The 288,358-nt window shown below is 36.6% G+C and overlaps 1 protein-coding gene and 3 long non-coding RNA genes across 13 annotated transcripts; 1 reads left to right on the top strand and 3 right to left on the bottom strand.

The window, feature by feature from the left end:
• Window positions 1-61,511: 61,511 nt before the first annotated feature.
• On the bottom strand, window positions 61,512-65,677 carry LOC126830092 (uncharacterized). The gene is made up of 3 exons (XR_007683708.2): window positions 64,658-65,677; window positions 64,097-64,339; window positions 61,512-63,354 (listed from the first exon to the last, which is right to left on the bottom strand). It is a non-coding gene; the product is annotated as an uncharacterized LOC126830092 (long non-coding RNA).
• A 6,553-nt stretch (window positions 65,678-72,230) lies between these two features.
• On the bottom strand, window positions 72,231-285,953 carry LOC126811172 (uncharacterized). 10 transcript variants are annotated; one of them, XM_056098846.1, is made up of 16 exons: window positions 263,009-263,363; window positions 262,604-262,648; window positions 262,065-262,160; window positions 257,420-257,519; window positions 244,292-244,347; window positions 225,284-225,372; window positions 198,203-198,407; window positions 188,106-188,209; window positions 162,064-162,559; window positions 127,707-127,853; window positions 126,093-126,255; window positions 92,937-93,070; window positions 92,579-92,643; window positions 76,903-77,073; window positions 76,551-76,606; window positions 72,231-76,161 (listed from the first exon to the last, which is right to left on the bottom strand). In XM_056098846.1, exons 4-16 carry the CDS (start codon window positions 257,499-257,501, stop codon window positions 76,043-76,045), a joined length of 1,887 nt encoding a protein of 628 aa, XP_055954821.1. In that variant the 5' UTR covers window positions 257,502-257,519; window positions 262,065-262,160; window positions 262,604-262,648; window positions 263,009-263,363; the 3' UTR covers window positions 72,231-76,042. The 10 variants fall into 10 exon arrangements, 9 of the variants coding, with proteins under 9 accessions (XP_055954821.1, XP_050392668.1, XP_055954823.1 ...); XM_050536711.2 differs by lacking the exons at window positions 262,065-262,160; window positions 262,604-262,648; window positions 263,009-263,363 and adding an exon at window positions 285,791-285,952; XM_056098848.1 differs by lacking the exons at window positions 262,065-262,160; window positions 262,604-262,648; window positions 263,009-263,363 and adding an exon at window positions 281,993-282,286.
• On the bottom strand, window positions 205,633-206,483 carry LOC130010791 (uncharacterized). The gene is made up of 3 exons (XR_008786069.1): window positions 206,435-206,483; window positions 206,136-206,186; window positions 205,633-205,903 (listed from the first exon to the last, which is right to left on the bottom strand). It is a non-coding gene; the product is annotated as an uncharacterized LOC130010791 (long non-coding RNA).
• Window positions 257,894-261,387, top strand: LOC126811305 (uncharacterized). The gene is made up of 3 exons (XR_007675543.2): window positions 257,894-258,450; window positions 260,268-260,465; window positions 260,743-261,387. It is a non-coding gene; the product is annotated as an uncharacterized LOC126811305 (long non-coding RNA).
• Window positions 285,954-288,358: the final 2,405 nt, after the last annotated feature.

Below are 288,358 nucleotides of genomic sequence, written 5' to 3'. Positions count from 1 at the left end.
TTGCGAACCATTTGTGTCAATTTCTAGGTCTCAAATATTAGCGATTTAGCTCCTTTAAAATCAATATAAGGTCTTGAATAAATAATTTAATAGCGTTCAAGGAATTATAAGTTAAACCGTTAAGCCACGCCACGTTAGAAGAAAATGGTTTGCTAACGTTTACAGGCTGACCATGCTTAGGAAATAACGTTCTATCAGATGGTTCGACGTTTTTGGAACAACTAATCTGAATGCTGCAAAAGTAAACGTCACTAGAACGATATTAATTACTGTTTAGTAACGTCTCACAGTCTCAACGATGCAACTTCTAATAAAACGCGTTTGAAACATTAATCTAAACTTTAAATGCAAATGGGGGGGGGGGTGTATTTTTATTTGTTTAGTTAAACGATTTTAGATTAGGAAAACGGAACGTTTTAAAAGCTAAGATCCAATATAATTATTATAATTCGGAAATAATTCGGGATTATAAGTTAAATCTTATTTACATTAGAAGAAACTAGTTTACTAACGCTTACAGACTGTCCGAACAGACTTAGGAAATAAGGACTATCGATGGTTCCTTTGACGTTCTTGGCATAACTAATCTGAACATTTCTAATGTAAACGTTCATAGAACAAGTTGAATTATTGTAAAATAACGCCCCTCAGTATCACCGATGTAACGCGAAATAAAACGAGTCTGAAACATAAATTTAATGTTTCAATGGAACGTTTGTCAATGAAACATTACAAAAACATCTAAATTACAGTAGAAAGATGTAAAATGAAAATACAACGTTTTACGAACTTTATTGGAGATTATTTTTGTTCTTTTAATTTAAAATGGTTTGCTAACGTTTACAGGCTGACCATGCTTAGGAAATAACGTTCTATCAGATGGTTCGACGTTTTTGGAACAACTAATCTGAATGTTGCAAAAGTAAACGTCACTAGAACGATATTAATTACTGTTTAGTAACGTCTCACAGTCTCAACGATGCAACTTCTAATAAAACGCGTTTGAAACATTAATCTAAAATTTAAATGCAAATGGGGGGGGGGGGGTATTTTTATTTGTTTAGTTAAACAATTTGAGATTAGGAAAACGGAACGTTTTAAAAACTAAGATCCAATATAATTATTATAATTCGGAAATAATTCGGGATTACAAGTTAAATCTTATTTACATTAGAAGAAACTAGTTTACTAACGTTTACAGACTGTCCGAACAGACTTAGGAAATAAGGACGTACCGATGGTTCCTTTGACGTTCTTGGCATAACTAATCTGAACATTTCTAATGTAAACGTTCATAGAACAAGTTGAATTATTGTAAAATAACGCCCCTCAGTATCACCGATGTAACGCCAAATAAAACGAGCCTGAAACATAAATTTAATGTTTCAATGGAACGTTTGTCAATGAAACATTACAAAAACATCTAAATTACAGTAGAAAGATGTAAAATGAAAATACAACGTTTTACGAACTTTATTGGAGATTATTTTTGTTCTTTTAATTTAAACATTTTGAAAACTCGAATCCAATACATTAAATATAACTTTACAAACAAATATATTAATAACGTTCAAAGAATCATAAGTTAAAACGCTACACAAGTTAGAAAAACATACATTAGTTTACTGACGTTAACAGGTTGTTTGACCAGTCTTGTGAAATAACCTTGACTCAGATGGTTCATTTGATTTCTAAAGTAAACGTCAATAGAACGATACTAATTAATGTTTAGTAACGTCTCAGATTATAAACGATGTGACGGCAACCCCCCCCCCCCAAAAAAAAAAACGGGATTCGAACATTAATCTAATGTTTTAATACAAGGTCTGTCAATGAACATTCAAAAACATCCGAAATAGCTTCAGGTCATTGGTAAATTATAGAAAACGATATGTATAGCTTGGAAATATAACGTTTTTACGAACTTTATTAAGGGGTTATTGTTTTCGTTTAATTTCAACGTTTTTCGATTAGGAAACAGAACGTTTTAAAAAACAAAATCCAATATAACCAATAGTACGTTACAAAAAAATATATTAATAAAGTTCAAACAATCATAAGTTAAAACGCTACAAAAGTTACGTTAGAATAACGTGGTTTACTGACGTTTTACAGGTTGTTTGATCAGGATTGGCAAATAACGTTGAATCAGGTGGTTCAGTTGACGTTCTTGGAACAACTAATAATATTTTACTAACCTTCAAAGAATCATAAGTTAAAACGCTACAATAGTTACGTTAGAAGAACATAATTTACTTACGTTCACAGGTTGTCTGGCCAGGCTTGGGAAATAACGTTGATTCGGGTGATTCAGTTGACTTTCTTAGAACAACTAATCTGAACGTTTCTAAAGTAACGTCACTAGAATGATATTAAATAACGTTTAGTAACGTTTCACAGTATCAACGAATATAACGTCATAAAACACGGGGTTGAAACATTAATCTAATGTTTTAATGCAACGTTTGCTAATGATGTAAGATGTAAAGATATGTAAAATAGAAATACAACGTATTACGAACTTTATTGGAAGGGTTTAATTTTCGTTTAATTTTAACGTTTTTAGATTAGGAAAACATAACGTTTTAAAAACTGAAATCAATATAACGTCACAAACAAATATATTACTAACGTTCAAAGAATGATAAGTTAAAACACTACAATAGTTACGTTAGAAGAACATAATTTATTGACGTTTACAGGTTGTCTGGCCAGGCTTGGGAAATAACGTTGATTCAGGTGGTTCAGTCGACGTTCTTGGAACAACTAATCTGAACGTTTAAGTAAACGTTACTAGAACAATATTATTTAATGTTTAGTTACGTTTCACACTATGAACTATATAACGTCATAAAAAACGGGGTTGAAACATTAATCTAATGGTTTGATGGAACGTTTGCTAATGATGTAAGATGTAAAGAATATGTAAAATAGAAATACAACGTTTTACGAACTTTATTGGAAGGGTTTTTTTGTCGTTTAATTTTAACGTTTTTAGATTAGGAAAACAGAACGTTTTAAAAACTGAAATCAATATAACGTCACAAACAAATATATTACTAACGTTCAAAGAATCATAAGTTAAAACGCTACAATAGTTACGTTAGAAGAACATAAATTATTGACGTTTACAAGTTGTCTGACCAGGCTTGATAAATAACTTTGAATCAGGTGGTTCAGTTGACGTTTTTGGAACAACTAATCTGAACGTTTCTAAAGTAAACGTCAGTAGAACGATATTAACTAATGTTTAGTAACGTCTCACAGTATCAGCGATATAACGTCACAAAAAACGGAGTTGAAACAATCTAATGTTTTAATGCAATGTTTGCTGTTGAAACATTATAAAAACATTCAAAATAACGTTCGGGCATTGTTGAATGAAAGTAAAATTAAAACGTCAAAAGATAACATTCTGGCGATGTTTCTGGAACGTTTATAAAAAGTACAGTCTATCTCTGAACCCTTTTCGAACGTTTGGAGAACGTGCTTAAACAAACATTCTGAACGCAACCATATTAGAACCAATTACGAATGTTATCAAAACGTTTTGTGTTTGCTGGGATTCAAGAGTTAACATACTCTGTATATAATATACTGTTTTCTGAATATGCCTTGAGGGTAGCCACAACACGACAATTTTTGTTTTGTATTTTTCCCATCTTGTTCATGATGTAAATGTAATTTTTAAGATTTCTGATGACATTTATATTTATTGTTTCAATAGATTCTAATAAACCCTTTTCAGTTAATATGAAAGCTTTGATATCTGTTATGCAGATCTAGTTAAGCAAACATATGTATTACATATGAAACCTTATTGTTTCTGTTAAGATTATTATTTTTTTTTTGTATTTTCTACAAATCGTACTTCTCAGAATCTAACCATAGGATCTTTCTGAAACTTTGACGTACCCCCCCCCACCCCACCCCCCCCCCCAATAAAAAAATGGGGTGCGAACGTGGATTGAATATATTTTCAAAACGTTTTATGATTCCGAAATCACCGAACGAAGAAATTGACCTACATAGCTATAACTCTGTGGCTATCAGACCTATTTTACTAATTCTTTTTTCTTTGAGTACCATGGAAAAAATCAATTTCATCTGCGATTTCAGATTTTCGAAAATTCGTCGCTGTGATTTCGAACCGGAAGTTCACACCAACTTGTCAACTTCTTTAATAGTTGCACGATTTTTATGAAATTTAGTATGGAAGTAGAACTTACTGATGCGACTTGAAAAATGCCATTAGAAATTTTCTAAATTATCTCCCCTTGATGAAATTAAGGATCAAAGTTTTCAAAAAAAATCGACGAAATATAGGTCAGGTTGCCTTGATTTACAGACAAGGGAATTATATTTTCCGAATCCCTGAAGGAAAGCCCATAAAATGTAGGAATTAGAATTTTGATTTCTGGCAAATGATGGACGCCATTTTGAATTGAAAATGAAAAATAATTAAAAACCCACATTAATGGGCTTGAAAACATACAAAATTGGTCGTGGCTTAAAAAATCTGTCTCCTATTACGGAAATTTATACATTTCAGGATAGCCTGGCTCAGCTCATGGTCAATGTTTGGTATTTGAATATTTCAAAATTTCGCCTTTGATGTTTTTTGTGCCGACAAAGATGTGTAAGAGTGAAAAATTCCCATTAACGGCTTGAAAATAACCAAAATCAACCGCCGTTTCGTGAATTCGTCTCCTATTTCCCGAAATTAATACATTTCTGGTTAGCCTCCTTCCAAGAATGGATGGTGGCTTTGGAATCGGTATATTTTCAAAACGTTTTACGAATCCGAAATCACCGAAATTTACTGATGAAAAAATTGACCCACATAGCTGTAACTTTGTGATCTATTTTTCTAATTCTTTTTTGTTTGAGTACCTTAAAACATTTACTTTAAATCTTCTATTTCCGATTTTCGAAATTCTAATATTAAGTCATTGACATCTCGTTCCGGAAGTAAAACGAACATGACAACTTCTTGAATATTAGTACGATTTTCATGAATTTAGGAATGTAAGTAGATCTATTTGATCCAACTTCATCGATGTCATTAGAAATTGTCTAATTTATCTCCCCTTGGAGAAAAGAGGGATCAAATTTGTTCAAAAAATCGATAAAATATAGGTCAGATTGCCTTGATTTTTTTTCTGTACTAGCTAAGACATTACTGATGCGTACACAAAATATGGAGTCTTTCGATCGAACCGGAAGTGCCACCATCTTGAAATGTGAAAAATCACTAAGGCTTTTTCGATATTTTAATTACAGACTTCACTGAGGAGTCACGGCCGTTTTATCCTTGTTCAATTCTTGTTGGAGCTTAGCGATCTAAAATGTAAAATTTAGAAAGATATCCACGTTACAAAGCCATTACCTTTAATTACATCGATGTTTCACCTTTTAACCAAATCAAAACTGTGGCTTGGTCATTTTAGATTAAATCTCGAAACTGTCGTAATCTGACGGATAAAATTAACTTCTCTAAAATAAAACCTATGCAATATGTTTTATGTTACATTTAATCAGTTCGTGACAATTCATTTCGGTTTCATGTTTGCGCAATATTGTCCGTAGCGTAGTTTTCATTTCGTTCGATATGGTCAGATAGCTTTATTCTAAATCTTTGAAGCTTGATATATGCAAATATACGTTTTATGTTTGCATATAAAGAACACGCTGGTTGTGCCTTTCGGTTACAAAACCACTGGACAACTTTGGGGTACGTAGCTTAACTCACGGGTTAGAATAGCTGAAAAACGCATTTGCGGCGGTTAAATTTTCAAAACATTTTCCGGGAAGGCGCGGCCCCCCAAACCCTCGACGATTTATTAGTTGTTTGGGATCAGGTCAGCCACCTAAGGTAGGCTATATTGGACCACATTGAAGTTCCTGTATCAAAGGCTGGAATAGCAGGAAAACGCATTGCGGCAGTTAAATTTTCAAAATTTTATACCGACATTCCCGACTCCGTATACTGTAAGCGATTGATGATTTGTTTGGAATTCGAGTCAGCCATCTGGATTAGGCTATAGTAGACCACTTTGAAGTTGCTGTATTCATGGGCTGAAATAGCGGGAAACGGTAAGCTGAGCTCCTCCTCACTCGCAGAAGACCGCCGCCGTCTGAAATTTGTTCGGGCAATTTGGGTTCTGCCCCCCTAACTGTTATCGAGTCCGTACGTCTATGCTTGTGCCACTAACGAGACGCAAAAACAAAGGGGTCACACAATTTCGACTTAATCCCAACTGATTATTCCTTAAATCAACACCGACTTGTTTAGTAGTTATTTTAATAATTAATTTGCATGGGATATGAAGTTCAGATTTATGTTTAACCTGTTTGTTGACAAGGCCCTTTTGTTGATTGTCTATAATCATAGACAGGAACTTACCACATTGTTCTTGTTGAAATCTGTAACAACAACCATCACATTACACACAAAATACTGACATGGGAACGCCCGTCTTTGGACTACTCCCGGGCATAAAATGATATAAATGGTTCGACCGCATTTACCAACACCTAAAGTTGAAATAAGCTGCAAGAGACACCATCCAGAAGGCACAAAGTGGGCACTGGATGACATTCTGTAATACGTTGAATAAAAACACGCAAACGGGTGTCGTCTGGAAAAAGCTGAACGCCATGAACGGGAACCGCAGATCATTCAACATAACAAACCTTGAAGATGGAGATCAGTACGTTACCAACGGCAAGAAAAAGGCAGATCTACTTGCAAACACTTTCGCTGACGCAAGCAGAGAAGAAAACCAATCACCAGAGTTTCTGAAGAGGAAAGAAATCTTTTACTCGCAGCCCCCTTCATTAGTAATTGAATCTAATGAAGAGGCTGACCCAAGCAACCTACCCTTCTCTGAGGAAGAGTTAAATAAGGCTCTTTCCCTCAAGAAGGATAGTGCGGCTGGTGAGGACAAAGTAAAGTACTCAGTGCTCAAACATCTGCCTAGAAACGCCAAAACGACACTACTAAACTTCTTCAAAACATCCTGGCTGTCAGGAGAGGTACTTAAAGAATGGCGGAAAGCAAACGTCATCCCTCTACTGAAACTGGGGAAAGAGAGGACAAAGGCAGGGTCCTATCGACCAGTAAGCTTGACATCCACATTATGCAAAACCTTGGAGACAGATCTATCTGGAGAGTAATCGACTGATCGACGAAAATCAAAGTGGGTTCAGGAAAGGACGATCAACAATGAACCACTTGGTGAGACTACAGCAAGTTATGTCGCAGGCACTCCTCTAGGGGTGCCTGTTATGTGCCGTGTTCGTAGATCTGACCAAGGCTTTCGATTTGGTTTGGTTAGACGGGCTGCTCTTTAAGTTGGGACGTATCGGTATAACGGGCATAATGTTTCGGTGGATCAAAAGCTTTCTGAGCGATAGAAGGATACAGGTGAATGTTGGCAGATTCCTGAGTACCGAGCAAACATTAGAAAATGGCACGCCTCAGGGGTCGGTCATCAGTCCTGCCCTCTTCAATATCATGATCAATGACATACAGATCTGACTTAGCTAATTTTGCTTATGACAGTACCATATGGAGGAAAGGGCGGAGTTTTTGTGAACTGCAAAAGAACATGCAAAAGGCCTTAAACAAATTCATGACATGGGCAAACGACTGGGGATTTAAAGTCCCAGAGAAGAAAACGGTCGGTATGCTCGTGAGCAGGGATAGTGGGATAAGCAGAATGTCTCTGTGTGTGAAACAATCAAGGAACTGCGACTGGGGGAGCTCGTGATAAATGAACACGACCCCCCAGCCAGGGGCGTAAATGTGTGTGTGTGGGGGGGGGGGGGGGTACCCCCCAGGAAAAACAAATAGTCGGTCGCAAAATCAGTGCAGTCAGTCGCAAAATAAGAGCAGTCGGTATCAAAATAAGTGCTCACTGCACACGTCACGCTACTCACGCAAAACTTTAGTATAAAATAACCTTGTCAACTTATCATGTTTGAAAAAATGACGGGTTTCACTCTTATTCTGTTGTGAGTATGTAGGTCTAAGAACAAAATTTCCCCCAGGGAGAAAAATAGTCGGTCTCAAAATAAGAGCTGTCACTGCAGTCTGTCTCAAAATTATGCATCGCCGTCTTAATGAATTAATGAGGTAAATAAATAATGCCAGAAAAAATCCAAATACTAATCGGTCGGAAAATCAGTGCAGTCGGTATCAAAATAAGTGCTCACTGCACACGTCACTCTACTCACTCAAAACTTTAGTATAAAATAACCTTGTCAACTTATCATGCTTGAAAAAAATGTTTTTCACCCCATGGCAAAAAAATAGTCGGTCTCAAAAAAAAGTGCTCACCGCAGTCGGTCTCAGACTAAATGAATTAATGGGGTGTTTTCTGACCCTCAGAATTCTGCAACATCTTTCCCCAAAGTCCAGGGCACTTCAGAGACCAAGTAAGCGCCCCATTGAGGTAAAGTGCCCTCAGGCCCAGTCCTCAAAAATTGAAAGCTCAATTCCATTATTCCATTATGCCATCATTCTTCAACTCCTTCTCTGTCTTATACTATCTCACCACTATCATATTCACAGTTGCAGTGAATCGCCCAGTTAGTAGTACCACTAGTGAGTGAGTCGTGGGTCAAAAGACTGTAGAATTGTTAGTTCTACTCTCACAAAACAGGCGACATTGACAGATAGGCCTCAAGATTCTGTCTCATTTCTTATCTTCTCGTTAACGAGAATTTGGATCCATTTGCCATGACATTGACTAAAATTGTCAGGCCCAGTCCCAAAAATTAAAAGCTCGGTTACACATCTGAAATTTTTTCGCGCCTGCGGCACTCGATTCCATTATTACATGATTCTTCCACTCCTCTGTTGTCTTATACTGTCTCAGCACTATCGTATTCACGGTTATACTGAACTGCCTAGTTATGTTAGTAGTACCACTGGCACTGGTGTGTGGGTCGTGGGCGTAGGACTATACAAAAGTTCTGTCAACTCTTGCAAAACAGGCGGAATTGACAGGGGCCGATCTCGAGATTTTGTCTAATTGACTCACATTTCTTGTCCCCTCGTCCACAAGAATTTCTCCCAGCAATGACCTCAAATGCCAAGATATTGACTCAATTTTTCAAAATTTTCTCAGGTTGCTCAGTGTTAAAGGCACAATCATATATGACATAAACTTTATGTCAACTTAAATAAAACTGCTTTCCAGCGAGACAAAGATCGGCAAACAACTATATAATTATACAATACCATCTATGTTCTACCGGGACGCTTAATGTTATATAGCCAGTATTTTGTTGACATTCCTTGTGGGGTGGAATTGTGGCTGGGGTGGCGCCCTAAATTGGACCCCCACCCCTATCTAGATCCGCTACTGCACATGGCCTCTACAAAACTCGCACCTGTGGTGCTCGGCTCCTGACTGCGTCACTCGTACTAGGGGTATGGGCATCAGTCGGTCGCATTTTGGCTAAACACCCCCCCCCCAACAAAATCGTTATGTACGCCCCTGCCCCCAGCAATCGCCCCTTGGACGCTCCCTATAACGCCGGTCAATCTAGATCCACTACAGAAAACCGACAAGAAAAACCCCATTGCTGCACGTGCTTTCTCTCTAGAACACCTGGAAGACAACTGGCCGTCTGATGACTGGGACCATATGTACACGGATGGCTCACGCAACCCTGAAAGGGGCACAAGCTCGTTTGGAATATATCTGCCAAACGGGGAACAGGGAATAAGCAGGAAACTGCCCAATAATTATTCGGTGTACACTGCAGAGCTTGTGGCCATTCGTGACGCTATATCATGGATCTCCCATCAAAAGACTAGTAAGTTCGTCATTCCAAGCGACTCTCTGAGCAGTCTGATTTCAATCCAAAATGACAACTCGGACTCAAGACCAGAAGTCATTTTGGAAATCAGGCAGCTGTACCCATAGGCGTACGGGGAAATTTTTGACTGGGGGGGGGGGGAGGTGGTGGTTGGTGCCCCAAAAATGTAGTTACATTCTTAGTATGTTACATAATAATAATCTCTTTTGCGATGAATAAGTTCTTAATTTCTAAATCATCAATAAAAGAGAACTAAATTTTATTTACTTGTAATATACACAACTAAAAACAGTTGTTTATGTAACTGTAACTCGTGGCTTACTGTACTCCAAACAATAGAGGGTACGAGTCTTAAGATTTCTATTTAATTGCCTAACTATAGACAATCTGAATTTAAATTCGCTGTTAAATTGGACACATTCAAGAACACAATATTTTTATATACAACTTTTACAAAGTATAATTGTGTGCCCAAATTTTCCCAGCATTTGGTGCCCAAAATGCCCCCTCCCCCAGCTCGTACGCCTATGGCTGTACCAGAGGGTCCTAGAGAAGGGAAGCAAATTAGAGCTCGTGTGGATTCCATCACAAGTCAACATTTGAGGAAACGAGGAGGCAGATCGCCTCGCCAACGAAGGTATCAAGGACACAGCACCACTCCGCGCCATAGACTACAGCACCACGGAAATCTACAGTATGGTTAAAAGACAGGTCAATTCATTCTGGGAATTAAAACTCGTTGAACTTGAAACATACAGATTCCGACTGGATGACAAAATCTACACGAAGACAGCGATCAATCACCCTAGAAGAGATATATGCAGACTTATATCGAAACTAAGGGTGAAAGAGCGGCTGCGAGACTACAAACACCAAGTCATCGTCTGTGAGTGCGGAGAAGAATGTACCACCAACCATGTCCCGATAGACTGCGAGGTATACAAGGAGGAGAGAAGGGAACTAGTGAGAATGATGGAGACTAACAACATACCTTTCAACACTAAGAACTTACTCTTCCCGAGACCAGATCTGAAACTGCAAATCTTCGAACAAATCCACGCCCTAATGGACACAGTTGGACTAAGTAGAATAGTGAAGTAAGAGGGGGCCAAGGTTTGACGGGATCGGCATCTAAACACTAAACTACATAGGGGATTTATACAAAACTGGCAGAATAGTGGAGTAAGGGAGAGTCACGATCAGGCGGACTCGGCATCTAAACACTATTCCGGCAAAAAATAGACATCAAACCTACAGAGTGGGATAGGGGAGTAAGGGGAGGTCACGATAAGACGGACCTGGCACCGAAACACAAATTCCACAAAGATAACATCTACCAAACTAGCAGGATAATGGAGTAAGGGGAGTTACGGTCAGACGGACTCGAGACCTAAACACTATTCCGCAAAAGAAACAGATACCAAACCCATAGAGTGGGATTGTGGAGTAAGGTAAGGGGAGGTCACGATAAGACGGCCTTGGCACCTAAACACTAATCCCACAACGAAGACATCTACCAATCCAGAAGCAGAAGAAAACATCTACCAAACGATATGTTTTTTACTAAATAAAGGGAAGAATTTCGCACAAAACCCAATCCATGGCCTAAGTCCGAAAATGGAAAGATTTCAAAATCATATTCTAAAAACAGGAAGCAGCTTCAGCTCTCCTATTTCTTGTCTGCGATATCACTTATGTGGAAGCAGACGTTAAACACCAGGATACTACTACTACTTACCAACACCTCACTTGCAATTATTTCTATTATCATTGTGAATCGTTGTCTTTAATATCTTTAGCAATACTCATGGCTACTCCTAGAAACATTAAATACTCAAGTAGGGTCTTTTGGCGTGTGCAGGCGAGATTGTGAAAAGACTAAAAGTATCTTGTGCGATTGTTGTGGTGTATGGTTCCATTGTGATTGTGAAACATTGAGTTCAGTGAATTGGAGTTTAACTTTTTCGACAACATTCCTATTCGATCCCTTCAGCTGCTTGTCCTGTCATTTTGATGGAATATCAAGTGATACATACATGTATATTGTTATTCATCTGGCATGAAGAGATTGTCTAAGGTAAGTCATGTTACCAATGTTGTTGTTCTTGGTGTTTAACGTGCGCTTCTATCGAAGGTGATATTGCAGACAAATTGTCTTATTTTCATTTTAACCATCACTGACAAGGGGAAACCACGCCGGAAAATCTGGATGAACTTTCTCGGTCAATGCAGGGATCGAACACCCGTCACCTCCAGCCTAGGGGCACAAAGCAGCGAGGCTTCTTAAATTCAACTAAATTGTTATTTTGTGTTTCCACAGTCAACATTTTTGGAGTTAGTGGCCTGTGGAGAGATCAAAATAGTTATTCGTTATATTATAATGTATTATACATTTAAAATAAATTAGTTTTGTGGGAGGAATCGGGGATTTTCGAAGTGAATTCCGGTGATTAGTCTACCCGCTGCTGAGTAGGAGATTTTATTTATCACCCAATCCCTTCTTACATGCACAAATAAATACATATAATTCTTTGCTATGTGAATTCCGGTGATTGTAAATGAATTCCGGTGATTAATCTACCCGCATCGTGTCCATGTTAGGCGCAATCTTCACTCCTCGTGCAGATTGCAATCTGCTGGCGCGCGCTGATTACCCCACGATGTTTTAGAGATATTGTAGTGAAATGAAATGAAATGAAATGGGGTTTAACCATGGAGGTGTATATATTGACTAGAGTGTATGGTGGTCACGTGATCCGCGTGCCGACTATGGAGGTCGGCAGCCATTTTACAACCGGGAAGATTTAGCCTACGTTGGCATATATCAACATGCCGGAGAGTTGTTGTTGTTTTGGTTAATTCAATGTCAGACGAAAAGGGAGTGGATTATCATTTCATAAGATATATTATAAGTGAAATAGTGATCTAATAGATATAGTATAATCATGATAATTGTGTAAAATAATTTAATAAACACGGCGAGAAGACGTCGAACACTGGAAGTTTGAGGCCGGAAACCGGGCGGGTCTATATTATTAGTACTGATACTTTTATTATGTAATAATTACAAGGTCCGTGCGTTTAGCGAAATTCCAAATTAATGTATATTTAATTATTATGGAAATTGCGCATATTATATATATACACACATTTTGCATTGTACGAAAAATATCGCGGGGAGTAAGTCTACTTATTGGAATGGAGTGTTTAGTCACAGACATGCACTCACTGGCCAGTAGTTGCTTTACTATCGGTTAGTTTTACTCCCTCGGATTTTATTAATTAGGCCGCCATTCATTGTGTACACAGATGTACAGAATAAAGTGAAAGTTTCTTGCAATATTTATGTTTCTTTTTTTTCTTCTTCTGAAAATCCGCTTAAAACCCCCGAACTAGTTAAAAAAAAAATGGTTAATAATAATAAGTAATCATGATAACTTCATTCCCAGTCAAATTTTGAAAAAAAAAATAGGCCTGATGATAACGATATATTTTTTTTAATCGCTGCTACTACGAAAATGTTATTAAGCATTATTAGGTTAGTCTTATTTTTTTGTAAAATGTAATATACCGCCGTATTTTTCAACAAAGAAAAATCAGACACCAGATCATGGAAATTGAAAATCATATAGGCCTACTAAGGCCTTGCTAGGCGTGTTTATATTTTCCTTTTTTTAAAAAAAATATTTCCAATCGGCATCAGATATTATTCTACTGGTAAATGATAGAAGTCATAGATTATTTTTAAAATCGATTTTATTTCTTTACATGATATAGATAGTTTATTTATCTGTCAATCAAGCAGTCCTTTCATTTCAAATCGTCCAACTGAACAAATTATTTAGATCTATCCAAAATAAAGTTTTATGTGAACTACCGAGGAGCAATGTTCAAAATTATGCTGAAGACTTTATAGATCTGGACATTCACTGTGCTCAATTAATAAAATAAACATGATTTCGTCAGTTCTGCATTACAATTTACACCATGGATGGTGACCATGCCACGGTATTCATCATGATGCTGATTATGATAAGAGTTATTCTTAATAATAAAGCCCCCAAAATATGTCAGTTGACCAAAACGATTTTGTTTTTAGGACAGTAAGGTAAAACCTTTCAATCATCATTTTTTTGGTTGATAATTGTTGAATTAGAACTGCTTTTTTAATGGGCTTGTCCGCCCTCCGTCAGTCTATTTCCCTTTGTTTACATAGCGTTCATCCGGGCACTTCCGTGAATTTTTCCCGGTTGAAACATGGCGGCCAGTCTCCAGTGACGGCCCACGGCGTTAACGTTACGTCAATGGGGATCACGTGACCACAATACACTCTAGTCAATATGTATACCTCTATGGGTTTAACGTCCAACTGTTTTGCTCCGAACTGGGCTAATGAAGACGGGCATGCGCCTTACAGTGTGCTATGAGGGAAATTTTGCCCGGACAGCGGCACTACGGCCTACTCTTATATCGAATTCTAACTGTCAAGGGATCTTTTACGTGCACGCCAATGTGTACACGGGACCTCGGTTTTTCGTCTCATCCGAATGACTATACAGCTGTCCTTGTCAGGCCCTCCGTCCTGCATCACTGACAAGGGGGAACCACGCCGGAAAATCTGGATAAACTTTCTCGGCCAATGCAGGGATCGAACACCCGACCTCCAGGCTAGCGAGCCAGTGTCTTACCCACTTAACCACCGTGACCCCCGATATTGTAGTGTGTCAGACGCAACTATATATTATATTATATATGACCTGCCTCCTATGGTCTTTGTAGTGAAATAATTTTCAAAATCACTGCATAATTAGCGTGTGTGCTTAGAAAATAAGATTTTTAATTCTAGTCAGCAGTATCTCATAATCGGTGTTGACCACGTGACTGAATGTCAAAATATTAGCTGTAGTTACATGTATAGTTTGACCGATCCTAGTTACTTTAGTAACGAAGTCTTAGTGACCCCCAGTGCTCTCTCTTCATATAGGGGTCTCTAGACAGATCGCAGCTGTCAATCAAAATAATAAATCAACCAATCAGATCTATATGGCCTGACGTAAATAAAGGTATCGCAGAGTAAAAATACACAGAGTGGCCACAGAGTAAAAATACACAGAGTGGCGACTCGCATTACGGCCAATAGAAACACTGCGACGCGCAATGCATCTAGGGAATTGTCTGTAATAAACACACACTGACAGTTCGCTCAATGAACTAAATCTTTAATTTCGTAGTTTTATAGTATTTTCGGTAACAAAACTACTGAGAATTATCACATACAATCATAATATGTTAGTTGTGTGTGTGTTTCGGGAATTTATAAAACATGATTCATATTTTTAAAACATGCATAAAGCGTGGTACGGCCCGGAATGAAAGAAGTGAGACTGAGACGGTTTACGAATTGGTCTATTTAAGGCCGTAAATTATTGTCGATTTTTAAGAGGTTTTATTAACTTTGAAACTATTAAACCAAATACTTGTTTATATTCCTAGATTTGAAATGTAATTTCCATACACCTTAAAATGGGCCATTTGAAAATGTCAAAATGCCACGCCTTTTTTTGGATAAGGCCTATTTTACTCAACATGATTTATTTTTTCTCCTAAAGAAAAATTCCTTTGTCTTCTAGAGATTATTACTGTGTGCTTCTCTTATTTATGTTATGTTAATAAAGTAAGCTTTCATTAAAATATAAAATAATAATTTAAGAATAATAAAATTGAATTTCAAATAGGCATATAACGTTTTCCAATAAACAGATTTGAGCCGTTGGTTGTTTTCCAAGATAAAATACCTTTGGCTCCAACGTTGACTCAACGTGTGCTTTTATGATTTTTGTTCTATTAATTAATGTAGGCTTACATTTTTTCAAAAATAAAATAATTAAAGATATTAAAATTCTTTTTAAATAGGCCTATAACATTTTTCAATAAACATTATTACTTTGATTGGTTTCTCTTTTTACAAACAAGTATAAACCAAAAACAACTTGAGAATGAATATTTTGCCTATTGCTCTGGTCATGTAATGTTTTGACGGCCTTTATAGGCCCCCTAATGAAATTGTCCATTTTACACTTCTGCACAAGAATATATTAAATTATTATAAATCTGAAGTTTGCTCTAGATATCCATGCCATTATGTCTGATCTGTGTTCAGAGTTACTTTTATTTTTGTGATTTATTTTGTCAACTGATTATTTAGAAATAGAAAATTTAATTTATACTGTGTACTATTATGGAATTGTCTGCCATACAATCTGAAGTTAACCATACAGCATACTGATATTATATAAATAATCACAGAGTAAATTAAAATTATTTTGAGTTACTGAATGGTTTAAAATTAGTGATAGTGCTTCAGTAAATATTTTATTGATCGGATTAAGGCCTACCAGTAAAAGGGGAAATGTGATTTTGAATAGGATAACAGTATAAGGCTTACTGTTTTATTAAAAGCTTATTGTAACTGAAAATTGAGCAAAATAATATTTTTGTTTTGAAATTTGGAAAGGTATATAAATATAACATACTATAAACTTAACACTTAAATTGTTTACAAGTAATTGTAGGCCTATATAGAATCACATTTTGCGATACACAATCTTAGAAAAAAATTAGGCTTGTCCATTATCCTTTTGCCAGAATACAACGGATTCTTCAGAAAATATAGTTAGCTCCCTCGCACATGATTCTATGACAACATATGAATCTAAATTTATTTTATTCGGTAGACTGTAGGCCTATTATTGTGTTTGTAGATTTTATTTGTTTTTACAAAAAATATAGAATGTAAAAAGAACATTTGTGCAACTACAGACATTAATAGCACATTGATTTGATTTGATTTAAGTTAGAGCGCGAGATCATATTATTAATTATCATAAGTCAGGTAAAGACGTATAGATCTCCTTCTTCTAGGCCTACAGTACTCAGTACTCTACATTGGAATATATCATAATATGCAATATAATGCCAATTAAGCCTAACCAATCAAATATGAAAACATCTTTCACCAAATATGTACTCTTACAAAATAAATTTGTTGATATGTATTGCTGTTCTTATAATCTATTAGATCTATGTTATTATGGCTCAGTATTTATTATATATTTATAGCACTAGGCCTAGCACTCGACGATGACTCGTATCGACATCGTACGTAGCAGACGACTAGGCTAGGCGAAAGACCGAAGGAATTTATCGTTCAAGTTCGTTGCAACAACTTCTGTGGGAGATTTTAATTTTTTAAATTACACGTCTCTTTGTACTAATTTAAAAAAAAAGATCTCCACACATTCAGCATGTGCCAGTATTTAATAATTATTTTTTAAAAATGGAATTCTTTTTAACCTAATCACCTAAAAAATAAACATTACACGCGTAGGAATACGCACTATGATCAATGCCGAGTGCCATTTTGGCCAATCAAAATAAAGAAAACTTCTATCCCCGATCCTTCAATCATGGCGTACATAGTCAACAAGGACACATTTTTCTGGCATTCTGACCAGAAAAATGAAGTGCCTTATTCATCAGAATGCAACACAGCCCTGCAAGTTACTGGTTTTTAACGGCAACACCTGGAGGCATTGTGTGGAATATTCAAAACAGTGGCAGACTTTGGATGGAGAAGAAAAAAACATTGCAATCACGTATCGAGATGTGTTCGAATCGAAGGAATGTTTGTATGTTATTATTAGTTATTTTATTATTATTATTATTTTCTTAGTCTTAGTATTTAAATTTTTTCTAGGCTGTGAGTGTTCACGTTGGTTGTTGTTAAGAAATATATAAAGTACTTGTTCACAATACATGGTATCACGCAAACCAGTGGTGGGCAAACTTTCAAGTTTTAAAACAAAACTGAAGTCTAAACTGGTGAAGGGCAAAACATTTTATGAAACATAACTAACAAATTACATTAGTCATTAATTACTATGTCAAGGGTTATGAAATATCATTTTCAATAAAGTAATATTAGAAATATAGAGTACAGCACATAATATTTAAAATTACATTCTTATTAGAATCATTTTAGTCAGGTTCCATGGAACTTTGTCAAATTTATATTCAATTCCGTCGGTGATTGGTCTAAAACAAAACCTGCCGTCTTGTGGGAGCATAGTTTGGAATAGCCTTTACAGAAAAATTAAAGGCAATTAGTCTAAGCCGTAAAAAGATCTGCAAAGATTATTGATCCTACAGGCGGAAATGCTATTTAAATAAGCAATTTTAGATTTTGATTTCATTTAGAGATTGCATTGCTCCAAAAAAATTCACACATGTGACATACAATTATGTTTTTTCTATCATATTTCCTATTTTCTTTAGGAACAAAGGAAGAAGCTTCAAAGGTGAACCAAAAAGATGTTCCTGTAAAGTTGCTGCTCTTTCCTGTACAGATCTACCCAGTTAACATTCATGGTTAGATTTACGTAAAGTTTACGTCATTATGGTTAGATTTTGGTTAGCGTCCAATAATGGTAAAATTCTTTGGTTAAATTTACGTTACTTTTACGTCATAATGGTTATGGTTACTTTTACTTCAAAAAATGACGTAAATGTAACGTAAACTTTATGACGGATTACTAACCAATTTTTTTCCCTTTGAATACTTCTTGATTAAATAACATTACAAGTGTGTGCACATTCTAACAATTGATATATAGTCGGAATTCAGACATAATAATTATATATGTATTATTGGTTATAATTCTAACGTTAATCTAACGTAAATTTTACATCAGGTTTCTAACCGTTAGTTTATGGTTAGTTTTCTGACGTAAATCTAACGTTAGTTTTCTGACGTAAATCTAACGTTAGTTTTCTGACGTAAATCTAACGTTAGTTTTCTGACGTAAATCTAACGTTAGTTTTCTAACGTTAATATAATGTTAGTTTTCTAACGTTAATGTAATGTTAGTTTTATGTCATAATTTTAACCGTTAATTTAACGTTAGTTTTCTAACGTAAATCTAATGTTAATTTTATAACATAAATCTAACTTTAGTTTTCTAACATAAATCTAACGTTAGTTTTCTAACATAAACCTGATATTAGTTGTAAAACGTAAAACAAATGTCAGTTTAATGTCATGATACTAACAATTAAGGGCCTGACAAGACAGCTGTCTAGTCATTAAAATGGGTAACACCCTGGCTCGCTAGCCTGGAGGTCGGGTGTTCGATCCCTACATTGGCCGAGAAAGTTCATCCAGATTTCCGGCGTGGTTTCCCCTTGTCAGTGATGCAGGACGGAGAGCCTGACAAGGACAGCTGTCTAGTTGTTCAGATGGGATAAAAAAAAACGAGGTCCTGTGTACACATTGGCATGCATGTAAAAGATCCCTTGACAGTTGGAATTCGATATAAGAGTAGGCCGTAGTGCCACTGTCGGGGCAAAATTTCCCTCATAACACACTGTATGGTGTATGGCCATCTTCATTAGCCCAGTTCGGAGCAGAACAGTTGGACGTTAAACCCCATTTCATTTCATTACATTTTGTATCCATTTCTAAGTGCCCAAGAATAGAGATCTAGCTCCTTTAATAGTTGCGGTCTGTAGGTGACACACAAAGAGAAAACGAATGAATGAATGATCTACTCTCATTTCAAATTCCAAATGTCAAGGGTTCTTTTACGTGCACACCCACGTGATGGACTAGACACTGTTTTTTTGAGGTCCTCTGTCCTACACCACTACTAACAAAGGGAACTTTCTCGACCAACATGGGGATCACGTTGGCTAAGTGGGTAAGACGCTGACTCGCTAGCCTGGAGGTCGGGTGTTCGATCCCTGCATTGGCTGAGAAAGTTCATCCAGATTTTTCTGCGTGTTTTCCCCTTGTCAGTGATACAGGACGGAGGGCCTGACAAGAACAGCTGTCTAGTCAGGGATGAAAAACTGAGGTCACGTGTACACACAGGAGTGCACATGAAAGATCCCTTGGTAGTTGGAACTTGATATAAGAGTAGGCCATAGCGCCGCTGCCTGGGCAAAATTTCCTTCATAGCATACTGTATGGCGTATGCTCGTCTTCATTAGCTCAGTTTAGGAGCAGAACAGTAGGACGTTAAACCCGATTTCATTTCATTTTTCTCGACCAACACGGAAATTGAACCCCTCATTTGCTAGCCAGTGTGTTACTAATTACTAGAGAGAGAGAGAGAGAGAGAAATGGGGTTTAACGTCTACTCGACACAAACTAGGTCATTTCGGGACTAACATATGGTTTAATTTTTATTTACATAATTCGCTTGCGCGTAGGGGTCTTTAGCAGTGGGAGAAAACCGGAGGTTGGACAGGCGACCCTACTCCTTGTCACGTACAACCGGGGATTCGAAACCACGCCAGTCAACTCAATGACAGACTTTATGATACATCGCCCGCACGCTAACCATTCAGCCATCCAACCCCCCGTTACTAATTACTAAGTTTGTGAAATGTAGGTTTTTCCTCATGTAGGTTTGTCCTGATGAAATCGGTTTATTGTCCTACTGTTCTGCTCCGACTGGGCTAATGAAGACAGGTACATACCATACAATGTGCTATGAGGGAAATTTTGCCTACTAATATCGAATCCAACTGCCAAGGGATCTTTTCGTGCAAGCCAATGTATACATGGTACCTCGGTTTTTTGTCCCATCTGAGTGACTAGACTACTGTCCTTGTTCCTGCACCTCTGACAAGGGGAAACCATGTCGGAAAATCCTGATGAACTTTCTCCACCAATGCAGGGATCGAACACGTGCCCTCCGGATTACCGAGCCAGCATCTTACGCACTTAGCCACCATGGCTTTATCAAAATTAGTAATGAAGATGTGCTATGACAGAAATTTTGCCTGGACAGCAGCATTACCGCACTTACTAATGAAGAAGTGCTAGGAAAGACATTTTGCCTGGAGAGCAGCATTTCCGCATATAGTCATTACCAATAGTTCTAAGTGCACGCCAACCTGTAAAACAGGTCTTTACACACTTTTCCATCATTACCAATTACTAGTCTGCGGGTTCACTAGTCTGTGGGTGCACTAATCCGTGCATTCACTAGTCCACTAGTCTGACTCTATAAAATACTATAAATATGAGTATTAAAGACACCCAGTAGATATGGTGACTGATATCACCCTTCGTAAGGCGATAACCCAACATCACGGCATTTTAACCCGAAATCACAACATTTTAACCATTATAGCATATGCCCTTCTTCATTAGCCCACTTGGAACAAAATAGTAGGATGTTCAAACCCCATTTAAAATTCATTTTTATACTTTTCTGAACCAATCGGACTATTGAAGATAGTCATACGCAATGCAGAGTGCTATGACGGAAATTTTCTATGGACTGTGGCAGGGCGGAGGATCTGGCAAGGGATAAGGTATAGTTGTTCGGGTCATACGAAAAATCAAGTCCTCGTGTACATATTGGCATGCACGTAAAAGACACTCCGACAGTTGTAGTTCAATATCAGAGTAGGCCATAGTGCCGCTATCCGTGCAAAGTTTCCGTCATAGTACACTGTATATAGTGTATGCCTGTCTTCATTAGCTCACTCAGAGCAAAACAGTAGGATGTTTAATCTCATTTAATTTTATTTAATTTTCCTACTTTTCTGCATCAATGGGACTATAAAAGATAGGCTGGCAAGCGGACGAGTGCACCCATTGACTATTGAGCATCATTTACTTGAAAACGTTGAGAGAACCCTCAACGAAATGTCGCTTTAATTAAAATAGTAATTGTGTTTTTTGTTGTATCATCGAGTCAAGTGAACGTTAAACCCCACTTCTCTCTCTCTCAATTTTGATACCCAAAAATTTGACAAAACAAATAATGATTGATTGTCGGAAACTGTTTCATAAAGCAAAGTTGTTCTCTACTAAAAGGTTATCACTGTCCAAATGTTCGGAGTAGTCCACACCTAGGCCGACTATGCATGAAGTGTTTTTATAATTAAATTTATTAAATATAGTACCTTGCATCAGTAAATATAAAATTAATGATCCTTTCACCAGTAAATATAAAATTCATAGGCCGACAATGCATTGTGTTTTTATAATTAAAGTTATTAAATGTAGTACCTTGCACCAGTAAATATAAACTTAATGATCCTTGGACCAGTAAATATAATATTCATGATCATTATTTATATAAGGCCTTCATCAACCTTGCACCAGTAAATATAAAATTAATGATCCTTGCACCAGTAAATATAAAATTCATGATCATTATTTATATAAGGCCTTAATGTATGTTTGTACAAGTGTACATTCTTGGAATTGTATTACCATTAACAATATGGAGATCAATTATAATAACCTTTGGCCTTGTTCATGAATCCTTAAATTTTTGAAAATTTATATATACAAACAAATAATATGAATAGATTCATTATCAGAAATATTACAGGCCTTTCAAACGAACAGTCGCCATTTTTCGACCTACATACATGTAGATGTACAAATATATTTTTATCGTCTCGGGCAAGGTCAAGGTCACGATCTGTTCACGGTTGATGATTGTGTTTAAATCGGTTTATATCATATTATTTATATTCACATTACAATATTTTTTTATAGGTTACGGTTATTGTTGTTATTTATCAAAATTGCTTCAATTATTTATTAAATATTTTTTGTTTGTTCGTTTGACCGGAACGTACGGAATTCTGGGATTTAAAATGGCGGCATAGGTTATTATTTTTCCCAAAGAAGAAATGATGCCGTGATTTAAAGTTAAATAAAGCTATTCCACACATACACACACGATTTTGGATTCAGCAAAGTAAAGTTGAAGGTAAGTGCACTTTTTATGCGAACTTCCGTTGACAGTATACCGATAGATCTAATGTTGATAAAAAAATAATCTGGCCGTGGAAAAAGTTTGCACGCAACTTTGTATATCAGACAGTCAGTATTTGTTTTTAACACGATGCAGTTACATTGTCCGTAAACCATACTATTCATAAACAAAATCAACATTGCTTTAAGTTATCGAAAGTAATACTGGTTCCAAAATTGTTTTTAAAAAATCTGGATCCAAAAATTATCAAACACATAACGAATTTATTAATGATGTAGACTGTTAAAATTCAGGCTGTGCTAATTATAATATAAGTACATGTAGTATTTTCTAAACATTTTTATGGGTGTTTCAGGTTGGGTTTTTTTGTTGTTATTGTACTGATATTTTTGCAAATTTAATAATGCATAATGCAAGAGCTAAATCTATATATTGTACGTAGGTTAAATAGGTATTTCTTGAGACTGTAAATGTTAAATTTTTTTATAAGACATTTTAATGTATTAACTTGCTAAGTCTATAATGCCATCGGGTGCTCGAGATGTTCACAGATTCAAACACTGGCGGTTAATGTTAATGATTTAATTTAATTGAAACATGGATAATCAAGACTTTAAGCTTATATACATAGGCCTATTTATATGATATAACATTAAATAACAAGTTTGCCCGTACATACTTGTACATAAAGGTTTCAGTCCTACTCCCCTGCTTATTTTTTCTTGTGGTGGCCAAGAAAGTTCATCAGGATTTTCTGGCATGGTTCCTCTTTTAACTGGTGCAAGACAGAGGGGCTGGTAAGGGCTAATGTACAGTTGTTCGGATAGGACAAAAAACCAAGCTCTTTTGTACACACGGTCCAGTCAAAATTTTCATCATAGCACACTTTCAAGCATTTGTCCAACTTCTTTAGCCCAGTTTGAGCAGCACAGTATGATGTTGAACCCCATTTCATTACAGATCCACAGTAGGTTGGCTGTCAGCCCAGTTGGAGCTGAACAGTAGGCCGTTTAACCCAATATCGTTTTTTTGGGGAGTGTAAAGTTGCTTTTTATTTATTTTATTTTTTTTTACAGATCCTACATGTATATTTGAGCACCCGTGGTGGCCGTAATGACAAAGAAGTTCTAAAAAGATTTATATGGGCTTTATAATGGAAGTTAGACAACACTACTACTTGCCAAACACTACTACTTGTCACATAATGTAATGATATAAATATATATGTATCTATGGTAGCACAAATATCATCAGAATGTAGGCCAAAGCTTTACAAGCATTGTAGGCCTAAAATACTTTCTGTCTGAACTTTTGACAGTCAATTCTTTGATGACTAGTTAGTTTAGAGCAGATATCCTGTCACAGTATTATATAACAGCTCTTTGGCTTAAAATTTAAACTGAGTTGTATCAGTGAGTTGAAAATCATCTGTGTTCCTGTTATTGCTCCCTGCTGCAGCCAGTAAATAATAACCTTTTGCGTTCCTTACAAATCTTCCAATTTTTACTGATAGATCAACCATAGCAAAGATCTCTATTAAGATTATATTTGTAATGTGTGTAACAAATTCTATGACATAGGTATAATATTGGTGTAGTTAAGTATATACCATATTTATGCACACATTTCAATATTGGCATATTATTAGTCTCTATCATCTAGAAAAAAATATTCTATATTCTACGAATATTAGTGTGGTTGCGTTGTCAACATTTGAGAATAATCGGTCATAGGCTAGATTATCCGGTCTTTTACATTATCATAAACAAAGTCTAAGGGAGGTAACTAGTCCTAAAACAAGATGTTGACGCCCATGAAATTTATATAAGAATGCCATTTCCGAAAATCCATTTGATTGCATTGTCAGTTCAATATCCAACACTCTTAATTTTTTTTATTGTAAAATTTCTCTCTTCATGGGCCATATCTATGTTGGGTTTTTTTATTGAATCCTAATTCGTCATCACTATTCATGTTTGTTTATAAATGCAAGTGTTATTGACAACTGTCCCAGACCCTCATTATTTATATGGCCCAACTTTTCTTCGGGGTACACCGGCACGGTATTAGACTAGGATAAACATTAGTCTTATATACCGCCTCTACTTAATTATGGATGTAGGTCGGAAAATTGTAAAATTTGGCAATTTGACTTATACTCAACATCGACTTATGCTATAACTGTTTCAAATGACAAGTGCTAAATGAAGTATTTATGTGGTCTTTGGTGAAAGAAATGAAATGAAATGAAATGGGGTTTAACGTCCTACTGTTCTGCTCCTAACCTGGGCTAATGAAGACGAGCATATGCCATACAGTGTGCTGTGAGGGAAATTTTGCCTGGGCAGCGGGGCTACGGCCTACTCTTATATCGAATTCCAACTGCCAGGGGATCTTTTACGTGCACGCCAATGTCTACACGGGACCCCGTTTTTTTGTCCCATAACGACTAGACAGCTGTCCTTGTCAGTCCCTCCGTCCTGCATCACTGACAAGGGAAACCACGCCGGAAAATCAGGATGAACTTTCTCGGCCAATACAGGGATCAAACACCCGATCTTCAGGCTAGCGAGCCAGCGTCTTACCCACTTAGCCACTTGATCCCCCCCCTTTGGTGAAAGAGAGAGAGAGAGAAATGGGGTTTACTGTCCACTGGACACAAACTAGGTCATTTCGGGACTAACATGGTTTAATTTTTTATTTACATAATTCGCTTGCGCGTAGGGGTCTTTAGCAGGGGGAGGAAACCGGACGACCCGGAGAAAACCCACGAGGTTGGACAGGCGACCCTACTCCTTGCCACGTACAACCGGGGATTCGAAACCACGCCAGTCGACTCAATGACAGACTTTATGATACAGCGCGCGCACGCTAACCATTCAGCCATCCACCCCACCCCCCTTTGGTAAAAGAAAACAGAACTGTGGCTAGTGAAATGAAAGTTTAACGTCCTACTGTTTTTCTCTTAACTGGGCTAATGAAGATGGGCATACGCCATACAGTGTGCTATGTGGGAAATTTTGCCCGGACAGTGGCACTACGGCCTTCTCTTATATCGAATTCTAACTTCAAGGGCTCTTGTACGTGCACGCCAATGTGTACATGGGACCTCATTTTTTTGTCCCATTTTAATGACTAGATAGCTGTCTTGTCTAGCCCTCTGTCCTGCATCACTGACAAGGGAGAACCACGCCGGAAAATCTGGAGTAACTTTCTCGGCCAATGCAGGGATCGAACACCCGACCTCCAGACTAGATAGCCAGTGTCTTACCGACTTAACCAACGTGATCCCCGTTGTGGCTACAATTCCTGGATTTGAAGGTCAGGTATGATATGAAACGAATATTTTGAACCGGTTCACCAATGCAACCAATCTGTGACGGGTTAACTGATAGAGGGTTACATCCTTGATATAAATATACTTGTCGCAGGTTTTAAAAATAGAAAGATATATATAAAGGTAGCTACATGTACATAGGCCAAGGGGGGATCATGTGGCTAAAAGGGTAAGACGCTGACTCGCTAGCCTTGAGGTCGGGTGTTCGATCCCTGCATTGGCCGAAAAAGTTCATCCTGATTTTCCGGTGTGGTTTCTCATTGTCAGTGATGCAGGACGGAGGGCCTGACGAGGACAGCTGTCTAGTCGTTTGGATGGGACAAAAAAAACAAGGTCCAGTGTACACATTGGCATGCACATAAAAGATCCCCTGGCGTAGGCCATAGCGCTGCTGCCCGGGCAAAATTTCCCTCATAGCACACTGTATGGCGTAACCTTTTGCGTCTCTTCAAAATATTTCAAATCTTTTGTCATGGATCAACCATTGCAAATATCCGTGTTACAATTATATTTGAAATGTGTTAAACCAATTCTGCAACACATGTAATATTGGTGTAGTATATATCTTTGTTTATACACCCACATATCAATTTTGGCCCTGTTTGTCCGTACACTGGGTGTGAAATGTGAATCATTCCGATTGTGAGAGGACAAGCATTATCAATATACAGCTTTTCAGGACTTTGCCTTCCTTGGTTAATTCTCCTTTTTTCAAATGCAATAGATGCTGTGTTTATTCTTAATTGATCTTTTTCAAATTTGTGTTACACACTGGAATCATGAGAGGACGAAACCTATCAATATTCAGTATTCCACAACATTCCATTCCAGTGTCGGCCGAGAAAGTTCTTCGTGATTTCCAGACTTGGTTTCCTCCCCTTGTCAGAGGTGCAGGACAGAGGGCCTGACAAGGAGGGACAGCTGTCTAGTCGTTTGGATGGTACGAATGACCGAGGTCCTGTGCACACATTGGTTCGCACGTGAAAGATCCCTTGGCAGTTTGAATTCGATATAAGAGTAGGCTTTAGCGCCGCTGTCTGGAAAAAATTCCATAATAGGACACTGTATAGCATATTTCCATGTCATTAGCCCTGTCGGAATAGGACATTAAACCCCATTTCATTTCACTCATTTCAAAGTTAACTCCTATTCCATCAATACCTTGAGCAAATAGGATAGAGGCTATAGGTTTTGGCCCAATTTGGTCAATATCCCAGTTTTTTCTTTCTTATATGCATATCAACACTTTCATAGCGCTAATGTAGACCTTTTTCTTGAACATTTTCCCTTGTCAGTGATGCCGGACAGAGGAATTGACATGGATGGCTGACTAGTCATACGGAAGGGACAAAAAAAACCCAAGGTACAGTGTAAACTCAAGTGTGTGTGTGTGAAAGATCCCTTGGCAGTTGGAATTTTATATAAGAGTACGCCATAGCTCTGCACACTGTGTGGCATATGCCCGTCTTCATTTCTCAAACAGCTGTGGATAAAAACTGTTAATATTTAAATGTGTATTTTGTATTTTATAACATTATATTTTTGTCTTTTAAATAAAGTATATGTATACATACTTGTAGTATATTTTGTCATATAATTCTGCTAGATTTTTAACTTTTCTGTGCAATACATTTAGAATTCTGACTGGTTATGGGTAGATAGAGAGCAATGGGGTAAAACATCCAATAGACATAAACTGTCCTTTGGGACTAAGTGATTCAATTCAAGTTGAATAATTCATCCGCACCAGGAATCTTTAGTAGTAGGAGGACCCAGAGAAAACCCATGTTCAAGTTGGGTGTGGAAAGAAACCACTTGACTCAATGATAGACCTTATGATCTAAAGCGCACACGTTGGACCACTCAACTTTTAGCCTCACCCACGGGTCAGGAAAATTTGATTATTGGTTGAATGTACTTCCCATTTACTGCGGCAAATAATGAATAATTTTGAAGGTTTTAATGCTCATCAAAATTTGACATTAGAATTGCATCCGTAAATGATGTTAATTTAATGTTAGATTTACGTTATAATGGTCGGTTAGATATCCATCCTTCGCTCATCCTTTTAACGACAATTTAACGTCAGGAAATGACGTTAATCTAGCGTAAAGTTTACGTCATTTTTATGTTATATTTACATCATTTTCTGACGTAAATCTAACGTAAAGTTTACGTCATTTTCTGACGTAAATCTAACGAAAATGACGTAAACTTTACGCAAATTTTACATTAGATTTACGTCAGAAAATGACGTAAAGTTTACGTTAGATTTACGTCAGAAAATGACGTAAATATAACGTAAAAATGACGTAAAGTTTACGTTAGATTAACGTCATTTCCTGACGTAAAATTATCGTTAAAAAGATGAGCAAAATGATGGTAAACTGACTGACCATTTTTACGTAAATGTAACGTAAAATTAACATCATATTGTTATGTGGGTATGTGGATGTAAAGACTGTCAAAATTCCACACCTATACTCACAGAGATGGCTATGGATGATAATGATGATCTGATGATCATGATGATGAAGAAGAATGTTGAATGTAAAAACTATATATTTTTACACCTTTAACCTGGCATTACTAAAATTAAAGCAATATATGGGAGCATGGATTTTATCCTCAGTTGAATGCTACATTCTCACAAAGTTTATAACTCTTACATCAGGGTTTTTTTTTGTGTCTGTCCCTTATGATCGGCTGATATTTTGAAAATCAAGTTATTCCATCGGATTATAATTTTGTTTTATCTTATAGTAAAACTAATGTTTTATATCTGTATCATAAGTCGAGTTTAAATTTTTAACAGTTTTACAATTCAAGTAATCTTTGTTAATATTGAACTCGCTATAACATATATTAACCATAACAAATTCATTATGCATATTTTGTACACTTTAGTCCATGAATGATTTAGTATAATTATAAAATCAAAATCAACATGTTTTATTAAATTTTAAAATAACTTTGTATATATGTTTTTACATACCTATTGTATGCTGATTCAAGCCTATAAATTCATATCTTATCAACAGAGCTTGTACATACTGTTTTTTTCCATATTCATTTTCATTAAAATCATTACTTTTGTCAATTAAAGTCATTACAGTAATATTTAAAGGAGTTAAATCGCTAACACTTGAGACCTAGAAATTGACAAAAGTGGGTCGCAACGCATATAATACTGTAGTATGAATGTATATAAATTGATTTACATTCAATGGTTTCCGTTTTTACTCCAATTTCAAATCATCTATGTTCGGCGAAATAAGCCAGCAGTCTCAAGCGAGTGCAAATTTCTAGCGTCTGGATATTCCAGTCTATATACGCCGTTTGATTTGGTGCAATGTGTCTAGCTTCGTCCCTCGAGTCTCTTGATACAACTGGGGCTGAAGCGCATTATGGTACACGATTCGTGTACAAATGGTAAAATGTTTATTTTGTCTTAAATATTGGATATCAAAAGCCCATCTTTTTCCGGTAAGATCACAACATGAATGTTGATTTAATTTGACAAATAAATCGTGTTTTCAATGTTGAAGATTTTGGATGATATTGAGTTAGAGACTTAGCTACTTTAATGTTTATATTTTGAACTACATGTATTAAAAATCTTAACTATTTCTTTATATATCAGACATGTGCAGCATACATATTTATTTTAGTCTATTATGGTACATTTTTTCTCAGTTGTTTGATGTTAATTATCAATGAATTAGTGTATGTGTAGTGTGTACATGTGTGTGTGAGTGTATGTAATATATACTATTCAAAAAAAGTAGGGGATATTTGATTTTCGGGGCATAATACTAAAATATGCAAATGGCTACGAAAAAAGTCACTATAGAACCTAACAGAAGAAACATTTCCAGTTACATGTGACGCCCAAACGCACCAATAGCTACCGCATGGAATGCAGGTGATGCTTGGGATCATCATGGGGGTCCAACCCAAGATTTGCACGACTCTGACTTTGAATGTTACAGTCATTGTGGCATTGAATTCCAGGGTGGAAACATCAGTTTAATTGTTTTAGTGACCAGAAAACAAATTTTGATATGCGTCGGCTTACCCAAAATGAAAGGTTACGTGTCCTTGGCATGCTACAGATCGGCACAACACAGGCGGTTGTGGCGCGGACGATGAATGTTTCTCAGTCTGTCATAAGCAGGCTATGGTCCAGATACCGTGATACACAATCTGTACAGGACAGACCACGCTCAGGTCGACCAAGGGCGACAACTCAAGCCCAGGATCGATTTATCCGTACCTTGGCCTTGAGAAATCGTGTCATCACAGCAAATCAGATCAGCGCTCGTCTTCAAACAGACACTGGTGTGAGAGTGAGTGGCCAGACGATTCGGAATCGACTGCATAGGGGTCACCTTCGCGCCCGACGTCCTCGCGTGATCCCTTGTTTGAGAGATCATCACATTCAGGCAAGACGTCGTTGGTGTAGGGATCGTCAACACTGGGATAATCGACGCTGGAGCAATGTGATGTTTTCAGATGAGTCAAGGTTCACTGTTGATTTTTTGGACAGACGTAGGAGGGTGTGGCGTCGTCGAAACGAGCGCTTCCAAGACGTTAACGTCATCAGACATGATCGATTTGGGGGTGGTTCTGTTATGGTGTGGGGAGGCATCACTGTTGCTGGAAGAACGGCTTTACATGTTGTTGCAGGGCGTGTTACAGGCCAGTACTACCGGGACAACATCTTGACAGTCCATGTTGTGCCGTTCGCACGACGTCATGGCCGCCGTTTCATCTTCCAGGATGACAATGCAAGATGTCACAGGGCCAGGATCGTTACAGGTTACCTCCAACAACAGAACATCACCACATTACCTTGGCCAGCACTGAGTCCCGACCTCTCCCCCATCGAGCATGTCTGGGACATGCTTGGACAGAGGTTACGTCAACGTCAACAACGTCCTGCCAATGTCCAAGAACTTGCTGCTGCGTTGCAACAGGAATGGGACAATCTGGACCAAAATGACCTTAGACGTCTCATTAGGAGTATGCCACGTCGGATCAATGCTTGTTTGGCAAACAGAGGAGGATTTACCCGTTACTGACTTGGTTGTGATGCTGTGGTAACTTTGCTGTTTGACCCCGGGTATCATTTTACCTTTATAATGGTCAGTCTGTGCCTTACTTAGTCTAACGATCATTTGGAATAAATCGATGAATGTGAACTTCATTTCATTTTGTCATTTGTTTCTTCGTCAGTTTCATTAGGTGACTTTAATAACACTTAAAAATCAAATATCCCCTACTTTTTTTGAATAGTATATATAATATGTGTATATTTATGTATTTGATTTATTATTGTAATTTCATTATGTTTTGATTGTAATATTTATATCTGTAATTTTTTTTTTTTTTTTTTTTGGAGAGTGGGTTTGCCTGCTATATAATCCAATTATCTTTAATAAATAATGTTAAAAAAAATAATTTATTTTTAAAACTCCAATAGACCACTCCTATGAGCAAGACCAAGTAGTCTATATATATTTTTTAAAATAGGGGAATGGACAAACAAGGGACATTTTAGCCAGTTGTTAGAACACAACCTGTATTATACCTATGCGTTAATTTCAAAAAGTCATAATTTAGCAAACACAAATAACTGTCCACAAAACACCAGTTAATTGTTATTACATTGTCAAACCTTATTAGGGGTGCTTTTGTGGGTATATTGATATTAAAAGGTATTTCCAACCTTATATGGAGGGTGGGGGATTGCTGGGCCTTGCCTTTGATTTATGCATAGTTATATTATATGGATGCTACAGTGTCGACTTTATTAGAGATGAGGAAGGGTGGGCTTAGGGGATCTATTCTAACCAGTTAATATTAGGGTGAACTCGACAATGCTACGTATGCATGTCTACACACGCAAAGACTACAGTAGGAAATGAAATGAAATGAAATGGGGTTTAACGTCCTACTGTTCTGCTCCTAACCTGGGCTAATGAAGACGGGCATACGCCATACAGTGTGCTATGAGGGAAATTTTTCCCGGGCAGCGGCACTATCGCCTACTCATATCGAATTCCAACTGCCAAGGGATCTTTTACGTGCATTCCAATGTATACACGGGACCTCGGTTTTTCGTCTCATCCGAAGGACTAGATAGCTGTCCTTGTCAGGCCCTCCGTCCTGCATCACTGACAAGGGGGAACCACGCCGGAAAATCTGGATGAACTTTCTCGGCCAATGCAGGGATCGAACACCCGACCTCCAGACTAGCGAGCCAGCGCCTTACCCACTTGGCTGGCCTTACCCACTTAGCCACGTGGTCCCCTACAGTAGGAAGAGAGCCTCTAATAAAATATAGCTTCACACACCTTGATTGATTTTGATATTTGGCAATTATCTATATTTATATTCGATTATATATAGGCCTATATCATTGTTATCAAACAACATTTCCAACCCTTCTCAAATTATCTTAATACTCGGAGCTGTGGTGGGACGTTAAACACGATGCATGCAAAAATTAATTCCACAGTGTCGTGTAGGCCTACTTTCTTAAGAATAATAAATTGATTCATCACATTTACACAGGCTACAAACAGCTTAAAATTTGTTGAGAGGGGACAAGCCCGTCAGGTATTACCGACAGCGTCTTCACAGTAAAGCTTGTCTGGCATCGGGGAAAACTGTCCGTCTGATGGGGTGGAGGGTCCGAAAACATGGCACATGTGACATAATCGCCAAGTGGTAAGCAGCTGTCAGTTGGACACTCTACCCAATGAGTCATCGCTGACCTAAATCTTTCACGTTTATGCACTTATTACATTTTAGCCGACACCGGTAAATACCAGTATTAATAGCGCGCACTTTCTTTTCATTAGAAATATGATTTACAACGAGTTTGGCTAAAAAAAATCGACCTAATTATATTATAGCAAAACAACGACATTGATCTATTAAATTCTCCTTAAGGTCACGTGTATTTACTGTTATTCGCTATTTACTAGATTTTCATTGGCTGAAAGCTCGCCGTCTCACTACTTTTATTATTGCGAGGACAAAAAATGCTGTCGTTTAGATTTTATGTTTAAAACGTTTCTGGCACATAAATTGGAGTGTGGCAGTTTTGTTTACAATACATTAGGGTTATTTCTCGAGAAATAAATATTAAAACTTTCCACAGCGGTGAGTTGCAACGACTTTTGAAAACTAAGCTAGTTAGACTTTCCCAGTCCTCCGCCTAGACGCGACGTAGACTGAGCTCTTTTTCTTCAGGAATGCTGAATTTTTTAAATCCCCCAATAGTCCCTAAAATTAAAACACCCGGCATAGGACCTACTCTGGGTACCATATCCACGGATGTTTACATTTCTCTGTTCAACTGCGAAACGTCTTCTTTAGCCGCCATGTTTAGTGACATTACAAACCCCAAGATGCAGTGCGCGACCTACTTTTTATGCAAATGAAGAAGTCGCCACTCCACAGAGTAAAAATACACAGAGTGGCGACTTCTTCATTTGCATAAAAAGTAGGTCGCGCACAAATGAGCTAAATAACAGAGAAGATGCTTCACATTCTTGGCTGTATAACATTTTCTGTGTTGCCAGACAAATTGGCACAGGCATCTTGAACCAAGTTTCAAGAAGAATGATGTGAGAACATTTTCCATCATATTTATATAATCTAACCAAGTAGTAGACGAGACAGAGACCTTCCTGATCTAGTAAAAAGATAAAATAGCCTAGATTCGTAACTTGGTAATCTTAGCTTTTCTTTTACCTTAGGTTCACAAAGTATGTCATGTAGACCTCTCGGCGGAAACTGCTTTATAACTCTTTCTCAAAGGTAATTGGCTGATTGGGACCAGATTTGTGGCTGATTGGGACCAGATTCTTGGCTGGCTGGGACCAGATTCTTGGCTGATTGGGACCACGACAAGGCTCATTCGGACCATTACTTAAATGACGCGAGTATATAAAATATGTTTGCATATTTTTGATAATAAGACAACTATGACAATAAATAGTGTAATTAGTCACAAATAATAGTGTAATTAGTGAATGACGGCTTCAATACAAATGAGCTAAATCACAGATAAGATGCTTCACATTCTTAGCTGTATTACATTTTCTGTGTTGCCAACCTCCACACACATCACAATCAATGGCAAGGAGGTTCTTGTATACTCTCTTCTTACAAAACAGACAAATTGGCACAGGCATCTTGAACCAAGTTTCAAGAAGAATGATGTGAGCACATTTTCCATCATATTTATATAATCTAACCAAGTAGTAGCCGAGACAGAGACCTTCCTGATCTAGACAAGTGTTGAATGCAATGCACTAAATTGGTTGACAAATGTGTAAAATTTACCAACCAACTTAACAAATATAAGCCTTTAAGCAATAAAACACACATAAATGAAATTGGCACATATTTAATTCTCAATTATCCCCCTTTCCCTACAATGCAAAATGTTCATATAATAATAAGTCCCTGAATTAAGGACAACATTGTATATATAATATAAAGTAAATGTTCATATAATAAGTCCCAAACCCAAATTGGTGGTGAGTTAGATGGTTTAACCGGGTAAGGGTTGACTAAAAAGAGAAAGGGCCGCAAGGCGTTTAGGTGTATCATTGTCAATGTATCTTAAATAACAGTCACTGGACCAATAGCCTAGCAATTGAATTTGAGTCGGAGAGAGTCCAGCAGTAGAAGCCCAAGTGGCGGCACCCCGACGAAAAGAGTTACCCCCATAAGCTGCTGGTTTTAAACCCAGAACAGTTAAGATCCGATAAAAAAAAACCCTTAGGAATTTCGAGTACGATAAAGGTGACTCATCAGATAAACAAAAGAGAGCTTGGGTAAGGGGTAGGGGGTGAGACAAAATGCGAGAGAGGGCAGCATGGGGGCATAATGTATGGCCAGGTAAGCGTGGTAAAATAACAGTAATAGGAGCAGCGCGGAACTGCAAAGTCTTCATAATTTGTAAACTAAGTACAACATGGTCAGATTGCAAAACAACATCCTTCCTTTTAAGAAAGGTAGAATCGCTTCGCAATAAAAAGTTATTTGGACGTAAAAAACCATAGAACCCAACAAGGCAAGCTGCCCAGAAAACCTTGTGATCATGTACCTGAAAATTGAGTACAGCCTGAATGCGTAATAAAAGTTCTGGCGTGACAGGAGTCTTGCAGTTCTGACTGGTGCCTAGTTCCCGTTTAACACCCACTAATAAATGTTTAATACTCCAAGAGTGGGCAATAGGATCAGGCAAATTATTTTGCTTATGAAGCACAGATATAATGTTCAAATATGACTTGATTGAGCTGTAGGTAAAGTGTTTGCAATCAACCAAGAATGCAATATAAAGTTCAATGTAGCCGTCAGCAAGTGGGACCGGTGTTATATTAATGCGAGCACAAAAGTCCATAAACGTCTTCAAATGAGTGTTGTAAGTGCCCAGGGTGGACTTAGCCCACCCCTGTTCTTGAAGACGAGTAACTGTAGTCTGAAGCCGGAGACGTAGATGGCTGGCCTCATCTGGAAATATAAAAGTTCAATGACATGTGGGTTAACAATTCAGCGGTGTAAAATCCAAATAACTGATAATTTGACAGACGGTCATATAGCCGATACAACTGACCAGGTTGATGGAGACGTGATGCTGCATCTGCAATGTCATTGGTTATACCTGGAAAATGTTTGCATCGTATATCAAAGTTATAGAACGCTGAAAGCCAGAACAGGGCACGCAAGTACGTCATTAGCACAGGGTTTTTTGACGAGCCCTTATTGATCACACATTTGGTTGTAATATTATCCGTTGACACAATAACTGTTTTATTGGACCACACTGAACCCCAACGAAAGGCCGATACGATAACTGACAAGCATTCTTTTATATTAATATGTTCTGAATATACACTAGGCATGTCGATGAGCCAGTTAGTATAAAAATAATCCCCATTGTAATAACCAGCACCTCCTTGATTAGATGCATCAGTTTGTACACTCACAATTGGGTTGAAGTTTAAAAAATGCACAGTGCCATTAAAAACAGCTAGGAAAGATATCCACCATGTCAAATCCAAAAAGAATGTTTTAGACAGCACAATTTTTGAATTCCTATTGGTCACAGGTTGAATCAAGTCTATGATGCGGCGTAAAAAAGTTCTCCCCCCTTTAATTAATTGACAAGCCCAATTGAGCTTTCCGCATAATGATTGCAACTGTTTTACACTAGCACGCTTTGTGGCGAAATGTGAGCAGGGTATCATAAAAATCAGCTTGTTTAGCCTCTGGCATCGACAGAGTAAGTAACCTAGTATTTATAATTATTCCCAAGAACGTCAAGCACTGGGACGGACCCTTGACTTTCGGCCAACTAATGTTAAAACCTAACTTGCGTAGTGTATGAATAAGGAGGAGTAAGCCATGATTGCAGTTAAACAAGCAGTCAGCAATAATAAGAAAATCGTCTAGATAGGCAATACAGAGTACATTATACTTTTGTCGCATAATTTCACACACAGATGAGCTAAGAGTTTGAAAAATCTTAGGACTCCTTGCATGTCCAAAAGGCAATTTTTTGTCGAACAGATATGTTGGTGTAGAGTTTCCTGTAAAACCAGTGAGTGGGTAGTCTGATGGGTGGCAGTTGACTGCCCTGTAGGCACTTTTAAGGTCTACTTTAGCAAGGAATGAATTGGGTTGAATGAGTTTAAGAGCGTGTCTCATGTCCATATAAGCACAACTTGTATCTGATGTGTATGAGTTTAAAGAAGACCCATCAGGCTTACTAGCATCATGTATTATACGAATTCCACCACCAGATTTAGGAATAGCTCCTTATGAGCTAACTATTGTGGGCCTGTCGGTGCTGACACAGTAATTTCCATTTTCTATTTCCAATAAAATTTGTTTTTCCACTTCACCATGGAACTGATGAGCTGAAGAATAATTTTCACGATGAACCTGTAAAAATGGTCCACTGGATGTCGTTAGTTTGAAACCATTAGCAAGAATAAAGTCTCTATCTTTAAAATTAGTCGGTAATAAGCGACTCCAAGCCTCTAAACTCATACAATTAAATGTAGGAGACGTTGTTTCAACTTGATTTTTTAAGCCTGGAGCGAACTGGAGTTTTTTGTTAGGCATGGGGTTCCACTCCCTCTACCATGCCCAGTTGCTGCAGGATGGGGAGAGAGAGAGAGAGAAATGGGGTTTAACGTCCACTCGACACAAACTAGGTCATAGTTATTGTTATTGGTGCCGGTGCTAGACTCACGTAAGGCTCTGATAGTAGGGTTGTCCCTTTTTGGAATTAGTTGAAAGTCGCGTAAATCCTGTCTGTGTGTTCCCCATTCAAAATTCTGCTCCGATTGTTGCTCTCGATATTCACGATCATACAGGAGAACAGAATACCAAATATATTTGGAGGCAAGTCGAAATATGTCTGCAGTATAATTCATATAGCCTGTAATATCACGCAGTTGGTCAGTTTTTTGTAGTTGTAAACATATTCGGGTATTGGCATAACCCCACTCCTCCATCGTGACACGATCCAATGTCTTCTTTTTCCCGACACGAAATTCGACCTCCACACCAAAGGAATACGTGTCATATTGAGGAACGGGTTCAGGCCAAATAAAGTTCAGGATGCTCAAGGCCTTGTTGGCAGAACTTTTGACATTTGGGGAATCATCAAATAAATTAGCTATAAGGCCGGGAGGCAATTTAACGTGTTGACTGTGCTCACCTACTACGGAACAGGAACTATTCCAATTCGGTACGGTGACCTTGACTGATGGGCTGTCTTCGTGCGGGATGTCTTGAGCTGGGTGCGTTCTATCAACGCTATCAATAGGCCTTGTTGTCGTTGTAGCTGCATTCAACTCTTGACAAAGTAACTCCTTCTCCGCCTCTATTTCCTTTTCTATCTTCTTCTTTTCGCGCAAGTTACGCACTCTTTGTAATTCGTCTCGTAAGGTTTGCAGCTCATGTTCGTCCACAGTGACTTCATTCGCCGGTTCTACTTCTTGGTTATGATTATTAACCTGCGACAGTTGTAATGGCAATGGCGTCGACTGACCGTCGTCTTTGCATTTACTTGTAATTGTATGTTGTTCATCGGGTTCTCCGCTTTCTTCGTCACAACTGTCTTGTAAAGATCTCAATGCTTCTTCCATGCGATTACCAGCATTGGTTCGGCGAATTCTTGTTTGTGTATTTTTCTGCACAGCACCGTACCGTCATGAAGAAAATGCAAAAGCCGCGTTAGAATAGGCGGACAGTGACTGAAGCAACCAGGACTGAAAAGCGCGCGAACAAGAAAACTGATAACGAGGCTATGCAAATTAGCAGTTCAAACAGCAGGTCAAGTTTAACTAAAATAATATTTACAAGTAAATATATCCTTTTCTTAGTAATATACACATTAAACAAAGTTTGTTTGTTTGTTAGTTGTATTTTACGTCCGCTTCCACCGAGGTGATATCGCAGACAACTAAACAAAGTTCGCTCGTTTCTGGAGTTTTACGTCCACTTCCACCTAAGGTGATATCGTAGACAACTAAACAAAGTTAATTAAATCACACTTTATAGTATAAAACAAAGTTAATTAAATCACACTTTATAGTATAAAACTCCGGTAGCAATATACAAGACCCTAATCACACCATTTATTGTTAATTATTGACAAGCCTAGTAATCCAATAAACAATCAGATCCAATCACACAAATTCCCTGTTGTGGCTGTCAGTTAATATCCAAACACTTAATTTATTCCTTTTAATGTATGCAGATGATAAGGTCATATTTTCGGAAACGGTTGACGGCCTTCAAAACCTTTTAAATTCTCAATACAATTTACTCAGACATGGAATATGATCGTTAACACTGATAAGACCAAAATTATGATTTTTAGAAATGGGGGAAAGATTAAAACCACTGAGTCCTGGACCTTTAATAATGTTCATGTCGACATTGTAGATAATTTTAACTACCTCGGGCTATTATTAAATTTCAATGGTAAATTCAGCTCCACACAACGAAATTAGCAGACCAGGGTAGAATAGCTTTATTTTCAGTCCAAAAAGTTTGTAACGATAATTATTTCAATATTTTAACCAAACTTTTTGTATTTGATACATACATAGGTAATATTTAATACTACGGTTCAGAGAATTGGGGTTTTCACAAAGCTGGGGAGGTCGAAAAAATTCATACTAATTATCTTAAAAGAATTTTGTGGACACGTAATTCTACGAATACCTGTATGTTATATTTCGAACTGGGCAGGTACCCATTAGAAATTACTCGTAAAATTAAAATATTTATATATTGGATCCGTTTATGTAATACAGAAAACAATTTACTTCGCCAGTGTTTTAAGGATATGATTATAAATGACGACCCGTGGGTAATAAATGTTAAAAATGAATTATTTAAATTAGGGCTTGGTTATATGTGGGAAAAATCATTTCATAAGATTTGTAAATCCGATATTTTCATCATTAAAGGGAGACTACTCGACATATTTAGACAAGAGTGCTACGGGCAAATAAGACAATCATCTAAGGGAGTTATATATAAACAAATCATTGATACATTTCCCCTGCAATATTACCTAACAAAACAAATAAATATTAAATATCGTAAAGAAATAACTAAAATAAGATTATCAAGCCATAATCTCAATATCGAAAAGGGAAGATATAATAAAATTAAAAGATGCGTTAGAATTTGCACAAACTGCAATTTAGATGATATTGAAGATGAATATCATTTTATCTTAATCTGCCCATTATATACGGATCTTAGGATTAAATATTTAAAAAAATACTTTTATACCAACCCCAGTATCTATAAGGTAATCCAACTATTAAATACTGATAAAACTAATGAATTAATTAATCTAGGGAAATTTCTATACTTGGCAAACAAACAACGCGAATAGAAAAACGTCTGCTCTCCTGTATTTCTAATTATATATTTAAATATCTAACCCTGTTTGATATGTGTTGTATATATGTGTTTGATATTGTTTTTGTACATATTGTATTTATTTATTTGTTGGTACTGTATGTTATACCTGATGAGTCTTTGACTTAAAGGAATAAAGAACTTGAACTTGAAGATCTGAGGAATTTTCATGTAGTAATATATACTATTCAAAAAAAGTAGGGGATATTTGATTTTGGGGGCATAATACTAAAATATGCAAATGGCTACGAAAAAAGTCACTATAGAATCTAACAGAAGAAACATTTCCAGTTACATGTGACGCCCAAACGCACCAATAGCTACCGCATGGAATGCAGGTGATGCTTGGGATCATCATGGGGGTCCAACCCAAGATTTGCACGACTCTGACTTTGAATGTTACAGTCATTGTGGCATTGAATTCCAGGGTGGAAACATCAGTTTAATTGTTTTAGTGACCAGAAAACAAATTTTGATATGCGTCGGCTTACCCAAAATGAAAGGTTACGTGCCCTTGGCATGCTACAGATCGGCACAACACAGGCGGTTGTGGCGCGGACGATGAATGTTTCTCAGTCTGTCATAAGCAGGCTATGGTCCAGATACCGTGATACACAATCTGTACAGGACAGACCACGCTCAGGTCGACCAAGGGCGACAACTCAAGCCCAGGATCGATTTATCCGTACCTTAGCCTTGAGAAATCGTGTCATTACAGCAAATCAGATCAGCGCTCGTCTTCAAACAGACACTGGTGTGAGAGTGAGTGGCCAGACGATTCGGAATCGACTGCATAGGGGTCACCTTCGCGCCCGACGTCCTCGCGTGATCCCTTGTTTGAGAGATCATCACATTCAGGCAAGACGTCGTTGGTGTAGGGATCGTCAACACTGGGATAATCGACGCTGGAGCAATGTGATGTTTTCAGATGAGTCAAGGTTCACTGTTGATTTTTTGGACAGACGTAGGAGGGTGTGGCGTCGTCGAAACGAGCGCTTCCAAGACGTTAACGTCATCAGACATGATCGATTTGGGGGTGGTTCTGTTATGGTGTGGGGAAGCATCACTGTTGCTGGAAGAACGGCTTTACATGTTGTTGCAGGGCGTGTTACAGGCCAGCACTACCGGGACAACATCTTGGCAGTCCATGTTGTGCCGTTGGCACGACGTCATGGCCCCCGTTTCATCTTCCAGGATGACAACGCAAGATGTCACAGGGCCAGGATCGTTACAGGTTACCTCCAACAACAGAACATCAAAACATTACCTTGGCCAGCACTGAGTCCCGACCTCTCCCCCATCGAGCATGTCTGGGACATGCTTGGACAGAGGTTACGTCAACGTCAACAACGTCCTGCCAATGTCCAAGAACTTGCTGCTGCGTTGCAACAGGAATGGGACAATCTGGACCAAAATGACCTTAGGCGTCTCATTAGGAGTATGCCACGTCGGATCAATGCTTGTTTGGCAAACAGAGGAGGATTTACCCGTTACTGACTTGGTTGTGATGCTGTGGTAACTTTGCTGTTTGACCCCGGGTATCATTTTACCCTTATAATGGTCAGTCTGTGCCTTACTTAGTCTAACGATCATTTGGAATAAATCGATGAATGTGAACTTCATTTCATTTTGTCATTTGTTTCTTCGTCAGTTTCATTAGGTGACTTTAATAACACTTAAAAATCAAATATCCCCTACTTTTTTTGAATAGTATAGTACACTTTTCTAGATATCACCTACCTGTTTAATTGTGTTAAAACTGAGTCTATAAATCTATTATGTTTTTTTCTGTACAAGGTAGGATAAACATTTTGACTGCTTTTATATACATCATATTTGAAATAACTGATTACCGTTGCTACTGTATTGCTGGTATTAGTTGTATGGTTTAAACATTATTTCTATAACATAATTACACACAATATATGTATAATGGATTCGGATTTCCGTTATGCTACTGTATTGCTAGTATTAGTTTTCAAATTTGTAATGGATTCCGAAACAAGCTATGAAGTTTATAAAATAAAATAAAAATGGTCTGTTTAAATTGCATAAAACGTATAATAATTTACATAAGATTAATGAGATAATCTCTGTTAATATAGTAACTGTGACATAAAAAAAATGGAATATAAACATAAATAACGTAGGCTTAGATAAAAGCACATAATTATAGTCACGCTATAGCCTAGATAAGACTCCTTTAAACTTAATTCAATATCAAAACCTCAGTTTCTAGTATTTTTTATCGTGTGGTCCGAATCAGCCTAGTGGTGGTCCCAATCAGTCTGGAATGTGGTCCCAATCAGCCATAGTGCAATGTTTTTTTAGGCTTCACTACTGTCCGATCAGCATGAGCTTGGCAATGTTCCGCCATGAAAGTTTCTTCCGCCATTTTAAGCAGCAAAATGTTGAATAACATGTGGGTATGAGTAGACTAATAGAACCAGACTTAATTTCTCCTATTCGGTACACTTGTCTAAATCTCGAATATCTAGACGCAATTTAGTTTTATTTACAAATAACATTTTACTTTTATTTAAATCGGCTTCGGTTTAAAAATTGGCAAAAAAAACCCAAAAAACTCTTCCCGATACCAGATCTGAAACTGCAAATCTTCGAAAAAATCCACGCCCTCATGGACACAGTTGGACTAAGTAGAATAGTGAAGTAAGAGGGGGCCACGGTTAGACGGGCTCGGCATCTAAACACTAAACTACATAGGGGATTTATACCAAACTGGCAGGATAGTGGAGTAAGGGAGAGTCACGATCAGACGGACTCGGCATCTAAACACTATTCCGGCAAAAAATAGACATCAAACCTATAGAGTGGGATAGGGGAGTAAGGGGAGGTCACGATAATACGGGCCTGGCACCTAAACACAAATCCCACAAAGATGACATCTACCAAACTAGCATCTAAACACTATTCCGGCAAAAAATAGACATCAAACCTACAGAGTGGGATAGGGGAGTAAGGGGAGGTCACGATAATACGGGCCTGGCACCTAAACACAAATCCCACAAAGATGACATCTACCAAACTAGCAGGATAGTGGAGTAAGGGGAGTTACGGGCAGACGGACTCGGGACCTAAACACTATTCCGCAAAAGAAACAGATACCAAACCCATATAGTGGGATTGTGGAGTAAGGGGGTCACGATAAGACGGGCCTGGCACCTAAACACTAATCCCACAACGAAGACATGTACCAATCCAGAAGCAGAAAAAAACATCTACCAAACGATATGTTTTTTACTAAATAAAGGGAAAAACTTCCCACAAAACCCAATCCATGGCCTAAGGCCGAAAATGGAAAGATTGCAAAATCATATCCTAAAAACAGGAAGTAGCTTCGGCTGTCCTATTTCTTGTCTGCGATATCACTTATATGGAAGCAGACGTTAAACACCAGGATACTACTACTACTACTAAATTTTCATTATCATTTGGTTGAAAACGTCGAGAGAACCCTCAACGAAACGTCGCTTTAAATAAAATAGTAATTGTATTCCATATTATGTTTATTGTATTACGTATGTCAATTGCTAAATGCCGCTCAAAGAAGATATTCGTCATCATTATGGAGATGAGGCAGCAAAATCAGTGAATTTAATTGGTAAATTAGAAGGTAAATATATCAAAGCAAGTAACAATCTGACATTTCTGTAACGGTGTTCTGATAAGAACATCACACCGAAAGGCTTAACCCTTAAGTCACCGGTTAACTCTGAGAAGATACTACAGACAGCTAGTCAATGTCTCTTAAGAGAACGTATCCAACATTATAGAAACAATAAAAATCGAATAAATATAAGATGTGAACAGAGCTGTGAAACCCTGAAAGAACTTCTCTCAAAGGAACACTACCAGTCTATTCGGTCAAAACAACAACAATCTAACCTTACTCTAAACAAGTAAAACAACAACAATCTAACCTTACTCTAAACAAGTAAAACAACAATATCAAAGCTAAACAGAAGAAAAAGTTTGACTATCTGAACACCAATCGACCAAAACAAATCAATAAGCCAACCAAACACCAACAAGACCAATATCTCACCAAAACAGTCATAAACTTTAAAAGTAGCCGAGAACTCACGGATGACCAAATAACACTTAAATTCATCCCAACGAAACTAAAAATCAACAGTGACCAATACATTACCAATATAGATTGTGGATTACGATAACTAGCTCCCGGTGGTAAAGTGGATTACTTACGTCATCAAATAGCAAGCATCATCTCAAGGCCTACAACCAAATTTGATAACCTAACCAAAAATGAAAGAGAAGCTTTACATCAACTGAAAAATGACCAAGGGGTCATGTTAGTGCCAGCTGATAAAGGCACAGCCACCGTAATCATGGATAAGCGTGAATACCACGAAACTGTGACACAACTACTTGATGATACCACTACGTACAAGAAGCTGAGGAAAGATCCAACTGCAATTTACAAAACTAAACTCACAAACCAACTAAAATCACTCTTCGATAAGAATCACTTAACTGACAAGCTTTTCCATCACTAAAAGCAACCCACCCAACAGCACCGTACGCCAGAGCTACTATCAAAATTCATAAAAACCCAATTAAAGCTAGACTATTGATTTGTTCGCGAGATTCTGTATTTTATAATACAGCACAGTTTCTCTCCAAACTACTCCCACCTTTAGGGAAGTCAGCAGCCTCATTCATCAAAGACTCCGCCGAATTTTGTCAGGAACTATGTCGCCAAGACAATGCAGAAGTAATGGTATCGTACGATGTTAAAGACTTGTTCACTTAATATTCCCCATGAACTATTACTAACATACCCGTTCATAATCACTGTGTCAGGCCAACTTAGACTTGCCTTAAAAAGTAGGTCTGAGATGGATCTGGCGCTGGCTCAGAACGTACTTCTCGGTATGACCGTGACGGTGTCCGAACCGATCACCTTGTCTATTGATAAGGTGGTTGTTCATGGGATACCGGCCGATTATACCGGTGAGGAAATTCTGGAAGATCTTAAAGAGGGGGGGGGGGGACCAAGCTACCGAGGTATATCGGTTTAATGTGGCCCAGGGGAAGGATCAGGGAAGCGTCGCCCTATCCTTCAAGAAAGGTACCACACCTGAGGCCCTTAAAATCTTGTACCTCAACCGCCGTACCCACCCCTATGTTCAGAGGGTGGGGCAGTGCGCCAACTGCCAGAAACTAGGACATACGGTAAAGTACTGTAAGGGAAAAACCGTATGCGCCAATTCGGAGGAGAACACGCGGTGGCTGAGTGTAGGGTGGGTAGCAAAATTAACTGCTCAAACTGCATGGGCAGCCACGCAACCAACTCTCCGCAATGCCCAAGAATACAAGCGACCAAAGCAGCGCTACGTCTGCAAAGCAAAGATAAACTTACCTTTAGGGAGGCAACCCAGCAAGTAAAGAACAAGGAGAGAGAAGCAAAAGTAGTCAGAGAACCGGTGGTGGAAACAAAACAAGCCCCAGCACCGACTCTCTCGACGTCTTAGGGGAAAGACAAGAAGAAGAAAGAGAAGAAAACATCTGCCAAACCTGTAGAGGTCAAACAGAAGACAAATCCATCCAAGAAGAAAGAAGAGGAACCGAAAACGAAGATTCATGAAGAACACTTCATTCCTAAATTTAAAACGGAAAGTGGCTTCATGAACTTCATGATCGAGTTCCTCAGGATGGCCGTGTCCAATGAGGACCAAACTACCAAGATGGCAAGCCTACTCGGCAAAATAAGGACACACATGGTCAACGCCGATGTCCTGTGTGTCATGATTAATTCAATGAACACGGTAAAAAAAAGATCAAGAGAAGAAGACGACGACGAAGAAACCACAAAAGGCGACCAAACGGCAAACCTCGCACTCCGTAGAAGGATATCTCATGTTCGTCACTACAACACTGGCGATATGCCCAGTTGCTTGCCGATTTTAACACCAAAGACGAACACTAATGAGGTACCTCCTATGGAATGTGAAACGCCAATTGACCAATAAATAGACAAGACAGAGAGGCATCCACCCGGACAGTCATCATGGCGGGCCAGGTAAAAGTTCTACAACTAAACGTTAATGGACTGGCTCCCAGATGTGCTGAGCTGAGAAAATACATCACCCACAACCCCAAAGATGTAATATGCCTCCAAGAAACCAAGCTACTACCAACCAAGAACGACATCTACTTGCCCGGATACACTTGTCAGAGAAGGGACAGACCGGGCAGCACGACACGTGGCGGCGGTCTTGCCATCTACGTCAGTGATAACTTAAATTATATTTCTGTTTCGCCTGACGCAGAGTACCCTCTAAAAGCAATGGGCATAGCCATCACATTGAGCAATAATACAAAATTGACAATAGTGAATGTACCCCCAGATGTCACGAGAAAACCAGTTGGCTTCCAGTCACTTCTCGACCAGCTTCCTCAGGGCGAATTTGTGTTTTGCGGGGATTTCAACACAAAACACGTCCTGTGCCTATGCTCAATAATAGAAGAGAACGACCTATGCGTACTGAACGACGAGAGCCCAACTTTTGTTGGAGGAAATGTCCCACCTTCACACCTGGATCTCACGCTCTGTACGCTTGGTATGGCAAACCGCTGCGACTGGCAAGTACACGAAGATGAAACACTTGGCAGCGACCATCTACTGATAGAACTCTGCATCCAATGTGAAACAACCAGGGAAGTCTATAACGGAAACCCAATCGGAAAATAAGAGGCTGATTGGACTAACTTCTGTGTAGGCTGCCTTGGGTGGAAAGAAGACATCATCGATGCCAACATCGACGTGTACGCAGCCAACATCACGAGTGCTATTATAGGTGCCGCAGACGACTCCATTCCCAAGACTTCTGGCGGGCAATCAAGGATTAGAAAACCTTGGTGGTCACCAGAATGTCAGAAGGCGGTTAACGAAAGAAAGACGGCACTACGCCTACGGAATGGCCACTACAATGAAGTCAATCACCAAAACTACCTGAAGTTGAAATACGCCGCAAGAGACACCATCCGGAAGGCACAAAGCGGACACTGGATGACATTCTGTAATGCGTTGAACCAAAACACACATAAGGTGCCGTCTGGAAGAAGCTAGACGCCATGAACGGGAAGCGCAGATCATTCAACATACCAAACCTAAAGAATGGAGATGAGTTCGTTACCAACGGCAATGAAAAGGCAGATCTACTTGCAAAAACTTTCGCTGACGCAAGCAGGGACGAAAACCAATCACCAGAGCTCCTGAAGAGAAAGGAAATATTTTACTCACAGTACCCTTCATTAGAAATTGAACCTAATGAAGGGGCTAAACCAATCAATCTACCCTTCTCTGAGGAGGAGTTAAATAAGGCTCTTTCCCTCAAGAAGGATAGTGCGGCTGGTGAGGACAAAGTAAAGTACTCGATGCTCAAACATCTGCCTAGAAATGCCAAAAGGATACTACTAAACTTCTTCAACACATCCTGGCTGACAGGAGAGGTACCTAAAGAATGGCGGAAAGCCAAAGTCATCCCTCTTCCAAAACCAGGTAAAGAGAGAACAAAGGCAGGGTCCTATCGACCAGTAAGTTTGACATCCACACTGTGCAAAACCTTGGAAACAACGGTTAACATACGACTACAGTTCTATCTGGAGAGCAACCGACTGATCGACGAAAATCAAAGCGGGTCCAGGAAAGGGCGTTCAACAACGTACCACTTGGTGAGACTACAGCAAGTCATGTCGCGGGCACTCCTCTCTGGGAACCTGTTATGTGTCGTGTTCGTAGATTTAACTAAGGCTTTCGATTTAGTCTGGCTAGACGGGCTGCTCTTTAAGTTAGGACGTATTGGTATAACGGGCATAATGTTTCGGTGTATCAAAAGCTTTCTGAGCAATAGTAGGATACAGGTGAATGTTGGCAGATTCCTGAGTGCCGTGCAAACATTAGAAAATGGCACGCCTCAGGGGTCGGTTATCAGTCCCACTTTCTTCAATATCATGATTAACGACATACAGAAATCTTCCTACCTCGACGCCAAAACTGAGTTAGCTAAATTTGCTGATGACAGTTCCATATGGAGGAAAGGGAGGAACTTCTGTGAAATGAAATGAAATGGAGTTTAACGTCCTACTGTTCTGCTCCTAACCTGGGCTAATGAAGGCGGGCATGAGCCATACAGTGTGTTATGAGGGAAATTTTGCCCGGACAGCGGCACTACGGCCTACTCTTATATCGAATTCCAACTGCCAAGGGATCTTTTACGTGCACGCCAATGTGTACACGGGACCTCGGTTTTTCGTCCCATCCGAACGACTAGACAGCTTTCCTTGTCAGCCCCTCCGTCCTGCATCACTGACAAGGGAGAACCACGCCGGAAAATCTGGATGAACTTTCTCGGCCAATGCAGGGATCGTACACACGACCTCCAGGCTAGCGAGCTAGCGTCTTACCCACTTAGCCACGTGATCCCCGAACTTCTGTGAACAACAAAAGAACATGCAGAAGGCCTTAGACAAATTCATGGCATGGGCAAACGATTGGGGATTCAAAGTCTCGGAGAAGAAAACAGTCGGCATGCTTGTAAGCAGGGATAGAGGGATAAGCAGAATGACTCTGTGTATGAACGGGAAAACCATCGAGTATAAAGACCAAACCAAGTTCTTTGGCGTAATCTTTGACCGAAGGCTGACCTGGAAACCGCACATCGACGAGAGTGTAGATAGATGCACCAAAATCCTAAACTTAATGAGGAAAATAATGGGCAGCACTTGGAGGGCCAACAGAGTCACGCTAATGACGGTGTATCGTGCACTAATAAGATCTGTATTAGACTACGGCTCTCTGGCCTTCATGAACTGCGCGCCATTACTCTTAAGGAAGCTTGACACCATCCAATACATCCTCGGTTACCCAGTGTATTCATTCCGTTCTACTCCACTATACCCTGGGTTAATCCATAGGGTGTCCACGATTTCAAATTATCTGCCCTGGCCTAGAATGTAGCTACAGTCTACGAACCAATCAGAAAACAGTTTACAAACCAATCGCACAATCATCAAGGGCGGATAACTTGAAAACGTGTCTCCCCCATAGATTAACCCAGGGTATAGTGGAGTAGAACGGAATGAATACACTGGGTAACCGAGGATGCAACCAATACAAAGCTCTGTGTATTGCGACTGGCGTAGGGCAAGGGACTGGGAGAGAGGCACTACTGCAGGAAGTCGGGGAGTTGCCCCTATCCCTAAGAAGAAAAGAACTAGCGACAAGGTACTGGGCTAAGATCTCGCAACTGGGCGAAAGATCCCCAACCTTTGTCAGTCTACAAAATACAAGATATGTGAGAGGTCCTAGAAAGAAAAGCTTCGGCAAGGGTATCCGGGAAACAATCAAGGATATGCGACTGGGGGAGCTCGTGATAAACGAACACGACCCCCAGCGATCGCCCCTTGGACGCTCCCTATACCGCCGGTTAATCTAGATCTACTACAGAAAACCGACAAGAAAAACAACCCCACTGCTGCACGTGCTTTCTCTCTAGAACACCTGGAAGACAACTGGCAGTCTGATGACCATGGGACCATGTGTACACGGATGGCTCACGAAATCCTGAAAGGGGCACCAGCTCGTTTGGAATATACCTGCCAAACGGGGAACAGGGAATAAGCAGGAAACTGCCCAATAACTGTTCGGTGTACACTGCAGAGCTTGTGGCCATTCTTGACGCTATATCATGGATTTCCCATCAAAAGACTAGTAAGTTCGTCATTCCAAGCGACTCTCTGAGCATGAGCAGTCTGATTTCAATCCAAAATGACAACTCGGACTCAAGGCCAGAAGTCATTTTGGAAATCAAGCAGCTGTACCAGAGGGTTTTAGAGAAGGGAAGCAAAGTAGAACTCGTGTGGATTACATCACATGTCAACATTAGAGGAAACGAGGGGGCAGATAGACTCGCCAATGAAGGTCTCAAGGACACAGCACCACTCCGCACCATGGACTACAGCACCACGGAAATCTACAGTATGGTCAAAAGACAGGTCAATTCAATCTGGGAATTAAATCTCGTTGAACTTGACACATACAGATTCCGGCTGAATGACAAGATCTATACAAAGACAACACTCAATCACCCTAGAAGAGATATTTGTAGACTTATATCAAAGCTAAAGGTGAAAGACCGGCTGCGAGACTACAAACACCAAGTCATCATCTGTGAGTGCGGAGAAGAATGTTCCACCAACCATGTCCTGGTAGACTGCGAGGTATACGAGGAGGAGAGAAGGGAACTAGTGAGAACAATGGAGACCAACAACATACCATTCAACACTAAGAACCTACTCTTCCCGAGACCAGATCTGAAACTGCAAATCTTCGAACAGATCCACGCCCTAATGGACTCAGTTGGACTAAGTAGAATAGTGAAGTAAGAGGTGGTCACGGTTAGACGGACCCGGCATCTAAACACTAAACTACATAGGGGATTTATACCAAACTGGCAGGATAGTGGAGTAAGGGGGAGTCACGATCAGACGGACTCGGCATCTAAACACTATTCCACCAAAAACAGACACCAAACCTATAGAGTGGGATAGGGGAGTAAGGGGAGGTCACGATAATACGGGCCTGGCACCTAAACACAAACCCCACAAAGATGACATCTACCAAACTAGCAGAATAGTGGAGTAAGGGGGAACTCGGCACCTAAACACTATTCCGCAAATAAAACTGATACCAAACCCAGAGAGTGGGATAGTAGAGTAAGGGGAGGCCACGATAAGACGGGCCTGGCACCTAAACACTAACCCCAAACCATGACATCTACCAATCCAGAAGCAGACGAGATCATCTACCAAACGATATGTTTTATATTAAATAAAGGGAAGAACTTCCCACTAAACCAAATCCATGGCCTAAGGCCAAATGGAAAGATTGCAAAATCATATTCTAAAAAACAAGAATCAGATTCGGCTCTCCTATGTCTTGTCTGCGATATCACTTATGTGGAAGCAGACGTTAAACACCAAGAACTAACTAACTATTTTCATTATCATTTGTTTGAAAACGTTGAGAGAACCCTCAACGAAACGTCGCTTTAAATAAAATAGTAATTGTGTTTCATATTATGTTTTTTGTATTACGTATGTCAATTGCTAAATGCCGCTCAAAGAAGAATAGTAGTAAAGTTGATGAAACAAGATTGTTTCATTTTGTAATTGATGTACATTGTGTATAGTTATTATTTCCATAAAGTTTTGTTTTGCTTATATTTCATTTAAACTGAAGTTATGACATTGCGTAATATATATTTAAATCCTAACAGTGACGATGCGAGAAGTGCATTTTTCGGAAGACGTTATATTTCTAACGGCTAAAACCAACCCTTATGTACTCAGATTTTAGATTAGATTAAGACAACGGGATAGAAATACCATCGCAAGATACGCCCCCCCTCCCCCCGCGCCTAAATGGATTCAGTCGGATTAAAAACTGACCCATCAATTTGGTTCACTGCAAATAAAGATGGCGACTGCCTTGTAGGGTGCCGCATAGATTGGTGGAATTAAACCGTTATTGGGTTGGTTTCGTATTTTAAATAGATTAAACTCCACAACATTATAATTTGCAGAAGATTCATCTAATGCGAGAAACACACTCGGTCTGCTATTGATATAAACAATCATAATATTCTTCTTTTTAATAAATAAGCAGAATGCTTTGATTTTCAATGGATTGAATCTGGGTTGAAGGGTCGCATAAGTTCTCCATTATCTCCAATACTTAGTAAAGAATCTGATATAGCTTCATAATAACACGGCATTTTAATACATCAATCATTCATTTCATTTTATTAGACATGAAATGTGTTATATGTATTGGATCTCTTCATTAATCTCTACAATTGTTTCCACATTCGGCCATTTGTTTTATCAATATGGCCGCGCATATATCTGCATAATATCTAGAGCTGGACGATATTGGTAAAATCAAATATCGCGATATTTCCCCAAAAAACGACGATATATCACTATATCGCATTATTTTAGTTTTATTATAAAAAGCTAACGATATATCGCGATACATCACAATATCCCGATATTTTAGTTTTATTATAAAAGATGTGATTATATAAGTGTTAAAAACAGGTCATTCCCTCCCCCATCTCCCCTTAGGCTATGCAAATGAGGAGGGGGGTGGGGGAGATGTCCTAGAACCGTGTTAGAGTATAGTTTCCTATGGTATTCTCTGGCATATTAGTCCTATTCTGTGTAGGTTTGTAAAATTGTATATTAGAAAAAGCAAATATGGTGGGAGGGGTGGGGGGTGCATTGTGTTGATTGAGATTAAACCTTTAGCCTTTGAGCATCAATTTTACTTTACTCTAACACCCTTTCAATTTAATATTAAAAATTCAATAAGACAAAGTCACTTATCTTTCATGTAAAAATGTATATTCATTAAATATATCTTTATAAATTAAAAACAAAACTATCACAAAAACTGTACCACATCTTTGGTATAAATATTAGTTAAGAAGTACCAAGGTTGATAGTATATTTAAAGACAACAATTTTGGATACCTTTCATTTAGTAGTTAAAGCTGAATTTAACTCCAAACATTTTCAATAAATAAAAACTTATAAAACATAAACTGGTTTACCGTGTGAAATATATAACAGACAAGTGGAAACCTTCATGTACTTCTCAATTAAATGAATAATTTTACAAACTGAAAACATTAATTATAAATGAATACAATTTTACAAACTTAAAACATTAATTTTAAATGAAATAATCATATATTTATAAAACCTTTACTGGGTCACAAGAATATCATATCAAAACAAAAATATAATTAACTTAAAAGTTGTTGACTAGTAATAGATGACACTTGACAAGGGTCATTTTTTAACGTTTTAAAGTTGCAAATTTCTTGCCAAAAAGACAAGTTGGTTTACTTTGTCTGGATTTAAACAAGTTCTCGTACAAACAATGTTCCCACTAGTGCTAAACAAGCGCTCGGAAGGGCGCCTGGTAGCAGGTATGCAAAGATATTTTTTCGCAAGGCGAGACATTTTAGGAAATTGTAAATAATTTTGTTTCCACCATTCTAATGGATTAGACTCATAGCCAGCTTTTGGTAAAGCTAAATAGCGATTTAACTCGTTTGATATAAGTTCTGACTCTGTGAGTAGAATATCATTGTTTAAACTGTCATCGTGTCTTTTAAATAATGTACCGAGGCACATTTTCTTAGAGGGAGGTAATTCACTTGAAGAAGTGTCACATACATCCAGTTCAATATCAGAGTCGGTATTATCAATTTATTCTCTGCTTATTTTAATTTGAGTAGATTCGTCTTCCGCAGAAGACAAAAACTTATTTTTGAACCGGGGATCCAAAAAAGAAGCTATGTTCAATAAATACCTGGTAGTCGATTTTTCATCTGAATACTTGTCGTTAAGATAATTTAATATCTTGGATTTTATTTCAATTGTTAAAGCCACATCATCTGGCTTAGGCGCCAAAATATCATCATTTAATAACTGTAGTACAGGCATCACCATTGATATGTTTACATGATTTTCCCCACTCAGGGCATCCGTGAAATATATGATTGGTTCCACAGCTTTATTTACCGCTTCAAGGACATCCAAATCCTGCCATGAAGGGTGTAGGCTACCGCTCTTTCTGTCTGATAAAAGGACCTGTTTTATTGCATTTTCTTGTTCAAGGAATCGTTTAATCATTTTTTGTGTTGAACCCCATCTAGTGTCGCAGGATGTTATAAGGGAATGCGTAAGAAGGTCTAAATCTGTTTGCACTTTTTTCAGTTGATGTTTTTTCTTCCAACTGTAGGAAAAGGCACTAATAACAGGCTTACAAACTTTTATGGCCCTGTCCACCCTGTCATCTTTTAAGCCACAATTGACGGCTAAATGAAGCCTGTGTCCGAAACATTGTAAGCGATTCCAGTCGTTCAGTTCACAGGCCTTCACAATATTTGAACCATCGTCTGTAGTCAAACAAATTTGCATATATTCGTCCAGTTCCCAGGAGTCTAGCGTATCTTTCAGACCAAGAGCAATATTTTCTCCTGTATGGTCGACGGGGAAAAAAAATAGTTTGGAGATGTCGGGTAATTGAATTCCAGTCTTGGTCAATATAGTGAATCGTATAGCTCATGTAGGGTTCCATTACCTTACTTGACCATAGATCAGTTGTCCCTGCATAAAAACTTGCCATTGAAACTTCTTCTAATATTTGGTCATGCACTGTCTGATAAAGTTTAGGAATGGCACTTAAAAAATACTTTCTTCCTGGCAGATTATATCGACTGTCAAAAGCTTTTACAATTCTATCAAAGCCTTCTTTTTCTACAGTGTAGAAAGGAAGCATATCTTTGGCTAAAAATTGAGTGACAGCATTCGTTAGAGTAACCCATCTTTTTGACGATTTTTCATAGCTCATACTGTTTAGTATGGTACTTTGGTGGGTTGACTGATTGCTAACAGTATCTGATGCATTTTGCTGTTTTGATGTAGAGAGAGAGAGAAATGGGGTTTAACGTCCACTCGACACAAACTAGGTCATTTCGGGACTAATATATGGTTTAATTTTATTTCAATAATTCGCTTGCGCATAGGGAGTTTTAGCAGTGGGAGGAAACCGGAGGACCCGGGGAAAACCCACGAGGTTGGACAGGCGACACTACTCCTTGCCACGTACAACCGGGGATTCGAAACCACGTCAGTTGACTCAATGACAGGCCTTATGATACAGCACGCACGTGCTAACCATTCGGTCATCCACCCAACCCCACCCCCCATGTTTTGATGTAGAAGGAATGCCTTGCCCTTGGTTATGTAGGTGTCTTTCGTTGGTTTTAATTCTCTCTTGAAGATCGGCATATTCAATTGGGTGATGTATTTTTAAATGGGTAATTGGCTGATTGGGACCTGGCTGATTGGGACCAGCTTCTTGGCTGACTGGGACCAGATTTATGGCTGATTGGGACCACGACAAGGCTCATTCGGACCATTACTTAAATGACGCGAGTATTTTAAATATGTTTGCATATTTTTGATAATAAGACAACTATGACAATAAATAGTGTAATTAGTCACAAATAATAGTGTAATTAGTGTAATTACAAATGAGCTAAATCACAGAGAAGATGCTTCACATTCTTGGCTGTATTACATTTTATGTGTTGCCAACCTCCACACACATCCCAATCAATGGCAATGTGGTTCTTGTATACTCTCTTCTTACAAAACAGACAAAAGAGAGAGAGAGAGAGAGAGAGAGAGAGAGAGAGAGAGAAAATAGGTTTAACGTCCACTCGACACAAACTAGGTCATTTCGGGACTAACATATGGTCCAACTTTATTTCCATAATTCGCTTGCGCGTAGGGGTCTTTAGCAGTGGGAGGACCCGGAGAAAACCCACGAAGTTGGACAGGCGACCGTACGTGCTAACCACTAAGCCATCCAACCCCCCCCCCCCCCAAAAAAAAAAACCAGACAAAATAGCACAGGCACCTTGAACCAAGTTTCAAGAAGAATGATGTGAGCACATTTTCCATCATATTTATATAATCTAACCAAGTAGTAGCCGAGACAGAGAACTCCCTGATCTAGACAAGTGTTGAATGCAATGCACTAAATTGGTTGACAAATGTGTAAAATTTTCGTAGTTATATACACATTAAACAAAGTTTGTTTGTTAGTTAGTTGTTAATTATTGACAAGCCTAGTAATCCAATGCTACATAGGGGATTTATACCAAACTGGCAGGATAGTGGAGTAAGGGGGAGTCACGATCAGACGGACTCGGCATCTAAATACTATCCCACCAAAAACAGACACCAAACCTACAGAGTGGGATAGTGGAGTAAGGGGGGGGGGGGGTCACGATAAGACGGGCCTGGCACCTAAACACAAACCGCACAAAGATGACATCTACCAAACTAGCAGGATAGTGGAGTAAGGGGGAGTTACGGTCAGACGAACTCGGCACCTAAACACTATTCCGCAAATAAAACTGATACCAAACCCAGAGAGTGGGATAGTGGAGTAAGGGGAGGCCACGATAAGACGGGCCTGGCACCTAAACACTAACCCCAAACGATGACATCTACCAATCCAGAAGCAGACGAGATCATCTACCAAACAATATGTTTTATACTAAATAAAGGGAAGAGCTTCCCACTAAACCAAATCCATGGCCTAAGGCCAAATTGAAAGATTGCAAAATCATATTCTAAAAAAACAAGAATCAGCTTCGGCTCTATGTCTTGTCTGCGATATCACTTATGTGGAAGCAGACGTTAAACACCAAGAACTAACTAACTAACTAGTAATCCAATAAACAATCAGATCCAATCACACAAATTCCCTGTTGTGGCTGTCAGTAAGATCTGAGGAATTTTCATGTAGTAATATAGTACACTTTTCTAGATATCACCTACCTGTTTAATTGTGTTAAAACTGAGTCTATAAATCTATTATGTTTTTTTCTGTACAAGGTAGGATAAACATTTTGACTGCTTTTATATACATCATATTTGAAAAAACTGATAACCGTTGCTAATGTATTGCTGGTATTAGTTTTCAAATTTGTATGGTTTGAACATTATTTCTATAACATAATTACACACAATATATGTATAATGGATTCTGATTTCCGTTATGCTACTGTATTGCTAGTATTAGTTTTCAAATTTGTATGACTTATTGGCCCATATTTTCGAACAGTGTCTAAAATAATCTGTAATTAGGTCTAATCAGTAACTACCCACATAACAATATGATGTTAATTTTACGTTACATTTACGTAAAAATGGTCAGTCAGTTTACCATCATTTTGCTCATCTTTTTAACGATAATTTTACGTCAGGAAATGACGTTAATCTAACGTAAACTTTACGTCATTTTTACGTTATATTTACGTCATTTTCTGACGTAAATCTAACGTAAACTTTACGTCATTTTCTGACGTAAATCTAACGTAAAATTTGCGTAAAGTTTACGTCATTTTCGTTAGATTTACGTCAGAAAATGACGTAAACTTTGCGTTAGATTTACGTCAGAAAATGATGTAAATATAACATAAAAATGACGTAAACTTTACGCTAGATTAACGTCATTTCCTGACGTTAAATTGTCGTTAAAAGGATGAGCAAAATGATGGATATCTAACCGATCATTATACCGTAAATCTAACATTAAATTAACATCATTTACGGATGCAATTCTAAAGTCAAATTTTGATGAGCATTAAAACCTTCAAAATTATTCATTATTTGCGGCAGTAAATGGGAAGTACATTCAACCAATAATCAAATTTTCCTGACCCGTGGGTGAGGCTAAAAGTTGAGTGGTCCAACGTGTGCGCTTTAGATCATAAGGTCTGTCATTGAGTCAAGTGGTTTGTTTCCACACCCAACTTGAACATGGGTTTTCTCTGGGTCCTCCTACTACTAAAGATTTCTGGTGCGGATGAATTATTCAACTTGAATTGAATCACTTAGTCCCAAAGGACAGTTTATGTCTATTGGATGTTTTACCCCATTGCTCTCTATCTACCCATAACCAGTCAGAATTCTAAATGTATTGCACAGAAAAGTTAAAAATCTAGCAGAATTATATGACAAAATATACTACAAGTATGTATACATATACTTTATTTAAAAGACAAAAATATAATGTTATAAAATACAAAATACACATTTAAATATTAACAGTTTTTATCCACAGCTGTTTGAGAAATGAAGACGGGCATATGCCACACAGTGTGCAGAGCTATGGCGTACTCTTATATAAAATTCCAACTGCCAAGGGATCTTTCACACACACACACACTTGAGTTTACACTGTACCTTGGTTTTTTTGTCCCTTCCGTATGACTAGTCAGCCATCCATGTCAGGTCCTCTGTCCGGCATCACTGACACGGGAAAATGTTCAAGAAAAAGGTCTACATTAGCGCTATGAAAGTGTTGATATGCATATAAGAAAGAAAAAACTGGGATATTGACCAAATTGGGCCAAAACCTATAGCCTCTATCTTATTTGCTCAAGGTATTGATGGAATAGAAGTTAACTTTGGAATGAGTGAAATGAAATGGGTTTAATGTCCTATTCCGACAGGGCTAATGACATGGAAATATGCTATACAGTGTCCTATTATGGAATTTTATCCAGACAGCGGCGCTAAAGCCTACTCTTATATCGAATTCAAACTGCCAAGGGATCTTTCACGTGCACACCAATGTGTGCACAGGACCTCGATCATTCGTACCATCCAAACGACTAGACTAGGGAGAATTAACCAAGGAAAGCAAAGTCCTGAAAAGCTGTATATTGATAATGCTTGTCCTCTCACAATCGGAATGATTCACATTTCACACCCAGTGTACGGACAAACAGGGCCAAAATTGATATGTGGGTGTATAAACAAAGATATATACTACACCAATATTACATGTGTTGCAGAATTGGTTTAACACATTTCAAATATAATTGTAACATGGATATTTGCAATGGTTGATCCATGACAAAAGATTTGAAATATTTTGAAGAGACGCAAAAGGTTACGCCATACAGTGTGCTATGAGATAATTTTGCCCGGGCAGCAGCGCTATGGCCTACTCTTGTATCGAATTCCAACTGCCAGGGGATCTTTTATGTGCACGCCAATGTGTACACTGGACCTTGTTTTTTTTTTTGTCCCATCCAAACGACTAGACAGCTGTCTTCGTCAGGCCCTCCGTCCTGCATCACTGACAATGGGAAACCACACCGGAAAATCAGGATGAACTTTCTCGGCCAATGCAGGGATCGAACACCCGACCTCAAGGCTAGCGAGTCAGCGTCTTACCCACTTAGCCACATGATCCCCCCTTGGCCTCTGTACATGTAGAGATGAATTTTGAGCTACCTTTATATATATATTTCTATTTTTAAAACCCGCGACAAGTATATTTATATCAAGGATGTAACCCTCTATCAGTTAACCCGTCACGGATTGGTTGCATTGGTGAACCGGTTCAAAATATTCGTTTCATATCATACCTGACCTTCAAATCCAGGAATTGTAGCCACAACGGGGATCACGTTGGTTGAGTCGGTAAGACACTGGCTATCTAGTCTGGAGGTCGGGTGTTCGATCCCTGCATTGGCCGAGAAAGTTACTCCAGATTTTCGGGCGTGGTTCTCCCTTGTCAGTGATGCAGGACAGAGGGCTAGACAAGACAGCTGTCTAGTCATTAAAATGGGACAAAAAAATGAGGTCCCATGTACACATTGGCGTGCACGTACAAGAGCCCTTGAAGTTAGAATTCGATATAAGAGAAGGCCGTAGTGCCACTGTCCGGGCAAAATTTCCCACATAGCACACTGTATGGCGTATGCCCATCTTCATTAGCCCAGTTCAGAGCAAAACAGTAGGACGTTAAACTTTCATTTCACTAGCCACAGCTCTGTTTTCTTTCAACAAAGGGGGGGGGGGGGGTGGATGGCTGAATGGTTAGCGTGCGCGCGCTGTATCATAAAGTCTGTCATTGAGTCGAATGGCGTGGTTTCGAAACCCCGGTTGTACGTGGCAAGGAGTAGGGTCGCCTGTCCAACCTCGTGGGTTTTCTCCGGGTCCTTCGGTTTCCTCCCACTGCTAAAGACCCCTACGCGCAAGCGAATTATGTAAATAAAAAATTAAACCATATGTTAGTCCCGAAATGACCTAGTTTGTGTCGAGTGGACGGTAAACCCCATTTCTCTCTCTCTTTCTTTCACCAAAGGGGGGGATCAAGTGGCTAAGTGGGTAAGACGCTGGCTCGCTAGCCTGGAGATCGGGTGTTCGATCCCTGTATTGGCCGAGAAAGTTCATCCTGATTTTCCGGCGTGGTTTCCCTTGTCAGTGATGCAGGACGGAGGAACTGACAGACGGACAGCTGTCTAGTCGTTATGGGACGAAAAACCGAGGTCCCGTGTAGACATTGGCATGCACGTAAAAGATCCCTTGGCAGTTGGAATTCGATATAAGAGTAGGCCGTAGCCCCGCTGCCCAGGCAAAATTTCCCTCATAGTACACTGTATGGCATATGCTCGTCTTCATTAGCCCAGATTTAGATAAAGAGCTGACCATTCTTGCTATGATTGTTCAAAAATAAATAATATACATGTAAAATGAAAATTTCATTCAAATTACTTCATTCTGAGCCAAGTTATCACAGTTTCTAGTTTCGACATGATGTGTGCATTGTGGTAATGAGGGCACAGGTATATTCGAGACTTGGCCTCACTTTCCCATTTTTTAATTAAATTTTTAAATTGCAGGCCAGTTAAAATCTTGAGTATCCAATGCCTTCATATTGCATACTTTTACACATTTTGTCAGGCAGTTTCATTTTGATTTTCCCTTAATTCGAATTCAACCTTGATTATGCGATTTTTCGAACAATCAGGAGCCATAATCGAGGAAGTTACGTTCGGATATGCGCGATTATGAAAAGGAACCAAGATCTTAGTGTGTAATGGTTATATATTCCCATTGTTTTTTTTTTATAAATCGAATAAAAATTGTGACCTCTACAGGGACCACAAGCTAAAAACGGATGGACGTCTGGACGGACAGGGGCTACGACAATATACGTCCACATGAAAATGTGGGCGTATAAAAATTGTGACCTCTATAGGGACCACAAGCTAAAAACGGATGGACGTCCAGACGGACAAGGGCTACGACAATATACGTCCACATGAAAATGTGGGCGTATAAAAATTGTGACCTCTATAGGGTCCACAAGCTAAAAACTTGATTTTTCGTACAATCAGGGACCATAATCCAAGAAGTTACGGTCAGATACATGCCAATATCGAAAGCAACCAAGATCTTTTGGAGATAAACCTATATTTCAAGTTTCGTCAAAATCGGATAAGAATTGTGACCTGTAGAGTGTCCACAAACAATTGTGTACAGACATCCGGACGGACCGGGGCTACCACAATATACGTCCACATGAAAATGTGGGCATATAAAAATTTTGACCTCTATAGGGTCCACAAGCTAAAAACATGACTTTCAGTACAATCAGGGGCCATAATCCATGAAGTTACGGTCCCACAAACAATTGTGGACGGACCGATGGACGTTCGGACGGACAGGGGCTACAAAAATATACGTCTACATGAAAATGTTAGCGTATAAAAAACTGTCACCTTCACAATCACAAACTAATTTGGACAAACAAACAGTCAGGGCAACGATATAATACCCCAGTATTGAAATAAGGTATATACTAAATTACACCAATATTACATGTGTGATAGAATTTGTTAAACACATTACAAATATAATTTTAACACAGATTTTTGCTATTATTGATCTATCACAAAAATTTGAAGAATTTGTAAGGGTTTAAAAAGTTTCCCCGTATACTATGGCGGTATATTAGATTCAAAATTCTAACATGCTATCGTCTAATTTCTTACTTCTACTCTTGTAATTTCTAACTTCCATTCATGTAATTTCTAAATTAAGATAATGTATAATTCAACTTCTTTTTTTGTTCAGTGTAAATTTTAATTGTTTCATCTTATTTCTATTATTAAGGCGAAAAATGTCTAGTCACTTTACATGTTAAGCATGAATGGTAAACAAATTTAGAATTTTGATTTCTACCTAGCAACCATCATTATGACGTCGTTTGGTGTCGCCACCGTTCGCTCAATTTGGCGATTGAGCACCTGATCGGGACCATTCTGTTGATACAAATGACTCGCTCTTAGTCCAGTTGAATGGTTTGGTGGAGTGCTAAAATTGAAAACAACTTCGAGAGAGAGAGCGAGAGAGAGAGAGTCTGATGGGGTTAAACGTCCACTCAACACAAACTACATGTAGGTTCGGTATTAACATGGTTCAATTTTATTTCAATAATTCGCTTGCGCGTAGGGGTGTTTAGCAATGGGAGGAAACCGGAGGACCCGGAGAAAACCCACTAGGTTGGAAAGGCGACCCTATTCCTTGTCACGTACAACCTGGGAATCGAAACCACACCAGTTGACTCAATGACATACCTTATGGTACAGCGCGCACGTGCTAACCTTTCGGCCGTCCAACCCCACAAACAACATTGAACGTGATATCTATGTATGGTTTGCAAATACGATTTCAAATACGGTCGGTAAGACGCTGGCTCACTAGCCTAGCGGTAGGGTGTTCGATCCCTGCATTGGTCAAGAAAGTTCATCCAGATTTTCCGGCATGGTTCCTCCTTGTCAGTGATGCAGGATGGAGGGCCTAACAAGTACAGCTGTCTAATCGTTCCGTAGTGCCGCTGTCCGGGCAAAGTTTCCTTCGTAGCACACTGTATGGCGTATTAGCCAAGTTCGGAGTAGAATAGTAGGATGTTAAACCCCATTATATTTCATTTTCTATTTCAAATACAAGCTAAACAGCATTTGTTCATTTTTTTTAAGACAAGTTGAGCCAATTAATATTTATATACTGTTGGTCTACATTAACACAGGGTACAATTTTATAGATAACTCTTACTGAGTTTAATATAAAGCAACGTTTCGACGAGGACACTCTCGTCTTTATCAAGAATGTGTCGTTTATATCAACACAATGGTCCCGACCAGGTGCGCAATCACCAAAAATGAGCACGCAGTGGCGACACCAAATGACTTCATAATGATGGTTGCTAGGCAGAAGTGTAAAAATTAAGAAGACGTTTTTCGTCTAAATAATAGAAATAAGATGGAATAGAATTAAAATTTACACTGAACAAATAAAGAAGTTGGATTATACATTGTCTTAATTTAACAAAATACATGAATAGAAGTTAGAAATTACATGAATAGAAGTTAAAAAAATACATGAACAGAAGTTAGAAGTTAGACGAAAGCTCGTTAGAATTTTGAATCTAATATACTGGCTGCAGTAGATTTTCAACTCACTGATACAACTCAGTTCAAGCCAAAGAGCGGTTATATGATACTGTGACACAGTGACAGGATATCTGCTTGAGGCAAACTATTCATAAACAATTGACTCTTACAAGATCAGACGGAAAATATTTTAAGCCTACTGCTTGTAAAGTAAAGCTTTGGCCTACATTCTGGTGAATTTTGTGCTACCATAGATACATATATGAGTTCGGTACATAATTAAAAAGTCTTTATTTCTTTGCCATCTGGGTGGTTTCATAGACGAGTGTTATTGAGGAATGTTATTGAGTTCAGTCGCTTGGTTTCAATCCCAAGTCGGTATGTGACAAATAGTTGTGTATGATAAGTAGTAATGTCATCTAGCTTCCATATACAAAGCCCTTATCAGCCTTTTTATAACTTCCTCGACATGACTGCCATGAATGGTGCTCAAATATAGGGTCTGTAAAAAAAAAAACAAAAAAAAATTCAATTAAAGCAACTTTTATACTCCAAAATCAAAATGAAATTAGGTTTAAATTATCATTCAATGTGTACAAAATACCTTGGTTTTTTGTCCCATTCGAAAGACTGTACATTGGCCCCAGCCTGCAGAGACTGGCGTTGGCCCTCTCCAGACTCTCTGTCGTGCGCTCAAAAGTCAACTTTAGTTATGCACAGCAGGTAGATTTTTGATGAAAAGCAATAGCAGCCGGGGTCCAAGGGGGAGACGTCAAGTTTGGAATTACGTTCTGGTTGATTACAGTGTTACAGAAGAATTTGCTATATTTCTGCTATTTAGAATCAGAGAAGATTGAGATTAAAGTGTTGCCAATGCTATGAAAGTAAAAATGTCATGTGCCAAAGCCTGCAGCGTTGAGTAGTGAGGACATATTTTTTTTTAGTCCAAAAGGTCTAAGTAATTATTAATTAAGTAAAAATGAAAATGTGTACAGTAATAACCTGATAGTAATTTTTTTTTTTTCACAAAAGCAAACTGTTTCGTAACCTGGCGTCTTACAGAAGTAAGAATTACGGTGAAAAATTAGAAAAATAAGGACAGAAATAATTTTACATCTGTGTGAATAGTATTTATTAGTATTTTTACTACTATTACATTGTATTGTAAGTTCTTTTCATATCGCTGAATTTGTAGTCTCAGTATACGTGTATATCAGCAGTCGGGGATATAAGAAAAAACTTACTTTCAAATAAAACCTCTCAATTTAACTGGTATAATCTATCTTTCTCTGTTTGTGTAATCCAAGTAGCTGTATATTGAACATTTCTCATGCACTCCACGAATAAATTCCAAAACGCCCGCCATCTTTAAAATAACCTTCCCAGAATACCTCGCTTCCGGGTTCAGAGTTGTAAAAAAGTACGTACAAATATAGAAGAATCAAAATGATTTTAATAATGATAGTTTAATCAATGTGGACAATATACTGAAAAAGACAACAAACATAGACCACCTAACATTGAAATCAGTTAATAGAAATTACATTTAATAATCTATCGATGTAGTTATTCATTTGTATTGACTGTAATTTATCTTGACCTTGACCCAAAATGGCGGCATATATCATATACGTAGATAACGGAGTCTATGCGACTATCAACTGTAGGCCTACGCACTTCAATATTTTATATATAGTCTATAACTACGTAATATTTTAGGCTTATGAATAGTAAAATTGAAGAAATTATTATATGATTCAGAGGCCTTTTTTTAAGCATGCACATGATATAATATACATACGTACAGCTTTATTCGGATCACGACGGATGCAGTACTGCACTGGCAGTTGCCCAACTCGTATATTTGGTTGATGTTTTTTTAAATAGATCGACTAGAGCCATTTTATTCAGTTGTATCAAATTAAATAATCCCGATTTTTAAAATAATATTTCCATTGCGAATATAGGTATCTACTTTTAAGATGTCGGAATTTTTTTTATATTTATTTTCCCAGTCTTATATTTATCTAGGTCAAACTACAACATATTTATTCGACCGTTGGACAACTTTCAAACGTGTGATAGAATCTACTATAAGGACTAAATTAAATATATTTTTTGTGGTAACAGAGCTTAGACACATAACAAATTGTACACACATGCAATAAAATAATATCTAAATTTCTACAAATTTTGACCGAATTTAAATTGGTTTGAAAGGCCACTAACTTGTCTGAGTTGGGGTATTAAGATAATTTATATTTACTTATTGTGCAAAAGTTAGTCAATTTAATAAATTCAATTACCACCCATGCAGTTAAACGCTGCCCCAAAATTAACATTCAGGCTGTAAAGGTGTTTTGGGCAATGAAATAAAAAAAAGTATTGTAATATTTTGGAGCAGATTTTATTTTGTTTAACTTCTAATTGGTTAATTCTTGTATGCATGGAAAACAGGCCACATGAAGCCAAGTCTAGAAAATATGCCAGAGTGTCCTAAATCTAATTAGCCATCAAATTTCCAAACATTCAACCAAAATGAGACGGAGGAGTCCACTAGGCCTACTATATTATTATTATGGTTCAATTATAGCACTTCATTACACATGAGTATTTCTAAGCGCATTCACAAAAACACCCATTTCAACACCATTTTTGGGGGGTTGGATGGCCGAATGGTGACGACCTGTCATTTAGTCAACTGGCGTGGTTTCGAATCCCCGGTTATACGTGACAAGGAGTAGGGTCGCCTGTCCAACCTCATGGGTTTTCTCCGGGTCCTCCCACTGCCAAAGACCCCTACGCGCAAGCAAATTATTGAAATAAAATTAAACTATATGTTAGTCCCGAATGACCTAGTTTGTGTCAAGTGGAGGTTAAACCCCATTTCTCTCTCTCTCTCTGTCTCTCTCTCTCTTGTTAAACCCCATTTCTCTCTCTCTCTCTCAACACCATTTTTGAAATAATTTTTTTTTAAGTTTTGGATGGAAGAGGACTCACAAAGAGTTTTTGGAAGACAATTTCACCTTTTAGCTGCTCTGACAGAGAAAGAATATTGACAAGCATATTCAATATGTTTCTTTTCTTACGATGGTTTAACAAAATAAAATTTACAGTTCGCACTACTTTCGAGTAGTTGTTGTAGTCACAGAGACTCGAATAGTAAGGAGAATGTGTTTGTGAACTGCACAGGTTTTTTTGTGGAATTATATTTATGACCCCTTTGCCACAGTGGCTAAGTGAATAAGACACTGGCTGGCTTGCTTGGAGGTCACAGGTTCGCTCACAGTGTTGCCTGAGAAAGCTCATCAGAATTTTCCGACGTGGTTTCCGCTTGTCAGTGGTGCAGGACGGAGGGCTTGACAAGGACAGCTGTCTAGTCGTTTGGATGGGACGAAAAACTGAGGTCTTATGTACACATTGGCATGTACATAAAAGATCCCCTGGCAGTTGGAATTCAATATAAGAGTAGGCCTGAGCACTGCTGTCCAAACAAAACTCCCTTGTAGCACACTGGCGCGAGGTTGGATGGCCAAATGGTTAGCGTGTGCGCGTTGTATCATAAGGTATGATTGAGTCAACTGGCGTGGTTTCGATTTCCTGGTTGTACATGACAAGGAGTAAGGTCGCCTGTCAAACTTCATGGGTTTCTCTGGGTCCTCCAGTTTCCTCCCACTGCTAAAGACCCCTACGGGCACGCGAATTATTGAAATAAAATTAAACTATATATGTTAGTCCAGAAATGACCTAGTTTGTGTCGAGTTGATGATAAATGCCATTTCATTCTCTCTGAGGTCCCATGTACACATTGGCATGCACTTAAAGATCCCCTTGCAGTTGGAATTCAATATAAGAGTAGGCCTTAGCACTCCTGTCCAGACAAAACTCCCTGGTAACGCACTGGCGGAGGGTCGGATGGACAAATGGTTAGGCGGTGGACACACTAGCCGAATGATTCGGTGTCCACTGTCATTCGGCCGAATAATTCGCCCGAATCAATTATATTCGCCTGGTGTGTTCGCTTCGCCGAAGCAAACGGCCGAATATAGAATTCATTAGCCAATCACCACTCATATCGAGAAGTCACATGATAGATTAAAGACACAGACGCCGCCATGTTTAATCATGTGACGTGAAAGGTGATGCAACCGACAGGTTGAATCGGGCGAAGCATTCAGCTAGTGTGTCCACCCATTCAGCCGAACGATTCGGCTAGTGTGTCCATCGATTTAGCGCATGCGTGTTGTATCATAAGGTATGTCATTGAGTCAACTGGCATGGGTTCCATTCCCGGGTTGAATATGACAAGGAGTAGGGACGTCTGTCCAACCCCGTGGATTTTCTCTGGGTGCTCCGGTTTCCTCCCACTGCTAAAGACCCCTACGGTTAGTCCTGAAATAACCTAGTTTGTGTCGAGTGAATGTTAAACCCCATTTCATTCTCACTCTCCCTTTGGATGGTGCCACACTTTTTCATGTATTATCATTATTTGTTTTCCCTCTCAGGTTTGATTTCGATTGCAAAACCACATAAAAAAGGCTATTAATTGGACTACTTTCAAGTTGCTGTCGTCACAGACTCAAATAGTAAGGAGAATGTGTTTGTGAACTGCAAATTTTTTTTTTGTGGCACTACATTTATGACCCCGGAGCCACTGACTGGCTAGTGTTCATCAGGATTTTCCGATGTGGTTTCTGCTTGGCAGTGTTGCAGGACAGAGGGCCTGACAAGGACAGCTGTCTAGTCGTTCGGATGGGACGAAAATCTGAGGTCCCATGTACACAAAATGAAATGAAATGGGGTTTAACATCCTACTGTTCTGCTCCTAATCCGGGCTAATGAAGATGGGCCTACACCATACAGTGTGCTATGAGGGAAATTTTGCCCGGGCAGCGGCACAACAGAATACTCTTATATCGAATTCCAACTACCAAGGGATCGTTTACGTGCACTCCAATGTGTACAATATCAAGTTACTGTAGTCACAGACAGGAATAATAAGGAGAATGTGTTTGTGCACTGCACAGGTTTCTAGTCTTTCGGATGGGACGAAAAACTGAGGTCCCATGTACACATCGGCATGCATGTTAAAGATCCCCTGACAGTTGGAACTCAATATATGAGTAGGCCTTAGCACAGCTGTCCGGATAAAACTCCCTTGTAGCACACTGGCGTGGTTGAATGGCTAATGGTTAACTTTCAAGTTAACACACTGGCTAACTAACGAGGGGTCCGATCCTGGTATAGAATTTTCCCCTTGTTTGTAATGTAGGACAGTGTCTAGTCCTTCAAATAGGACAAAAAATCAAGATCTTGTGCTCATGTTGCATGTGCATGTAAACGAAACCTTGACAGCTGGAATTCGAAATGAGAGTAGGTCATTCATTCATTCCTTTTTCTCTTTATGTGTCGCTTACAGGCTGAAATTCTTAAAGGAGTTAAAAGGTTCGATCCCTGCATTGGCCGAGAAAGTGATGCGTGACGTAGGGCCTGATAAGGACACCTGTCTAGTTGTTCGGATCCGATGAAAAACTGAGGTCCTGTTGACACATTAGTGTGCACGTAAAAGATCCCTTGACAGTTGGAATTCGATATAAGAGTAGGTCGTAGTGCCGCTGTACGGGCAAAATGTCCCTCATAGGACACTGTATGGCACATGCCCGTCTTCATTAGCCCAGTTCGGAGCAGAACAGTAGGACGTTAAACCCCATTTCATTTCTATTGTTGGGCACCTGGAAATGGACAAAAATGGGTAGCAAGGCATATAATAATATAACATGAATGTATATAAACTGAATAAAGTTCAGTCTTATCTGGTTTTACTGTATATTTTAATCAATTATGTTCGACAAAATATGCAAAAAGCCCAAATTGAATGACAGTCTTTGGCGTCTGCTTATTCTAGTCCACACCAGTATTCTCCTGTGGGATATGGTTAGCCTTCTTCATCGAGTCGCTTCATTACAAATGGTGCTCATGTTTTTAAACTGACATTTGTTTACGTAAGAAAACTAAGGATAAAAAATGACAGTAATTTAATTGTTAGTATCATGAAATTAAACTGACATTTGTTTTACTTTATACAACTAATATCAGGTTTATGTTAGAAAACTAACATTAGATTTATGTTATAAAATTAACGTTAGATTTACGTTAGAAAACTAACGTTAGATTTACGTTAGAAAACTAACGTTAAATTAACGGTTAAAATTATGACATAAAAGTAACGTTATATTAACGTTAGAAAACTAACGTTATATTAACGTTAGAAAACTAACGTTAGATTTACGTCAGAAAACTAACCATAAACTAACGGTTAGAAACCTGATGTAAAATTTACGTTAGAATAACGTTAGAATTATAACCAATAATACATATATAATTATTATGTCTGAATTCCAACTATTTATCAATTGTTAGAATGTGCACACACTTGTAATTTTATTTAATCAAGAAGTATTTAAAGCGAAAAAAATTGGTTAGTAATCCGTCATAAAGTTTACGTTACATTTACGTCATTTTCTGACGTAAAAGTAACCATAACCATTATGACGTAAAAGTAACGTAAATTTAACCAAAGAATTTTACCATTATTGGACGCTAACCAAAATCTAACCATAATGACGTAAACTTTACGTAAATCTAACCATCAATGTTAACTGGGTAGCTAGTTAGAGATTAGCGTTAACTAAGTTTGGTATTCTCAAAATTCAGATTAGCTAATCTTTGACTATAATTTTTTGTAATCAATGATTAAAATTCATGTTTAAACTTTGATTATAATTAAAAATTTAATCAATGATTAAATATAATCAGTGATTGAAAAGTATGTTAGGCGCAATCTTCACCCCTCGCGCAGATTGCACTCCGCGCGCGCAGATTGCAATCTGCGCTTATCTAGCTGGCGCGCAGATTGCCAACTTTGCGCTGATTACCCCACGATGTTTTTAGAGATATTGTACGTAGTGTGTCAGACGCAACTATATATTCTATTATATATGACCTGCCTCCTGTGGTCTTTGTAGTGAAATAATTTTCAAAATCACTGCATAATTATCGTGTGTGCTTAGAAAATAAGATTTTTAATTCTAATCAGCAGTATCTCATAATCGGTGCTGACCACGTGACTGAATGTCAAAAATATTTGCTGTAGTGTCATAGGCGTAGAATTCAGGGGGACATAACAGAAAATTGCCCGAAATCAATACCGTTTTTTCGGGCATACATATCATAAGAGAGCTTCGGGCATATTTTCGGGCATGCAGTGGACAAGAAAAAGACGAGAAAATACTTTTCGGGCAGTGTGGATCTCATAGAAATAAGTTAGTTATATTTTTTCTCTAAACGTTAATAGAAAAAAAAAAGGTCGAATTTTTCATTGCCACGTTAGCCTAAATATATGTCACTTCCGGTACCAATGAAACCATTAAACAGGTTTCCACATAAGCATTGCACACATCAAATAAAATGGAAGCCGAATCAACCAAATCCAGAAATATCAATTCATTTTATACATTTGTTACATGTAAGTGTACAGTACTTCCGGTGATAATGAAAATGTTCAATTAGTTTTATGAAATCATAAATGGCATAAGGCATCACATGGTGAAAATTTTATGTAAATCAAATAATAATTGCCACTTTTATAGACCAAAAACCTTGAAAGTGACTTGTAGCTATTTCTCTGCATCCGTACAAGTTAGAAACCATTTTCTGCTATCTTTATGATCGTATGGGTTCAATCTATTTGTTGATTGGAATCAAATATCATAATTTTAAAAACATTACAAATCAGACTCATTTGAATAAAATATCTGTTTTGAAAGCTAAAAATACAGTTTTTGCCAAAATGATGTTACTTCCGGTGATAATGAAAATCTTAAATTACTTGTATGAAATCGTAAATGGCATTAGGTATCACACAGTGAAAATTTAATGAAAATCGAATAATAATTGACACTTTCATGGACCAAAAACCTTGAAAAGTGACCTGTTGAAAATCGCCTATTTCTTCGCAACTGAACAAGGTAAAAATCATTTTATGATATCTATATGATCCTATGGGTTCATTCTATTAGTTGATTTGAATCAAATATCAAAATTTTAAACAAATAACAAACACGACTCATTTGAATCAATTATATGTTTCGAAGGCTTTAAATACAGTTTTTGCCCAAATTACGTCATTTCCGGTGATATTGAAAATGTTAAATTAGTCTGACCTAGTTAAAATTGACATTACGAATCCAATGGTGTAACTTTTATGATAATCCAATAATAATTGACTCTTTTACAGGCAAACTAGCGTAAATAGTGACTCATGCAAAATTGCCCATCTCTCGGCAACTGCTCATATTACAAACTAATTTTCACATACATTCTCTTTGTATGGATTATTGCTACAAGTTTATGAAAGTTGCGAAGAAATATTTTAATAATGAAAAGCCTGAATGGGTTGTAAATAGCTCATTTTTTCACCTTTTTTTACCTTTAAATTGAAATGACCCGAAAACGAAATCGAAATTAAAAAAAATGAGTCCGATGTTTTCTGCGCCTTTACAGGGCACACCCTCTTTCAGTTATACCAAATTTGAGAAAAATAATATTTGTTTTCAAAAAGTTGTACCGAACTCTCAAAATTGTAGTTTTTGTTACATTTATGTCACTTCTGTTGCCGAAAGGCAACTTTACCGGTAACAAAAAAAATGACATTTTGGACCACGGAGCATATGATCTTTGTTTTACAAATCGAGCAATAAATAATTAATCCAGGACTGAAAAACTGAATTAGCCAATGGCGGCATTTTTGGTCAAATCAGATGACTCTTTAAACCTGGGCAAAATACCACATAAAAATATTCATAAATAAAAAAGTTTTTTGTAAAAATTTAAATTTTCAAAATTTGGCGCCTAATATTTCCAAAGATTCGTCGAAAATCAAAAATCTAAACTACCGTAGCTATGTGCCCTGTCTCAGACTATGTCTAAATGTATCCAATGTTAAAATCCGACGATTATTGTTAATATTACTGCAATATTTCAAAAAACGACAACTTTGGCGTTTCGGACATTTCGCACAGTCGTAGAACGTTCGAAATAGCTTTAATCTCTAAGTCACACCCACTTTCCCAGTAAAACTGAAGACATCGAATTGATCCGACAAGTAGTTTCTGAGATATGCTCAAGTGGAAAAAAAAAAAAAAAAATAATAAGAATAATCTTAAGAAAAACAATCGTGTTTCACACAAGCTACGCAGTGTGAAACCCTAAAAAATATAAAACGCCCTGATCCCTTATCATTTTTGTTAAAATGATTGTCTTAAATTAGAACTTGAATAGGTTTTTTTGTGTGGTCTTACCATATATATAAGAAAAATAAACAATTCAAACTTTTTATATCTTAGTATAGGCCAACATAGTGGGTTATATACTAAGCAGCAAAAGAAACGCCAGGTTGGTATGTTACTCTGAATAGACGCATTGCATAAAACTTGCCAAATGTTTTTATTGTATATTTGTGACCACATCTCCAACTTTACCTGAGCAATAAGGCTCTTTCCGAAACACAGAATTGAACCCAGGAAATGTTCTCAAAAACGCAACCTGACTTCTGAGATGTTAATGTGTTCTCAATGATTTTCATGTAACTCATTCTGCACGTGCTGTTCACTGGGTCCAGCCCTATACCTGGTTGAATCATTCACACTACAACGGCAGCAGCATGTCACAACTCACACAGCTCAGAGGAACCATGCGCTTGGAAACCTCGAAGCTGGCCACACTCCCAAAGCCGTTGCCAATCACTTCCAGGTCAATGTTCGGACCATCTACAGGCTTCAGCAACGCTTTTGGGCCACCAACACCACGGATGATCTCCCCTGAACTGGTAGACCAAGGGTTATCACAGGCATCTGAGACAGCACGTCCGACAGTGGGAACATGCGGAAGACCCATCAGTACGCTGACGTCTCACCAGAGGGAACATCCATTGCCGTAGACCTTACCGTGGACCGATTCTCACCATCGACGTGATTGTCTACAGTTTGCCAAACAACACCAGAACTGGCAACGCAGGCAGTATTGGGTATCAACTGCAGATGGCAGGACCAGAATATGGCTTCGAAGTGGCCAGCATTATTCTGACCAATTTGTCATGGAACGATATTCATGGGGAGGTCCAAGCATAATGGTTTGGGGTGGAATCGGCCTGAACCAGAGAGTGGGTCCTGTGGTGTTCCAAAATCTTGGTCCAGAGAGAGGGGGCGACATCACAGCAGTGCGCTACATCGATCAAGATCTCAGACTCCACGTCATACCACATTTAGCACGTCATCGAAACACAGCCGATGGATTGCGCCAGGCTTTTCGGAGAGTGTGGTTCCAGGTGCCAATGGCGTTCATCAATCGTCTGGTCCACTCCATGTACAATTGCTGCGCTGCTGTTATTGATACTCGCGCTGGACACACCAGATACTGATGTATAGACTGTACAGACTCTAAACCTCGTAATGTCTTGGAATTGTGATGAATTAATCACTAATGTGTCAACATACTGTTCACAAAAAATTGTTTTGATCCATTTAGTAAGTCGTTTTCTAGAATGATTTGATTTTAAAGTGCCTCTCTAATTTTAAAATCATACTGACATGTTTTTTTGCTGTTTAGTATATATATATATAACCAGCAGTTGCCATGCAAGATACGCCCACATTTTGCAAGAGGTGGACAGAAAAGAAAAAAAAATGTGATTTTTTCATACAATCAGATATTACACATAATTAACCAGTAAGTTATGGTCCGATATGCGCTAATATTGAAAGGAACTGAGATCTTTGGGATATAAACATATATTTCATCAAAATCGGACAAAAAAATGTGACCTCTAGTGGGTCCACAACCTTTGTATTATATTTTACACTGTTTGCGTACATGGAGCAGCCATTTTGTCGGCAGTTTTGTTTCGATACGATTTTCCCGAAATTTCAACTCAACCTTCATTATGGTGTAATGGTGATATATTTAAATGGTTTTTAAATCAGATAAAAATTGTGATTATTTGCACAATTGGGGGCCATAATCCAGAGACTTGTAGTCTGATATGCGCTAATATTGTAAGGAAACAAGATCTTTGAGATATAAACATATTTTTAAGTTTCATCAAAATCGGATAAAAATTGTCCACAACCTTTGTATTACATACTTTTACACTATTTGTGTTCAAGGAGCGGCCATTTTGTTGGGCAGGTTAAAACACATATACTGAGCGCCATGGAAAACGCATCACTTTTTTTTCCCAAATATTTTATTACTAGGTGGTTTTGTATGTATAATATTATGCAATACTATGAACTATTGTTTCACACAATGCTCCCAAACGCAAAAAATATCGGCCCGTGTGCTAAAAAAAAATAGCACGAGATGCACATGAAAAACCCAATATTCACGTGCAGCATTGTGTGTGAGCCCTTTAAAAGCATGTTTTCAACTTAATGTGCAGTACATGAACTGTGAAACGTCAATCTGTCGTAATTTGTTGTTGGACGTGTGAAGGAATCGAGCTAGAGATGCCGAGACTTACTGAAAATCAACGGAATGAAGCCATGGGAATGTCCAGGGCTGGCATGTCTACACATGCTATTGCCAGACACTTCAATTGTCATCAGTCCACTATTGTAAGGTTGGTGGAACATGTTTGAGTTACTGGATCAACACATGATCGTCAACGACCTGGTCCACAACGTGTTACAACCCAGACTCAAGACCGCTACATCCGGGTCACTCATCTGCGTGACAGATTCCGCCCAGCGACTCGAACAGGTGCAGCAGTCGTCGGAAGACAAGGACCAGTAAGTGCCAACACTGTAAGACGTCGTCGAAGAGAAGTAGGACTCGGTGCACGACGACCTTATGTTGGAGCTATCCTCAGGGATCATCACCGTCAGTGGCGTTTGATATGTACGGTGAAAATTATAAAAATCAAATTATATTAAAATTGACTTGGGTGAAAATTATAAAAATCAAATTATATTAAAATTGACTTGGGTGAAAATTATAAAAATCAAATTATATTAAAATTGACTTGGGTGAAAATTATAAAAAAACAAATTATATTAAAATTGACTTGGGTGGAAATTAAAATTGACTTGGGTGAAAATTATAAAAAAACAAATTATATTAAAATTGACTTGGTTGAAAATTATGAAAAACAAATTATATTAAAATTGACTTGGGTGAAAATTACAAAAAAACAAATTATATTAAAATTGACTTGGGTAAAAATTAAAAAGAACAAATTATATCATATTTCATGTCCCTTATCAGCCACCGTAGATATGGACTCAAGGACACCAGACATGGAGAAGAGTAGACTGGCAAAGTGTGCTCTTCAGTGATGAGAGTCACTTTCATCTTTTATCACGCTGATGACCGTCAACGTGTGTGGAGACGTCTTGGGGAACGTCTTGCAGACTGCTGCGTCTTCGAAACGAATCGATGGGGTGGGGGAAGTGTAATGGTGTGGGGAGGCTTCACATTTCATCACCGGACCGCCCTACACATTTGCAGGGGTCGCGTTAATGCTGTAGCCTACCGTGATGATGGCCCGTGGAGGACACACGTGCAAATGACATCTGTGTCGTACTTTTGGTTTTGACCCCTCTGACTTTGTACCCTTGATTACAGATTAAAAATCCATAAGTGTACAAATGTGTTGTTATTGATGTGTTCCCATTTGAATATTGTTCACAATAAGAAGTAAAATAAATAAGATATGTTTACAGGATCATTTTGTTATACGAAAAACTAAGTGATGCGTTTTGCGTTTTCCATGGCGCTCAGTATATTTTAAGTTTCATCAAAATTGAATCAATATTGTGACCTCTAGAGGGTCCACAACCTTGATATTAGATACTTTAATACTATTTGCGTACAGGGAGTGGCCATTTTGTCCGGCAGTTATTAGAGCCATAAAGTGAGTAGTAATTATCGGAAATTGTTGAAAATCAATAGGCTTCTTCGTCTCATGACCGTTAACACTGTGTATAAATTTAAAGTCAACTGGATATTAACTTCAGTCTCTAGAGCATCCACAAGCAATTGTGGACGCTGGACCATGGATGGACGGCATATACGACCACATTTCAATGTCAGCTTATAAAAACACAAATTACACACAATATTATAAAGACGTGTTATCTAATGACAGAAACTGGAGTATTTTGTGATTGTCTTGTAGAATGATATCTAGAAGCACCAGATGATAATGTCAGTTCATATGGATCTAAATCTGTATAAACTCTTTTTCTCTCATCTATAAGTATAAAGATACAGAGATATTACACATAATTAATATAACATTTGTTGAAACCCCAAGGTAATTAAGATTCATTCTTTCATTCAAAAGGGTTTACACAACAAAAACCGCCTTAACTTCACTCGCAACATATTTACAAAGACTACAACCTGTTAGAAATGCCTTAATCATTTTAAAACTAGGTTATTGCAATTTATTTTTTTAAGTATGGTAAATTACTAGCCAAATCCATAAACATTCTTCAAAAAATACAAAGTAATGCAGCTTATATCGTTTCCAAAATCCACAGCAGAGAATATTTTTTTTAGACTGGTGTTCAGTTAGATCTGAAGAAAGTACATCTCTTACAGAAATAGGCAAAATGAACTAGCTAGATAATATATTACCTGTTTTTTGTTCTGAATGTGCGCTTGTGGCTAAATCTTTCCATCCTGTCCAATAGCTGTAATATGATACAAATGAGTTATTACAGAAATACAAGCCAACAAAAAGGCTGTCAGTTTTTTTTATTACAAACATGCTTGGAGAAAATTCAAATTTAGATCAGAGTTTTGAAAAATTATAGGAGAGAAAATGAATATGCCTGGATCTCCAAAATTAAGGTTGCTCATTTAAACAAATTTTTAGTCAATTCAGGAAACACCAACTGGTTTCTTTATTTTCTTTCCATTTTATATAACTGTCAAGTTTTATTTTTGTCATGTAATGGAAATCACAAGCAATTATTATTCAACTTACTCCTCAAAATTAAGACTAGTTGTCCAATCAAGAAGTTCATCCACTTCCCATTCTTCTAGAGCTTCTGGACCAATATTATCTATAGTAGCTACCATACCACCTGCTGCACCCTCTATTAGTTTAACAGTTTCTATATCATGTGATCTAGCCTTTAACATACCTTCTTTATACCTAGACACAAAATTAATTTGATTATTTTCCAAATATTAAAGAATACACCCACACAGCAACTTTGTCTCAAATGCAGCTTATCTAAAAGGAAAACTTGGATGTTGAGCAAATTTAATAAAGATGTAGGATCTTTGAAGAAATCTAATCTCTAAGGTTCATCCTCTTACGACTCCATTGCTTCCAACCAAATTTGAAAAAAAATCTGCCGAAACTAGCCTTTGTCGCATTCACAAGGTTCTTGGCAAAGGGGGGATAACTCAGAACGAAAGGATGCAGATTATGAATATTGATAGGGATTGATGACCCCCTATGCTTCAAGCCAAATATGAAAACGGAAAGTCACAGATTGCTTAATATCCATATGGTTCATCCTTTCATGAACCGAAGGCTTCCCATGAAATGTGAAAGAAATTTGTTAAAGATAGGTTGCCAGGCAACGAAACATACGCCCACATCAGCTAAATCGTCCGGGCAGTCAACATGAGTTGTCGCATATTTTTACTTTTTTCGGTAATGAAAATTTATAATACACTAAAATAATTAAGTAATTATCAGAAAATCATTAGAATTTGTTTGGTTTTTATAAAGTTCTGCCCCATGCTAACGTTTAGTATACGATACATTTAATATCATGGATTTAGCTGTTCAATCTATCAAAATTCATTGAAAATCAATATACCTGTTCGTCTAAAGACCTTAAACTCTGTAGATCAATTTGAAGTCAATCAGATGATAGTTAGCCTCCAGAGCATCACAAGATTTTTCAAAGTGATCAAGGGCCATAACTTTGGCAGTAATTATCGGAAATCGTTGAAAATCAATAGGATTCTTCGTCTCATGACCTGAAACACTCTGTCAATCAGATATTATCTTTAGCCTCTAGAGCGTCCATAAGATATTTTGAAGTGATCAAGGGCCATAGTCTGGCATTAATTATAGGAAATCGCTGAAAATCAATAGGATTCTTCGTCTCATGACCTTAAACACTGTGTATCAATTTGAAGTCAATCAGATATTAACTTTAGCCTCTAGAGCGTCCACAATTGCTTGTGGACGTTGGACGGACGGAGGCGACGACAAAATACGACCACATTTCAATGTGGGCGTATAAAAACAACAGCCTCTATCTTGTTCACAATATTTTTGGAAAAGGGGGATAACTATAATGCAAAGACTGAATGCTGAAAATCAATAAGGTTCATCCTCTTATTACCTCAATGCTTCCTATTAAATTTGAAGAACATCTATTAAAAAACATAGCCTCTAGCGTGTTCACAAGCCTTTCAGCAAAGGGGGATACTCCGGATTGGAAAGTCGTGGAAAGCTAGAAATCGAAAGGGTTTGCCCTCTCATGACCACATTTCTTGCAATCAAATTTGAAAAAAAAAATGTAGCCGATTTACAGATATAATGAATTTTCGACTTTTTTCAAAGATTGTGGCCCTTTTGGACCATTTATACTATATTGAGGCTTTTAAATTTGGATTCATACCATAGACCACCGTTAGGACTCTAAGTAACAGAATTTAAGAAAGGAAATAAAAGCGTCTGAATAGGCTCCAAAAAGGAAAATAATAGATTTTCAGCGTTTCATTATATATTGCCTAACCCGCGAATTTTACCATTTAGATGTCACAAGATCGTCCATGTTCTAACAATCCAATGACACTTTAGTTGTTTTGATTCGGTGGAATCTGGCGTAGTAATCACTTTTTCCGCAAGATCGCCATTTTTTTACTTTTTATGTTTTTTTTCTCAAAATATTGGAAATTTTTCCGACTACTTCCGGTTTTTGGATCATTGTCAGGATAGCTTTAACAAGTTGTTTGGTTACCTTACCTTCTGTACAAGAAGTTTCAGAATAATCCATTCAGCTGTTTTCCAAAGTAAGAAAATTAGAAGAACATTTTCAGTAATCTAAGGATTTTTCAACTTTTTTCCAAGATTGAGGCTCTTTTTGGACAACTTATGTTATTTCAATGCTTTTATTTTTGGACTCATAGTAAAAAAAAGTTTAAGAAGAAACGTAGTTGTTGTGTTTGAGAAAAAGGCCTCTCAAAATGCTCCAAAACGGAAAATACTAGATTTTCGGCATACCATAATTTATTTTCTAGCCATCTAAATCGTATCATTCAGATGTCATATGATAGTCCATTAATGGGGCTGTCCAGCGACACTTTAGTTCTTTTGGTCCGCTAAGATCTGATGGAGAAATCAAGTTTTTCACAAGAGCGCTATTTTTTTTTTAACCTTTTTCTTCATTTTTTGAATATGTCCGGTATGGAGATTATTGTCGGGATAGTTTTAATAACCAATTTGGGCAATTAGATAGCGACAGGGCTTAATTTATTTTCTAGTCATCTAAATCGTATCATTCAGATGTCATATGATAGTCCATTAATGGGGCTATCCAGCGACACTTTAGTTCCTTTGGTCCGCTAAGATCTGATGGAGAAATCAAGTTTTTCGCAAGAGCGCTATTTTTTTTTAACCTTTTTCTTCATTTTTTGAATACGTCCGGTATGGAGATTATTGTCGGGATAGTTTTAATAATCAATTTGGGCAATTAGATACGACAGGGCTTAATTTATTTTCTAACCATCTAAATCGTATCATTCAGATGTCATATGATAGTCCATTAATGGGGCTATCCAGCGACACTTTAGTTCCTTTGGTCCGCTAAGATCTGACGGAGAAATCAAGTTTTTAGCAAGAGCGCTATTTTTTTTTTAACCTTTTTCTTCATTTTTTGAATACGTCCGGTATGGAGATTATTGTCGGGATAGTTTTAATAACCAATTTGGGCAATTAGATAGCGACAGGGCTCTGTAATGATATATTACATTGTCTGATCAGATAAAATGGCCCTGAGAAATCCTATGTTCAAAAGTGCCAAAAATTCAAAAATGTCAAAATATCGAAAATTAAATTTCAATAAAGAAATAATAGAGCATTTTCTAAAATTTGACGATTTTTTAACTTTTTTCGATTTTCAGTCCGTTATTTTACCTATTCCAGACACTTCAAAGTCTTATTGGATGGATTCATGCACACGACTACCGGGGGACTCTCGATAGAGAAAGTAAAAAAAAAATTTGTAGATTAAGTTTTTGAGATAAAGGCGTCCAAAAACGCTTAAAATCAGAAAATACTTGATTTTCAGCTTGTCATATTTTGCTGCTTGGTTATAGTATCCGTATAAATTGGGCACCATACGACAGTCCATTCCTCGGGCCACTCAACGAAAGCTTAATTCGTCGGAGAAATCAAGTTTTTTCCCAACACACCCATTTTTTGCGTTTGTTTCGCGACTACTTCCGATTTCCGGATCGTTGTTGAAATTGCTTTACCAACCGGTCTGACTATATAGCTTTATGTTCCAGTAGTTTCAGAAACATCAATTGAAGCTTTCAAAAAAATATAAGGGTTATAAAATGGACAGAAAATTCGAAAAAAATCGAAAAATAAAAGGCGATAAATCTGAATGAAAATTATATTATTGGAATCGGATAGACTTCAGGTATCCAAAAATGTAGGTCAAATTTGAAATTTTTGCAGAATAACAAAAACTGTCTAGTAAACAACGTATTTTCAAAATTCGAACGACAAAAGCCATAGATTAATGTTCGAAATTGAAAAATGTGAGATAGCCATTATCTCGGAAAAGATTCGGGGTTTCCGAAAATGTCATTTGTTTGAAAATAGGTAAAGAATTGATGAAACTACGGCCGATTTTCGATTTCGGAAAAAAGTACAAAATTCGGTTACTTCCGGTATACGCAGAAGTTTCAAAATTGTTTTATCAAGTAGCCACATGGTTTCCCAATAGAAAATTTGGTTCCAGACCGATATCTGTTTTCGATCATGGAGAAATAGGCTCCCGTGGAAAAAAAAAATAATAACTAGACCTGCAAGCAGCACTGAACCGGCTTTCAGGAATCAGACAGGAAGTGTGTCATACAATAGCCCATTTATCGAGCTACCAAACGATACTTTAGATGTTTTGAGCCGGTCACACCCGACGATGAAATCCCAATTGTTGCAAGAGCACCGATATTTTTACTGTCTTTTTTTTTTTAATTATCGAATATTTTTTTTACTACTTCCTGTTTACGGATCATTATCGGGATAGATTTAACAAGTGGTATGGGAACTTAACTTCATGTACCAGAAGTTTCAGAAAGATCCATTGGACAGTTTTACCTCCCTTATACCATTAGAAGCAGATTTACAGATATAACGATTTTTCGACTTTTTTCAAAGATTGTGGCCCTTTTAGACTATTTATACTATATTGAGGCTTTTAAATTTGGATTCATACCATAGACCACCGTTAGGACTCTAAGTAACTGAATTTAAAAAAGGAAATAAGAGAAGTTTTCGAAGTAAAAGCGTCTGAATAGGCTTCAAAAAGGAAAATAATAGATTTTCAACGTTCCATTATATATTGCCTTACCCGCGAATTTTACCATTTAGATGTCACAAGATCGTCCATTGTTCGAACAATCCAATGACACTTTAGTTGTTTTGATTCGGTGAAATCTGGCGTAGTAATCACTTTTTTCGCAAAATCTCCATTTTTTTAATTTTTACGGGTTTTTTTCTCAAAATATCCGAAATTTTTTCGACTACTTCCGTTTTTTTGATCATTGTCGGGATAGCTTTAACAAGTTGTTTGGTTACCTTATCTTCTGTACAAGAAGTTTCAGAATAATCCATTCAGCTGTTTTCCAAAGAAAGAAAATTAGAAGATCATTTTCAGTAATTTAAGGATTTTTCAACTTTTTTTTACCAAGATTGAGGTTCTTTTTGGACCTCTTATATTATTTCAATGCTTTTATTTTTGGAGTCACGCCATAGTTCACCGATAGGACTCTGAGTAAAAAATGATTAAGAAAATAATTAGTTTTCCTTTTCGAGAAAATGCCGTCTCAAAATGCTCCAAAACGGAAAACACTAGATTTTTGGTGTACCATTATTTATTTTCTAGCCATCTAAATCGTATCATTCAGATGTCATATGATAGTCCATTAATGGGGCTATCCAGCGATACTTTAGTTCTTTTGATCCGCTAACATCTGATGGAGAAATCAAGTTTTTCGCAAGAGCGCTATTTTTTTAAATCTTTTTCTTCATTTTTTTAATTCTTCCGGTATGGAGATTATTGTCGGGATAGTTTTAATAACCGGATTGGCTTATCAAAAAGCCACAGGGCTATGTAATGAAATATTACATTGTCTGATCAGATAAAATGCCCCTGGGAAATCCTATGTTCAAAAGTGTCAAAAATATCAAAATGTCAAAAATTAAATTTCAATAACTCAATACATATTATACATGGTTATAATCGTAATTAGGACAGCTGTCTGAATGTATAACTTTTTTTTAAAAATCTGTTAAAATAAAGAAATAATAGAGCATTTTCTAAAATTTGACGATTTTTTTAACTTTTTTCGATTTTCAGTCCGTTATTTTACCTATACCAGACACTTCAAAGTCTTATTGGGTGGATTCATGCACACGACTACCGGGGGACTCTCGATAGGGAAAATTTAAGAAAAATCCTTGGAGTAGTTTTCGAGATATAGGCGTCCAAAAACGCCCCAAATCAGAAAATACTTGATTTTCAGCATGTCATATTTTGCTGCCCTCTCATAGGATTCGCGTTTTTCCCAAAAGCACCCATTTTTTGCGTTTTCTTCAAAATATCAGACAATTTTTCGACCACTTCTGGTTTAAGGATCCTTGTTGAAATAGCTTTATCAGTTGGACTTGGACTATAACTTCATGTTCCAGAAGTTTCAGAAACGTCGATTCGGCCATAAAAGGAAACTCGGGCTCACAAAATGGGCAGAAAATTTGAAAAAAATCGAAAAATAAAGGGTGATAACTCTGAATGAAAGTTATATTTCTGGAATCAGATTGCCTTCAAGTACCCAAAAATGTAGGTCAAATTTGAAAATTTTGAAAAATAACAAAAATTGTCTCTGAAACAACATTTTTCATTTTTCGAACGATAGAAGTCAGCGACGAAGTTTCGAAATTTTTAACTGCTATCGTCCGAGAAAAGACTCAGGGTTTCTGAAAATGTCATTTGTATGAAAATAGGTACAAAATTGACGAAGCTACGGCCGTTTTTTAATTTTTATGCACCACATGAAATTCGGCCACTTCCGGTCTGCGCAGAAGTTTCAAAAATACTTTATCAAGTAGCCACCACATAATAATAATAATAATTTTAGTAAAAACAATAGTCTTTCAGACAAAAGTCTGAAAGCCTAATAATAAATTTGAAAAGAATCCATCAAAAACTGTAGCCTCTATCGCGTTCACAAGCCCTTTATTGACACACCGACGGACAGGGTGACAACATAATACACCCACATATAAAAACAAGATGGGAAATATATTGTCTGAGTTTAATGTTGTTTTTGAAATTGAAACTAACATGTAGTATAAATTCCATTGGAGTATGGAAGCCACGGTGGTTCTAATAAAGATGTATGCCATCAATTAAATTGGGATGATAAAATTATGAAGATTAGTCATATTTTAAACATGTGGCTTAAACATAAGATTACAATACATGGCAAAATTGTTGTCATACAGTCTCTACTGTTATCTAGACTTTGGTACACTGCAAGTGTCGTTATCCCTATCCCTAACAAAGCACGTGCTAGCCTATATCTGGAACAATAAGCCACCTCAAATACAATACTACTCGATAATCAGTAGCCGATTAGTAGGCGGTTTAGGCCTTCACAATATAGCTATGAAATCAGATGCTTTTTGTATCAAATGGTTAATAAAATACTTTGATTCTTTACATAACGCCATTTGGAATGATACAATGACATATTTTCTAAGGAAATATTCAATCTAGGTTTAAGTCACAATCTTTTAAAAATACATTATGATTATATATTTTAAAAGATTTACCCGTTTTCTATAGAACATTAATGTTAGCTTGGAATAAAATCAATGCCAATTCTATACCGAATCCTTGTAATATTTCTGATGTTTCATGCCAGCCTTTATTCTATAATCCATTAATAATTAATAATGGTAAGAAATTGCATTTTGATATTTTTAAATTGTCTAATATATGTAAAATATAATGATATATTATGTGAAACCTATTATTGATATTATACACTCATATTATATCATTATCTATACCACAGGACTGGGTAGACATTATTAATAATGAATGTTATACTGGAAAGAACCCAGAGTATATATTCAGTACTAAGGGACAAGTTGTACTACCCAAACAACTCACAACAAAATTCTGTTATAACTTACTGTTAGATAATTATTTTATACATTCTATGAAAATCTTAATTTTAATGTCCACTGGAAAAGTGTCCGGAAAAATGTCTTTCTGTGTTTTGAAGAACCTAAAATGGTCGAATTGGATTATAACATAGCCCACAATATAGTATGGACAATATCCAAATTACATAGTAATTTGTGTCCTGTATGTAAGGATAAGACTGAAGATTTAAAGCATTTATTTATTGAATGGTTAGATCTGCATTATTTTAAGTCAAGAATTAAAGAATTTATTAATCATTTATTACCATATAAGTTATGTGATCCTGATTTCTATCTATAAACGTAGAATGAGGTCCGTAGATAATAATGTAGAGGTTAATATTGTTAAACTATTCAAGAGTGTATTTAAACATACTTTAAATATAGTATGTAAATATTGCGATAACAATCGGATGAATATTATTCAAAATTTCATTTCACAATCTCTATGTAGGCCTATATTCTATGAACTGGACGGCACAAACTGTTGATTTGTAAATGTATATACAAACTGTTATCTACTAAATGATCGTATGCATGAGTAATAATGCATATTAGAACGATAGGTTGCCAGGCAACAAAACATACGTCCACAGCAGCTAAATCGTCCGAGCGGTCGACAAAGGTTGTCGCATATTTATTCCTTTGTAGGTAATTGGGGGCCTTTCCAAGCCAGTTCCATATTGTGAAAGATTGGTTGCCAGGCAATGAATCATACGCCCACAGCAGCTAAATCGTCCAAGCGGTCGACAAGGGTTGTCGCAAATTTATTCTTTTGTAGATAACTGAGGGCATTTACTTACAAGACAATTTCATACAGTTCAGATTATAATTTTTGTCGTTTGAGGGTTCACAAGGTTCTACAAACTGAAACAAGGGTCTCAACTCTGGAAGTAATCTACAGAAATTGTTGAAATTTGACAGGCTTTTTCGTTTTACTAATTTAAATAATGCATATAAATTTCATACAGATCAGATGATCACTTTTGTCATTCAAATGTTCACAAGGTTCACAATCGCCATAACTCTAAACATTATTGATGGAAATTGCTGAAATTCAACAGACCTCTGTTTCACAAATTTAAATGATGAACATAAATTTCATACATATCGGATGATAATTATCATCAATCGAGCATTAACAAAGTTGAACAAAGTGAAACAAAGGCCATAACTCTAGAAGTAATTAGTGTAAAGTGAAACGAGCCATAATTCGTTGGAGCGTTCACAAGAAATTGCGGGCGACGGACGAACAGAAAGACAGATGGACGGACAGACAGGGGCGACGGCAATATACATCCACATTTCCATGTGGGCGTATAAAAAGGAGTTACTCAGAAATAGATATTATGCATAATACTTTTCGGAACACTTAATTAGGCCAGACCAATTTATTTTCTTGTTTTACGGATTTTTTCTGGAAAAATCTGTAAAGGCAGGAGGGAAAAAAAAAAAAAAAAAAAAAGACCAAAATTGTGTAAAGGGCAGGGGGAAAAAAAAAAAAATACCCCCAGAAGTTTTTGAGCTAAAATGGAGTGAAAATTCAAGTTTTATGGAATAACGGTATTATTTGTCACTTTATATTTATCATAATAACTATTAGAGTTTGGGGTTCACTGAATTTTTTGGTGATGATGGAAAAATCCAAAATGGCGGAAATTTAAAATGGCGGCTATATTACTTTAAATTTATAGGCATTGCAATATCTTCACTATTTCTCACTTTGCATGCATCATATTGAGCTATATGAGGGTGTACAGGGTTGCTGAGTCAATTAATAAAATTAAAATTAATATGAAAAAAATTCAAAGGGCGGGAATTCAAAATGGCGTCTATATTACTTAAAATTTGGTTGTACTGCAATACATTTACTATTTCTCACTTTATATTCACCCTCACTGCACATACTTGGCACATGCCCGTCTCTAATTAGCTTTACGGTGCATAAAAATGGGACATTAAACTACATTTCATTTCATTTTCCTGCATAAAACCAAAACAACCTTTAAGTGAACACATTTAATAAAATAAAAGTTGAAACAGCTATTTTACAGTGTTAAAGTCTAGTGACATCTGTTTTGGGGCTCCTACTTAATGTCTTTCCCTTTCACCATGGCTTCCTTGCCATCATCTTACATTTTTCTTAGTCTTTTTACATTTCTTTTCCCTCTCACTATGGCTTCCTTGCCATCATCTTTACATTTCACACATATCGGTCGAACAACACTGTATTGCGCTTGCAAGCTTTGAATGTTTTGATCTGCAGCAAAATCTGAAGACTTAGCTACTCCACAATGAAAACAAACTGCAGGTAATGATACAGTGCTCTTTGAATAGTAAGTTGTTTCCATCGTGGAGCAACATCTCAATCCTTCTCGGACTATTATAGAACTATTATATTTGCTGGAATGTGGGAAGAGTGGGGAACCACATGTAAAAGAATTAAGTTCTTTGAGACGATCAACAGCTTGTTTCTCTATATATGTTAGTTTAGTTTCAGAGTACACACACCGTGGTTTCCCACATTCGACACATAACACCGCATCTCTTACTTTAGTAGCATTGAGAATTTTTCTATTCTTTTTGTCAATTTCCTTATTTTGGGAAGACAGCATTAGCGAGGGCCTTGCCAAATCATTTGTTGCTTGTCCATAAACAGTTTCGAATGATTCATATTTATTGTTGGATGCTACCACAGGATCTGGAACGAAGGATAGGGTATCAAACACTTCATCAGGAAGTCTTGGTGGGTTAAAGAGACAGTAAGCACAGTTTTCTATCAGAGCATTCGCACATTTTTTAATTTGAAATGTGTAATTACGTAAACGACAGTGCTTCTTCATGAAATCTTGAAGTGTTGCTGATTTTTCTAGATCAGGTTTTGTTAGTTTGTTTTCAATCAGATTTTGGTCTATCAGATCCTTCACAATCTTAAAAAAGTCATCAATTGATTCTTGATTTGCAGATGGACTAATAACTATTGGTTCCCCTTTTAACTTCAAATGACCAAATCTCTCCTGCAACAATTCTATAACAGGTGCTACTGATTGGATGAGACCCTCTTTAAACGCAGGGTATCGTCTTGCTGTGTCTCTGGCTGCTTTTAGACTATTTATACCCCTCATCTTCATTTCTAGATTGTCTGTCATATGTTCTCGAGAAAGACTCACATTTTGCAAAGCAAGATTAAGATTAGAATTAACTCGTTCCGCTAAATTGGCCCAACTACCCATAGGTGCAGTGCGAGCAGTTATAAGAAAATCTAAATCTAACCACATGAACATGCAGATGGCTGCTATTTGAACCGAACCAAATGTTGTCCGATGATCTGGGCCACCGTCTGTATACATGATCAAAATTGGGTGTTCAGCGTTTACTTGGGTATCATCCTGGCTATAATGTGTTCTTAATATATTGGTTGTTTCACAACCATGGCGGATGGCATTTGACGGACTGAAAACCTTATCTTTAACCGTCACAAAAGCTATTCCGTTGAAGAAGGAACTAGATGCAGCCTCAGGGATATCACATTTGAAAGTAACTGAGGGGATAGCACCACAAACATTGTAGTCATGGTCAAGAGCACTTATCGAAGGGCCTGATTTCGGAGCCAGAGAACGATTATGAGGTCTTACTCCTGTTGAAACTGGTAATCCTGGTTCTCCAATTGGCACAATAGCCTTGTCATCCATCCACAAGAAATCTGTAAATTCTCTATATTTTACCGCAAAGGCTTTGATGTACTGTAGTTGTACTGCTACATAGTGACTATCCTCATGCTGACCTCGTATTTGTCTGGATTGAATAGTAAACTTAACTTCAAACCTTGCCGTATATCGCAGTGCTGTTATTGTGTTTGGGTTAGTTGGCCAGAATTGTAATCTCACCCATTCGTTTGATGGGATCGGAGTGTTTTCGGGCAACCGCTTTTTTATAATTGACACAAGGTCTTCAATAGATATTGCGTATGGTAAGTACATATGTTGACCATGACGTCTCTCATGTACAGCTAGATTTATTTCATTGAAATAATTGTCAAGTTCGGTCCAAAATATATCAAACTTTGAATTTCGAGCATTGCCGTTCATCTTTCTTAAATCCCATGTGAGTTCAGGATCCTGGAGGGAGATAACTTCTTCCACACGTTTATCAATAACCTCCTGGTCTTCGGTTTCTGCAGACGAGCAGTCGTTAGTTAGAAATCGATACAAATTTCTGAGGACTGCTTTGGGTGAATTTGTAGCTTGTACATATTTGTTGAGGAACTGTTGCCTGATGTATCGTGTGGAAAATGTAGGTATATATTCACTTATTTGCTGTACAGTTTTAACTGTTTTATCATCTGATCTTTCATCTTCGGGTGGAAGCTTCCAAATGAAATTAATATTTCCCAAGTAATTACCATGAAAATATGTGTAATGGGCGACAGGATACGGAAGTTGCATATGTTCTAACCATGAACGCCTGTCAAATCGCTCTTCTGGTAAGAATTCAACCAAATCAAGGAATTCGTAAGGTTCTTTCACAGACAAGGTTGCATCTAATGCCATGTAATCAGCTCTAATTGGACCTGTGAGTTTTTGGATTGGGGTTAATGAAAAATTGATGTTTGGATTCCTCAGTGGTTCCATGGAAGCATTGCGCGCTTGTGATCGAATGTTTTGTTGACATAAAAAGTCAGCATACTTCTTCAATATGTTAATCAAGCCTTCCACAGCATTGAATAATTTAGTAAACTTCATGGTCCATGGAATCATTAAAAAATCTGACATTTCATCTATCAATGACCTAAGCTTACTCTCTTGCATCTGAAATTATAAAATAGAAGAGGTTATCAAAGGAACAAATGAAAATCAAATTCCGTAACAAAATGAATCCCGTTTTATTCCCTGAACACTTAATTTCTCAACAAACTCTCAGATTATCATCTTACAGTTACACTCCAATATAAAAAATCTTGTCAAACATTTGATGATGCCACTCTACAACTTGGTGTCAATTTGCCATCTCTAAAGGAGAGTCCACATAGCTAATATTCTTTTGGCAAGCTTTGTTGATATAATTGAATTGTTGACCACAACTCCTGCAGAGTGAATAAATTCTATACTATAACTCCCCTACTAAAAATCAAATGTCTATTACATAAAGGTTGTGTTTCATTGCTAGTTATTGTTTTGTGGCGGGTGCTGTGCACAGGGCAGGGTACGCTTACCCCTCCGGAACACCTGATACCACTTTTCATGCCATATGAAAAGTCCACATAACTAGTTTTGTTTATTGTATGTATGTCTATGTCTTTTACTGTTTTTAACAGTTTGCTTTGTTTGGATATTTTAATTCTAGCCTTGTTCTAGAAAACAAAATCTACCTGGGGAGGTCCTTTGTGACAGGCCTTGTTGTCATAATATCCAGAAAATTTTTGGAATATATCTGGAATTTGTAATCCACGATCTTTAAACTTATGATGCTGTGAAGTAATATACCATAATGTATTGTGGAGTGTGCTGACAAATTGCTTCCCAAGACTATTAACATTATGGGCTGTGAATCCAACATTCATTTCTTTCAACAAACTAAGAATGTCATTAAACATCCTATGGTCTTTTCTAAGATTGTTATAATTTTTTGAGGGGGGTAAACAATCATACTTTATGTTACTGGACATCATTTCATCAAAAGCATTTTTTCCCTGCTTATCGTTGTCACCACTTGAAGGAGTTGAGTTTGATTTTGAACCACTGACTTTCACTTTGCAAACAAGAAAGACTGTTACAAACATCAGATTAAAATCTACGATGACATGGAGGGGTGTTGATGCGTCTACGATGTTACCATTTGTCGTAACGTCTGAACTGGAAGCGGAATCAAAGGCCATAATTTTTTCGATGCGCAGTCCATCATCATCTACAATGCTGGGCGTGGAAGAAGTAGGAAGTAGGCCCACTCTCTCAATTGCTAAATTAGCCAGTTCACCCACTGTTCGATCGAGGCTTATTCTTATCAGGCACTTGAAAGATTCCAAAGCTCTTACCACTTTCACGCTAAAATAGCGTGAATCCATTGTGGGGCTTGAAAGGCGAAATCAAATGTCACCAACAACACGCCTAGATTAGTCGTATTGAACCATCATGGCGAATTTATTGGCCAAAGAGGAAGTGAAAACATATTTCATTGGCTGGTTATAAGTAGGATTAATAAAAGAATGCACACGATTGGCTAGGTGAAAACTGGACCGGTATTCTACGGAAAGAACCGAATGGTCACGGGATGTCACCAAATACATTAGTAGAGTAGACGTAGCGTTTGGACGAGCGAGGCTGGCATTGTCAAGGTTTATGGAGGCAGCGTTTATGTGAATACTTTCGTTCGAGATTTGGGTCGTCGATATTATTCTGCTAAGGGGTCCCGCTAATGGGCGAATCAGGAGCAGAAATCGCTATAACACGGTTCATGTCGCTATACGGACCGACATGATCATGATGTCGCATCTGAAAATCGGGATTTCGGTCGGTATTTTATTTAACATAAACTCAACTTACGTGTTTTGACAATATTATGTAAGCTCACATGTCCAACACTGATTAATTATCTGACCAATAAAATTAGCACCCTTCTATGACGATCACAGAATAATTAACACCAATAAAATAAATAACGGCTCACCATCCTCACGTTCGTAAAACATACGACGCAACTTTCATTTTTTTTTATAAGCTACCACGTATTTCATTGGCTAACTGATATAGCTAATCCAATCATTGACTTCGTTACATTATCACATGTGTTAATTATACATGTTCGGGGCCATGACTTCTCATCAAGTGAGCCGGTGTTCTCAAGTCTTGGCCCGGAAACATGAATAATTATTACCTGACATCGGCTTGTCGGGTAATAAGCAAACGGATTCAATAAATAATATATTTTCGGCAAGAATCTTGAAGTGGCGGTAAATTCCCGAATGTCGCCCAAATCCGAATTTTTTGCAACATGATGTCGCTACTACAAGCTAGCTGCTATTCCTATTGACAATATTGCGTGCACTACCATTTTCATTACTTTTACTGTTACTAAATTTCGTCAGTTTTAGAAGTCCAGAAGACGATTTTTTTTTTTAATCGGGGATTGAAGGTTGATTTTTTTTTTCATCGGACACAATTATGTTTTTTTTTTTTGGGCGGGTTCTAGAAATTCAGGTCGGCGGATCCGTAAAACAAGAGAATAAATTGGTCTGGCCTTAACTCAAAACTTTTAAGCCTTTCACAGCAGGTTTTCTCCAAACCCTCATAGTCAATTAGCTTTTTATTACTTTCCTTCTGGAGGTAATGCACTTATATACTTTGAGTTTGAATTTGAAATACATTGAAATGGTACCTTTATTTTTAACACCTTCTTTTAATCTTTAAATGTTTAAAAATAATGTACACAAACGAAAATAGTGCTTTTAATTTACCTTATTTATTGTACCATTCACGGCCTGCAAAATGTTGATAATTGTAGTGTATTATATTTCCCGAATAAACATTTTACAAGATAAAAAAAGAAAAAAAAAAAGAAGCTGGCTCGCTAGTCTGGAAGTCGCGTGTTTGATCCCTGAATTGGACGAGTAGTTCATCAGGATTTTCCGAAGTGGTTTCCTCTTTTCAGTGGTGCAGGATGGAGGGCCTTATCAGAACAGCTGTTTAGTCTTTTGGATGGGACGAAAAACCAAGGGCCCGTGTATACATTGGCATGCACGTAAAAGATCCCAGGGCAGTTGGAATTTGATATAAGAGTAGGCCACAGTGCTGCTGCCCGGGCAAAATTTCCCTTATAACACACTGTATGGCGTATATGCCCTTCTTCATTAGCCCAGTCAGAGCAGAACAGTAAGACATTAAACCCCATTTCATTTCCATTGGAGTATAATCCTGTTGTCTCCATAAGCTTTTGCCTCGTAACCACTAGAATCTGATGTAGAAACAGGTGCAGTGCATGCTGAAACACTAGATACCATTCTCACCTCTCAGTACCCTGTGCTGTATTTATAATTTTATTTGTTCAATGTTTTGTATAGCAATTTAGGTTACATTGTCTACCAGAACACAAATTTCTGTAAGCTTTTACGATCTTAGTATAAAGAAGCCATTTACTTCCTATTTCTGTCTCTCTCTTGACTCCAAGTACAAAGAATAATGAAAGATATAATTACATTTTTTTCATCCAATCTATTTTTTTCTTTTTTCTTCTTTTTTCAACATCTTGTTTACGGTGAAGCTTTAAATAAAGAAACAACATTAAATCAAAAGTTTAGGAGAGATCAATTATTTTAGTTTAATACATATATATGCAGAAATTGTATAGTTGTCATCACACCTGTTTGTCCATAAGTTTTCATGATTTCTAAACCCCAATTATCCCTACTTGGCATTACAATTTTGTGCATGTTCTCGATTCTTGTATTATTCATATCAATCAAAAGTTACTATTGTTCATAAAGATTTCAGACCCTAGAAAATTATTTTAGAATGTCACAGCAACAACATTTCTAGTACAAAAAACTTCTATGCCTTGTCATGATGGAATTCATATTTCTTCTTGGAGCTTTCCCATGTTACAGGGTCAGACATAATGTGATGAATCAGACGGTCAGACACCAAACGCCAGCCATTATTTTCAACTCGTTGGTACCAACCACTTTTATCTGAAAATATCAAAACAGGATTACTTCAGATCATAAAATATTAATTGGCTGATATTTATAAATTATAAGTAAAGGCCTACATACACAGATTATTTGTAAGCAATGACATAATGGTTGGTGTTTGCCAAAATATGGCCTCCTCAATAGTTTCTCCTCAATGTTTCATATTTTTTTATATTTGTAATATCAAACTGGCCCATATTCAATCACCGACAAGCCATAAAGGTTTACAAAATTTATTGCCAAATACCAAATTTAATATTACAGCAAATGGGGGATAACTCTGGATTGAAAGTTGCAGAATGCTGAATATCAATTGGAGTAGTCCTCATTACCATAATGCTTCACACCAAATTTGAAAAGAATCCGTTAAAAACTGTAGCCTCTATCGCATTCACAAGGTTTTCAGTAAAGGGGGGGGGGGGAATAACTCTGGAATGGAAAGTTGTGGAATGCTGAATATCAACAGGGTTCATCCTCTCATGACCCCAATACTTCCCACAACCTTGATATACCAGATGTTTACACTATTGCCGTGGGGTGGGGGGCATTCTGTCTGGCAGTTTTCGTCCGATTTTCACTAAATTCGAACTCAACCATCATTAGGGTGTAACGGTGATATATTCAAACAGTTTTTTAAATTGGATAAAAATAATTACCTCTTAGAGGGATAAATACAATTGTTTAAACCTACATTATGCAAGAGCTAAACCTGATTATTGCCAAGTCTTTATTTAGGCTTCAGATGTCATAGAAATTATAAATTAGATCGTTATTTACACAAAATCAACTCTGTAGACCCACGGATGGCTTGGATTCGGCTTGGATTTAAACATGATTTCATTGATTGATTAAATCTTTAAATGGCGTCGTAATTTTAGATCAAGGATAAATGGTAGAGTGTACACTACGAAGCGAGGCCTCATGTCAGTCAATTTGATTGAAAGTTTGATATAAATGAAATGAAATGAAATGGGGTTTAATGTCCTACTGTTCTGCTCCTAACCTGGGCTAATGAAGACGGGCATACGCCATACAGTGTGCTATGAGGGAAATTTTGCCCGGGCAGCGGCACTATCGCCTACTCTTATATCGAATTCCAACTGCCAAGGGATCTTTTACGTGCATTCCAATGTATACACAGGACCTCGGTTTTTCGTCTCATCCGAAGGACTAGACAGCTGTCCTTGTCAGGCCCTCCGTCCTGCATCACTGACAAGGGGGAACCACGCCGGAAAATATGGATGAACTTTTTCGGCCAATGCAGGGATGGAACACCCGACCTCCAGGCTAGCGAGCCAGCGCCTTACCCACTTAGCCACGTGGTCCCCAAGTTTGATATATACGGCCTTGATATTATGTTTAGTTGTGGTTAAAATGAGAGTTTGGATGTCGGTATTATACGCTCTTTTGTCATTTGCGTTTCCATCAATTATGGAAATTGATAAACATTGCAGCTAACATCACCCCAGTTGAATTGCACCCCATTGGATCACTGTTTCCTATTTGAAATTTGTCTGCTTCGGGAGTCACGTAGGCCTACCGGTTACAGTACAAGAGTACACACAGGCTAACAAGAAGTCGGCTATAATTATGCCTCATTGATTTGGTCCATTCCTTTCAAACTTTCGCTTCTTATCTATATATTAAAAGTCTTATTTTTAATTTGTAGTAAAAAAAAATGTGATACAAATTGAATTGCAACCCCGTCTCAAACCGAATAAGCTAACGGTACCACAGCCATTAAAAACATTACTTGATAATCGAAATTATTTAGGTGGAGTTAATGCCTGTCAATCAAACGATCGGCCATTCTCGGAGAAGGTGAAGAGAGAGTTGACTCCTATCTCTAGTCAAAAATTACAATGGTGATAACTTTGTTCAGAATAAAGTTATTTTCAATATATTCTTCTTTCATCATCTATTTTCGAACTGTTATAGCAAGAATGACCAACTCTCTATTAAAATCTCCCATAATGTATCTTTAATTACATCAAAGCCAAAGTGCACGAAAGTGAACGTAAGCATTTTTTTGCCAATGAAATTGACATTTCTATAGTGACTCATATTTTGCTGGTACAATTACGGTACTGAAAATAATAATAGACCTATTGTACATGCAAAACCTTATTTTAATTCACATGTTAAAAGAACATGCATACAGCTGTACAGCGGATTCTTTGATGATTACCCAATCAACAACCTTTATCTCCTGAACACTAAGCTGCTAATTAATTGATGAGATTAACTGAAGTTAATCTGGTTTAATCTCACTGTGCCACCTAAACAAGGGATTATAGACTGTATCCTTATTATTAGTACTGTTCACCTAGTTAAGATTTAATTATTATATAAGGATAGTTGTCACCCCGAAAAGATTACTTTTAGTTGTTGAAGCTAGAGGTCATAAAGTTTAAGCTCGTGCATATTGTGATTTTTCTCTGAATACTTGGATTTACCGTTGTGTTTTATTCTTACTTGTTTGGATTATCACTGTGTTTTTGGATATAGCAAGGATATACCGGCTCACCGGTGGGAATTATTACTGCTCTGGTAATTATACCTATTTGTGGACCGAGATATTGTTTTATATTTTAAACTTTTGAACGGAAATCGACTTGGCGTGGGTTTGGCAGCCATCTTGAATTTTTACAAATCAGGTACAGATTTTGATCGGATTCAGTCGTTTCTTGTCTGAATCAGGGTTGCTCATTATCTGGAAAACATTGTAATTCACTAAGGCTATCCCCCCAATCTATTTCAAGCGAGTGGGTACTCATATTTTTATATTTTATATATTTTTGTGCGGAAGTCGACTTGGCGTGGGTTTGGCAGCCATCTTGAATCTTTGCAAATTGAATACAGATTTAGACCGAACTTAGCCGTATCCGACTGAGTTAGTGATCCTCTTTATCTGAAAAACTTTGCATTTCACTGAGGATATCCCCCAATCGACTTCAAGCGAGTGGGTACTTGTTTTTTTCCTTTTTTTTTTTCTTTTTTTTTCGATAATAAAAATAAATCTTCTATTCTCTTGTTTTGTTTTTCTCTCCCCCTAGCACAGCCCATTACTTTCTCGCCAACCTTTAAATTTAGGGAACACGTTAGTGACAGAGAAGTTCATCCCTTCTCGTTCTCAGACAGGATTTTGGACGAGAGTTTACGGGGATCCTCCTATATTCTATAGCGCAGATAACAAGGTTCCCAACTCTCGCCTGACCTCTGTGCCTGACCTGTCGCTGACCTGTCCAATCGCGACGGTTGGCCCTCTTACTCGAAATTAAACTAGGTCACCATGGACGCGACGGCCATCTTGGACACCCTTCAACCCGACTGATCTGTACGGTTGAAAACCACCCCTGGAACACTGCGACTTGAGAGCCGCTTTAGTAGAATAATTAGAACTAGGATCCTCATATAATCCCTATTTAAGATATAAATTACGGTTCGCGGGGAATTGTGTGTTTGTAGGACTCCCCTAGATTTCCTAGCGAGGGTCACGTGACTACTTTATCACATTAACCCGGCTCGCCGATTTATCTCCTTTCTCTGTAGGTGCTGTCTCATAGGTCAGCGCTGAGTATAGTAACCCAACACCTTGATTTACGCTTGATCGCTGAAGGTGCTCTCTCATAGGTCCGCGCCGAGTCTAGCATCTCACCCACTTACAAAGCCCGCACAAATCTTGTCTTAATTGTACTTAGTGCTCTCTCTGAGGTCCGTGGCACACCTCTTGACTCCTGCCTATTCTTATTTTTATTATTTTTTGTGAACGATATCCGGCAGCTATGTCGAACACTAGCACCGGCATGGACAGGATAGAGGTCCTTGAAGGTGGGGTCCCCCCACCAGTCTCGTCTCTTAAGCGCTCCTTTTTGGACGTCTTAAAAAGCATGGCACTCCTGGCTGCTTTTCGCCATAGGAACGTACCCGCTCCTTATCAACACCCGTTGATAGTTAAGCCCTTGGACGGGTCAACCTTCTTGGGCAAGAAGGCCACTGTCCTCGGGAAGGAGATCAGAGACATGTGGAAGGTGACCTGCCTCCCCACGATCACGATTCCGAAAACCGGAGAGCTAAGCTTGGCTTTCCGGGATGAAGTGGATCTGGAACGGGCGTGAGAGTGTCCATTACCACACCACGCTCTCTCAGCTCTGAGAAATGCATGGTCCATGGTATACCGATGGAATACTCTGGCAAAGAAATCCTCGATGACTTGAGACTTCGTGGATATGAGGTTGAAGGGACCCATAGGTTCCGGGTCAAAGAGGGTTGCCAACACAGTACGGTTGTCCTGACCTTCCCAAATGGCAAAACGCCAGAGTCGATCAACATTGTCTACATGCGTGGACACACCCACCCGTATGTCCCAAAAATTTGACAGTGTAAAAACTGTCAGAAACTAGGACATACGGAGAAGTTCTGCTCTTCTAAAGTCGCTTGTGGTCACTACGGGAAGGACCACAAAAGTTCCGTGTGCCCAGGATGCCAGGGTGAGCACGTGGCAAATTAAAGAGACTGCCCAAAAATCGTCCTGGCGAGCCGGGCGTTAAAGGTAAAAGCTAAAGAGGGGATCGGCTACCGGGAAGCGGAGGTAAAGGTGAAAGGTCAGATCGACCTAGAGACGAAGAAGGCGGTTAAGCCAAAAAAGCCACGTCGGCATAGGAAGAAGAGAGGGCAGACCCCTGCCCCAAAAACGGCTCCGCCGTCGGGATTAGCAGCCCCAGCTCCTACCCTGACCACCCGGTCAGAGCAGGAAAAGACAATGACACCTCCAGTACCTGCCCTGAAAACAGGACAGGTCCCACTGGCTCCACCGGTAACCGCTAAAATTCCAAAAACTGTGGGAGGATTTGTTCCCCAGTTTAGAAACGAAAAAAGGCTTTGTAATGTTCTGCACGGAACTGGTGTTGGCCGCGAAAGGCATCACCGATCAAGGCGAACTAGTTGCTGCCATATCCAAAACCATGACAAAATACGTCCAGAACTTAACCGGTGGTCCGAAAGAGTCCATGAGTAGGCAAACCCCACTCAAGCGTAAAAAGACATCTGAGGATGAGGGCGACTCTGATTCAGCCAAATCCCCAGAATTCAGCACACCCAGAAAGGCACAACGACGCCAGAGTCGGAGTACGAACGATGTGGAGCGATCGGAACTGGCCAGAGCGCGGTTCCAAATGACGGTGACGTCATCCCCGAAGGAGGTCCTCCCATCAGACAACCTCAACATGTTGAGACCAGTGTCAATATACTGGGTGAGGACTGCTAATTTAGACTGGAGTCACCAAGTGTATCTCTCCGGTTCTTAAATGGAGGGTAAACTAACAGTACTTCAACTTAACCTAAATGGCATTCGGGCCAGGGCGACCGAACTAATCACCATCTTAGCAAAGGGTCCTATGACATCTTGTGTTTACAAGAAACAAAAACAGGTCCGAATAACGGCGACGTTAAACTTCCTGGGTACACGTGTCTAAGGTCAGATCGACCTGGTGTCTCAAAAGGCGGAGAAGGTGGTCTAGCTATGTACATTAGAGTAGGCGTGGCTCACGAGGAGCTACCGCTCAATGTGACAGAGTTGGAAGGACAGGGCGCAGTAATCCATATGGCGGACGGCTCTAGATTAGCTGTGGCAAACATCTACTCACCCCCACAAAGGGTAGTAGATAACGGATTTCAGAACCTGTACGATCAAATCAAATACAATCGTATTTTGATTTGCGGGGATATCAATGCACACCACGCTCTGTGGGGCTCATCGAAAACGGATCGTAGAGGCAGTGTTCTGCAAAGCATTATCGAGGACAATGGACTCTGCACCTTGAATGACGGCAGCTCAACCTACTTTAGGCCGGACTGCAACCCAACTCATCTAGACTTAATGTTGGCATCCCCACTTACGTCTGAATTTAGCAACAGGAAAAAAGAGTTTGATACGCAAAAAGAAAAGTTTAAGCCGAAAGGCGGCGAACTTGTGAGATGCTCAGATCTGAACGCCCCTTTTTCCCTGAGAGAATACGAGAAAGCACAAAGACAGTGCCTTGGGGCCGGACGGGGTCAAGTACTGTATGCAAAAAAATCTGCCAGAAAATGCTTCGAAAGTCGTCCTTGACCTCTTTAACCTCTCTTGGCGGAAAAGTGAGATACCCTGTCTGTGGCGTACGGCTACGGTGGTTGCAATCCCTAAAATGGGAAAAAACCCAAATGAAACAGAGTCTTGTCGCCGATAAGCCTCACCTCTACGCTTTGCAAAACTCTTGAAAACCTGGTGAACGTTAGGTTAACATACTAGCTAGAGAGTAACCAGCTGCTAGACAAGAACCAGAGCGGTTTCCGCCGAGGCCGCTCGACATACGATCACATTGCCAGACTTCAGCATGTCATGGTGACAGCCACGAGAGGCGGATCCTACCTCTGTGTCATCTTTGTTGATCTGTCAAAAGCCTTCGATCTTGTCTGGACAGAAGGACTGTTACACAAACTGTCCTTGGTGGGCGTGCATGGCAACATGTACAACTGGATCAAGAGTTTAGTCTCAGACAGACAAATCAGGGTTACAATCGGCAAATACCTCAGTAAAGAGACCGGACTGGATAATGGAACTCCCCAGGGTTCCGTTATAAGCCCAACTTTGTTCAATATTATGGTGAACGACATCAAAGAATATCTCGGAAAAGATATTTCGCTTGCTACGTTCGCAGACGATAGCACCCTATGGACAAAGGGTAGTCTATATTCGCAGGTTCAGAAACGTATGCAAGGAGCCTTGGACGGGTTCACCTCTTGGGCAAATGATTGGGGATTCCAGATCTCGTCACCCAAAACTGTAGGTATGCTAGTATACAGGGACCCTGAGGTTTCCCGGATGTCCCTGCAGTTCCTTGGTGTTATCTTTGATAGGAAAGTGACATGGAGACCGCATATCAAATATGTAGTAACACATACTCAGCGCATCCTGAACCTTATGAGGAAGATAAAAGGACATGAATGGGGAGCGAGCCGAGTTGCAAATGCAGGACCCGTTACACTAAACAAGTTGGACACCATACAATACAAAGCCATTTGTATTGCCACAGGCTGTGGCCTAGGTGCCAAGCGTGAGTCGTTACTACAGGACGTTGGCGAACTCCCTCTGTCACTTCGAAGGAAGAAACTGACCTTGGGGCATTGGGCGAAACTAAGCCGATTGGGTGAAAGGTGTCCAGCCTTTAACGAAATCTCAAGGTTCAAAAGAGTCGGGGACACCACCAAGAAGTCATATGGCCATGCAGTCGGCGAAATGGTTAGAGGCTACGGTCTCGATAAGCTCACCATTAATGGTATAGATGATACGATTAGGGCCCCCTGGACGCTCCCAGTATGCCCGGTAGATACCACCCTCGTCCAGAGGGTAGACAAAGGGAATAACCCACTGGCGGCCAAGCATCTCTCCTTAGCTCATATCAAGGATAATTGGTCAAAATGGACTCAAATATACACAGACGGATAGCACAACCCCGAGAACGGTACAACGGGCTTCAGGATTTATATCCCGGGGGAAGAGTTACAGGTAGCAAATAGACTGCCAAACATGTGCTCTGTGTACACATCGGAAATGTATGCGATCAAAGAAGCGGTAGTGTGGATATCCAGCCAAAGAAATTCAAAATATGTTGTCCTCAGCGACTAGCTAAGTAGTCTGGAATCCATAAGAAATCAGAGATCGGACGCCCGTCCCGTCGCACATTTACCTTAAGGGGAACGAAGAGGCAGACAGGCTTGCCCTAAAGGGGTCACAATTGGAGGAACCTAGTGTCGTGCTCCCTTATAGCATGAACGAATTTAAAAGCATGGTCGAGTTACGCGTCAGCAAACTTATCAGTAAATCATCCCAGCAGAAAAATCTGCCGGTTAATAAAGCTGAAGGTGAAAGAAACACTCAGATATCACACATTTAAGCCTATAAGGTGCAGTTGTGGCTCGGACGTGTCTCTTACTCATATTCTAGTAGACTGTGTTCACCTCACAGCCGAAAGGAAACCAGTGTTCCGAACTTACTATTTCCAAAAGTAAGTAAACACAAAATCTATGAGTTAATCTACGAATTCGTGTATGAGATCGGTATCCTAGATATGATGATGTGACCCCGCAGGGACGAAAAGAATGTTCTACTCTGTGACGATTTGGGGGCCCACCCCAACCCCAACGGAAGGGATTCATAAGTGATCATCCCGAGGGCTACTGCTAGTCGGACGTCCCAACGCGAAGGGACGTTGGGTACCCTGTGGAGGGCCGTTTTCTTTTTCTGTTTCGATTCAGAAACATCGCTGCATCCCTGAACCTAGGTCGGACAATCCTACCGACCCAAAAGGTCAGAGCATCTATGCACCCTATATCTAGGTCGGACAGGTAGCGGGCCCAAGGGCCCGACTGACCATCAGACCAACCTACTTACCCAAAAAAAGATCGTAGCATTAATGGCCAAGTGGGCCAGACTGCGCCCGCTCGCCATCCCGCCTTTGCTACCCCAAAACTTTCTCCTCTCCTTTCGATGAGATTTTTAACTTGGGCATTCCCTGCTAATACACTATGTCTCAAATAAAACTGGATCAAGCCTAATCCCTACGGTTTCCTCCAGCAAGTAGGCATCGATATTTCCGCGCACATGCGCACGGCGTGCGCAGGCACATTTGCTTTAAAACAAATTTTTGCAGGCACATTTTTAAAGATGTAGCCACGCCCGGCACTTTTTTCTGCCGCCCAGCACATGGAAAAAATCGAAGAAAGCTGCCCAGTCGTATTTAAACCCCTTCGTCCTTCTCTGTACACAAACTCGGCGCTCGAAATTTACCACGGCAATTAAACGGCAAAGCCATGGTAAAAGCCGACGTACGCAAACCATGTCTGTCACGGCATAATTTCTTTTTGTGTGCCGTAGTAGACCCTATCATCCCAAATTAGTTTAAAGAAAGATGTATTGGTATTTTGTTTATTTATACTTAGAAGATGTGTAGGCCTAGGTCTATTCATTTTACAATTATTCTACGGTCTTTATATTTGTTTATTTGCCGTAAATAGGTCACCCAGACCAATTTATGGCACTCCAATGTTAAAGGTTTGAATGTCGTAATTGTCCAACACGTGTCTGCTAATTTTCACGATATTTCTTATTTTATTTCTTACCTGTGTTGACCGTGGATTTGCTTCGGCCGGAGAGTAGGACTAGGAGGACGATGAGAGCTTTCTCAGTTTCTGCCTGACCTGATTCTCATTCCACCGTAATAATAATAATATTTGTGAGACACGTACAACAACTTTACAAACAAGTCAAATAATACAACGTGTTTTAATTATCAATATCTACCTGTTGTCATAATTCGTTGTACTCAAATAAAACACAAACACTGTTTTAAGAATCGTTTTAATTTTTAATCTCAAAGTAATAAAGTAATATTTGAAAAACAAAACCCAACAAAACAACAAATACCGAAAGGTTCTTAACTTATCTATCCAGAGAAACAGAGTGGGGCGGGACAATTTTATGCTCCGTCGGGTGGTGTCAAAAAGTTTTTAGATCCCTGTATCATTGATGAAAATTAAGTGAATTTGGTAAAATTTGAATATATAAATGGAAATTTGATTTGCACTGAACCAAATACAAAAGGCAGCAGATGCTCTGACAATACACCAAGAAGGGTTTAATTTTCATAAAAGACCACGCCCCCCCTTTTTAACTTAACAAAATTATTATGTAACATTATTATATAGAAGGGCTATGTGGAATCACTTCAACACAGATGGTTCACGGACAACTAATCATGTTGAGGGATGGCACAGTAAAATGAAGAAGACCGAACAAGCCATCCAAATATATTTAATTTTATTAACATTGTGTCGAAAGAGCAGACTTTTATTGAAAATGTTTATCTTGTAAGTTTACCCTTTTTAACTTAACAAATAATTATGTAACATTATTATATGGAAGGGCTATGTGGAATCACTTCAACACAGAAGGTTCACGGATAACTAATCATGTTGAGGGATGGCACAGTAAAATGAAGAAGACCGGAACAAGCCACCCAAATATATTTAAATTTATTAACATTGTGTCGAAAGAGCAGACTTTTACTGAAAATGTTTATCTGGTAAGTTTACTCTTTTTAACTTAACAAAATAATTATGTAACATTATTATATGGAAGAGCTATGTGGAATCACTTCAACACAAAGGTTCACGGACAACTAATCACGTTGAGGGATGGCACAGTAAAATGGAGAAGACCGGAACAAGCCACCCAAATATATTTAAATTTATTAACATTGTGTCGAAAGAGCAGACTTTTACTGAAAATACAATAGTTCAATTGGATTACGGGGGGCGATTGCCCCCTAAAAGGCGAAAATATATAAGAGTAGAACTAGAATCTATTAATGATCTAAAAATCAAACTGTTAATATACTGACGCCATATCAAATTTAGTAGGGTTATGATTTATGTTTGATACATTTATTTGTTGTTACTTTTATGTCATTTATTGGAATAAAGTTGTTAATTTGTTTAAACCTAGTAGTTTAAAAAAGCGGACTATACTTGTATTCGATAATCCCCTTGCTTGATTAATCCCCCCATGAGAACAATAGCAGGTGGTACAGTGAGACGTCCATGTTAATCTCACCAAGTTATAAAATTATACAAGACATATACTACTAATGAATAGATTGTTTTTCAGTATAACACTATCGTGTAAATATGCCACATTCGTTGTGGATGTTTCGTTACGAAAAAAGTGCATTTACTACGATTTTCGTCTTCAGCTCCCTTCAAATCCTAAATAAAAAAATATTAAACGACAAAATATCAAATAAATGGCGGAAGTTGTCAGATCAAATTTTTACTACGATTTTTGTCTTCAGCACCCCTGAAAACCCATGGAAAGATATATTTAATGACAAAACAGCAAATAAATGGCCTGGTTGCTATGGGATTTTGTTTTGGAACATACCAAATTTTTGACTTGCTTTTTCTTAAAACTTACTTAAATTGTGAGTTGGGTAGCTTCAAATGGACACAGCTCGGTCAATTTTTGCCCCGTTCAAACAAACTATACATGAAATTGAAGGTAATGAGTTGGATAATGTGAAAATAACAATAACTTAATTTTCAAAATTTCCTTATTGCGAACATAAATACTTAATATCAGGTGTATTGATGTATTTTTTTTCTTTAAATAATAACTATACATGAAATTGAAGGTAATGAGTTGGATTATGTGAAAATAACAATAACTCAATTTTCAAAATTTCCTTATTGCGAACTTAAATACTTAATATCAGGTGTATTGATGTATTTTTTTTCTTTAAATAAATTACAAATATTTTAATGAGTTACATCATTTAAGACAGATATTTTCCCCATCATTTTTTATCAAGATTTTAGAATACTTTGAAATAACGTTTGTTTTTGTCTAATTATAATGGTTAATGTGTCTTCTTTAAAACAGACTTAATGATAGGTTGCCAGGCAACGAAACATACGCCCACAGCAGCTAAATCGCCCGGGCAGTCAACATGAGTTGTCGCATAATTTTACTTTTGTTGGTAATGAAACATTTATAATACACTAAAATCTGATTAAGAGTAACAACTCATTAAGTAATTATCAAAATATCATTAGAATTTGTATGGCCCATGCTAACGTTTAGTATACAACATTTAATACCATGGATTTAGCTGTTCAAGTTACCAACAGATTTTTTTTTCTGGTAAGTCAAATAAATTTTAAAGTGTTTCTAATGATAGTAAGTAGTAAGAAGCCTTTAATTTCATAAAATTGTAAAGTCACGTGGATCACGTGACTTTTGAGCATATAAAGATGAAAAACCTGAAAAACACGTGCAAACACAAACTTGTGAGGTCAATCGCTGCAAGTTTGCTTAAACTGAACACGCACACGTAACTGGAAAAACAAATTAAAATTGTTATTTTCATCTTTGTTAGAAAATGCTGCGCCTTTCAAATGTAGAACGTCTACGTGCTATAGGTAGGCTCTATGCTGGTCAGTCTGTGGTCACTGTTGCAAGAGCTTTTAATTGTTCACGCCAGACAATAATTAATATTAGAATGAGAGTGCTTCAAACTGGAACTATTGCCGACCGCCCAAGGGCGGGAGCGCCACGTGTGACGTCACTCCAGGAAGATCAAACAATACGATTACGTCATCTTAGAAACAGATTTGTCACTGCAACCTCCACAAGTAGAGAGATGTTTGGTGGAAGGGTAACTGCACAAACTGTTCGAAATCGCTTGCAGGCTGCTGGTCTTCGAGCTCGGAGACCCTATAATGGACCAAAATTGACACATCTTCATCGCCGTAATCGACTTGTGTGGGCCACAAGACACATAAGATTTACTCAAAGACAGTGGAATTCGGTTGTCTTTAGTGACGAATCTCGATTCACTTTGAGATTTGCCGATGGCAGGGCCCGAGTGTACCGCAGACGAGGTGAACATTACACTCAAGTATGCGTCAGAAAAGTTGACCGATTTGGTGGCGGCGTCAAGGTTTGGGGTTCTTTTTGTGCACATGGACGTTCTCCTCTTCTTGTTGTCCAAGGGAACTTAAATGCTGTCCAGTACAGATTTTGCAACCTGCAAATTTTGCTCGACCCCATACAGCAATTGCTACCCAGAATTTTTTAAGAAATGCCGGTGTCCAAGTCCTGGATTGGCCGTCGCTTAGCCCCGACCTTAATCCTATTGAACACATCTGGGACAAACTGGGTCGACGTGTTCGTCAGCAAGTGAATCCACCACTGACGTTGCAGGACCTTCAACATGCTCTTGCTGAGCAGTGGCGACGTCTTCCTCAGGTAGTGTTTACTAATGTTCTGAGATCCATGAGAAGACGTTGTGTGGCAGTACGAGACGCTAGAGGAGGCCACAACCGTTACTAAACACTTTATTCCGATTGTTCTACAAGTCTGTGAATTTCATTTTGGGGGGTACTGTGACATCACGAACGTTATCAATGTCAAGGACTTTCGGCGAGACGTAGTCTTGCTTTCTGTTGATGCCAAGGTCGTCTGTGCACAACATAACACTAAAATAGTTGCCTTAAACCAAATATTAAAAATCTAGTCCCAAAAATCCCGAGTGTCAAGTTTTTAATTTGGCTGAGTATACTTGTTCGTCTCAAGACTTTAAACTCTGTGTATCAATATAAAGTCAATTGAAATGATAATATATAGGCGTAAACACCGTGTATAAATATAAAATGATTCAGATGATAACTATGGTCTCTAAAGCATCCACAAGATTTTCAAAGTGATCAAGGGCCATAACTAAATGTGTGAAAAATTTCTTGCCATATAAATCTATACAAATTTAAGGTGCAATGTGAATGCAACTATGGTATATTATCTTAGAAAAATTTTCAAGGACACAAAAAAGTTTAGCTTCAAACAGTTTGAACTATAAGTATACATGTAAGGAAAGATCAGCATAGTAATGTATTTATATTTTGTGTGTCTCTATTATATTGCAAATGTAAATACATATATAAGCATTCAAATCCACAACTACAGTAGAAATTATACGAGCAGCCACTCCCATTCAGCGACATCTCCTTGTAAGCGGTCACGATAAATTCTCCCCCGTAGAAATTCTATTGCTTCATCTCTTTAATCAACGGACACTCCTCTAACACGGCCAGCGGTCACTATTTTATTAATAAATTTAGCAAAATAGCGCTTATTCAACGGCCATTGTTGAATGATACCATCTTGTCGTACTTCGTAGCACCTCTGCTAATGTCGTGATTAATAGTTAATTATCTACTCCCCCACCGATCAGGTAAAACAAACTGTTAAAATAACAATAAACCCGGGATTACATGTTAATTAATCTTTTGTTTTATTAAATGACAAACCCTGATTATTGTTTTCACATATGTATTGAAACATTACTAGATACTGATTGAATAAACTAATACTAGTACCGTCAAAGCCGAGTTTTGTCGTGATCATTTAGTATCTAATTTCCATTGCCACTTTGAAGCTTAACGGAAGTTTTAGCGCCTCTTATATTACTTACAGAGTTACACCCCCTGAAAATCGGTGACAAATTCAGCGATGTTTTTTAGACATGTAGTTATTGATAAAATAAAATTAATTCATGGATTTTCTTCACAAAAATGTATAAATAATATTGAATACATCACAGTGGTTGACAGTAGGTGGAAAAGGTGATTTTGAGATTATGATTATACATTTGATTTTATTAGTTTTTCAAGTAGATCTCATCATTCTTCTCCCAAAACTTTTTACAGATTCAAAATCGGATGAATTTTTTTTTTTTTTTATGGAGGCTCAAAGTTGCAATTTTTGACTTTTCGCGGAAGAAAGGTTTTTCAACGCCTTGAAAAAGTCATTTTTTGTGTTTTTTGCAATGTCATATTTCATTTCATAGCAAACCTATCAAAAATGTAGATGTAAATTCATGAAATACAACTTTAAGGCTAATTATGTTCTGATTTTCACATTTTTGTAACAATTACTCTGATTTCCCAAGCAACTCCAAAATACCTAGGTTTTCTCGAAAATTCTATTTTGTCAAAGTGATTTTGGTCAATTTTTTCATCAAAAATTGTCTTGTCCATGTTATATCTGAAATATTGAACCTGTTTGTTATGCATTTTAAAATCAGTAGCTATGAAGTAAAATTAATAGGAAAAAAAAGAGAAAAAATATTCATATGCCTTCTCTCACATGCAGGATATATGTTCATTTTTGAACAATTTTCCGCAGGAGGAAATTGCCTATTTTTGGGGCGTTTTTTGGACATTAATAAAATAAGAAGGAATGGAGATACATAAGTGAAATTATGTGAACATGTCAAAAAGTTTGTGAATTTTTAAAATTACATACTGCAAATCTGCCATATATTATCAATTTTGGTTGTCATAGCAACCAAAATGGAAAAAAATGCAATTTTCGACCATTTTCAACGCTATATACCATAACCCAAAAAGTGATCTCCACATTTTAAAGTAAGCAATTTAAAATATTTGAAACCCATGCGATATCAAATTATATGGATTGTGTAAGTTTGAGAAAAATATGAAGGAGTTTGAGTTGTTACCATAGCAACCACAGTTATTTTTTTTCCAAAAAGCATTATTTTCCAATATTTATGACATCAATATTGATAATTGTATTTGTGATAGAATACATAACTCTTATTTATTAAAAGATATTTTAATACTGGATAACATATTTACAGGTACATAACAACATCATTTGGTTGGGTAAAGTTACGTCTAGCTATAGCTGCTTCCCCTCGGCCTCACAGGACCCCTCTGCCCGGTGTCGAGGGCAGACCCTCTGCCGAGGTCCGGGAGACCTCTCAGCCTCTACGGGTCTCTCTTGTCCCTTTGCCTGCTTGTAAACTAGGCTTTTTATATCGGTTAAGGCACGCCATAGTTAATACCATTAGTAATCAGGACAATGAAAAGTAATTATTAAGATTCACACATCTTACCTCAAGACAAAAGGTGTCAATACGTGTTAAGCCTGAATCTTATATCATATAGACACTCCAAGTATACATGTTTGTACAACCCATTAATTCTTACATAATACTATTTCAACAACCTACACCTGATATATAGATTAAATCTTACAATTAATCTGTCACTTAATATATGTCTAAAATTGAGTTACAAATAAAATATGAATTAAGAATACAATATTGAAATTTAGATCCCAAATGATATTGTATTACATTCCTCCCTTAACCACAATTTTAAAATAGTGGAATATATAAAATAATATATGAAAGCGATTTTAAAACAAAAAAAATAAAAGCATAATACAATAACTGAAACATCCAAAAGCAGATGGAAATATGGTAAAAAAATGTTCATTAGTCCACGGAGTAATGCCGGGGTAAATATGGCGTCGTGGCGGACATATTTCATAAAAGTTATACACAAGAAGTAACACAACATCGAAACTAAAAAATTCATAAATGTATAAGAGTCACTGGTCACAGTAAGTGTAAGTCCTAGATCAATATATTTTATGAACAAGCCAACAGTGAGGCTGATGTCCCCCGCCGAAATAGGAAAATAATTAGAGGACACATATAAATTTATCACAAATTATCTTTTACAAAGTATTGAACAATCAAACAGTATATCTTTACTTATAGTCTAAGCATACAATGTTTTTGATGGAATAATTATAGCATATTAAGGGGAAAACATGCTCTATGCCTACAGATCTAGAGTTTGGTTGTATCAACGGGTCTATTTTCCATCTTGCTGCAAGTTGTGCAAAGTTCACTGTTTTCTTTCTGTCATTAAATGTCAATTCATTATTGCATACTACATATTTAATTAATTTATAATAGTTTCTTTTTCAATTTGTTTTTTCCATTTATTTGTTTATTTACCTTGCCTATATTCATTGTATTGGATTGTATTGGAATTGCTCAATTGATGCTTTTATCAATACCTGGTTATAATATTATGACATGTAATGTGGCAAGTTGAGTCGGGACATGTAGGCTATAATGTAACCTAAATGTATACATAAGTGGATTTCGAGGTATTCATGTAATGAAACTATAAACCAAGTTTGATCACTCTCACTTAATTAGAACTAAAGTTATCGTGTCCCAAAGCATCAACCAATCAAATGACTTATGTCGGCTTAGCCTGCGCAGAAAAGGTTCATCTTCGAACTCCATCTAGGCATTGACCTAATAAAGGCCTACACCAAGTTTGAACCTTCTACCTCAATTGGGAGGAGAGCTATTGTGTCCCAAAAAGTGTGACGGACAGACAGACAAACAGACAGACGGACGAACCCATTTTAATAGTCCCCTGCTTTCTTCGAAAGGCGGGGGACAATAAGCATACACACCAATTTTGAACATTTTAACTCAATTCGAAGGAGTGTGACGGACAGACAGACAAACAGACGACGGACGAACCCATTTTAATAGTCCCCTGCTTTCTTCGAAAGGCGGGGGACAATAAGCATACACACCAATTTTGAACATTTTAACTCAATTCGAAGGAGAGTTATTGTGTTCCAAAGTCTCAGCAAATCAAATTGCTTATCGCTCTGCTTAATCTGAGCAGAAAATGCTCATTATCGATCTTAGTCAAGGTATTACTGTAATGAAACTATACACCAAGTTTCATCACTCTCACTTAATTAGAACTAAAGTTATAGTGTCCCAAAGCATCAACCAATCAAATTGTTTATCTACTTAATTAGAACTAAAGTTATAGTGTCCCAAAGCATCAACCAATCAAATTGTTTATCTCTGCTTACCCTAAGCGGAACGGACAGACAAACAGACAGACGGACGAACCCATTTTAATAGTTCCCTGCTTTCTTCGAAAGGCGGGGGACAATAAGCATGAACATTTACTCAATTCGAAGATCAACCAATCAAATTGTTTATCTCTGCTTACCATAAGCGGAACGGACAGACAGACAAACAGACAGACGGACGGACCCATTTTAATAGTTCCCTGCTTTCTTCGAAAGGCGGGGGACAATCAAAGTAGGAGAGTTATTGTTTTCCAAAGTCTCGACCAATCAAATTGCGTATCGCTCTGCTTACCCTGAGCAGAAAATGCTCATTATCAAACTTAGTCAAGGTATTACTGTAATGAAACTATACACCTAGTTTCATCAATCTCACTTAATTAGAACTAAAGTTATCGTGTCCCAAAGCATCAACCAATCAAATTGCTTATCTCTGCTTACCCTAAGCGGAAAATGCTCATCTTCGAACTCCATCAAGGCATTGACCTAATCAACACATACACCAAGTTTGAACATTCTAGCTCAATTAGGAAGAGAGTTATCGTGCCCCAAAGTATCAACCAATCAAATTGCTTATCTCTGCTTACCCTAAGCGGAAAATGCTCATCTTCGAACTCCATCAAGGCATTGACCTAATAAACACATACACCAAGTTTGAACATTCTAGCTCAATTAAAAGTTATCGTGTCCCAAAGCATCAACCAATCAAATTGCTTATCTCTGCTTACCCTAAGCGGAAAATGCTCATCTTCGAACTCCATCAAGGCATTGACCTAATCAACACATACACCAAGTTTGAACATTCTAGCCCAATTAGGAAGAGAGTTATCGTGTCCCAAAGCATCAACCAATCAAATTGCTTATCTCTGCTTACCCTAAGCGGAAAATGCTCATCTTCGAACTCCATCAAGGCATTGACCTAATAAACACATACACCAAGTTTGAACATTCTAGCTCAATTAGGAAGAGAGTTATTGTGTCCCAAAAAGTGTGACGGACAGACAGACGGACAGACAGACAGACGGACGAACCCATTTTAATAGTCCCCTGCTTTCTTCGAAAGGCGGGGGACAATAAAGGCACATCTACGTGGGAACACAGTACGCGGAAAAATCGTCACACAAATGAATGTCATATAAATGATAAATGAAATACACGAACATAATCACATTCACACGCGATCCAAATTAGGGAATACACCATTTAAACATATATTTTCTACCATGTATGCACCTATTCTCCTTTATGTCAGCATAATTATATTTTCCACCATGTATGCATCACCATGGATGCATATTCTTCTGTCGGCATAATTATATTTTCCACCATGTATGCATATATTCTTCATCATGTCAGCATATATTTCGTATGCTCTGCTTTGTCGAGGTATGGAGAATGGATAATTTCTCCATTCTCAAGCTCACTGCGGCTTGTGGCTTTTAGCCGTCACCATCTTCTTCAACACTCTATACTTGGTATCGTCACCTTCTTTGTTTATTTATTGGCCGCTATTATTCTTGTCGGTTAGTCTTTTTCCTTTCCATACCGCCTAGCCAACGGTGCTTAATGACATGTCGTGTCATGAGAAATATTTTAACTGCCATGCGTGCCCAAGTTTTATCATCTGCTTATTATATCATGGAGTGAACTCAATTAACTTTTAATCAAATTAGTAAGTGGAACAGACTATTTTAAAATATTTACATTAGAATTGACATAAACCAAATTGAAAGTAAAAGGTCATATTTCTTTACCGCAGGCTAAATTATAATAATTGATCTGAACGCATTTCATTAATCTTAAATAAGATATTTTGGAAATAACCTATCAAAATTAACAGTGGTTTTATCTCTATAATTCTTAAACAAAAACACAAAACAACACATCACATTCGCTCTTAATTCCGAGCAAGACCCGCCTGGGGTGAAACCAATTCCGCCGTATAGGAATTTCACATAAAAACTCTCCCGTAACATCTCGGGCTTCCCAATCGCATATTATTGGGGTTAACACAAATAAAATTTCTCTCTGACGTAACATATCGTGACATCCCGTAAATCCCGGGGTTAAACCAATCCCACCTTATAGGAATTGCACATAAAACTTTTCCCGTAACATATCGGGCATTATTGGGGTTAACACAATTAAAATCTCTCCCGTAAAACCCGGGGCAAAATATATATATAGACAAAACAACAAAAAAAAATATTAGAGATAAAACCGTTTATCCCGTGTGAATATTAATGAGTTATATCTCTCAATTAGGATACTCATAACTCGATTCCAGTTAATTAAACAATCATATAAAACATTTCACTTCGAATTATAGGCATTTAATAGTTACTACTAATTTTAAGCCAAAATATGTGTTCAAAACAATTATAATTTACATATTATTTAAAAAAAATCAACATAACTCATTGTAAAACAAAATAGATGTTTGATTTAGTAATTTTCATACAAATAGTTGAGTACTGTTCCACTATACTAGCAATATATTTAATTTTTGAATAAGATACAACAGATGAAAGGTCATTTCTTAATACTAGAAAATGGTTGAGCTAATTGAGTTACTACATAATGTTTAAGCGTTGAAGACAAACCGCTTATTTCGCCAGTTAAATTATTAAACACAACACTAATCATTACCCGTGGCCAAAATTTGGATCAGAAAAAAGACTTACCTCTTATTACAATTCTTTTATCTTCTAGTGGTTAGGACTTCGAAAACGTTGGTCTGGTCTACGGCGCCACTTAAGAGTATGTGATACAACCACAGGTTCAGGAATCATACAATATCATTTGGGATCTAAATTTCAATATTGTATTCTTAATTCATATTTTATTTGTAACTCAATTTTAGACATATATTAAGTGACAGATTAATTGTAAGATTTAATCTATATATCAGGTGTAGGTTGTTGAAATAGTATTATGTAAGATTTAATGGATTGTACAAACATGTATACTCGGAGTGTCTATATGATATAAGAATACAATATTGAAATTTAGATCCCAAATGATATTGTATTACATATTATCTTAAAATCAGAAGCTATCAGGCAAGATTTTAAAAAATAAATAAAATCAAAATATTTTTATGTCTTCTCTCAACAGCAGGAAAGGGGTTCACTTTTGAAAAACATTCCTCAGTAGCAAATTGCCCATTTTGACCGTTATTACGACATAAATAAAATATGAAGGAATTGAGATATTGAAGTGAAATTTTGTTTACAAGTAAATGTGTTTGTGAATTTTTTAAAATCACATGTCTTTACTCTTGTATATTACTTAATATTTGGATGTTTTAGTACCGGTAACCAAAACGAAAAACAAACCAACAAAAATGTAATGTTTATACCATTTTCAATGGTGTTTACCATACTGAATTGCAAATGATCCCCACATTTTAAGTATGATACCAGTGACCAGTAAGCATTTTAGCATATACCTATAACACATGTAATATAAAATATTATGAATTGTGTAATTTTAGGGAAATATTAAGGACTTTGGGTGGTTGCCATAGCAACTACATAATTTAAAAAATAACATAACAGAATCTGAGCCATTTTTTAAATTATTCTTAGCTAGCGTTAATTCCTTTGTTGTTCCAGCTTTATTTGGGTATAATTCCCTTTTAAGTGGATAGAAATCGTATATATAGTTAAGTTGTCGTCCCTCACAGCTGCGGAATGTAGGCCTAATCGTAATGGCTCTCCGAGACCCGTGTTGATTACTTTATATTTTCTGGTTTCAATTCAATTCGTGTGCAGAGTAAATGCTTTAAAATAAGCATGAATAATTCACTGAAAAGCGAATTTTTTATTCCAGAACATTAAAATACTCGTCAATGCTACAGAATATTTCAATTGTTGTTGACAAACATTTGGTGTTAAATGAAAAGACGTGTTGTGTTGTAGCTGGCAGAAAATTTCCATTCAGTGTTGAAGCGCAGGAATATGAGTCACGTGATGTCAACACAGTCGCCCTTGCAAAAGGCGTGAAAATAAATGGAATTATCTATTTTTGGGCAAGTCCTTTATTCATATAACATAACGCTTACTTCATAAATGAACATTCAGTTACATTTCGACGTAATTTACGGAGAATATGGGTCTTGGGAACTTGAAATACAGTTTTTCTTCGCCGTGTCTTATGACGCCATAACACGAAACACTGCGAGGTTTATTCGTTCACAAAATGTCACGTTGCATACCATTTTCAAGTGCTCGGCGGCGGCACTTAAAGGGGAAGACCAACGATTTTCAATAAGGTTTCCATAAATAATAAATATATATTTAGAAATAATCCCTCCTATAACATATGCAAAAAATAATTTGCAAGCGAGAAATTAATTTTTATTAATACCGGAAGTGACGTAGTTGGTTCGACACGCTCACTGGTCACTATAGTAAACATACAAGTTTGGAGCAAGTTTAGCGCTGTATTTTGTGATTGTTTCGCCGTTTGGCAGAAAATCTGATGAAAGGTAATCTTTATTAGGATATTAAGAACAAGAACTTACGGTGTTTTGAAGGTATAATATACAACGCGTTTGTGTAAATTAAGTTTCTAAACTGGACACTGTGACACAATTTAAGCCACATGGCTAATTGTTTACATCACGTGATAGCTGGCATGTGACAGATATTAACCGAACACAAATTGGCGACCTATTCGGCTAGCGAACCATTCGGAACGGCAATAAAACGAACTTTCGATCGGTCGGTTATGGAATCTTGACAAATTGCCTCATAAAAAGTGAGCGTGAATTGTTTTTTCAACTTACAAAAAATACATGGTATTTTGAAATGCCAACATTCCATAACCAACCGATCGAAAGGTCGTTCAATTATCTTTCTAATGGTATCAAAATGAAAAAAATATATTAATAATAAGAACTGCCACCGAGCACTTGAAGTGGGGTACCCCTGTTTCAAAATGTGACAAAAAAATTTACCGTAACGTCAAAACACGCAAAATTGACGTTTTTCAACTTACGTTTATGAAATTAATAAGAAGAATAAGTATACTATTCAAAAAAAGTAGGGGATATTTGATTTTTAAGTGTTATTAAAGTCACCTAATGAAACTGACGAAGAAACAAATGACAAAATGAAATGAAGTTCACATTCATCGATTTATTCCAAATGATCGTTAGACTAAGTAAGGCACAGACTGACCATTATAAAGGTAAAATGATACCCGGGGTCAAACAGCAAAGTTACCACAGCATCACAACCAAGTCAGTAACGGGTAAATCCTCCTCTGTTTGCCAAACAAGCATTGATCCGACGTGGCATACTCCTAATGAGACGTCTAAGGTCATTTTGGTCCAGATTGTCCCATTCCTGTTGCAACGCAGCAGCAAGTTCTTGGACATTGGCAGGACGTTGTTGACGTTGACGTAACCTCTGTCCAAGCATGTCCCAGACATGCTCGATGGGGGAGAGGTCGGGACTCAGTGCTGGCCAAGGTAATGTGGTGATGTTCTGTTGTTGGAGGTAACCTGTAACGATCCTGGCCCTGTGACATCTTGCATTGTCATCCTGGAAGATGAAACGGCGGCCATGACGTCGTGCGAACGGCACAACATGGACTGTCAAGATGTTGTCCCGGTAGTACTGGCCTGTAACACGCCCTGCAACAACATGTAAAGTCGTTCTTCCAGCAACAGTGATGCCTCCCCACACCATAACAGAACCACCCCCAAATCAATCATGACTCTCACACCAGTGTCTGTTTGAAGACGAGCGCTGATCTGATTTGCTGTGATGACACGATTTCTCAAGGCCAAGGTACGGATAAATCGATCCTGGGCTTGAGTTGTCGCCCTTGGTCGACCTGAGCGTGGTCTGTCCTGTACAGATTGTGTATCACGGTATCTGGACCATAGCCTGCTTATGACAGACTGAGAAACATTCATCGTCCGCGCCACAACCGCCTGTGTTGTGCCGATCTGTAGCATGCCAAGGGCACGTAACCTTTCATTTTGGGTAAGCCGACGCATATCAAAATTTGTTTTCTGGTCACTGAAACAATTAAACTGATGTTTCCACCCTGGAATTCAATGCCACAATGACTGTAACATTCAAAGTCAGAGTCGTGCAAATCTTGGGTTGGACCCCCATGATGATCCCAAGCATCACCTGCATTCCATGCGGTAGCTATTGGTGCGTTTGGGCGTCACATGTAACTGGAAATGTTTCTTCTGTTAGGTTCTATAGTGACTTTTTTCGTAGTCATTTGCATATTTTAGTATTATGCCCCCAAAATCAAATATCCCCTACTTTTTTTGAATAGTATATATAAAAATTATATCAAACAAAAGAATAAGATATCGGCATTCAAAATCTGTTATAAATATTAAAAAAGATTAAATAGCGACTGTGTGACGTTTAGTTTAAAAAGGGTTACAAATCAGGAAAAAACAACTTTCTTCCAACGCGAGCAATGGGAGTTGTGACACCTATTGACAGTAGTATCAATGTTGGTACAAAATGACACATTTACAGAAGATATATCAGAGATTTATGTCAAATAATTTTCGTCCCAAGCAAGTTTCAGCGACAACCAAATTTACCGATGCAAGTATTGATGTTTTCTCCCAATGCATCCAAGCATAAAATTTACTTATGTCAGCACTAACAAACACTCAGATTTTATTGAGAGGTCAATCCTGTTAAGCGGCCAGTCATGAAAATTCCTTTGAGTGGCTGCTTAATACAGATTCTACTGTATTCATATTTCAAATTTTTTATTTCCATTAAAAAACAAAATGAGTTATTTCGTTCCAATTTGCAGACCAACAAATGTTCTTGGTAGTCTACGAGAATGGCAATCCGAACGTAGTCTTGATATCTAATTCACTTCTTGATATCTAATTCACTTTTTTTTTAAAAATCAACTTCTTTTCAAACATCAGTTTGTTTGTAGCTTCCATATTTACAAAGAAACCTGAAATGTAGAACATTGAATTGAAATAAAATTATGACCAGGTAGTATTTAACACAGCCATTCACCCAATGAGATAATCCATCTACAGTAGAATCTGTATGAGCAGCCACTCCTATTCAACGACATCTCCTTTTAAGCGGTCACGATAAATTCCCCCCGTAAAAATTCTGTTGTTTCATCTCTTTATTCAACGGTCACTCCTCTAACGCGGCCAGCAGTCACTATTTTACTAATAATTTCAACAAAACATGGCCCATTCAACGGCCATTGTTGAATGATACCATCTTGTCGTTCTTTGTAACACCCCCGCTAATCCCATGAGTAGTACTAGTTAATTAACTGGACCCCCACTGATCAGGTAAAAAGAAATGTAAAAATAACAATCAACCCGGGATTATCTATTAATTGATCTTTTGTTTTATTAAACGACTAACCTGATCACTGTTTTCACGCGTAACGACACATTATTTGATACTGATTGAATAAAATAAAAACTACCGAGTTTTATCACGATCATCTAGTATCTCTTTTCCTTTGCCACTTTATTGTTAAACAGACGTTTTAGCACCTCCTATAATATTACATACAGAGTTACATCCCCTGTAAATAGGTGATAAAATAGGCGATGTTTTTTGGTTCATGTGCTTTTTTGATAAAATAAAATTAATTCATCGATTTTCTTCACAAAAATGGATAAATATTATCGAATGCATCACAATGGTAGACAGTAGTATTGAAGGTTGGTACAAAATGACAAGTTTACAGAAGTTATATCCGAGATTTGAGTAAAGAATTTTCGTTCGGCGCAAGATTCAGCGACGGGTCAAATTTTACCGCTTCCAATGCATCCAAGCGTAATATTTATGTCAGCACAAAAAGCACCGAGATTTTATTAAGAGGCCACTCCCATTAAGCGGTCAGTTGTGAAAATTCCCTTGGGTGGCTGCTTAATGCAGATTCTACTGTATAAACATTACATAACGCTAGGGACTGGGTATCGTCCAGATTTTACAAAAAAAGAAAAGAAACTACGCTTATCATCTAGAATTTAATACACATATCCAGCGAATAGATTGGCTTCAAGAATGTGTTAAATGCCGTCAAGATTCATCCAGCGGCTGCCAGGCAGGATACGCCCACATTTTCGAGAGATGGATAGGGAACAAGCTAAAAAGAAATTGATTTTTCCTACAATCAAGGGCCATAATTTAGGAAATTACAATTCGATATGCGCAAATATCGAAAGGAACCGAGATGTTTGGGTTATAAACTTACATTTCAAGTTTCAACAAAATCGGATAAAAATTGTGACCTCTATAGGATCCACAACCTTGATATACCATATTTTTAAGCTATTTGAGAACAATGGGCGGCCATTTTGTCAGTCAGTTTTGGTCCGATTTTCACGAAATTCGAAATCAGCCATCCTTAGGGTGTAACAGTGATATACTAAAACATTTTTTTAAATCGGATAAAAATTATAACCTCTATAGGGTCCACATCGGATAAAAATTATAACCTCTATAGGGTCCACATCGGATAAAAATTATGACCTCTATAAGGGTCCACAAGCTAAAAATGCGATTTTTCGTACAATCAGGGACCATAATTCAGGAAGTTACATTCCGAAATGCGCGAATATCGAAAGGAATCGAGATCTTTGGGTTACAAACTTACATTTCAAGTTTCATCAAAATAGGATTAAAATTGTGACCTCTATAGGGTCCAAAACCTTTATATACCATATTTTTACTCTATTTAAGAACGAAGGGCGGCCATTTTGTCTGTCAGTTTTGGGCCGAGTTTCACGAAATTCGAACTCAGCCGTCCTTAGAGTGTAACGGTGATATAATAATATGTATTTTTAAATCAGATAAAAATTATGACCTCTATAGGATCCAAAAGCTAAAAACACGATTTTTCGTACAATCAGTGGCCATAATTCAGGAAGTTACGGGTCGATAAGTGCGAAAATCGAAAGGAAGCACGATCTTTGGGTTATAAACTTAAAAGTTTTAACAAAATTGGATAAAAATTGTGACCTATAGGGTCCACAACCTTGATATGCCATATTTTTACGCTATTTGAGAACGAAGGGCGGCCATTTTGTCTGTCAGTTTTGTGCCGAGTTTCACGAAATTCGAACTCAGCCGTCCTTAGGGTGTAACGGTGATATAATAATACGTATTTTTAAATCGGATAAAAATTATGACCTCCATAAGGGTCCACATCGGATAAAAATTATGACCTCTATAAGGGTCCACAAGCTAAAAACACGATTTTTCGTACAATCAGGGACCATAATTCAGGAAGTTAAATTCCAAAATGCGCGAATATCGAAAGGAACCGAGATCTTTGGGTTATAAACTTACATTTCAAGTTTCATCAAAATAGGATTAAAATTGTGACCTCTATAGGGTCCACAACCTTGATATACCATATTTTTACTCTATTTGAGAACGAAGGGCGGCCATTTTGTCTGTCAGTTTTGGGCCGAGTTTCACGAAATTCAAACTCAGCCGTCCTTAGAGTGTAACGGTGATATAATAATACGTATTTATAAATCGGATAAAAATAATGACATCTATAAGGTCCACAAGCTAAAAACGTAATTCAGGAAGTTACGGTCCGATATGCGCAAATATTGAAAGGAACCGAGATCTTTGGGTTATAAACTTACATTTCAAGTTTCAACAAAATCAGATAAAAATTGTGACCTCTACAGTGTTCACAAGCTAAAAGCGTGATTTTTGTACAATCAGGGGCCATAATCCATGAAGTTACAGTACGATACATGCCGATATCGAAAGGAACCGAGATCTTAGGGTGATAAACCTATATTTCAAGTTTCATTGAAATTGTATAAAAATTGTGACCTGTAGACTGTTCACTAACTATTGTGGACGTGGACGTCCGGACTGACAGGGGCGACATCAATATACGTCCACATGAAAATGTGGGCGTATAAAAACCACCCAGTTTGTGCTATCGTGTAGATTAAGAAACACCATTTACTTTTGACAACGATCGCCTGCTTTACGACCGTCCAGTTTCTCGGGATATTTTTTAGAAATGAACACTAACATTTAGATTTGAAAGGGGTTTAGTTTTTAGACAAGGCCTTTATTTTCCCGGACATTGTCAAGAAATGAACAGAGTGTTTAATTACTTAAGGCGTTTAGATTTTACGTCAAATTACCACTTTAGTGAGAGCCATCTAGTAACTTACGGGTGGGTAGTAATGCAATGCCGTTTACTTTCCATGTCTTGTAATTTGTTTGCCCAGTTTAATCTAGAAAACTTAAGGCATTTGTTTTTGTGTGATATATTTAATTTCTGTCACCCAATTTTAGAAACTATGTTCAGATTTAGAATCTGAGTATAGTGTCTAAAATTCTCGAATGAATTGCATATTTGTTGAATATCGTCCATTCTTCGGTATTGCCGACGTCCGTTGGGAAAAGTCGATTTACAATGAATTGACATTTTTCCCGGCGTAGATAAAACTAAATTTTTTTGTATTTAGTTACAATCTTGTTATCTATATCTTGTTTTCTGGGATATTTACCTGCTTCCGCAATTAATAACAACAAGAGAAAAATCGAAATTGCCTGTACATTCCCTTGTTTTTATTCATTCTATACTTAATAAAAACATGGTAATGCACTGAATTTTTCTCAGGTTCTCTTATCTAGTGACAGTCAATATTTTTTTTTTTTTTCCCCCAATTGTCAGATATATGCCAGTCAAGTCGTCTACACGAAAAATCTGGTTAAGTCATTCACTCTGATTTGGTTGACTCGTCCACACGACTTAGTTTAATTTCGGGATGTAGAATAAGTCGTCCACACGACATTGTGTAATGTTAGGGACGCAGAAATATTCATATTCAGATTAATATGAGTGTTTGATATAAGTATAATTTTCTTTACGCCCAGTGGCAGACTCGCCAATCTACAGCGGTCACATTTATAAATAACAAACAACAAAATTAATCACTTTATTCAATAACAGTTTCATTAATAAATAACGTCACTACACAGCCACTAAACGACTCACCTCAATAGCCCCGGTACACTTTTCTTCCCCAGTTCATATAATTCCCATTTTATAAATATTTTATCATGAATAGTGTCCAACGTCTTCCTTTGCATACGCTTTAGATTATTTTCCGAACACGCCAATTCTCGGCACCAATTTCACTAAAATTACATCGCCTACAATCGAGCGATCCTCAATGCAAAACTTTCAACTTGTAATATAGTCCCTTTCCTGCAGGTTTGTTACACTATAACAGAATTGCCCTGTGATATAACAGATCAAAGAATAAAACTGCACGTAGTCACTTTTTCGACACATGTTATCTTCAGTTGTTCAGACTACCTGGCATCTCAAATAACCCAACGTTAAAAGAAAGCATGCAGTGTCCGCCTTACAACAGGTTCCATTCATTTATGATTTATTTTATAATTTATTACACGGAAATAAAATCAACGATTAGTTTTAAAATTAATTATGGTGCCGAAATAATATCAATCCAATTGTATTTTGGCGAATGATTAAGCTGTCAATAATATGAATTGTAAAATATCTTTTATTTATCCATCTAATAATTTATATTCAGATTTCATATCAAGTCAATTAAATGTTGTCTAAACATTAAAATCATAACGCCAATTAACAAACAATATGAGTATACTTTATTACAAAAATCGGTGAGGTATTCTAAAAATCTAAAATCATAACGGCAATCAAATAACAATACGAATATACTTCACTACAAAAACATGTGTCTGGATTAGGGGATTAATTAAACAATAGGTAGCGCCCATTCAAAGAATCTTACGACAGACATTAATGACTGTTGTATATTCCATGCGATGGTGGTGTATTTACACGTCTGTGAGCGATATGGTTTCAGACGGAACCGAGACAGGTGGCTAGAATTTGTGATATAAGCAGGCGGTCATTCAAAGAATATAATATAAATTGTAATGACGAGCATTTATGACTGTATATTCCAAGTGACGGCATAGGCTATGGTTTCAGATGGAACAGAGACAGCTAGGACGTGGCTGGATTTTGTCATTTATAAAACAATAGCAGTAGGTCATTCAAAGAATATAAACTGATATCGCCGATTAAATTTTGAACTTTTGTGTATGTTTTTATATTTTGTGTTTGTAAACAATACGCGGATTAGGTTTTAGACTTGAATATGTGGTATCCCGAATGTTAGTGTGTAAACTGATAAGTGTTTTGTGTGCAATATGTGTATATAGTTTGTAGAAGAACTTTTCATGTATTTGGATATTAAATATTATAATGACCCTGCTTGTTTTGCTTTTGTTTTTTGATTAGAAATACTCGATTTTATTTTGACAAGACTAATTATAAGAGAGAGAGAGAAATGGGGTTTAACGTCCACTCGACACAAACTAGGTCATTTCGGGACTAACATATGGTTTAATTTTATTTCAATAATTTGCTTGCGCATAGGGGTCTTTAGCAGTGGGAGGAAACCGGAGGACCCGGAGAAAACCCACGAGGTTGGACAGGCGCCCCTACTCCTTGTCACGTACAACCAGGGATTCGAAACCACGTCAGTCGACTCAATGACAGACTTTATGATACAGCGCGTGCACGCTAACCATTCAGCCATCCAACCCCCCACTAATTATAAACTAGATACGATTTGTGGTCCTTGCCCATTTCAATGGGGGGAAACTGTACCTACAATAGTTAACAATTCCCCTCCCTTCGGTATTTCTTCAACATTCCCAAGGGGTGGAGATACAAAAATAAATGTTGGCGAAAATAGTCCCCCAAAGACGCCTAGATAAATGCGAAAATCACGTTTCATTTGTGGCCGAAACGAAAACTGCACACATTAATTTGTAAATTCACAAATACATTTGTTATTAATTGTGGAAGCGAATAAATAACCCAGAAAGCAAGATTATAAGTAACAAGATATACGTCCATTGTTTTGTTAATTTCTAATAAATAAAATGTTGGTTTTATCTACACCGGGAAAATTGTCAATTCAGTGTAAATCGACTTTTCCCAACGGTCGTCGACAATACCGAAGAATGGACGATATTCAACAAATATGCAATTCATACGAGAATTTTAGACACTATACTCAGATTCTAAATCTGAACATAGTTTCTAAAATTGAGAGATAGAAATTAAATATTTCACACAAAAACAAACGCCTTAAGTTTTCTAGATTACACTGGGCAAACTAATTACAAAACATGAAAGTAAACGGCATTGCATTACTACTCACCCGTAAGTTACTAGACGGCTCTCGGTAAAGTTGTAATTTGGCGTAAAATCTAAACGCCTTAAGTAATTAAACACTCTGTTCATTTCTTGACAACGTCCGGGAAAATAAAGGCCTTGTCTAAAAACTAAACCCCTTTCAAATCTAAATGGTAGTGTTCATTTCTAAAAAATATTCCATGAAACTGGACGGTCGTAAAGCAGACGATCGATGTCAAAAGTAAACGGTGTTTCTTAATCTACAAGGTAGCACAAACTGGCCAGTTTTTGGTGAATCTTGCCGGCATTTAACACATTCTTGACGCCAATCTATTAGCTGGATACGTAGTAGGCCTATATTATTTTACTTTACAAACTTGCACAAACTGCAGAGAGTTATTTTGCTTGCTTATCCTGATCTTTTTTTGAGAGGGAGCTGATCATTTTTTTTAGAAATAGGCCTAGTATTATTTAAACTTTACAAAACTTCACAAAATGCAGTGAGATAACCTGCCTACAAATTGTGACTTTTTTTTACAATAAGATATAGCCCTATACTATGACATATGAATGAGGCCCAGTATTATTTTGTTTTTACAGATCTTTGGAAAATGCTGTGAGATCGGTCTGTAAATGTATCCGAAAAACAAAACCATAAAATGTAAAAAGGTACTAAATTATACTGAACAATATAATTTATAGTAAAATTAAATATAAATTTGTCCATATTCTTTATATTAATTATTACTGAGTGTTTGACAAATTACCTACTTCTCGAGGCACAACACCTTCCATGTATGCTACGGGCTATGTCCATTTTTTGCCCATTCTCTCTGTGCTAAAAAACATGAATATTTCCCCACCATCATATTAAATTATAATCCACCAATCTGTTGAAATAAAACACATGGTAAACTTGTTGAAAAACTCAAGGGAGATCATGATACGTGAGCGTACGTAGTCAAGTTTAATTTTTAGTTTGTTTTTTTTTTTGGGGGGGGGGGGGGTATCTTAAAACACCAGTAGGCCTACTAGGCCTATAGCATATTTTCCAAGTTGGCATAACCGGTACTTAGGATTATAACCTATGGGAATAATTCTTTAACTTTATATAACCATCAAGACATCAAAATTTAAATTTCACGAAGCACATAAATGTGCAGGCGGAGGGATAATCTACTTGTCGCAAAAGGCTAAAACTGTGAAACCAAGGCTTGGGCTCCCATTTCAAGATTAATATGAAATATTTTATTAAGATATATGTTTAAATAATTGATTTACATACCTTGATAAACAAATTAAAATATCTGTTATTTTTCTTTTGTAAAATGGAAGTAATTGGTGCCGCGAACGCTTCATTGATTCACACTCGATGTCTTGCAGAGCATCATATTTTCCGCCATTGTTCGGTGCTTGTCACCGGAAGTAGATTACCAAAGAAATCGTCGTGAGACTAAGTGGCCCTATGCTATGATTTTGATTATCATGCAATTGGCTTATTCCCTCTTCCAATCAAAAGTTTTATCGGGTGGACTGTTGTATGTTAATGGCTGTCTGCATATACACAGAAATGGTATTCTCAAAAATCACATTAAGAGACCCAAACTCTCAAACAGTGTGTGAATAAGGATTTAAATGAAAACTTGTATTTAGGTTGCCGTGCGCTTGGCTATTTAGATACCGGAGAGCGGTAAGTCTCGTATTACCGGTACGTTTAAATAGCAACAAGCAAGGCAACCGAAATAAATATTTTATTTCTGTTGCCATGCACGTGGCTAATTAGATGTACCGCGTGTCAAGCAAAATAATGATTTGTTCACAACTGGGATAATATTTTCAAGGTATTTACTGAGTCGTTTTCAACAGATATCGGCAACTCCAGTATTGGCAAAATGACCGTGCATTGGCCGATACTGATTTCTCCCGAAATAGCCCTTCAAAAAACGCAGTCACTCATTAAAAGATTTCAGAAAAAATCATAGGCTTGTCTAAAGTGAATATAAGATGATGACCAATTCTGAATTCATCATATCTTAATAAATACTGATAGAATCGAACCATTTTTGGTTTTATATTACTTTTGGAGATTCAACTTTCACAATATTGCTGTCTGCAAGGGATTCTTCAATGACATTCGGCGATTTTAAACGTACAAATATATTTTGGCATTCCTCATCTTCATTAGCCCAGTGAGCGCAGAAAAGAAGAACGCTAAACCCCCTTTCATTTCACTGATGACGTCAATCATCTATCTATTTACGGAAGTTGCTCTAGATCAGCACATAAAACGCAAACTGAACAATTTCAGCATATATCCACTGGACTATAAGACTATAAAGCTTATTTCAAAGCTTTGTTTTTATTACAAAAAATGTGTCATTTATTTTGGGATGATTTCTTAATTGGAAAGCTTTCACATTTTCACATAATTAGTGGATCTAATCATTTTGACATACAATATACCGGTAAAGTTACCTTTTCTATCACCAAGTTGATTTTGTCTAGCTCTGTTGTTTCTATCAAATGCTACTGATTGCTTAGCTGTAGCTCTCGTATAATCTTTAGGACTATTAGCACACATATCAACTATTGGTCTATGAGTAAAGATCTTATAGTAGATATTAGGTGGAAACCGATCCTGTCATCAAAAATAAAAGAGAGAAGCTTAACTCATTTTATAACAATAACACATCAAGTTCATGTTGGCCTAGATTAGATAAACATTCATCAAATTAATCTCAACGACAGATCTTTTACATGTATTATAAATGTATGTCTTATTTTAACAGTATTCTCAGGATAGTTTAGACCACATCAAAATCAACTTGTAATGGTATGCATCAACAATTTAAAGGTTGATTGACTTTAGAATGATTGATATAGTTTTATACAAGTTATAGGAACAAATTCAGTACAATATTAAGTAATCAAAGAAAAATGTTCTACAGAATTCTTATATAAAAACAAAATTTCAGAACAGTCAAAATTTTTATGGATGATCTAAGTGATCTAAAAATCAACCCTAGACATGGGAGCTTGTCAAGCCCCCCAATAATTATCCCCACAAGCAGCAAAGTTGTATATTCTAGCCCTAATGATAAACTCTGCCCCAAACAAAGTCATCCATTTTAGTTTTAAAATCATAGTCAACAATTCCGGTACAGAACTTTTTAAGAAAGACCACTATGAACTCAGTCATCAGCTTTAGAAATGTGAATGGAAATATGACTTTCAAATTTAAGGATTCTGAAATTTAATAGTGTTCTTTAGTTTAATGATAACTACCAACCAAATTTTCAAAAATGTGTTGAGAGCCCACAAAATTTATAATTTGACTATTTTGACAGTCAATAGTGTTTTTGCTTGTTATACTCTAATTAATGAACAATCCTACCAAGTTGTACAAATGGAGGTTGGTCATCCCCCCTAGTATGTCCACAAGCAGCAAAGTCCAAATTTATTATTCAAAACTTCATTAGAACATCCTGTATTGTGTTTTAAAACTCCCTGTTAATCAGAACTTTTTCTTGTTTCACGTTCACAAGATTCTATGTGAACAAGTTTTGCAACAAATAAAATTCTGAATTTGGATAATAAAGGTTCCTCCTTGGTCTCAAATGAACATTGTCACAAACTTCCAACTTTGTCCTGTATCACATTCAGAAGCTTGAAATGTCAAAATGCGCCTGGATAGATAACGATATTTACAATCCAAATAATTTTGAAATTCTATAGGGCTCTAAATAACCTAATGAACAATCCTAATCCTATCGTGTTTTAAAATATATCAAGAACTGTATTGCCTTCACAAGCTTTCATAAGTTTGAACATAAACAGATATAATTCTGCAATAGAAAGGTTCTGAATTTCTTCAGAGATGGAGAGAGATCACATTTTAGATGAATACTGGAGGGAAGTGATGACAATATACAGAAATTTGCAGTCAATTTAAAATTTTGGTAGGATTTTTCCTTATGAATATATGAACAATCCCTGCAAAGGTGAATTTTTTAATTACAAGAATTGTTGTATCACAACAAAAGCTCAAAACAGATGATGCAATACATGTCCACATTAAAATGTCCTTACTCCTGCTAATCTAAATCTAACATGAACACCAGTAGCTGGATCTAATAATCTGGATTCATTAGGATTAATACATCTTAACATCATAGCTGGATCACCTTGTGTTTTAAAGTTGATTAAATCTCTATAGTACCGATAAACCTGCACATCCTGTCAAAATATATAAATTACAACTGATGACTGCTCAATTAAGACAATATACAACCACATTTCAATGTGGGCATATAAAAAAAGACGCAAAGTCATCAGTGCCAAATTTAAAATCATACTCAACCAATCCAAAAGAGCACGCTTTTAAAAAGAGAAGCGGTTGCCATAAAAGATACGCCCACATTTTGTTGCAAGACATGGACAGAGAAGCTAAAAAAAAAAAAAACCCAAAAAACAATTGTTTTCCTACAATCAGTTGCCATAATCCAGAAAGTTTGGGTCTGATACATGAAAGTATTGAAAGGAACCCAGATCTTTGGGATATAAACATATATTTTAAGTTTCATCAAAATCTGATAAAAATTGTGACCTGTCCTGTCCACAAACAAAATGTAGACGGACTGACTGGGGCGACAACAATATACGTCCGCATGAAAATGTGGGCGTATAAAAATGCATTACAAACTCTTTACTGGGCTTTAAAAGTAACATGCGGTTGCCTTGCAAGACACACCCACAAGGTCTTCGAAAGAAGGGGAAAACTTCGGAATGGAAGGTCACGGATAGCTAAATATCGATAGGGATCACCCTCCCATAACCCCAAATACAATGTTTTCCACCAAATTTGTAAAAATCCGTTAAAAACTACCTACTCTATTATGTTCACAAGTTTTCGAAAAAAAACAGCACCAGGGATCGAATTTGACGGACGCAAACACGCAAAATGCGTGTTGATTTTGTAGACTGCGTGTTGCAAAATATGTCACACGAAAATAAATGTGTGTAACATTTTTTCGCTTATTGTTACTGAATAACATGATTTCTTCTACGCAAATTGAAGAAAATAATTATGACAAACAACGGAAATTCTTTTGATTTTCCTTCCTTGCATATTGTAAATAAAGCGATGTCTATATCTGGCGCTTTGTGACATCTGCGTATGCGTCAAGTATTCAAGTTATCAGTTTCTGTTCAATTTCTATTCATCTTGACAAATTGTTTATACCAATACTTTGATTTTCCAAAGAAATCATTGATTTTCAGATTGAAATAAATTTTAATAAAGCTGAAATATAAATAATGTCAACATTGCCAACTATATATTTTGAGAGTTCCGGTAGACTGATTTAATTATCATTCACTGATTCTGCGTCGGACGTTTCATGCATAGCTGTCCGTGATCTGAAAAATCGCTATTTGACTAAATCAATGGACACTTTTTGACATTGTACTTATATGTTGTATTTTTAATTTACTATCCTTGTATTATATAATGCATCGTCAAGAAGGTATATGCTTGAATGAAAAAAAATGAGTTTTCAAGGGTAGCTATAATAATATGCACAGCCGAAAGAACACAACCTTTTTTATTATATTTTTTGTGCCTCCGTCATTTGTAAATATTTTTGATTTAAATAAAATATATCAATTAATATTTTGGAAATTAAAATTGTAATATAACAGCAACTTTTGCAAGTTTGTTAATTTTGTTAGTGTTGAGGACAGTTTTGGGTGTTCATCGTTGTGTTTTATTAGCCATTAGCTTTTTAATGAAATTGTAAGGAATATGGCATGGTTTTTTTTAAAGTGTACCATAGGTTCCTAATCCCATCTGAATTATGAAATTCCAATTCCTCTTACAAAATCCCTGTCTCAGGGAAGATTAATACATATTCTTCCAAAATATATTTTAAAAAAGATAATTTTTCGCAAAATAATTTTTTTATTGAACATTATACCTAACATATTGAAATTTTTTTAATCATATCACTCTAGATGAAATTATATCAAATGCAAACAATGCACATTAAAATTCATATAAATAGCAATCTCTATAGGTAGAATATACATTGAATTATGTTAAAAGAATGAAAATGCTATTATTTTTGGCTCATAAGACAGTAAAGATGACCATTTTAGTAAATATAAAATGTCTCTTTTGAATTGAACAGACGCATGGCAGATTTATTTTCCTTTCAGATATTAACTGTTGCTTATATACATTAATAATTTTCTTCAAAAGTTTAATGTAATAATACATTATCTAAATCTGAAGTTTCATGGGATATGATTTACAAATTAATTTTTAATTTAAAAATTAATTGCATTGCTAATGTTACATGTGGACAGACATTCTGGCAGATTTGTAACGTTAGCACTAAAGTTTGAAGAAAATTTCTATTTATAGTGTTGATGTAAGTAGTTACTGAGATTTTTTACATGCTAATTAAAGCATAATATTAAGAATTTAAGATTTTAATATAATAAATATAATCATATATTTTAATAACCTAAAATTTAAACATTTATCGGGCATGCAACTGTTGCTAACGTTACATAAGGACAGACGTGGACATTTTATAAATAACTGTATTACTTGAATTATTGTTTTTATCTAAAAATAAAATAGTCGGCAATGAAAGGTATTAATAAATTGTATAGTATTTCTACCCTTGGGCGAGTTTTAAATTTAAAATCGGACAAAAAGTATTTTAAAAGCATGTGCTAACGTTACGTAAGGACAGACGGTTTATTTAATCGGTCTGTCAATTGACACGTTAGCACTTTTTTTGCGGGGGTCAAAGTCATTTTGATCGAGTGAATAAGGCGAGAATGCCGACCGCCATGTTTATGCATCGGGAATCGGAAAGCCGGTTTTCTTTTCTAAAGGCCGTAAAGAAAGTGATACATTTTGAGTAAGTAACGCCGTGAAAGGCGAATTAGTAGTACCAACGTATCAAGAGTGCTAACGTTAACATTTTCGAACAGACAACTGTAAAAATGACATAATCAATCGACTACCCGTGTCAAATTATCCGTATACTGTGTGGAAGATCGAGACTACACTCACGCTTCGTTTGCAGCGTTTTTTCAAATTCTATCACGTAATATGAAGCCAAAAAGAAATATTAAAATAATGCTAACGTTTCGCTAAAACTGGACAGACATCAATGGGACGAAACATTAGCAATATATAAGCATGGAAATTTGATTTTCCAAACCATTTTCCCGCTTTTTTTAAATGGCATATACTAAACCAAAAACAGCCATTCCACAAAGGGACAAATTTATTTCCACGTGACATAAAAATACAAAGTTTACAAAACGAAAGTAAGACCACTTCAATAATGTTGTGAATGGACAGACTAGTCAAATTTTCACTGGGGTTTGAACAATTCAATTTTCGGAACTTGTTATTTTTCTCATCAGTTTATTTTTAAGTCTGTTTTAAAGACACACTTGCCATTATAATTATACAAAAATAAATTAAAAATTTTAAAACAAATGTTATTTCAATGTATTCTAAAATCTTGACAAAAAATGATGGGAAAAATGTCTGTCTTAAATGATGTAATTCATTAAAATATTTGAAACTTATTTTAATAAAAAAAATACACGAATAAAGCTGGTATTAAGTATTTTATATGTTCAATATATGCTGATTTTGAAGATAATAAAAATATTTAAAAACTCTTTTTCTCTTTTCTAATAAAACCATTACATTTGTTAGATACCCACTGGTACACTTTATAATAAAACATGCCATATGTGTACACTCCAATGTATAACATAACTTGAACATGTAATCCAAAGATAATAAAAGTATTTTCATTAAAGAAAAAAATTGCCCCTTGAATTTCTTCAAAATCCTATTTTTGCTTGTACATTTGAAATCAGCAAGCAAAATTTTGCTTGTGTGTTTTCAAATAAAGTTCTATCCCTGCCCAGCACAACACTGGTATGGAAGGTCGCTGAACGCTGAATATAGATAGGGTTCGTCCTCTCGTGACCACAACGCTTCACAACATATTTAAAAGGAATCTGCTAACCAGCGGCTGCCAGGCAGGATACGCCCACATTTTCGAGAGATGGATAGAGAACTAGCTAAAAAGAAAGTGTTTTTCCTACAATCAAGGGCCATAATTCATGAAGTTACAATTCGATATGCGCAAATATCGAAAGGAACCAAGATCTTTGGGTTATAACATGCATTTCAAGTTTCATCAAAATCGGATTATAATTGTGACCTCTACAGGGTCCACAACCTTGATATACCATATTTTGACACTATTTGCATACAAGCGGCGGCCATTTTTCCGGCAGTTTTGGTCCGATTTTCACGAAATTCAAACTCAACCTTCACTACGGTGTAACGGTGATATAATCAAACGTTTTTTTAAATCCCTCCAGAGGGACCACAAGCTAAAAAAGGCGATTTTTCGTACAATCAGGGGCCATAATTCAGGAAGTTACGATTCGATATGCGCAAATATCGAAGGAACCATGATCATTGGGTTATAAACATGCATTTCAAGTTTTATCAAAATCGGATTAAAATTGTGACCTCTACAGGGTCCACAACCCTGCATGTACCATATTTTTACACTACTAGCATACAAGCGACGGCCATTTTGTCCAACAGTTTTGGTCCAATTTTTACGTAATTTGAACTCAACCTTTATTACGGTGTAACGATGATATATTCAAACGTTTTTTAAAATTGGATAACTGCGACATTCAGAGGGACCACAAGCTAAAAGAGGCGATCTTTCGTATAATCAGGGGCCATAATTCAGGAAGTTATGATCCGATATGCGCAGATATTGAAAGGAACCAAGATCTTTGAGTTATAAACATGCATTTCAAGTTTCATCAAAATCGGATTAAAATTGTGACCTCTAAAGGGTCCACAACCTTGATATACCACACTTTTATACAATTACCCAGCCCGAAGTTACAACGCAATAAGTCTCTGTTTTCTGGAGAGTCTATAGAGGCATAAGATCTCTCAACAAGAAAATTTTTTTTTTTTAATTTCACAAAACATCATATTCAAATAACATTACGCTCGGTCAATTACCGAAAAGTCAGGAACTGATATACTAACATGTAGATCACAGTCACCTTACAATAGGTCAAAACATTATAACTGTATGTAGGCCTATATAATTAGGTCTGTCCATGGCCTAAACGTGTACAACTGGTGTGGGATTTTTTTAAAATGATTAATCCCCGGCATGTGAGAAATATTGCCTGTACTTTAATTTAAACACGATTGATATAATCTAATAGACAATCACACCAAATCGAAACTATTTTTATACTGAAAGAGATGGAGCATGAATCTTTGAATATAAACAAAAAATAAATCACCTGCGTACTTTCCACAAAAATCATAGTTGAAAAAACTAAGTGAACTACAGTAACCAAGATAAATTCATTTAAGTCGTAACACGAAAACAACATTTTATGAAATTTGTGATTTTTATTCAAAAATAACTACTTGTCCACATTCTCTGGTAACAAATTAGATCTGTGCTTAGTCACAGTTCTGCCTGCGGCACTAAACGTACGTTCGCTAGGAACGGATGTTGCGGGAATTGATAAATACTGGTATGCCAACTTGGCTATATTGGGGAAATTGGATTCATTCAGGCGCCACCTTTCTAAAGGCTCAGAAATGCGCACTAAGGCATTTCTAAATTCTTCAAGTTCTGATGCTATATGGTCAACGCCACTAGAAGATAAAGGGCCTATATCGCCCGTCAAATAATCAAAAACTCGACTTTTTTTCGCCACCGGTGGTAGGAGATCATTATTCACTGTATTATGAAATTGGGAGTCAGCGGTAGTAGTATTGTTGGATTTATTATTTAGTTCAGTTAACAGTAGCTGAATTTTGTCCCAAATCAATGGTCTCTGGTTCTCTTATAAAAATCTCAGAGATTTGTACCGTGGATCCAGAGCTGTCGAGAGCATTAAAGGTGAAATTGGGCAAACATCATTAGGAAGTCCATCTGTATTAATGTCCAGTCGATTGACAAGGCCATTTCTAATGACACTTTTTAGCTCTAATGCGAGATTTATGTCACAATCGAGACCAGGTAAATCGCGTTTAAAAAGACAAGCTAACAAAACATGTACACCACTAGATGAAGGTGCTTTTTCTGTCGCCTAGATCTCTGTGGCGTCAGCTAGTGGTTCCAATACCGGTACCAAATCCTGAATTATTTTCCAAAACGAGTCCTTTAAATCAAGGGCAATACGATCTGATATTTTTGTTACAGAGTCGTCAAAAATTACAGACTACATGGGAATCCTTAATGTTAGAAGTCGCTCTAACATCATATATAATATGTCGAATTCCAGCGTGTAAAAACATCCTGAATTAGTTTAAGAGGGTGATGACCTTGGGCCTTGCTTAAGGTCTCTGTGGCTAAAACGGAATGATTAAAATGGCCAACTAGTTTCCGGGCCGCCCCTATGAAGCTTTAACCCGTCAGTAACTGCTAACTGCATAGTGTGAGCGAAACAACCAGTGTGGGTGAGACCAGATTCTCTTGCCGCCACCTTCATTAGCGGCATTACCCATTTTCCTTGAATTTTCAAAAATAAAATGTGCCGTTAAACTGATGTAACTAGTGTTAGTTAAGCTGGTCCATATGTTGGACGTAAGGGAAACATCAACATCTTTAATTTTATTTACAATCTCTTTCTTTGTTTCTTCATATATAGATTCGATATGTTTACATCCCTAGCGCGCATCAATGCAAGCTTTAATCCAGTCATGTGATCCAGCAATATCGTTAACCTAACTATTTTCACCGGACCGTACCACATTATTCAAAGGGACAAACATTAAGGAAGCTATTAATTTGGATCGAGAAATATGTCTACTAACACGACATACCATTCATTCGGCACCATTCTGTCCCCCCAAAAAACTGAATCGACAGTTAATTGACGGCGATTTGACAGCCGATTTTTAACAACCGCGAGGATTTTGGCATTTTTGCCGTGGTGTAACCCTCCATTAAACCACAGCTATGATGTCATCCTTTCTTCTTTTCATCCATTATAATGAGGAATGGATTGTTGTCTAAACAAACAGTCCATTATTAACGAAAACAATCCATTATTAATGGAAATAGTCTATTATTTTTAGACACTGTCCATTATTAGTGAAAAATACATTAATAATAAAGTGTAGTCATTATATATTAAGCAACTGAAAATAAATCAAAACAACCTGTCCATTTATTACTAATTTCCCTTTCAACATTTACAAAATTTTAAATAAATTGAAATTTCCGAAGAATGGATGTTTATTTCCCTGGAATCATTTTGTTTTGGACTTGATAGTTGGCGCAATTTTGGATACTTTTCAGCTACAAAAATGTTATGCAAGTCCGATAGTGGATTGTCGCTTGTCCTTTTATATGCACTTGAACGATGTCCAGTGTTTTTCCACAAAGAGCTGTTCATCTACTCCTGCAGCAAACAAACGTGTAGCTGCGATAGCTCTCAATGAGTGGTCCGTAGAGTTCCCTTTGAATCTAGCCACCTGGCAGATGCATTTTATTGTCTGCTGTAATAAATGAATTCCCATAGGCGAGTCACCATACCATACATTAGAATCTGGTAGCTTCCTAGGTCTCAGATAAAAAGCATCAGTCGGTCTGAAAACTAGAAATAATCTGGTTTTTAACATGATTTTCTAAATCCTCACCAGTCTAATTGAAAGAATGGGTTGTTTTGTTTCTGTGGCTTATTAACATACAATACAATCTGGTCAATTTATTTTATGAAAAGTTGATTTTACGACCCATTTAATCAAAGGCCAATCAAAATGCTTCTGAATTTAGAATAATTGTAAAGTGTACATATTCATCAAATGATTCTAGACTGGGTAATAAAGAGCGAAATAACAACCATATAGTAGTAGCCTACCTTAAACTCGTGTATTTTTTTTTATTAAGACATATTGTAGATTTTGCAGGTTTTGATACGCTCTAGTGACTTTAGGTTGTATTCTGCGTTGGTTCAAGCCACCCTGAACGGTTTTTGACACATCTTCACAATATTGTATGTATTTCCTCCGCTCACTCTAACTCTCAAATTGAGAGTTGAGAATAGTACGTAAGCTCCTTTGCTCCTGTCCACTCTTTTCTGCTTGGGCACATAATCCATCGTTAACTAACTTTTATAGCTCCAATAGTTGCAACGGTTCAGCAAATCTGGAATTACTACGATTATTATGGGCTTTGTATTCCACTTTAGAGTCAGGGTTTGTATTCACACCCGATATATCAGAATAAATATTTTACCTTATATTAAAATTGGGATGGTCAATCCTTGGATTTGCATTCTCCCCCATATCCAATATGTCACTCCATACATTGTCATTGTCATAACTAGGAACAATTTTTGACTGGGTAATAAATATATCCTCTCCACTGGAAGACATGACTGTATTGATATCCTTGTTTTGTTTGTATTAATTGTTAACAAATCACTCAGTGGCAGTCACATGACTGCGGTGTTGGTTTAAGTAACTGTCCATTATTTCTGAGGTGTTACAAGACACTATTGTTTTAAGATGTCTATTATTTTAGACAAAGATTGGCTATGGTTTAAGTTAGATAATAGCCTCAGACTGTCCATTATGTAAATATAATTTACATAATGGACAGTCTTCGGCCATTATCCATTACCTAAATCAAGATTTCAATGTTAATAATATTATTTTATTGCCATGTTAATAAAAAACATCCTAGGGGATTAAAGATACATTATGTAAGATTTAGATAAAGAACTAGCCATTCTTGCTATAATAGTTCGAAAGTAGATGATGTAAAATGAATAATTTGAAAATTTCATTCAAATTACTCTATTGCAAGCGAAGATATTAGCCTTTGAAGGTTTGACAGACGTGTGCAATAATTTCAACCACTGTACTGGTTGATCAAAGCTAAGTCTCGGTCCTCCATATTTTATTAAATCAAAGTATCGCTGACCCATTCTAATCTATTTAATATCAGAGAAATCTGATGCCATTGAGAGTTGATTAAGGCCTGGATCAGTTAAACATTTCCGGCCTAAAGAAAGAGAGAGAGAGAGAGAAATGGGGTTTAACGTCCACTCGACACAAACTAGGTCATTTCGGGACTAACAATGTAACATATGGTTTAATTTTATTTCATTAATTCGCTTGCGCGTAGGGGTCTTTAGCAGTGGGAGGAAACCGGAGAAAACCCACGAGGTTTGACAGGCGACCCTACTCCTTGTCACGTACAACCGTGAAATATAAACATTTTTTGACCAGAGTAATAGTTTTTGTTTTATGTTGTGTTATCTGAAATATGTGAGAATAGTGGATAATCCTTTAATTAGCTCTAGGGATAGAGGCTATAGTCTGGTTAATTGGCTCAGGGGATAAAGCAGTAGTTAACATAATTAGCTCAAAGGGTCAATGAGTTAAGTAAATTACGTAATGCCGGGAATTATCGCAATTTCAACATTTATTTTTTTATATCTTTCAAACATAAATGCAGTCATGTTAGGTATCATTAGAAAGTAGATAAAACAAACATTCTATGAATATAAATTATCTTTTAAAAACTATAAGAGTGATAGCTGTAATAATGACGTCGTCATTGTTTTCCGGTAGGCTTGGCTGGTAGTTGCCGGTACGTAATATTAATCTTATCGCCATACGTAATATTATAATTAGTACCGTCATTTACTGATTTGTGGATATTTTTCAAATGATTCCTCATGTTTGACGTATGCCAATAGCGTTCCACATAACGTGCATTTCGTCTTCTTCTTAGAATCTTCTAATTTAAAATATTTCCAAACTGATGAACGATTTTCGTCTTTTGTGGTAGCCATTTTCTAAATTCTATGTTTATAAATAATGCCGTATTAAAAGCGTGTTTTTGAAATATTTCCAAACTAATGAACGATTTTCGTCTTTTGTGGTAGCCATTTTCTAAATTCTATGTTTAAAAATAATGCCGTATTAAAAGCGTGTTTTTAAAATACTACGAATACTATAAAATTCTAAACCGATGAACGATTTTCGTCTTTTGTGGTAGCCATTTTCTAAATTCTATGTTTATAAATAATGCCGTATTAAAAGCGTGTTTTTAAAATACTACGATTACTATAAAATTCTTATGTTTACCACATGTGACTGAACACGTGACCCCGTCAAGCCAATGCAACGACTAGCAGATTATACCATTTGGCCACGTGCGAGAGGGAGGAAGATACTTTGTTCACAGTCTAATTTTTCTACTACGTTTTCAAGCGGTGAATACGGTTGTTTTATAAAGGGGAAAGTTTTGTATCAACGTGTAATATGAACAAGAGAGTGTGGGTTAATGCTAGCATATTAACTAGTCGATATACACTGACATTTTTATATAGAACAAATAACGGTCAAGGGTATATCGAACCGGTCAGCTTGCCGAACCGAACCGTAACCGGTTAACCATTTATATCCTTAATCGGATATGTTCAAATATCGAAAGGAATCAAGATCTTTAGGTTATAAACATGCATTTCAAGTTTTATCAAAATCGAATTAAAATTTTGACCTTTACATCGTCTCACAGTATCATATAACAACCTTTCAGCTTAAACTAGTGTATCAATGAGTTGAACGGTAACCTTTTGTGTCTCTTCAAAATATTTCAAATCTTTTGTCATGGATCAACCATTGCAAATATCAGTGTTAACAATTATATTTGAAATGTGTTTAACCAATTCTGCAACACATGTAATATTGGTGTAGTATATATCTTTGTTTATAAACCCACATATCAATTTTCGCATATTATACTGTTGCCCTGTTTGTCCGCCCACTGGGTGTGAAATGTGAATCAATGCGATCGTGAGAGGACGAGCATTAACAATATACAGCTTTTCAGGACTTTCACTTCCATGGTTAATTCTCCCTTTCTCGATTGCAATCGATGATGTGTCTATTCTTAATTGATCTTTTTCAAATTTGTGTTACACCCTGGAATCATGAGAGGATGAAACCTATCAATAGTAATAGTCAGCATTCCACAACATTCCATTCCAGTGTCGGCCGAGAAATTTCTTCGTGATTTTCAGACTTGGTTTCCACCCCTTATCAGTGGTGCAGGACAGAGGGCCCGACAAGGACAGCTGTCTAGTCATTTGGATGGTACGAATGACTGAGGTCCTGTGCACACATTGGTGTGCACGTAAAAGATCCCCAGGCAGTTTGAATTTGATATAAGAGTAGGTCCTAGCACCGCTGTCTGAATAAAATTCCCTGATAGCACACTGTATAGCATATGTCCATGTCATTAGCCCCGTCGGAATAGGACATTTAACCCCATTTTATTTCACTCATTCCAAAGTTAACTCCTATTCCATCAATACCTTGAGCAAACGAGATAGAGGCTATAAGTTTTGGCCAAATTTGGTCAATATCCCAGTTTTCCTTTCTGATATGCATATCAACACTTTCATAGCGCTAATGTAGACCTTTTTCTTGAACATTTTCCCTTGTCAGTGATGCCGGACAGAGGACCTGACATGGATAGCTGACTAGTCATACGGATGGGACAAAAAAACAAGGTACTGTGTACACTCTGGTGTGTGTGAAAGATCCCTTGGCAGTTGGAATTTTATATGAGTACTCCGTAGCTCTGCTGTCCAGACAAAACTTCCCCCATAGCATTCCAGTGTCGACCGAGAAAGTTCTTCGTGATTTCCAGACTTGGTTTCCTCCCCTTATCAGTGGTGCAGGACAGAGGGCCGGACAAGGACAGCTGTCTAGTCGTTTGGATGGTACGACTGACTGAGGTCTTGTGCACATAAAAGATCCCCAGGCAGTTTGAATTCGATATAAGAGTACGCTTAGCGCCGCTGTCTGGATAAAATTCCCTGATAGCACACTGTATAGCATATGTCCATGTCATTAGCCCCGTCGGAATAGGACATTTAACCCCATTTCATTTCACTCATTCCAAAGTTAACTCCTATTCCATCAATACCTTGAGCAAACGAGATAGAGGCTATAGGTTTTGGCCAAATTTGGTCAATATCCCAGTTTTCCTTTCTGATATGCATATCAACACTTTCATAGCGCTAATGCAGACCTTTTTCTTGAACATTTTCACTTGTCAGTGATACCGGACAGAGAACCTGTCATGGATGGCTCACTAGTCATACAGATGGGACAAAAAACCAAGGTACTGTGTACACTCTGGTGTGTGTGTGTGAAAGATTCCTTGGCAGTTGGAATTTTATATAAGAGTACTCCGTAGCTCTGCTGTCCAGACAAAATTTCCCTCATAGCACACTGTGTGGCCTATGCCCGTCTTCATTTCTCAAACAGCTGTAGATATACATGTAAACTGTTAATATTTAAATGTGTATTTTGTATTTTATAACATAATATTTTTGTCTTTTAAATAAAGTACATGTATACATACTTATAGTATATTTTGTTATATAATTCTGTAAGTTGTGCTAGATTTTTAACTTTTCTGTGCAATACATTTAGAATTTTGACTGGTTATGGGTAGATAGAGAGAAATGGAGTGTAACATCCATTAGACATAAACTGTCCTTTGGGACTAAGTGATTCAATTCAAGTTCAATAATTCACTTGCACCAGGAATCTTTAGTAGTGGGAGGACCCAGAGAAAACCCATGTTCAAGTTGTGTGTGGAAACTAAACCACTTGACTCAATGACAGACCTTATGATCTAAAGCAAACATGTTGGACAGTGACCGCCCTAGACATTCGCCAATTCGCCAATGGCGACAATTATTTTTATTGGCGAATAAAGTGATGATACTGGCGAAAAATTTGGCGAATGAATTTTAGAGAGTGTTATTTCGTAAATCTGCTAATATTAAACTTGAAATCGTCTCGTTAAACGCTTCTTTCGATCGACTCGATGGAGTGTCTATTTTTAGTACATTAATTACTCTAGTCTCAATCTTACAAGTCGCAAATCAGTCAATGTTACATTATTACGCATTAAAACGACCGAAAGATCGAGTCTGGAGACTATAAAACACAGTTACGCCCCTTTTGTGTGGCACTGCGTTGTTTACATTCGCTTCACTACAAGTTTTCTTTACTTACGCAGCAAATAAATAAAACGCACATTAATGACAACTAATACTAGTAAACCCAAAATAAGGATAGATTCCTTTTTCCTTCCTACGACTACTGTTAGTCCAGAATCTACTTCCGTGAGTGAGCGTGTCATCTCGGACGCAAGTCCTTCGTTGGCTTCATCAACATGTGGACAAAAATTAGACCTTTAACCGAGACCGTCGAGCTAACCCTCAATGACCTCATGCTTATAAAAATGGATGGACCGGACATAAATTTCAAATCAGCGGTGTCTTAAAAAGAATCGTCGTGTCTTTTCTGTTATGACGATGAAGTAAATTAAATCATGTGACTGTGAAGTACGTCCTATAAACATTTTTTTGTTATCTGCATTCATTCTCTCAATAATGTGAACTTTTGCATGAACAAGGAGATAAAATAATATTCTTGTGTACTATATATAGAGGATATTTGTCGTTTTAGAGTGAATAACATATTTTATTTCATCGAGAAGCAAGAAAACTTATATTTTCACGAATGCGTAGCATGAGTGAAAACATAAACGTTTTCTTGCTTAGAGATGAAATAAAATATGTTATTCACGACAAAACGACAAATGTTCTATTTATTTTATGATTTTACAATCATTTTAGGTAAAAACAACTAGCCAGTGGAATAACACTTTTATTTCACTGATAAAACGCGATATTCCACTACTGATCATAAAATAAAAGTACATATTAAACATTTATTTTGTCCGCGATATCACCTCGGTGGAAGCGGACGTAAAATACAACAAACACACACACACATTTATTTTCATTTTTAATTAACAAACATATGAATAAAAATGATATAAAATATTTGGCTAAAACTTTCTGAATTGGCTAATAAAATTTTGAATTGGCTAAAAATTTGGCTAAAGGTTTTAAGAGTCTAGGGCGGTCACTGGTTGGACCACTCAATTTCTAGCCCCTCCCACGGGTAAAGAACATTTGATTATTGGGTTGGCTGTACTTCCCATTTACTGCCGCAAATAATCAATAATTTCGTAACTTTGCTCATCAAAATTTGACATTAGAATTGCATCCGAAAATGATGTTTATTTAATGTTAGATTTACGTTATAATGGTCGGTTAGATTTCCATCATTTTGCTCATCCTTTTAACGACAATTTAACGTTAGGAAATGACGTTACTCTAGCGTAAAGTTTACGTCATTTTTACGTTATATTTACGTCATTTTCTGGCGTAATTCTAACGTAAAGTTTACGTCATTTTCTGACGTAAATCTAACGAAAGTGACGTAAACTTTACGCAAAATTTACGTCAGAAAATGACGTTAAGTTTACGTTAGATTAACGTCATTTCCTGACGTAAAATTATCGTTAAAAAGATGAGCAAAATGATGGTAAACTGACTGACCATTTTTACGTAAATTCTACGTAAAATTAACATCATTTTGTTATGTGGGTGAATGATGATAGTAATTAGATTAGTATATTATTGATATGACTGACCTAATTCATAATCTATGTCGGTTCCATCATCTCAAACGAAATGTTGTAAATCGCCAATTTTACGGAATTTTTCAATTCTTGAAAAATGATTGGTGTCAAAAGTAAAGACGTGTGGTCGCTGAGAGGAAATTTCCATTCGATTTTATATTTATATCCTGTCACATGGTTATAAAAGTGCTCTGATTTTGTTGATTTTAATAGCATCAAAACGACAATAAAACAAACTTTCAATCGGTCGGGGGTGCTATATTGACAAATCGCCTAAAAAAAAGATTGCGTGAATTGAAGCGTTCAACTTGCAAAAAATGCATGGTATTTCGAAATGCCAACAAAGCACCCCCGACCAATTGAAAGATCGTTCATTTATCTTTCTAATGATATTAAAATGAAAAAATAATATTAATAATAAGTGCGCCCGCCGAGCATTTGAAGTGGGGTACGGGAAATTAACGTTTTTCAACTTACGTTTATGAAATTAATAAAATGGACACATATATAAAAATTATATCAAACAAAAGAACAGGATATCGGGCAATGGAGCTGTGACACCTAGTTTAATGAGAAAAACTGTAAATTATGTAGCCATGAATAGATTTGTTTCCATTAAATTGAAATGGAAGTTACTAAACCCTTAGTCCTTCTGTGGTGTACTGGCTTTATATGTACTTCCATTATTCTGATCATTCGCGCTTCACTTGGAAACTATAAATATTATTATTATTGGTTGAGCCTGCGTGTCACCTGAAGGACACATTAATAAAATGGACACATATATAAAAATTATATCAAACAAAAGAACAGGATATCGGGCAATGGAGCTGTGACACCTAGTTTAATGAGAAAAACTGTAAATTATGTAGCGATGAATAGATTTGTTTCCATTAAATTGAAATGGAAGTTACTAAACCCTTAGTCCTTCTGTGGTGTACTGGCTTTATATGTACTTCCATTATTCTGATCATTCGCGCTTCACTTGGAAACTATAAATATTATTATTATTGGTTGAGCCTGCGTGTCACCTGAAGGACCCACATGACCATGGGCCTGTGCTTGGAAAATGTTTGTTTCGGACACTGGCCATAACTCTGGCAGTAATTATCGTAAATCGCTGAAAATCAATAGGCTTCTTCGTCTCATGACCTTAAGCACTGTGTATAAATTTAAAGTCAATCGGATATTAACTTTGGCCTCTAGAGTGTCCACAAGATTTTTTGAAGTGATCAAGGGCCATAACTCTGGCAGTAATTATAGAAAATCACTGAAAATGAATAGAATTCTTCCTCTCATGACCTTAAACACTATGTATAAATTTAAAGTCAATCGGATATTAACTTTGGCCTTTAGAGCGTCCACAAGATTTTTTGAAGTGATCAAGGGCCATAACTCTGGCAGTAATTATCGGAAATCGTTGAAAATCAATAGGCTTCTTCACTTCATGACCTTAAACACTGTGTATAAATTTAAAGTCAATCGGATATTGAGTTTAGCCTCTAGAGCGTCCACAAGATTTTTTGAAGTGATCAAGGGCCATAACTCTGGCAGTAATTATCGCAAATCGCTGAAAATCAATAGGCTTCTTCGTTTCATGGCCTTAAACACTGTATATAAATAGGTACCAGCAGCTAAATTTTCAAACTTTAGAAATGCTGATTTTTTTATCATATATTTACTCATTTATGACCCAAATAGAAGCACAGAAAATTTGAGTCAATTATCTTTAACGGTTTTTGAGATATGGGGGCGGGTTTCTCCTGCCCCCCCCTCCAGGCGTGTCAAAAAATCACGAAGTAGTGTTTTCGAAGTACAATAAAAAGAAAAATAAATACCAAACAGTTGTTTCGTTAATTCCTGGTAGACTTTACCCCTGGGTACTAGTAAAACAAACATTAGAACAATAGGAGATCATTTTTTTGATTAAGAAACTTTCAAAAATGCCAATTTTGCTCATTTTGAGGGGCCGAATTTGAGGGGCCGCAAATAGCCGCGGGGCATTTTCGGATGATGTTTATTTTTCAAATAATCCTTTCAATACAGATCAAATCACATTTTGCCATACAGATCTGCAAAGGAAATCAGTCTAATTAATTTGGGGATTCATTATGAAAAATAAAGGGGATAGATAGATAAGGGACAAAACCTTGTGTTGGACTCTTTTTTGATCACGCGGACAAAAAGTCGAAAAATGAGTAAAAATGGCAAAATACCAACATATTACGTATGCTACCAAAATGTTATTTCTTGACCGATTTGAATAAAAATTGGCATCTAGGTTAATATGAGGCTTTTTTCTTCAATGAAACAATCAGAATTGGGCTATCTATTATGGTTTGGGGGTGGGGGCAGGGGCAGGGGCAAGAGGGTATCAATGTCAAAAATCGCAAAATTTGCCGAAAAAGACATACTTTCAGATGGCCACCAAAATGTATTTTATTGGCAGATTGCATTAAAAATTGGCATCTAGACTAATATAAGGTACCTGAACCCAATAAAATAACCAGAATTGAGCTATCTGTTAAGGTCCTGGGTAAAGGGCATGGGGAAAGGGTTATGATTTCCAAAGTTCGAACATGACAAAGCGTGGAGAAAAAGGTAATTTCAGATGGCCACCGAATTATAACTTTTTTTGCAGCATCATTGATCACCCAAATCTAATAAAATCCACAAAACTGAGCTACATGTGATTGTTTTAAAGTATAAACAGGTATCTTTTTTTTATTAAATTGACATTTTTTTTTTTTAAAAATACATTTAAAGATCAGTATCAATGCGTTTGAAGTGAAAGCTTTTACAGATAGATATTTCAACATTGACCTTATCATTTCAAAGTGAGTACTCATGGACAATAAATAATCTTTATTCCGTATATATATGGTCATAGAGCAATAGTAAATATACAGTATAATTAATATTATAATAAAGTTACCTGTGGAGGAGCTGTTTGCATTTAGTAATATTACATATTTGTACACTTTCAGAACTTAAAGCAACATCAAACATTATGTATATCAAAAAAACTTGTTTATTTATAAAAATATCATTGTATCCTTTCACAACTTTATTAATTAATAACACAATTTGAATAGTTATGACTATATACATGTATTTAAAGATACATTATATAAGATTAGATAACAAGCTGGCATCTTCTTTATATTCTCACTATAATAGTTCTCACAATAATAGTTAAAAACCGGATAATGTAAAGGGAATTTGCTAAACATTTCAGTCAAATTGATCCACCCTGAACCAAGAATTTAGCGATTGAATTTTGGGCCTAGTCTCGATCATCATTACTAAAGTCGATACGATAAATAACATAGTCTTGATTATTAATTTTTTGATTTAATCAGCAGCAGCAGCAGACCAGGTTCTAATCCAATAAATATCACAGGCTAGCGATGACATCGTGAGTTGATTATAGTCTGGATAAGTTAATTAATGTCTAACTTATAATTCAGATAACATTTAAGGCATAAAGAAAGATCTGCAATTGGAAGATTTAGATCTTGCATAATTGTAATTATATTGTTTTGTCAAAGGGAGAGGGGTAATATAGTTTATAAAAAAAACAAGCCAACAGTGAGGCTGATGTCCCCCGCCGTAATCCCAAAATAAATAGATGACACATTAATTAATCGTACATTCATTTTTTTTTCAAAAATATCGAGCAATTAAATTGACACTAAGTGTCATCACTCTCTATCTGATAGAATCAAGATTATCTTGTCCCAAAGCATCGACCATAGAACTTGATTAGCTCTGCTTAGCTTCAGCTCGAAATGTTAATCATTGAACTCAGTCAAGACATTCACCTAATGAACATCTACATCAAGTTTATAGATTCTACCTCAGTTAAAAGCAGAGTTGTTATGTTCCAAAGTCTTGACCAAATACATTGCTTATTGCTCCTTAGCCTAAGCAGAAAATTCTAACCATCCAACTTAGTCAAGGTAATGATATAATAAATCTATATTCAGAGTTTCATCGCACTCACTCTATTATAACCAAAGTTATCGTGTCCCAAAGCATCAACCAAACTTGTGATCCGTACATTAATAAAGTTTAAATGAAAGTATAATAATTAATTATAGTAATTAATGCCTTTTCTGCTTTTTAATGACAGATTTTGTAAACATTTGCTCCATTTTAACCTGGAGGAGAAAGTTAACCTAAATAATTGTAGTAGTGTCCTATTTATCAAAGGTCTTTGAGATTTAGATAAAATTAAAGAATCCCCGCCAAACAGAACCAGCAACAGACTTGTAGATTTAAAAGATCTTTATATCAATCCAACGTTTCGGTGCAAGTCTGTTGCTGGTTCTGTTTGGCGGGGATTCTTTAACTTTATCTATTCTACTACTCCGCCCCGCCGGCATCATTTTTTGATCCAGATCCTACGCAGATGTACCAGCCTGTCCAGCTTTTCTACTTATTTAAGGAGTGTTGCCGTACCCCTCCTCGTTTTCCAGTCTTTGAGAAATCTACATATAAACAATAAAATCCGCCTTTTTGTTTAGTTAGATATTTTTGCGCCAATCTGTTGAATAACCGGTTCATTATCCCACCTGGGCTTCCAAATACTGTTCATTTCAGACCACTTTTTAGACGCCCACATTGAAATGTGGTTGCATATTGTCGTCGTTCCCGTCAATCCGTCTGTTAATATCCGATTGACTTTATATTTTTTCAGTGTTTAAGGTCATGAAACAGAGAATCCTATTGATTTTCAACGATTTCTGATAATTAATCACTTTGTAAACTCCTGCGGACACTCTAGAGGCTAAAGTTAATATCCGATTGACTTTAAATGTATACACAATGTTAAAGGTCATGAGATGAAGAAGCCTATTGATTTTAAAGACCATAGTTATCATCTGATTGAGTTTATATACTGTGTTTACGCCTATATATAATCGTTTCGATTGACTTTAGATTGATACACAGAGTTTAAGGTCTTGAGACGATCAAGTATATTGATTTTCAATGATTTTTGGTATCTTGAACAGTTAAATTCATGGTATTAAATGTTTTGTATACTAAACGTTATCATGGGCTAAATAAATTCCAATGATTTTCTGATAATTACTTAATGAGTTGTTACTCTTAATCAAATTTTAGAGCATTATAATGTGTTTCACTCTTGTTGACTGCACGGACGATTTAGCTGCTGTGGGCGTATGTTTTGTTGCCTGGCAAGGAAGGTAACAAAGTTAAACACTTTCTTAAACCATTTAGTCAAAGCAACAGCAAATATTTTAGGACATTCCCTTAAGAAATCAATACCTATACCATCAGGCCAGTTTTAAGACAGTTTAATACCTCTGACTCCAGTGACATAGGCTGATTAATAAAGTCATGTTCACATATTTCATTTAAATACAACACTGTCACATATTATCCATGGATAACTGGTTTAACAAACTGATAATCACAATGTACCAAATAATCTACTAAGGATGCAACGATACATGAAAAAATAATCAGAATTATTGATTTTTGCAAAATAAATAATCTTTGATATGTTGGATTGTCGAAATGATATCATTTGTTGGGATAATTCAAATAATGAGGCTTGATTCATTATCGCGATTATATTATTAATGACACTGATTTCAACATTGAGCTTATCACGATATCTTGGATTGTTGTGACGAGATCATTTATTGGGATAATTCAAATAATCATGCTTGACGAATTCATTATCGCGATTATTAAATTGTTAATGAATGGTAAATTGTTTGCAATACAAGTTAGTCACTCGATCGATCTGGGGACTACTGTAACCCGGGAAATTGTGATACACAAAATGATTTGCTCAAAATGTAATTTCATTCATACATTACAGAATCCTTAGTTCCGCAAATTGTTAATTTTTCAGTTGAAGGTAGGCAATCACAAATAAAACATGCCACAAAATGTTTTTGGCTTACTAGATTACATTAATAATTCAATTTCAGATGTATCAGAGGACATAAAAACAATGGAAATCGACCAGTCATCTTATGTCGCGATTATTAAATTGTTAATGACATTGTTAACTGGTGTAACAAATTGATAATATCAGTACAAAGGGTGTTATTATTTAATCGTCTGACCCAATAATCACAATTAATCGCAATCGCTGTGGTATTGCTGCATCCTGCTCATTATTTATTACACTCAGATATAAATTGAACTTCGTTGTAAGATGTTTAATGTTATCTATGCTCCAGATCCGTCCGTTGGTTGAAAACATATTAAAATCCCAAGCAAAGACAAATTCACTTTTAACGGCTGTGTCAATATCCGGAGATGGCGGGAATTTGAATAGTGACTTGTTCACACCACACTGCTGTAGAAAATTGACTGCCCCCTCTTCTTCACCGAGAGGCGTTTAAAAATGGCCGACCCGTTCACTTATCTACGACGTTCACTTATTAGACGAGCCGTCTCCTTTCCCGAGATACGTTGAAAAATCAACACACTGTTTACTTATCTACGGCCTTTACTTATTAGACGAGCCGTTTAACTTTCCGGAGATACGTTGAAAAATCAACACACGATTAATTTATCTACGGCGTTGAAAAATTAGGCGAACCTTTTAATTTCCCGCGAGCCGTTTATCCGATCAGTTAATTTTAATTACGATTATTTACATATGAAGTACGAATAAAAAAGTGGAATATAAAAATGCACACCCATAGATGATCACCTTACCGTGGTCGTAGTATTATATATTATCCACTATCCTATAAACTTAGTATTCCATCACTGACAAATAAATCAAAAATCGGTTAATCACATCCCAGGTAATTATACAATTGGAAATCGGTAAATCACGTCTTCCATCTGCACACGTGTTGATAAGTTGAGTTCTCAATAGCAGTGCGATAATCTCGCGAGACTGTACATTAGACTGGCGCCAAAAACAGTCACTGTCAATCTCTATAGACAAGCTGTCACCCATTTTCACACAACGTAATCACTTGAATGGGGGCACCTGTGCAATTTAGTTGATTATTGGCTAATGCGTAGTCCATGATGTATTTTGGCGAGTGATTAAGCTGTCAATATGTAATTATAAAATACCTTTTTTATAAAGAAGATAAATGATGTTAGACATCATAAACTAACAAACAATACGAGTATACTTTATTACAAAGACATCGGTGAACTAATCTAAAATCATAACGGCAAATATAAAAACAATACGAATATACTTTACTACAAAAACATCGGTGAACTGACCTAAGATCTAAAATCATAACGCCAATTAACAAACAATACGAACATACAGCGGTGAACTAATCCTTGTCGTGATCGGAAATCAACGAGTAAAACATATTTATTCCATACATTATTGTTTATGTAACAGTTTATTTAACGATAAGTACAACTCAGTTAATTATAATAACAAGGGGGGTGAAACAGCCCGATTAGTTCATTCGTACCTCATATGAGCCGTTTCGTACTTCACTACGTACCTCAAATTGATTCGTACCTTTTCCTATGTTGTTGAAATCAGTTAAAAGAAATTGAAATAAAGGTGAAACGATTTGATCAAATCCAACGGCTACGCTAAATTTATATTTATACTAAAATTGCTTTAGCATTTCACTAAATTTACATCGGTTACGATCGAAGGCCATTTTCATGCAGTTGGGTTTCAATAACAGAATTACCCCGTGATATGACCGTATATATGGTTCATGATATAACAGATCAAAGAAACGCGTACACCCATCTTCACACGTAGGCACCTTTTGGAGACTTATATATAATTGCTGCGTTCTATTTCTAGGCTCAAAATGAAATAACCCAACCATATCACCCAACCCAACCTTACAATGAGTTAAATTGATTTTGGAATCATTAGTACATGTATATTTAATCGTTTTTAACCGCTTTAACAACCACTAATCAGTTGTCGTCAATAACCACAAATCCCAATCACAACTCACTGAGCAGAATGGGTTCAATAATCAACCCCAGATTAAATACTTTTTCAATTGTTTTTTAAACTGCTCAATTGTCGTCAATAATCACAACTCACTGAGCAGAATGGGTTCGATAATCAACATCAGATTTAAAAGAAAGGCAGGTAATCGTTTATTATTTCAATTCATTTCAACAACATATAGGACAAGGTACAACAACGATATAAATGAACGTTATTACAGTATAGATTAATTATTTGATTGGTCGAATGCTATTGTTTTATTAATTCACACCTGTGGTCAAGTGCCTGGGTGCCATATGAAACCATGTTTTTGAATATATACATGTTCGTAAGTACAGTATGGATTAATTCTTTTCAGCATATTCCCTTTACGTTATTTAGTTTTAAATTATTAATAGTGAGAACAAACAACTCTTTATTTATCTAATCGTCCATAATGTATCTTTAAGTCAGACTCGAGTTATAGATGTAGAGCTAATTAGGTTGTATTCTAGTAGTTGGTTGACCCTCCACTCTGAAGTGAAAGTGTAACTTACTTGAACTCTCTAAATTGGTTTCTATCTCTGAGTCGGGGTCATCTGAATCAGAGTCTGAAGTAAATTCCTCTAGCTCCACAAGAGCATCACTGACATCAGATGACTGGTCGATTTCCATTGTTTCTTCGTCCTCTGGTACATCTGAAATGGAATTATTAATGTAAGATTGTAAGCCAAAAACATTTTGTAGCATGCTTTATTTGTGATTGCCTACCTTCAACTAAAAAAAATTAACAATTTGCGGAACTAAGGCATCCGTAATGTATGAATGAAATTACATTTTGAGCAAATCATTTTGTGTATCACAATTTTCCGGGTTACAGTAGTCCCCTGAACGAACGAGTGACTAACTTGTACTGCAAATGACTATCTGTACCACTGAAATGTTCTAAAAGTTTTGTAAATTATACATACATGTACCTGTGTTTTCTTTTCGCAGGAAGGACTTGAGATTGTTTGCCATAACTTCCCATGTTAAATTTGATGATTTAAGAAAAGGGTTCTTGATGCCAATTACAACTTTCTGGTATTGGATTTCGTTGTTAAGTGCAACCTTCTTCGCTGTTACATTGAGACCATTAATCAAGCTATTCACATCTTGCTCATTAAGACAGGGACCTCCTTGGCTCTTAACCCTCCCAGAAATGGCAGCTTTCCGTTCGATGGCTTTCTGGCGTTTCTTAAGTAGTTCTTCTCGAACAGCAAGGAGACAAACTTTGTTTTTTTCACTAACATCTTGTTCCTTTTGTCTGTGCCTATCACGTAATTTCTGGGCTTTCTTGGCAGAGTCTGATAGCAACCGCCCCTGTTCCTCTTTCGGCTTCAGAAGAAACCAAGATGTGATCGGTTTATTACGTTTCATCATGGTTGTGAAACTTCGATGGTGCAGAGTGGCATTTCTCTTAGTAAACATGCTGAAGTCAAAATCTGCTAGGTTTGCTTCACCTACCAAATTTGTCAGCTGGCAATGCTCCATTTGTTTCCTAAGAGATGCATCTTGGATGTTAAAGTATCTGCCACCAGGAAGGAAGTCCACAAGTTGTCGATCTGTGACTGTGACAAAACCATGAAAAAGCTGTTGTAGCGTATCTTTAAGGAGGCTTCTATCACCAACTTCTCGCAACACAAGTAACTCCTCATTCTGATTAGCGATGAATCCCTTGAATATTCAACAAAACTGTCACGCATAGGAGAGATATATTTGTAGAGGTCAAGATATGTAACCTTGCTGGTAATCAACTTCCAGTATGGGCCGGTCACAACAAAGAAGTGTATTCCAATTGCTGCTATCAGTACATCTATTGTGTCAGATTCACAATCTGCCAACACACTCTGAAGTTTTAGATTTGGGGCTTGTCTGAAGTTAGAGAAAAATTCAGCGATGTCTTGCCTGTGAAAATGAAGGGCTGATGCTGCCTCAAAGAAGTTATTAAAGCGATTACTCCTAAAACTCTGGACATGGGACTTCTTGGCACGTAATATGCAGAAGGCCTCCCATGCTTCTCGACAGCCATTTTTCTCATCGCCCCGAGGTCCTATCACATCACAGCATGTGCGGATATATCTAGAAGCTGAATTCTCGCCAGCACTAGCAAAACCTGCAAAAATAGGCTTGCAGTCTCTTCCAAACTTTCCAAGTGTACTGTCCAGACCACGAAGAACCTTTTCGGACTCAGAACTCAAACCTAGTAAGAAATGAGCATTACAGTAGAGGAACTGCATCTGTACAGCATCATCACCAAGTAGCTCCTTTCTCTTTGCTTCCATCGCGCTGTTGAAACTCTTCATTACACTTGCACGATCAGACATCAAACCCACAAGTTTGTGCAGAATCAACTGAAATGTTTCTTCAGCATTTTCCACATCATAGACATCCGCCAATTCTCGAAGGAGGCTTGTAGCAACATCAAGTAGTGTCTCTGTGTCCTCTGTGGCAACTAGTGTGTAGCCCATACTAAGCACCTCTCCACTGGATAAAGTTGCCTGGTTCCCTACATACTTCCTGTGATCACGCGATGTACCATCAGTATGAAAATCAAAGCCATCAGACCTCAAGATGGTATCTGTGAGATGGCATTCAGCAAGAACATTACCCCTGTCAGCAAACCGCATAACACTTCTGTCTGATGGGAGATCAGCTAACTCAATGTTACAGTCAAACAGACTTTTTCCTACACACTGAATTGCTGGTGAACGTGATGAAGAAATGCCTATCTCTCCAATTAGCTGTATTATGCATGTTACAACTGCATCAGAGTATCTGTTACCATCTTTGAGGATCGGAACAAACTTTTCATGGTGATCTTCTAATTCACTGGCTAATTTGTCACATTCCGGTTTAATTCTCACAACTTTCTCTTTCAGTTTCTCTATTGTTTGCCTACTTTCACTCAGCATACTTTGCAAGTTTTTCTTGGCCTGCTTCAGGGAATTTATAACATCTTCACAGCCTCCATTCTCATGCTGAATCAGAACTTTCTCTTTACTGGACAGGGTCTTTTCTCTTTCAAGGAGTTTCTTATACTTTACTCTGCCTTTTAATTCTATGTTCTCATCAACAGTCACATTGTGCAATTTAGTAAGATTACTATGACTTTCCTTCAATTCGTGGAATTTGGTCTGTAATACACAATGTTCTGCATGCATTTTCCCTAAATTGGTGTTTGCCTTTTTTGTCTGCTCTCGATATGCACTCAGTTTTGCATTAAGTTCGCTCACTGCCAGTTCTCTCTCCGCTAACTCTCCTTTTAACATCCTCATTTCTCTTGCCATGTGCATTAATTTCATATTATCACATAATAATGTAGGCCTAACTTCTTCTTGCTCTAAAATTGTAGGCTGATTCTCTGTTTGTTGACTACTAGAACCATGACTATCATTACAGCATGTATTGGCGGCACCATCCCTTTCCACTAATCTTGACAATCTACTGTTAAATCTTTCAAACTCACTTTTACCATCCAACCCTTTTCTCTTTTTTGACTTTAGTGTTTTGCTGTAAGTTCTTTTTATGTCCTCACTAACTTGCTTAAATTCCATATCCGTCAACGGATTTGCACCCAACGCCTGAAATATTACATTCTGCCTAGCTATTGTTAAGTTTTTCTTTCGAGCAAACTGAATAATTTCATGAACTAGACTGTTTGAGAGAATAACAGGCTCGCTACAACCAGATATCTTTAATTTAAGATCATCTGTGTCACCAATAATATCTGCCTCGTGAATCCCAATACCATCACAGATTGGACCAACACTACAAAAATCCTGAATTGTATCATAAAAATCATTATGTGGTTCTCCAAGAGCTAAGCGATGTTGAGCTTGACAAACACATGTCTCCACCTTCCAGCGGAACTTGGTCAAGGGTAGTTCAGGAAACACTTTGCCAAAAAATTGTGAGATCTCCCTCCATGATATATCAAGTTCTTGACGAATGCCGAACAACTGCAAAAGAAATCTGTTGTTGCATAAAATGTCAGATGATACAGACACTCGTCGCCCACGCCCAGTAGCACTGACATGCTGAAGCATTGTGATGTAATTTTCATCACCTGAAAAAAAGAAAAAGAATAGTCAGTTGATGTGCTTTAATCATTCATAGATATGAAATGAAGGGGGTTTAATGGCCATAAAAGATGTATTATGAGGGAAAATACATGTATGGTCGGAGAAATTTCTGCCTTCAATGTCAAAATAAAACTACAAAGTGTTTTATACAGTATGTACACGGCACAGAACCTTGAATTTCTGTAAGATTCAAACAAGTAGACACACTTCCTAATTAGGCATCCGTCCCGCACAATTGACAAGTAGAAACCATGCTGAAAAATCCAGTCAGAGCCACTTGCTTACTCAGAGCCACTGTTGGTCCAGGCTATTCAGATGTATTTATGTAAATTGGTTTATATTTATTGGAAATGAAATGAAATGGGGTTTAACGTCCTACTGTTCTGCTCCTAAACTGGGCAAATGAAGACGGGCATACGCCATACAGTGTGCTATGAGGGAAATTTTTCCACGGGCAGCGGCGCTACGGCCTACTCTTATATTGAATTCCAACTGCCAAGGGATCTTTTACATGCACGCCATGATATGTACACGGGACCTCGGTTTTTCGTCCCATCCGAATGACTAGACATCTGTCCTTGTCAGGCCCTCCGTCCTGCATCACTGACAAGGGGAAACCACGCCGGAAAATCTGAATGAACTTTCTCGGCCAATGCAGGGATCGAACACCCGACCTCCAGGCTAGCGAGCCAGCGTCTTACCCACTTAGCCACAAAATCCCCTTATATTTATTGTTAAAGTTTGCTTCATGCAATTGATATATTTGGAATTTTAACTGACATCAGTGACGAGGATGAGGGCTCTTTTACGTTTATTCCAACGTGCAGCCTACACAAGACCTTGTTTTTTTTTAGTAGGCCTAACATCCGAATGATTAGATGGAGTTCCATTTAGAGAAAATAAATTATACAATTGAGTTTCACGCAAGCATTATTAATAATTCCATTTGTTTTTATTTTCAGTTATCTCAAATATTTTTCCATGAACGAACTAATAAAATGCTAAATACTCTAAGCTGAGTGTACTCACGTAGAACAGATGAGACCTGATTCAAAAATAAGGTGCCATCACTTGGCTCAATAGTATTATTTCCATCACTTGTACTTTCTGGAATAAAATAAAATTTTATTTATAATTATTGAATTAGTTTGCCAGCTAATTAACAACTTAGTTATTCACTATGTTCATTCAGTCTCATTCTAAAAAAACAAAAACAAATACCAATCTTTTTATTTTTTAAATAATAAATTACCTAAATCTCCCATGTTGTCTTGTTACTACTAATAAGCAAGCTGTTTTCTGGGTAAAAAGTTGGAAATTTTCAGTAGCCTGTAATGACTTTTAAATCTAGCTCTAAACACTTTTTGTACAATGTAGACTAAGCCTGTAATTTAAAGTAATAAAGAAACTTTACGAACCTGATCATTATGCTATAAAGAAACTGCATAAAACCTGAGCATAATAAACTCTGTAAACATCATAAAGTAATATTAATAAACAAATTATCCAAAAACAGAGCACATGTGGTTTGTTTATGTTTTGGATTGTCTCATCCAATCACAGGGAAGAATTCGATCACGTGACCAAGATACCGTACCAAGTAATTCAAAGGGTCAACCATTAGTGTGGCTGTTAATTTGGGTCGAGAAATATATTTTCTAAGACGGCATACCAATCATTTCGGACTATGCGTGCCAATAACAATTCAATTTACTGTTGATGGACGGCAATTTGACAGCCGATTTTTTGTTTATGTTTCGGTTTGGCTCATCCAACCACAGGACAGAATTCGGTCATGTGACCACGGCATCTCGCAACGCTAACTTTCTTTAACGGACCGTACCACATAATTCACATAGTGCGGCTATTAATTTGGGTCGAGAAATATATTTACTAAGACGCTATACCATTTATTTGCGACCATTCGGGCCAATAAAAAGTCAATTGACAGTTGATTAGCGGCGATTTGACAGCCAATTTTTTTATTGAAGATTTTGGTGTATTTGCCGTTGCAACCCTTCGGCCGCTAAAAACATCTAGATACATCGTTATTAATATTCTTTTTTTTTTTTCCATACGAATAAAAACATTCTAGGGGATTAATTGTAATAAAAAAAACACGACCTTTACAGGGCATTTACTTACCTATAACGGGGTTGTTTTGGTAGAAAAGCAATGTGACCCAGTTCCGAGAAGCCGTCAATCCCAGAGTTCATCTGCTACAGAAGCTCAACCACACCTGCGCATGACGTGATGTTAAATAGGTCGCGCCACTGATCTATATATAGATCAGTGGGTCGAGCGGATCCGCCATTTGCTTCAGGATTACGACACGGATTTCATATTAAAGTTCATTTTTTTAGCTGTATTTTTGTATCAAATATGCAGGTGTTATTTTCAGGTGATCATATTGAATTTTAGCTTTGAAAATGAATTTTGTCTTTTACGGCAAAATTAGAAACTTTGGAGAATTTTTTTTTATGCGAATTTGATACAAATCGAAAGCTTGATTTAAGGACTAAATAAATATTCAGGCCACAAAGTGTCAAGGCCATTGGCGCCGTAGCGCGAATCAAAATATTGACAAGCTCTGTGTTTTGGACTAAATTTTAATGACGTTACAATTAAGTAAATTACGTAATGCCGGTAATTATCGCAATATTCAGCATTTATTTTTTTATATCTTTCAAACATAAATATAGTCATGTTAGGTATCATTAGAAAGAAGATAAAACAAACATTCTATGAATAAATTATCTTTTAAAAACTATGAGAGTGGTAGCAGCACTAATGTTGGAAAGTTGACTAACTTTCTGTAATTAGCGACGTCGTCATTGTTTTCCAGTAGGCTTGGCTGGTATTTGCCGGTACCTAATATAAATTTAAAGTCAATCGGATATTAACTTTAGCCTATAGAGCGTCCACAAGCAATTGTGGACGCTGGACCGACGGCCGGACGGGGGCGACGACAATATACGACCACATTTCAATGTGGGCGTATAAAAATTGTGACGTCTATAGTGTCCACAACCTTGATATACCATATTTTTACGCTATTTGAGAATGAGGGGTGGCCATTTTGTCTGTCAGTTTTGGGCCGATTTTCACAAAATATGAACTCAGCCGTCCTTAGGGTGTAACGGTGATATAATAATACGTTTTTTAAAATCGGATAAACATTATGACCTCTATAGGGTCCACAAGCTAAAAACGTGATTTTTCGTACAATCAGGGGCCATAATTCAGGAAGTCACGTTCCGATATGCGCGATTGTCGAAAGGAATTGAGATCTTTGGGTTATAAACTTATATTTAAAGTTTCAACAAAATCGGATAAAAATTGTGACCTCTATAGTGTCCACAACCTTGATATACCATATTTTTACGCTACTTGAGTACGAGGGGCTGCCATTTTGTCTGTCAATTTTGGGCTGAATTTCACGAAATTCGAACTCAGCCATACTTAGGGTGTAACGGTGATATATTAATACGATTTTTTAAATCGGATAAAAATTATGACCTCTATAGGGTCCACAAGCTAAAAACGCGATTTTTCGTACAATCAGGGGCCATAATTCAGGAAGTTACGGTCAAATGTGCGAATATCGAAAGGAACTGAGCTCTTTGGGTTATAAACTTACATTTCAAGTTTTAACAAAATCAGATAAAAATTGTGACCTCTACAGTGTTCACAAGCTAAAAACGTCATTTTTCATACAATCAGGGGCCATAATCCACGAAGTTACAGTCCAATACATGCCAATATCGAAAGGAACCGAGATCTTAGGGTGATAAACCTATATTTCAAGCTTCATTGAAATAGGATAAAAATTGTGACCTGTAGACTGTTCACAAACAATTGTGGACGGAAGGATAGGGGCGACGACAATATCCACATGAAAATGTGGGCATATAAAAAGTTACGAAGCTTATCTCTTTATACCTTACTATTTTACATACTTTCTTTCGAAAACTGTCATTTATACCGCCTAGTTTTCACGCATTTCAGAGTTTCCGATAACCAGTATTTTATCTTCCCGTTGGTCCATGGGACCGGTGAACAATGATAACGGAAAATCATAAACGTCAACAAAATTAACTGCTACTTTATCTTTCCATTCATACCTCGTGTCAAAAATCACGTGCTGACCATGGGTGTCGAAAAGTGGTGCTATCTATAGTTACTTGGGTATGGCGGTTTCTTCTGTCTTGGAAGATTGCTGCTCAATGGCTGCATGATCTTCACAAAATGGCGCCAAAGCCGACGAATCTTTCGTACTTTAACGGGGGTGGTGATACATACATGTATGTATCAAACGCAAAAGAAATATCGCCATATCTTTCGTAGTTACAGTGAGTAGTGAACCAGCGGAAGAAAGACGGGTTTACTTCGGTAAAACTTAATATACATCTCGGCGTAATCGTTTAGTTTTTGTCTGTCACCTTTTAGTTTTTATTCATTCGACGATGATAGACAAACGACACAATGATCATGTGACAACCATAATTGAAATTGCTGTAAAATAAAATTTTGTTTGACTATCTCGCATAGCCTGCAATAATAACGACAACATTTATAAAATAAAGCTTCTGTCAGCATGTGTATTATAAAGTAAAAAATCATAACGTTAAACAATATTTAAAACTTAAGCTTACAACATCGCTGATTAATTGAACTAATTTCAACGATGTCACTGTCATCGGTAATGGCGATTCTTTCGAAAAAATATATTATTAATGACTGTTACTCGGAGTATTCGATGTTTTATCAGTGGATTATATTCAATGAAGATTAAAATTTAACTAACAACTTGTTTGTGAAACCATCAAAAATGTATGATCCAATTAAAATTTTAATATCTACCTGGAATTCATATGGATATGTCATGGAGCGTCAAAGACGTGCGATTCTCGTAATTCACAATACAATCAATGACGAGATTATATATCGGTAAACTGACATGGAATAAAATACGTAGTAACTAACGACCCTACACCCAACAATAATAATGACTGAAAAACGAAGTTTAATAGCCCACGATGTATTGATGTACCAGATATCTATATATACATTAGAAAAGAGATTGATATTGATAAAGGGATCGTTGAGTTAACGGTTAGATCGACCCATTTTCCGCGACTGCACCAAACTGAGTTTTCAAACCTGTTCACTAGTTAATTACCGTGTGTGCTAACTTTTACATTCAAAAACTATTTACCTGATATTATAGGTCCTGATAGATATACAGAGATTCCCATATTTGACCCTTATATAAATTGATGAAAGTGGTGTAAAATCAACCAAATTGCATCATATTGCGTGCCAAAAAGCAAAATTTTCTCAGGGGGGCATGCCTTCGGCTCTCAAAAAATTAGCCCCCTACTCTGATACTTTACCCACCTACAGTAATATTTAATGAAACCCCGGTACGTCCACATGAAAATGTGGGCATATAAAAACAAGCCAATTGCCAATGGACGGACAGGGTGACAATATGTGAAGTGGCAGACACACTAGGCGAAATTTATGCCCAAGTCAATCATCGGATCTTCGCAGCTGAATTTTGAGTTGACACACAAGGCAAATTCTCTGCCCAATTCACGTACAAGGAGCGGTCGTTCTGTCTGTCAGTTTCTTTCCGATTTTTACAAAATTCAAACTCAACCATCATTATGGTGTAACAACAGTGATATATTTCAATGGTTTTTAAAATCAGATAAAAATTGTGACCTCTAGAGGTTCCCCAAGCTAAAAACGCGATTTTTTGTACAATCAGGGGCCATAATCCAGAAAGTTACAGTCTAATAACCAGCAGTTGCCAGGCAAGATATGCCCAAATTTTGCAAGAGATGGATAGAGAACAAGCTAAAAAAACCCTGAGATTTTCATACAATCAGGAGCCACAATCGAGGAAGTTATTGTCAAATATGTTCGAATATCCAAAGGAACTAAGATCTTTAGGATATAAACTTTTGGTCTTTGATGGAATTATTAGTGAGCAGAAATTTGCCCGTTTATCCTTTATCACTCGTCACATCAGTCAGTTATATAGAGAGATGACTCGTGTTTTCCTTTGGCGTTCGTCACTTCCGATTCAGGAAACCTGTATTACTCAGCTATTATAGCAATGATCTCTGTGTTAAAATTATATTTGGAATGTGTTTAACCAGCTCTATCATATATGTGATAATGACTGGCACCAATATTGTCCTTTAAACAATTTTTAAAATCGGATAAAAACCGTGACCTCTAGAGGGCACACAAGCTAAAATCGCGACTTCCTTGTACAATCACGGGACATAGTCATGCACAAATATCGAAAGGAACCGAGATTTCAAGTTTCATCTAAATCGGATAAAAATTGTGACCTCTAGAGTGTCCACAAGCTAAAAACATACAATCAGGGGCCCATAATCCATGAACTTTCGCTCTGATACATGCCAATATCAAAAGGAACCGAGATCTTTGGGAGATAGACTTATATTTCAAGTTTTGTCAAAATCGGATAAGAATTGTGACCTGTAGAGTGTCAACAAACAAATTGTGTACAGACGTCCAGATGGACGGACATGAAAATGCAGGCGTATAAAAAAATGACTGCAATTGATGTGATTTTTTTAATGTTATGCCATATGAGTCGGAGTAGAATGACTGGGCTAAAACCGGGATCCTTCGCCTAGACGCACAGGTTTTTTTTTTTTAACAATCTCGTTCGACAATTGGCTGAGGAGAGAGGTCATTTCGGGACTAACACATTGTTCAATTTTATTTCAATAATTCGCTTGCGCGTTGGGGTCTTTAGCAGTGGGAGGAAAACGGAAGACCTGGAGAAAACCCACTAAGTTGAACAGGCAACCCTACTCCTTGTCATGTACAACCGGGAACCAGATCTTGTGATACAACGCGCGCACATGCTAACCATTCGGCCATCCAAGCCCCATAATTGGCCAAGGAAGACATTGGCGGTTACAAAGCCGTGATAGTTGCTATTTTGTCTTTCTCAACATCAGTGATTAGCAAATGAATTCTATAATAGGGCAATGTCTCCGACGAACTGGACACACTAGGCGAATATAAAAGTGGCGAATGAAAATTCGGCCGAATATATCAAACATGTTTGATTTGAGTGAAACATTTAGGCGAATATAAATTCGGTATCAGGACTCTGGACACACTATGCAAATTTCAGCGGCGATTTTGCCTAAGTTGATAAAAAATAATAAATAGAATACAATGACAATGTCAAAAGCCATCGTTTTTATCCAAAGTTTCGTCAGTAAAAATACTAACTTTGCTTAAGAAACACTGAAATGTGGGCGTATAAAACTAATTAAAGATACATTATGTAAGATTTAGATAAAGAGCTAGCCATTCTTGCTATTATACTGTATAATAGTTCGAAAATAGATAGTGTAAAATGAATAATTTGAAAATTTCATTCAAATTACTCTATTGCGAGCGAAGATATTAGCCTTTGAAGGTTTGGCAGGATGTATGCAATAATTTCAACCACTGTACTTGTTGTTCGAAGCTATGACTCGCTCCTCAATTTTTAGTTAAATCAAAATATGGCTGAACTGTTCTAATCTATTTAATATCAGAGAAATCTGATGCCATCCAGAGTTGATTATGGTCTGGATAAGTTAGTTAATGTCTAATTAATAATTTAGAAAACATTTCATTTTTAAAGAAAGACTTGCAATAGGCAGATTTAGCTCTTGCATAATGTATGTTTAATAGTGGACTTTACTTACAATATGCCTTCGCCATTGTCTCTGTATTTTACATGCAGCTTCATTACGATCCATCTTCTCCCGATCTCTCTCATCTTTTAAACCTTTTATATGTTGTTGAAATGCTGCATAAACCACTTGTTTTATATTCTCAGGTTTCTTTTGTACAACTTTTGTCTTTTTTACAGTTCGTGTCTTTTTCACTTTTGCCTTTTCCTTCTTTTCTTTGGGCTTCTTTACTTGAGTTATTTTCTTCCCATTTTTCTTGACTTTTTCTTGAGGCTGATCACCTCCAGGATCAGCTTGACCATCATATTCTATCTCTACCTCCACTTCAACCTCCTCTTCTGACTCTTCAGCATCCCCGTCTTCATCTTCCGCAGTTTCCTCAAACTCTTCTTCCTCCTCATATTCTACCTCCTCTTGTACCATATCTCGTAACATTTTTGCATGAATAGTGTCCAAGTCTAATGTCCTCCACCATTTCTGTATAAATGCCGCACAAAATTCAGCAAACCTTCAAAACGGAAAAATAAGGGTACTCTAATGATTAAGCATACAAATGACAAAAATGTTATCGAAGATTCTAAATTAAACTGACTAATAAATTGAGACATTTTTTCACACCAATATTAAATTTATAGCCAGAACATGGATTGAGTACAAAAACATAAACCGGCTTGTGCATGTAGTATATTTGAATGAAATTGTTATTGCATTTGTTATATTAATTTGTTATATTAATGAAATTGTTGTATTAATGCAATTGTTTTATGATTATTTACATTTGTTTATTAAATTGTTATTTATTGAATAAAATGATTTACTTTGTTGTTTATTCATGAACAGGGCCGCTCTAGTGTGGCGATTTTCTGAAAACCAGGGAGAAAGGATGATCACGCAGAACTCAAAACCAAAATATACTAATTAAGAATACCTTACGTGTCCCGAAAGTAAACTATGACATGTGGACGACTTTACCAACGTATTACTATATTCCGAAATTAAATTAAGTCTTATGGATGACTCCACCAACGTATCGCTATATCCCAAAATTATACTAAGTCGTGTGGACGACTCCACCAACGGGTGTGGATGACTTAACTAGATTTTTTGTGTGGACGACTTTGCTTGTGGGCGACTTGACTGGCATTCTTTACCGCCACGTACGTACTGTGTTCAACAAAACCAAATCATATATTTTCATATTTAGTGGGTTTTTTTATTAAAATATTTAGCTTTCTTGAACTTTAAATATGAATTATAACTAATTTACCATATATTTGAAGCGTTTTTTTTTCTAAAAAATACTAGAAATTATAGAAATTATCTTCGATGGACAAGTATTTGCACTCAATACGATTTTGACCAATCTCCACACAGAGTACCAAATGAAGTGAGTACAGATCTGTGATTGGATATAATTTCATCCTTACCAAGAGTAGAGCGTTTATACGTAGCACTGTCGATTGATTTCCCGAAACTAAGTTCTTTGAACAGACAGTCATAATAATATCGTTTACATATAAACACTATGTTATTGGATGCTTTGTCAGCCTGAACAATGACACTTGTCATGTAAGGCATTGAGATTTTCAACAGTGCTAACATCATTGAAAATATATTTAGGCCTAGTAGTAGTGTCGACTAACAAACGTTGCATGCAATTTCTTAGTCCAATCTGAGAGAGAGTATCAGAGATAACATCTTCTCTCTTGGCCCATGATCTAGCGTAGTCCTCTATTTTTTTCTGGATCACGGACCGCCACGACAAGTCCGACGCTGAATGACAATCAGTCTATATAAAAAAAGTCTATAGAATTCTACAGAAAACTATAGTGGCCCAATTTCCAAACTACAGAATACAACAGTATTCATTCCTATACATAACTATAGAATTTCCTACAGAAAGTGCAATAAAAAAACCTATAGAATACTATAGTATTTTCCTATAGAAATTTTGCCATAAATCTGTAGGAAAAACAATAGGATGTGCGCTACAGAAACTGTAGAATATTTGGGGCCGTTATTTCCTACAGGTCCCCAAAATTCTGCAGAATACTATAGAATTTTATCCTATAAAAAATGGGACACGCCCCCCAAAAAACTCTATAGAATTCTACACTGGTATTCTGTAGGACTTTTAGCTAAGGGTTGTGCCACTAACGAGATGCAAAAACACAGGGGTCACACAATTTCGGCTTAATCCTTACTGATTATTCCTTAAATAAGTAGTTATTTTAATAATTAATTTGCAGTGGATATGAAGTTCAGATTTATGTTCAACCTGTTTGTTGACAGGGCCATTTTGTTGATTGTCTCTAATCATAGACAGGAACTTACTACATTGTTCTTGTTGAAATCTGTAATAAACGACAACAATCACATTAAACAAAATACTGACATGGGAACGCCCGTCTGTGGGCTACTTCCGGACATAAAATGATATTAATGGTTCGACAGCATTTACCAACACCTTACTTGCAATTATTTCTATAATCATTGAGAATCGTTGTCTTTAATATCTTTAGCAATCCCGATGGCTACTGTTATGTATTGACCACATAACAAACATAAAAATAACGACAAGACAATAATAAGGTTCACATGCTATATCTAAGCTAATCATATTCATACATCGTGAAACGGTGGATCCGTCCTAACGTTGGACTTCTGGGTTTTATCGGTGTGGTCTGTCGAGATGTTCCTGGAGATGTTGCAAGTTGATTTGGGGGTGCAATTTGCGCTCGTGGATCGGTAATATAATCTGGATTTAATGGAATGTTTTCATCTGGAGGAACATTGAACTTAGCATCTCGAAGTTGATCTGTATGACGTCTCCAGATAACATTTTCATTGGTTTCAAGTTGATAAGATACTGGACCAGTGCGATTACGAATTACAACGGGTACCCATTTGCTGGAACCTCTGTAGTCACGTACTGCTACATGTTGACCGTTTTCAAAACTGCGATGTGGATTTTTGCGATATCTACACATATCTTCTTGTTTAGTCTTGACATAGGCAGAAAAGTCCGGTTTAATCAGTTGTAATTTTGTTCTGAGCTCTCGTCCCATAAACAATTTAGCTGGTGAAGTGTTGGTTGTACAATGTGGTGTGTTACTATAAGCCAATAGAAACTTGGATAAACTTTTTCTGGATAGTTCCTTTTTCTGGTCTACTAGAATACATGGCTTGCTTGAATGATTGAACAAAATGCTCGGCCAATTCTGGAAGGTAATCCGTTTCTTGCAAATACAGTTCTTTAAACTTCCACGGTGCTTGATGCAGATGTATTCCCAGTAGTCATTTTGATTACCTCAGGCCATTTTGAGTGAGAGTCGACGATAATCAAAAACATGTATCCTAAAAACGGTCCTGCAAAATCGATATGAATCCTCTCCCAAGGTTTGGAAGGCCACTCCCATGGGTGAATAGGCACTGACTTTGGCATGTGTTGAGATTGCTGGCATCCAGTACATTGTTTTGCTAATGTTTCTATATCACTATCAATACCAGGCCACCAAATATAACTTCTAGCTAACATTTTCATTGTCCTATATGTCCTTCATGAACTTGATCGAAAACATCTTGACGTAATTTTGTGGGAATTACTACTCTGAGACCCCACATTAGACATTCCAGATGAACAGTTAACTCATGTCTCCTTGTATAGTACACATTTAGTTCTTGATTAAATTTCTCGGTTGGCCATCCATAATTTGTGTACTGGACAACAGTTGATATCACAGGATCTCTTCTGGTTTCCTGTTGTACTGAAGATGTAGTAACTGGTAACAAATCAACTTGAGCTGTATTTAAGGCATTAATACTCATATCAGTACTAACGCTGTATTTAAGGCATTAATACTCATATCAGTACTAACTGTCTCCTCTTCTACCTTTAAAGGAAGACGTGATAATGAATCAGAATTGGCGTGTTTAGACGTCTTTCTAAATTCAATTTTGTAATCGTAACCAGCAAGAATAATAGCATATCTATGTAGGCGTGCTGATGCAGTTACTGAAATTCCTTTTTTGGGATTCAAAATATATGATAATGGTTGGTTATCAGTCACTAAGGTGAACGATCTACCATAGAGGTACGAATGAAATTTCTTTATACCCCAAATAATTCCTAAGGCCTCTTTATCAATATGAGAATAATTTGTATCTGCCTTTGTTAGGGTTCTAGATGCGAACGCGATGGGTCGCTCTTTTCCGTCAGACATCACATGAGATATTATAGCTCCTAATCCATAGGATCGTAATGAGTCAAAACACATTTTGAACTTACAAGTTCCTTAATTCTATTAAATGAGACACTTAAAATAATTGTCCTTCTTGAGTAACTGGAAAAGTGGGGACAAGATTGTAGCTAAATCGGGCAAGAACTTGCGATAGTAATTTACTAGTCCTAAAAATGCTCTTAATTGCGGAACATCCTTTGGTCTTGGAGCATTTATCATGGCCTCGATTTTATCTGGTTGTTTGTGAAGTCCATGTTTATGAACAATATGTCCACAAAATGTTATGCTATCTTTAAAAAAATTACATTTCTTTAAATTGATTTTTAGCCCATATTCACTTTAAAACACCTTCTTAATTTGCTAAATGTTCTTGATCTGTTAACCTGTAATAATCATGTCATCTAGCAAACATTGAACTCCTGATAAGTCTTGTAAAACCTGCTCTATGGTTCTCTGCCATATCGCAGGTGCTGACGCGATACCAAACACTAACTTGTATTGATACAGTCCCTTTTGTGTGTTGATGCAGGCCACGAAATTTCACGCGAACGATACCAATCGGTTACGTGCGGTCGTGCCAGCTCAAAAACACGCGACCGATTTCCTGGGTACGCAAATTGAAATATCGGTTACGTTAACAAATTTCATTAACAGATTTATTCACATTTGATAAATTTCTATACAGGATGATTTGTGACACAGGTCTAAATTATTTGTATTACAGCACAAACTCCATTCATTCATTCTTGGCATTTCATTTCTCCGTCTTACCGGTACTTTGACAGATCACATATTTTGACACCACGTAGGCTATTGACCAGTTGCAAGCAGGTTGATTTAAAAATGCCCCTCACCCCTAATTCGATTTAAATGATTAGTTATGCCATAAATATTTGAAAGCTTACCTTTGGATTTTTAAACACAAAATGAGAAATGAGTTTGACTATTTATGTCGGCTATATTTCCAAAGAATTTACTACACGTGTTCCTTTCGGTTTTCACTATAGCCATGCTGTAGTACCAATGACCCATATGTATGTCGTCAACTTTGACCCCCTCCCATCATCACTCCACCGATAATGTAAACGATTTTACTGTCCTGTCTATTTTAATATTATTTCATGACATCAAACTATTGTTTCCTTTTGAGACTTTGTGTATAGAGTGCCAAGGTTTATAAATACTGTTTGTCAATCAGTCGCTACCTATATATGAGTGAGGCTATCTCATGCTACATGCTTGGATGAATGATTGAAAGTGACAAGTGTAATATGAAGTACGCATGTAGTCTTCAGTGACCAAAAACAATGTGGTAGCTACCATTCCTGTTTTTTTAAGGTCAGATATGATATAAAAACGAAAACCCATTAGTAATTTTTGGAACCGATTCCCCTCTGCAATCAAACCGTGAGCAGTTAACTGAGTAGCTATTTACTTACATCAGCCAGTTGATGTTTGAAAAAGCCGATTGATAAAAGAATTATTAAAATGTAGGGATTCAGTGAAGTGGAACATTTTTTTCTAATGTTTTATTGTTTAAATGGGGACACCGTGGGATTAAAGTCATAAACACTTAACCTCAAAATATAATATTAAATATAAAAGAATATAAATTGGTCAAGTTATTCCTTTAAAAAATACATTCACTGCAAGTGGAAATGAATAATAGCACCATTTAAATCTGGACAAAACATGAAAACAGCGCAACCATTTTATGTAACCAATTGGTCATGCAATGGTCATCTGGGGTAACCAAAGAAAATGGTTACGCAGAGCATAAACCCGCAACCATTTTTCTGGTTACGCCAAAATTTGAAATTTCGTGGCCTGTGATGGTAATGTACTCTTTATAGAGTCCTCATCAACTTCTAAGTGTAGATATGCCTTTCGGAGGTCTATTTTTGAAAAGTGTTGTCCCTCACCTAGATTCCCAAATATGTGGTCGATGTTTGGGAGAGGATATTGATCTATCTGAAAACATGGATTAACGGTAATATGAAAATCTCCGCAAATTCGAACCTGGCCCGATTTCTTCAATACAGGGACTATGGGTGTAGCCCAATTACTATGTGAAACTTTAGTAATACTAATAGTGCCCTCCTCTTCAAGTCTATCTAATTCAGCATCAACTTTAGGTTTTAAGGCAAAAGCGACAGTCCTAACTTTACAAAACACGGGTGTCGATCCTTCCTTCAGTGTTAACTTGGCTTTAATACCTTTAACTGTTCCAGTTTTATCATCAAAAATATCTTTGTATTTACCTGTCATAGCTTCAATTTCTTCTGATACCTTCTTTTTATCAGTTTCCACAGTATGAATTTCTTTAAGAGGTAAACTAAGTTTGGACCAATCCACGGTAAATTTTCTTAACCATTTGCGTCCTAACAATGGTGAACTACCTTGTGGTACGACATATAAATTCATATTGTCAAAACACTGTCCATCATAGTTGACAGTAACCTTCTCCACTTCAAGTGGAATAATTTTCTTACCGGAATAGATTTTAAAACTGATGTCGACTTTTTCCAGTTTCACGGAAGGAAATGTTTCTTCAAATTGTCTCTTGGACATGACAGCTACAGCTGAGCCTGTATCTAGTTCCATTATTGGTAAGTGGATATCATTTACTTTAGGCTTCATCCATATTATATCATCAACAGTTTTCTTCACTGTATATATTTCAAACTTTGATATATAGTCACTGTCGGAATTATCTTCCTCTAAATTGTTCATTCTTCTGTGATTTTTAAATCTGTACTTGGATGGTTTTCCTGTTCGACAAGCACGGGCTAAGTGACCTTTCTTATGACACTTTAGACATTTAGCATCCAGGTAAGGACGATTTTCCTGACTGTGGTTAGTACCTAGACATCTAGAACAGGGCTTCTGAGTTTCTCTGTGAGTTTCTCTTTGACCATCTGATTGACGTCTGCTCTTCGAACTCTGACTAGTAGTAGAGCGTTTATGATGCATCTGTCTAGTATCGGAATGATCAAACCGATTTACTTGATTTGACTCCTCTGGTTTTTTAACTGGTCTTCCATATCTAGCTTGCAACTCAAGAGTGTCTTTACCGGCAGTTTCCATGGCAACACTAATTTCAATAGTTCAATTTAAAGTTAAATCTGGATCACTGTGTGACAATAATCTTTTCTGAATGTGTGTATTACGTAGGCCACATACAAGTCTATCCCTTATGGTCTCACTTAAGGTTTCTCCGAAATTACAATGTTCAGATAACTTTCTCAAGGCAGCAACAAACTCTAATACACTCTCTCCCTCTTCTTGAAATCTTGAGTGAAAACGACATCTTTCTGTTATAAGATTTGGGGTAGGTGAATGATGATTTCAAAGAAGTCTTACTAGTTCATCGTAAGTTTTAGTACTTGGCCTTTCTGGACATGTCAAATCTATCAGGAGCGAGTAGGTTGTCGGTCCTACCGAAGAAATGAGTGTCGATACTTTCCGTTCGTCTGGTACCTGGTTTACCACTAAATATTGTTCAAACCTTTCGGAATACTATTCTCCCATGTCTCTAAATTCTCATTAAAGTTCTCTATATTTCTTATTTGTCTAGCCATTCTATTTTACTGTCTGAAAATCACAGAATAACACAGGCTTCAAAGAACGGGTAATTTGTAGAAAAGTCAGGACTTGTTATTACAACATCGGTGGGTATATTTAGGCTGTACTTACAGACTAAAAACCATCACTCGTCGCCAATATTTCATGTATTGACCACATAACAAACATAAAAATAACAACAAGACAATAATGGGGTTCACTTGCTATATCTAAGCTAATCATATTCATACATCGTGAAACGGTGGTTCCGTCCAAATGTTGGACATGGAGTCATTGTAATACAATATGTTTATTGTTTATATGAGTGTTAATAAGATAATTTACAACAGCTACTCATAGAAAGATCAAATATTCAAGTAGGGCCTTTTTTTGGCCTTGTGGTGTGTGCAGACGAGCTTGTGAAAAGACTAAAAGTATCTTGTGCGATTGTTGTGGTGTATGGTTCCATTGTGAAAATTTGACTGAGTTGGAGTTTAATTTTTTTCGACAACATTCCTCTATTCCCTTCAGCTGCTTGTGGACACTTTGCAGGTCACAATTCTTATCTGATTTTGACGAAACTTGAAATATAGGCTTTTCTTCAAAAGATTTTGGTTCCTTTCGAAATTGGCACACAAAATTTGTACAAAAAAATCTTGTTTTTAGCTTGTGGTCCCTCTAGAGGTCACAATTTTCACATGCTGTGTGTTTATAACCCGAAGATCTTGGTTCCTTTCGATATGGGCGCGTATCGGATTGTAACTTCTTGAATTATGGCTCCTGATTGTACGAAAAATCGCGTTTTTGGCTTCAAAAACCGTTTGCATATATCACCGTTACACCGTAATGACGATTGAATTCGAATTCCGTCAAAATCAGAATACAACTGTTAGACACAAATAGTGTAAAAATATGGCATTTCAAGGTTGTGAACCCTCTAGATGTTACAATTTTGATCGATTTTGATGAAACTTGAACTAAATGTTTATAGCCCAAAATCTTGGTGCCTTTCAATTAAGAATGTAAACGGTCACTCGGTTAACCAGTCACGGTTCGGTTGCACTGTTGAACCGGTTCAAAAAATAACTAATCGGTATTCGTTTTCAAATGATACCGGACTTTCAAACCCAGGAATGATAGCCACAACATTGTTTTCTTTCACTAAGACCACATAAATATTTCAAATAGCACTTGTCATTTGTAATAAGTCTCGAGAAGTTAATGACTCTAAATGTTTTGACATTTGTATATGTTATTAGCACTCGCTGCCAAGCATTAAGTAGCCTCAACTGATTGACAGATTAATTGTTTTACAGTATTAACCTCATCACTCCATAAACAAAGTCTCAAAAGGAAACAAGTATGATGTGATGAAATAATATTAAAATAGAATAGTAAAATTGTTTATATGATCACTCGAGTGCGCAATGCTGTGGGGTCAAAGTTGACATATGGGTCACTGGTACCATACAATACAGCATGGCTTGTGATAGCAACACATGTAGTAAATTCTTTGGAATTAGATGATGTTGAATAATCAAACTTATTTTGTATTTAAAAATCCAAAGGTTTACTTTCAAATATTGATTTCATAATTAATCTTATGAAGTCTTAGTGAAGCTTTTTTTTTTTTTTTTTAAAAATCAACATGATTTCAATTCAACTGCCACTGGTCTATACATCACATTACCTGACCTGTCAGCGTCCAAGATGGAGAAATGAAACATCAAGAAAGAATGAATGAATGAATGAATGAATGGAATTTGTACTGACTGTTAACTTAAAAGCTGTAATACTAATAATTCAAAAATATATTATCAAGTCTTATTTTGGCACAACAAATATTTTGATAGAAAATTTTTATGGGTTAACCGGTTACGGTTGGGTTTTTAACGACCAGTTAACTGGTTCAAGAATTTTTGAACCGTTACATCCTTACTTTCAATATTCGCGCATATCGGATTGTAACTTCCTGAATTATGCCCTTGGTTCTCTACAGTTCACATTATTATCCGATTTATGAAACTGTTCGAATATATCTCCGTTACACTGTAGATTTTGACGAAACTTGAAATATAGAATTATCTTCAAAAGATCTTGGTTCCTTTCGATATTGGCATTTCACAATTTTTATCCAATTTAAAAAAAAAAAAACGTTTGAATATATCCTAGTTCACCCTAATGATGGTTGAGCTTGATATGGTATATCAAGGTTGTCGACCCTCTAGGGTCCACAATTTTGGTCAGATTTTGATGAAACATGATTATACATGTTTATAACCCACAGATCTTGGTTCCTTTCGATATTCTCGGATTGTAACTTCCTGAATTATGGCCCTTGATTGTATGAAAAATCGTGTTTTTAGATTGTGGCCCATCTAGAGATCACAATTTTTATCTGATTAAAAAAAAGTTTGCATATATCACCGTTACACCCTATTAATGGTTGCACTAGAATTTTGTTAAAATCAGATTAAAATGGCCGGACAAAATATCAGCCGCCCCTCTTACACAAAGTGTAAATATATAATATATCAACGTTTTCGACCCCTGGATCCGATTTTGATTAAACTTTAAATTTATGTTTATGCCACAAAGATCTTGGTTCCTTTCGATAATCGCGCCCCATTGAATGTAACTTCCTGGATTATGGACCCGCTTGGAGTCACAATTTGTATTTAATTTTACAAAACGTTTAAATATATCACTGTTACACATCAATGAAGGTTAAGTTAAAATTTCGTAAAAATCTGACTGAAACTACCGGACAAAATGACTGCTCCTTGTACGCAACAGCGAATATCTTTATATTTTTTACGTATTAATACAAAATGGTACTCATCTTCACCTCATCATTATCACAAAATCTGTTAGTTCTAACAACACTGTTGCATCTTACCTGTTTCTATAATTAAGTTATGAGCAGATAAATGAATTTTCGAAATACAATTAGCATATTGACATGGAATGGATTGGGTCAAATAATATTGTGAGTTAAAATTAGGACTGAAATGCCGATAAAAGGGGCCTTTTGATGAATTACAAATAGGTTCTACGAGACGACGAAACGGACAACCAAGTGTTTTTTGGGATGACTGTGGTGTGTGGCAGACGACCAAAGGAACGTCGCCTATATCCGATATCTTATTTCCTTAATTCAAACCGTCCACCACTGAATATTTTTAAACGTCAAGGCCAATTTTGTACCCCAAAACAGTTAGACAAGAAACGAATCTATGTCCCTCTTGAACCACAACCAGATCCTAAAGATATTACTATTGCCCATCGCTCCTACTCCACACTTAAGATATCTTCAATCTACAAACGCAGAGTCACTTGGTCCAGTTCCAGTAACTATGCCGTGGTTGAGTACATTGGTTTTTTCCTGGTCGTAATACCCACAGTAACACGAAACAGTCAGACAGACCATATGTAAGAACACCACATACTGCACTGCAATCAATGGGTGAAGAAGCCAGAACGTGTATGCCATCTAATGTTTACCAGAAACATCTCCTGCAAAATAGTGAATTAAGCAGTCCAAGGGATATTAAGCAGATCCGGAAAAGGTATACTATATTACAGAAGGAACATGCTGCCAAGGGCTATATTCAAAATTTTGCTGACAATGTCCTCCAATTAGAAAACCTTGTTCAAAGTGATCCATTTGTCCAACAGGTAATCCACACCAAATCAAAAGTGCCATCTTTTGTCTGCTTTACAGACGATCAGATAAAAGATATAAACAAATTTTGTGCAAAAAATAATGGCGCTGTTTTAGGATTCGATAAAACTTTTAATCTTTCAGACGTGCATGTGACGGTCGCGTTTTTTTAAAAAACTTAGCAGTGAGGAAACATACCACCAGGGAACACCCTCTCTTCTTTAGGCCTATTTTTTTCTACAACGGAAGAAATGAAAAATCTTGTTATTGTTAACATACATGTACATTGTACCTGTGAAGTAATTCATGGGACATAACTCTGTCTGGCTTATTACTCCAGTATGTTCTGTAACAGGAAATGACTGTGGGGTTGGTTGGGAAGGGTGGAAGTTTTAATGGTGGACCATGTGGTTTCAGATTGTAGTGTGGAATAATAAAATTATGAATTACAGAGTGTTCAGTGATTTAACATGGTAGCAGAGCGTGGTTGATGGACATAATTGTTGAAAATTTAAGTGGAATTTGATTTTAGTGGAAAATTTAGTGACAATCAATAATAATAAAAAAAATGACTTCTAGTGCTGGTAATGGAAATGCCAAAAACTTGCAACCTCCACCTTTCTCAGAGAAAATTCCTTATGGAAGGTGGCTAGATGAAATTAAAATTTGGCAGTCAGTGACAACCTTGAGCAAAAGGAAGCAAGGCTCTGTGGTTGCACTGTCTCTCCCAGAAAGTGAAGGAACTATTCGAGACAAAGTTTTCTGTGAATTAGGAGTTGAAAAATTAAATAGTGATGATGGACTAGAAACTTTAATAACATTTATGAACACAATATACAAGAAAGATGAATTGACAGAAGCCTATGACAAGTTTGTGAATTTTGACAAATATAGACGGAACAGCGAAACTATGGAAAATTATGTGATAGAATTTGAGAAATTATATAATTTGACAAAGAAATGTGGTATGGAGTTACCAAATTCTGTGTTGGCCTTCAAATTATTAGATAGTGCCTGTTTATCCCATAAAGATCGACAGTTAGTTTTAACTGGGGTTAATTATGAACAGAAAGACACATTATTCAGACAGACTGCAGTGGCATTGAAGAAATTTTTTGGACAACAATCAATTCCACAATATCCCAGTGCTAACACTTCAAACATCAAGCTTGAACCAACATCAATTTTTTTAGCGGATGAGCCACAAGAGGTAAACATGTTACGGCGCTGGAATAATCAAGGGAGATTTCAACTTGAAAATAGATTTAGATCCAATAATCGAGGACGAAGTTATTCAAGAACCCCACCAAATGCTGTTAATATGAGAAGTTTTGGCATGAACAGACCCAACTATCAAACTTATTCAAGAAGAGCCTATGATTCAAATACGAGAAATTTTAATATGTTACCGAGGCCAAGATTTCAGGGAAATTCTTTCCCCCCCAACAGACAGATAAATCCAGTAGATGAAAATGGTTTTCCTATGAAATGTGTCATACGTGAATCAATTTTGAACTTTGCCAAAAATTGTCCCCATTCTTATGAAAACATTGAAAAGGAGAAAGGGGTACATGTATATGAGACAGAAATTTCAGGTGAAAAGGGTGTGCTTTTTACAGGAAGTCATAATGGGGAAATGCAGGTTTTATTGAATGAGACATTTAATTCAGCCATATTAGATAGCGCTTGTAGCTCAACAGTTGCAGGAGAAACATGGATGAACTACTATCTAGAAACTTTGGGTCCTGAACTATTAAAAACTGTTGAGAGAACCGACAGTAATACTACCTTTAAATTTGGTAGTGGCCAGTGTTTTAAGTACAAAGAAAAAGTGACATTTCCCTGTGAAATCGCCGGTGTGTCATGTCGTATATCTGCAGATGTGGTTGATTGCGATATACCATTATTGCTTGGAAAACCAACAATGAAGAAAGCTGATGTTGTCTTAGATCTAGGGAGAGATCAGGCAACTATATTTGGACAAAATGTAGATTTACAGTGCACATCAGCTGGCCACTACAGTATCCCGATTTGTATTACAAATATGCTGACAGAAACAACTAAGTTTTGTTCAATATAAATAATCTGATTGAGGGAGATAAAGAAAAGGCATTAGTAAAATTACATAAACAATTTGCCCACCCATCAAGCAAGAGACTAAAAGCTTTGTTAAATGACGCTGGTGATAAAAGTCCTGAAACTGCCAAAATTATTGAAAATGTTACAAATAGTTGTGATATTTGTAAACGCTTTAAGAATAGACTCCACCCAGACCTGTTGTCTCATTGCCATTAACAACAGAATTCAATGATATAGTGGCAATGGACTTGAAAGAATGGCGCCCTGGTGTGTATTTCCTTCATCTGATAGATATAGCAACAAGATTTAGTTTAGCTGCCATTATAAAGAATAAACTCCCATCAACAATTATTGATAAAGTAATGAGACTGGATTGGAAGTGGAATGGGCCCACCAAATAAATTTCTTACTGACAATGGCGGTGAATTTTCAAATGATTTATACAGGGATATGGCGGAGAATCTTAATGTAGAAGTCTGGAATTCTGCCGGAATGAGTCCGTGGCAAAATGGGATATGTGAGAGGAATCATTCTATTATTGATGACAATGTAACTAAAGTTTTGTCAGAAAATCCAGGACTAGATTTGGAGACTGCATTGGTTTGGGCAATAAACTCTAAAAATTCTTTGCAGATGGTACATGGTTATAGCCCGTACCAATTAGTCTTTGGTAGAAACCCCAATTTACCCTCCGTTTGTGTAAACAAGCCTCCGGCACTTGAAGGCACAACAAACAGCGAAGTATTTTATAAGCATCTCAATGCCTTACATTCAGCACGAAAAGCATTCATTGAATCAGAGTCATCAGAACGTATTCGTCGCGCACTTCGTCATCAAATAAGACCATGCGGAGATATTTTTAGTATTGGTGAGAAAGTCTATTATAAACGTGAATCTAGCAACGAATGGAAAGGACCTGGTCGTGTTTTAGGTCAAGACCATAAAATTGTATTTATTAGACATGGCAGTGATTTTTGTCCGCGTAGCAGCATATCGAGTAATTAGAGTTGACGAGGAATTTCAAAACAAAGACACTGACATAGAACAACCCTCTATAAACACCCTCAACCCCACATCAAATCAAACATCTCTAACAAACAATAGAGAACCAGAAATCGGCACAGGAACAAAAGAAAGTGAACAAACACATATAAATCTTCCAGAATCACTTAAAATAGATGACACAATTAAATATCAGTCAAAAGATGGAAACTGGATAGAAGCCAAAATAGTAAGTAGAGCTGGTAAAAGCACCGGAAAATATAAACATTGGTTTAATGTTGAACATTTAAGTGACAGTTCCATTGAAGTAGTAAATTTTGATAATGGTGTTACTCAGTGGACAAAACTTGACACTATCAATATTACCAATGATCCTACTGTCACTGATGCTGATCATAACCAAGCAGACTGTAATGTTGTGTTTATACCCCCTTCACGGCACGATGAATATGATGTGAAATTAGCAAAAGATAAGGAGATAGAGAACTGGAGAAATTTTGACGTGTTTGATGAAGTTGAATATTGTGGACAACCTTATTTGACTACTAGATGGGTGATAACAGAAAAAGAAATTGAAGGAAAAAGAGGTGTAAAAGCAAGACTGGTGGCCAGAGGCTTTGAAGAACAAGAATTTATCCAATCAGATTCACCCACAGCTAGTAAAGAAACTTTACGTATATTTCTGTCTCTAGCTTCATCGTTTTCTTGGAAATGTAATACAATAGATATTAAAGCTGCCTTAACTGGTCAAGTTAAAATGTAAACAAAGTGAGATAGACTTTGGGCTGTTTTTCTTTCATTCTGACAGTGAACTGAATGGAATAATAGTGATACATGTTGATGATTTTATTTGGTGTGGCACACCTACATTTAAGGAAAGAGTCATGGATAAATTACAAAACATTTTTAAAATAGGTAAAAGAGCAGATGGGGAATTTAGTTACATAGGTTTACAAGTAAATCACAGATTGGACTCCATTGTCGTTAATCAGTCATCTTATGTAGAAGAACTCATACCTATTGTTGTTTCGTCAAATCGTGCTTCTCAGAAATCTGAACCGCACAATCATAATGAACTGATGCAGTTGCGTAGTGCTGTTGGACAGATACTGTGGGTTACCAACCAAACGCGCCCTGATGCAAGTTTCGATGCACTTGAATTAAGCATAACCGTTAAAGATCCAAAAGTTCAAGATCTTCTTCGCGTCAATAAACTCATAAAGAAAATTAGATATGATGATGTATTCATCAAGTTTCCACAAATCAACTTAACTAATGCTTATCTTGGTGTGTATTGTGATGCATCATACGCAAATTTATGTGACGGAGTATCAAGTGCTGCTGGATACATCATATTCCTTATTGACTCGAGTGGTAAATGTTGTCCCCTTACATGGAAGTCCCACAAAATAAGACGTATTGTGAAAAGTATGTTAGCTGCAGAAACTCTATCCATGGTAGAAGCCATAGACTCTGCTTATTTCTTAGGATGTCTGTACAGTGAAATTTTGTATGGTGTGAAACAGAATCGACTTAGAATTGAAATATTTACGGACAATAAATCCTTGTTCGAGAATATACATTCAACCAAACTTGTCAATGAAAAAAGACTCAGAATAGATATTGCGAGTATTAAACAGATGTTAAGTAATGGAGACATTTCTAAAGTCATTTGGGTTGAAGCTTGCCATCAATTATCGGACTGTCTTACCAAACATGGCGCATCCAATAAATCCCTGGTTAACATTCTTCAACGTGGCAGTTTCGAATAGATCCTATGAAAATGACTAGTGTTTTGAGATAAACTGAATTAATGTTAATGTGTTTTTGTTTTTCAATGTTTACTTTTAATTTTGACTATCCACTGGGTGAATAGATGTTTCACTTCAATTTATTTTTATTACTTTCTGCAATGACATTCTTTAATCTTTTTCTTTAAAGAAAAAAGGGGAGTGTGTTAACATACATGTACATTGTACCTGTGAAGTAATTCATGGGACATAACTCTGTCTGGCTTATTACTCCAGTATGTTCTGTAACAGGAAATGACTGTGGGGTTGGTTGGGAAGGGTGGAAGTTTTAATGGTGGACCATGTGGTTTCAGATTGTAGTGTGGAATTATAAAATTATGAATTACAGAGTGTTCAGTGATTTAACAGTTATTGGTTCGGACGATGAACTGGGACTGCGAAATGCCATAAAAAGAAATTTTCGAGATGCAACAACATTTGTGTGTACCCACCATATTAAACCAAATGTTTTGGACTATCTAAGCAACAAAGTTGGAGTGAGTAGATCAGAAAGAAAGCGCATTGTTAACGAACTCTTTGGTGAAAATGGTATTGCCGGCGAACAAGATCCGATCATCGTGGATCGTCGCATTCAGAATCTCCTGAAAACACTTCCCTCTAACGACAACCTAACAAAATATCTAAACAATCGTATTTCCAGCAAGATCTCGGTTCCTTTCGATATTGGCATGTAACGGACTGTAACATCATGGATTATGGCCCCTGATTGTACGAAAAATCACGTTTTTAGCTTGTGAACACTGTAGAGGTCACAAATTTTATCCGATTTATTTTAAACTTGAAATGTATGATATGATTATATACTATTCAAAAAAAGTAGGGGATATTTGATTTTTAAGTGTTATTAAAGTCACCTAATGAAACTGACGAAGAAACAAATGACAAAATGAAATGAAGTTCACATTCATCGATTTATTCCAAATGATCGTTAAGACTAAGTAAGGCACAGACTGACCTTTATAAGGGTAAAATGATACCCGGGGTCAAACAGCAAAGTTACCACAGCATCACAACCAAGTCAGTAACGGGTAAATCCTCCTCTGTTTGCCAAACAAGCATTGATCCGACGTGGCATACTCCTAATGAGACGTCTAAGGTCATTTTGGTCCAGATTGTCCCATTCCTGTTGCAACGCAGCAGCAAGTTCTTGGACATTGGCAGGACGTTGTTGACGTTGACGTAACCTCTGTCCAAGCATGTCCCAGACATGCTCGATGGGGGAGAGGTCGGGACTCAGTGCTGGCCAAGGTAATGTTTTGATGTTCTGTTGTTGGAGGTAACCTGTAACGATCCTGGCCCTGTGACATCTTGCGTTGTCATCCTGGAAGATGAAACGGCGGCCATGACATCGTGCGAACGGCACAACATGGACTGCCAAGATGTTGTCCCGGTAGTACTGGCCTGTAACACACCCTGCAACAACATGTAAAGCCGTTCTTCCGGCAACAGTGATGCCTCCCCACACCATAACAGAACCACCCCCAAATCGATCATGTCTGATGACGTTAACGTCTTGGAAGCGCTCGTTTCGACGACGCCACACCCTCCTACGTCTGTCCAAAAAATCAACAGTGAACCTTGACTCATCTGAAAACATCACATTGCTCCAGCGTCGATTATCCCAGTGTTGACGATCCCTACACCAACGACGTCTTGCCTGAATGTGATGATCTCTCAAACAAGGGATCACGCGAGGACGTCGGGCGCGAAGGTGACCCCTATGCAGTCGATTCCGAATCGTCTGGCCACTCACTCTCACACCAGTGTCTGTTTGAAGACGAGCGCTGATCTGATTTGCTGTGATGACACGATTTCTCAAGGCCAAGGTACGGATAAATCGATCCTGGGCTTGAGTTGTCGCCCTTGGTCGACCTGAGCGTGGTCTGTCCTGTACAGATTGTGTATCACGGTATCTGGACCATAGCCTGCTTATGACAGACTGAGAAACATTCATCGTCCGCGCCACAACCGCCTGTGTTGTGCCGATCTGTAGCATGCCAAGGGCACGTAACCTTTCATTTTGGGTAAGCCGACGCATATCAAAATTTGTTTTCTGGTCACTAAAACAATTAAACTTATGTTTCCACCCTGGAATTCAATGTCACAATGTCAGAGTCAGAGTCAGAGTCGTGCAAATCTTGGGTTGGACCCCCATGATGATCCCAAGCATCACCTGCATTCCATGCGGTAGCTATTGGTGCGTTTGGGCGTCACATGTAACTGGAAATGTTTCTTCTGTTAGGTTCTATAGCGACTTTTTTCGTAGTCATTTGCATATTTTAGTATTATGCCCCCAAAATCAAATATCCCCTACTTTTTTTGAATAGTATAACTCAAATATCTTGGTTCCTTTCGATATTCTTGCATATCTGAACGTAACTTCCTAAATTATGACCCCTGATTGTACGAAAAATCGCGTTTTTAGCTTATGGACCCTATAGAGGTGATAATTTTTATCCGATTTAAAAAACCATATTATTATATCACCGTTACACCCTAAGGACGGCTGAGTTCAAATTTCATGAAAATCGGCCCAAAACTGACAGACAAAATGGCCGCCGTTCGTTCTCAAATAGCGTAAAAATATGGTATATCAATAGTCCAGCGGCTAAGTCGAAAAATATTTCAGTTTGTGGAGAAATTATGAAACTTGGCACACTTATAGGGGACCCCTGTAGGATCATTTTTCGATTAGGACCCAACTCTGAAATGACCCCTGGTGGCCGTCATCTTGAATTTCAAGATGGCCGCCATATTTGACATACTTTTGCCTATAACTTTGAAACTAAGGCAGATAGAAATGTAATTTCAGTGTCTACCGACACATTTTCGGGGTCAAGGAATCCAGTAAATTCATTAGTTTGAACTTTCGATGTGGGCCATATTGGATTCCAAGATGGCCGCCATATTTGACATACTTTTGCCTATAACTTTGAAACAAAGGCAGATCGAAATGTAATTTCAGTGTCTACCCCCACATTTTCGGGGGTCAAGGAATCCAGTAAATTCATTAGTTTGAACTTCCGATGTTGACTATGTCGGCTAACGTCAATCCGATTGACTTGAAATAGTTATGATGTCATCATCAATGACGTATAGAAGCAATCTCGTTTTACCAGAAAAATATTTTTGGTTATTTGTTCCTCTGGCAAAGATCATGTGCCATCTTGGATTTTGGGTTGCCAGATCTGAATTTCCACTCAATTTTCATTTCTTCTCTAGTCAATATGGCAGACAGTTTCTCATATCTATTGATTTGATGAATGAAATATTCTTTATATAAGCAAATATGGAGTGGAAACAGCTGCTTTTGAGGGAGGAAAACAAAATTTTGAAACCAATTTATTCAATTCTGGTAACCCTAAGAGAAAATAATTTCAATTTTGACAATTTTGCATGGAATGCTACTTCACACAACTTCAACTTCAAGACAAAAATTTTCGGATTTATCACCTGAAAATCTATCAGTTGAGCAAATTTGGTGAGTATGGGTGGCCTAGTTTAGCTGCAAGGTCAATAGGCACCAATGGCGGCTGTGTGTTCCAGAGACACAGCAAAAATAAAAATAAAAAAATGTCTATGGTGAAACGAGATTGGTATAGAAGTAAACAATTAATAGAAGTTAGAAGTAAATTACTAGTTTCTAACCTTAGGCGCAATAACCATAAAAGCAATACGAATGACTATCATTTTCCATAACACTGTCCATCGCAAGCACACAGTGAAGTACACTGCAGGTTTGCCCTGTGGCACTTGCAGTTTCCCTTGCACATCTTCTTGCACTTGCAGCTAAGTAACTCGTAGCAAGCCTTGGCGGCCTCAGGAAGCGTGGTCCATACAGTTGCCCATTGTCCATAGCACTTCTCCCAACCCCAATCACCTGGTAAGGGAACAAATGGCTTGGGCACTAAGCACTGATCCCAGATGTGGCTTGCTTGGAATGCAGCTCTCTTCGTATGTTGCAGTAGGGCTGCAGATGTTGGAGGTATATTTTCTATCTCCCTGGACTTCTTTGAGAAGAGATGGCACCTTGCAGCATCCACACCTTGAAGTTTGCTGGTGCGATCATACATCAGGACCACAAACCGCTCCAGGGTCTCCATCGTCACCTTCGATATGTCATGAGGCCTGGAACACAGTGCGTGGAAGGGCTCTGTAGCATCCGGATATGCCTCCCATGCCTGCCAAACGGACTTCTTTCCACGGTTTGAGAAGAATGACAGTGTCGCAGCCTGTATACGCATGGAAAAATGACAGTGCCTGCGACTTCTCTGGCCCGATGCGGCTGACTATCTGGTGTATCCCAATGTGTCTAGTTCTTACCAGTGTCAAAGGCAACCCACAGCTCTTCCAGGCCAATCTGCAAGAACTTGGCAACTTCTGTGACCACCACATCAGTATCGACAGTGCGAATCATCACTTTCGTGTGTCCCTGCTGAGCCATGTTCTTAATATGGACGAAGATCCTCGAGTCTGCTTCCTCATGAGAGCAGGGAGCAAGCGCTGAACTTATGGTTCCTCTAGATGAGCACACAACTTGATCATCCACCGTGCTCTGTAGATCACTTTGGTACCTTCATCAGTGCTTGCCACGAAGAAACACCGCGTGAGTACCCGATTACTCACGCAAAAAAGACCCTGCCCGAGTTTGGCGAGTAACTGACTTACTCGCGCTAAATTGTCCTAGGAGAGTAAAATAACAGAAGAGACCAAGAACTCTGGCAAATGGCAGCTTAGGCCTAGATGACATAAGAAAGACTTTGATTAATTAACTTCCAAAGACATGAGACTTAATTTTCCAATGTTCGTTCATGGGAACTAATAAGCCGGCCTATTTGTAATTTATTACACAGTACATCAATTCCTGAACTTTCATTCATTCTAATTCAAAAAAGAAAAACTATTTATGTGTGTGATTACTAGATAAGTTTAATAAAAATTAATAAATAAACAGAATATTTTGTCCAATATGTTTTGGCTGAATGTGAAAATAATTTCATTGATTTCCTGTAAAATAAATTAAATCCTCTACTTGAGGTAAGAACACACAAGTCAATAATAATTGATAATCATATCTCCTTCCAATCAAACTTAGATCCTTCTAATCACAGAGACATAAAATTGATTTAAATATAATAATTTTGTAGCATGAATAACAAACTGCTCATCATTAAGAATTTAAGTACTGGATCACTAACAATTACAGTACAAAATGCATTATTGTTAAAAACTCTTTCACTAAACAAGGGTATATCTGTTGAAATCGCAAGATCAACTGGATGGCCTTGATTGATGATGAAGATGAAAATATCCAATCCAGTAATTATCTACACAGGTATAAGAACCGTTCAAAGCAGTTAGAAAATGTAAGTCTAGCTGATTTTATTGCTTGGTATGATAGAAAAAATACCTATATTAAACGATCCAAGCAAGTAGAAAACAACCAGACATTAGTTGAAGACCAAATAGAGCACAACTCTGATTGGGAATATGACGACTTGAGAGAGAGATCTTATCAAGCGAAGAAAAGAATAAAAAAAAAACTACGATAAAGAAAAGGGCAGTGGCAAGAGTCATTAGGTATGTCAATTTTAATGTTGTATTCCAACTGGAGGGATGAAGAAGTTGATTTATTGGGAGGATTTGATTCCTTCCAGAGCAGATATGAACATATGAAAGATCAAATAGTTGAGCAAATTAAGTAATATGATGCAAATAGGAATGCTGTAGATGCAGCTATTCTTGCTGAAGGCCAGAATTTGGAAGATGTCTGGGATCAACAGGCACCTGTTACCCAGCAAGTTGAAAAGGAAAATGAAATAGAAGAAATGTTATATACATGTATAAAGACAGATTCTAAATGTGGTAAGCCTACCAAATATGAGTGATATTGGTATGGATTTGGTTGGAATGCTGTAGATGCAGCTATTCTTGCTGAAGGCCAGAAAAGGAAGATGAAATAGAAGAAATGTTAGATATAAAGACAGATTTTAAATGTGGTAAGGCTATCAAATATGAGTATGATATTGGTATGGATTTGGGACTTCCCACTGAAAGCAATGTTGAACAGGTGGCATTGTATGAAATGCCTGATGAATATTATAGATCGCTGATGAGGTCATTGAATCAGAAACAGCTGTATTTTGTATATGATACCTTGAATCAAATAAAACTGTCACAGAATCAGGTTTTCAGATTCATGAGTGGCGGAGCTGGTGTAGGCAAAAGTTTCCTATCAGGTTTGTATCAAAGTTTGTTGAGGTATTACAAAACTAAAGCAGGTGATGATTTTGAAACTATTAAGCAAATATTATAGGCTCCGACGGGCAAGGCCGCTTACAACATCATGGGTAGTACTCTCCACAGCGCGCTTAAGATCCCTGTGTGCCAGTCATTGCAATATAAAAGCTTAGATAGTAGCAGATTAAATACGCTAAGAAGTAGCCTTGGGGGTTTTAAAGTTGTTTTTATTGATGAGATATCCATGGTAGGAAGTGGAATGATGAATTGTTGTCAATATTTCAAGATATCAAAGGCAGTCCACTGTTATTCGGTGGATGTCATGTTATCTGTGTTGGAGATCTTTTTCAGTTGAAACCAGTACTTGATAGCTATATATTTGAAAATCTCAATAGTACCCATGGGCCACTACCGAGTAATATATGGAAAAATAATGTTTGCATGTATGAACTTACAGAAATTATGAGGCAAAAAGACAGCAAAGCCTTTGCTGAGCTATTGAATAGATTAAGAGAAGGCAATTATATATCTGAAGAAGAAAAATGTAATGATATCAACATTCTTAAATCAAGATTGTTGAAAGTTAATGAAGAGATTGAGTATCCCTTTGACAAACAACATTTAAGTCATGAAAAGATGAAAAACTTTAACAACAAAGTTTTTTGATAACATGGTGGGTGAAAAAATTGTAATTTTAGCAAAAGATAGCATAGTTGGGTCTGCTTCACAAACTGTGGGCAAGCTATACTTGAGAAAGTTCCGGAAGATCCAAGAAAAACCATGCAATTACATTCCACTTTCCCGATAGAAATTGCAACATTGGGACCATATGAGGAAAAAATGGGCTGTGGGCCCAGGTGATACCACAAGGTCCCCATATAGGACCCATATTATCTTACCACATACAAATGTACGCAAATACACTTTATTTTCATATATATATCAATATCACAGAGACAAGTCAAATGGGTCATTCCATGTCGACTGGACCAAATTTCGGAAAGTTGGGAACATGACACCTTCCAAAAAAATTATAAAAAATATATGTTATAGTATATAGTCTTAACCTAACAAATCCGAAAATTTTACCTCTCTAGATGAAAAACTCACGGAGATATGGCCATTTGAAATTAGGGTACTGAAACGGACTATAAATTGAAATTTTTTTCTCGGATTTTCAATTGCTTTAAAATCACATTTGTAATTGGAGTACAACTCTCTAACTTTGTAATCTAAGACTACTTTTGGTGTAGATTACAAATTTAGCATCACACTTAATGTGCGATTCAAACTTTTTGGGCCACCAGGTGGCAAAATGCATGGGTTTTCTCCGGATCCTCCTAAGACCCCTAAGCGTAAGCGAATTATTGAAATAAAGAAATTAAACCATATGTTAGTCCCGAAATGACCTAGTTTGTGTCGAGTCGACCTTAAACCCCATTTCTCACCCTCTCTCTCTTATTGCCTTGATCACGAATATGTAATAATTCGTGATCATTTATCTAAGCTTCTTCAACAGAAAAATTTTCAATTACTCAAATTAAAACAGTTGCTTCCTACTGAAGTACTTAAATTGTTCTATTTTGCTTACATTCAATCTCATAGTAATTATTGCTCCACTAATACTATTTGGGACTCTTGTTCAAATACATCTATATCTAAACTTGAGAAACTTCAAAAATTATCCTTTAAATTAATTTACAATAGACCTATCTCTGATCATTCCTTTTCATCTAATTATCAATTTTTATCTTCATCCTTAAATCTTCAAACTATTTATCAAAGACTTTTAATTAACAAATATGTTTTTGTTTATAAATTATCCATAAACTTTGTCCATCATATTTATATAATATTTTTCATTATAACACCACTCCATATTCATCTCTCAATAATAGACTTTCTATCTGTAGACCTAATAATGAAATATTTAAATGTAGTTTACAATATAGAGGCACAGTGCTTTGGAATTCTCTCCCATATTCACTTAAAAATATTAAAAATCGTCATTTATTTAAGAAAAATATCACTAGGCATGTTATTTCGTCTTCTTAACCTGTAGCCTATATTTAATATATCAACTACTTACTACATTATTATTATCTATCATATTACTTTTAGTTTTGAAGTTATAAAGGGCAAAATTGTAAACAGGCTTTAAGCCTAATTTTTCACCTTTGAAAATAAAGATATTTTTATTATTATAAATTATCTGTATCCTGTGTGGAAGATCGAGACTACGCTCACGCTTCGTTTGCAGTGGTTATTCAAATCCTAACACGTAATATGAAGCCGAAAAGAAATATTAAAATAATGCTAACGTTTCGCTAAAACTGGACAGACATCAATTGGACTAAACGTTAGCAATATATAAGCATGGAAATTGATTTTCCTGCTTTTTTTAAAATGGCATATACTTAAACAGCCATTCCACAAAGGGACAAATATATTTCCACGTGACATAAAAATACAAAGTTTACAAAACAAATGTAAGACCACTTCAATAATGTAGTGGATGGACAGACTAGTCAAATTTTCACTGGGGTTTGAACAATTCAATTTTCGGAACTTGTTATTTTTCTCATCAGTATATTTTTAAGTCTGTTTTAAAGAAGACACACTTGCCATTATAAATATACAAAAATAAATTAGAAATTTTAAAACAAATGTTATTTCAATGTATTCTAAAATCTTGATAAAAAATGATGGGAAAAATGTATGTCTTAAATGATGTAATTCATTCAAATATTTGTAACTTATTTTAATAAAAAAATACATCAATAAACCTGGTATTAAGTATATATTTTATATGTTCAATATATGCTGATTTTGAAGATAAGAAAAATATTTAAAAACTCTTTTTCTCTTTTCTAATAAAACCATTACATTTGTTAGATACCCACTGGTACACTTTATAATAAAACATGCCCTAAGCAGAAAATGCTCATCTTCAAACTGCACCGAGGCATTGGCCTAATAAACACCTGCACCAAGTTTGAACATTCTAGCTCAATTAGAAGGAGAGTTATTGAGTTCCAAAGTCTCAACCAATCAAATTGCTTATCACTTTGCATACCCTGAGCAGAGAATGCTCATCTTCGAACTACATCAAGGCATTTATGAACCCATTTTAATAGTCCCCTGCTTTCTTTGAAAGGGGGGGACAAAAATATTGTAATTAACATAAAAAGTAAGACATTTTTTAAATATTTATGTTAAATATCATCCAAAAAAATCAATATGTTCAGGTTTTTTATATTTTTCTGAAGACGGTATTTTTGACGGTATCAAAATATTGCCCAGCTCTTCCCTTGATTGTATGAAAAATCGCTTTTTGTTTAGCTTTTTCTCTATCCATCTCTTGCAAAATGTGGGTGTATCCTGCCTGGCAGCCGCTGGTTTTTATTATGGCTCAGACAGTAGTACAGAGATCATCACATTTATATACTTTACCTAAATATATTTTCTGCTCTGGTTTCCTTTTCTTTTTCCTCTTTAACATATTCTCTATAATACTGTTCTAACCTTCGCAATGCATGAGTTTTCTTTATAGTTGGCTGAAATTAAAATAATACTATTATTTATACACCACATTTCTCAATTTGTATTATATTTAAATACAGATGGGGGACAACCAGTGACAAAATCATTGCCAACATCCATGTTCTAAAATCATTGTTAACAAATTATGCACAGCAAGTTTATAGAAGAATTTGGGCTCATAGTAGAATTTGCACAAATAAGATACAGTGCACTCTGTCACACCCAACCTCTGATCACTTCCAGCACTCTGTGAAATCAGACACCATTTTCATGTCCCGATTTATTTCCTTCTTACTGCAGCCCATAAATCTCTGGGTAATTCGACCTCTGAATATTCCGAATTACGACATCAATCAGCCGTCCCGTCATATGATTTCCATTGAATCGACACCGTATAATCCGGCCTTCAATAGGTGTGAAGCAAACACTTACCAATCAATTATCGGTGAGATTAAAACTTGATGGGCGTGAAGCCACAGAAGATTAACAAGCAATCACCAATCAATTATGACTCGCTACCGTGGGTCTTTGCTGATTACTTTGACTATTTTAATCTCTTGTACGACAGTTGTGACAAACACTCAAGAATTTTCACAAATTTTCCCCAAAATTCACAGTCGTAAAAATTCCTAGCACCTGTTGGAAACATTCGTTGTGCATGCCGATTGAACCTGAATAACCTATAAGTTTGGTCACACTACGGATCTTTTCAAACCATGTGACGATGATATGGGGATGCTCGATTCACAGTCCTGACAGAATTGAAATCCAGTGACGCGTAATTCAGTCCTGTCACAGTTCTGTCAGTCCCGACGACGCAGGTGGTGTGAGTAGAATTGTGACGTAATTAAACACGACGAACGGGATTCGGCTGCATGGTTGGATGAGATATCCAGTCGACGCATGCGTTGTAGCCCGAAGTGCCCATTTTCACTCGATTGTCACTATTTTTGGGATTGAGAGAATTCAATTACGGAACGTTCAATCGAGTACGCCCATTATCAATGAACACATGATAGCAAAGACAAGAGTGCGATCAACTGAAGACGGTGAAGAAGATAAATTAACGACAGACTTGACCTATTCAAAATGCCTACACATGTTAAATTAAATAAAATAAAAATTAATGTAATAAAATTTTGAATGTACAGAAAGGTTTATCATTTTTAAAGGGAATAACATTCTGGTGATTCGAAGCTACCTTATAATAATACTTCCGTTTTTTGAAGTTACAATATTTCCGGTTTTGAGAAAACTGGGTATTCCGACACTCTGTATAATCCGACATTTTGTAACGATCGTGTACGATGTCGGATTTGACAGAGTCCACTGTAAATATATATTATAATTATCCACAACATTTCTCACATTTATCTGTTTTATATGGAAAACCAAACAGCTCTTTATTCATTGTTATTAATTCTTAGTTCTTAATTCATAGTCCTGTGTTGTCATATTTCGGCATTTGTACACTAAAATTAACATTTGTATCTTAAAATCCAGGCCTTCACATAAAAGGAGTGCGATCGCTCTCGCTCTCCTGGATGTCAGTCGAGGTGCGCTTTTTATAGCTCTCCTCAATGTCTAATTTGACTCCCCTCAATGAAAATAATCAGGAAAAATATACTGGTAACGAAAAATACTGTCCATATCATATCGACAATCAACTTGCCTGTTGGCTACAATAACAGTCAGACCTTAGTGAGAATCGGCCATCCGGTTCATATATAATCTGAGTAATTTGCACATTTAACAGTAATTTTGATAATTCCGCAAAAAAAACCCAAGCTTGCTGGTTATTCATAACAGGTCCAGTAAGTTTCCTTTGTAATAATAATAAACCATGTGGCGAAGGAAGACATCTTACTCCGCATGGATTGTGAATCTCATGCTTCGCGCCCCGTCTTCGACTCTCAATCCGTATGAATTCTAGGTAGATATGAAAATAATAATTAGATAATGCATTTAACGGTTTCACTGACCCGTTCTTAGATAAATTTAAATATTCATTGAATAATCCCTGATAGAACACCGGATATCCTGAGAAACAGATATTAGTAATATTTTTCCGTCAAGATCTTCAATGCTTTCAGATTCCCGATAACACATGACATGCATTGGTTGGAATTAGGTCAATAAACCACCATTGCTAGATTTAGTTTTAAGTAGTGTTTTAGTTTTATTCATTTTTATTTTATACACATGCTGACAGGGACTTATTCTTAAAAATATTGCCCTTTTTATTTAAGGCCATGGCATAGTCGTACGGAATTTTATTTTATATAAAGCAATTTCAATTATGGGTGTCGCTTGTCTTTCATCCACAAATGAATAAAAACTTTGTAAGTTACGTGATAGATAACCAGCGGCTGCCAGGCAGGATACGCCCACATTTTCGAGAGATGGATAGAGAACAAGCTAAAGAGAAAGTGATTTTTCCTACAATCAAGGGCCATAATTCAGGAAATTACAATTCGATATGCGCAAATATCGAATGGAACAGAGATCTTTGGGTTATAAACTTACATTTCAAGGTTCAACAAAATCGGATAAAAATTGTGACCTCTATAGGGTCCACAACCTTGCTATACCATATTTTTACGCTATTTGAGAACGTGGGGCGGCCATTTTGTCTGTCAGTTTTGGGCCGATTTTTATACGCCCACATTATCATGTGGACGTATTATGCCGTCGCCCCTGTCCCGCCGGACGTCTGGACGTCCATCCACAATTTGTTTGTGGACACTCTACAGGTCACAATTCTTATCCGATTTTGACGAAAATTGAAATATAGGTTTATCTCCAAAAGATCTCGGCTGCTTTCGATATTGGCAAGATCGAAACTTCATGGATTATGGCCCCTGTTTGTACGAAGAATCACGTTTTTACCTTGTGGACCATATAGGTCACAATTTTTATCCGATTTTGTTGAAACTTGAAATGTAAGTTTATAACTTAAAGATCTCAATTCCTTTCGATATTCGCGCATATCGGACCATAACTTCCTGAATTATGGCTCCTGATTGTACGAAAAATCGCGTTTTTACCTTGTGGACCCTATAGAAGTCATATTTTTAATCTTATTTAAAAACCTGTGTTATTATATCACCGTTACACCCTAAGGGTGACTGAGTTTGAATTTCGTGAAAATCGGCCCAAAATTGACACCCTAAGGATGACTGAGTTCGAATTTCGTGATTTAAAAAAACGTATTATTATATCACTGTAACACCCTAAGGATGACTGACTTCGAATTTCGTGAAAATCGGCCAAAAACTGACAGACAAAATGGCCGTCCTTCGTTCTCAAAAAGCTTAAAAATATGGTATTTCAAGGTTGTGGACCCTATGGAGGTCACAATTTTAATCCGATTTTGTTGAAACTTGAAATGTAAGTTTATAACCCAAAGATCTTGGTTCCTTCTGATATTCGCGCATATCGGACCGTAACTTCCTGAATTATGGCCCCTGGTTGTACGAAAAATCGTGTTTTTAGCTTGTGGACCCTATAGAAGTCATATTTTTTATTCGATTAAAAACCCGTGTTATTATATCACCGTTACACCCTAAGGGTGACTGAGTTTGAATTTCGTGAAAATCGGCCCAAAATTGACAGACAAAATGGCCGCCGTTCTCAAATAGCGTAAGAATATGGTATATCAAGGTTGTGGACCCTATAGAGATCACAATTTTTATCCGATTTTGTTGAAACTTGAAATGTAAGTTTATAACCCAAAGATTTCTGTTCCTTTCGATATTCGCGCATATCGGACCATAACTTCCTGAATTATGGCCCCTGATTGTACGAAAAATCACGTTTTTAGCTTGTGGACCCTATAGAAATCATAATTTTTATCCGATTTAAAAAAACGTATTATTATATCACTGTAACACCCTAAGGATGACTGAGTTCGAATTTCGTGAAAATCGGCCAAAAACTGACAGACAAAATGGCCGTCCTTCGTTCTCAAATAGCTTAAAAATATGGTATTTCAAGGTTGTGGACCCTATGGAGGTCACAATTTTAATCCGATTTTGTTGAAACTTGAAATGTAAGTTTATAACCCAAAGATCTTGGTTCCTTCTGATATTCGCGCATATCGGACCGTAACTTCCTGAATTATGGCCCCTGGTTGTACGAAAAATCGTGTTTTTAGCTTGTGGACCCTATAGAAGTCATATTTTTTATTCGATTAAAAACCCGTGTTATTATATCACCGTTACACCCTAAGGGTGACTGAGTTTGAATTTCGTGAAAATCGGCCCAAAATTGACAGACAAAATGGCCGCCGTTCTCAAATAGCGTAAGAATATGGTATATCAAGGTTGTGGACCCTATAGAGATCACAATTTTTATCCGATTTTGTTGAAACTTGAAATGTAAGTTTATAACCCAAAGATTTCTGTTCCTTTCGATATTCGCGCATATCGGACCATAACTTCCTGAATTATGGCCCCTGATTGTACGAAAAATCACGTTTTTAGCTTGTGGACCCTATAGAAATCATAATTTTTATCCGATTTAAAAAAACGTATTATTATATCACTGTAACACCCTAAGGATGACTGAGTTCGAATTTCGTGAAAATCGGCCAAAAACTGACAGACAAAATGGCCGTCCTTCGTTCTCAAATAGCGTAAAAATATGGTATTTCAAGGTTGTGGACCCTATGGAGGTCACAATTTTAATCCGATTTTGTTGAAACTTGAAATGTAAGTTTATAACCCAAAGATCTTGGTTCCTTCCGATATTCGCGCATATCGGACCGTAACTTCCTGAATTATGGCCCCTGGTTGTACGAAAAATCACGTTTTTAGCTTGTGGACCCTATAGAGGTCAAAATTTTTATCTGATTTAAAAAAAAACGTATCATTATATCACCGTTACACCCTAAGGACGGCTTAGTTCAAATTTCGTGAAAATCGGCCCCAAATTGACAGACAAAATGGCCGCCGTTCGTTCTCAAATAGCGTAACAATACGGTATATCAAGGTTGTGGACCCTATAGAAGTCACAATTTTTATCCAATTTTGTTGAAACTTGAAATGTAAGTTTATAAGATCTTTGTTCCTTTCGATATTCATGCATATCGGACCGTAACTTCTTGAATTATGGCCCCTGATTGTACAAAAAACCGCGTTTTTAGCTTGTGGACTCTATAGAGGTCATAATTTTTATCCGATTTAAAAAAACGTATTATTATATCACTGTTACACCCTAAAGACAGTTGAGTCTGGATTTCGTGAAAATCGGCCCAAAATTGACAGACAAAATGGCCGCCTTTCGTTCTCAAATAGCGTAAAAATATGGTATATCAAGGTTGTGGACCCTATACTATAGAGGTCACAATTTTTATCCGATTTTGTTGAAACTTGAAATGTAAGTTTATAACCCAAAGATCTCGGTTACTTTCGATATTCGCGCATATCGGACCGTAACTTCCTGAATTATGGCCCCTGATTATATCACCGTAACACCCTAAGGACGACTGAGTTCGAATTTCGTGAAAATCGGCCCAAAATTGACAGATAAAATGGCCGCCGTTAGTTCTCAAATAGCGTAAAAATACGGTATATCAAGGTTGTGGATCCTATGGAGGTCACAATTTTTATCTGATTTTGTTAAAACTTGAAATATAAGTTTATAACCCAAAGATCTCGGTTCTTTTCGATATTCGCGCATATCGGACCGTAACTTTCTGAATTATGGCCCCTGATTGCACGAAAAATTCTGTTTTTAGCTATAGAGGTCATGTGGACCCTATAGAGGTCATGTGGACTTCCCCCAGGACAGACATGAGTCCAATAAATAAAGAAGATGAACAGAGAGTAGATGAAGATGAATAGAGAGTAAATGAAGATGAAAAGAGAGAAGATAAGATGAACAGAGAGTAGATGAAGAAGATGAACGGAGAGTGGATGAAGAAGATGAACAGAGAGTAGATGAAGATGAACAGAGAGTACATGAAGAAGATGAACAGAGAGTAAAATAAGATGAACAGAGAGAGTAGATGAAGATGAACAGAAAGTAGATGAAAAAGAACAGAGAGTAGATGAAGATGAACAGAGAGTAGATGAAGATGAACAGAGAGTAGATGAAGATGAACAGAGAGTAGATGAAGAAGATGAACAGAGAGTAGATGAAGATAAACAGATTTCCTGTTACTATGTTTTCTTTCATGTTACTGGAGCAAAGAATTTCATTACATTACTCATGTTGTAAACAACTAAGAACGGTTTTAGATTTCTTTTTCATTTCAATATTGACTAATATAACAGTGCCTATCATTTCTCATCTTTCATGTTTTTATATGTTAATGGTAAACAATTCAGTAGCATTGTTCTATACTGTTACTTTTTTGTTCTTTACTGTTACCACAAAATCTATCCTGTTACTGCTCATTAAAAGCTTTATTATAATTATCATACAGGAACAATCATTGTCATAATGCATTGGAATAAATCATCAAGATACATCAAACATAAGAAGGATATTTCAATTAAAATTTCACTTCGATGAAAGAATTAATTACCAGCGGCTGCCAGGCAGGATACGCCCACATTTTCGAGAGATGGATAGAAAACAAGCTAAAACGAAAGTGATTTTTCCTACAATCAAGGGCCATAATTCAGGAAATTACAATTTGATATGCGCAAATATCGAAAGGGACCAAGATCTTTGAGTTATAAACTTACATTTCAAGTTTCAACAAAATCGGGTAAAAATTGTGACCTCATATGCTGGACATACGAGGATCCCAAAAGCACTACCTTAAGGGGTCTTAACGTCACCCCTTCCACCTCCGCTTTTTCCATAATTTTTTACGATGATGCCAAAGTGAACGGCAACGCCATTTTGAAACACGCAATGCAAAGACATGTTGGTTTATGTTGGTTTATATTTTAATGCTGCTTATTTGTCCATTTTATTGTTATCTTGTATTACCATGTATACCATTGCCCATTTTATTGTTATTTTGTATATCCATGTATTCTATGCCCAGTTCATTGTTATTTTGTATTGCCATGTATAATGTTATTCATCATTCTATTGCCATGTATACTATAATCTTATTCATCATTACTATATTGGGCCATTTCATGATCGTTTCGTTAAGCCCAACACTCATTCAGTATTATTTCCCATAATCTTTTGCTATTTTCCATTAATTTGGGAATTTCACTTGTATCATCCTAATTTTGTTATTTAATAAATGACCGTCATTTTATCAAATGACATTTTCACAAACAGCAGTGTTTTTGTTGCTTTTCTGATCTGGAAAAAGACACAAAGAGCATAGCTGCTCTGTTCTAGAAATGTGGGTGCTAAAAATAGAGCATGATGAACAAAGGACCTCTTCTGGTCATTGAGAGAGAGAGAGAGAGAGAGAGAGTCCATTATTCCTCTGATCATTGATCAGATTCCCACATAACAATTAACTCTTATTGTTCTACTACCAGACATTCATCATTAATTATCAACAAAACACTAAATATAATTCTTTGACAGCAATATGATTAAAATACAGATCTATATTTCGATTCGTTTTTTTTACATTTTCGATAGTCTACACTACATGAACATCTGACCGGTTGTAGTGGGAGGTCGTGTCAGAGGTCATACGAGCGGTTTTTGACCCTATGACATCAGACATTGATTAATCAACCAGCATTGACGTTTCCAGTGGTTTACCCACAGTTCCGTGCATCGCACGTCAACAACTCATCATAACAGACCGTTTCATTGGCTAATTCCTCACAATAACCAAAATGCAGCTTATATAACAACTCTTCCAGATCCTAGTGTTGTGAAGACAAGTAAAACGAAATTTTGAACTATAAAAATCGAAACCAAATAGGATCTGTGTTTTAATCAGATTGTGTTGACAGTTATTTATACTCTATAATATAACCCCAATCATTAGATAATATGGCTTCTATACAGGGTATGAATAAAGGTAAAATGGGTTAGGCGAATTGGCTTGAAATTGGACATGGTAACCTATACAATGTATCAATTTGCACCATGTTTACACATTTACCAACAAAACATAATTTGTCATTTTTTTTTACAGATTTATAACTTGAATCTCCAAATATGTTTTAAGAAAGCAAAAATAATCTTTCAGAATAAATAACGTAAACAAATGTCTTGGTTATAGTCATTTCAATCTCCCTCTTTCATTCTTTCTTATCTCTCAGGCTGATTGATATTATGGGATAACAGAATATTGAAATATTGAACGATATAAAAATTCAAACATAAATTAAACCAGCGGCTGCCAGGCAGGATACGCCCACATTTTCAAGAGATGGATAGAGAAGAAGCTAAAAAGAAAGTGATTTTTCATACAATCAGGGGCCATAATTCAGGAAGTTACGGTCCGATATGAAAATATAATGAAAGTATAATGAAAATATTGCTAGGTCATGTAATTTATCATACGATACAAGATATTCAAAAATTCATTACTTCAAAATAGATGCAAATGAATTAAGCTTTTTTTTATTCTTGGAATGGGGGAATGAGTAATTTTATTTCCCATCATATTAGATCTTAAAGGGGAAGACCAACGATTTTCAACAAGGTTTCCATAAACCTTAAATATATATTGATAAATAATCCCCTCTGTAACACAAGCAAAAAAGTTTTTTGTAAGCGAGAAATTAATTTTTATTAAACCGGAAGTGACATACATGTAGTTGGTTCAACACGTTCACTGGTCTCTATAGTAAGCACACAGATTTGGCACAAGTTTACTGCTGTATTGTGTTCACGCGTCGTCCTTTGGCCAAAAATCTGATCAAATGGGTTGTTTATTAGGATATTATAAACACGAATTTGTGTTTTTTTAACGTTTAGTACACAAAGCCGTCGCGGAAATTTACTCATACTGAACAGTACGCTGTGCCTCAATTCACGCCACATGGCTAATTGTTTACATCATGTGGTTTGATTGACAGCATGCAAGTGAGAGATGTTTCGTCTGCTTGAATGTTTTTGCGCGTGCTGAGTCTGCTTACATTGTTTTTATTTATTTCAACGAACTTGTGGCACATATATATTCAAATAAATATATAAATTTCCAAAGTATGTCAACATCAAACACCAACGTATTGGAATATAAAATATCTGTTCTATGGGTCTACAGTAATGCCGTATAAACATTCGACCCCAGCCATTCTCAAGAGGAAATGGAAGAAAAAAGGAAAAGCCGTTCACGTCGACATTATGTGCCAAAATGCACTATATTATATGTCTTACATGCCCATAATTTTGATCTGTTTATGTTGGAAAAAGCTGTCAGCAAGCACATAAACATCGAAGCAGACGAAATACATGCCACTGGCAAGTTGTCAATCAAACCACGTGATGTAAACAATAAGCCATGTGGCGTGAATTGAGGCACAGCGTACTGTTCAGTATGAGTGAATTTACGCGGCAGCTTAGTGTACTAAACGTTAAAAAAACCATAAATTTGTGTTTATAATATCCAAATAAACAGCCCATTTCATCAGATTTTTGGCCAAAGGACGACGCATGAACACAATACAGCTGTAAACTTATGCCAAATCTGTATGCTTACTATAGAGACCGCTGAGCGTGTTGAACCAACTATGTCACTTCCTGTTTTAATAAAAATTAATTTCTCACTTACAAAAACTTTTTTGCTTGTGCTACAGAGGGGATTATTTATCAATATATATTTAAGGTTTATGGAAACCTTGTTGAAAATCGTTGGTCTTCCCCTTTAAATTTGGAAAAACCCAGCTTGCTCAATATGGCGCCATATGACAATTTCATGTCATTTTAAATATAGTAAGGTGTCTATTATTTTATTATCAAAATTTTTAACGACCCATGTTCCCAACATTTTCGTCAATTTTTTATTCAAGATGTCATGACCAGCATATATCTGAGATCACTAAGAAAACTGTCAGCTAATAGCAGTTATATGCAAACTGATTTGTTTCTCAATAATTTTAACAAACAAAACAGTCACATACCTTTGGTTTAGGCTTTTGAACTGGTGGTTCAGGAGAAGGTTGGGAAAGGGGTGGAGGAACTGATGGAGGTGGGTGAGAGGGGGAGGGAGCAGTAGGTTCTTTTTCATCTTTCTCTGCATCTTTCAATCTATCAGCACCAGTTAAACTATTACTATATACTGCTACATTACTTAATACAGGTTCATGTACACCAAATATATTACACCTGAAAGTAGACAAACTTCAATATTCCAGTCATTGTTTTTTAAGGCGAGCAATCACTCTCAGACACATGCCGCTCGCCTGAATGTCGAACGAGGGGAGCTTTTTCTCCCTCTCCTTAAAATTGAAATCGCTCTCATTCACAAAGTCATCGGGTGTTTATTATCATTTATGAATCCAGAGATGACCCCCTAACATGCAGTTGTTGATCTTCAGAACCATTTCTCACACACACAACTAATCACTCTCCTTAAAGATCAACCTGAGACCTCTCGTATTTTATTATTATTATATCTGAAATGCCCCCATAAAATGTTCCTGAAAGTTTTAACGAAATCCAATTACTCGTTCTCATGATATTGACGGAAAACTAAAATTCTCACCTGAAGCGATAAGTCGAGTAGAAACTCTCGTGACCTTTGACCAGTTGACGTCACAAGTGTGCAATTTACAGACGTAAACAAGGGAATCCCGAAGACAATGGCAGACGCCAAAAGATCGGACAAGAGGTGTATTGCTTATGGCTTTGATAATACAAACCCAATAACGATTCATTCCATTAATTTTGGTGCATTTTTTACAGATGAGTACTACCCTTTCAACAATATAATTTTAGAAGCAACAGGACAATCGCCAGTCACATAATATGTCTTATCAGAAGCTGTTCATATTGTGGATTTTATTTGTGATTCTGTCATAGAAACCCCAGCAAACTGCCCGAGATGGGATAGGCCTACGTAGACAGGGTTCAAAAGTACTGAAGAAAGTAGGGACTCACAGATCAGAGAGAAAATAAGAGGGCGAGTCAAATTCTGTTTATATTGATATCTCTCATATTTCTTTTGTAGAAAAGATGTTCATGTATAAAATTATATTATGCTCTTAGTTTAGTTTGGTATCCAGACCCAGGATTACAGGTTTAAGCAGTAATAATTGAAGAGACTTGTATTGTAAAAAATGTTAAAGAAAAATTCTTTTCTTTTGCACTGCAGACCATTTTTAAACATGCTTGTGAAGAAAAATAAAACTCAAGTCCAAGCCCCAGAGACTATTGACGACAATGTTATGACAGTGCTGATGAACATTTAGATGTTTCAGTATTCGAGGCCATCATACAGATTCAGAAAGTGGGCCTATCCATAGTCAAGGTAGATACAGTACATAATTATAACCAGGATTTTCCTGTGTGGTTTCTACATGTCAATGGTGCGTGACGAAGGGCCTGGCAAGATACAATGTCTAGGTACTGTGTATAAATTGGTGTGCATGTTAAAGATTCCTTGACAGTTTAAGTTAAATATAAAAATACATGTAGGTCATAGCACCGCTATCTGGGCAAAAGTTTCCTCGTAGCTCTTTGCATGACATTTGGCTGTCTTCATTAGCCTGGAGATGGAGCAGGAAAGTAGGACGTTAATGTCCACTACACAAATTGGGTCATTTCAGGAATAACATACATCTATGGCATATGGTAGAATCTTATTTTGCATTTTTAGCTGTGGGAGGACCCAGTGCAAACCCACAAGGTTAGACAGGTAACCGTACATAGTCACGTTCAAGCGTGGGATCAAATGTGTATCTCCAACAGTCCAAGATTTTCGTGGCTAATTTATTTGTTCCGAACAAGGTTGATAAGTGAGTAAGACGCTGGCTTGCTAGCCTGGACGTTGGAAATCGATATACGAGTAGGCTGCAGCGCCGTTGTCCAGGCAAAATTTCCCTCATGCACACTGTGTGGTGTAAGTCCGTCTTCAGTAGCCCAGTCGGAGCAGAACAGTAGGACGTTAAACCCCATTTCATTTCATTTCTTCTTTGTTAGTACAATAATCACAATATATCCCTCTGGACACGTTACAACTGATTTTTACCCAAAATAATAGAAATCAGATCTTTTCCCATCCCTGCTCCCACCTAATATATATGTAAGGCCACAGTACTGGTAAAAGAATTTTGTCTGTGAAACAGAAAATTAGAATTCATTTTTTTCAAATGGACATTGTCTGGATTTCTGCAAAATGATCCTTGTCACAACCTGGCTATGGTAATTGGATAACTTTTTAAGAGGAGAATCAGTTATTGAATGATTTCATCTGCAATGCTGGACAAAAGTTTCATGCCAGTTAGCCTTACATTTGCTTTTAAATGTTAAAATATAGATTACTTGTACATTTAAATTCGAAATAGAGTGGCCTTGTTCAGTTTAAAAGCTATAAAAGAACACTTTTATATTTATTCAATATATTATTAACTGCACAAGGAACTGTATGTAACCAGGACACAATTTTTACATTCATCATCTCTACGGGTCTTCAGAAAACTACGATTCAACTTATTCAAATGTGATAACCACATTACTTTTTTGAATTTATCCATAGAAAAACATTTTGTACCTAAAGGATTAAATCAAAGTAAAACCTTACCGCAAACACCGGATTTCCCGAGTCGCTTCCAAATACGTTGGGAAGCGGCGCATCAAAACTTTGGCAAAGAACTCACACTCATCCTATTAGACTACTGGAACAACCATAAAATTAATATACAAAAAGAGTTAGAAGAAGTCTCCGAAGAAATCCGCAAGATAGACGCCAGTGAGGAAAACAAGGAACTCCTCTTTTCCATAGTATCCAACGCATTGGAAGATTTCAAAAAAAGACCAAAAAATGCCAAGAAGATTCCAGAAAAGAAGCCTGAATAAGGAAGAATTAGACCAGATCATTATCAATCTATCTAAATTTAAATTGTCAACTATTCACCTAGAAGCTTTAGCCTTTGGTCTTAATTTTATACCTACATCCACCAAAACTGAAGAATTAAACATCCTAACTGATTGCAAAAATTTTCGAAAGAACTATTCGCCTAAATCATTACCATAGAAACACTCCTAACAACCAGAATTATGTACCTTGCCCATTTGCCAAACCAACCGGTTGGACGCCACCGCACACCAGATGCCAACCATTAGAAGAATTCATCCATATCACCCAACATAAAATCAAAGAAATCACACCTAGAAGATTAAATACCAAAAAGAATTTTAAATCAAGTTATATCCAAGCCGTGAAAGAATTAGGAAAAAATACAGACATAATTATTAGAAAAGCAGATAAGGGTGGCAAAATTGTCATTCTTAACAGAAGCGATTATATTGAAGAAGGACTGCGCCAGCTCAATAATTTTGAATTCTATAAACCCCTTAAAACCAATTTAACTTTAAAATTCAACGAAGAAATTACCAAATTTCTCAACTACACTAGCAAAAATAATTTATTAGATCCGGACACCGTAAAATACCTAAAAACCAAATATCCGAGAACTCCAGTGTTTTACATGCTGCCAAAAATCCATAAACCAAACAATCCAGGACGACCTATTGTATCAGCAGTTAACTCACCAACGGAAAAAATTTCTCAATTTTTGGATTATCACCTTAAGGAAGAAGTCAAAAAAGCCGACTCATTTATTCAAGATACCACTGATTTTTTACGTAAAATCCAAGAAATTCCGCAACTTAATGAAGAAACCATTTTATGTACGGCAGATGTCACCAGTCTCTACACATCTATACCGCATAATCTAGCCATGACTACCTGTAAAAAAGCTTTACAAAATCGAGATGACAAAACCATCCACAAAACGTTTTCTAAATTTCATCCTGAAGAAAAACTGTTTTATTTTCAACAACAAATACTACTTACAAAACCAAGGAATCAGTATGGGTACCAAAGCAGCCCCCAGCATAGCTTGTATTTTTATGAGCGACTTAGAAGAATCTTTTTTAGAAAAAACCTCGATGAAACCTCTTGTATGGTACAGATACATCGATGATATTTTTTTCCTGTGGCCCTCTAATGTACAGAGTCTTACTGACTTCATAGAGGAGGTCAACAATCTCCTACCTTCGATCAAACTCACTCTCGAGTACGACCTCAACAAGATAAATTTTTTAGATGTCACCATTTATAAAGACGCTGATAAACACCTTCAAACTAAATTATATTCCAAACCAACGGATAGCTTCCTGTATCTCCACTACCTAAGTTGCCATCCCATACATCAGAAACTCAATCTACCTTTAAGTCAAGCTCTACGAATTTGCCGAATTTCCAGCAACACCACCAATAGAGAACATTCCCTCAGACACTGTCGGATCCAGTTTCTAAAAAGAGGATATCCGATTCAACTTATTAACAGATCTTTTGATAAAGCCCGCCTAATCAATAGAGACGATTTGCTTAAATACAAGGATAAAATTATAGATAAATCACTCACGTTCGTAACTAACTTTATCCCCCATGTCAATTTCAAAAAAACCATCAGTAGAGAATTTTCAATATTAGATAATAGCATTGAAACCCGATCGATTTCAAATACTCCTCTTAAAGTATGTTTTAGACGTAACAAAAACCTAAAAGATTTATTAATACGTTCCGATATTTCAATTTCTTTACCTAAACCAAATGGTTGTTACAAATGCGGCAATAATTGTTCCGTTTGCCGACACTTAATTATCACTTCATCAATTGAATCACTTGTTAACAAAAAGAAATATTTTATTAAAAGCTATCTCACATGCGACACCCCGTATATAATTTACGCTATTTCCTGCAACTTATGTGGGATACAATACATTGGCCAAACCTCGGATAACTGCAAACGCAGATTTTATAATCATTTAAGCGACATACGAAATTTCAAAGATACACCCGTAAGCAATCATTTTAATATTTATAATCATACTATCAATATAAAAATCCTTTCAAAAACTTCGCGCAATTTAAACAAACGATTACGTCATGAGGAAAGCTTCATAACGTTGCTAGCAACAACTAGCCCCGGTGGACTAAACGAATTAGCTTAACGATTTTTTCAAACATTCTTTTTAAAAACTTTTTGTCTACCAAGATGGACGCAACGGCTCATTGCAGTCTTTGCAACACCGATTTCACGAGAAGACACAATTTATACAAACACCGTAAAAATATTCACCACCTAAGTAGCAAAGAAGAGAAGCTCAATTATCTTACGAATAAATGGAAGAAGAACAACAAGATTCCAGAAGAAGAATTAAAGAAAAAGAAGGCATCTCCGTGTAAAAATAAGATGACAGTCAAAATACCCCCCACCTGTATACCGGAAAAAACATCTACATGGGTCCCGCCTTTTGAGGCCCGCCGCCGTTCAACTTATCCCACGATTAATTTTGACCACCTTTCCTTCTCCATCCCGGAAACAGACGGGACCTCTAAAGAAATAGAACCAACAAATACTACAGAAAAAATTCTCGAATTGAATCAGATCCAAGAAGATCCAGACCTATTTGAAGAATCATGGAAGCAATTGGCCGCAGAATTTAATTTAATCACCTATTTTTAAAAAATATAATTAATCCCAGTATAGGGATTAAATTTCTATCTCTCTTTTTTTTTTTTTAATCCCAGTATAGGGATTATTTTTTCATATTTTATTATAATCTTAATCTAAGGATTATTTAATCCAAATTAATTTTAAGGCGCATGCGCTAAAATTTGTATATATACATCATAGATCTGGATTAATTTTTATTATATTGTTTTGTAACACCAACTGATGAAGGGCTATTAAGCCCGAAACGCGTCTTGTACTAGATTACATCCTTTTAAAACTATACAGTGTTTGATCGAGTTTGTTCCTGGGGATTTTATCTTTATATTTTTATTTACACGGACTGGTTCCTGCTCTCCCTCAGATGTATCACTGAGATCCGAACGAGATTACACTGTCACAGGGAATCTTCCGCCCTCCTAGTTTTTGAGTGTGGGGGTTTCATCGTCTTTTTGACTTGGAATTTTTTATCTCTCCTATTTAACAACATTATCTTAACAGTATAAGAAATCGAAAAGTTATTAGGGGTAAATAATTTTTAACATCGAAATCAAACCACCTCAGCAAGACGGTAGGAAATGAGAAATGATAAAACAGCATGTAACATGGACATTTTATAAAAAGGTGGAAAAAGAGTATGAAAACTGCTTATTTTTTAGGAAAAAATACACCAAAGAAGTCAGGAAATCACAGTCTTCCAATCCATGGGAATTTCATTTCAAACTGAAGAGAGTGAATGTGGGGATGTATGTAACATGGACATGCACTAGGGATTTGGTATCGTTTAGAACGGGGTTTTTAGCGCTGGAAAGTATGCGGGGGGGGGGGGGTTACTTTCAAAACATCGTTCGATAATTGATAAAAATCGTTTAAGAATTACATAAATCGTTTAGTTAGTACTATCGCTTAGTTTAATGCTAACGGGTTTAGTTTCTCCGAGAGGCGTTTAGAAATGGATGATCCGTTGACTTATGTACGGCCTTTACTTATTAGACGACCCGTATAGTTTCCCGTGATACGTTGAGAAATCCAAACACGGTTTACTTATCTACGGGCTTTACTTATTAGACGAGTCGTTTACTTTTTTGAGATACATTGAGAAATCAACACAGGGCTACTTTTTCTATGGCGTTGAACTATTAGATAAACCTTTTAATTTCCCGCGAGCCGTTTAGCCGATCGGTTCATTTTGGTTACGATTATTTACATGTGAAGTACGAATAAACAAGGGGAATATAAAAAATTCACTCATAGATGATCGACTTATCGTGGTCGTAGTATTATTTATTATCCATTATCCTATGAAATTAGTATTCCACCATTGACAAATACATCTAAAATCGGTAAATCACGTCCCAGGTAACTATTCAATTGGAAATCGGTAAATCACATGCCATTATTCTATGAAATTAGCATTCCACCCTTGACAAATACATCCAAAATCGGTAAATCACGTCCCAGGTAAGTATACAATTGGAAATCGGTAAATCATATGTCAGGTAATATATCTTTTTTAAACCACAAATGAATTAACGTAGGCTTCCATCTGTACACATGTTAGGAAGCCAACCCTCACAATGGGAGCACGATAATCTCGCGAGACTCTCGAACTCTATAGACAAGCTGTCGCCTATTTTCGGACAGGGTTATGATTGGCTTCAAGCAGGAAATAGGCTTCAATGATGTTACGTAATATTTGTGTAATCATCCAAAAAACACAACACCAGAAAACTATTACTCGTTTATATATATACAGCACATGACACAGGTTTATATATTTATTGCATCATAACAAACAGGTTTATATTATAACACATTTCTAAAACACAAATTATAGCACTATATCTAATTACAGTATTCTTTCTGGTAGAGTTCATTTTGTTGTTGCAACATTTTCCAGTTTTCTATGCAGAAATCATCTCCTTCAACATGCAACACGTTTGCTAACCCTAATATATATAGATCTTTTGTAATAGAAATGTCTGTTGGGTGAACCCATTGTGAAAACCCTCTTGTATCTGGATTTGTGATATATCTGATTTTCAGCCGCTGACCACCGTTCAGAACTTTTTGTATCTGTCCCACGTAGAGTCCCTCGCTCCAAAAAACCCCTACATAATCGCTGTTATCCACCCAAATCTAAAAAATAACGATTGTATAAAGATATTTAGGTATAATTCGGGCATTATGTTGAGTTTGGAAATGTCAAATATGGTATAATTGCCTATGAAGACACACCCACGCCCACCATGGGAGCTAACAGAAGCCATCCCTGCTGCACAACTGAGCCAACCCTCTTGAAACATATTAAACCTATTGCACCAGTTCTATTCTATTAAGCAATGATCGTTGTGAAAAAAAAAGTACATACTCCCTCTTTTAAAAAGTCTGATTTGCAATTCTTTGCACTACTCTGTGCAATCTGAAAAATACAACAATAATTATTGTTAATCAATGTATGAATGTCCGGTAGAAATTAGTTTATACCATTTCACCTATGTTGAGCTGCGTAAAATGCGGACCCGTTTCAGTCTCGGGACTGTTTTCTTGATAAGAACTTCCATCCTCAGCTTTTATATGTTTAAATGATTTTGAACTAGACTTATTCGCTGCTTGTATGCATTGAATTTGTGTGGCACTGGTATTGAATTAAAATGATTAAAACTATACCTCTTCAGAATCACCGTATTCACAGTTAAATAGATCTGGAAGGATTGGCTGAAATTTAAAACATTGTTTTTTTTATAGTAAGTTTTTTATTAACCCCGTAGGTGCTGAAATGTGGGACGTTAAACCCATATACACCGTCAACAACATTTGTAACATGTATGTTTATAATAAATTATTAAAATGATGCTCACCATTTCCTCTGGCAGTTTTTCTATGTCCCCAAGTTCGCTGGCTAGCGCCTCTATTCCTTCATTTTCAACATCCCCCAGGCCATCAATGTCTAGTACATCTACAGTGTTTTTCTGGAGAAAAAAGTTAATAAATCTAAAGTCTGCATACATGACATAATATATTCGCTTGATTAAGTCGACAGAATTTGTGTCAGAGATCTTTCATAAACAACGTGTAAAAATAATGCATTTGCTGCTACCTAAATGGACAGATATTTAATTACACACCTGTCGTAACGCTTCATTGGTGTATCGACCCACAATCGTCGCTAACTGTTAAATATGCTCTAAAATGCACGTTAAATTAAATTGACAAACTGAAATGAAAATAGGATTTTGCCGTCCACTTTTCTACACCAGTCGAGCTAATGAAGGCGGTCATGCGATACGGGAAGTTACATACTACTAACACATAGCTAATATAATACTAACACTATCTCGAATTTTCGTCCCACCCGGAGGAATTGTTCAATGCCAGACGCCGCAATACTGACATGGGGGAAAAAGAGGTTAGAATATACAAAACTGATATGAAGGTCTTAACGTGTTACTGGGTCTTGGTTGAAACCTCTTTGCGGTCCTTGTCGCAAGATCTTCTATGGGCCAGTGTACCGAACTTCCCGACTGAAACATTGGATATTACATATTAGATTTTTATCTTGCTCTATGTGGAGTATCACATATATATATATATATATATCAGCCTTGCCTCATGTAAGTAATACATACCCCTACTTCTTCCCATCTCAGTGATTTCATTGCCTCTGTGATCGTCTGTCTATTTACAATGGACTTGGGATGTTTTCTTCCAACAAGAAGCACAAAGTGTTCTTTATCTACAAATAAGCAAATTTTTAATCAAAGAGACCATTTGAATTATTGGATTTTGGTCGGTTATTTTTTAATTTTTTTTTTGTATAAACCACACGTATAAATATATTGCACGTTTATAATCTATAATTCTATAAAATTTTTACGACTGAAGACACTAATGAGATTATTAGAACAGTGTGCAAACGCATGTGTAGAAACAGACACCCTGATGCATCAATTCTCTTTCACATATCTGTACTAACCATTAATTGTTGTTCTGCTTCCCACTTGAACATTTCCCGTCACTACTGCTTTTCCATTAAATATCATTCTTACTGTGGTCCTGCGAATTAAAGTTAGGTTAATAAGAATTTACTTTCCTAATTCAAAGCTTTTTAAGTGGGGGTACTATAAGATTTAAATGAGCCCTTTCGTGTCACATGATCGGTGGCGACGGCTTCTGGAATGTATGAAATAAGATTTAACCAACCTAATGAAGCGATGCTGTCCTGACAGCAGTGCTACGACCTACTCTCATTTCGAATTCAAACTATCAAGGGTTCTTTCTCGACAGGCCAACCTATAGACAGGACCTCGGGTAAGACGCCTACAGAGGAAACGTGTCCCACCCGACCACAAAGGCGTGAATAACAATACAACAATATTGTAGCTGCAATATTATTTTGTATCTATTTTTGATTAGTCACATTACCCTTCTAGGACTGTCTCCTCCACGGTAGCTTCTTCTTCCTCTTCTTGGACCTTCTCATCCAGCAGCCCATTATGTTTCCTTTAAAAACGTTTTAAAAAGACAATAATTCATTGCAGTAGACTATAGGATATAATAATAGGAAATGTTGACCTAGATATTCGGGATATAAAAACAGAAAATATTTCGTTGACGTAGTAAAAAAAAAATGCTTAGTAGATATACGGGAATATTTAATAAAATGTCTAGATACGGGATATACAAAAAGAAAATACACCATTAAAGTGCCCCCCCCCCACACACACACACACCTCCAAAGTATATCAATCGTTCTTACCGGACAGTGAATCTACGGTATCTCAATCTCGCGCCAACAGTTTTCCTAATCATTTTCAGTTCAGCAGTGTTGTTTTCCTTTTCATTTAAACTTGGGTTGTACTTCAAAATCTGAAAGAATATGAAAGTATTAGTTGATGTTTTGTTCACGGAATAAGACGGTGACTTTCTAGTCTGTAGGCTGCTGGTACGCGTCCGCTGTTTGCCGAGAAAAATCATTTCAGTTATTATTACAGAGCGAATTTTCAGGACCAGCCCCCCCCCCCATCCCGTTTGATACGAAAAGAAACTGACTTACCATTTCCTCAACCTTTCTATAGGTTTGTGTGTCCGTTATGCATTTAAGGCGATATTATCAACTGCTTCCCGAACAGTAGCCTGAAAATCGTAAAATATTGGGCATTGGCTAGGATTAGATAAAGAGCTGACCGCTCTCGTTAGTCAAAAATAGACAATAAAAACATAATATATCTTTGGCCTTGGACACTACTAATACTAATACACTACTTACTGTTTAGTGCAAAGCCATAATTTTATGCCAATCTAGCCAAAAGTGGAATAGTAAAAATAAAATATATCGATACGACCAAAATGTATCGATGTATGTATCGTATTTCAATATTTTTACATAGATTATAGTAATTGGCAGTCTAGCCAAAAGTGGAATAGTAAAAATAAAATATATCGATACGACCAAAATTTATCGATGTATGTATCGTATTTCAATATTTTTACATAGATTATGTAATTGGGGGACCCACCCCACCCTTTGACCTTGCATGAACAGGTAGCCTGTAGCTTTTACTCACATTAAAATAATTTTTTGCGACTTTCTGGGACTCTGTTCGCGTATTTTGTCTTCCATTAGCCATCAGGTCTTCAACAGGATACCTAGTAAAATCTTGGGTTGATGTTTCCGGTCTGGTTGGTTGTGGGGTAAACACGGGCACGGTGGACTCGGGTACGCTTGGTTGTTGTACGGGAACAGTAGACTCGGGTATATTAGGTTGTGACATCGGGGTCAGCTGCGGCACAGAAAACCACGGCCATGACATCTATATCAAATGAAACAAAAAAATATAAGTCCACGATATCACACCATCCCAGTATCAATTCTCAGTCAAAAAATTGAAATAAATAATGAAATAAAAAGGGGGTTTGAAATTTGGTAAATTAGTCAATAATTTTCACCCATAAATAAAGCTAAACTTCACTAAAATGCATCTCATCCGTATTTATTACGGAGGTTGTATCAGTAACTCAAATGACCCATCCCTTCATTTGTAATTACACTGTGTGGTATATAATATAACCTAATCAGTCAATTATAAGTAAAAGATTTGGGGAAAAAAACGGATGTCTTACATTAGGTGTTATTTGGTTTGGTGGTGTACATCCACTGGTACCGGTCTGTTGATCCATTTCGATATTATAGAAGATACTCCAGGTTCAAAGTTCACAACGATAAGCAAAATATTACGTCTTTAACTAACCACAGATTAGAAGTGATTTATATATATTTAACACTTGTTTTATACAGGCATGAGCGGATGGACCCTAGACAGGTAACTACAGGTGTGAATTAATAAAACAATAGTATTCGACCAATCAAATAATTAATGTTAATAAAAAGGGACATTTATGACTCAACTGTACATTCAAAGGCATGATTTTGTATGACATCCAGACAGGTGACCAGGGGTGGGAATTAATAAAACAATAGCATTCGACCGATCAAAGAATTAATCCATATCGTAATAACGAACATGTATATTCAAAAACATGGTTTCATATGGCACCCAGACAGGTGACCACAGGAGGGCATTAATAAAACAATAGCATTCGACCAATCAAATAATTAATCTATACTGTAATAACGGACATTTATGACTCCACCCTATATTCCAAATATCAATCGGCTGAACAAAAGGTGAATAGCTCAAAATACCGTGTATACACGGGCCCTTAATTAATGTGTATGAGAATATAGATTAAGAGGAGATTAGTGACTAATATGATAATCGTAGTTAAAAGACGACTTTCACAACATAAAAGTTGCATTTATTTTGATTACTAAAATAACCCTGGCTTAGCATGGCTTGGCTCTGAAACCATTCAATTTTACCGATATGTTATAAAATTTTGTTGTTGGTCTGCTCCCTTATAAGTATTTAGGTTCTATGGTCAATAAGCGTTTCGCTCAGTAGTTTCGATTTATCATTGATAAAGGTGTTTTATGCAGTATAGTTATGTCTGGTAAGATTCAATGTTGGTGTGAGAACTGTGGTGGCAGAAAGAATTTAATCCGTAGAACAATAGATATGCATATTAGACAAGACAATGGAATTTATAAGGAATGGCAAGAAAAATATGTAGCAACAAATTATTTGAACAAAGAAGAAGACTTTCCTATGGTAAGTTGCTCAGTTTTATTCCAAGATTCCGTAGTCGATAATGACATGGTTTGTCGTTCAAGTACTAGTGACATCAGCTCAGAATATACTCCCAACTTTTTAACCTTTTTTCGGCAAATAAATGGATTTTAGCTTCAAATTATCTTGGAGAACTTTCAACTTGTAATGTAATTAGGTTCTCGCAGTTGGGTCACAGAATTGTCCCGTGATTACAATAGATCAAAGAATAAATATGCACGTGACGTAGCTATTTTTTCCGAGACGGGTTGTGTTCAGTTCGTAGACTAACTGGCGCTTCTAATAACTCAACGTTACCAGAAAGCATGCAATGTACAGGTTCCATTGATTTATCGCATATTGGTATTCTAAGTGGATTCTTATACGGAACACAATTATACATGCATGTGAACGTTAGCTTAATCAGTCTTTTTAATTTTAATATTTCTATCACGAAAAACATCGCTGTTCATGTAGCAACTTTTGGTCAGGTATCATTTTATAACCATTTAATGATTTACGTATAAATTAATTTGAAAAAAAAAAACTCCAAACATTGGTTATTAACGAATTGTCATACTTCTCTCGGGAAGTAAATTTTCCGGAGCAGGTTTCACCCCGGGCTGTTTCATCCCAAATGTATATTCGTCGTTTCATCCCACTAATACAGTGTCGTTTTTTTTCGTCTCCCATTTAGTGTTTGTTTTGTCCGAAAGGTCGCAGGGCCGAAAATATTACGAGAAATGACGTTTAGTCAATTCTTGTTAACGACAGTAATCTATAAGTATGTAAATGGGACAAGAAATCAACATGAGCTTTGCGGATATATTGATACATATAATATATTTATTTTCAGAGAACACCGATTGGAAAATTTATGATGGATGCAACTGATCCGCGTAAGAAACGTCTGCACGATAATACCAGCGTTACGGTCATAGGTATGTATCTAATAGGGTATGATTTATATGAGATGATAATTGTCTTAACGGCTATAATTTAGGTTTATGAACTCTATTTTTGTTTATTATGTAATATTTAGGTAAAAATGTGTAATAATTAGATAACATTACGTAATAATTAGATAACATTATGTAATAATTAGATAACATTATGTAATAATTAGATAACATTATGTATTATTTAGAGTTGACCGTTCTTGATTAAGGATACGTTTTATATATACAAAACCTAGAGAAAGACTTGTAATAGGCAGATTTAGATCTTGAAAAATGCTTCTTTAATATTTCATACACGGTTACTGAGTATTTGTTGCCAATAATTTTCAGGTTAAGAGAAGTGTCAAAGATCTGACAGTACGACACACAACATATATATTTTGTAAGAATAATCACCACAACATTGTGAATGAAATCCCACCATCCCGGTGTTCTATTTGCAACGCAGAAATTAATGGTAAAGAAAGTGAAGAACCAGCTCCAAAATATCTCCATTTACCCATAATCCCCAGATTGAAACAACTTTTTGATATTCCAACTATAGCTCGCGCTTTACAGACCACTTCAACAAGACCAATCCATGATAGTGTTGTGGCAGGAAGGTAGCGACAACCCCAGAGAATTAGTTCTTTCATACTGCAGTGATGGCTTCAACCCCTACCACCATATAATGAAGAAAGGCAGCTACAGCATCTGGGCTCAGACATGCGATGTATTAAATTTACCCCTGCCAGTCGCCAAGAAGATCCCAAAATTGCTGCTCGGTCTTATCCCAGGTAACTGATTAATTTATATTGACATCACAAAATATAATTGTTATTTTACTTAATGCCAATTAATGATGGATGTTTAATTAGACTTAGATGACAAACGTGATGTAATATAATGTATAGTACGTATCCGACTACTGTGAGATTATGATTCTTTTAGTGCTTTCACCTGGACTTTTATTGTACCCTATTTAGGTCCCAAGATGAATATTGATATGAAATTCATAACAGCTATAATGGTAGAAGAATTTATGGAATTGAAAAGGGGTGTCGTAGCATTTGATGCCTATCGAAAAGAATCGTTCACCTTAAACGCACGAATTGGTAAGTCCTTGGCCATTAATGAATTATTTAAAGGGGCATTATGGGAGATTGGATAAAGAGTTGACAGTTCGCTCTGTAGTAGTAATTTTAAAAAATAGATAACGGAAATAGAATATGCTAAAAATTTCAGTAAAATTACTCCACTCTGAACCGAGATATTACCTTTGGAAATTAAAGACTAGTCTCGGTCATCATTACTAAAGTCGGTACGATAAAAAACAGTCTCGATTGTCCAGATTGACATTAAATCCTTCATCACAAAATGTATTCAAATCAAGTAAATATTTCCTGTTTTATGACGCGGTTGAACTGTGCTTGTCAATACATATTTAAAACATGTTTTACTTTTCTAGGCATGTTTATTCTGGACATACCTGGTGCCGCAAAGGAGTTGGGGCATATGCAACAGAACGCTATAATGGCATGTCCGCGGTGTAATACGGAAGGTATGTAATATTTAAAAGATGTAGTCTAGACATCCGAGAACCTAATAACGTGATAGCAATTTGATGTTATTGTGATTTTACGTATGTCATTTTAAGTATATTGTATTTCCTCGATGAATAGAAAGACATGGATTTAATATTATACATGTGTTTATGACGTGTCCTAATCTGATTTAATGTCGTTGACCATATATAAATATATTCCAGGTTGTTACTCGTCAGTGTTAGGAAAAACAATTTACTGCGACAGCAGACGTTTCCTGGATATGGACGATCCAATGAGAGTCGAAACGTGTTTCCCAAGTAATTGCACAGAAACCAGACCACCACCACGGCCCCGCGATATGAACCGAGAAAACCAAATTTCAAGAGTACTTGAAGACCTGACAACAGAAAATAACAATCATCCTCATGCAAGGTAAACTTTATTGTTACACTATCTTGTATTATGTATTATGCACAAAATGGTTCAATTATCTATTTTTTTGGCATCATTACAACAATGTGCCCGTGTTATGATCATAGCATTGCTTAGAGTATAGAAACCTGTTTCTTTACATACTTCTTATTTTCAGACTTGGTACAAGTATTAAAAGTTTAGCCCGGGCGACAGGGAGGGCAACCGGATCACCATGGCAGAAACTAAAGCTAGACATAAATGTCGACTGCTTGCCAGTCGAGCCTATGCATATGCTAAAGGTGAGTACGTGTTTCTTAAACATGCATTTTGCAAGAGCCAAATCGGCCTATTGCAGGTTTTTCTTAGGCCTGAAATATTATCTAAATTATTAATTAGACATTCATTAACTTATCCAGCAGACCATAACCAACTCTCGATGGCATCGCTAGCCTGCGATATTTACTAGATTAGGATCCTATTTGCTGCTCCATTTCATGATAATCAAGATTTTGTTTTTTATTGTACCAACTTTAGTAATGATGATCGAGGCCTTCAATCGCTGAAATCTCTGTTCAGGGTGGATCAATTTTTCAGCAAATTACATTTACATTATCTAGTTTTTAACTTTTATAGTGAGAACTGCCATCTCTTTAGCTAATCTTACATAATGTATCTTTTTTTTTAAATTGTTTTTAAAATATTCCATATTACACTGTAGTGTTGAGTGGACGTTAAATCACATTCACCTCCATGTCACATTCTTATTTCCTCACAGGGAATTGCCTCAACTATGATGAAACTAATAAATGGCCAAGACGTTAACGCGAAGGTTTTGGCGGCAGAGAGTGAAATTGGGAGATTTGAACAAACCACAGTAAGTTAATATCCTATACGTGATTGACCTAAAATTAAAGGCATCATTGTAATGATATATAAAAAAAGTATGAATTAAAGAAATTTAATGTACCACGCTGGTCCACATTCATTATGTATACTCCGTGTGATCAATCAAAAGATAATATTAATAAACAAATGATTTGAAATGTGGAACTGTAATCCACCACTCTAACCTACTTGCGCCCTGTAGTCAACCCAAAATTTTTAAAACATTGTGAATTATAATTGTATTACAGGCTAAGAGAAGAAGATTGTCTGATGATAGCAGGTAAGCATATATTGTATATAATAAGTAACTGTTACACTAACTATAATTAGTGTATTTACGAGATGTTGGCTTGGCATACATTAACACAACAGAGAACCTCACACAAGTCTTTTTTAAAAAAAAAAATTCAAAAAAACAATCAACTGTATCAAAAGTATCACACGGATATCTACTGAGAATGTCCTATTGGTTTATAAATTAAGTTTTTTTTACAGCTCCCGTATCCACGACTTTGTCCTTACACAATCCGAAAAATCGCAAGCTGACAGCAGGTTAAACCAAATAGTTTTTCCCCCGACGGTTTTGGGGACTTTCAAAAATCTATGTTTACCAAGATTGAGGGAAAAAGAAAGAGTCATACTTGGATGCAGGTAGGCATAATTTTCTTTAGGGAATACTTGTAAGAAATATTAGCGTGGATTATGTTTTATTCAACACGATTTTATGGACATTGATTCCGTCTTCCATTATCCCAGTCGGTGCAAAACTACGACGTAAAATCCCATTTTAATTCACTTCATTTCGGACATTGGTTAAATGTATTGGAGTTAAAGCATTCTATTATTTTATTTATACAGGTTATGACTACTGGCGTTTTGAGTTATTGCATTCGTGGGTTATTGAACAGCAGACAACAGGAGACATTGAGCTGCCTATGTTATAACCTCAGTCTGCTGTTCAATAGACCAGAAATAGCAGGAGAGCTACAAAATAACTGGCACGTTGCTCTAGCAAAAGTCGAGCGGGACTTCCCAATGTCCATTCAGGTACGTTGTTTTTAACTGTCATTTCACTCCGATCTATTACCGGGATGTAGAAGTACTATGTAAACTATTTCCAACGATTATTAGGGGATTTATTAAATGCACAGACACCTGGTCGATTATATAACATTGAATTATCTTTTTTACTTTTTTAGACCATCAACTTCCATATCGCTCACCATTTGCCGTACTACATTCAGCGGTTTGGTAATGTTAAAAGCTTCTGGATGTTTGACTTTGAGAGGTACAACCAGACTCTGGTGGAAGCCATTAGGAATAGAAGACTGCCGGAAAAATCTGCCATACATATCATTGAGGTAAGAAATTTATTATTTAAATGTCACCATTATGAAAATAAACATTCGACCGGTTTTCGGTTTCCCGTTGATCCCGTAAGAGACAAATTGCTAGTTATCTATTATTCCAATTACAGTAGCCTACAAATTTACTGTCTTTTTTTAAATTCTAGTACCAGTGGTTGACATCCATTATGGCCTGTTGTGGGATTGGAGCGGTAAAGGAAAATGAGAGTGGTAATAAATGCGGTAAACCCATACAAAAAGAAATTCTAGAAAAACTTCGACAAATAACACCCGAGGAAGATATGCATGAATATAAAATGATACACACGACCAGGGACAAGACAAACGTCACCTACCGTGGGGCCTTTACGGCCAAAGCTCCATCCATGGTAAATACGAAAGAAAAGGGGTGTTTGTTTTGTGGACAAGTTGTGCGCTTATTCGCCACTCAATCACAAACTGTGATCATCGGAGAGGTAGCGTGGAAGGGGGTAGTAAAGAGATGTGAAAAAAATATTTTTTTGTGGAAAAAAGTAACTACATTATGAACAATTACATAGATTTGTCTTCCTTATCCAGATCAATACCTTATGCCAGAGACGGAGACATCTTGTGGCTGCTGACCACATTTGGGGCTGACCATTAATTATTTCATATTAATCTTTACAAACTTCAATATTTTCAAATATTATATATTTCATCTGATCTGATAATGTAATATATCATCATTATAAAGCCCTGCTATCATTCAAGTGTACAAACCGGTTGTTAAAAACTATCCCGACAATGACCATGATCTCGATACCGGAAGTATTCAAAACCCGAAAAAAAGTTGAAAAATTGACGCTCTTGCGAAAAAGTTGATATCGTCAGATATTTGGTTGACCAAAACAACTAAATGTAACGTTTCAACAAGATTTCTTATATATATGTGTACATATAAAAAATCTTGTTTCACTAATCTGTACACTTTTTCGCAAATCACTTAGTAAATATTTCAGCTGTATGTATAATATGTAATTGTGTGCGGTAACACTTGGGTGGAAGCGGGCGTTAAATATTTTAAACGCTATTTCACACACAAACACACGCAAGATTTCAAAAGCCAAAACAATATTCAAAATGAGACGTACATTTTGAACTCGCCATATTTTAATTAATTCCTATATTATCTAACCATATATCATTTATATAGCATTAAAGACATGATATCAATTGGCATATGATTTTATTTGTTCATGAACACTGGAAAATTATAATTGGCTCCTCAAAGTATAGGAAACGGACGTACAGAAATGAACACATGATTTGCCTGCATGAACATAGTTTCAAAGCTCCCTGAATTGTCTTGTGGAATTTATAAAGTTGTAAAAGAAAGGCCACTAATACTACATGTGTACTGCATAATCACTTCTCATATTTGGATTCTTGTAACCCATTAAATTAGAAATTATTGTGGTAACGAACGTACATATTTTCTGGTAACGGACGTACAAGTGCAAATTGCTAACCCATTATATGACGTACAGACGTACATACATTTATGAAACCCTAAGTAATTCAGAGAATTTTGGCAAATGATTTCTTTTTATGGTCATAATAACAAGAATGGGTGATGTTAGTTTTAAATATGAGTTTTTGAACAGTTCCATAAATAAATATGAGATAAAATAGAAATATTTAAATGGTTCATTTACATTATCAATACATACAATTTAATTTTTGTTATTAAATTATCATCGCTAAATATTTGTTTGTTCTGTTTTATATATAAATCGGTTGATTGTTTTCCAATTTTGATTTCCTTTTGTGCATGCTTCTATATCTTTATTTATAAATCAGTGATTGTTTTCCAGTGTTGTGTGTTTTAGTATTTGTGATTGGTTTTATTATTTAGTGTACATACATATAAATACATGCAATTGTTTTTTGCTATTAAATGATCATAGCTAAATTTATGTTCTGTTTTATTTATAAACCCTTTCTTTTTCGGTGGATTTTGAATCAGTACCAAAATATAACACCGGTGCCCGATCCTCGTTCTGACCTCCCCAACACACATTATTTATAATACCATATATATTAGGACAGTGTAAATGCAATATCATTTGATTCATGTATAACATTTTATTACCCCCAATCAAGTGATTACGTAACATCATTGAAGCCTATTTCCTGCTTGAAGCCAATCATAACCCTGTCTGAAAATAGGCGACAGCTTGTCTATAGAGTTTGAGAGTCTCGCGAGATTATCGTGCTCCCATTGTGAGGGTTGACTTCCTAACATGTGTACAGATGGAAGCCTACGTTAATTCATTTGTGGTTTAAAAAAGATATATTACCTGGCATATGATTTACCGATTTCCAATTCTATACTTACCTGGGACGTGATTTACCGATTTTGGATGTATTTGTCAAGGGTGGAATGCTAATTTCATAGGATAATGGCATGTGATTTACCGATTTCCAATTGAATAGTTAACTGGGACGTGATTTACCGATTTTGGATGTATTTGTCAATGGTGGAATACTAATTTCATAGGATAATGGATAATAAATAATACTACGACCACGGTAAGGCGATCATCTATGAGTGAATTTTTTATATTCCCTTTGTTTATTCGTACTTCATATGTAAATAATCGTAATCAAAATGAACCGATCGGCTAAACGGCTCGCGGGAAATTAAAAGGTTTATCTAATAGTTCAACGCCATAGAAAAAGTAGCCCTGTGTTGATTTCTCAACGTATCTCAAAAAAGTAAACGACTCGTCTAATAAGTAAAGCCCGTAGATAAGTAAACCGTGTTTGGATTTCTCAACGTATCACGGGAAACTATACGGGTCGTCTAATAAGTAAAGGCCGTACATAAGTCAACGGATCATCCATTTCTAAACGCCTCTCGGAGAAACTAAACCCGTTAGCATTAAACTAAGCGATAGTACTAACTAAACGATTTATGTAATTCTTAAACGATTTTTATCAATTATCGAACGATGTTTTGAAAGTAAACCCCCCCCGCATACTTTCCAGCGCTAAAAACCCCGTTCTAAACGATACCAAATCCCTAGTGATGGGTGTTTCAATTTAAATGGGTATTAGACAAGATTAGATAAAGTGCTGACTGGCAGGATACGCCCACATTTTTGAGAGATGGATAGAGAACAAGCTAAAAAGAAAGTCATTTTTCCTACAATCAAGGGCCATAATTCAGGAAATTACAATTCTATATATGCGCAAATAACGAAAGGAACCGAGATCTTTGTGTTATAAACTTACATTTCAAGTTTCAACAAAAACGGATAAAAATTGTGACCTCTATAGGGTTCACAACTTTGATATACCATACTTTTACGCTATTTGAGAACGAACGGCGGCCATTTTGTCTGTCAATTTTGGGGCGATTTTCACAAAATTCAAACTCAACTGTCCTTAGGGTGGAACGGTAATATAATAATACGGTTTTTTAAATCGGATAAAAATTATTACCTCTATAAGGTCCATTACCTTGATATATCATATTTTTACGCTATTTGAGAATGAACGGCGGCCATTTTGTCTGTCAATTTTGGGCCGATTTTCATGAAATTCAAAGTCAGTCAGCCTTAGGGTGTAACGGTGATATAATAATACGTTTTTTTAAATCGGATAAAAATTATGACCTCTATAGGGTCCAGAAGCTAAAAACGCGATTTTTCGTACAATCAGGTGCCATAATTCAGGAAGTTACGGTCCGATATGCGCAAATATCGAAAGGAATCGAGATGTTTGGGTTATAAACTTACATTTCAAGTTTCAACAAAATCGGATAAAAATTGTGACCCCTATAGGGTCCACAACCTTGATATACCATATTCTTACGCTATTTGGGAACGAACGACGGCCATTATGTCTGTCAATTTTGGGCTATTTTCACGAAAGGAAACTCAGTCATCCTTAGGGTGTAACGGTGATATAATAGAATGTTTTTTTAAATCGGATAAAAATTATGACTTCTATAGGGTCCACAAGCTAAAAACGTGGATTTTCGTACAATCAGGGGCCATAATTCAGGAAGTTACTGTCCGATATGCGCAAATATCGAAAGGAACTGAGATCTTTGGGTAATAAACTTACATTTCAAGTTTCAACAAAATCAGATAAAAATTGTGACCTCTATAGGGTCCACAACCTTGATATACCATATTTTTACGCTATTTGAGAACGAACAGCCGCCATTTTGCCTGTCAGTTTTGGGCCTATTTTAAAGAAATTCAAAGTCAGCTGTCCTTATGGTGTAACGTTGATATATTAACACGGTTTTTTTAAATCAGATAAAAATTATGACTTATATAGGGTCCACAAGCCAAAAAACGCGTTTTTGCATACAATCAGGGACCATAATTCATGAAGTTACGGTCCGATATGCGCGAATATCGAAAGGAACCAAGATCTTTGTGTTATAAACTTACATTTCAAGTTTCAACAAAATCGGATAAAAATTGTGACCTCTATAGGGTCCACAACCTTGATATACCATATTTTTACGCTATTTGAGAACGAACGGCGTCCATTTTGTATGTCAATTTTGGGCCGATTTTCACGAAATTCAAACTCAGTCACCCTTAGGGTGTAACGGTGATATATTAACACGGTTTTTTAAATCAGATAAAAATTATGACCTCTATAGGGTCCACAAGCCAAAAAATGCGTTTTTGCATACACTCAGGGGCCATAATTCATGAAGTTACGGTCCGATAATTGCGAATATCAAAAGGAATCAAGATCTTTGTGTTATAAACTTACATTTCAAGTTTCAACAAAATCGGATAAAAATTGTGACCTCTATAGGGTCCACAACCTTGATATATCATATTTTTACGCTATTTGAGAACGTACGGCGGTCATTTTGTCTGTCAGTTTTGGGCCGATTTTCACGAAATTCGAACTTAACCATCCTTAGGGTTTAACGGTGGTATAATAATACGTTTTTTTAAATCTGATAAAAATTATGACCTCTATAGGGTCCACAAGCCAAAAAACACATTTTTACGTACAATCAGGGGCCATAATTCAGGAAGTTACGATCCGATATGCGCGAATATCGAAAGGAACCGAGATCTTTGGGTTATAAACTTACATTTCAAGTTTCAACAAAATCGGATCAAAATTGTGACCTCTACAGTGTTCACAAGCCAAAAACGTGATTTTTCGTACAATCAGGGGCCATAATCCATGAAGTTACGGTCCGATAGATGCCAATATCGAAAGGAACCGAGATCTTAGGGTGATTAACCTATATTTCAAGTTTCATTGAAATCGGATAAAAATTGTGACCTGTAGACTGTTCACAAACAATTGTGGACGGACGGACAGGGTCGACGACAATATACGTCCACATGAAAATGTGGGCGTATAAAAACGTGATTTTTCGTACAATCAGGGGCCATAATCCATGAAGTTACAGTCCGATACATGCCAATATCGAAAGGAACCGAGATCTTAGGGTGATAAACCCGGGGGGGCAGTAGTAAAAAAAACATCATACGTCAAGTCGAAAAATATGCACTGGACCTGGGTAGACCACCCACCCATTAAAATCTTGCGTAAAAAAAAATGCACCATCATTTTTAAGAAAGACCACCCTAAAATCTTGCGCAATAAAATGTGTTCTGCACAGTTGCTTAATTGACCACCCAAAAATCATGCGCAAGAAAATGTGTTCCTCACAGTTGCTTATTAGACCACCCTAAAATCTTGTGCAAGAAAATGTGTTTCTTGAAATATCTCATTTTAGACCACCCAAAAGTATGTGCAATACCTAACTACTAAAGGCTGAGTAATAGAACAAATGACAAGACGATATGTTATAAATACAGTATTTGTATTGAGTTGATGTTCTACAAAATTCTGAGTCTGAATTATTAGCAACGATAGTCTAAGAATGCCCATATGCAGAGACAGGCTAAAATATATGAACTTAGGCTTGTACCTATTCATTTATTGTGCTTTCCCATATCCACTCAAATCTACTGATCACAGGTTGACCAATTTTGACCAGAGTGTGAAGAAGTAAAAGATTACCCAAATCTAATCTCGGCATGCTGCGGTGTTGTAGGTAAAAAAGATGTTAACCCTCTCCACACGACGTGTTTATTTGGAATGGGCTGGCAAACCAAATTGACAGGACAACAGTCGATCAAATCACCGGATAACACTTGAATGAAATGATAAGGCTTTGAAATATTAATGAATATTTATGTAAATAAACATATACAAGAAATAGGAGTTACAGTACAAACATAAACAAGTTGACAGCTTTCTTTGTTGACAGTTCTAATTCAATAATTAGAGTTCACGAGTCACGGAATTCACAGTTCACAGAGTTCATGGTTCACAGAGTTCATGGTTCACAGAGTTCACGGTTCACGATGTCTATGGAGATCCGCCATGTTAGAAAGCATGGGTTTTCACGAAATTAAAGTTCACTATAAAGTTAATCACAGTCTTCACCTTACGACACAAAGTTCACCATTCACTTAAGTATCACAATTGTCCTAAAAACATAGTTACCAAACACCACTTCCGAGACAGGGAAAAAACCAGTATCGACACAGCATTGTAACATGCTTGTGAATCTTGCGTTTTGGTTGGTGGATTAGACACTGTCGATTGGACAATATATAACTCCCCTCTGTTTTAGCAAAGCGAATAACTGCGTATATAAATATTACAGTGTACTTTTTTTTCATTTTGTGCTCAGCCATCTTCCTCAACCCAAATCTTTATTGACAAATATCTTCAAGAAATTTTGCTCAAATGACCCTCACACTATTTTCAAACTTCATCCAAACACATCTCTGAAATATATAAAACAGAAGAAAATCAGTCATAAACAGGCATCATAAATTATTCGTAACTAAGCAGTGTGGACAATTTTGTTTTGTTTTTTTGCACTCTGGGAGTCTCTGCAGTGTTTACTTTAAAGTGGACAATTTAAATCAAAGTTTGCCCAAATTCTGAATAACATGATCCGCCTGATAATGAATCATTAGTCTCAAGAAATTGTTTGAAAATATAGTCACTAGGGGAGGTGAAATAGCAGCTGATTTGGGCCTAGGATAACGGGAAATTATGCAAAAATTGACAATGACAATGATTGACAACACGTCAGAACGATATACATGGACCGTGACACATCGCAACCACTTGAATCCTAGGCATCACATAGTTTTATAGGGTATTCTGAGGGGTGTATGCAAGAACTGCTCTTCTCTGAACAAGAACTAGCAATAAAATTGTGTTGACAGTCTGCAAATAAAATAATAAAGGCTAAAAACTCACCCATGTTAAAGTTATCAAAACTTCGAAAGTGTAGCCATCATTGTCGCCGGTTGTTGCCAAGAGTTATCCCTGTGTAGTCTCGGGTAACAGGCCGTAACTAATTCATTCACGACTGGCACTACCGGTCAAAAAGGCCACACTAAGGCTAATTTACTAATCTTTTTAAAAATCTTCAGACGTTAAAAATATTTTATTTGAAATATTCGAATAGCATTTTCTTTCATAATTTATTTACCAGCGACCCAAGACTCATCAAGCATTTTAAAATTGAATTTATCTTCGATTGGATTTGACCACTAATTCGACACACCACGGTAAAAACGGAAATACGATTCTATTTTGATGGAGTTGTTATTGATATGAACTGAAACACTTCGTATCCCGTTTCATGCAATTTTCTTGCAGGGACCCATTATACCTCCTAATTTTCTTTCAGAACTCTGTTAGACCACCCAATTTTCTTACCCGGAAATGCTTTTTTTCTTGCAGAACTCTGTTAGACCACCCAATTTTCTTACCCGGAAATGCTTTTTTTCTTGCAGAACTCTGTTAGACCACCCAATTTTCTTACCCGGAAATGCTTATTTTCTTGCAGAACTCAGACCACCCAATTTTCTTACCCGGAAATGCACTTTTTCATGCACCTTTTTCGGCTGACAGACCCACCCCACCCCCCAGTTGCTGTTTGCATTTTTTTTTTACAATTTCCCCCTGGATAAACCTATATTTCAAGTTTCGTTGAAATCGGATAAAAATTGTGACCTGTATACTGTTCACAAACAATTGTGAACGGACCGACAGGGGCGACGACAATATACGTCCACATGAAAATGTGGGCGTATAAAAATTATAACCTCTTTAGGGTCCACAAGCTAAAAACTTGATTTTTCTTAAAATCAGGGGCCATAATCCATGAAGTTACAATCCGATACATGCCAATATCGAAAGCAACCGAGATGTTTTGGAGATAAACCTATATTTCAAGTTTCGTCAAAATGTGATAAGAGTGTCCACAAGCTAAAAACGTGATTTTTCGTATAAACAGGGGCCACATTCCATGAAGTTTCGATCCGATACATGCCAATATTGAAAGCTGCCGAGATCTTTTGGGGATAAACCTATATTTCAAGTTTCGTCAAAATCGGACAACAATTGTCACCTGTAAATAGTCCACAAACAAATTGTGGACGGACGACAATATACGTCCACATGAAAATGTGGGCGTATCAAAACTAGATAATGTATAGGCAATTTGCTGAAAATTTCATTCAAATTGATCCACTATGAACCAAAAACTAAGCGAATGAAATTTCCGCCTAGCCTCGATCATCATTACTAAAGTCAGTACGATAAACAGCATAGTATCGATTATCCATTTAATTGTTAAATTGTGAAGGAGAGTTATGCAGTAAACGGCTCACAATCCACTAAAGATCGCAGGCTAGCGATGCCATATAGAGTTGATTATGGTCTGGATAGGTTAATTCATGTCTAATTAATAATTTAGATAACATTTCAGGCCTAAAGAAAGACCTGCAATAGACAGATTTAGCTCTTGCATAATGTATGTTTAAGTCCATATACTATATTTTTTATAATTTTTTGGAAGGGGTCATGTTCCCAACTTTCCGAAATTTGGTCCACTTGACATGGAATGACCCATTTCCATTCTATTGAATTCTATTTTGGGGAGAATTTTCCGAGTAATCATGTTATGATCTGATCCGATGTACAGTCAGAAATGTAGGATTAGAGCATGTTTCTCAAACTAGATTTACAATGGTGATGCATAATCCAAAATCATTTCCAGACTTTTACTAACAATACAGACAGCTTCATCCATTTAGATAATATTTTTAGCATGATTTCATTGTAGAAAATGTAAAAAGAAACACACCTTCCCCTATAACCCCTCCATCTTCTCTGGATCTCTATAGCAGCACATAGCCATATTTCATCCACAGATTTACTGTCTTTAATTAATTTCTACAAAAATAAAAGTATAATTATCACACATACATTAATTATAATATCTTAGATCTAGTAAAGTAATGTATTGTTAACCGTATAGATTATAAGTTATAACATTACTTTGTTGATATTTAATTTATTACTGACATTTCATAATCTGAATACATACATTTTTGGGGGCAAATTAGCCAATACTGACAACCAACTCACACTAGGGACCGGGTATCGTCCAGACTTTACGAAAAGATAGGTTGCCAGGCAACAAAACATACGCCCACAGCAGCTAAATCGTCCGAGCAGTCGACAAGGGTTGTCACATAATTATTCTTTTGTAGGTCATTAGGGGAATTTAATAGACAATATCATACAGATGACATTATAATTTTCGTCATTTGAGGGTTCACAAGGTTTTAAAAACTAAAACAAAGGCCGTAACTCTGGAAGTAATCTACAGAAATTGTTGAAATTCAACAGGCTTTTTCGTTTTACTAATTCAAATAATGCATATAAATTTCATACATATCGGATGATAACTTTTGTCATTCAAAAGGTTCAACAAAGTAAAACAAGAGCTATAACTCTAAAAGTAATTGACGGAAATTGCTGACATTCAATAGGCTTCTTCATGTTACTAATTCAAATGATGCATATGAATTTCATACAGATTAGGTGATAACTTTTGTTGTTCAGCTTTCTCAAGATTCAACAAAGTTAAAGGAGCTAAGTCTTTAACTCAATATCATCCAAAATCTTCAACATTTAAAACACAAATTATTTGTCAATTTAAAACAACATTGATGCTGTAATCTTACCGGAAAAGGGTGGGCTTCTGATATCCAATATTTATAAGACAAAATAAATATTTTACCATTGGTACATGAATTGTGTACCATAATGCGTTTCAGCCCCAGTTCTAGCAAGAGACTAGAGGAACGAGGCTAGACATATTGCACCAAACCAAACGGCTTATGTAGACTGGAATAACCAGACGCTAAGAATTTGCACTCGATTGAGACTGCTGGCTTATTTCATGGAACATAACTGATTTGAAATTAAGAGTAAAAACGGAAACGATTGAATGTAAATCAGTTTATATACATTCATATTACGGTATTATATGAGTTGCGACCCACTTGTGTCAATTTCTAGGTCCCAAATATTAGCGATTTAGTTCCTTTAAACAAGGGCCATAACTCTAGATGTAATTAACAGAAATTTGCTGGAACTCAATAGGCTTGTTCCTTTTACTAATTTAAATAATACATATAAATTTCATACAGATCGGATAATAACTTTTGTCATTAGAGCATTCACAAGGTACAACAAAGTGAAACATAGGCCATAACTCACAGTGTAATTAACGGAAATTGCTGAAATTCGATAGGCTTCTTCGTTGCACTAATTTAAATGCCAGATATCAATTAGAAACAGATCGGATGATAACTGTTGTCATTAGAGCGTTCACAAGATTCAACAAAGTGAAACAAGGGCCATAACTCTAGATGTAATTAACGGAAATTGCTGAAATTCAATAGGCTTCTTTGTTTTACTAATTTAAATGATGTTTATAAATTTCATACAGATCGGATAATAACTTTTGTCGTTCACAAGGTACATTCACAAGGTACAACAAAGTAAAACAAGGGCCATAACTCATGGCGTAATTAACGGAAATTGCTGAAATTCAATAGGCTTCTTTGTTTCACTAATTTAAATGATGCATATCAATTTCAAACAGATCGGATAATAACTATTGTCATTAGAGCATTCACAAGATTCAACAACCTTGATATACCATATTTTTACGCTATTTGAGAACGAACGACGGCCATTTTGTCTGTCAGTTTTCGGCCGATTTTCACGAAATTCGAACTCAGCCGTCCTTAGGGGTTAACGGTGATATAATAATACGTTTTTTTTAAATCAGATAAAAATTATGACCTCTATAGGGTCCACATGAAAAAGTGGGCGTATAAAAATGGCTTCTAGCATCTTCCCTTGTCGAGAAATAACCAATTTTGTCGGGATGACTTTTACAGATTTTTTTCCCATTTTAATTTCCCATTAGAAAGTTAGCTAACTTATCGGTAAGTTAGTAACAAATTTTTATCAGGATCACTTTTTTGACATATGTAACACGTGGTAACAAATGTATAGATGCACTTGATATTGCTAGATTTGGTTGATTCTGCATCTATTTGTGGAAATCTGTTAAACGGTTTCATTTATACCAGAAGTGACATATGTTTAAGGATAACGTGGCACCGAGAGTGACATAAGTTCAAGGGTAACGTGGCACCGGTGAAACCCGTCATTACTGCTTTGCAGTTCTAGTTATGTCTGTTTTTACAGGCAAAAGTTTTTGTCTTGTGAAATTTGTAATGCACGACTGTGTCGATGTCGACGACGAGCCCGCCAAGGACGATGTCGATTGTTCGTTCAAACTTACTGATTTGTGTAAATGTTTAATATAGTTTCTCATGTTCAATGTGTTCCCATAATAATTTAAGGTTGCTTGACATAAAGAGCATTTTGTAACGGCCTTGCAGTCGCTTAGAGTTAGATCGAAATATTTCCATATTGTACTCGTCCTTTTATCGTTGGAAGCCATTTTACTACAACTTTTACTATAATTGTAGACGTGTTTGAACAGTGCACTTAAGCTACAGGGCAATTCCACGGTAACGGAATTACATTTAGAACTATTTGGTACTGTAAAACAACTAACAGATTTTTACCCTTGGCTACTTTGTTGTAAAATCTGTACTAGGGTGAAAGCTAACAGGCATATTTTCTCTAAAAAAATAACCACTGACTTGCTGCATGAACGTATAAAGTGTCTGTGTAGGTGAACCTCATGGTAACGGAATTACAAGTCAAAAACCCCTCATTTAGATGGTTGTGGTTATTTAAGAAACTGTGATTTATACAGACAGATCTACATTTCTTAAAAATAGGATATAAAGTAATGTTCTGTGGAATATTTCAGCTCATCCATTTTGAAACCTGTCCGATAATTTTGTGACAAGTGATTATTTTCTGTGGTAACGGAATTACATGTCATGGTAACGGAATTACGTTTCTAAATAAAAGTGTTATAACAAAGGTTTATCAAAATAAAATATTTCAAAAAGAAAATTTTATATAATTAACCAATTTTGAGAATATTTCAACAATGGTTATAATTATATTTTGGTATGAATTCAGTAAATCTAAAAGTATGGCCGTAAGATACACATAATTGTAAATCCAATAATTAACTTGATACAAATAACGGTTTAGTTTATAATAAAAGATTATGACATACTGGTAACATCAAAAAATCAATTCAATTTAGTTGATTGATTATTGTACATTTTTATAATTACTCACTTTTTCTTAAAACGGTATTTAGATCAGACAATTTGAGTGACACAGTCCGACTTGACGAGGTTACTTATAGAGCTTCAAAATCATATGTTAGAGCCAGTGGACAATATGTTTATATTTTATAAAAATTGCCTTTTGATATTTAACTATTTTTACAGATTTGACAACAAAAAGCAAAAAGTATCAATCATTAAGCTGTTTTTCATAGCTAAATAGCCCTAAATGTAATTCCGTTACCTTGGACCAGTTATTAAAGCATGAAAATGGTACTACTGTGTCAGTTTAATCAATTTGTTAACACAAATAATTTTCAAAACCAATAAACTAAATAGATTTAATTATTTTAATAAGATTTCAGTGTTTCCAGAAAAATTAGAGAAGGTCAGGTACTGTCAGATTCTGACAGCATGAATGAACTTGAGTCTCAGCAATGTTGCAACACTGTTGCAAACATGCAAACTTGATATGAATAAAGATATTAATATGATATATCAATGTAATACACATTGAAACCACACCTTGCTTAGAAATGTGTAACCACCAGGATAACTTTAAATTTGGTACAGTTGTTAGTCACTTTTTGCATTTTGTGTTCAGAAAAATGCTTTGTAGTTTGTTTTACTGAAAAGAGTTAGCATAAATGGGTCTAATGTTTTATAATTATTAAATAAAGTGTTGCTTTTAACTTTATCCTCTAAATAATTTGTAATTTTGTTATAAGAACAATAGAAATGATGGTATTCTAATATTCGTAATTCCGTTACCGCTCAGATATAAGCATTATTGTAAATAATGTAATTTGTGTTTTTTATCCAATCAGATTATTCCCCTTTATTTACTGCTTGATTATATTATGCAAATGAGCCAGCTAGGATTTCCCGCCTTTTTAATCGTGCTTCCAACATTCCAGCAAACGCAGTCGTAGAGTCAAGTGGTGCTTAGTGTGGTCTGAAAGTAATCCAGAAAAATTTTATTGCGGAATTTCAATACTGTGATTTTTGGTCTTTTATTACGACTGTTCTACCAGCTAAGTAATTTGTTTTACAATTTTTTTGTTCACTTGGTTTTACGTATACTTTTTCACGACTGTGGAACTTTGTAATTGTTTCAGAATTCTTGGTACGTGCTCCACCATTAGAGCCTCGTTTTGATTCTCTTTGTGTTTGTCTGCAAGGTACGAATGGAACGTTCGGCACCATTATTTAGCGTTACCGGCTTGCAACTTTCCTTTCCGGTATCTAGACCGATAAAGGTGGCTATTTTTGGTACGTCGTATATTAAGCGATTAGCGAAGCACCTTACGTTTTATAATAATTTTAATTTAGGGTTAGATTACCGTTTATGTAATGTGAGATGCTGGGGTTATGGCGGACTACGGGTGAGATATATTCACAGTGGTTGGTCGCCAAAATGTGTGATTATTTCACAATTGTTGCCGCAACAGACGGTTCCGTATGAAGACGATAATAGCAATATTACCCGAACAAACGATGCGATCATGAATTTATGTCAGGAAACTCCCAAGCTGAGTTTTTGGCGTTACAGAGCCGGACTTTGGCAACCAGTCGCAGATCCATACGAGGAGGATGGGATTCACTTGTCGCCGGAAGTCGGCCCCCCTTTATTTATAGCCAGCATCCGGGACGCGATATTGCGCCACATTGCTTAGAATGATACATTCGGTATATGGTTCACTGCCGGGACGCGATATTGCGCAACATACGATGGCATTGCTTAGAATGATACATTCGGTATATGGTTCACTGTCATAGTGCCTGTTGTCACATATGTCACTATGTGTGTATATATCTGTTCTATTTTTAAAAAAAAAAAAAAAAAAAAAAAAAAGACGTAGTGCTATCTCTTTGGTGCATGAATTGATATAAAAGTAGCCATAGTGCTATCTTGGTTAATATAATGCATTGGCATAAATATAGCCGTGGTGCTATCTCCTAGGTGCATGAATTGATATAAAAGTAGCCGTGGTGCTATCTTGGTGCATGTAGTGTGTTGGAAGTGTGTTGGAAGTGGCTTGGATGCTGCTGTGCATGTGGTTTTTATGGATTATAGAGACTTGGTGCATGCTTCTCTTGGTAGTCACTTCAGTTTTTTTAGTTGGTTATTGGTTTCCCCTACCATGTTTTTTAGGACAATGCCAAAACTTCGTGAAGTAGCAGAATCCAGTGACAGCGAGGAAGTTCCTGCCATGTCCTCTGCAGAAGATCGGTTGACAGAGCTACTGATTCAAAAAATGATGGATAGGGGCCTAGTGTTCAGCCAAAATGGTCCGGCGGTAACCAGTCAGAATGTTGAAGCCTCAACCGCATCTGCTACACCAACAACAGTGCCGTCAGTGCCCACAACTACCAGTTCACCAACCACCGCAGTTCCCATCACCGGTGAAACGCCATCCCCAGTGCAGTCTTCTCCATCTGTGTTAAGTTTTAATACTGCGCAGCTGTTTCAGAATGCAGGTATGGGAGATACAAACCCGTTGGTACCGCCTATGATTCAGCTGCCAGTGGACATGTCAATATCTAGGCATGTGTCGGAAAAAATTAAACATGACATCTAGTCAGATAAATTTGTAGAATTTACTTTGCTGTTACCTGGGGGGAATGTGCCAACTCAGCTAGCAATAAATATCTCGGAGTCAGGGGAGGAACCAATTTTCAAAGTTTCCTCCAACCCCAAAACGCCAAAAGAATTAAATTTCAATCAATGGCAACGTGCCTTTCAAATCTTTATGGATATTATTATCCATCGTTCACCTAATTTGGCATTGAGTTTATTAGCATATAATTCTTTGCTTTCGGAGTTGGCTCAAACCTATGGTTCAAAAGCCTTTAATTATTACGATTCCCAATTCCGGTTATTGAGGCAAAATCAGTTGTTACCGTGGGACCGCATTCACGCCGAGTTATGGCTCCGTGCCACAACTCTGTATGTGGCCCACATTCATTCCCATGGGGATAGATCTCAACGGGTTGCGAATCCGTCTTTCTCAACCCCCAAGCGGGTGTGCTGGGCATTTAATTCCCAACAGGGTTGTTACCGTTATATTTGTAGTTTCGCTCATGTTTGCTCCAAGTGTGGATTTAATCACCCACTGGTGCAGTGTTATGCCAAAACCCGTCGAAACCCGTTACCTAATGCCCCATCCCATTCCATGTTGCCATCGCCCAGGATTGTAGCCAATAACCCGCCAACTGAAAATGTGAATCGGTCCTTGCCTCAACCTGTTGCTATTCCTCCACCTCCATCTCAAAGTAGGCCGCAGTCCCGTTATTCCTTTCGTAGCAACAGTTCAGGCAACAAACAAAATCCCAACATCAATAATGCCAAGTAGATTGTGGGAGATATTGGAAGGGTATGAGGTTGTGGAACGTGAGTTTTTATTTTCTGTTTTTTCTGATGGATTTCGCATTCCCTTTACCAGTCAACGAATTTTTACTGTAGCTCATAACCATGATTCATGTCATAATCATATGGAAATGTTGATTGGAAAGATCAACAATGAATTGGCGCATGGTCGTGTGATGGGTCCATTTAAACTGCCCCCCTTTACGAACTTACGTTGTTCGCCCTTGGGTGTTATACCAAAACAAGAGCCAGGTGCTTTTCGTCTGATTCATGATCTATCATTCCCTTTAAATAAGTCGGTTAATTCAGGCATATCAGATGAGTTTACAAAAGTGCAGTATGATTCGATTGATGAAGTCGTCTATATTGTTAAGGCAAAAGGTAGAGGGGCTTTGATGGCCAAGGCAGATATTCAAGATGCGTATAGGTTGTTACAAATCCATCCAAATGACTATGATTTGTTAGGATTCTCGGTTCAGTTGGGTGATGAGTTGTTATATTTTGCTGACATGTGTTTGCCGATGGGCCTCAGTATGAGTTGTCAGACCTTTGAAAGATTTAGTTCATCATTACATTGGGTTATGGAAACTAAATATGGAGCGTCCATAAGTCACATGATTGATGATTTTTTCTTTGTCGGTTTACCCAACTCTGCCGAGTGTTTAAATTTGCTTAAAAAATTTCTGGCATTGTCAAAATTTCTGGGTATCCCTATCAAAGAGTCCAAAACGGTGTACCCGGTGACAAAAATTACTATCTATGGTATTGAAATTGATTCTGTGGCAATGGTTAGTCGACTTCCCACTGGGAAGGTTCAAAAAATCTGTGCGGCTTTAGAAGTGGTCAGTAAAAGACGCAAAGTCACATTGAGAGAATTACAGTCCCTTCTAGGATTGTTAAATTTTGCAACCTTGGTTGTGGTACCAGGTCGTACCTTTTTGAGACGCTTATATGATCTTACGATAGGTATTACGAAACCCCATTATAAGATTTGTTTAAAGAATGCAGCTAAGTTAGACTTAAAAATTTGGTCCCATTTTATGAGTGATTTTAATGGCCGTTGTATGTTCCTCAATGACACTTGGTTAGGGTCTGATGTTTTAAAATTATATTCCGATGCTGCTGCTTCGAAAGGGTTCGCTGCAGTATTTGGTTCCAGGTGGTTTGCAGCAGAGTGGCCTGCGTCAATGGTGAATTACAGTATTAATGTCATGGAGTTATTTCCCATTGACTTAGCAATGGAACACTGGGGCAATTTGTTGAAGAATCATAAGTTATTATTTCTTACCGATAATGAATGTGTCGTTGATGTTATTAATAAATCTACCTCTAAATGCCCCGCCATGATGTCTTTAATTCGGCGATAAGTGATGGCATCGATTAAATATAATGTTTTGTTACGTGCAAAACATATACCTGGCAAATCAAATCGTGTCGCTGACTGCTTATCACGCTTCCTCTTTCAGGAAGCAAGAGATTGGGCACCATGGTTGGATCCATCCCCTCAAATATTACATCCAGAAACTTTAATGATCTAAGTGCATCGGCGTACAGGTTAATTGGATAAGCTTTGTCGTCAAGTTCTCAATCATCATATCTAAGAGATTGGATTAGATTTACAGATTTTTGTACCTCTTTCTCATTAAATCCAGAGTTTCCGATTCCGTCAGTGGTTATTATTACCTTTTTGACTTTCCTTTTTGAATCTGGCTTTGCCCCAAGCACTATCGCTTCTCACGTATCAGTCATTGCGTTTGTCCAAAAGTCGTTAGGCTACGTCGACACAGTTAATTCGTTTATGGTCAAGAATTTGTTAAAAGGAATCAATAAATTACATGTTCCATCTGAGTCTAGATTACCAATAACCCATAGGATCTTAATCCAATTATTACACGCGGTTTCTTTAGCTTTTACCTTATTGTCTCATCAAGTGTTGTTGAAATCCATATTTGCTTTGGCTTTTGCAGGCTTTTTTCGTTTGGGCGAGTTGGTACTTAAAACGGGCGTTGATAGTACCAAGGTGATACAAACTCAACATGTTCAATTTTCGTTTGCTGGTACCATCTTGCAAGCAGTGGAAATATCCATGCATTGTTACAAACATAAATTGTCAGCTACTCCCACTAAATTGTTCTTCCAGTGTTCATGTCAAATATCTACAGTTGTGCCCCCTGCTGGCTGTTGGATTATTTTCAAAATTCTCCTCATGTGAGAGGTCCCGTGTTCCAATGGCCCGACGGTTCGGCCGTGTCATATAAATTTTTAAATTCTAGGTTGAGCAAGTTGATTGAATTTATTGGTTTGGATAGCTCTCGCTACAAATTACATTCCTTTCGGATTGGTGCCATTCGCCGCATGGGGCGTTGGAAGAGTAACACGGTTCAATCATATGTTAGATTACCTAGGTTAAGATATTATGGCATTAGTAAGTAGGTTATGAGTAGCTGTGCTCGGTGTAGCCTGGCAGAGTGCACTACACTGATTACTTTGTGTGATTATTAGTTATCCCCCCCCCTTCCCCATTAATAGTTTAATTTGCACGGGTCAGCTTTCATTAGTAGCATTGCATGGCACCAATGGGTGTGGATACGGATATGGGGGTGCCCACTGTAAGATCAGTGTAGGCTGGTTTATTGATGGCTGGGGACAGTAATTCTCCCACACAAGTGTTGTTAAGCAATTTTGTCAATTTATATTAATTATCAATGGCATTCAACGTATTCAAGATATACAAGAGAAGGCAACCCAATATCACTCAAAGCTTGCTGAAATTTTGGACTCGCTTGTTCCTCTTCAAACGAAAACATTTACTAATGCGGAAAACAAATCTACATATTCATAAATAGATTTATAAATCTTTAAAAAACAATGTGAATAAATTAATTGAAGATGCTAAAATTAAATTTTACTCTGATAAAATAGAAAATGGTGAAAACAGACAAAAAGACCTGTATAAAGTTGTGAATTCCCTTTTGGACCATAATGCTGAGCGTACTATCCTCCCGGACAATGATAATGACACTGAACTTGCAAATTTATTCTGATTTCTTTCAAATAAAAATACAGAAAATACGAACTGAACTTGATGATTTAAAAAAAACTATTGACTTTAACGCTCATGATTTTGATAAGTTAGAAAATTCTGTTTATTTAGAAAATTTTAACTTGGTTAGTGAATCTTTTGTTTTAAAGCTAATTAAATCGTCTGCTCCTAAATCTTGTTCATTAGATCCTGTTCCGACTTCTGTTCTTAAGGACTGTCTAGACGAAGTTATTCCAGTTTTTACCAATATTATTAATTCTTGTATATCATCCGCTACTATTCCCAACGTTTTCAAACGAGCTTATGTTACCCCTTTAATTAAAAAGTCTACACTAGATCCTAATGTTTTTAAAAATTACAGGCCAGTCTCTAACTTAAGTTTTATTTCTAAAATATTGGAGAAATGTATTGCTTCTCAGATAAAGGCCCATCTAGATGATAACTGTTTGTATGAACCATTTCAAAGTGCTTATAAACAATTTCACAGTACCGAAACAGCTTTAACCCGGGTTTCAAATGATATTTTAATGGAAATTGATAATAGAAAATGTACATTTTTAATTTTATTAGATTTATCTGCTGCTTTCGACACGGTGGACCCTTCCATTCTTCTACGTAGACTTCAATTTAAATTCGGTATTTGTGGCTCTGCATTAAATCTTTTAGAGAGCTATCTTGTGGGTAGAAAACAGTGTATTTTAGTTAATTGCAAATCGTCGTCTGAATCTGTTTTGTCATCTGGGGTTCCCCAAGGTTCTGTTCTTGGTCCGATTTTATTTACCCTCTATACAGCACCATTAGGAGATATTGTCAGAAAATATGGTCTCAGCATTCATTTGTATGCCGATGATACTCAATTATATATTTCATTTACACCTAATTGTCCATCTTCTTTCAATTTATCAAAATTGCAACTTGAGAACTGTATTAGTGAAATTAGAAAATGGATGTCAAAGAACTTTCTAAAATTGAATGATGATAAAACCGAATATTTGTTATTAGGCTCAAGGCATCAATTAAGTAAATCTGCACAAGATAACCCCCCTGTTGTAATTGGTAATTGTGATATATTTTCATCTTATTCTGCTCGTAATATTGGCGCTATCTTTGATAGTTTTATGCTTATGGGAGCTCAAGTAAATAATATTTGTAAATTGTGCTATTTTAATATTAGAAATATAGGTAAAATACGTAAATGTGTAACTGTAGAGGCCACTAAGTCACTTGTTAATTCTCTGGTCACTTCTCGATTAGATAACTTTAATTCACTTTTAGTTGGTTTACCTTTAAAGCTTATAGATAAATTACAAAAAGTACAGAATACTGCGGCTAGACTTGTTACTTTAATTAAGAGATGTGACCACATAACTCCTGTTTTATATAATTTACACTGGTTACCTGTTAAATATCGAATTGATTTTAAGATTTTATTACTTACTTTTAAATGTTTAAATAATTTAGCTCCTGTTTACCTCTCAGATCTTTTAGAACTTTATACACCTGGCCGAATATTACGTACATCAGATAAACTACTTTTAAAGCCCAAAACTGTTCAACTAGTCTCCTATGGTCAGCGCTCTTTTAGTTATCAAGCACCTGTTTTATGGAATAATCTACCATTTAGTTTAAAATGTTGTACATCTCTGTATTCTTTTAAAAAAACAACTTAAAACACATTTATTTAATCAGGCTTTTAACTGACTCTGTATACAATCGTTAACATGCCCATAATCTTGTTGTTTATGTGTGATTTACATTGTTACTTTGTAAAGTGCCCCTGAACATGTTATATGAAAGGGTGCACTATAAATATGCTGTAATAATAATAATAATAATATGTATACGTAACTGCATTTATAATATCTGTGTGGGTATTGTGTTGCTGCCGTATGCCAGTGTAGACTGGCTTAGGGTTGGCACTTCAATGTCTCCACCAAAAACTTAAGTCTTACCCGATTTCCGATTGGAAAAAGCTTGTAGGTTGTTTATATTGAGATTATAATGCTGTCCACAGCCTTGGCCCATAATGTTCAATGAAACCAAAATCCTTTATGTTTGTCCTCTTGTGCTGTCAAGTTTTACGGTGATATACATGTCGATAGCTCCTCTTTTCGCGTGAATGATGTATCCCTTTGTTGGGCCAGAGAGCCCAGTCTGTGATTGTATCTCAGACTGGTCTCTGTTTGGCGTATTTTGGGCGGATTGTTTAGCCCAACAATTAGTAGATAGTTTTTTATCATTGGAAAATTTTTGTATACATGTATGTTTGTATTTATCATGTATATTTTGTTTTTATCTATATATATATATATATATATATATATATATATATATATATATATATGCTGACGTCATTTTAATAAATGACATTTTCACACCAACAAGAGGGCTTTGTATTCTTTATTAGTCATTGCTGGATGGGGGAACACAAAAAAGCATTATTGTAAATAATGTAATCTGTGTTTTTTATCCAATCAGATTATTCCCCTTTATTTACTGCTTGATTATATTATGCAAATGAGCCAGCTAGGATTTCCCGCCTTTTTAATCGCGCTTCCAACATTCCAGCAAACGCAGTCGTAGAGTAAAGTGGTGCTTAGTGTGGTCAGAAAGTAATCCAGAAAAATTTTATTGAGGAATTTCGCCCTCCCCCACCCCTTACTCCACCATGAATATTTGTCACTGTGAGCTCTTTCCATGGATAGCCTGATTAGTTATAAGCCTTCTCCATCATTTAGCATATAGATCTGTTAGTAATTAATGATGCTTGCTCGTAAATTTGTTTCGCAAAGCATATGTTTGCCCAACATTTAGTAGATAGTTAGTCTTTTATTCATTGGAATTTCTTCTATTCATGTATGTTTGTATGTATTATGTTGACAGCGTATTTTGGGCAGATTGTTTAGCCCAACAATTAGTAGATAGTTAGTTTTTTATCATTGGAAAATTTTTGTATACATGTATGTTTGTATTTTTATCATGTATATTTTGTTTTTCATCTATATATATATATATGCTGACGTCATTTTAATAAATGACATTTTCACACCAACAAGAGGGCTTTGTATTCTTTATTAGTCATTGCTGGATGGGGGAACTCAAATGTAATTCTGTTACCGCTTTTCCAAGAAAACCACTTCATGTAGGTGTCTGGCCCTTACCTTTCTTATATCTGTGCAATTAGTAATTAGAAAATTTGGAAACACTAACTTATAAAATTTGTCAATCAAGAAATGATTGAAACATTTAGATAGGAATGGTAACGGAATTACAGTGTAAATTGGGGGTATATTTTAAACTGTTGTATGAAGAATTGATCTAAAGAATATGATATAAATGGATGTTTATGATGAAATAGATGTACTTCTTTGTAAAAAACCCAAATATTAAAGATTTTCAATGTAAACAAAAACTGATGCAGACTTCAGTGTTTAAATTGCAAAAATTGTAGTAAGAAGTAAGAAAAACAAGCCAACAGTGAGGCTAATGTCCCCCGCCGAGTTCCCCAAATAAATAGATGACACATGTTAATTAATCGCACATCTATTTTTTTCAAAAGTATCGAGCAATCAAACTGATTATCAACTATACACTAAGTCTCACCACTCTCTATCAGATAGAATCAAAGTTATCTTGTCCCAAAGCATCGACTTTAGCTTGATATGTTAATCATTGAACTCAGTCAAGACGAACATCTACATCAAGTTTAAAAATTCTAGCTCAATTAGAAGCAGAGTTGTTATGTTCCAAAGTCTTGACCAATCAAAATGCTTATTGCTCCTTAGCCTAAGCAGACAATTCTCATCATCGAACTTAGTCAAGGTATTGATGTAATGAAACTATACACCAAGTTTCATCACTCTCACTTAATTAGAACTAAAGTTATCGTGTCCCAAAGCATCAACCAATCAAATTGCTTATCTCTACTTACCATAAGCAGAAAATGCTCATCTTCACACTCTATCAAGGCATTGACCTCATAAACACCTACACCAAGTTTGAACATTCTAGCTCAATTAGAAGGAGAGTTATTGTGTACCAAAGTCTCGGCCAATCAAATTGCTTATCACTCTGCTTACCCTGAGCAGAAAATGCTCAATATCGAACTTAGTCAAGGTATTGATGTAATGAAACTATACACCAAGTTTCATCACTCTCACTTAATTGGAACTAAAGTTATTGTGTCCCAAAGCATCAACCAATCAAATTGCTTATCTCTACTTACCCTAAGCAGAAAATGCTCATCTTCACACTCCATCAAGGCATTGACCTAATAAACACCTACACCAAGTTTGAACATTTTAGCTCAATTAGAAGGAGAGTTATTGTGTTCCAAAGTCTCGGCCAATCAAAATTGCTGATCGCTCTGCTTACCTTGAGCAGAAAATGCTCATTATCGAACTTAGTCAAGGTATTGATGTAATGAAACTATAGACAAAGTTTCATCACTCTCACTTAATTAGAACTAAAGTTATCGTGTCCCAAAGCATCAACCAATCAAATTGCTTATCTCTGCTTACCCTAAGCAGAAAATGCTCATCTTCGAACTCCATCAAGGCATTGACCTAATAAACACCTACACCAAGTTTGAACATTCTAGGTCAATTAGAAGGAGAGTTATTGTGTCCCAAAAAGTGTGAAAGACAGACAGACAGACGAACCCATTTTAATAGTCCCCTGCTTTCTTCGAAAGGCGGGGGACAATAAGTTTTGACTTAGACCTAATTTTTTTTTTGACTAAAGCATTTGCGTGTAATCGACTCTACCAGATTCATTAATTGGCATCATTTCTGAACTTAAATAAAACAAAATTGGTTCAAATACATCAATTTTCTTTTTTGGCATTTTTTATTTTCTGCCACGGAATTGCCCTACAGTAAATCACAGTTAGTTATATGGCCGGATAAACCTGTAAAAATGTTCCATATAAGAGGAATATAATGAGTATTTTGTCACTGTTTATACTAAAACGTGTACAGACGTCATATGTTTTTGTGTGTCACATGATCAAAATAGTATTATGGACTGCACTTGTTGACATTTTACAATGAACGGTACTTAGCAGTAAGTTAGTTCTGTTAGGTTACTATTATGTAATAAAGGGAAAGAATAGAAACGCACATATTGAAAGTACTTTATTTATTCTTCAGTGCTTTTAGCAGACAGTCAAAATCAAACATAATAATATGTAATTGTATTTTTATAAATTGGCTGAAACGACTACCGATTTTTCAAAATGGGAATCGGTTTGAGCTAGAAATCGAATCGACTATGACTAAACCAATTAATTGTGACAACCTTACTTGATATACCATATTTTTACGCTATTTGAGAACGAGGGGGGTCCACAAGCTAAAATCGCGATTTTTCATACAATCAGGGGCCATAATCATGACAACCTTACTTGATATACCATATTTTTACGCTATTTGAGAATGAACGGCGGCCATTTTGTCTGTCAATTTTAGGCCGATTTTCACGAAATTCGAACTCGGTCATCCTTAGGGTGTAACGGTGATTTAATAATACGTTTTTTTAAATCGGATAAAAATTATGACCTCTATAGGGTCCACAAGCTAAAATCACGATTTTTCATACGATCAGGGGCCATAATTCAGGAAGTTACTGTCCAATATGCATGAATATAGAAAAGAACCGAGATCTTTGGGTTATAAACTTACATTTCAAGTTTCAACAAAATCGGATAAAAATTGTGACCTCTATAGGGTCCACAAGCTAAAAATGTGATTTTTCGTACAAACAGGGGCCATAATCCATGCTGTTTCGATCCGATACATGCCAAAGATCTTGGTTCATTTCGATATTTGCGCACATCGAATTGTAATTTCTTGAATTATGGCCCTTGATTGTAGGAAAAATCACTTTCTTTTTAGCTTGTTCTCTATTCATCTCTCGTAAATGTGGGCGTATCCTGCCTGACAGCCGCTGGTTTAAATCAGATAAAAATTATGAACTCTATAGGGTCCACAAGCTAAAAACATGATTTTTTGTACAATCAGGGGCCAAAATTTGTTAAGTTACAGTCCGATATGCGTAAATATCGGAAGGAACCGAGATTTTTGGGTTATAAACTTATATTTCAAGTTTCAACAAAATCCGATAAAAATTGTGACCTCTATAAGGTCCACAACCTTGATATACTATATTTTTACGCTATTTGAGAATGAAGGGCGGCCATTTTGTCTGTCAGTTTTGGGCCGATTTTCACGAAATATGAACTCAGCCGTCCTTAGGGTGTAACAGTGATATAATAATACGTTTTTTTTAAATTGGATAAAAATTATGACCTCTATAGGGTCCACAAGCTAAAAACGCAATTTTTCGTACAATTAGGGGCCATAATTCAGGAAGTTACGTTCCGGTATGCACGAATAGCGAAAGGAACCGAGATCTTTGGGTTGTAAGCATACATTATAAGTTTAAACCAAATTGGATAAAAATTGTGATCTCTACAGTGTTCACAAGCTAAAAACGTGATTTTTCGTACAATCAGGGGCCATAATCCATGAAGTTACAGTCTCAATCATGCCAATATCAAAAGGAAACGAGACCTTAGGGTGATAAACCTATATTTCAAGTTTCATTGAAATCGGATAAAAATTGTGACCTGTAGACTTCACAAACAATTGTGGAGGGACAGGGGCGACGACAATATGTGAGCGTATAAAAATATGAATGCTCAAAGCCGAATGAAAATTATTTTTACCTCACCGAAACAAAATTTGATCGTTTATATAACCGTTTATGACCCCATCTTTGTTCAACTTAGTAAGCCCTCCCAAGAGAAATGGCTTCTATTATCCTAATCGGAAATAGCCCATGCCGTGCACCCTCCAAAAAAGCCAATCAAACTATTTAGGAGGCTGATATGCAAGTAGAAATATTATGATACAAATAATTGGGCTTTCCATGACTGAGACATAAATGATATGTCACCTTGGATAATATACTATTCAAAAAAAGTAGGGGATATTTGATTTTGGGGGCATAATACTAAAATATGCAAATGACTACGAAAAAAGTCACTATAGAACCTAACAGAAGAAACATTTCCAGTTACATGTGACGCCCAAACGCACCAATAGCTACCGCATGGAATGCAGGTGATGCTTGGGATCATCATGGGGGTCCAACCCAAGATTTGCACGACTCTGACTTTGAATGTTACAGTCATTGTGGCATTGAATTCCAGGGTGGAAACATCAGTTTAATTGTTTTAGTGACCAGAAAACAAATTTTGATATGCGTCGGCTTACCCAAAATGAAAGGTTACGTGCCCTTGGCATGCTACAGATCGGCACAACACAGGCGGTTGTGGCGCGGACGATGAATGTTTCTCAGTCTGTCATAAGCAGGCTATGGTCCAGATACCGTGATACACAATCTGTACAGGACAGACCACGCTCAGGTCGACCAAGGGCGACAACTCAAGCCCAGGATCGATTTATCCGTACCTTGGCCTTGAGAAATCGTGTCATCACAGCAAATCAGATCAGCGCTCGTCTTCAAACAGACACTGGTGTGAGAGTGAGTGGCCAGACGATTCGGAATCGACTGCATAGGGGTCACCTTCGCGCCCCACGACCTCGCGTGATCCCTTGTTTGAGAGATCATCACATTCAGGCTACACGTCGTTGGTGTAGGGATCGTCAACACTGGGATAATCGACGCTGGAGCAATGTGATGTTTTCAGATGAGTCAAGGTTCACTGTTGATTTTTTGGACAGACGTAGGAGGGTGTGGCGTCGTCGAAACGAGCGCTTCCAAGACGTTAACGTCATCAGACATGATCGATTTGGGGGTGGTTCTGTTATGGTGTGGGGAGGCATCACTGTTGCTGGAAGAACGGCTTTACATGTTGTTGCAGGGCGTGTTACAGGCCAGTACTACCGGGACAACATCTTGGCAGTCCATGTTGTGCCGTTCGCACGACGTCATGGCCGCCGTTTCATCTTCCAGGATGACAACGCAAGATGTCACAGGGCCAGGATCGTTACAGGTTACCTCCAACAACAGAACATCACCACATTACCTTGGCCAGCACTGAGTCCCGACCTCTCCCCCATCGAGCATGTCTGGGACATGCTTGGACAGACAGAGGTTACGTCAACGTCAACAACGTCCTGCCAATGTCCAAGAACTTGCTGCTGCGTTGCAACAGGAATGGGACAATCTGGACCAAAATGACCTTAGACGTCTCATTAGGAGTATGCCACGTCGGATCAATGCTTGTTTGGCAAACAGAGGAGGATTTACCCGTTACTGACTTGGTTGTGATGCTGTGGTAACTTTGCTGTTTGACCCCGGGTATCATTTTACCCTTATAATGGTCAGTCTGTGCCTTACTTAGTCTAACGATCATTTGGAATAAATCGATGAATGTGAACTTCATTTCATTTTGTCATTTGTTTCTTCGTCAGTTTCATTAGGTGACTTTAATAACACTTAAAAATCAAATATCCCCTACTTTTTTTGAATAGTATATTTGAACCATCTTAAATCGAAATGGATTCACACTTAAGTAATTTTGCAACGAATTGCTGTACAATTTCATAAGATTTAGTCCCAAAGGGTCCTGACATTCTTTATTTCTATATCACCTTAAAAAGGGTTTTCACATAATTACCTATCGAGATGAGGAGTAGATATAAACTCAGTTCTGTCAATATATTTTGGAATTTTAAATATTATTCACCATATCTTGATGTCCAACTGGACAAAGTCCTGATCAGATGTTTGGAAAATAGTGTAGGAAATGTCCGGAATATACGGGCTAAGTAGCATCACTGGTCCACTTACCAAAGTTGTGCAGTAATCTTTTAAAAAGAATTTGGTGGTCTATCGTGTCAAACACATTGCTTAGATCAAGCCAAGCAGAACTAGTGCTGATGTTTGTTTTTTATCCATTCCATTTAGTAACTCATTTTCAACACATAAGGTGGTTTTGGTGCTGCGCTGTTTTATTATGAGATTATTATTATGCAAATGTCTTTTAAATTCAGATGCAACAGATTTCTCAATAACTGACGTACTGTTTCCATTTCTTCTGTTTACATTTCTGAATTTCATCATTAAACCAATTTCTATTTGATCTGATAATTATCCTTTGATTTAATTGTGTTTCATAACATGTCTTACCTGACGAAATGCTTGCGGAGCTACCGCATATTTTTTCATAGCCTCAAATTCTCCTTCTGTAATGAACAACAATATGGCTTAGTTTAAAAACAGATCTCATCAAATGAACCATTTTAGGAAGAGAAACAATTTTTTTGTTCGAATCATAGAACTAGAATACTAACGGGAACGCCCACACGGCGACGTATAACGGTGATGAAATAATTATGTTGTACATCGCATGCACGAAGTCAATAAGGCACAAGTAACTTCCGGTCGTATGTCAACACGGCAAAAGCGTACAACGTCCTGGAATTTCAAGAACTTGATGAATAGATGTAAGTTATTTCATAATTTTAATGAATGTTATATTTAAATTAGTTATATAATATACCATCGGGAGAAAAACCATTTGTGTCTGCATCATTTTCTACTACATATTATTATTATGACATTCACATTTAGGGCCTGTTATTTTTTTTTTATTCATTGTTTTGTATATTGTTGTTAGCCTATGACATGCCCGTGCCAGTTTTGGCTGGTTTCCCTGTGCCCTTATTTCGTTTATAACACTACAATAAGACATCTCAACCGTAAGTTTTACACCCTACATACATAGTCACATGGTGTTCGTAGCAAATGGATAAGTTTTGAAACTCATCATCTCATGACACGACATGTGTAACTTTTTTATATTGTCTCGACCATCTCTATATATTTTTTTTCTTCTCAAATGATCAAATTGTTTTGGAACAGTTTCTTTTATATTGTATAATATTTTCTTTAAAGAACTGTATTAATTTGGTATCAAGCTCCCAATTAGATGTCTTTGGTTGGGTACAGATTTACACTGGTAATTTTAATTCATAGCTATTGATTTTGTTTGGTTTTTATTAAAGTTTTTTCCATTGTTATTTATTTTCTTTTTAAGGTTCAAACTTCAAACTAATCCAGTTAAAATTAATGGGAAAGTTCAAGTAGTGGTGATATGAACCAGCGACTGCCAGGCAGGATACGCCCACATTTTCGAGAGATAGATAGAGAACAAGCTAAAAGAAAGTGATTTTTCCTACAATCAAGGGCCATAATTCAGAAAATAACAATTTGATATCCACAAATATCGAAAGGAACCGAGATCTTTGGGTTATAAACTTACATTTCAAGTTTCAACAAAATCGGATAAAAATTATGACCTCTATAGGGTCCACAAACTTGATATACCATATTTTTACGCTATTTGAGAACGAAGAGCGGCCATTTTGTCTGTCAGTTTTGGGCCGATTTTTTCATCAAAAATTGTCTTTTCCATGTTATATCTGAAATATTGAACCTGGTTGTTATGCATTTTAAAGTCAGTAGCTATCAAGTAAGATTAACAGGAAAAAAAAGAGAAAAAATATTCATATGCCTTCTCTCAAGAGCAGTATATATGTTCATTTTCGAACAATTTTCCGCGGGATCAAATTGCCTATTTTTGGGTCGTTTTTAGGACATTAATAAAATAAGAAGGAATGGAGATACATAAGTGAAATTATGTGAACATGTCAAAAAGTTTGTGAATTTTTAAAATTACATACTACTAATGCGCCATATATTATCAATTTTGGTTTACCATAACCCAAAAGGTGATCTCCACATTTTAAAGTAAGCAATTTAAGGGGATCGTTTGCACTTGGTATGACCGTTTTTTTATTAAAAATGAAAAAAAAATGAAAAATTTTGTTTACATGAAATGTTGTTTGGATAAAGTGTACTAAACTTGTTTTCAGTCTTTATTTCTCCCGAAAATGATTATTTTCTACAATTATAATGACTTTTGCATATCTTATAATTAATTTTTATCCGTAATTAATCTTTTGTCTTTGAAATTTTGCCTAAATTCACCCCCTCGTAACTTCTATACAAATCAATCGATCGTCGCCATCTTGGTATCTATTTATAGCCTGGGAAAAATACTATAAATAAACTGTGACGTATTATGTGTTTGCAATGACAATGTACAGGAATTCCCGCGTTACCCTGAGTCCTCGATAGTAAAAACAAAGTTTCCTATTGGTCTATTAGATCACGTGGAATTATTAGCCAATGAAAATGCGTAGTACATCAGTACATACGGGTATTTTGTAACCTTTGACACGTGTGCACATGCGCACTACTATTCTTACCGAACTTCCGGAAGTGCTAAGAATGATAAAACTAAAGCCAAATTTTACTGATTTTTGAGCCTAAAATGCGTATTAAAAATAGAGAAGCGCAAATAAATTCAAAGGAAGAAGGTATATTCGACATTGAGCTACTAGTCTTCCCTCAACATTTGGCATAGAAACCCAGAAATGTGCCGATAAAGCGAGTGAGTCGAGTGACATTGATGACATCTAGTTTACTTTTACTTTAGATAATAATAACAACAATTACGACGATTTTGAAGTACATTTTGACAGTTCGAACGGCGATGTAAACTTTCTAAAATCAATAATATCAAAATTAAACAGTCCAAAATGTCAGAATAAATTTGATCAACAGTTATGTTTGACTGATGTGAACTTTCTAATGTCAATAATATCAAAATTGAATCGTCCAAAATTTCAGAATAAATTTGATCAACAGTTTTGTTTGATTGAAAATAATTTCAATTACTGCCAATAAAATAGGATGAATGCTACTGCTGCTGGGAGTTCTATTAGTGGTATGGCACAAAAATGAATGAACATACAAAATAATATATAAAATTCAGAGAGATATTAAAAAAAATTATGAAAGCCAAAGAATTTGAAAAATTAAAAAAAAAAAATTTAAAAAAATGCGACTAGCAGTATAAAAGAGGGAGCAGTTTATATTTCCGAAGGGTTTTAATTTTAGTAACGGCAAATAAAAATAAACTATCAGTGTTCAAAAACAGTTAATTTTTCACTTTGCACGATTTAACGAACAATATAATAACATTACAAACAACTGATACGGTAACACGGATACCCTTATCGTTTTTTTCTGATTATAGTTTTTATTATGGTTACAGCTAATTTTGGTGGCCATTATAATGTGACTTTATATCATTTTTTCTCCACCAAAGTTCATATTTGCACACAGTGACACATAAACAACATTCAGAATAAATTTGAGCCAAATCCAACTGATAGATCTTGAAAAATAGCGAAACTAAAAAATTACCTATATAAAATCCCCTTTTTCCGTTGCCATGGCAACCGGTTGTCAGAATTTAACGAAAACACAAATTTTATTCTTGTTTCATGTATATGTGTCTTGTGTGAAAATTTAAATATCCTAGCATTGTAAGTTAAAATTTAGTATGAAATGCTTGCAGGAAACTGTGCACAAACTTCAAATGGCATTTTCTCAAAACATGTTTTTGTGCCAATCGCAACTTTTAGTTTCGCTTTTTTTCAAAAACTATTAGAGATATCAATTTGAAATTTTCAGAGATGCTTTATGAGGTGTTGCTGTGTGTAAATAAGGGTTTTTTTTGAATATGCATTAAATAGGGCAAAAGTTATGGTTTCTAAAGTAACTAAGGCTGTACTAAATTTTGCTTCGCTAATTTTTGTGGCCATTATAATGTGACTTTATATCATTTTTTCTCCACCAAACTTCTTATTTGCACACAGTAACACATAAACAACATTCAGAATAAATTTGAGCCAAATCCCATTGATAGATCCTGAAAAATAGCGAAGCTAAGCACATTACCTATATAAAATACCTTTTTTCTGTTGCCATGGCAACCGGTTGTCAGATTTTAACGAAACGAAAAAATTTATACTTGTCTCATGTATATGTGTCTTGTGTGAAAATTTAAACATCCTAGCTTTATAAGTAAAAAATTTGGTCTGAAGTGCTTACTATCCCCTTAAAATATTTGAAACCCATGCAATATCAAATTATACGGATTGTGCAAGTTTGAGAAAAATATGAAGGAGTTTGAGTTGTTACCATAGCAACCACAGTTATTTTTTTTCCAAAAAGCTTTATTTTCCAATTTTTATGACATCAATATTGATAATTGTATTATCTTAAAATCAGAAGCTATCAGGCAAGATTTTAAAAAATAAATAAAATCAAAATATTTTTATTTCTTCTCTCAACAGCAGGAAAGGGGTTCACTTTTGAAAAACATTCCCATTTTGGCCTTTATTACGACATAAATAAAATATGAAGGAATTGAGATATCGAAGTGAAATTTTGTTTATAAGTAAATGTGATTGTGAATTTTAAAATCACATGTCTTTACTCTTGTATATTACTTAATATTTGGATGTTATAGTACCGGTAACCAAAACGAAAAACAAACCAACAAAAATGCAATGTTTATACCATTTTCAATGGTGTTTACCATACTGAATTGCAAATGATCCCCACATTTTAAGTACGATACCAGTAAGCATTTTAGCATATATTTATAACACATGTAATATAAAATATTATGAATTGTGTAATTTTAGGGAAATATTAAGGACTTTGGGTGGTTGCCATAGCAATTACATAATTTTAAAAATAAAATAACTGTTGTTTCACTGTCATTATTGTTCTCAGCATTCCTTGCTTTCATGTAGGCCTACATGTTACAAGAAGAATTCTACTTTGACATATTATTTTCTACTCAGTAGATAACAAAATTGACCAATTAAAAGTTATTTTTGAGGTGCATAATTCTCAAAAAGTACTAAGTAGGCTATCGATAGGCTACGGTAGTGTTAAGGCCTATATAACTGAAAGCTACGACATTATGTGGTCAAAGATAATGCGACGATTTGACTGTAAGAATTGTTTGTTTTTACTTCACTTTTGAATTTTCATTATTCATTCAAATCCGTATTACTCTTCTTCCTTTTTATTTTGTACATTTTCATCAATGTGAATATCAAATCAACAAGGCCTTACGTTTGTGGGTAATTTCAATTTGTTTAACTGGCCAATAAATATAGAGCCCCTATAATTAGGTGTTAAATATATTTACCAAAAAAATCAAAGAATTAAAATTATAATAATCAGTATGGCAACTATAATGCTAAATTATTTTATAAAATGTTTTGCGACAATTGGTTGGTATACGTATCGACATTACTGACCTAATTCTATGACGGTTTCATCATCTCAACCTCTTCAAACGAAAAATCTAGAATCTGAGCCATTTTGTAAATTATTCTTAGCTAGCGTTAATTCTTTTGTTGTTCCAGCTTTATTTGGATATAATTCCCTTTTAAGTGGCTAGAAATCGTATGTATTATCCATATTAAGTTGTCTTCGCTCACAGCTGCGGAATGAATTAATGGCTCTCCGAGACCCGTGTTGATATTTTCTGGTTTCAATTCCATTCGTGCGCAGAGTAAATGCTTTAAATTAGGCATGAATAATTCACGGAACAGCAAATTTTTTATTCCAGAACATTGAAATACGCTACGGAATATTTTATTGCATTGGAACGGCAATAAAACGAACTTTCGATCGGTCGGTGATATAATAATACGTTTTTTTAAATCGGATAAAACTTATGACCTCTATAGGGTCCACAAGCTAAAAACGCGATTTTTCGTACCATCACGGTCCGATATGCGCGAATATCGAAAGGAACTGAGATCTTTGGGTTATAAACTTACATTTCAAGTTTCAACAAAATCGGATAAAAATTGTAACCTCTATAGGGTCCACAACCTTGATATACCATATTTTTACACTATTTGAGAAAGAACGGCGGCCATTTTGTCTGTCAGTTTTGGTCTGATTTTTACCAAATTCGAACTCAGCCGTCCTTAGGGTTTCAACGGTGATATATTAATACGGTTTTTTAAATTGGATAAAAATTATGACCTCTATAGGGTCCACAATCTAAAAACGCGATTTTACGTACAATCAGGGGCCATAATTCAGGAAGTTACATTCTGATATGCGCGAATATTGAAAGGAACCAAGATCTTTGGGTTATAAGCATACATTTCAAGTTTAAACCAAATCGGATAAAAATTGTGACCTCTACAGTGTTCACAAGCTAAAAATTTGATTTTTCGTACAATCAGGGGCCATAATCCATGAAGTTACAGTCCGGTACATGCCAATATCGAAAGGAACCGAGATGTTAGGGTGATAAACCTATATTTCAAGTTTCATTGAAATCGGATAAAGATAGGTTGCCAGGCAACAAAACATACGCCCACAGCAGCTAAATCGTCCGAGCAGTTGACAAGGGTTGTCACATATTTATTCTTTTGTAGGTAATTAGGGGAATTTAATAGATAATTTCATACAGATGACATTATAATTTCCGTTGTTTGAAGGTTCACAAGGTTCTAAAATCTAAAACAAGGGCCATAACTCTGGAAGCAATCTACAGAAATTGTTCAAATTCGAAAGGTTTTTTTCGTTTTAATAATTCAAATAATGCATATGAATTTCATACAGATCGGATGATAACTTTTGTTGTTCGAAAGTTCACAAAGTTCAACAAAGTAAATCAAGGGCCATAACTCTAGACATAATTGATGGAAATTACTGACATTCAATAAGCTTGTTTGTCTTTATTTCACTAATTTAGGTGATAACTGAAACTCAATAGGCTTGTTCGTTTTACAAATTTAAATGATACATATAAATTTCATACAGATCGGATGATAACTGTTGTCATTATAGAGCGTTCACAAGATTCAACAAAGTGAAACAAGGGCCATAACTCTAGATGTAATTAACGGAAATTGCTGAAATTCAATAGGCTTCTTTGTTTTACTAATTTAAATGATGCATATATATTTCATACAGATCGGTTGATAACTTTTGTCATTAGAGCGTTCACAAGGTGCAACAAAGTAAAACAAGGGCCAAAAGAAATTAACGGAAATTGCTGAAATTCAATAGGCTTCTTCATTTCACTAATATAAATGATGCATATCAATTTCAAACAGATCAGATGATAACTGTTGTCATTAGAGCGTTCACAAGATTCAACAAAGTGAAACAAGGGCCATAACTCTAATTTAAATGATGCATATCAATTTCATACAGATCGGTTGATGACTTTTGTCATTAGAGCGTTCACAAGATTCAACAAAGTGAAACAAGGGCCATAACTCTAGATGTAATTAACGGAAATTGCTGAAATTCAATAGGCTTCTTTGTTTGACTAATTTAAGTGATGCATATAAATTTCATACAGATCGGTTGACAACTTTTGTCGTTAGAGCATTCACAAGGTGCAACATAGTGAAACAAGGGCCATAACTCCAGAAGAAATTAACCGAAGTTATTGAAATTAAATAGGCTTCTTCATCTCACTTATACAAACAACATATATCAATTTCAAAACAATCGGTTAATAAATGTAGTCTGTAGAGTGTTCACAAGAAATTGTGGACGATGGACGGACGGACCGACGGACGGACCGACAGACGGACCGACGGCAATATACGACCACATTTCCATGTGAGCGTATAAAAATTGTGATCTGTAGACTGTTCACAAACAATTGTGGACGGACAGGGGCGACGACAATATACGTCCACATGAAAATGTGGGCATATACAAATCAATCAGTAATTCATAAAATTAAAGTAAAAGATAAATTGTTAAGAGAGAAAGGTCATGCTGTCACATTCATCGGGTGTAGTATTCGACAATTTCATAACAAATCTCAAGTAGACTAGCTACGGCACTAATGTAAACAAACCTATAGCATGCAACTTTGATGAGAGAAAAGGTAAACTCTAACGGGCAAACATGAGAATACAGACACTCAGCTAGTATGGGTTAAATTTAATTTCAGTGCAGGTTGTCAGGGTGAACTGCCTACTAGAATCTACATAATTTAATTTGTTTTGAGTTTTCACTTACTTTTCAACGAAACAATCCGGCTCAAACTACTCAAAGTGTCTTGAACATATTGTCAAGGTCTTTTCATTTATCAGGTCTGATCTAGTAGTAGACTTGTATGAATATGATACGTAAAAGATTCTCTCTCCACTCTATGTTGTTTTTGGGTAAGCAAAAGAAAGATAAACCCTGATTTCTTTTATTGCAGGCGGAACATCTGAACAAAACACAATTCGCGCCGGGCATTTTGTTAGTGCAAGCAGAAACCGGAAGTACGCTGTGCCCGATATCAGTGTCAGAGGCCAGCTGTCACATAAGGTAGTGACGTCACCAAGTGGGCGTGCCCGTTAGTATTCTAGTTCTATGTTCAAATTAAATACTGTAAATTAACATAGATAGGTTGCCACTTGCCAAGCAACGAAACATACACCCACAGCAGCTAAATCGTCCTAGGAGTTGACAAGAGTTGTCGCATTGCCTTTACAAGACAGTTCAATACAGATCGGATTATAATTTTTGTCATTTGAAGGTTCACAAGGTTCTACAAACTAATTTAAATAATGCATATAAATTTCATACAGATCGAATGATCACTTTTGTCATTCAAACGTTCACATGGTTCACAAAGTAAAACAAGGGCCATAACTCTAGAAATTATTGACAAAAAATTGCTGAAATTCAATAGACCTCTGTTTAATAAATTTAAATGATGCATATAAATTTCATACATATCAGATCATAACTATCATTAATCGAGCATTAACAAGGTTGAACAAAGTGAAACAAGGGCCATAACTCTAGAATTATTGTAATTTGCTGAAATTCAATAGGCTTCGTGGTTTCACTAATTTAAAGAATACATATAAATTTCACAAAGATCGGATGATAACTTTTGGCTTTAGAGCGTTCACAAGGTTCAATAAAGTGAAACAAGGGCCATAACTCTAGAAGTAATTGACGTAAATTGTTGAAATTGAATAGGATTCCTCGTTTCACTAATTTAAATCATGCATTTAAATTTCACAAAGATCAGGTGATAACTTTTGGCACTAGAGCATTCACAAGGTTCAATAAAGTGAAACAAGGGCCATAACTCCAGACATAATAAACGGAAATTACTGAAATTCAATAGGCTTCTTCGTTTCACTAATTTAAATAATGCATATAAATTTCACAAAGATCGGATGAAAACTTTAGGCGTAATAGTGTTCACATGGTTCCAAAAAAGTGAAACAAGGGCCATAAATAACTCTAGACGTAATGAACAGAAATTATTAAAATTAAATAGGCTTCTTCATCTCACTAATGCACAACACATATATCAATTTTAAAACAAACTTACATTTCAAGTTTTAACAAAATCGGATAAAAATTGTGACCTCTATAGGGTCCACAACCTTGATATATACCATATTTTTACGCTATTTGAGAACGAATGGCGGCCATTTTGTCTGTCAGCCGTCCTTAGGGTGTAACGGTGATCTAATGATACGATTTTTTAAATCAGATAAAAATTATGACCTCTATAGGGTCCACAAGCTAAAAACGCGATTTTTCGTACTAAGTACGAAACAGCCAGGTTACAAAACATCTGACATCCTATTTCACCTAAAATAAACGACGAGAGGCATGTTTTAATTAAAACACCGAATCACACCGTGTTTTCAACACTGAGGCAGTGCTATCATGTCACTCGACATTCACTCAGTAAATCATGGAATTTCACGATAGAAAACCCGGTAATATCGTGTTTGGTCAAACTTTCACAATCTCCGTACTGTATACGTCCACATGAAAATGTGGGCGTATAAAAACTGTGACCTCTATGTCCACAAGCTAAAAACATGATTTTGCGTATAATCAGGTACCATAATCGGTCCGATACATGGCATTATAGAAAGGAACCGAGATCCTTGGGATATAAACCTATATTTCAAGTTTAGTAAAAATCGGATAAAAATTGTGACCTGTAGAGTCTTCACAAACAAATCGGACAAGGGCGTATAAAAAGTAAAGTGTACCTGTACCATTTACATAAGGAAGGAGGAGCTTAGATTGAGGGAAATTTGCTTCATCATATCTTTGTAAATACTTAGCGAAATTTAACAATTTTTGGTCTTATGACGGATATTTCTATTATTGTACTTTGTAGCTAGCAAGGGATTCCTATACAGTTCCTCCCAAATTTTTGGGACCGAAATTGCCGCGACGCGGTGAAAAAAAACTCTCGGAATTCTCTTAGATTTCACGGTGAAATTTTGCTTGATTCCGTGGCGATTTTTCTCTAAGATTCGCTAGGAATTCACCGTGTTTCTCTAGGAATTCGCCGTGTTTCTCTAGGAATTCACCGTGTTTCGATAAGAATACATCGTGTTTTGCCGTGCTTCCCGCAAGGAATTCGAGAGCCTACCTTAAGCTAGGGTCGAACTAATATTGTCTATAATAAATTAAAGTAGTTGTAATATAGTAATGCTCCAGGGAAACGTGTACTATAATGTACAGGCAGGTTTGAATAACAAATGAGTTAGGTAATCTCGGAAAGACACTTACCAGCATTCTGTATCGGTTAGGATTTTTTCCCCAACGCACTTTATACATACATAACCCTCGGCCAAAATGTATGCAAACTATGAACAACTTACAATTTTTTAAACATATCAATTCATCTTCGTTTATAACTTAGATGTAATCCGTCAATTTGGGGCTGCTATCAAATCCAAACTTTAAATTATATACGATGAGCTTTTACACATTACTTCATTACTCGCAGCTTCGGTTAATCTAAATCAATCGTCCATACAGCACGTACAGTAAATCACTCCGCGGGTCGCTTAACGGTATGTTACGTGGTCAGAAACGCGCCAATAGATTGGGACTACATGTATATTCTTACGCTGTTTTACTCGGCGAATAATATCCGCTGTGACAATATACATCTACTTTATGTCACCCAATTCATTTCGGTGGGAGCAGATATTGAATAAAGCCATTTCACACACACATACGTGTACATTACATGAGCCTCATATATTTATACAATATCCACGAGTGTGTTAATTCTCGTCTTCACCCCGTTATAATTTACTTATATTGAGTACACTTTCTGAATGATTCCATTCTTTTGTACGTCCAACTTGTCGATTTCCTACTGCATATACATGTACCCTGCAGTCCATGCGAAATGATATTTTTTTTTACTTGACATTTGGGCAGGTATTATTCCAACTATTGCTGGACCGAATGAGATTTTACTGGTCCATACCAAAGTTCATACCAAAAATATGCATAAAATAAGTAATAATGGCCTAAAACTCGAAAAACAACAAACAGTATTTTCATTCTATTTTTACTTAATATTATCTATGATACACGTAAATCATTATTATTTTCTATCAACAATAGCTTTGACTTATAATTAAATTTTTATCGCGCCAATATTTACAATCGTTTTACTGTTCTATAAATAGACCGCATAAAGAAAATATAATCCCTTAGATGACAATCGAGTCTAGCAGAAGCCAATGTTATTAATACAATAAAAGGACTTTTGTTTTAGTCTGGATTAACCTAGCCTACTACTTACTAGACTAGCTCGATATACGGTACTACGTACTCGAGATAAGATTTTGTTTACATTTTAAACAATAGTGAAATTAACACAATAAATTAAACGAGAATTCAACAGTCCGTGCACGAAGTGCCGTCAGTCAGTGCCAATACGGCGATGATTTAATATTTGTAAGTTGAGTGTCCGTTAACCCGTCCATGGTTAAGGTAATACCGGTACTTGACTTGTATATTATTTAATTGATTAGAATAGATCACTTTTACTCATTGGTTGTTTATATTGTTTTATTTACCTAATAATCAACTAGCTTGGCTCGCCATCCCGACAGCGATTAGTTCGAGTTCAAATTCTTTATTCCTTTAAGCCAAAGACTCATCAGGTATAACATATAGTACAAACAAATAAATAAATACAATATGTACAAAAACAATATAGTTCACCGATGTTTTTGTAATAAAGAACAATAGTATTGTTTGTTGATTAGCGTTATGATTTTAGACAAAATGGTAAGTTCACCAATGTTTTTGTAATAAAGTAGACCCGTATTGTTTGTTAATTGACTTTATCCCAAGATTTAAAAAATTGGCGATGGTTAATATTGGCTCAAAAATAATTCCTTAAATTGAGCCGGTTCCCCTTTTAGATTAATTGAATTCGCATAAAAACAACAAAGAGTGGCTACGTGCGATTTTATTCTTTGATACACAGGACATTTCTGTTATTCAAACAAATCTGCACGAGAATGACAACATACAAGTTGACAGTTACCATTGGTTTGGGGTTCATGAAGAATAGGCTTTTCTATCGAGCCTACAGTTATTCTTTTCTAAAATAAAATGAGTGCCTTGGATTTTTGTGTGGATTTGATAGCGGTTATACTTTACTAATATTCTCTGACATCGGAGACTTGTGTCGCGTTCATTTCATTTTTGCGGTAAGTACGAGCTTCTTATGTCTGATTTGAAAGCGCTTTCGACTCCCGTTGCAAGTTCTATTTGTCACTTTTGTGACTTTCGCAGTGTACCCCCTCCCACCCATATTATTTTAATACGTCATAATACATTATTATCATATACCGGTGACAGTCAAGATTTGCTAAATACTTTTCGCCAAGTAACACAGCGTAAGAATATATAGTCCCCGTGTCGAACCCAACATCTCATGTTTTCGCGCGTTTCTGACCACGTGACATACGGTTAACCGCATTGCGGAGTGATTTACATGTATGGCACTGTGATTTATGAATGGTTGATTTAGATTAACTGAAGCTGCGAGCAATGAAGTTATGTGTAAAATCTCATCGAATATAATTTAAAGTTTGGATTTGATAGCAGCCAATAAGATGAAATGATACGTTTAAAAAATTGTAAGTTATTCATTGTTTGCATACACGTACATTGTGGCACCACGTTATACATGTACAGTGTGTTAGAAATACGACCGTAGCTGCCTCGCCAACGGTTAACATATCTTGTATTCAACTTAAATAAATTACATTTTTCGTCAACATGCTTACATCGGGATGATATCGACACTCAAGCGATTCACCGTGTTTCACCACGAAACACCATAATTCACCGCGAAACACCCTATTTCGCGGTGATTTGGCTAGCTGCCGTTTCGCTAGCGATTCTCCAAGATTCCACCGTGAAATAGAGTGTTTTTCCGCGGTGTTCAGCGATTATAGTCCCAAACTCCAGCACTGTAGTGTATATGTCAAATATCCCTTTGCTGTAATATTTTAAGAAGAACAAAAAAAGCTAAAATACCTCTGAAATCAGAACCAGAAATAATGTCCTTTGCTGAACTGTAGTCAATCATCTTGGAATAGCTTATACAAAATACCTGCATGAATATATCTGTCCAGCTCTAAAAAAAATAATTTAAATTGAATAACAAACATACCAATAAACAATACTACCAATATGATAACCTGTAATTTATAACATTGTCCAGTTAAAGGGATATTCCCAGATGGATTTGGGGCTATAAAACTGCTTAATTGTGTGTGAAAAGCCCTTTATAACCTCTAACTTAGATCCAAGCAACTGCCTCAAGCCATGTGATACGTTTCCAAAAAACTTCCAATCGTCGGTATCGCTCAATGTGTGAAGACTTGTGTCCTGTTTGCATTATACAGAAGTGCCTGGATAACACGCGACTATGTGCAGCGCGTGCGCAGTGACATTTCCGTGTTACTTTCAGTTTGTTTATTCTAGTCTGGTGACAATGAGTCTTAGCCGTTCATGGCTCTGTGTTGATTATGTTTGATCGTTTTTTTATACTGCATTCAACATTTATGTGCTAAATATGGATATTATAGACATAACCACAACTAAACACCATTTGTATATGCCGTGGAATTATAGGATGGGTTGTTGTTTTTATATTTTCGTGTGATCAAATAGATAGGTACTAGGCCTACTAAATGGCTGGACTTTTCACCTGCAAATTATACATTGTAATTTGTATACTAAAATACAGAATGGATTCTTTGTAATTTGGAAGATAGAATGGTTTATAGTGATAGCAGGTAGTCCCGTATTTTTAAAAGGAATGGCTGGTGATCCACGCACCACTATTCCTACACCACTATCAAGTTCTGATAATATTAAAAGTTTGCCGGATTTGCCAACACCAGAAAAGGCTACGACTGACCCATCTTACAGACCCTTCCTCTCCATCAAAGCGTAAGAAAACTGTGCACAGACATGTTGTCTCAAGGCATCCAAGAGATGTCACAGAGACCACAGAAAAAAGGGCGGCAAGGTTGAGATCACAGAGAATTGATGGATTGCAGGTATAAATAACAGTAATTTCTTTACTACAACCCTTATGCTGTATTATGCTTAGTGTAGATGAGGGGGGTTGTGTAGCTCCTGTTACAAACCCAGAATGGTTTTGTTTAAAGTGCCAATGACGACAAACATAACTGACAAGTCATATCATTAACATTTTGTATGGCATGCAAATATACTATTCAAAAAAAGTAGGGGATATTTGATTTTTAAGTGTTATTAAAGTCACCTAATGAAACTGACGAAGAAACAAATGACAAAATGAAATGAAGTTCACATTCATCGATTTATTCCAAATGATCGTTAGACTAAGTAAGGCACAGACTGACCATTATAAGGGTAAAATGATACCCGGGGTCAAACAGCAAAGTTACCACAGCATCACAACCAAGTCAGTAACGGGTAAATCCTCCTCTGTTTGCCAAACAAGCATTGATCCGACGTGGCATACTCCTAATGAGACGTCTAAGGTCATTTTGGTCCAGATTGTCCCATTCCTGTTGCAACGCAGCAGCAAGTTCTTGGACATTGGCAGGACGTTGTTGACGTTGACGTAACCTCTGTCCAAGCATGTCCCAGACATGCTCGATGGGGGAGAGGTCGGGACTCAGTGCTGGCCAAGGTAATGTGGTGATGTTCTGTTGTTGGAGGTAACCTGTAACGATCCTGGCCCTGTGACATCTTGCGTTGTCATCCTGGAAGATGAAACGGCGGCCATGACGTCGTGCGAACGGCACAACATGGACTGCCAAGATGTTGTCCTGGTAGTACTGGCCTGTAACATGCCCTGCAACAACTTGTAAAGACGTTCTTCCAGCAACAGTGATGCCTCCCCACACCATAACAGAACCACCCCCAAATCGATCATGTCTGATGACGTTAACGTCTTGGAAGCGCTCGTTTCGACGACGCCACACCCTCCTACGTCTGTCCAAAAAATCAACAGTGAACCTTGACTCATCTGAAAACATCACATTGCTCCAGCGTCGATTATCCCAGTGTTGACGATCCCTACACCAACGACGTCTTGCCTGAATGTGATGATCTCTCAAACAAGGGATCACGCGAGGACGTCGGGCGCGAAGGTGACCCCTATGCAGTCGATTCCGAATCGTCTGGCCACTCACTCTCACACCAGTGTCTGTTTGAAGACGAGCGCTGATCTGATTTGCTGTGATGACACGATTTCTCAAGGCCAAGGTACGGATAAATCGATCCTGGGCTTGAGTTGTCGCCCTTGGTCGACCTGAGCGTGGTCTGTCCTGTACAGATTGTGTATCACGGTATCTGGACCATAGCCTGCTTATGACAGACTGAGAAACATTCATTGTCCGCGCCACAACCGCCTGTGTTGTGCCGATCTGTAGCATGCCAAGGGCACGTAACCTTTCATTTTGGGTAAGCCGACGCATATCAAAATTTGTTTTCTGGTCACTAAAACAATTAAACTGATGTTTCCACCCTGGAATTCAATGCCACAATGACTGTAACATTCAAAGTCAGAGTCGTGCAAATCTTGGGTTGGACCCCCATGATGATCCCAAGCATCACCTGCATTCCATGCGGTAGCTATTGGTGCGTTTGGGCGTCACATGTAACTGGAAATGTTTCTTCTGTTAGGTTCTATAGTGACTTTTTTCGTAGTCATTTGCATATTTTAGTATTATGCCCCCAAAATCAAATATCCCCTACTTTTTTTGAATAGTATATGTATAAAAACAAAATCTTTTCAATTCTTTGGCTGTCATTTGAGCTAATTTATTATATAATTACAAAAAAAAATATTTAATTACATCAAGATTACATTTAATATTGACAGATGTTAATATCACAGCTGGATGATAAAAAAAAAAGAATGGAATTACTGTTTGTCATAATAGAAAGACAACCGGGTTTGAAATTTGCGACAGTTTGACTATTGCAGATAGAGACACACCAGTCACGTCTCCACCACCACCGACAAAAAATTATGCTATAAACTTTTGCCTCAAAATTGCTTATCTCTAAGACAAGACCGGTAAGTAGATGTCAAGTATAAAATCTAAAACTTCATGCAGTGTTAACTTTTATAGTTGGAATACCGGTGATTTCACTATTTCTTTATGGTAACTTGTGATTTGATGACAACCAAATAATTATCACATCAACAACTGGTTTATTCAGAGACTCTTAATATTTACATTCAGGACAAACTCTGTTTACAAAATACAAAAAAAAAAATATTTGACAATAAACAACTAATAGTTATATAAAACTATAATACATTTTTACATATTTTAACATTTTACTTTCAGGAAATTGATCAGTATTGAGGGGGTTTAGATCGCATTACAAACAAGAGATGACATTTTGTTAGGGTGCCAGATGATGACGAACAGAAAAGGTTTCGCCTTCCTGTCTACCGTCAGATTTGGAGGCACAGTCGACTTGGAAGAGATAATCAGACAAGTAATATCAAACTGTATCCTGAGAAATGGGCATAACCATGAATAAAGGAGCACTGTTCAAAAGACCTACCCAAATTATCAAACAAAACATTTTTTTCTATTAGTTAAAGATACATTATGGTGGATTAGATAAAGATCTGGCAGTTCTCACTATTATAGTTAAAACTAGATGATGTAAATGGAATAAGCTGAGAATTTCAGTCAAATTGCTTCACTATAAGCCGAGAAAACCTTATTGTAAAAATGACTGTAGCCTAAATTGTCATTGTTACCGCCAAGAAAACCTTTGTTTAAAAATGACTGTAGCTTCACGATAATAAACAAAGTCTTGATTATCCATTGTTGCGTTTAATCAACAGACGGTGAACAGCAGATCAGATTCAAATCCAATGAAAATCGGACACCTTAGATGACATCAAGAGTTTATTATAATAAATGTCTAATTAATACATGTAGTTTATATAACATTTCAGACCTAAAGAAAGACCTGCAATAGGCACATTTACTTCTTGCATAATGCATGTTTAATAAACATTGATGCTATTAAAACATATTCCTGTTTTATATTGTGCATATTTAATTTTGGTCAGTATATATTATATTCTGTAATATTCTTAAAATTTTGTGGTCTGTTTCTTCACAATATCTTCTAGAGTGGGTGGACTTGTGGAGGGGGATCTTTGTATTCTCGTTGGATCAGCTGGGTCTGGGTATGACTGCCCCAGATTAAAGGTACTGCTGACAACGTTGCCGATCTTTTTGAGTATTTATTTTATATCGGAAAAATAAATAAATTAAAAATATTAAAGGAAATGGGCATATGTCATGCAGTGTTATATGTGAGAAATTGTCCGAACAGTGAAACTTCAATTGTCAGGAGAACAGTATCATGCTGCTAATGGTATACACATCCCCCCTCCTTTATTGCTGACCTTAGAAAACCAGGATTGATAATGCAGAAAAACTTTCTAGGACCCCAAAGTTCGTGAGCCAGCTCCAAAATCACAGTTTGATTGTACAGAGATGAGACACAATAATTTGATGTTTTCTCATATTTTATAAACACATTTGATCCATGGTTAAAATTGACCAATTAGTTTCTTACATGACTGTGGGACGGGTCATTTATTAGATATTGTTGAATGTTATTACATAAGGGGAAAACTAACCTAATGTTTCTGTCAGCTCATTTTAGTGGTTCACGATTTGCGTGCAAATTAAAATCAACTGTTACCAACAAACATTTTGCATGGTAAACCTTTGGACTGCAAAATAATGTCAAATAAATTATTATTGTTGATGTGAAACATCTTTCTTTCAATTTAAAAGAGTACTTTTTAAAGAAGGAACGTGAAACAAGAGGGTTTAATGTGCACTCAACACAAACTAGGTCTAACTAGGACTTAAATGGTTCAATTTTATTTCAATAATTCGCTTGCGCATCGGTTTTTAGTGCAATCACACAAATGGACTCAATGACAGTCTAATTCAACGCAAGAGTAGGCCATAGTGCTGCTGCCTAGGAAAAATTTCCCTCATAGCACACTGTAGCATATGCCGGACTTCATCAGTAGGACGTTAAACCCCCATTTCATTTCTGATCCTCAATCATTCGGTCACCCAGTCGAACTTGAAAATCATGATAAATCATCATAACTACTAGGCCTAGTTTGAACTACAATTACAGGTCTGTATTGGTTGCAATTACCTGGAACTTACTGGCATGGAATGACTCAATATATTTCCCGTGTGCCTGTAAAATAAATAAGTCTTTGTATTTGATGTTTATTTTTTCCTATGTTTACATCATGTACTGGTAGGCCTGTAGTTCAGTACACAAGCATAGAAATAAATGGGAAGGTAACTCACACAGAATAATAAATTAAAAACATTCTTGGCCCTTTTATTTTTTCTTTCGAACAGAGCCAACAAAAACAAAACTAACTGAATGAAACTATAGATGTAATATTACTATAAAAAAAAAATAAATAAATAAATTGTTAAAAATGAAAGCTGTGAGTACATACGTCTCTAATAAAAATTGATGATTCCAAAAAGATAATACTACTAATTTACACTATTTACAGATGATTCCTCCAATAAAATATCATACCGGTTTAAAAGTTTTTATGACTTCATTACATATTGGCAACGTCTTTGTGAAGTTGGCTTTGTTGTTGAAATCATTCCAATTTCCATCTCGCTACTTTTCCACATAAATACACACATTCGTCTTTTTCTGGGCTGTGTAACCTCGCATGAACTATTTCTTTCTTCTTTTCTGTGCAGTATCTGTAACTGTTTGTTCTCTTTGACGCTTTCGAGTGTTATTCATGATGAATTGAACAAGACACCAAACTCCCTCTTTCAGTTTGACACGATTGAATCATAATTTAGGCCGATGTTCGGGTAAACTATAGCGATTGGCTGTGTAAAAATAAACATCCAATCAGATTTCTTTTCTCAAGTTATCGCTTACCGCCAACAATCAGACTCCGTCAAAGCTCTCTATTGATTAAGTTTAGAATAGGTATCGAATATAGTCGCGCTTATCAAGTGGCCAACGAAAAGTTTGACCCGAACTATTTAAAAATGCTAGTGCCCGGATAAGCAGTTTTGACGTTCACGTCCAAACCACTCAATATTTTGAACTGAACTTTTCAGACAAGGTAAATACACAATTCCTCTATATTTTGGCGTTTAAAATTCATACGTACACGAACTCGTAATTCGGGAAAATCCCTATAGGCCATGCTTATTTCTGTCGCCCTTGTGATCTGATGCGATTTTGTGCAATTGGAAATCCCAACCACTTATATCGTCTGTACAGGGGGCTGTTTCACGAAATTTTAACTCAGATAAAATCCAAATTTTAGTAATTTGATTGGATAATATTAGATTGATTTTAGTGCTTAGCCAATCAAAATTGAAGTATCTACTAAAATTTAGATTTCTATTTACATAATGGACAGTCTGAGGCTATTATCAAACTTAAAACATAGCACCATAGAGATACAAATAATGGATAGTTTTCTAAAAGAACAAGCCACAAATGATGGGTATATTCTTAAAACAACATGCATATGCTCATGAATGCATGTGACAAAGCAGTTTAGTCATACACAGACAGTCCAAAAGATTTGACATGTTTATAACACAGTCGAAAACAAAAATTAATAATGAGAATATATGTGATAAGCATTTGGATACTGATTAAGCTCAATGTGTATGTATATAAGCCAAAATGACGATAGAGACGATGGGGGGGGGGGGGGGATACATTGTCTCAGGAACCTGGCAAACCCCCTCCTGCAAAAATGCCTGGATCCGCCCCTGCTCTAAAGCAAGAGTTAAATGTAAAACGTCAAATGTTAAGTGTTAAATAACAAATGTTTTGTGGGAAAATGCTTTTTTTTGACGTGTCTACATTTTACATTCCTCTCATTACATTTTACATTTGCGCTCTGCCACATCCCATTTGTCCTTCATGCTTTCTACATAGCAACTTTCACACAGCATCAAATTTCATATGCAAATGTAGGATATCACGTGACTTATTAACATATACGGAAATCCAGCACACTATAAACCAGCACACTATAAGGATATTCACCGCACGATAACAGTAAATCAAGCTGGCACACCATAAGAAACTATCTAAACGACCGTGCGTAATCATGCACGTGCCAGGAAATCATTGATAGATTCAGACAGCCAATTTATTATAACACAATAACTGGAATTTCGTATTAATACCCATATTTTGATATTTTAAACACTCCCACTCTTTCCGGCAGTCTATGAGAAATGATATTTTTTTTACTGGACATTTGGGCAGGTATTATTCCAACTATTACTGGACCGAATGAGATTTTACTGGTCCAAAAAAGTTCATACCAAAAATATGCATAAAATAAGTATTAATGGCCTAAAACTCGAAAAACAACAAAAAGTATATATAAGAGGGAAAATACTTTACTTTATTACAAAGATTATCTATTGTAATATGTATAAAGACTTTTTCGCACACTTCCTTAATTGTCATTTTGTGTTAATGATAACAATAGACCGCGCAAAGAAAATATAATCCCTTAGATGACAATCGAGTCTACCAGAAGCCAATGTTATTAATACAATAAAAGGACTTTCGTTTTAGTCTGGATTAACCTAGCCTACTACTTACTAGACTAGCTCGATATAGTGGTACTACGTACTCGAGATAAGATTTTGTTTACCTTTTAAACAATAGTGAAATTAACACAATAAATTAAACGAGAATTCAACAGTCCATGCACGAAGTGTCGTCAGTCAGTGCCAATACGGCGATGATTTAATATTTGTAAGTTGAGTGTCTGTTAACCCGTCCACAAGCAAACCCGTCCACGGTTAAGGTAATACCGGTACTTGACTTGTATATTATTTAATTGATTAGAATAGATCACTTTTACTCATTGGTTGTTTATATTGTTTTATTTACCTAATAATCAACTAGCTTGGCTCGCCATCCCGACAGCGATTAGTTCGAGTTTAAATTCTTTATTCCTTTAAGCCAAAGACTCATCAGGTATAACATATAGTACAAACAAATAAATAAATACAATATGTACAAAAACAATATAGTTCACCGATGTTTTTGTAATAAAGAACAATAGTATTGTTTGTTGATTAGCGTTATGATTTTAGACAAAATGGTAAGTTCACCAATGTTTTTGTAATAAAGTAGACCCGTATTGTTTGTTAATTGACTTTATCCCATGATATAAAAAATTGGCGATGGTTAATATTGGCTCAAAAATAATTCCTTAAATTGCGCCGGAGCTCCTTTTAGATAAATTGAATTCGCATAAAAACAACAAAGAGTGGCTACGTGCGATTTTATTCTTTGATCTTTGATACACGGGACATTTCTGTTATTCAAACAAATCTGCACGAGAATGACAACATACAAGTTGACAGTTACCATTGATTTGGGGTTCATGTAGAATAGGCTCTTCTATCGAGCCTACAGTTATTCTTTTCTAAAATAAAATGAGTGCCTTGGATTTTTGTGTGGATTTGATAGCGGTTATACTTTACTAATATTCTCTGACATAGGAGACTTGTGTCGCGTTCATTTCATTTTTGCGGTAAGTACGAGCTTCTTATGTCTGATTTGAAAGCGCTTTCGACTCCCGTTGCAAGTTCTATTTGTCTTATTTCTATTTGTAAGACCGGTAACCTAAATACCGTTATAGTTTGCAATTTTAAAGTCTATTCTTAACTATGCACTCTAAACATGTATAGTCTTATGCATACGTGTCCTTCAAAATGTACTAGACATGCAGCTTTACATGACAGGTTGGAAATGTAACAAGATTTTGTTTACATTTTAAACAATAGTGAAATTAACACAATAAATTAAACGAGAATTCAACAGTCCGTGCACGAAGTGCCGTTAGTCAGTGCCAATATGGCGATGATTTAATACAACCAGCAGTCAGTAACCCGGGTCCAGAATCTTTCCGGACAACTGAGCCGGTATTCATGATGAAATACCGGACCAAGAGCTATTTTATCGGTAATGACCGACGGTTTTCGCATTCACTGCTTTCCGGTCTCTTTAATAAACAGAGTTGAGTACAGCCTAATTAACTTTGATCCATTGAAAAACCAGCACTGCCAGGCAGGATACGCCCACATTTTCGAGAGATGGATAAAGAACAAGTTAAAACGAAAGTGATTTTTCCTACAATCAAGGGCCATAATTCAGGAAATTACAATTCAATATGCGCAAATATCGAAAGGAACCGAGATCTTTGGGTTATAAACTTACATTTCAAGTTTCAACAAAATCGGATAAAAATTATGACCTCTATAGGGTCCACAACCTTGATGTACCATATTTTTATGCTATTTGAGAGCGAGGGATTGCCATTTTGTCTGTCAGTTTTGGGCCGATTTTCACGAAATTAAAACTCAGCCATCCTTAGGGTGTAACGGTGATATAATAATAAGGTTTTTTAAATCGGATAAAAATTATAACCTCTATAGGGTCCACAAGTTAAAAATGTGATTTTTCATACAATCACTTCAGGGACCATAATTCAGGAAGTTACCGTCCGATATGCGCGAATATTGAAAGGAACCAAGATCTTTTGGTTATAAACTTACATTTCAAGTTTCAACAAAATCGGATAAAAATTGTGACCTCAATAGGGTCCACAACCTTGATATACCATATTTTTACGTTATTTGAGAACGAGGGGCGGCCATTTTGTCTGTCAGTTTTGGGACAATTTTCACGAAATTCGAACTCAGCCGTCCTTAGGGTGTAACGGTGATATAATAATACGTTTTTTTAAATCGGATAAAAATTATGACCTCTAATTCTATAGGGTCCACAAGCTAAACACGTGATTTTTCGTACAATCAGGGGCCATAATTCAGGAAGTTACCATCTGATATGCGTGAATATCGAAAGGAACCAAGATCGTTGGGTTATAAGCATAGATTTCAAGTTTAAACCAAATTGGACCAGCGGCTGCCAGGCAGGATACGCCCACATTTTCAAGAGATGGATAGAGAACAAGCTAAAAAGAAAGTGATTTTTCCTACAATCAAGGGCCATAATTCAGGAAATTACAATTCAATATGCGCAAATATCGTAAGGAACCGAGATCTTTGGGTTATAAACTTACATTTCAAGTTTCAACAAAATCGGATAAAAATTGTGACCTCTATAGGGTCCACAACCTTGATACATGTATACCATATTTTTACGCTATTTGAGAGCGAGGGATTGCCATTTTGTCTGTCAGTTTTGGGCCGATTTTCACAAAATTAAAACTCAGCCATCCTTAGGGTGTAACGGTGATATAATAATAAGGGTTTTTTTAAATCGGATAAAAATTATAACCTCTATAGGGTCCACAAGCTAAAAACGTGATTTTTCTTACAATCAGGGGCCATAATTCAGGAAGTTACTGTCCGATATGCGCGAATATTGAAAGGAACCGAGATCCTTTGGTTATAAGCATACATGTCAAGTTTAAACCAAATTGGATAAAAATTGTGACCTCTACAGTGTTCACAAGCTAAAAACGTGATTTTTCGTACAACCAGGGGCCATAATCTAAGAAGTTACAGTCCGATACATGCCAATATCAAAAGGAACCGAGATCTTAGTGTGATAAACCTATATTTCAAGTTTCATTGAAATCGGATAAAAATTGTGACCTGTAGACTGTTCACAAACAATTGTGAATGTACGGACGGACAGGTGCGACGACAAGGCTGACCTTAAAAATATCTCTGTTTCGCCTAACGCGACCGACTAACTAAAACCACCCCCGACTTAAATTATTAGTGCACTTTTCCGCGATCTTTTTATTTTATTTTATTTTCATGTGTCAACCTGAAATATATCACGAGAGTTATTTCCCTTTACTATGGCTATGGTTTGATTCATTACTGAAACTGGTTGATCAAGACGAAAGCATCATAGGTGTCGCTTCTCAACAAAATGGTTGCAGACGAAAGCATGTCCATTCCCACGAAATGATTCTGCCTCAATGTCTGTGGGGCGTGGTTTTAAACATCACAACGATATTTTCAATATCCATTTTCGAGAAAAATGAAGGTACAACCCGCACTATCGTTAAAAGCTTGTTGAAGGAGTTTCGCACTTCAAGTTCGTGGCAAATCGTGTGCGAGTCGTGCATCACGAAAAATCCCGATGTCATTGGTTTGTTTTCCAATAAACAAGACGAATGTTTCCACCCGGAAAATGATCAAGCTGTCAAATTACCTCTTAAGTTTAATAAAAACTTTAAGTTCATTACTTTTTACATCAGATCCAAAATTCATTAAACAAAATTAATCAATCTGTACAGCTAATAAGTTTTCTGTATTCATTTCTCTGACTTTAAAAAAAAAAATCTGAAAAAAAAAACCCGACCTACCGACCCTTCTCTCGATTGTGGGTCGGGTTTGGTGAAACAAAGATATTTTTAAGGTCAGCCCAATATACGTCCACATAAAAATGTGGGCGTATAAAAACTAAGTCAAATTTGTTTCCATGGAAACAGAAAAAATATAAATCCCAGAAATTCCTAAATAGCAAAAGGCACAACTACTGTAATAGGTTGATGTGTGTGCAAAGTTTCAGAAAGATATCTTGAACGGTTTATAAGATATGCTCCTTAAACAAAATTGTACACCAAAAACTAAGTCATTTTTGTTTCCATGGAAACACAAAAAATATAAATCCCAGAAATTCCTAAATAGTAAAAGGCACAACTACTGTAATAGGTTGATATGTATGCAAAGCAGTGCCGGACTGGGCCCACCTAAGCGCATTTTAAAAAGTGGGCCTAAGCCTATAAAGAAAAAAGAAAAAAAGAAAAGAGAAGAAAGGAGAGGGGGGGGGGGAAGAAAGAAGGGAGGAGAGGACAGGATAATTGTGTGGGCCTTGGTCAATGACCTGACAGGTGGGGGTTCGGCTCACCAGTCCGGCACTGATGCAAAGTTTCAAAAAGATATCTTAAACGGTTTATGAGATAAGCTTATGCTCCGGAAATGAAATCGGACGGATCCATTTCAATATCCCTCCCTAACTTCGTTCGTCGCGGGATAATTACGTATGAACCATTACAAGTCGTCTTCTCGGTAAAAATATTAGGTGTTACGCTATTTGAGAACGAGGGGAGGACATTTTGTCTGTCAGTTTTGGGCTGATTTTCACGAAATTTGAACTCAGCCGTCCTTGGGTGTAACGGTGATATAATAAAATAAAATATAATAATGATATAATAAAAACTTGATTTTTCGTACAATCAGGGGCCATAATTCAGGAAGTTACAGTCCGATATGTGCTAATGTGGAAAGGAACCGAGATCTTTAGGTTATAAACTTACATTTCAAGTTTCATCAAAATCAGAGGAAAATTGTGACCTCTACAGGGTCCACAACCTTGATATACCATATTTTTACACTATTCGCGTAAAAACAGCAGCCATTTTGTCTGGCAATGTTGATCCGATGTTCACGAAATTCGAACTCAACATGGAAACACAAAAAATGTAATTCCCATAAATTCCTAAATAGCAAAAGGCACAACTACTACTGTAATAGTATGACCGATGCCTAGGTCATATGTTATTTTATTATTTTTCAATTCTGTTTTAAATTTCAAAACTATATTTTAATTTTCATTAATGCTTGGTTAGTCATTAGAGGCAGGCAGCAATTAACCTGTCAGTCAAATTATGACAGGCTGGCAACTAAAGTAGTTGATCTGTTAAGTCTCATCTAACTATTGTTTTAAAAGTCTTAATCCTTCAATAATTATATGTTTATGTCAACACTTTCTAAGTAACTGATTTGTATAAATAGACAAATGTATGTTAGATGAGGATATTAGTTGGAGAGACCAGCTTAGGGAACCTATACTAGTTGGAGGTCCCATACATAGGAAATTATAAGTTGTTAAATTGTTGCTGTTAATTTTTTGCTCCAGAAATAAAGTGTTGAAGATCCATTCCAAGAATCTGTATTCATTTCTGATATTTGGAGAACACGTGTCGACGAGCTACATTCCCTGAAAGTCGAACGGTGTTATATGGTGGAGAAAGCGGGCAGAGTGAACAAAATTGTACAGCTAAGCGTGATAAATTGTAAACATATTTGGAAGAAGAAGGGATGGATATCAACTTTATTCTTCCTTCAGCAGCAGTAGCAGCAATAAGAAATCTGAATCAACTACCAATGTCTTGGAGTCTCAAACAGGATAGGGGTTCTACAGAAATCAGCTTTAAATGGAGCTTCTCAGAAAATTCATTACCCAGTCCGGAAAAGAAATATCGTTCTTTTGCCAAAAGACATAATATATAATATAAAATATAATAATGATATAATAAAAACTTGATTTTTCGTACAATCAGGGGCCATAATTCAGGAAGTTACAGTCCGATATGTGCTAATGTGGAAAGGAACCGAGATCTTTAGGTTATAAACTTACATTTCAAGTTTCATCAAAATCAGAGGAAAATTGTGACCTCTACAGGGTCCACAACCTTGATATACCATATTTTTACACTATTCGCGTACAACCAGCAGCCATTTTGTCTGGCAATTTTGGTCCGATGTTCACGAAATTCGAACTCAACATGGAAACACAAAAAATATAAATCCCTAAATAGCAAAAGGCACAACTACTACTGTAATAGTATGACCGATGCCTAGGTCATATGTTATTTTATTATTTTTCAATTCTGTTTTAAATTTCAAAACTATATTTTAATTTTCATTAATGCTTGGTTAGTCATTAGAGGCAGGCAGCAATTAACCTGTCAGTCAAATTATGACAGGCTGGCAACTAAAGTAGTTGATCTGTTAAGTCTCATCTAACTATTGTTTTAAAAGTCTTAATCCTTCAATAATTATATGTTTATGTCAACACTTTCTAAGTAACTGATTTGTATAAATAGACAAATGTATGTTAGATGAGGATATTAGTTGGAGAGACCAGCTTAGGGAACCTATACTAGTTGGAGGTCCCATACATAGGAAATTATAAGTTGTTAAATTGTTGCTGTTAATTTTTTGCTCCAGAAATAAAGTGTTGAAGATCCATTCCAAGAATCTGTATTCATTTCTGATATTTGGAGAACACGTGTCGACGAGCTACATTCCCTGAAAGTCGAACGGTGTTATATGGTGGAGAAAGCCGGCAGAGTGAACAAAATTGTACAGCTAAGCGTGATAAATTGTAAACATATTTGGAAGAAGAAGGGATGGATATCAACTTTATTCTTCCTTCAGCAGCAGTAGTAGCAATAAGAAATCTGAATCAACTACCAATGTCTTGGAGTCTCAAACAGGATAGGGGTTCTACAGAAATCAGCTTTAAATGGAGCTTCTCAGAAAATTCATTACCCAGTCCGGAAAAGAAATATCGTTCTTTTGCCAAAAGACAAAGGGATAGACAGCGGCAGCTCAAATTTTTTGCTAAGGATGCCCAAAAAGTACAGATTTCTGTGGTCTCCAGTAAAAAGGATGTGGGTGTCCAAAATGTTCCTGATACTAAAGATGTTGCTGTTGGGAATAACCCTGTGTTAATGGTGACAAGAGAAACAATGTGTTATCCTGCCAATAGCCATGATAAAGGTTGTCAAATAAATTTTGACAGTGAGGCAGCGATGAAAGATGTTTCAAGTTCTAGTGCCAAAAGTACCAGCAGTCAAGACCATCGACATGTAGGAATTTGTTCAACAAATCCACCTGTACAAGTATCCGACAAAGTGCTTAGACAAAGAGTTAAGAACACAAAACAAGAATATCTCATTCAGTGGAAGGATTGTCCAGCAACTTCGAATTCTTGGGTTCTGGAGGAGGAACTAGATTATAGTGCTCAACAATACATAAATGCGAATTCAAATAGAATACAAGGACCCAGGTTACATTTACCTGATGAAAAAGTTAACCAGTACAATTTGCAAGAACATTATTTTATGCCTCACATGAATCCTATGTACAGAAACAGAAATTATTATCAGGAAAATGGGGATAGATTATGTTACTTTGATCAATCGAAAAATAAGGATTTTTGATTTTATTAAATGCTTAAAACATGGGGTCATGTTTTTGTCTGAAGTAAGGGGGATATATGACCGATGCCTAGGTCATATGTCATTTTATTATTTTTCAATTCTGTTTTAAATTTTAAATCTATATTGTAAAATTGGGTATCGATCTAGTATTTCTGAAGTCTAATCCCCCTTGAAATGTACCCACTTAAACCAGAGATGGCCGGATGGAAGGCTTAAGGGGTTGAGGGGTGCTATTAAACAGACGGCCGTCTATTTAGTTATTACTAGGGTTACATGCAGCCACTACTCTACTAAGCGACATGCAACATATACTACATAGCAAAGCTTACATATATCTCAGCCCAGTATTAATAAAAGACTAAAGCTTTCTACTTACTATAAGCAATCCAAAGAATAAACACAAACACAAGTAAGTCCTTCTTCTATAGCCTAGATCCACGTTGTACTTCCAATCGCAGTAGCCAAAAGTAGAAGTAGTCAAAGTAGTAGTAGAGGGAATATGGACCAAACGCAGGCCTTTATATAAAACCCACCATGCACGTGCAGAAAAGGAATAAACGTCACAACCGGGCTAGTCCATTTCGGCACAAAGGGGAACTAGCTCACGTCTGCAACATCTATATTTTAATTTTTATTAATGTTTGGTTAGTCATTAGAGGCAGGCAGCAATTAACCTGTCAGTCAAATTATGACAGGCTGGCAACTAAAGTGGTTGATCTGTTAAGTCTCATCTAACTATTGTTTTAAATGCCTTAAGTCTTAATCCTTCAATAATTATATGTTTATGTCAACACTTTCTAAGTAACTGATTTGTATAAATAGACAAATGTATGTTAGATGACATCTACCAAACTAGCAGGATAGTGGAGTAAGGGGGAGTTACGATCAGACAAACTCGGCACCTAAACACTATTCTGCAAATAAAACTGATACCAAGCCCAAAGAGTGGGATAGTGGAGTAAGGGGAGGCCACGACAAGATGGGCCTGGCACCTAAACACTAACCCCAAACGATGACATCTACCAATCCAGAAGCAGACGAAATCATCTACCAAACAATATGTTTTATATTAAATAAAGGGAAGAACTTCCCACTAAACCAAATCCATGGCCTAATGCCAAATGGAAAGATTGCAAAATCATATTCTAAAAACAGGAATCAGCTAGTTTCGGCTCTCCTATGTCTTGTCTGCGATATCACTTATGTGGAAGCAGACGTTCAACACCAAGAACTACTACTACTAGATGAGGATATTAGTTGGAGAGACCAGCTTAGGGAACCTATACTAGTTGGAGGTCCGATACATAAGAAATTATAAGTTGTTAAATTGTTGCTGTTAATTATTTGCTCCAGAAGTAAAGTGTTGAAGATCCATTCCAAGAATCTGTATTAATTTCTGATATTTGGAGAACACATGTCGACGAGCTACATTCCCTGAAAGTCGAACGGTGTTAATAGGTTGATATGTGTGCAAAGTTTCAGAAAGATATTTTGAACGGTTTATGAGATATGCTCCGGAAACGAAATCAGACGGACGGACCCCATTTCAATATCCCTCCTTAACTTCGTTCGGTGCGGGATAAAAATCCGAGTAGGTATGAAATTTAAGCGCCAAAATATAGAGGAATGGTGTATTTACCTTGTTTCAAAATTTCAGTTCAAAATATTGAGTCGTGTGGACGTGAATATCAAAACTGCTTATCCGGACACATAACCCTTTTAAGATTTCGGGTCAATTTTTTCGTTGGGTGACCTGACAATCGATTCTCGTTCCTTTAGAGGTCTATGCTGTGAATGACCCACGTGCTGCACTTGAGTTGATAACGAAAGGTAAATTTCACCTACACATTATTTTTATAAAATAAAAGTCTGGTTTTATCCAGACACCGCATGATATAGGCTGTGATTTAGCCCCGAAAATCGTTTCATCTCGTCCCAGCAAATTCCGGGTGAAAATTTGACACATTGTTACATAATTTAACAAGTAGGCCGTCACTGTCGCATACATTTCTGTTCCGATGCATTGCACAATACGTCTTGCACCCGAATTACGTCTCGAACTATATTTGTCAAGTGTAGCCATAATCGGGTGAAAAAAAATCAAATTCTAAGCCAATCAGAAACCATAAAAGCAAAGATCGTCATAGGTCAAGGGTCAATAGCCATAAATAGACCAGTGAATACCTTTTATGAGACGGAACACGTTGGATTGTTTACATTTGTCTGAGCGAATTTCTCTGCAAATATGCCGGGATTACTGGATAATACCACCTATTAAATGTTGCATTGACACGGTAAAGCCGACTTACCCCTAATCTGTGGCATAAATATGGCCAATAATTGGGAAATAGCACCAATGATTGAATGAATCTTTTATTTTCTGGAAACAAGTATTTTTTCAAAACTATTTCAGTGAAACAATATCCAAGAGAAATATATACTTAATACAGATGAAAACGATTTTGGCATGCCTGAAATACTGGTTCGGTCTTATAATTATATATAATGTTAAGAAAAAACAAAAATAATAATACCATGTGATCTGATCGATACAATTAATAATAATTCACCTTCATTAATTTTACTAGTTTTATAAAAAAGAAAACAATAGACTTATTATAAGAGTAATAGAGAGAGAGAAATGGGGTTTAACTTCCACTCGACACAAACTAGGTAATTTTGGTTCAATTTTATTCCAATAATTCGCTTGCGTGTAGTGGTCTTTAGCAGTGGGAGGAAACCGGAGGACCCGGAGAAAACACATGAGGTTGGACAGGCAACCGGCCTTCTCCTTGTCAAGTACAACCGTGGAATCTAAACCACGCCAGTGGACTCAATGACAGACCTTATGATACAGCGCGCATATGCTACCCATTCGGCTACCCAACCCCCTATAAGAGAGTATAAGATTACATTTATTTAAAGAAAGAAATTAAAAAAAATAAACAAATGCAATTATATAAATTTCCTCGTACACAACAATACCATACACCACTAGTATTAATGAAAAATGTATATAATAATAATAATAACATCATCATTTTTTAAAGTGTATTAATACTGGAGAACGGTTTCTAATACTGGAGAACGGTTTCTAATGTGCTGTTCAGGTTCTTATATTCACAGAATACATGTATTTACACAGAGATCAGGTCTTGTGCCCATATACACTGTACAAAATTGAAAGATATATACCAACCAGTAAATAAAAGTACATATAAGAGAACCAGCGGCTGCCAGGCAGGATACGCCCACATTTTCGAGAGATGGATAGAGAACAAGCTAAAAAGAAAGTGATTTTTCCTACAATCAAGGGCCATAATTCAGGAAATTACAATTCAATATGCGCAAATATCGAAAGGAACCGAGATCTTTGTGTTATAAACTTACATTTCAAGTTTCAACAAAATTGGATAAAAATTGTGACCTCCATAGGATCCACAACCTTGATATACCATATCTTTACGCTATTTGAGAACAAAGGGCGGCCATTTTGTCTGTCAGTTTTGGGCCGATTGTAGAGGGTCCACAAACAATTGTGGACGGATGGACGGACAGGGGCGACGGCATACATGTAATACATCCACATGAAAATGTGGGCATATAAAAACAAACAGTAATTACCTAAGTAAAATGGTTCTAGTAAAATGAATTAGAAATGAAATGGTTTAATGAAGATGGGCATATACGCCATACAGTGTGCTATAAGGCAAATTTTGCCTGGGCACAGCACTATGGCCTACATTTATATCAAATTACAACTGCCAATGGATCTTTTTACGTGCACACCAATGTATACACAGGACCTGGACTAGACTGCTGTCCTCGTGCCTTGTCAGCCCCTCCGCCTGCACCACAGACAAGGGAAAACCGTCGGAAATGAATTAGAATAAAAAAAGTAAAATAAAAACATATAATAAGCATAAATATAATATGAAAATTTATTGACATGTACAGTACATTGAAGTAAAACATATTTAAAATATGTAATATTTAAAAACCGCTTACAAAAATACATGTATACAGGTGTAGGCCTGCTCACATAATTTCATCAATATCATCACTATTAAAATCAATGTCACTGTCAGCATATGTTTGGCTGTCACTTTTATATTCAAACAATATACACAAAACCATACAAGAAAGTTTTCACTTGTAAGAAGTACATCTATTACTGATCTATCTGTAAAAGTGTAAAGCAGCTTGATTTACATTCACATTGAAAATTTAGTTTGGTGCTTGATCTCTAGTCACCCTAACCCTGTCATTTGTTCAATAGAGTTTAACAAGAGGGGTTTAAATTTCCACAGCTACAATCAGGCAACCAGGGAGGAATGCGCCAGAATATGCCCCCTTTTTAACTGGTGATGCAAGGGCAGAAATAATTCTTCATTCATATTTTTTTCAAAAAAAGTAAGTGCACTTATCTATTTCGGTTCTACTTTTCTCCATAACATGGGGGTTGGATGGCCGAATTGTATCATAAGGCCTGTCATTGAGTCAACAGGCGTGGTTTCGAATCCCCTGTTGTACGTGACAAGGAGTAGGGTCGTCTGTCCAACCTCGTGGGTTTTCTCTGGGTCCTCCCGTTTCCTCCCACTGTTAAAGACCCCTTCGCGCAAGCGAATTATTGAAATAAAAAAAATTAAACCATATGTTAGTCCCAAAATGTCCTAGTTTGTGTCGAGTAGACGTTAAACCCAATTTCTCTCTCTCCATAACAACTTAGGTATGAGTACTGCACATTGTATTTCACCTGATAATGGTGACACAGTCTTAACCATAGTGGTCTTTCTGTCTTTGACTGAGTGGACTTCTCTATTGGTCTGAGTGGTCTTGGGCGGAGTAGTCCTTGGTCTGGGTTGTCATGCATTTAGGAGAATATCTTCATCAGCTTGCATTTGCAAGAAAATGGGGAAAATGTCAAGATATGATCCGACCCCCTTAAACAAATTAACCAGACCTATTATTTTATTCTCTTTCTCTTTTATTTTTTTTGCTGCTTGTTTCTAAACATCACTTTCTTCAACAATTTAGGAATCGTGATAATGTTTCATACACAGTTTTGTTAACGTTGGTAACGTGGAATGTGAGAAGTAGTAAGTAGCCTCTACTCTACCATACCCCAGTGAGAGTTTTGTCTTCACATTCCTGCCTGCAGTTCTGATTCAGCTTTGTCCAGCAAATCGGCATTTGTCTCCGGCACATTTCCATCTAATTTGATCCACTGGATAGCACCTATACCTTAAATTTTTCCCAGCTTGTCTTTGATTGTCTTCACAACACTAGGATCTGGAAGAGTTGTTATACAGCAGGCGGTCTAGTTGATGTCAGGAATTAGCCAATAAAAGGTTTATGGCGAGTTCTTGGCGTGTCCTGCACGGAACTGTAGGTAAACCCATAGAAACGTCAACGCCGATTGATTAATGTGAATGGGTATCTGAACCATATCCAAAGGATATAAACGAGTTGTTGGTCAGCAACCAAGAGAATATTTATCCCGCTCATATTATGAACATTGATTTTGAATCTTCTGATGAAGTACCATCTTAATTTAATATATAGAATGACGAAATAGGTAATGAACGAAAACGCTAACGAGATACCACTTTTAAGGTCAATTCTAAGTAATATCTATCCATATAGCCTCAATATTATCATGTTCTAAATCTAACCTACGATTACATATATGATTTCTAACATACAGAAGTGTTCCAGAGGAACTTACATTACAAGAATCTTTCCTAAAAGGTTGTTGAAAGTTTGGGATTGAAATATCTTCATTAGTCACAGATATATCTAAATGTGACTCAGAAAGTCCAAATATATCAAAATTTTGAAGGAAAACACCTAGTTCAAAAAAAATTTTCTTAACATGACATACATTTAGATGAGCAATATGTAGACCTTTCTTAACTAAAACAGTATTCATAATAATCATAAATAAACAAATTAATAAATGACTGGAAATAAGGACACACAATTACCTGAAAAACTTTCTAATGAGAAAATGGAAAAGTCATTGAATAATGAAAGTTTGATTTGGGTTACTGCCAAGGTACAGTACAGGCAATTATGAATTAACAAGCTTAGCTTAAGAATAAAATTATGATATGGGGAAGAGTTATATTGCGGGAAGTAATAAGGATTGTGCAATGGTCTATTGTTATATACATTACACCTGTACTCATATTGGCGAGATCTTTTATGTCATAGTATTCATAGTAATTTATTGATTTAACAGGTACATGTTCATGCGCATCAGTTGAATTAGCTGAAACAATAGTATTACTTAAAATATTCATTAATAGATCATTTCCATTATAATTAGGATGAACTCCGTCACATTTCATTACATCCTTTGGACATCTTTGGTAGAAGTGTGTAAATACATAAATAAACAGAACTCCTGGATATAAGTATTAAATTTTTTACATTCTCTAATATATGGACAATGTATATTTCTTGGCAATGCCGAACAAATATAAATATTTCCTTTAAAAGAATTTTTGGTGACTGAAATTAGTTTATTAAAGTCTGTGGTGTTTTGAGTGGGATTGTTTAATGAAATATCATTCCCCAAAGCATATATAATGATGTTTTTAAGAGAGTGCTTACAATTTAAAAGTTGCACAGGTCTATCATTTATATTAGTATAGTAGGCCCCACGAATGGTGTCAACTACGCATTCTTGATCAAATAATTTTGTAATGTTAGGTGTTTTAATACCAGCTGTAACTGAACTTCCTATTAACAGTGTTTTAGCTTTACTAAAGTTGAAAAGTATAGGTTTTTCTAGAAATCTCGTTGAACTTTTACTAGTAGTTGAGTTGGTCGAATTTATTGTTGATTTTGCACCGGTAGAAATACATACATCAGTAATAGGCCTATTGTTATTATTATCAACACTAGTTGATACACATTTAGCCGCGGTATAGATAGATGTGTTGGTAGACTTATCTTGAATTGCTGAACTGCAGGTACTTGTTGATTTGTCATTAACTGTTTTTACTATATTTGATGTACTTGTTGATTTGTCATTAAATGTTTTTATTACTGCATTTGATGTAGGCCTACATGTAGATGAATTTCCAATAAGTTTATTTTGTGCCGATATTAGAGCATTGACTTTATCAGAAAGCAATGTAATTCGGTTGATATTTCAGAAAGTCCGTTCGAATAGTTCAGTTCATGTATATTGTTTGATATAACACTTACAGTAGTAACAGGGCCCGGAATTAGTGGCTGAGTATCTTCTAGTAAATTGTTGTTTCCCTTTCCCTTTAATGGCGTGCTCGTAACGGGTTGTTGACATAAATTTACAAGAGACTAGGGCTGGCGGAAATTATCGTTAATTGCCGATAATCATCGTCAGTAAGTGTTTTGAAAATCGATTAACGATACAGTTTTAAAATATCGATTATCGCGCAATTATAGGTACTTGACTTGCAAGAAGAAGTCCATAAAAATAATCCTTATCACTGTATTCTTTGCAACGCGTGCTTGGACCTAGAACTGTAATTAAACAGAATAGTCATAATAAAACACACACGTTTGTTGTTTGTTTTTTTTCACGCGAGACGCAACCGGTGAGAAATGTTGGCCGCTTATGTCATGATGAGAGCCAATGGTTTCACGTAACATCCAGTTGTGTGACACAACTTGTGTCCCTTATTTTAACTCTTCAGTTCTTTCGTTTTCTCTGTTTCTAAGTCAAACACGTACTTTCCCTTTATAAAATTTATTAATTTATTAAGAAATTTGCGAAGAAATGTCTGAAGAGGAGATTTTTAATTTCCTCAGTGCGAAGAAATCACTGCAAGAAATAAACTGAAGAATTCGTTTGATGTGATCAAAGGGAAATAACTACATTTTACTCAGTATTATTCAGGTCATAAGCGACAAAGATATGGCGAGCGGTGGCGGAATCTGTCTTCCAAATGAAGTTGATTGAGTTTCTTTCTACACCTTGGTTTTGCGATGGAATGCTATTATTTTATTGTCAAATGTCAAATTAACGAAAAAAAAAAAATTCTACATGTATACAGAATGATATCACAGCATAAACTCGCATATAATTCGTGTACAAATTATGATTGTTTTCAAACCAATTCAACAATTGTAAGTCAAAATAATTTGCCGATATTATCGATTATTGATCGGCGGATGGTCCGCGATAATCGATACTTGAAACAGGATCGATTGCCAGCCCTACAAGAGACAGCACGGAAGGTAGGCTATCACTTGGCACTATTGTTAGTATTAATACTTTTAAGGTTCGGTTTAATTTGAAATATATTGGTGTCCACCCACGCAGAACTGTCCCTTCCTTGAATATGAAGCTTAATATTGTATTTATTGTAGAAGGTAATTGTCACTTTTTTCAAACGAAGTGTATATTTTGCCGTCCGACGGTTCTTTACTTTATTTACTATTTAGCCGTACTTCCGTTCGACATGCGCAGTTGTCGATTCCAGACATATTCCACCATTTTGGAACATTAAAAACAACCCGTCTTTCAAGTTCGGTGCAGAAGCACGATTTTACGGGAAAAACATAAACCACTGACAGTTTAAGTACTTAAATTAAAAACCAAAATCCGCAGAAATGTGCCCTCGACCAAAATAGAATATTCTAAATGCTTTTCTACAATTTACATTTATTATCTTACTTTCTTTTAAAAATAATTCTCCAGTTTCTACCATCAGAAATTAAGTATGGCTATTTGCTTCCATATAAGAAACAGAGAAAGAAGCAATGTTAGACAAAGGACTAATAGAACTGCCTGGTGGTTTAGGTTATGTGTTAATGTAGGCACGTGATTCGCCAGCGCTGATCTAGACTGAATGACGTGACGCGATAACTGTGACGCTATATTCACGGAAGTTCCACGGGAGGTGCATTGAAACAGTCGCTGTGATTGGTTTGTGTGTCCTTATGAATATTCAAATGAACGTTTTGACGTAAAGGGAATCCCGGAAGAGCCTCGTTCTAGGTTTTTTAAAATCCATGCAGGATTGACAGAGTTACGAGATTTTGAAGTTTATTAGCTCTAAAGATTGACAAATTTAGACACGTTCAAAGGTAAGGTCCCTCTTTTTCATAGTTTGGTACTATAGTAATTGTATTGATGCATTATATCTGTGGGTATGGAATATTTCGAAGTTGATTTATCTGCTCCGGAAAAATTGTAATTTTATTGTGATTTCAAATAGCTCTCCAACGATGCCAATGTCATTGATATCTGTTTACTTTTGAGGGAACTGTGATGTTTTAAAGTGCGTGCTTTGTTGTTTTCCTCCGAAAAGTGATCACACTCATGTCTTTGTTTTCTAATTAAAACAAAGGGTCAATATTGACCCGATTTTCCAATTTTCAAAATGATGTAACTTTTTTGCGATTTGGAGTAGAACCAAAATTTAAACACCACAGTAATGCATATTCCACGCCCTTTCCAATGATGACAGTTTTATTAAATTTCCATAAATTTAATTTTTTTAGTCACATACCTAGTTAATGTTAGACGGTAAAATAGCCCACGAGTTGAAAGAGCCGGCATCATTGCCAAAGCGAAAACTGCTAAGTCCAGGAATCAGACAACTGCGCATGTCAAACGGAAGTGACGGCTAAATAGTAAATAAAGTAAAGAACCGTCGAACGGCAAAAATATAAGCTTACACTGCCTTTTTCAAATTATTGGAAAGAGTTGACGTCGGAGATGATTTATAAATAATTCCTTTCCCACTGTTTTCTACGGTGTTCTATTTCGGCCACTTCGTGCGACACAAAATCTGTGTCGCCCTTTTTCAATGTTAAGCTATAGAGAAAAAAAGGCGACGCATCTCCTTTTCTGAACAGATATTCTTTACATTTTTTGTGTTGAAATGCGCATGTACCAGGAGTTTCATTTGCAGTTTGGTATTTTATCTTCAATACATTGATTTATGCTGGACACTTAAGGAACCGCCAATAATATCCTTTATATAACAAGGCATTTCTATAATATATAGAGATTAATATATATATATATATATATAGACTATATAATATAGAGATTATATTTTAAATCTTTGTTCTAAATTTAAAATGTTAAACACTTATGTGAAAGAGTGACCTAGTGCTCTCTGTAGGTACAGTAATATATTATAGTTATATGAAAGCGTACTGATATTTTTATTGTGGATATCCTACGACGAATATATTAGCAAGCCTAAAGAAATTAGATTAAGATCGATGTTGAAAGAATCCAAGATTAGGTACACTTCTGCACTAGTTAACCTAGTCACACAGTCTATAATGATTGAATGAGATATGGGAACGAAAGGCTTCTACTAGCAGGGCCTTCACAAGCCTATGTGGCGCCCCAGGGCAAATGGTTCAGTGACGCCCCCCCCCCCACACACACACCTCGCCATTGCATACTGCAATTGCTTTGTTCAGTGTCTTCGCTCAGCTGAATTTTGATGATCAAATAAATTTTACAATATCATCTTTAATACTTTTAACACCTTGTTTAAATAACTATTTTTTAAATTTTTTATATTTATTTCCCCATCAACTCTCCGTTTCATCGAAAAACCCTATAATATATCTTGGAAAAATCATAATTCTACCCCTTAATTTACTGAAATATGTCCCCTATAACATATCTTGGAAAAATCATAATTCTACCGCTCAATTTACTGAAATATGTCCTGGTTTACACATGCTTAGGAGAAGCAAAGGCTGGTGATTTGTTATCTCAGCTTCCAAGGTAATAACTTTACTTACCCCCCCCCCCCCCAGTCCCCAAGAAGAGCCGTCCCCTGGCGTATGCCCCACTCAGTACCCCACCCACCCCTTGCTAATATATTTGTCTTCGGATATAAAAAATATATTCTCGTATTAATTCTGATTGTAAAAATGTCAAGGAATGTGTGTCATACTATAAGTAATACAACACTTGAAAACCTATAAAACAACTGAAACCGTACCCACAACGTTATCAGTACCCTGTCATCGTGTGTTTAACTATAAATGACTGTATCTGCGGAGAGCATGAGGTCACTCATTCACGCCAGATTTTACGATTTTAAGTTTAGAATAGAGATTTAAAACATAACACATAATCTGGGTATTATAGGAATGTATTATTGTTATATAAAGGATATTAATGACAGTTCCTTGTGTCAAATATGTATTGAACATAATAAAATACCAAACGGCTAATAATAAACTGCAAATGAATTCTCCTGGTGCATGCGCATTTCATCACCCAAAAAATTGTATCCGTTTAGAAAAGGCGACGCGCCGCAAAGGGCGACGTTTTGTTAAAAAGCCGGCGTCGCTATTTGTTCTCTATAGCTTAACATTAAAAAAGAGCGACGCACGACACGGATTTTGCGTCGCGCGTCGCCTTTTTCCAAGGGCGACGCGGGAAGTGGCCGAAATAGAACACCATAGTTTTCATTGTTTTTATACAGCACATGAGAATTTGCACATGATGACACTAAGTTAGTATATGAATCCACACAGTGGAATTGAACAACAATGGATGTGGAATATTCAGTATAATTAATTATTTATAGTCATAATTAGGCCTAGGGCCTATATAACCCTTAGCAAAAAGTCCTACAGAATAGCAGTGTAGAATTCTATAGAAAATCTATAGAGTTTTTTGGGGGGCGTGTCCCGTGTTCTATAGGATAAAATTCTATAGTATTCTACAGAATTTTGGGGGCCTGTAGGAAATAACGGCCCCAAATATTCTACATCCTATAGTTTTTCCTACAGATTTATGGCAAAATTTCTATAGGAAAATAATATAGTATTCTATAGGTTTTTTATTGCACTTTCTGTAGGAAATTCTACAGTTATGTATAGGATTGAATACTGTAGTATTCTGTAGTTTGGAAATTGGGCCACTATAGTTTTCTGTAGGAATGGGTACTATAGAATTCTATAGACTTTTTTTTATTAAATCTTATTTTGGGAATAAATATAGTTGGCCCATGATTTCTTCTAAATTGATAAGCTTATTTTTCTCTCATGGATTCTTCTAAATTGATAAGCTCATTTTTTTCTCTCATGGATTAATCTGAATTCTGTTGATGATTCACCAGCCGGAACCATGAAAAGTTCTTTTCTTGGTAAAACTGAAATATAGGGAAAAGAATAGGTAATAAAGTTAAATAACAAAATCACATAAATCTTATCTAATTAAAGTAATTTAATATTATTGTTAAGAAAGTAATAAAGTATACTTATCTTTCTATCTTTAATCGACTCTGTGAAATAACACCACCATTCTCTTCAGTTTCTTGTTAATACTAAAGTTGTTATACACTGAATTTTTGAATTTTAAATTCAGCCAATGGCCAAACAGATTTCAAGAGAGTACACGGTTGACAGAATCTGCTATAGTCATTAAAATCTAAATAAACTGTGTCTTTATTTCATTGACTTCTGAAGAAAAATTTATTATCTGATATTTTTGTTGTGAACATCTACATTTACTGGCATTTTTTGGAGGGTGGGGAATTCCTTTGAGTGTCAACATGTATCACTATTTCATTCATATTATATACACAATTTTATACTTTATATTTCGTGGTAAGCTTATTTTAGTTTAGTTTGTCATTTGGTATCACAATAAATTAAGGAAAACTGCATCCAGGAAAATTATGTTGGAAAAGTTTACATTATTCACACAAGTGAATCACTAAATTCTATTGTAAACTATAGTATGAATAAAAGACATCGCCAATTTATGAAATCTGTAGTATAGAACATTGTTTCTACAATATTATGTAGGAAACTATAGTAGGCTATTTGTTAAAATGGTTTAAGTACAGTATACATATAAATTCTTAGTTTTCAACAGAATGTCATAGACAACTATAGGAATATACTACTGACATGAGAATACAAGTTAGTTCTATAGCAAACTATAGTTTTTAGCACAAAGGCTATAGAAAACTGAAGGATTACTCAACTGACTCGAGGATACAAGTTAGTTCTACAGAAAACTATTGCAGCACCAATGAATCTGTAGGTTTATTTTTTTCCCAATAGTTTCTTACAGTTACAGTATTCTATAGAATTCTAATTTCTATAGGAAATTACACTTGGAAAATATTCATCTACCAATCCTACACAAAACTATAGTACATGTTTTTGAAATACAGAATGATTTCGTTTTCCTGCAGCATTCTATAGCATTCTATAGCCTAGAATTCCACAAACTTCTATTGAAACGTGTACTTTTTCTATAGGACTTTTTCATAAGGGAAAATAGAGTACGACAGGCTTCACTTCGAGTCACTTACTGTTTTCTATGGAATCATGATTTTCCGTAATCCAAATACTGCCTACGACGTACCACAACTAATACATTCACCTATTTGTTTACGTTTTTTCTGTAATGTGTTATTTTCCCAAATCAACGTGCGGCTGAATTAATGGTTGCTAAGCACAATACTTCAACAAATATGGCGCCTGATCAACACGCATGCGTAGTGTTTCCAAGAAGAAAAAAATAACGGATGGATACACTCGGCAAACCGTAGCAGATTCCAGTACCCTACCACCCGATACGTTTGAGGTCATACGCCTGTAGCGGGAAAAATGTTAACCATTGTCAACGCTTACAACTAGTGACAAGGTATACCGTCATACCACCGCACGGTATTCTTGTCAGACGCTGTTAGCGCAATGAAATAAGAACAATATTCATCCCTTAAAGGGCTAATCCCGATATTTTTTGCAGAATAAAACTGCTTAATTTTGTGTTAAAATCCCTTAAATTCCTCTAGCTAAGAGCCGAGCAACTAACTCACTATTTGTGATACGTTTTCAAACAACTTAAACCCGCCAGTCTTCATCTGGAAATGGAGACCAGTGTCCTAAGCTGTATTATGCGGTGTCCGCATAAAACTAGACTTTTATTTTATAATAATAATGTGTAGGTGAAATTTACCTTTCGTTATCAAGTAGAGCACATGGGCCATTCACTATATAATAGACCTCTCAAGGAACGGGAATCGATTATCAGGTCACCCAACGAAAAAACTGACCCGAAATCTTAAAAGGGTTACGTGTCCGTATAAGCAGTTTTGACGTTCACATCCAAACGACTCAATATTTTAAGCTGGAATTTTGAGAGAAGGTTAATACACCATTCCTCTATATTTTGGCGCTTAAATTTCATACGTACTCCAACTTTTATTTTTGAGACTCTTTTGAAATCGGGATAGTCCCTTTAACTGTTGTTTAATTGGTCAATAGTAACCTATCGACATGCTTTAAACACATTAAAAAAACTTTCTTGTAACCATAATGGCTTCTTTTGTACGTATTAGTTTCTATTCTAAAAATCTTTTATACATTGCATTTTTGCAGAATGTAGGTTAAAGTGTTAACTGGAATTAATTTTGCAAGATGAATTTGATTCCATAATTGCAATTAGTGACTTAGAACCATATGTTATCATTAACTTTAATTAATAAGCCACAATCCGGAGTAGGCTACCCATCATACCCACGTGCTTTCTCTGCCCTGTTCACAACTCTTCCCAAGAATATAAATGAATCAAATGGGGTTTAACTTAATTTTCTGCACCAACTGGTAACTGGGTATAATAGGCCTAGTGTCGCAATTACACCAATCTCCTTCGATTTCCATCTGTGTCAAGCAAGGCCAAGGCCAATATTCGGCAGTAGGCGTCTAGGCTATGCATATTTGTTTTGCATACCATCCTAATTACTAGATAGGCCTACTTGCTTTTAGCCCCTTTTAGAAAGGAAATGAAATGGAGAAGACAATACTGTTCTACTCATACTAGGCTAATGAAGATGGGGAGGGAAATTTTGGCCTGTCTGTGGCCTACTCTTACTTGGAATTCCACCTGTCAAGGGTTCTTTTTCATATGCCAATGTGTACACAGGACCTGTCTGTCCCTCCCTCTACCCATCCATCTGCCCCCTGTCCCTCCCTCCCTCCCTCCGTCTTTCCCTCCTGCTGTTTGTCCCTCCCTCTATTGCCTCCGCCTTTCCCTCCATCCATCTATCCCTCCTTCTATCTGTCCCTCCCTCCTTCTATCTGTCCCTCCCTCTGTCAACCCATCCCTTCATCTGTCCCTCCATCTCCCTGTCTGCCCTTTCCTGTCTGTCCATCCATCTGTCCCTCCTATCTGTCCCTCCCCCATCTGTCCTTCCCTCTATTCCTCCATCAGTCTGTCCCTCCCTCTATCCCTCCATCAGCCTGTCCCTCCCTCTATCCCTCCATCTGTCTGTTCCTCCCTCTGAGCCCCTCTCTCCCTGTGTGTCCCTCCCTCCCAGCGTCTTTCCCTCCTGCTGTTTGTCCCTCCCCCGTCTTTCTCTTCATCCGCCTTTCCCTCCTATTTGACCCTGCCTCCAGCTTTCTCACTGTCATCTGTCCCTTCATCTCTCTATCCCTCCATGCATCTGTCCCCGTCTGTCTTGCCCTCCCTCTCTCTGTCCTCCCGTCTGTCCATCCCTCAATCCCTCCATCCGTCTGTCCCTCCCTCTCTCCCTTTGCCCTCGCTCCCTCCCTACCTACGTCTGTCCCGCCCTCCCCCTGTTCCTTCCTCTGTGTCCCTCTCTCCCTTGCGCTCGCTCCCTCCCTACGTCTTTCCCTCCTGCTGTTTGTTCCCCCTGTATCCATTCCTCTGTCTTTCCCTCCATCCGTCTTTCCCTCCTTCTATTTGACCCTGCCGCCGTCTTTCGCCCTGTCTCTGTTTTTCCATCCATCCGTCTTTCCCTCCTTCTATTTGGCCCTACCTCCGTCTTTCTCCCTTTCTCTGTTTCTTTCTTACTGTCTCTCCCTCCCTGTCTCTCGGTCACTCCCTCTGTCTGTCCCTTCATCTCTTTATCCCT

Source organism: Patella vulgata, chromosome 2 (genome assembly GCF_932274485.2).
Source record: "Patella vulgata chromosome 2, xgPatVulg1.2, whole genome shotgun sequence".
In the NCBI taxonomy this organism is placed as follows: Eukaryota; Metazoa; Mollusca; class Gastropoda; family Patellidae; genus Patella; species Patella vulgata.
Note: the sequence above shows the minus strand (reverse complement) of the source record. Positions and strands in the feature narration are given on the sequence as shown.

Coding starts and splice junctions, on each gene's coding strand:
- LOC126811172 (XM_050536711.2), bottom strand. CDS start 257,501: ATGCAGGTATTTTGTATAAGCTATTCCAAGATGATTGACTACAGTTCA. Junction 244,348..257,419: donor TTCTGGTTCTGATTTCAGAG/GTATTTTAGCTT, acceptor TGTTCATTACAG/AAGGAGAATTTGAGGCTATG. Junction 76,607..76,902: donor ACTAGTCTTAATTTTGAGGA/GTAAGTTGAATA, acceptor ATCATATTACAG/CTATTGGACAGGATGGAAAG.